At 46.5% G+C, this 250,630-nt stretch overlaps 95 protein-coding genes and 3 non-coding genes across 98 annotated transcripts; 41 read left to right on the top strand and 57 right to left on the bottom strand.

Annotated features, from left to right (window-relative positions):
* Positions 1-493: 493 nt before the first annotated feature.
* On the bottom strand, positions 494-2,779 carry V1513DRAFT_437170 (uncharacterized protein). The gene is made up of 2 exons (XM_066896880.1): positions 2,404-2,779; positions 494-2,340 (listed from the first exon to the last, which is right to left on the bottom strand). The coding sequence occupies exon 2, from the start codon at positions 2,286-2,288 to the stop codon at positions 897-899; it is 1,392 nt and encodes a 463-aa protein (XP_066755823.1). The 5' UTR covers positions 2,289-2,340; positions 2,404-2,779; the 3' UTR covers positions 494-896.
* A 1,223-nt stretch (positions 2,780-4,002) lies between these two features.
* Positions 4,003-5,805, bottom strand: V1513DRAFT_437168 (glycosyl transferase). Its single transcript, XM_066896879.1, has 2 exons — positions 5,485-5,805; positions 4,003-5,420 (listed from the first exon to the last, which is right to left on the bottom strand). The coding sequence occupies exons 1-2, from the start codon at positions 5,648-5,650 to the stop codon at positions 4,132-4,134; spliced, it is 1,455 nt and encodes a 484-aa protein (XP_066755822.1). The 5' UTR covers positions 5,651-5,805; the 3' UTR covers positions 4,003-4,131.
* On the top strand, positions 5,651-7,140 carry V1513DRAFT_164793 (uncharacterized protein). The gene is made up of 3 exons (XM_066894256.1): positions 5,651-6,191; positions 6,245-6,812; positions 6,862-7,140. The coding sequence occupies exons 1-3, from the start codon at positions 5,910-5,912 to the stop codon at positions 7,074-7,076; spliced, it is 1,065 nt and encodes a 354-aa protein (XP_066755821.1). The 5' UTR covers positions 5,651-5,909; the 3' UTR covers positions 7,077-7,140.
* A 63-nt stretch (positions 7,141-7,203) lies between these two features.
* V1513DRAFT_374165 (Redoxin-domain-containing protein) lies at positions 7,204-7,860 on the bottom strand (the record flags this gene model as incomplete). The annotated part of the gene is made up of 2 exons (XM_066894840.1): positions 7,204-7,620; positions 7,675-7,860. 2 exons carry the CDS (start codon positions 7,858-7,860, stop codon positions 7,204-7,206), a joined length of 603 nt encoding a protein of 200 aa, XP_066755820.1.
* A 798-nt stretch (positions 7,861-8,658) lies between these two features.
* Positions 8,659-9,716, top strand: V1513DRAFT_437162 (mitochondrial 37S ribosomal protein uS17m). Its single transcript, XM_066896878.1, has 2 exons — positions 8,659-8,955; positions 9,035-9,716. The coding sequence occupies exons 1-2, from the start codon at positions 8,855-8,857 to the stop codon at positions 9,555-9,557; spliced, it is 624 nt and encodes a 207-aa protein (XP_066755819.1). The 5' UTR covers positions 8,659-8,854; the 3' UTR covers positions 9,558-9,716.
* Positions 9,717-10,846: 1,130 nt separating this feature from the next.
* Positions 10,847-11,994, bottom strand: V1513DRAFT_373933 (mitochondrial carrier domain-containing protein; the record flags this gene model as incomplete). Its single annotated transcript, XM_066894834.1, has 3 exons — positions 10,847-11,617; positions 11,666-11,701; positions 11,863-11,994. The coding sequence occupies 3 exons, from the start codon at positions 11,992-11,994 to the stop codon at positions 10,847-10,849; spliced, it is 939 nt and encodes a 312-aa protein (XP_066755818.1).
* A 1,877-nt stretch (positions 11,995-13,871) lies between these two features.
* Positions 13,872-19,252, top strand: V1513DRAFT_164801 (RNA dependent RNA polymerase-domain-containing protein). Its single transcript, XM_066894257.1, has 6 exons — positions 13,872-14,061; positions 14,119-15,739; positions 15,790-16,331; positions 16,384-17,953; positions 18,001-18,069; positions 18,124-19,252. Exons 2-6 carry the CDS (start codon positions 14,137-14,139, stop codon positions 19,164-19,166), a joined length of 4,827 nt encoding a protein of 1,608 aa, XP_066755817.1. The 5' UTR covers positions 13,872-14,061; positions 14,119-14,136; the 3' UTR covers positions 19,167-19,252.
* Positions 19,253-21,165: 1,913 nt separating this feature from the next.
* V1513DRAFT_164868 (uncharacterized protein) lies at positions 21,166-23,274 on the top strand. The gene has a single exon (XM_066894258.1). The coding sequence runs from the start codon at positions 21,573-21,575 to the stop codon at positions 23,163-23,165; it is 1,593 nt and encodes a 530-aa protein (XP_066755816.1). The 5' UTR covers positions 21,166-21,572; the 3' UTR covers positions 23,166-23,274.
* Positions 23,275-23,384: 110 nt separating this feature from the next.
* Positions 23,385-26,763, bottom strand: V1513DRAFT_373668 (ANTH domain-containing protein; the record flags this gene model as incomplete). Its single annotated transcript, XM_066894822.1, has 4 exons — positions 23,385-25,802; positions 25,863-26,242; positions 26,293-26,592; positions 26,643-26,763. The coding sequence occupies 4 exons, from the start codon at positions 26,761-26,763 to the stop codon at positions 23,385-23,387; spliced, it is 3,219 nt and encodes a 1,072-aa protein (XP_066755815.1).
* A 3,042-nt stretch (positions 26,764-29,805) lies between these two features.
* V1513DRAFT_437143 (uncharacterized protein) lies at positions 29,806-31,025 on the bottom strand. Its single transcript, XM_066896877.1, has one exon. The coding sequence runs from the start codon at positions 30,793-30,795 to the stop codon at positions 29,962-29,964; it is 834 nt and encodes a 277-aa protein (XP_066755814.1). The 5' UTR covers positions 30,796-31,025; the 3' UTR covers positions 29,806-29,961.
* Positions 31,026-31,670: 645 nt separating this feature from the next.
* V1513DRAFT_164771 (uncharacterized protein) lies at positions 31,671-33,250 on the top strand. The gene is made up of 7 exons (XM_066894255.1): positions 31,671-32,069; positions 32,126-32,228; positions 32,282-32,387; positions 32,440-32,711; positions 32,772-32,867; positions 32,925-32,939; positions 32,985-33,250. The coding sequence occupies exons 1-7, from the start codon at positions 32,045-32,047 to the stop codon at positions 33,064-33,066; spliced, it is 699 nt and encodes a 232-aa protein (XP_066755813.1). The 5' UTR covers positions 31,671-32,044; the 3' UTR covers positions 33,067-33,250.
* A 4,820-nt stretch (positions 33,251-38,070) lies between these two features.
* Positions 38,071-39,046, bottom strand: V1513DRAFT_471945 (uncharacterized protein; the record flags this gene model as incomplete). The annotated part of the gene is made up of 4 exons (XM_066900163.1): positions 38,071-38,460; positions 38,514-38,614; positions 38,642-38,759; positions 38,825-39,046. The coding sequence occupies 4 exons, from the start codon at positions 39,044-39,046 to the stop codon at positions 38,407-38,409; spliced, it is 495 nt and encodes a 164-aa protein (XP_066755812.1). The 3' UTR covers positions 38,071-38,406.
* Positions 39,047-39,901: 855 nt separating this feature from the next.
* On the top strand, positions 39,902-41,031 carry V1513DRAFT_462103 (uncharacterized protein; the record flags this gene model as incomplete). Its single annotated transcript, XM_066899921.1, has 3 exons — positions 39,902-40,463; positions 40,525-40,879; positions 40,943-41,031. Exons 1-3 carry the CDS (start codon positions 40,017-40,019, stop codon positions 41,029-41,031), a joined length of 891 nt encoding a protein of 296 aa, XP_066755811.1. The 5' UTR covers positions 39,902-40,016.
* Positions 41,032-41,985: 954 nt separating this feature from the next.
* On the bottom strand, positions 41,986-43,523 carry V1513DRAFT_373656 (Endonuclease/exonuclease/phosphatase; the record flags this gene model as incomplete). Its single annotated transcript, XM_066894821.1, has 2 exons — positions 41,986-42,593; positions 42,653-43,523. 2 exons carry the CDS (start codon positions 43,521-43,523, stop codon positions 41,986-41,988), a joined length of 1,479 nt encoding a protein of 492 aa, XP_066755810.1.
* A 6,792-nt stretch (positions 43,524-50,315) lies between these two features.
* V1513DRAFT_374140 (uncharacterized protein) lies at positions 50,316-53,034 on the top strand (the record flags this gene model as incomplete). Its single annotated transcript, XM_066894839.1, has 7 exons — positions 50,316-50,532; positions 50,585-50,650; positions 50,710-51,210; positions 51,265-51,494; positions 51,556-51,675; positions 52,092-52,848; positions 52,904-53,034. The coding sequence occupies 7 exons, from the start codon at positions 50,316-50,318 to the stop codon at positions 53,032-53,034; spliced, it is 2,022 nt and encodes a 673-aa protein (XP_066755809.1).
* A 934-nt stretch (positions 53,035-53,968) lies between these two features.
* Positions 53,969-55,528, bottom strand: V1513DRAFT_437114 (uncharacterized protein). Its single transcript, XM_066896876.1, has 2 exons — positions 54,818-55,528; positions 53,969-54,768 (listed from the first exon to the last, which is right to left on the bottom strand). The coding sequence occupies exons 1-2, from the start codon at positions 55,412-55,414 to the stop codon at positions 54,289-54,291; spliced, it is 1,077 nt and encodes a 358-aa protein (XP_066755808.1). The 5' UTR covers positions 55,415-55,528; the 3' UTR covers positions 53,969-54,288.
* Positions 55,529-55,611: 83 nt separating this feature from the next.
* Positions 55,612-56,829, top strand: V1513DRAFT_437112 (pyridoxamine 5'-phosphate oxidase-domain-containing protein). Its single transcript, XM_066896875.1, has one exon. It carries the CDS (start codon positions 55,892-55,894, stop codon positions 56,714-56,716), a length of 825 nt encoding a protein of 274 aa, XP_066755807.1. The 5' UTR covers positions 55,612-55,891; the 3' UTR covers positions 56,717-56,829.
* On the bottom strand, positions 56,674-58,198 carry V1513DRAFT_437111 (Mur ligase). The gene has a single exon (XM_066896874.1). The coding sequence runs from the start codon at positions 58,132-58,134 to the stop codon at positions 56,824-56,826; it is 1,311 nt and encodes a 436-aa protein (XP_066755806.1). The 5' UTR covers positions 58,135-58,198; the 3' UTR covers positions 56,674-56,823.
* Positions 58,199-58,325: 127 nt separating this feature from the next.
* On the top strand, positions 58,326-62,367 carry V1513DRAFT_437110 (NUC173 domain-containing protein). Its single transcript, XM_066896873.1, has 4 exons — positions 58,326-58,500; positions 58,554-60,506; positions 60,556-61,252; positions 61,309-62,367. Exons 1-4 carry the CDS (start codon positions 58,378-58,380, stop codon positions 62,232-62,234), a joined length of 3,699 nt encoding a protein of 1,232 aa, XP_066755805.1. The 5' UTR covers positions 58,326-58,377; the 3' UTR covers positions 62,235-62,367.
* A 1,036-nt stretch (positions 62,368-63,403) lies between these two features.
* On the bottom strand, positions 63,404-65,006 carry V1513DRAFT_437105 (uncharacterized protein). The gene has a single exon (XM_066896872.1). It carries the CDS (start codon positions 64,828-64,830, stop codon positions 63,616-63,618), a length of 1,215 nt encoding a protein of 404 aa, XP_066755804.1. The 5' UTR covers positions 64,831-65,006; the 3' UTR covers positions 63,404-63,615.
* A 314-nt stretch (positions 65,007-65,320) lies between these two features.
* Positions 65,321-66,065, top strand: V1513DRAFT_437102 (uncharacterized protein). Its single transcript, XM_066896871.1, has 3 exons — positions 65,321-65,451; positions 65,517-65,586; positions 65,646-66,065. Exons 1-3 carry the CDS (start codon positions 65,421-65,423, stop codon positions 65,734-65,736), a joined length of 192 nt encoding a protein of 63 aa, XP_066755803.1. The 5' UTR covers positions 65,321-65,420; the 3' UTR covers positions 65,737-66,065.
* Positions 66,066-66,400: 335 nt separating this feature from the next.
* V1513DRAFT_374001 (uncharacterized protein) lies at positions 66,401-66,961 on the bottom strand (the record flags this gene model as incomplete). Its single annotated transcript, XM_066894837.1, has 1 exon — positions 66,401-66,961. One exon carries the CDS (start codon positions 66,959-66,961, stop codon positions 66,401-66,403), a length of 561 nt encoding a protein of 186 aa, XP_066755802.1.
* A 1,574-nt stretch (positions 66,962-68,535) lies between these two features.
* On the bottom strand, positions 68,536-69,343 carry V1513DRAFT_373849 (P-loop containing nucleoside triphosphate hydrolase protein; the record flags this gene model as incomplete). The annotated part of the gene is made up of 4 exons (XM_066894831.1): positions 68,536-68,919; positions 68,983-68,988; positions 69,042-69,180; positions 69,291-69,343. 4 exons carry the CDS (start codon positions 69,341-69,343, stop codon positions 68,536-68,538), a joined length of 582 nt encoding a protein of 193 aa, XP_066755801.1.
* Positions 69,344-69,599: 256 nt separating this feature from the next.
* On the bottom strand, positions 69,600-70,826 carry V1513DRAFT_437094 (ribonuclease HII-domain-containing protein). Its single transcript, XM_066896870.1, has 4 exons — positions 70,573-70,826; positions 69,981-70,511; positions 69,801-69,930; positions 69,600-69,744 (listed from the first exon to the last, which is right to left on the bottom strand). The coding sequence occupies exons 1-4, from the start codon at positions 70,811-70,813 to the stop codon at positions 69,657-69,659; spliced, it is 990 nt and encodes a 329-aa protein (XP_066755800.1). The 5' UTR covers positions 70,814-70,826; the 3' UTR covers positions 69,600-69,656.
* Positions 70,827-71,283: 457 nt separating this feature from the next.
* Positions 71,284-73,050, top strand: V1513DRAFT_373609 (Mif2/CENP-C like-domain-containing protein; the record flags this gene model as incomplete). The annotated part of the gene is made up of 2 exons (XM_066894819.1): positions 71,284-72,721; positions 72,770-73,050. 2 exons carry the CDS (start codon positions 71,284-71,286, stop codon positions 73,048-73,050), a joined length of 1,719 nt encoding a protein of 572 aa, XP_066755799.1.
* Positions 73,051-73,221: 171 nt separating this feature from the next.
* On the bottom strand, positions 73,222-74,090 carry V1513DRAFT_437090 (CAP Gly-rich domain-containing protein). The gene has a single exon (XM_066896869.1). The coding sequence runs from the start codon at positions 74,029-74,031 to the stop codon at positions 73,282-73,284; it is 750 nt and encodes a 249-aa protein (XP_066755798.1). The 5' UTR covers positions 74,032-74,090; the 3' UTR covers positions 73,222-73,281.
* Positions 74,091-74,216: 126 nt separating this feature from the next.
* Positions 74,217-74,918, top strand: V1513DRAFT_373556 (S-adenosyl-L-methionine-dependent methyltransferase; the record flags this gene model as incomplete). The annotated part of the gene is made up of 1 exon (XM_066894817.1): positions 74,217-74,918. The coding sequence occupies one exon, from the start codon at positions 74,217-74,219 to the stop codon at positions 74,916-74,918; it is 702 nt and encodes a 233-aa protein (XP_066755797.1).
* A 1,651-nt stretch (positions 74,919-76,569) lies between these two features.
* Positions 76,570-79,359, top strand: V1513DRAFT_462090 (uncharacterized protein). The gene is made up of 2 exons (XM_066899920.1): positions 76,570-76,820; positions 76,872-79,359. The coding sequence occupies exons 1-2, from the start codon at positions 76,669-76,671 to the stop codon at positions 79,240-79,242; spliced, it is 2,523 nt and encodes an 840-aa protein (XP_066755796.1). The 5' UTR covers positions 76,570-76,668; the 3' UTR covers positions 79,243-79,359.
* On the bottom strand, positions 79,266-80,655 carry V1513DRAFT_437081 (uncharacterized protein). The gene is made up of 7 exons (XM_066896868.1): positions 80,508-80,655; positions 80,352-80,427; positions 80,292-80,301; positions 80,112-80,224; positions 79,946-80,035; positions 79,572-79,901; positions 79,266-79,503 (listed from the first exon to the last, which is right to left on the bottom strand). Exons 1-7 carry the CDS (start codon positions 80,607-80,609, stop codon positions 79,379-79,381), a joined length of 846 nt encoding a protein of 281 aa, XP_066755795.1. The 5' UTR covers positions 80,610-80,655; the 3' UTR covers positions 79,266-79,378.
* A 157-nt stretch (positions 80,656-80,812) lies between these two features.
* On the bottom strand, positions 80,813-84,058 carry V1513DRAFT_437072 (timeless protein-domain-containing protein). The gene is made up of 6 exons (XM_066896867.1): positions 83,650-84,058; positions 83,026-83,597; positions 82,862-82,978; positions 82,718-82,811; positions 81,417-82,669; positions 80,813-81,363 (listed from the first exon to the last, which is right to left on the bottom strand). Exons 1-6 carry the CDS (start codon positions 83,981-83,983, stop codon positions 80,998-81,000), a joined length of 2,736 nt encoding a protein of 911 aa, XP_066755794.1. The 5' UTR covers positions 83,984-84,058; the 3' UTR covers positions 80,813-80,997.
* A 77-nt stretch (positions 84,059-84,135) lies between these two features.
* On the top strand, positions 84,136-85,076 carry V1513DRAFT_437068 (splicing factor 3B subunit 10-domain-containing protein). The gene is made up of 4 exons (XM_066896866.1): positions 84,136-84,253; positions 84,323-84,405; positions 84,485-84,608; positions 84,663-85,076. The coding sequence occupies exons 1-4, from the start codon at positions 84,194-84,196 to the stop codon at positions 84,708-84,710; spliced, it is 315 nt and encodes a 104-aa protein (XP_066755793.1). The 5' UTR covers positions 84,136-84,193; the 3' UTR covers positions 84,711-85,076.
* A 253-nt stretch (positions 85,077-85,329) lies between these two features.
* V1513DRAFT_394211 (mitochondrial carrier domain-containing protein) lies at positions 85,330-87,240 on the top strand. Its single transcript, XM_066895329.1, has 4 exons — positions 85,330-85,679; positions 85,730-85,912; positions 85,971-86,048; positions 86,099-87,240. The coding sequence occupies exons 1-4, from the start codon at positions 85,534-85,536 to the stop codon at positions 86,784-86,786; spliced, it is 1,095 nt and encodes a 364-aa protein (XP_066755792.1). The 5' UTR covers positions 85,330-85,533; the 3' UTR covers positions 86,787-87,240.
* A 288-nt stretch (positions 87,241-87,528) lies between these two features.
* On the bottom strand, positions 87,529-88,342 carry V1513DRAFT_422901 (uncharacterized protein; the record flags this gene model as incomplete). The annotated part of the gene is made up of 2 exons (XM_066896005.1): positions 87,529-88,242; positions 88,298-88,342. 2 exons carry the CDS (start codon positions 88,340-88,342, stop codon positions 87,529-87,531), a joined length of 759 nt encoding a protein of 252 aa, XP_066755791.1.
* A 531-nt stretch (positions 88,343-88,873) lies between these two features.
* V1513DRAFT_482675 (anaphase-promoting complex subunit 5-domain-containing protein) lies at positions 88,874-92,017 on the top strand. Its single transcript, XM_066900397.1, has 14 exons — positions 88,874-89,192; positions 89,243-89,522; positions 89,592-89,651; positions 89,717-89,810; positions 89,856-89,945; positions 90,000-90,075; positions 90,124-90,354; positions 90,406-90,529; positions 90,580-90,686; positions 90,738-90,874; positions 90,920-91,049; positions 91,101-91,202; positions 91,255-91,603; positions 91,659-92,017. Exons 1-14 carry the CDS (start codon positions 88,938-88,940, stop codon positions 91,835-91,837), a joined length of 2,214 nt encoding a protein of 737 aa, XP_066755790.1. The 5' UTR covers positions 88,874-88,937; the 3' UTR covers positions 91,838-92,017.
* V1513DRAFT_437049 (Phox homologous domain-containing protein) lies at positions 92,009-93,449 on the bottom strand. The gene is made up of 7 exons (XM_066896865.1): positions 93,311-93,449; positions 92,998-93,196; positions 92,919-92,940; positions 92,818-92,864; positions 92,573-92,769; positions 92,436-92,511; positions 92,009-92,386 (listed from the first exon to the last, which is right to left on the bottom strand). The coding sequence occupies exons 2-7, from the start codon at positions 93,160-93,162 to the stop codon at positions 92,372-92,374; spliced, it is 522 nt and encodes a 173-aa protein (XP_066755789.1). The 5' UTR covers positions 93,163-93,196; positions 93,311-93,449; the 3' UTR covers positions 92,009-92,371.
* A 680-nt stretch (positions 93,450-94,129) lies between these two features.
* On the bottom strand, positions 94,130-95,187 carry V1513DRAFT_422898 (uncharacterized protein; the record flags this gene model as incomplete). Its single annotated transcript, XM_066896004.1, has 5 exons — positions 94,130-94,499; positions 94,559-94,684; positions 94,737-94,890; positions 94,944-95,051; positions 95,121-95,187. 5 exons carry the CDS (start codon positions 95,185-95,187, stop codon positions 94,130-94,132), a joined length of 825 nt encoding a protein of 274 aa, XP_066755788.1.
* A 959-nt stretch (positions 95,188-96,146) lies between these two features.
* On the bottom strand, positions 96,147-98,307 carry V1513DRAFT_394200 (uncharacterized protein). Its single transcript, XM_066895328.1, has 2 exons — positions 98,127-98,307; positions 96,147-98,044 (listed from the first exon to the last, which is right to left on the bottom strand). The coding sequence occupies exons 1-2, from the start codon at positions 98,149-98,151 to the stop codon at positions 96,561-96,563; spliced, it is 1,509 nt and encodes a 502-aa protein (XP_066755787.1). The 5' UTR covers positions 98,152-98,307; the 3' UTR covers positions 96,147-96,560.
* Positions 98,308-99,570: 1,263 nt separating this feature from the next.
* Positions 99,571-101,933, top strand: V1513DRAFT_422896 (uncharacterized protein; the record flags this gene model as incomplete). The annotated part of the gene is made up of 4 exons (XM_066896003.1): positions 99,571-99,738; positions 100,032-101,317; positions 101,371-101,563; positions 101,625-101,933. The coding sequence occupies 4 exons, from the start codon at positions 99,571-99,573 to the stop codon at positions 101,931-101,933; spliced, it is 1,956 nt and encodes a 651-aa protein (XP_066755786.1).
* Positions 101,934-103,841: 1,908 nt separating this feature from the next.
* Positions 103,842-105,321, bottom strand: V1513DRAFT_373804 (uncharacterized protein; the record flags this gene model as incomplete). Its single annotated transcript, XM_066894827.1, has 2 exons — positions 103,842-104,499; positions 104,552-105,321. 2 exons carry the CDS (start codon positions 105,319-105,321, stop codon positions 103,842-103,844), a joined length of 1,428 nt encoding a protein of 475 aa, XP_066755785.1.
* A 1,389-nt stretch (positions 105,322-106,710) lies between these two features.
* Positions 106,711-108,572, bottom strand: V1513DRAFT_477169 (HMGL-like-domain-containing protein). Its single transcript, XM_066900232.1, has 3 exons — positions 108,439-108,572; positions 107,084-108,387; positions 106,711-107,033 (listed from the first exon to the last, which is right to left on the bottom strand). Exons 1-2 carry the CDS (start codon positions 108,455-108,457, stop codon positions 107,147-107,149), a joined length of 1,260 nt encoding a protein of 419 aa, XP_066755784.1. The 5' UTR covers positions 108,458-108,572; the 3' UTR covers positions 106,711-107,033; positions 107,084-107,146.
* Positions 108,573-109,544: 972 nt separating this feature from the next.
* On the bottom strand, positions 109,545-109,618 carry V1513DRAFT_t10. Its single transcript has one exon. It is a non-coding gene; the product is annotated as a tRNA-Val (tRNA).
* A 255-nt stretch (positions 109,619-109,873) lies between these two features.
* Positions 109,874-114,926, top strand: V1513DRAFT_394187 (uncharacterized protein). The gene is made up of 4 exons (XM_066895327.1): positions 109,874-109,953; positions 110,027-110,582; positions 110,651-114,463; positions 114,515-114,926. Exons 2-4 carry the CDS (start codon positions 110,247-110,249, stop codon positions 114,536-114,538), a joined length of 4,173 nt encoding a protein of 1,390 aa, XP_066755783.1. The 5' UTR covers positions 109,874-109,953; positions 110,027-110,246; the 3' UTR covers positions 114,539-114,926.
* Positions 114,642-116,738, bottom strand: V1513DRAFT_437023 (Anp1-domain-containing protein). The gene is made up of 2 exons (XM_066896864.1): positions 116,454-116,738; positions 114,642-116,403 (listed from the first exon to the last, which is right to left on the bottom strand). The coding sequence occupies exons 1-2, from the start codon at positions 116,522-116,524 to the stop codon at positions 115,086-115,088; spliced, it is 1,389 nt and encodes a 462-aa protein (XP_066755782.1). The 5' UTR covers positions 116,525-116,738; the 3' UTR covers positions 114,642-115,085.
* A 110-nt stretch (positions 116,739-116,848) lies between these two features.
* V1513DRAFT_437021 (maintenance of mitochondrial structure and function-domain-containing protein) lies at positions 116,849-118,206 on the bottom strand. Its single transcript, XM_066896863.1, has 2 exons — positions 117,831-118,206; positions 116,849-117,771 (listed from the first exon to the last, which is right to left on the bottom strand). The coding sequence occupies exons 1-2, from the start codon at positions 118,012-118,014 to the stop codon at positions 117,020-117,022; spliced, it is 936 nt and encodes a 311-aa protein (XP_066755781.1). The 5' UTR covers positions 118,015-118,206; the 3' UTR covers positions 116,849-117,019.
* Positions 118,207-118,538: 332 nt separating this feature from the next.
* On the top strand, positions 118,539-119,874 carry V1513DRAFT_437015 (adenylate kinase-domain-containing protein). The gene is made up of 4 exons (XM_066896862.1): positions 118,539-118,804; positions 118,930-118,982; positions 119,045-119,477; positions 119,529-119,874. The coding sequence occupies exons 1-4, from the start codon at positions 118,618-118,620 to the stop codon at positions 119,723-119,725; spliced, it is 870 nt and encodes a 289-aa protein (XP_066755780.1). The 5' UTR covers positions 118,539-118,617; the 3' UTR covers positions 119,726-119,874.
* Positions 119,808-122,013, bottom strand: V1513DRAFT_437013 (WD40-repeat-containing domain protein). The gene has a single exon (XM_066896861.1). It carries the CDS (start codon positions 121,814-121,816, stop codon positions 119,963-119,965), a length of 1,854 nt encoding a protein of 617 aa, XP_066755779.1. The 5' UTR covers positions 121,817-122,013; the 3' UTR covers positions 119,808-119,962.
* Positions 122,014-122,198: 185 nt separating this feature from the next.
* V1513DRAFT_437012 (eukaryotic integral membrane protein-domain-containing protein) lies at positions 122,199-123,899 on the top strand. The gene is made up of 2 exons (XM_066896860.1): positions 122,199-122,733; positions 122,789-123,899. The coding sequence occupies exons 1-2, from the start codon at positions 122,327-122,329 to the stop codon at positions 123,504-123,506; spliced, it is 1,125 nt and encodes a 374-aa protein (XP_066755778.1). The 5' UTR covers positions 122,199-122,326; the 3' UTR covers positions 123,507-123,899.
* A 357-nt stretch (positions 123,900-124,256) lies between these two features.
* On the top strand, positions 124,257-125,690 carry V1513DRAFT_462072 (uncharacterized protein). The gene is made up of 2 exons (XM_066899919.1): positions 124,257-124,489; positions 124,569-125,690. The coding sequence occupies exons 1-2, from the start codon at positions 124,274-124,276 to the stop codon at positions 125,484-125,486; spliced, it is 1,134 nt and encodes a 377-aa protein (XP_066755777.1). The 5' UTR covers positions 124,257-124,273; the 3' UTR covers positions 125,487-125,690.
* On the bottom strand, positions 125,536-129,365 carry V1513DRAFT_394167 (armadillo-type protein). Its single transcript, XM_066895326.1, has 2 exons — positions 125,916-129,365; positions 125,536-125,866 (listed from the first exon to the last, which is right to left on the bottom strand). Exons 1-2 carry the CDS (start codon positions 129,030-129,032, stop codon positions 125,702-125,704), a joined length of 3,282 nt encoding a protein of 1,093 aa, XP_066755776.1. The 5' UTR covers positions 129,033-129,365; the 3' UTR covers positions 125,536-125,701.
* V1513DRAFT_t9 lies at positions 129,295-129,365 on the bottom strand. Its single transcript has one exon. It is a non-coding gene; the product is annotated as a tRNA-Gly (tRNA).
* A 366-nt stretch (positions 129,366-129,731) lies between these two features.
* Positions 129,732-132,599, top strand: V1513DRAFT_437005 (Hsp70 protein-domain-containing protein). The gene is made up of 2 exons (XM_066896859.1): positions 129,732-130,137; positions 130,219-132,599. Exons 1-2 carry the CDS (start codon positions 129,898-129,900, stop codon positions 132,454-132,456), a joined length of 2,478 nt encoding a protein of 825 aa, XP_066755775.1. The 5' UTR covers positions 129,732-129,897; the 3' UTR covers positions 132,457-132,599.
* Positions 132,545-135,512, bottom strand: V1513DRAFT_462069 (uncharacterized protein). The gene is made up of 4 exons (XM_066899918.1): positions 135,193-135,512; positions 135,100-135,134; positions 134,765-135,041; positions 132,545-134,713 (listed from the first exon to the last, which is right to left on the bottom strand). Exons 1-4 carry the CDS (start codon positions 135,342-135,344, stop codon positions 132,841-132,843), a joined length of 2,337 nt encoding a protein of 778 aa, XP_066755774.1. The 5' UTR covers positions 135,345-135,512; the 3' UTR covers positions 132,545-132,840.
* Positions 135,513-135,721: 209 nt separating this feature from the next.
* V1513DRAFT_437001 (galactosyl transferase GMA12/MNN10 family-domain-containing protein) lies at positions 135,722-137,276 on the bottom strand. The gene has a single exon (XM_066896858.1). The coding sequence runs from the start codon at positions 136,943-136,945 to the stop codon at positions 135,890-135,892; it is 1,056 nt and encodes a 351-aa protein (XP_066755773.1). The 5' UTR covers positions 136,946-137,276; the 3' UTR covers positions 135,722-135,889.
* Positions 137,277-137,888: 612 nt separating this feature from the next.
* Positions 137,889-140,878, bottom strand: V1513DRAFT_436997 (uncharacterized protein). Its single transcript, XM_066896857.1, has 2 exons — positions 140,698-140,878; positions 137,889-140,189 (listed from the first exon to the last, which is right to left on the bottom strand). The coding sequence occupies exons 1-2, from the start codon at positions 140,811-140,813 to the stop codon at positions 138,269-138,271; spliced, it is 2,037 nt and encodes a 678-aa protein (XP_066755772.1). The 5' UTR covers positions 140,814-140,878; the 3' UTR covers positions 137,889-138,268.
* A 2,246-nt stretch (positions 140,879-143,124) lies between these two features.
* V1513DRAFT_163138 (uncharacterized protein) lies at positions 143,125-143,990 on the bottom strand. The gene is made up of 2 exons (XM_066894254.1): positions 143,421-143,990; positions 143,125-143,360 (listed from the first exon to the last, which is right to left on the bottom strand). The coding sequence occupies exons 1-2, from the start codon at positions 143,885-143,887 to the stop codon at positions 143,333-143,335; spliced, it is 495 nt and encodes a 164-aa protein (XP_066755771.1). The 5' UTR covers positions 143,888-143,990; the 3' UTR covers positions 143,125-143,332.
* A 563-nt stretch (positions 143,991-144,553) lies between these two features.
* V1513DRAFT_422881 (uncharacterized protein) lies at positions 144,554-144,754 on the bottom strand (the record flags this gene model as incomplete). Its single annotated transcript, XM_066896002.1, has 1 exon — positions 144,554-144,754. One exon carries the CDS (start codon positions 144,752-144,754, stop codon positions 144,554-144,556), a length of 201 nt encoding a protein of 66 aa, XP_066755770.1.
* Positions 144,755-148,783: 4,029 nt separating this feature from the next.
* V1513DRAFT_436987 (uncharacterized protein) lies at positions 148,784-150,378 on the bottom strand. The gene has a single exon (XM_066896856.1). The coding sequence runs from the start codon at positions 150,250-150,252 to the stop codon at positions 148,999-149,001; it is 1,254 nt and encodes a 417-aa protein (XP_066755769.1). The 5' UTR covers positions 150,253-150,378; the 3' UTR covers positions 148,784-148,998.
* V1513DRAFT_436984 (CASP C terminal-domain-containing protein) lies at positions 150,379-153,576 on the bottom strand. Its single transcript, XM_066896855.1, has 3 exons — positions 152,851-153,576; positions 151,938-152,797; positions 150,379-151,888 (listed from the first exon to the last, which is right to left on the bottom strand). Exons 1-3 carry the CDS (start codon positions 153,308-153,310, stop codon positions 150,635-150,637), a joined length of 2,574 nt encoding a protein of 857 aa, XP_066755768.1. The 5' UTR covers positions 153,311-153,576; the 3' UTR covers positions 150,379-150,634.
* A 163-nt stretch (positions 153,577-153,739) lies between these two features.
* Positions 153,740-157,397, bottom strand: V1513DRAFT_477156 (armadillo-type protein). Its single transcript, XM_066900231.1, has 4 exons — positions 156,861-157,397; positions 155,551-156,790; positions 155,315-155,499; positions 153,740-155,265 (listed from the first exon to the last, which is right to left on the bottom strand). The coding sequence occupies exons 1-4, from the start codon at positions 156,957-156,959 to the stop codon at positions 154,033-154,035; spliced, it is 2,757 nt and encodes a 918-aa protein (XP_066755767.1). The 5' UTR covers positions 156,960-157,397; the 3' UTR covers positions 153,740-154,032.
* Positions 157,398-157,551: 154 nt separating this feature from the next.
* Positions 157,552-158,685, bottom strand: V1513DRAFT_436979 (uncharacterized protein). Its single transcript, XM_066896854.1, has one exon. It carries the CDS (start codon positions 158,571-158,573, stop codon positions 157,905-157,907), a length of 669 nt encoding a protein of 222 aa, XP_066755766.1. The 5' UTR covers positions 158,574-158,685; the 3' UTR covers positions 157,552-157,904.
* Positions 158,686-158,924: 239 nt separating this feature from the next.
* Positions 158,925-161,366, bottom strand: V1513DRAFT_436975 (uncharacterized protein). Its single transcript, XM_066896853.1, has 2 exons — positions 161,032-161,366; positions 158,925-160,979 (listed from the first exon to the last, which is right to left on the bottom strand). The coding sequence occupies exons 1-2, from the start codon at positions 161,267-161,269 to the stop codon at positions 159,052-159,054; spliced, it is 2,166 nt and encodes a 721-aa protein (XP_066755765.1). The 5' UTR covers positions 161,270-161,366; the 3' UTR covers positions 158,925-159,051.
* Positions 161,367-161,427: 61 nt separating this feature from the next.
* Positions 161,428-164,541, bottom strand: V1513DRAFT_436974 (kinase-like domain-containing protein). Its single transcript, XM_066896852.1, has 2 exons — positions 163,291-164,541; positions 161,428-163,234 (listed from the first exon to the last, which is right to left on the bottom strand). The coding sequence occupies exons 1-2, from the start codon at positions 164,234-164,236 to the stop codon at positions 161,787-161,789; spliced, it is 2,394 nt and encodes a 797-aa protein (XP_066755764.1). The 5' UTR covers positions 164,237-164,541; the 3' UTR covers positions 161,428-161,786.
* Positions 164,542-165,668: 1,127 nt separating this feature from the next.
* Positions 165,669-167,213, bottom strand: V1513DRAFT_162861 (uncharacterized protein). The gene is made up of 2 exons (XM_066894253.1): positions 166,160-167,213; positions 165,669-166,103 (listed from the first exon to the last, which is right to left on the bottom strand). Exons 1-2 carry the CDS (start codon positions 166,849-166,851, stop codon positions 165,950-165,952), a joined length of 846 nt encoding a protein of 281 aa, XP_066755763.1. The 5' UTR covers positions 166,852-167,213; the 3' UTR covers positions 165,669-165,949.
* A 1,770-nt stretch (positions 167,214-168,983) lies between these two features.
* V1513DRAFT_436968 (cell differentiation family, Rcd1-like-domain-containing protein) lies at positions 168,984-170,497 on the bottom strand. Its single transcript, XM_066896851.1, has one exon. The coding sequence runs from the start codon at positions 170,404-170,406 to the stop codon at positions 169,417-169,419; it is 990 nt and encodes a 329-aa protein (XP_066755762.1). The 5' UTR covers positions 170,407-170,497; the 3' UTR covers positions 168,984-169,416.
* A 138-nt stretch (positions 170,498-170,635) lies between these two features.
* V1513DRAFT_436967 (uncharacterized protein) lies at positions 170,636-173,775 on the top strand (the record flags this gene model as incomplete). The annotated part of the gene is made up of 4 exons (XM_066896850.1): positions 170,636-171,047; positions 171,113-171,210; positions 171,271-171,391; positions 171,439-173,775. Coding segments are annotated over exons 1-4 (2,557 nt in total), but the record flags the coding sequence as incomplete, so codon positions are not given.
* An 11-nt stretch (positions 173,776-173,786) lies between these two features.
* Positions 173,787-175,183, bottom strand: V1513DRAFT_373843 (peptidase S8/S53 domain-containing protein; the record flags this gene model as incomplete). The annotated part of the gene is made up of 4 exons (XM_066894830.1): positions 173,787-173,879; positions 173,936-174,089; positions 174,152-174,360; positions 174,419-175,183. 4 exons carry the CDS (start codon positions 175,181-175,183, stop codon positions 173,787-173,789), a joined length of 1,221 nt encoding a protein of 406 aa, XP_066755760.1.
* A 626-nt stretch (positions 175,184-175,809) lies between these two features.
* On the bottom strand, positions 175,810-177,283 carry V1513DRAFT_436961 (uncharacterized protein). The gene is made up of 2 exons (XM_066896849.1): positions 176,738-177,283; positions 175,810-176,671 (listed from the first exon to the last, which is right to left on the bottom strand). Exons 1-2 carry the CDS (start codon positions 176,840-176,842, stop codon positions 175,964-175,966), a joined length of 813 nt encoding a protein of 270 aa, XP_066755759.1. The 5' UTR covers positions 176,843-177,283; the 3' UTR covers positions 175,810-175,963.
* Positions 177,284-177,453: 170 nt separating this feature from the next.
* On the bottom strand, positions 177,454-181,534 carry V1513DRAFT_409090 (sulfate transporter family-domain-containing protein). The gene is made up of 2 exons (XM_066895686.1): positions 180,843-181,534; positions 177,454-180,786 (listed from the first exon to the last, which is right to left on the bottom strand). Exons 1-2 carry the CDS (start codon positions 181,114-181,116, stop codon positions 177,599-177,601), a joined length of 3,462 nt encoding a protein of 1,153 aa, XP_066755758.1. The 5' UTR covers positions 181,117-181,534; the 3' UTR covers positions 177,454-177,598.
* Positions 181,535-182,086: 552 nt separating this feature from the next.
* V1513DRAFT_436956 (kinase-like domain-containing protein) lies at positions 182,087-184,274 on the bottom strand. Its single transcript, XM_066896848.1, has 2 exons — positions 182,706-184,274; positions 182,087-182,651 (listed from the first exon to the last, which is right to left on the bottom strand). Exons 1-2 carry the CDS (start codon positions 184,076-184,078, stop codon positions 182,462-182,464), a joined length of 1,563 nt encoding a protein of 520 aa, XP_066755757.1. The 5' UTR covers positions 184,079-184,274; the 3' UTR covers positions 182,087-182,461.
* A 445-nt stretch (positions 184,275-184,719) lies between these two features.
* V1513DRAFT_162668 (uncharacterized protein) lies at positions 184,720-185,817 on the bottom strand. Its single transcript, XM_066894252.1, has 6 exons — positions 185,734-185,817; positions 185,518-185,568; positions 185,287-185,443; positions 185,075-185,215; positions 184,910-185,005; positions 184,720-184,859 (listed from the first exon to the last, which is right to left on the bottom strand). Exons 2-6 carry the CDS (start codon positions 185,530-185,532, stop codon positions 184,831-184,833), a joined length of 438 nt encoding a protein of 145 aa, XP_066755756.1. The 5' UTR covers positions 185,533-185,568; positions 185,734-185,817; the 3' UTR covers positions 184,720-184,830.
* Positions 185,818-185,992: 175 nt separating this feature from the next.
* On the top strand, positions 185,993-186,064 carry V1513DRAFT_t13. Its single transcript has one exon. It is a non-coding gene; the product is annotated as a tRNA-His (tRNA).
* A 281-nt stretch (positions 186,065-186,345) lies between these two features.
* On the top strand, positions 186,346-188,448 carry V1513DRAFT_436950 (uncharacterized protein). Its single transcript, XM_066896847.1, has one exon. The coding sequence runs from the start codon at positions 186,569-186,571 to the stop codon at positions 188,264-188,266; it is 1,698 nt and encodes a 565-aa protein (XP_066755755.1). The 5' UTR covers positions 186,346-186,568; the 3' UTR covers positions 188,267-188,448.
* On the bottom strand, positions 188,361-189,286 carry V1513DRAFT_436948 (uncharacterized protein). The gene is made up of 4 exons (XM_066896846.1): positions 189,195-189,286; positions 188,957-189,027; positions 188,657-188,781; positions 188,361-188,583 (listed from the first exon to the last, which is right to left on the bottom strand). The coding sequence occupies exons 2-4, from the start codon at positions 189,005-189,007 to the stop codon at positions 188,541-188,543; spliced, it is 219 nt and encodes a 72-aa protein (XP_066755754.1). The 5' UTR covers positions 189,008-189,027; positions 189,195-189,286; the 3' UTR covers positions 188,361-188,540.
* Positions 189,287-190,027: 741 nt separating this feature from the next.
* On the bottom strand, positions 190,028-191,110 carry V1513DRAFT_429271 (uncharacterized protein; the record flags this gene model as incomplete). Its single annotated transcript, XM_066896316.1, has 1 exon — positions 190,028-191,110. The coding sequence occupies one exon, from the start codon at positions 191,108-191,110 to the stop codon at positions 190,028-190,030; it is 1,083 nt and encodes a 360-aa protein (XP_066755753.1).
* A 973-nt stretch (positions 191,111-192,083) lies between these two features.
* Positions 192,084-192,962, top strand: V1513DRAFT_436940 (Cdc25 family phosphatase). Its single transcript, XM_066896845.1, has 2 exons — positions 192,084-192,256; positions 192,312-192,962. The coding sequence occupies exons 1-2, from the start codon at positions 192,134-192,136 to the stop codon at positions 192,639-192,641; spliced, it is 453 nt and encodes a 150-aa protein (XP_066755752.1). The 5' UTR covers positions 192,084-192,133; the 3' UTR covers positions 192,642-192,962.
* Positions 192,770-196,653, bottom strand: V1513DRAFT_436935 (fungal-specific transcription factor domain-containing protein). The gene is made up of 4 exons (XM_066896844.1): positions 196,280-196,653; positions 196,175-196,228; positions 196,025-196,114; positions 192,770-195,974 (listed from the first exon to the last, which is right to left on the bottom strand). The coding sequence occupies exons 1-4, from the start codon at positions 196,453-196,455 to the stop codon at positions 193,004-193,006; spliced, it is 3,291 nt and encodes a 1,096-aa protein (XP_066755751.1). The 5' UTR covers positions 196,456-196,653; the 3' UTR covers positions 192,770-193,003.
* Positions 196,654-197,594: 941 nt separating this feature from the next.
* On the top strand, positions 197,595-198,821 carry V1513DRAFT_436934 (GNS1/SUR4 family-domain-containing protein). Its single transcript, XM_066896843.1, has 2 exons — positions 197,595-197,837; positions 197,889-198,821. Exons 1-2 carry the CDS (start codon positions 197,726-197,728, stop codon positions 198,773-198,775), a joined length of 999 nt encoding a protein of 332 aa, XP_066755750.1. The 5' UTR covers positions 197,595-197,725; the 3' UTR covers positions 198,776-198,821.
* A 625-nt stretch (positions 198,822-199,446) lies between these two features.
* V1513DRAFT_394105 (uncharacterized protein) lies at positions 199,447-202,087 on the bottom strand. The gene is made up of 2 exons (XM_066895325.1): positions 201,863-202,087; positions 199,447-201,786 (listed from the first exon to the last, which is right to left on the bottom strand). The coding sequence occupies exon 2, from the start codon at positions 201,770-201,772 to the stop codon at positions 199,688-199,690; it is 2,085 nt and encodes a 694-aa protein (XP_066755749.1). The 5' UTR covers positions 201,773-201,786; positions 201,863-202,087; the 3' UTR covers positions 199,447-199,687.
* Positions 202,088-203,001: 914 nt separating this feature from the next.
* On the top strand, positions 203,002-204,395 carry V1513DRAFT_373592 (mitochondrial carrier domain-containing protein; the record flags this gene model as incomplete). The annotated part of the gene is made up of 9 exons (XM_066894818.1): positions 203,002-203,065; positions 203,143-203,180; positions 203,256-203,297; positions 203,361-203,474; positions 203,529-203,662; positions 203,711-203,888; positions 203,942-204,161; positions 204,221-204,305; positions 204,359-204,395. The coding sequence occupies 9 exons, from the start codon at positions 203,002-203,004 to the stop codon at positions 204,393-204,395; spliced, it is 912 nt and encodes a 303-aa protein (XP_066755748.1).
* A 2,153-nt stretch (positions 204,396-206,548) lies between these two features.
* Positions 206,549-209,565, top strand: V1513DRAFT_162454 (uncharacterized protein). Its single transcript, XM_066894251.1, has 3 exons — positions 206,549-206,886; positions 206,940-207,499; positions 207,552-209,565. Exons 1-3 carry the CDS (start codon positions 206,676-206,678, stop codon positions 209,421-209,423), a joined length of 2,643 nt encoding a protein of 880 aa, XP_066755747.1. The 5' UTR covers positions 206,549-206,675; the 3' UTR covers positions 209,424-209,565.
* An 802-nt stretch (positions 209,566-210,367) lies between these two features.
* V1513DRAFT_436916 (auxin efflux carrier) lies at positions 210,368-212,247 on the top strand. The gene has a single exon (XM_066896842.1). It carries the CDS (start codon positions 210,522-210,524, stop codon positions 212,001-212,003), a length of 1,482 nt encoding a protein of 493 aa, XP_066755746.1. The 5' UTR covers positions 210,368-210,521; the 3' UTR covers positions 212,004-212,247.
* A 49-nt stretch (positions 212,248-212,296) lies between these two features.
* Positions 212,297-213,924, top strand: V1513DRAFT_436915 (Metallo-dependent phosphatase-like protein). The gene is made up of 4 exons (XM_066896841.1): positions 212,297-212,630; positions 212,682-212,805; positions 212,854-212,944; positions 212,994-213,924. The coding sequence occupies exons 1-4, from the start codon at positions 212,614-212,616 to the stop codon at positions 213,680-213,682; spliced, it is 921 nt and encodes a 306-aa protein (XP_066755745.1). The 5' UTR covers positions 212,297-212,613; the 3' UTR covers positions 213,683-213,924.
* Positions 213,845-216,268, bottom strand: V1513DRAFT_162223 (uncharacterized protein). The gene is made up of 4 exons (XM_066894250.1): positions 216,001-216,268; positions 215,832-215,942; positions 215,693-215,782; positions 213,845-215,644 (listed from the first exon to the last, which is right to left on the bottom strand). The coding sequence occupies exons 2-4, from the start codon at positions 215,896-215,898 to the stop codon at positions 214,008-214,010; spliced, it is 1,794 nt and encodes a 597-aa protein (XP_066755744.1). The 5' UTR covers positions 215,899-215,942; positions 216,001-216,268; the 3' UTR covers positions 213,845-214,007.
* A 384-nt stretch (positions 216,269-216,652) lies between these two features.
* V1513DRAFT_456419 (TATA-binding protein-associated factor TAF9) lies at positions 216,653-217,307 on the top strand (the record flags this gene model as incomplete). The annotated part of the gene is made up of 4 exons (XM_066899573.1): positions 216,653-216,782; positions 216,843-217,096; positions 217,146-217,199; positions 217,257-217,307. The coding sequence occupies 4 exons, from the start codon at positions 216,653-216,655 to the stop codon at positions 217,305-217,307; spliced, it is 489 nt and encodes a 162-aa protein (XP_066755743.1).
* A 39-nt stretch (positions 217,308-217,346) lies between these two features.
* V1513DRAFT_462037 (uncharacterized protein) lies at positions 217,347-218,064 on the bottom strand. Its single transcript, XM_066899917.1, has 3 exons — positions 217,986-218,064; positions 217,741-217,934; positions 217,347-217,687 (listed from the first exon to the last, which is right to left on the bottom strand). The coding sequence occupies exons 2-3, from the start codon at positions 217,856-217,858 to the stop codon at positions 217,479-217,481; spliced, it is 327 nt and encodes a 108-aa protein (XP_066755742.1). The 5' UTR covers positions 217,859-217,934; positions 217,986-218,064; the 3' UTR covers positions 217,347-217,478.
* Positions 218,063-219,145, top strand: V1513DRAFT_436904 (small-subunit processome). Its single transcript, XM_066896840.1, has one exon. The coding sequence runs from the start codon at positions 218,401-218,403 to the stop codon at positions 219,001-219,003; it is 603 nt and encodes a 200-aa protein (XP_066755741.1). The 5' UTR covers positions 218,063-218,400; the 3' UTR covers positions 219,004-219,145.
* On the bottom strand, positions 219,130-220,395 carry V1513DRAFT_373996 (CTLH/CRA C-terminal to lish motif domain-containing protein; the record flags this gene model as incomplete). Its single annotated transcript, XM_066894836.1, has 3 exons — positions 219,130-220,029; positions 220,080-220,207; positions 220,275-220,395. The coding sequence occupies 3 exons, from the start codon at positions 220,393-220,395 to the stop codon at positions 219,130-219,132; spliced, it is 1,149 nt and encodes a 382-aa protein (XP_066755740.1).
* A 226-nt stretch (positions 220,396-220,621) lies between these two features.
* V1513DRAFT_436898 (RIO1 family-domain-containing protein) lies at positions 220,622-222,125 on the top strand. Its single transcript, XM_066896839.1, has 4 exons — positions 220,622-220,758; positions 220,809-220,953; positions 221,002-221,380; positions 221,431-222,125. Exons 1-4 carry the CDS (start codon positions 220,696-220,698, stop codon positions 221,966-221,968), a joined length of 1,125 nt encoding a protein of 374 aa, XP_066755739.1. The 5' UTR covers positions 220,622-220,695; the 3' UTR covers positions 221,969-222,125.
* A 323-nt stretch (positions 222,126-222,448) lies between these two features.
* Positions 222,449-225,157, top strand: V1513DRAFT_436896 (uncharacterized protein). Its single transcript, XM_066896838.1, has 7 exons — positions 222,449-222,706; positions 222,812-223,307; positions 223,366-223,805; positions 223,866-224,046; positions 224,106-224,197; positions 224,249-224,605; positions 224,663-225,157. The coding sequence occupies exons 2-7, from the start codon at positions 222,873-222,875 to the stop codon at positions 224,712-224,714; spliced, it is 1,557 nt and encodes a 518-aa protein (XP_066755738.1). The 5' UTR covers positions 222,449-222,706; positions 222,812-222,872; the 3' UTR covers positions 224,715-225,157.
* A 2,001-nt stretch (positions 225,158-227,158) lies between these two features.
* On the top strand, positions 227,159-230,166 carry V1513DRAFT_456414 (NADP-dependent oxidoreductase domain-containing protein; the record flags this gene model as incomplete). The annotated part of the gene is made up of 5 exons (XM_066899572.1): positions 227,159-227,713; positions 227,766-228,436; positions 228,479-228,537; positions 228,936-229,957; positions 230,017-230,166. 5 exons carry the CDS (start codon positions 227,159-227,161, stop codon positions 230,164-230,166), a joined length of 2,457 nt encoding a protein of 818 aa, XP_066755737.1.
* A 36-nt stretch (positions 230,167-230,202) lies between these two features.
* V1513DRAFT_477128 (major facilitator superfamily-domain-containing protein) lies at positions 230,203-232,437 on the bottom strand. Its single transcript, XM_066900230.1, has 2 exons — positions 231,119-232,437; positions 230,203-231,061 (listed from the first exon to the last, which is right to left on the bottom strand). The coding sequence occupies exons 1-2, from the start codon at positions 232,115-232,117 to the stop codon at positions 230,345-230,347; spliced, it is 1,716 nt and encodes a 571-aa protein (XP_066755736.1). The 5' UTR covers positions 232,118-232,437; the 3' UTR covers positions 230,203-230,344.
* A 434-nt stretch (positions 232,438-232,871) lies between these two features.
* On the bottom strand, positions 232,872-234,051 carry V1513DRAFT_373796 (uncharacterized protein; the record flags this gene model as incomplete). The annotated part of the gene is made up of 9 exons (XM_066894826.1): positions 232,872-233,155; positions 233,205-233,225; positions 233,278-233,330; positions 233,379-233,426; positions 233,479-233,567; positions 233,643-233,655; positions 233,715-233,746; positions 233,814-233,901; positions 233,975-234,051. 9 exons carry the CDS (start codon positions 234,049-234,051, stop codon positions 232,872-232,874), a joined length of 705 nt encoding a protein of 234 aa, XP_066755735.1.
* A 600-nt stretch (positions 234,052-234,651) lies between these two features.
* Positions 234,652-235,647, top strand: V1513DRAFT_456411 (uncharacterized protein; the record flags this gene model as incomplete). The annotated part of the gene is made up of 4 exons (XM_066899571.1): positions 234,652-234,677; positions 234,805-235,350; positions 235,497-235,534; positions 235,589-235,647. 4 exons carry the CDS (start codon positions 234,652-234,654, stop codon positions 235,645-235,647), a joined length of 669 nt encoding a protein of 222 aa, XP_066755734.1.
* A 40-nt stretch (positions 235,648-235,687) lies between these two features.
* On the top strand, positions 235,688-237,728 carry V1513DRAFT_161764 (uncharacterized protein). The gene is made up of 2 exons (XM_066894249.1): positions 235,688-235,854; positions 235,906-237,728. The coding sequence occupies exon 2, from the start codon at positions 235,971-235,973 to the stop codon at positions 237,645-237,647; it is 1,677 nt and encodes a 558-aa protein (XP_066755733.1). The 5' UTR covers positions 235,688-235,854; positions 235,906-235,970; the 3' UTR covers positions 237,648-237,728.
* Positions 237,729-238,378: 650 nt separating this feature from the next.
* V1513DRAFT_394064 (histidine kinase-like ATPase) lies at positions 238,379-241,321 on the bottom strand. Its single transcript, XM_066895324.1, has 10 exons — positions 241,184-241,321; positions 240,952-241,131; positions 240,718-240,890; positions 240,562-240,655; positions 240,375-240,509; positions 240,116-240,326; positions 239,770-240,063; positions 239,306-239,720; positions 238,949-239,258; positions 238,379-238,894 (listed from the first exon to the last, which is right to left on the bottom strand). Exons 1-10 carry the CDS (start codon positions 241,232-241,234, stop codon positions 238,586-238,588), a joined length of 2,172 nt encoding a protein of 723 aa, XP_066755732.1. The 5' UTR covers positions 241,235-241,321; the 3' UTR covers positions 238,379-238,585.
* A 100-nt stretch (positions 241,322-241,421) lies between these two features.
* On the top strand, positions 241,422-243,587 carry V1513DRAFT_436863 (armadillo-type protein). The gene is made up of 2 exons (XM_066896837.1): positions 241,422-241,911; positions 241,958-243,587. The coding sequence occupies exons 1-2, from the start codon at positions 241,513-241,515 to the stop codon at positions 243,401-243,403; spliced, it is 1,845 nt and encodes a 614-aa protein (XP_066755731.1). The 5' UTR covers positions 241,422-241,512; the 3' UTR covers positions 243,404-243,587.
* Positions 243,588-244,203: 616 nt separating this feature from the next.
* Positions 244,204-244,561, top strand: V1513DRAFT_374097 (thioredoxin-like protein; the record flags this gene model as incomplete). Its single annotated transcript, XM_066894838.1, has 2 exons — positions 244,204-244,443; positions 244,505-244,561. Coding segments are annotated over 2 exons (297 nt in total), but the record flags the coding sequence as incomplete, so codon positions are not given.
* A 723-nt stretch (positions 244,562-245,284) lies between these two features.
* On the top strand, positions 245,285-250,311 carry V1513DRAFT_462025 (uncharacterized protein). The gene is made up of 7 exons (XM_066899916.1): positions 245,285-245,865; positions 245,919-246,146; positions 246,196-246,583; positions 246,642-248,519; positions 248,584-248,675; positions 248,727-248,860; positions 248,912-250,311. Exons 1-7 carry the CDS (start codon positions 245,368-245,370, stop codon positions 250,212-250,214), a joined length of 4,521 nt encoding a protein of 1,506 aa, XP_066755729.1. The 5' UTR covers positions 245,285-245,367; the 3' UTR covers positions 250,215-250,311.
* The last annotated feature ends 319 nt before the right edge of the window (positions 250,312-250,630 follow it).

Here is a 250,630-nt window from a genome sequence, read left to right as displayed (position 1 = left end):
GGTCTCATTGCATACACGGCGACTTTGAACGCACTTTGGATGCCATCGTCCGGGACACAAACCTAAATTAAATTTGTACCTGAACGTGGCTTGCTCCGTCTTATTCTGACACCTTTTAAAAAGAACGAGAGGGTACCACAGCAGTAATTTTTGGGCGCCAAGGACGGTGTATGTGGCATGTCGCGACGACGGAGGCTTGCGTGGAGGTTGTCATTGCAAGTCTGCGAATCCGTAGATTGCAAACAGGCCGTCCGGTTATTAACAGAGCCGGTTCATGCTGTGTCGCCGCGGTCGTAGAAGACGATTCTGGATGGTGTCGTGCGATTGGACGTATGTTGCTGTTGAGCTGCCGGTTGAGTGTCGTTGATAATAGATCAAGAAATCAAAGACCATTGCGCAGCTCGTGTTAAACCATTTGACAGCAATTGGCAATGTACAAGCCGCACAATCCGGCGGCTGGTCCATCGCAGGCGCATATACGCTCGTCAGTATATATATCTACACAAAATCTCCGAACTCTATGAATATATATTAACCTGTATACAAACCGACGCCGATTCTTGCAGGCTCGCACAATCATGGCACGTCGCACAAAATACACACAAGAACAAAATCAATAGATCTATCAAGTATTCCAACAAACAGAGAACAAAGAACACCATAACATCCAAATAAGCAATACACAATACTCGTAATATATATCAAACTGACAAGCCAGACTGAAAACCATAAAGATCATTAGTATAGCAAAAAGTATAGAATATCAATATCAAAACAATACGGCACGCAATAACACCATAAATCTAGTGAACCTTCCCAAACCCATTACCAAGGTAATACCTAAATACTACTAATAAAATTGTCTGAAAGAAGCAGCTGAATGCCAAAGAATAGAGTTAGGACCCTTGAATCTTCCGCTTCTTGCGGGCACCGGTGCGATCTTTCCCGCTGTCAGGATCGAGTCCTAGTGACTGCATCTCGCAGGCGTGCACTGTCCGCTCATGCCGATTTCTCAACCAAGCCGTCACGAACCGATGAGTTCTGCACTCTCTGGCGCCCTGCCATCTGCACACAAACTCGCGCACTCCGTGAACCTGTCTGTAGTGTCGAGAGCAGTCGTTGTTGCGGTGGAACCCGATAACATGCCAGTCGCATGAGGGTTCGGGACACTTGTAAGGGCGTTGGGAGACGGTGGCGTCTGGAAGGAGAGCAATGTGTTGCTTGAGCGAGGCAGCATCAGAGAAGACGAGCGCACAGTGACGGCAACGGTAGTTTCTGTTATGACCTTGACGCCTGTCTGCGCGTGCTTGTGCTTGTGCTTGTGCTGCTGTTACTGTTGTTACTGTTGTTGTTGTTATAGTAGTTGTTGGTGTTGTTGATGTGGTTGAAGTTGCTGGAAATGCTGTTAGTGTAGCAGTGGACGACGGCACGGTCACCGTTGCGCTCATTGTTGTTGCCAGTTCAGGGATTGTAGAGATGGCGGCGAGCGGGGAGGCGGACGACGAATCTGTCGACGTTTTGCCTGACAATGGAGAGGGTGCAACAGGCACCGCCAGATTCAGACCCACATCAAAGTCCAGTCCGAATCCGGTGGGCAACTCGGTCGACGTGTTAATAGTAGTGTAATTCTTCTCCGGCATGGCTTGAAACGACGGCACAATTTTCGTATCCGTGCCAAAGCCTGTATAATAGCTGTTGTGATAATAATTCGCAAAGTACTCTGTCGCGGTAAGCGCCTTCGTCTGCTCGCTCGAGATAGAGCTCGCGCTGGTCGTCGCACTGGCCGTGCTGGCCGTACTGTTGCTTCTGCTGTTTGCTTCCAGCTTCACGCGTGGAGCAATCCATGAGGTTGGCGAGCATTGTGCAGGCTGGACGGACATGTTGCCGCTCCAGACGCGGGAGGAACCCATTCTCTCGTCCACAAGCTGCTCGAGCTCTGGAGACCACGCACGAGCGGCTGCTCGCTCTTGTTTTACCTCCACGTGTGAGTGATACGGGGCAACGTCGTCCTCAGTCACAACGTCGACGAGTGAAGATGTGAAATTCGGTGTCGCATGAGAGGACGACGTAGAAGACGTCGATTCATTTGACGCGGCGGAGGAGTAGTAGTTGCTAACAGTGCTGTACATTTTGGCCGAGTAGTCGTAGTCGATTGTGGTGGCAAGCGGAAGGATTGATGTGCGTGGGACGCTGTTGTACTGATGTGGTGCTGTCTGTTTGTCGGGACCAATTGTGAACTCGGAGGCCGATAGACGACCCCACTGAAGCTGGAAGGAGTCGTTAACCATTTTGTGAATGTGAAAGCTGTGTCGAGTTTATTTGGGGGCGATCATGGTGTGCCTATGATGAGGAGAAGTGACTCAGTCAAGTTCAATTTTCAGAGCAATGCTATGATTGACATACCAGTATGAGATAGTAGAATCGACAGACAGAATATTAGTGATATGACGCAGATAAGATACAGGCGAAGAGCAGTGAAAAGCTGAGATGGTGGCGAGCGAGAGCGACTGAGAAGGGACCTAAAACTGAGGCGGTGAGGATGGCCAGACAGAGACAGACACACGATAAGCCCGGACCGCGGGCACGAACGGACATACTTCTTGGCTGGTTGTCATGGTGACGGTTCCACGACGACCTAGCCCTGAACAGTTGCGGAGAAGAGCGTACAAATAATTTGGCAGAGTGAGCAGGCTGGACTAAGGGGTACGAACCGTTGGGAAGAGTAAGACCGAAATAGGGTTACTTGTAATGTTTAGAGGATTATCATGCCCAGAACAAGAGAACGGCCCACGCGTGCGGTTTATGCCTGTACCTGTGTCCGTGCACGCCCTTATTTTTATTTTGTCCAGGCATGGGTCTACTGCTTACGGGTCAGATTTTGCGTCAATGCAAGTCTACTGATTAAAGACTATGACCCGTTGTTAGATGCACGGGCCTGGAATATGTGTGGGCATCGGCCAGTCTCGCTAAGGCCATCCTAGGCCCGCGTCAAATCTGCCGGCCCGGCCCAGCCCACTTGAAACCAACTATAAGCCCCCGTCTTGCCGACGCCGCTGATTGGTCGATTCTTGAATAGACTGCGATATCGGCTTCGACGAATCTATTGAGTGCCGCTATTCGCCCTTGCACATCGCTTTTGCATCATGAGAAGCTCCACTTTATCGAGAACAATTCACCGCGTCCGAATGAATCACGCAAATATTCTGAGACTAGAGAGAACCTGGGAAAGGCTCAGGTCCACCTCGACGGTTTAAATCTCTTTTCTGCTGTAGAGCAAGATGAACGGATTGGGAGGTAGCTCCTAGTATCTGTAATACTGGGCAGCGGTGGTGCCTAGTAATGTGATGATGACTATATGTCCACTTTGAAGCTGCGATGATGAAATCTAAAGTGCACTGACGTGGAATGACGAGCAAAAGCCACGCAGCACGAGCCATCGCAAACGCACAGATATTGACTGCTTTGGACAATAGAGAACCAAAAGCATTGCCATTTTCGGTGAGCTTCAATATGGAGTGAAGCTACTCCAGCTGGGCTATACCAAAGCACTATACGAAAAATTATTCACAATAGTGGCGGATATATATCCGGTGCCTATCACAAAAATTCGGAAACGCTCTAAGTCCGAGGACAGAACCAACTGAATTTTCATAGCTTCGGTCCGCAGCCAATTAGTAATCCAGCCAGTTGCTGGTTACAGAGAACTTCTAAATCAATGTCCATTCTATACAGATTTAAATGCTAGTCGCCGGTTGTTTGCCACAAAAAGCAATGACTGCAGGCAGAATATGTATCATGTAATTGCTCACAAAGCCCTTTTGCGTTTTTACTGATATGTGCTCGCAGAAGCTTAATGGTCGATGCCGTTAGCCGTCGTCGGTATCGGCCGAACCCATTGACTTGCCTCTCTGGGCACTAAAGTCCCGAATGTCCTGCCCGGATATAAAGGCACGTGTAACTTACAAGATGAAAATACAACCTGTACTAAACCCACACGAAATACTTAGTTTGAGTTTATGCTAAAATTGCGCATCGCATAACTTTTGCCTACAGTAGAGACTTATGCCGTCAAATATTCTTCATCATATTATTAACAATACAAAAATAATCCACGAAACTACCGCGCCATCTCTATATAGACTCCTTCTTTGCCTTCTTAGCATCTACAGCCGCAATGCGCTTCATTTCATTCACAAAACTCTCCCCCCAATACGCGGACGTGTACTTGCTCACATACCTAAACAGCTTTTGCTGATTTGCGATCCTTGTCACCTCAGGCATCGTCATCGCGTTCTCAATCGCCTCCGCAAGTTCCTCCGTGTTCCACGGATTCACAATGATACTGCCATTAAGCGACTGCGCGGCACCCGCGAACTCTGACAATATCATCACACCGTGCCGTTTTTGCTGGCACGCGATATATTCGTAGGATACGAGGTTCATACCGTCCCGCGTGCTGCTCACAAGGCAGGCGTCGCTGACAGCGTACAGTGCCACGAGCTCGTCAAAGTTCACAGACCGATGCATGAAGTGGATCGGCATGAACTCGACCGTTCCAAACCGCCCGTTGATTCTGCCAACCAGCTCGTTCACCACAGCCCGCAGGTTCTGATACTCCTCCACATCTTGTCGCGATGGCACTGCCACTTGCACCAACACGACTTTGCCAATCCACTCTGGGTGCTCCGTCAAAAAAACTTCCAGCGCATGCAGCTTCTGGGGAACGCCCTTGATATAATCTAGCCGATCAACTCCCACAATCAACTTGACACCCTCAAACTTGGCCTCCAGCTGTGCGATTCGCTTCTGCACCTTCTCGGTCTTGAGCGCTTCCGTGAATTTGTCCGGATCAATACCAATCGGGAACGTGCCAACGGTGACTGTCTTGCCATTGTACTCGACTCCATTCGGCAATGTTGGCAATCCCAATATTCTCGAACAACTCGACAAGAAATGCCTCGCATAGTCGTATGTATGAAAACCTAATAAATCGCAATGTAGCACGCCTTCAAGAACCTCCCGCCGGACGGGCAAAATCCTATAAATCTCGCTAGAAGGGAATGGAGTATGCAAGAACCACCCGAGCTTAACACGCGATTTCGTCTGTCCTATTTCATCGCGCAACATAGCCGGCAGCAGCATCAAATGGTAATCATGCACCCAGACTAAATCTCCATCCTGTACAACTTCCGCAACTACCTTCGCAAAAAGACGGTTGGCCTCCCGGTAGGCTTCCCATGCTATCTCGTCGAAGTTCATTTCACCCGGGTGGTAGTGGAAAAGCGGCCACAGAATACTGTTGCTGAACCCGTTGTAGTGCAGGTCAGCGAGCTCGTCGGAGAGGAAGACTGGCACACAGCTGAATTCGTCGCGAAGACGCTTGACCACCATTGGTCTCTCGTCGTCCGGTACCTCGAGACCTACTCATAATTGATTAGCACCTTCCTTTCGAATCGAAGGATACAATACGACTCAGTCGCATACCCGGCCAGCCAAACCACGTGAAAGTAGTAGACTTTTTCAATCCCGACAATGCAGACACCAAGCCACCAGACGACATAGCGAAATCGTAGTCCCCATTCTCACTTCTCTTAATTGTAACCGGTAACCGGTTCGAAATAACCATTAAATTATCCGCTCTAGGCTCCATCGTCTTCCTTATATAACTTGTATCACCTTACTAATCGTGTATATCTGTAAATAAATCAACCAAATAGCTGATGAGTGCGGACAAATTCAGTTGGATCGAAGGATAGATGTACAGATCGTAGTCCGAATCCCCGCGATTCATCTCGGGGATCGCTTTGTTGGCGTTGGGACTCATTCGGTCAGATCAGGCGTGGCCGTAATATAGTACGCGCGACATCTGCGCCGTATCTGTGGCGGTTATTGGCAATTATGCTTTGCTTATGCCAACTACGTCACAACCTACTAAAACTACAACAACAATTATATACCACCTGCAGCTGCCGTCTTACGAGATCAGCCAATTCTATCGCATTACCAATCTTATGCCAACGGATTCCGAAATTGAGGCCGTCATCCTCGAAACATTGCGATTGGCCGACTTCGATACGGCGACGCTGAAGTCAATTCGTCGCGATGTAGTCGCGAAATTGGACCTTCCGGAGGATTTTTTTGCAAATGCAGACTGGAAAAAGAAATCTGCTGATATCGCGGATCGTGTTTTGGTGTGTCTATTCGTGACAAGAGCAAAGAAGTGGTTGAGGCTGATGGTTATTAGGACGAACTTGACAACGACAACGACGCCGACGCGTCTTCGAGACAAAGGAGGCCAAAAGGCTCCCAAAACAAAGACTCATCAAAACCTGCGTCAAAGAAAGTCAAAAAGACTGAGAAAAGGACAGCAGCGCCCGAAGATGTGGAAGGAGAAATCGCGTTGAATATTGCAGAGGAAGAATATAATGCCACACCGGTGCCTGTGTCGGAGGAGCCTGCCGCGGAGAGAGCCGAAGTACTTGAGGGGGACGCGTCTGAGTACTCCGATGTACACGATGATTTCCCGGAACCGACTAGCAAGAAACGGAAGTCATCTCGCAGTTTAAAAATAGAATCTAAAGCCCCATTGAAAAAGACACTTTCGAAAAAGTCAAAGAATAACACAACGACGAAGCGCGATCTTGACGATCCATTGGAACAAAAGATCGCGACACTGAAATCGTGGGTTGTCAAGTGCGGCGTACGGAAACGATGGACTCGAGAACTGGCGCCATATAAGAGTAAGAATGACAGGATTTTACATTTGCAAAAGATGCTGGAGGGTTTAGGTATGACGCCCCGTTATAGCTTAGGTATTGCTCTACGTCTTTACGATTATCAATCAGGACTGACAATGACTAGAGAAAGCCAAAAAGATACGAGAACGACGTGAAATGGAGGCCGAAGTGGCACAATTACATGGCGAAGCAGGCGAACCGACTGATGCTGGCAACGAGAGTGACAACGAAGATAACGATCTCCCGGTTTCTGGTGATTTCTCGAAACTGAAATCAAAGGTAGTCGCGGGCGATTTCAGTATTGATTTCTTGGGAGACCAGAGTAGCGACAGTGATTAATATTTCAACGCCAGTAATCTGTACAATAAACTGGAGTAATCTAACATAATACGCTCATATGAATATTAGCTGTACGATATACCCTGAAATCCCACAGAATTACAATTCCTCAATGACACTCTTCGCCTCAGAGACTACAATTGTTAGCATCAGCAGCTGCAGAAAGCACAACTTGAATTAACGTACTACTAATACCCGTATTATCAGGCTCGACCCAGGTCTTCGTGACCGTGCCATCCTCAACAAAAACAGCAGCCCGTTTACTCCGCTTATTTCCAAAGAACTTGGTCGCATCGAAATCAAGCCCAAGAGCACTGATAAACTTCAGCGACGGATCAGCGAGGTACTTCACCTTGTCATTGGCAGCACCTAGTTCCTTGCCCCACGCGTTCATCACGAAAGCGTCGTTACCAGAGATGATATAGATTCCCGAGACACCTTTCTCGGACGCGAATCTTGGAGCCAGTGAGACGTATCCTGGGACGTGGCGGGCGGAGCAACCAGGGGAGAACGCGCCAGGGACAAAGACAAGGATGGATTTACCCTTGGTTGATTAGCTTTTCTTAACCGGCAATATCAATCATGTTCTTTAAGGTACCTTTTTAGTCAGCGCAGCTAGATCGACTTCGTCGCCAGGAGACGAGCCGTAGAGAGGGACAGCGGGAACTTGGTCCCCTGCAACGACCTTAGCAGTTCCTGTGGCGTGGAACATACGGCAACTGGGGCGCGCGGCAGGAGCGCGGATCGCATTGCGAGCAAAGAATACTGAGATTCTGGATGCCATTCCTACTTTCTTTCGGATAAATCAGTTGAGGTCCGCTGGAATTGAAATATGGAGGTGAAAACCGAGAGAGTGCTCTAAGATAAAATTTATGGTTGGAAAGATCGACGAAGCTTAGTGAGTGGAAAATGCCTGTCGATTTGACCGTCTCATCTTACTCAGCAGACCAGAAAACAGATCTTTAGCATTTAAGCGTCGAGGTCAAATTGACAAGCTGCAACAGACTATGTTAATTAATATTCTGTATTTCCAGCATACGACGAGAAAAATAAGTCAATGAGGTCTATATTAAACAATGAGGTCCCAGCTAAGTCTGCCCAATGCCAATCATGTTACTATCAAAGTTAAGAGAAATATTGCAACTTACAAGCTATTCCGCTTGGGACTAGCTTAAATATTTAATAATAAACACGCCCCGCTTTTCTGTATACATCTCTCCTTGTCATTTACTTTTGGGTATCTGAGGACATAAAACCGATCAATGAGCCTTGCTTTGAACTGGCAGCTTTTTGTTGGTCGAGTGCGCATTAAGTGGAATCGGCTTCGACAATTCACCATACAATCGCACTAGTAACTAAGGCAATGTCCCCGCCGACATGTCGGCAAAACGTTGGCCGATGGCTAACATGCTTACATTGGATATTTGGATTCTTCAACTCTGAATTGTTCCACAACTTGCCTAGTAGTAGTAGTCAGCAAAGAGTCTTCCAAATGTACACAGATAGGCTAGTCCCAAAAAGGCATAGCGGCTAAATAACGTAAAGTTACGTTCCTCAAACATATTCTGACAACCCGCCGACCTTTTTTTTCGCGACGCGAAATTTCAGGTGGTGCACGATCACTAGAACTGGCAATAATCATTATTCATCGCGGCAGACCGACATCACCCACTGGGGATTCGACATGTCGCTATTCTGCAAGTATTAGATTGTGGGCCATTTTACATAGATTTATGCCAATCCTCTGTCATTGAACGAGTCATTACCGAGTAGCAATCATGCGGCAAAATTTCGTCGGCCTGGTCGTGTCCCAGGGAAAGATGGCGAAGACGATTAAAGTCCAAGTGCAAATCCCAGTGCAAAATTCGCGATACAAAATGGTGCGTTATTGTTCTGCGATACGTCTAACGTCTTGTATTTCGCGGTTCTCCAGCGTACGGATAGTTAACGTCTCCATAGGTTATCAATAAGCGACGGGACTTCTTAGTTCATGACGAAGGCGACATCTGTCGCGAGGGCGATATCGTGCGAATCGAATCCACACGCCCATTGTCCGCGCGCAAGTTCTTTGCAGTCGCGGAGGTCAAGACCGCGTATGGCCAAGAACTCCAAAAATATAAAAACTATCCTCACATGGAGAACACGTATCGGCAATACATTGAAAATAATCGCGGACGACTATTATTGACGAAGGAAGAAAATGCAGAATATAATCTTCTAAAATCAGTGCTTGACAAGCCGCTGCCATCGGCTATGCGACATGCTAAGAACGCCAAGACATACAATGAAGATTTGAATGAGAGGAAGAGAGTGGAAACAACGATCGAGCGTATGTTCCAGAGAGCGCGCGGTCGCAAAATCCAGCTCAGTGAGGACGGATTGCCGACGTTTGTGGATCTGCTTCCGAAGTCGTTTTCGCGGGATTTCATGCGCTTGTTTCATAGACAGCAGGGCGATACACAAGGTTCTCAACGCAACTAGCACAGTCTCTGCACCATCTTAGTGTCAGGAGATATAGGGAAGATCTGGCGTTAGCCGAATTTTGTTCGCTACAGCGTGGGAACTTTACCTAAAATAACCATTAAGCTTATATATGTTTTGTACAACACAGCAGCTAAAATACAAGATGTCGTCTCACTTCTCAAATATCAATCTTTTGTCCTTAACTCTCGCTTTCCTCCAGTACGAATGTAATACCGGTGGCTCGTCCAGCGTCTCAACTGATACTGCGAGCCACCGAAGAATCCCGGACGACCGTTCCACGAGCTCGAATATTGCTTAAACTGGTAGCAAATTCCCGTACCGAATCCATTTTCGAAACAATCGAAAAGTGTCTCCTCGCATTCCAAAGTGCGCTAGAGCTGTCAGCACCGTCCAAGAAACGGTAACAAGTAGACTAAATTGACATTTGGATGCGGCCTCATACTGATGGCCCCATCGTTCTGCACTTGTAAGCTAGAACCACTGAGACATCCAACTCTGTAAAGCGTTGCTATTTTTTGGGTCTGCATGCAATATATAGCTTCTACAGTGTTAGCAATCAGACATTAGTTAAACGGAGCTTCACGTATTCAGATTGTCTAACCGGAAGAAGTTGCTTCTCCTTTGGCCACGACTTTATGCTACTGTGACGCTTGAATTGGATATGACATCGCGCGTGCGAAGAAGTTATGGGTGCGATGGATGGATCAATTGGTTGATCGAAGGACGGACAATCGGATGCCAGAGTTCAGTCTGGTACTGAGCACTTTGAGGTCCTTGGGTGCGAATACTGCTTGATATTTGAATCACAAGAAGACAATAATAGATGACGCCTTAGGTCCCGTAACAAAGAGCAGATGCGATGATAGATAGAATTCAGGCAAGTTCATCATTAAGTGTACTAAAACAACAAGGCGACATAATGCAAATTCAAATGACATAGAAAACACAATTTAATGCATATACAAAATGGAGACTACAAAGTACACATACAGATACTTATAATAACGAAATATAAGGTACAAACTAATACATATAGCGAAAGAAAATGCCGAATAGTTAACACAAGGGACCATGACAGTAAACAATAACAAAAAGAAAAGCAAAAAAACTAATAGATAAAACAGACCCCGACTTTCAAAACCGAAGAGTATATATGACGACCAAATAAAGTGAGCTTTTCTATCACGGTGCAACCCGGTCATTTCTTGCTCGACTAAACAATCTTGTAAATCATAACCCGTGAACCGTATAGCAAACCAAACTCAACTGAAAATAAAATGGCAAAACTACCAACTTTTGTATAAATAAAACTTTGCCATTTCGTAACTTGTCCAACAGATAGCGGTGCTAGGCATGTTTGAAATGATTCGGGGACGGAGGCCCCGTATGAAGCCTGGCAGACCTTCGCGCTGATATATGATTTTAGCAGCGTCGGCTAGAGACCGAGCGCTGCGGATTTCAGCGTCCTGGGAAGTACCTTTCGTTTGTAGAAAGGTCTTGATAACATCCATCGGCGTTGTGACGGCTGCAGCGACGGCGCCGGCCAAGCCGCCGGCGACACAGTGAGTCAGAGGATCGTATCGGCGCTGAGGGTTAAGTATTTTGGAAAGCGCTTCATATGTCGTGAAGTTCAGCGCTGTCAATGGGATGTTCATGAAAAGCGTGGTAGGATAGGAAATGTAGAATGCCGAGAAGCCCTCGTTGCGGTAGATGCTGACTGCGCAGGCCGCGATATTTGGGAATCTGCTGCCAGCAAGTTGCATGCGCTGCTTGATAACGTCAAAAGGATTCATGAGTGCATCTGACGCAGTTGTGGCACACGCTCCGGCTAAGGACGTGGCAATAGGGTGGTAACCTGTACCCTCGTTCCCGCCGAAGGCGTTCTTCGTGAGCTCATAGCAAGCGAAATAGATTGCATGCGCTGGGCCAGCGCCAATGGCGACGGATGTGATACCCCGCCAGAGAGCCCTTGCACCCTCGGTTGCTGATATCCGTGAAATTGCATTTGAAATGCCTGTGTAGCCCGCGTTGCTCATACTGACCACTTGCATTCGGGTCTGCGTAATATTAGGCTAGAACATGCCAGATCGCAATGAGCAACATACCTTGATAGCATCGACCGGATACATAACAGTGTGTTCCTATATAACAATTCCTTAGTCAAATCGCATTTTAGGTGCTAATTGAGGCGTTGAATGGCAATACCACACTACGGACCAGCCAGTAAGATGCCCGCCACAGCGATCCACACAATGACTGCGTGACGCCGTCCACACTTACACCAACGAAATGATCGACATACCATTATACCGGCACATGCACCCGCCATCAAATTCGATGTGAGGGACGTATTCTTCGGGAGCGCCTCGTAATCATGTTCTTCTTCCACTTTCTCGACGAGAGGTAGCGCCTGCTTCTCGTCAGCCTGGAGCATCGGGACCGACGGCGGAGACTGCTGCGTCTGAGATGGCAGCGACGACGGATGAGATACAGAAACTGCAGCGACTGCGGCGGCGGCGACTTGCGGTGGTTGTGGGATAGAAGATGGTTGCATGCGAATGGGCCGGTGGCTTGCGTAGATGGAGCTCTACACTCTCAGTCGACGGTGGGGCTAGACTGGATACGGGAAGAGTGTGGCGGCAGACAACTGGACTATGAAATACGACGGGAATCAGAGTATGAACAATTTTGAAGACGAAAAGTCGAGTTGGAAGAGTGACAGGTGAATGACAAAATTAATTGATGAAAGGCATTCATTGACTGGATTTTTTTTTTGCTCATGGAGAGTTTTGTGACTGTGAGTCGTTGTGAGTTCGCTGACGGAGACAAAACCAGCGCGTCTCCAGTGACCTACATACTTTCACAACGTATCTCGCCGGTCGGTTTCATACGAAGGCCCACAACTTATATTGATCATCGGAAGATGCTCTTTTGATAATGAGTGTCAGTGAATGAGCTGTGGTGCCTCTGATTCTACGGGTTTGATATCATGTGCAGGGGAGCTGCAGAATTCCAAAAACATCTTAGCCTGCTATTGGCTCTGTAGAATATGGCGGCCCTTTATCCTGTGTGATAGTTGCTTAATTTCGCACGCAATAGTAAGCAAGCACTGCATCCTTGACGAAGTCGCAATTCGATAGATCGTCCAAGTACATCCGTTTGGACCAGCCGAGTCATTATAACTTCTTTGGAAACAATATAAGATGCCCGTTGCCGTTTCTACACTCCCCTTTACATTTATAAACTGGATTTTGCTGCGGCCGAGTTCGGTCCCTTGACTAGTAAAATAGCGTTCGGGAAATCGCCATGCCGAAGCGAAGATCAGATACAGGAGTTTCCACAAAGCAGCCACTGGCAGTATGATACAAATGCTGACGGAAAAGCACCAGGCCGGACCTTTACCGTTTCGTGCAGCAAAGTTTTGTTGCAGTAAACCGGCACTTACTTGTCTCGGGAGTCTCCCGCCGCTGCTGTTAAATAAGGTTGCGCCTTAATGTATGATCTGATAACGAGATCCCACAGCAGAGTGGCCAGCGACACGCTCTCGATGCGAAGCACTGAGCTCGGGTGTAAAATCGGCAAAATCTATTTACAGAATATATTTGACCCCTTTTGTTCTAAGACGCTCAATTATTGTTGGACTGAGGTGCGCGGTTGATGGGCATGATTGTCATTGTCACGGCAATGTTAGTCGACGCTATCGGTATGGGTTACACTTAGTTCCCATAATTCAGAGTTAAGTCGGTGGTTGTCAAAGAGCAAAATGATCAGTAGCGACAGTGTTAACATATTATTGTTTAGCTAATATTCTCAAAAATGCACGACGAAATCAGTCGGATTTAAATGTTCAACAGATTCTACGGATGAGCAGACTGTTCCGAATTTCATGGTGCCTTGTTGCTGCTGCTGCTTTGATGCGACTTGTACTGTCCCATCGACTGCTGTATAACGGAGCTCACACTACCAAATGACAAACCATGCTATTAAGATTATGTGCTGCATCTTTCATAAAATTACATCAAAAGTGTGCGGGCCAATATTCGGCTCTGTAAGTCGATCAATAGACACATTGACTTGGCTATCATACCTTCGAAGTTCATTTCTATGCTAGTTAGCGCTACTATTTGCAGCCATGCAATGTTCCATTAAATACGTGATATTTCCACTTTTACAGAACCATTAGAAAACTAAAATTAAAAAAAAGGACCCTCGCAATATTTGATTTGGCATAATGGGGCGGGAGATGTGCGTTTGTGCACTAAATGGAACAATACATTTATTGTCGGCGTTATGCGCTAATTTGTGGTCGCGAGACCTGTGGAGCCGCACGAAGTCAGGAGAATGATTATCGATTTTTCCCTTGGTCATTTGTCGTGTTCATGTAAGAACATCGAAGCCTAAGCTGCTTTCGTTTCAGCCAGTTACTGATTTTTGTCCTGAACGAAGGCAAGAATATAAAGGGTTACACTTTGAAGAATGGCTGCTTGTTTGAAGCGTTGAGGTACAACCTTCGCAGTTGACCTTTGTTTGATGGGATATCTGTATCTAACGAGAATAGAACTGGTAGTATTAGACTATGCCAAGATCTAGAGCGTCTCAAAGTTCGTCATTCGTCGCTTCCGGAGGGACCCACCGCCCGACGCCGTCGCATATCCAGCTCAATTATCACAATATTGTGCCCATCAAGCTGAAGGTTCCTGTCAACGTCACACCTCCTGCGCATATTCGATTTTCGGCAGGTGCAGATACATTGCAGGTTCCGAAGGAAACGCTAATTTACAAGGATGCGACGAACGAGGTGATCACGACGAGTGGGAAGGTTGTGCCGCTGGAATGCCTACATGAGCAGCAAAACACGATCTTTAGTCCTCGAATCCATGCCCAGAAATCCATCCCTGCGTCAATGAAATCTGATTCTACTTCCTCTCAAGATATATTTGCTAAGCCTTGCGAGTTGGGTTCGATTAAAGGATCCGGAACTGACCTCTCGTCTCTTCGGGATGACATATCACTGCCGTCCACAGTCGCTCACTCTTCGAGAGAATCTTCGACAGGAAGTGCATCGCCATTCAGCGACATCGCGCTCTTGAAAGATCACTTTCATACAGACTCATCTTTGGGTGAGCTGTTCTATCACGATATCGCGACTGTTGTTTCAGATCAACAAAAGTCGTTGGCGGTTCCTGCGGCTGAAAAATACATAGATTACGACTTTTATTGGCATCCCGCGAAAGCGGTGTATATTCGATATGCATTACCGAACGACGCCGTGGTGATTGATCTTGAGGCTGCAGAAAGTCCGCGAAGGCCTGTTGTCAGTGGTCCACCACTTCCGCGCGGCGACTGGCCTTCATGGCCGGAAGTGCGGGTCAGAATCATGGGGATCCCTGTGGAATGGACACTGCTGAAAATGTACACCGTGTTTCGAGAACTGAAGCTGGGTAACATTTGCTTGATTGATCTGCCGGAAAGTACCAAGCGTGTAAAAGGTTTCGCGCGTGTGGGTTTTCGACCAGCCCCTCTCGTAGACTTCTGGACTTACGGTCGCCCATTTTACGTCAAAGACGGTACAATATTGACAGCTCAACTAGAGGTACCAAGGGATACATTTTACGTTTGTTCGCCTAATAATCGGCAACTGTATTGCCTCTATATTCAGACATTCCCAGTGCGCGCGTTATCGATCGGATTTCTAGAACACCAAGACTTGCTGAATGTGCGATTCAAGAGTTACCAGACGGCGAATGTCTCGTTTGAGATTAATCTCGACAGAAAAGCATTTAAAGTCATCTTTCAGGTTGTCTCCTTGACATCCAAACAACAGTCATTAATTGACACGGATGAGCCCGACAAAGTGAAGAAGGTATACCGAAGATACCACACATACTCTGTTGAAGTCAAGTTTGAGCAGCTCTGTGACTTGCGGTATTCCAAAGGCGCGAATCCGACGTTGGGAAACTTTGCCAGAAAGCTATCGTTTGAAGTTGACGGTGCGCCGCAAATCTACAAGCGCGATGACGATATTAAGAAGATATTGACGATGGATGGGTTTGAGACAAGACATTTCGTGGAAAATTATTGTTGGTCACGGGTCACATCGATTCCACTTGATCCAACATATCAAGAAATCAAGACCACGCCGTTGAGCACTCACACCGACGCTGAGGTTATTGATCCTGGTATCTTGACTTTGATGATTATTTATGTGTATTGTAACTAACAGGTGTAGCACACTGGACCGCCTACATGATGGATTTCACGCTTAGTAAATATGATGCCGTAAGACTCGACGATGTGTTCAAATTCTTGAGGTCCTCCAGCATTGAAATACAACGTGAGCCTCTGAAAGTCGTGAACACCCAGTGCACAAGGGTTTGGCATTGGCTCGACTATACTGCGTTGCCATTCACAGTCAGATACCAACTGGAAGTGTGCATCAGCCGTAATTGGCTTCACGAGTCTGCTCTGACGAACGAGTTTATTACTCGGCTGAGCAAGTTACCTGAAGATCAAGCGGTCGGCGTGTTGGAGAAAGTGGCGGATGATCAGAAGAGGGTGTGGGATCCCATGTCGATATTTAACATCAGTCGGAGAAGTAATCTGATTGAGGAGTATCCGAATTATTGTTCACCAATGCGGAAAGCACAGATTACGCCCACGTCGATCATTCTGTCGACGCCAATGGTGGATATTACAAATCGTGTTATTCGACAATACGTGCACCTCTCAGATCGATTCATTCGTGTCTTGTTTAGTGACGAATACGCTTGGGTACGTGCCTGATCGCTTCGTGTCTGCGCTACTCTGGCTAACGACTATTTAGGGCAAGCTAGGAGGCGCAAACGAAATCGACGGAAGCGCGAATCTTTATGATCGTGTGTATCGGGCCTTAAAATACGGCTTCCAGATTGGAGATCGCCACTACGAATACTTGGCGTCTGGTAATTCCCAGATTCGCGACCACGGTGCATGGTTCTATGCTTCGGATGGATTCGTAACTGTTGATGATATTCGGGACTGGATGGGTCGGTTCAGTGACATAAAGAACATAGCCAAGAACGCTGCTCGGCTGGGACAATGCTTTTCAACTACACGTGCGCTGCGAACTACGAAGCCAGAAATCGAGTTGATTCCGGATATCAAGCGGAACGGTTTCTGTTTCACGGACGGCATTGGTAAAATGTCACCTGGCGTCGCGCAGATTATTGCGTCTGAGATTTTGCAACAACCGACGAGTCCTGCGGCTGTGCAGTTCCGGCTGGGTGGTTATAAAGGCATGTTGGCGTTGTGGCCTGATGTTCCTGGATTTAAGGTCCAGTTACGAGAATCTCAGCTGAAGTTTGAATCGACTCATTTGACTCTTGAGATTGTCCGATGTTCAAGCATGGCCTCATCTCGTCTGAACAGGCAAATCATTGCCGTCTTATCGACACTTGGTGTACCTGACGAGGTGTTCCTTGCTCGCCAGGGCAATATGCTGGGTTATTTGAATCGGGTGACAACCGACGCGGATTCCGCACTGTATTTGCTGACCAAAAATGGAGACGAAAATGGCATGAATTTCGCGCTAGCCGAGATGATTCGAGCTGGGTTCATGAAATCTGACACGTTTGTGGAGAATGTTCTGCAGCTGTATCGGTCGTATTCAATTCGCATGCTTAAACAGAAGGCGCGTATCTGGATCGAAGATGGTACATTCTTGATGGGTGTTTGTGATGAATACGGGATTTTGAAAGGTCATACGTTGTCTGCGGAGGAAGATCAAACGAAAGAAAATCACCCATTGCATATCGACGAACTACCGGAAGTTTTTGTTCAGATCACTGATCCACGTGACGCCACTGGACATACAAAAACGGTTATTACGGGAATATGCATTCTGGCTCGGAATCCGTCTCTGCATCCTGGTGATATTCGGGTTGTTCATGCAGTTGACAAAACTGAGCTTCGGCACTTATTCGACGTCGTAGTTTTGCCTGTCAACGGTACTCGAGACGTCGCGAACATGGCTTCTGGTGGTGATCTCGATGGCGACGATTATACTATTATTTGGGACAGGCAGTTGATCCCGCAGATTGTGAATTATCAGCCAATGGACTATACTGCGCCAGCACCGCATGTGAAAGAAGGCAATGGTGAAGTCACTGTGGATGATCGACGTCAGTTTATGATTGATTACATGAGGAACGATCAGCTTGGGGTGATCGCGTTGAGTCATCTTGCGATACAGGACGCGTCGCCGTATGGTGTGATGGATCCAGTATGCTTGGATCTCGCGCAACTGCATTCCATGGCTGTCGATTTTGCCAAGACTGGTGTCGCGGCGAGGATCCCCAAACGGTTCAGGGCTACAGAGTATCCTCATTACATGGAGAGAAAGCGTGGACGTATGCGTAAGTAGTGCGTGGCTGGGTATTGAGACTCGGCTGACGGAAGGCAGGACGCTCGTATAAGGTGTTGGGAAAGCTGTATGAAGCAGTTCAGGAACTGATTTTCAAGCCCGAAATAGGTACGTGCCTTGTTTTCAGTTGCTGAGGACAAAGAGGCTGACAGACCCTTACAGAGGAAAAATTCGATTCACGGCTCTTGGACTCTGAATTTGTTAGCGATGATAAAGAGCTCCGAGAAATGGTTCGCTCTATCAAATGCGATTATGACTACAAGGTATTCCGGATGATGCAACAACGCGGAATCGAGTCCGAATTTGAGGTTTTCACGGCATATGTCCTGAAATATGATTCTGGGGGACATAATAAAGATTACAAGTATTGGGAAGAAGTCACTCAACAGTTTACAGCTATTTCAGATATGATTAAGAAGAAAATTTACAGCGCGACTGGGTACAACGACGCTACGCTGTCGTCTAAGGAACGGGAACTGCGACTGCGCACGTTTGTGGTTACGGCATACTCGATGTGCTTCGAGGAATTGAAAGCAGTAAAGCAGCAGAGCAAGGCCGAACGCCAGCAGCGCAGGCTAGAACAGGAAGGTCAGACTCAGGAGATCAACTTGTTGCAGCTGGACGATGAGACTTCGCCGGAGCCGTCTGCTCCGATAGCCGGTGAGATCACGGAGAATGACGAAGATTCGAGTAATAGCGGAAAGGACGATATTGTGAACAATGTATTGGTATCATTTCCCTGGATTTTCCGTAATGTGTTGTGTGCAGTAGTTCGGACAATCGCAGGTGGAGGAAGCTCGGACTCGGGCAGGGCCACAAACGTCACGAATCATCTCGCTCTCGAGTCAATTCAGCCAGCGCCGCAGACGAACATGATCGATGTCACATCTGTTACGCGCAAGAACAGAAACAAGTTAATGACTACGACCATGATGAAAAATGCAGCACTGGCGTCTGGCACCGGGCCATTGGAGCCGCCTTCGTCGCGATCCAACTCGATGCCGTTGTCCATCGCACGGGGCGCGGCCAAGGCGCCGTCCACTAGGGTCACCGAAGTACAGCTTGCAGCGCTTAAGTTACCTCCGGAGCTCACAGCGAACTCGATAAAGGAGCTGTTTGGCGTCGTAGATCGCGATGACACTGGGGATTCCGGAGAACGATACAAATGTTTGGAAGAATTAATGGGAAAAGGAACGGCTAGATAATAAAGGGGGTTTGCAACATCAGTTCCATGTGATTTTCGAGTACTTGACCTGGGTTAGGGACTGAAATAATCGATGGAATCACCTCGTCGGGCTGCAACTCGTGATTGTTTTCATTACCCCTGCCAAAAACATTATCAGTGCCGTCCCATTTGAATTGTTGAGTAAACGCGAGATGCGTGTATCATGTTTAATAGAATGGAATCTTGGAGTTTTTGCGATTGATTTCCAGAGAAGAGGACTAGGAATTTATATTTCCGGGATTCAGTTTATGGGCGCCCTTCTCACCACGCATGATGATTTAGATATCTACCAAACCCCCAATGAACTTGACTAAGATATTCTCGGCGAAACCTTTGAAGATGAATGTTCTCATGGTGGAAGCGGACTACTAGTGGCAGAGGATGATATTGGCAGCGACGAAGGAGGGTGCGATGGCCAATTATCCTTTCAGCATTGGATTACGGACCCATACTGCAGGTCGGATTGCGAATGAAATGCTTCAATGTCTTAGATATCTGAACAATAGAGAACCAATTCCGGGAACCCTTGACGCGTACTGACCTACTACCATGATCGAAGCCCACAGAATTTTTCGTAACAAGCTTAGACCGAAACTTGATGCTTTGGTTAGGACTTGGACGGAGGGCTCCATCTTTGCTACAATAACTGCACACTAAGTCATTCGGTTGAGGCACTTCTTGCCCTCTGTCATATCGTTTAATTCATGATTGTCATATCGCTCCGATTCAGGACGTGGCGCCTTGGAGCGGTGTAGGCTGGGCAATCGACTGCATCACATAGCGAACACTCCTGGATATATTCCAAGTTGATCTTGAATCACGCGCCATTTGCTGCTTTCTTCTGCGGAATGAGAGCAATATAAGCAAATTTCGCTGACTGACGGTCGTCGGAGAATTGTAAAAACTTTCTCTTTCTTTGTACAGCTTCTTCCCTGTCAACAACAGGGGCTACAGAGAAAGATGACGGCGACTCGAACGGAGAGTCAGAAGGTACCTTGGCGTTCCTACATCCTCAGTAGCAACATTATCTCTGCCGTTAACCAGCCCCACAAGCTCGAAATAGTACGGACAAATATTTCTCTTCTCGACTGCAAACAATCGTAATCAGATGAACTTATACTGCTATCTCCATAAAAACTGCTTGTTTGGACTGTCCCATAGCAACGGCCTGGCCGCCTTACACGGCCCGACGAGTCCGGTCATGTTCTTGTAAATAAGCAAAAGCCAACGTAAATCGAATAACTTTAAGTCAAATTAAATTTTTCTTTTGGAAATCGCTAAGTTATTGCAAAAACGCCGCGATTTAATATAATGTGACCTGTGCTTCGCTTCGGAGATGATCCAAGATCTCTGTCGATTAATTAATTAACCGATGTATCAGGAGGGCTGCGATCGACATCTGCAAAATACCCCGCATGGCCACATCTATTTTGTTCTGAGATAGGTATAGCCGCGTAATTGATAACATATAACGGATATTTGGCACGGCTCTTGAGCGGGCTCCCCGTTCTGTACACGTGAGAGGCTCATCAAGGCAAGAAGGACCCACAGATACCAGCGTACCGGCTATCATCGGCGGCAACTTCCGGGCATTAAAATTTTGGTCATATGTAGCAAGAAGTCTAACATTAGGGTGGTGGTTGGTGATTCTACAGGAAGAACAACAAAACACATTGAGATTGGAGGAAATACGGGGGACTTGCTGTGACTAGGCGCGTTTTCGCTTAATAGTCGTATATTTGTCTGCAATTTGCTACGCATTTCCTCGTCGTGTCGACATTCATTTCCTCCAGACACTAAAAGGGGCCAACCTTTTTAGAATAGTGCACTTAGTTAACCGTGCTGGAATGTGCGCTCTGCTGTAGTTTACTTACTCCTGGAGACAGGCTTTCGGATCGATCTCGCGTGGCTACCACGTGTGCAGCAGCTGCATGTGCCTGCTGCAGCTCGGTGCATCGATTGTGTCTCGCTGTTCGCTTAGTCTAACTCCAGTTGCGCGATATCGGGCCGGCCATCGTGATGCCCACTCTCTATTCTCCGATCTTCGTTTCGTGTCCTGGATGCTGCGAAATTACTAATGAGACTCATTCGATTGAAAGTTGAAAGTAGTTTCGATTCTCCGTGTAAAAGCCATATGTCACAGAGAGGAACATGCGTAGCGATCATGAATGACTAATGGCAAACGCTATATATACATCGCCCACCAACGTATTTGAGACACCAGCCACAAATTAATTGTGACCGTTAAGTTCGCTCGCTTGGCAACCATGTGCTCCTCGTGGGCGACTTCGAACTCCTTATCCAGTGATCGCACATAAGTGTCCAGGACTCGACAAAGGTCTCCTACGACTGCATACCATTGAGCTCTGCAGTTGTACGCGAAGCCATGAATTCACCGTCTCTGAACGAGTATATCGATAATCGGCATGATTCTGTGTCAAGCAACCGTGACGCTGATTCGACTTTGTCTCCAATGCCATGGCGCCCATTACCAAAGTCCAGTACTCAGAAGAAAGCAGACAGGACGTGTAATGATGAGTCCGGATATCATGATTGTGAATCTAGAATGACTTTGGTCAATGGCCTATACGACCTGGATGATATAGAAGAGAACGGTTCGTCTAATGCAACGGAACACATTCACTCACCAGTTGTTTCCGACGATTTGTCAAGTTCGGTGCTATCACCTTCCGTTATCTCTATCGTTCGTGCAGCTCTGGATATTCCGTTATCACCGATGACAGCTCGCCGAAAAAAGGTAATTGTCGATGCTATCATACCAAAAAATATCCCCACGACTATATTCCACGAAATGGCAGCAGTGTATGTTCGGAGAGCCGAAATCCTAAGCAAAGGGTTTAACTTGAAGTACTTGACCCCTGTGGGAAAACAGCGGAATCGAGGACGACCCAAAGGTCATGTTAAACGTCCGCTTAATTCGTTCATGATATACAGACGCGTGCAAACGTATCTATTCCACGCAAGTCCACCAGAAACTTGCGAGGACGAAACTGGCTGCATAATCAAGTATGAGTCATCTGTACTGGGCGATCTTGAGCGAATAAACCATCAATCTGTTTCGGTAATTATCGGACAATTTTGGCGGACCGAGAGCCAGATTGTGAGGGATGCATTTACAAACCTAGCAAAGCAGGAGTCGTCGTTGCACAGAGAGCTCCACCCCGACTACAAATATTGCCCTCAGAAGAAGAAAAGCAGATCACCAAGAATACTGTCCTCAGGCTCAGCACTTTCAAGGTCCCATAAACCTTCAAAGTTATCTACAACCTGTCAGCCGGTACGATTCATTTTGCCGAGTACGGACAGGCCAAACCTTATAAAGCAAGGCGATCTACATGACTACTACTCGCTCGAAACTGGATTGCTTACTGCAACATCCAATTCGTCCTCAATATTTACGCCTGGAATGTCGACAGAAGAGTCCATATTACCAGCCACACTTGATGGAGTTTGGACAACAATTAGTACTTACAACTGGTCGGATGCGAGTTCAACTCCATCTCCCGACTACACATGTATGGAACGAATTTCACTTTCTTCGTCTCCTTCTGAAGAGCCAAACTTCCAAAATCATCCTGCTTTGAGAATCCCGGAAGATTATTGTGGCACAGAGGAGCAGTGTATTGGGACTGATGGCGTACAAATAGATACATCTCTTGCCCGTCCATCCGATACTGGGTCACCTCCACCGATTATATACTTGCAACGGACGAGAACTTCCTATTCGTTTAATGCAATTGGTGGTTCGGGTCATCAAGGAATGGATGAAGCGACCACAAATTTTCCAGAGAGGGTTGTCACCAATACTCCATCTCTTGTACAGCACCTAATAGGTTCCGCGAACGGATTACAAGATATGGTTCTTGAAGCTAGCGGATATGACGATATTGAACAAACTTTCAAGACTGGATTTAATATGTGGGCAGGCAATAATTGCTGCTTAGAACTTTGTAATTAAGGATCGCGACGGAGGTTGACGGCGTCTACATTGATGCAATACAGAGTTTTTCGTCATAATCCCTATTCTGACATCAACCATGCTTACACTTGTCCAAAGAAAAATAATTCTACATTCGACAAAATACACCAAAGTCACTCAAACACAGATTAACAAGCTAGAGTACTCTCAGAAGTATCACATACATACTCGCGATTAACAAGGAAGTACCTAGTCATATCATTCAATATCCTGTCTGTAACTCACTTTCCTTATCTCACCTAACGTCTTCCGTGCACCCGCTAATTCGTTCTCCAGCTTCAAAATTTCCACTTGTTGTTCCATCTCGCGCCGCTTGAATTCATGAGCAGAGAGCTTACTATAATCGACATTTTCACCAAATTCATCAGCGTCACTCAAGCCTCGCTGTTGCAGAATAGCTTGAACTTGAGACACCAGAGCACGGCATGCCGAGTTGACAGCCTTACTGGCCCCTTCAAGCTTATCTTGCGTCTTCGACATGAATGATGCCTTGACACGCGATGCAGCCACCAGCTGTGCAGTTGACGCCGCAACATCATTGGAAGCAACAATTAGCTGCTCCAGCGAATTATTTCCGCCAATTACACCGTCGGCTGTTTCGATAAGAATATTGGTTGATGTGGCAACCGCTTTAGCCGCCGATATTAGTCCTTCAGTCCATCTGTTATGCTTTTTGTAGAAGGCAGTACGCGTACTAGAACCACGGCCCTGTGCGACGATTTCTTGCTGCGACTCTGTTGCAGCTTTAATAAGAGCAGCTACAGCATTGGTGACGGCTATGGCAGCAGCCAAAATCGCATCATGAATTTTTAAGTCAAATGATGACAATCCTGGATTCTTCGGCTTCTGCATAAGCTGGTTAAGACGGGCAACTGCGTTCGCAATTGCTTCCGCGGCATTATGCATCTCGCGATCCACGATTTCGCCAATATCTCCTCCATTCGCAAGGAGACCCGATGAAGTTAGCCCACGGTTCTTAGGAGGTGCGAACGTCTCCGCCAATTTGCTAAGTCGTTGCAATTGCCGCTGGACGTCCAAATTGTTCGAGATCACACGGTCTGTTCTCTGGTCTGTCGATAACGGTTCCAGCTTTTCAGAAAATAGACTGGTAAAACACTTCTCCGCAGCAAGAGCACTCTCTCTGGCAACATTAATTATCATGTCTCCGCGCTTTTCATCACTAGCAAGACGTGTGAGTCCTTTAGAGTTGATGAGAATATCCGCCATCGCGCCCGAGAATATTGCAGATGTCTTGATTATCTCAGCATGGTCTCCGTTTGGTCCATCCGCTATGAAATTGTTAAATGCTGTAGCGAAGTCGGTAGCACTCGCAGAGCCTTTCTCGACCATCGAAAGGAGATAATTAGGGGAGGAGTTCTGATTACCAGCTTGCATAGGGGAGTCTAGCTCGTAAATAGCATCGGCTACTCGTTGTGCAGACGACTGCAAGACAGCGTCAATAATCGAATTAAGTTTGCCAACATGCCCTATTAGGATTCCGTCAATCTGGCCGTCGATTGCCGCGTCGGCATCTTTCTGGTTTAAACTCATGTCGTTTAATCTGAGTAAAGCCTCATCCAATCCAGTTTTGTAAACCTCTAGCTCTTCGTCTTTTTCTCTCAAGAGTCGCTCTGCCTCGCCATCGAATCCTTTGACTCGCTCGGAGATATCGTCCAGAGCTCGCTGCTTGGCATGTAGCTGCTGCTCAAGCTCTTCAATCTCACGGTTATGCCGAGCCAAGATGGACGATAGTTCAGTTCCTTTCTGCCTCTCTGAGCTATCAAGTCGTTGTTCTGCATCGTCTAATTTTCTCCGTAGCTTGCCGACCTCGTCATTTTGACCACCGCGGACCCGGTCAAGCTCAAGTCTAGCCCTGTCACGTTCGCGAATCAAGTCCGCTAAATCGATATTCTTGGCCTTTAGCTCCTTCTCTAGCTTTTCCTTCTTGTCAATTGCTTCCTGTGCGGATGCTGCCTTGGCCTGTATAGCCTTATACTTAGCCATCAAATCAATATGTTCCGATCTTAGTTGAGAGTAGAGTTTAGCTAAAGCATCATATTTCGATTTCCAAGCTGCAAGTTGCTCTTGCAAAGATTTGATCTGGTCGTCTTTGGAAGCCAGTTGTTGCGACGTATTAGAAGTCAGTTGCTGAATTTCATTTTCCAGCGCTTTAACTCGACCATCGTATCTTTCGAGCATTAACTGGTCCTGGTCATATTGACCTCTCAAGGCTAAAATATCACGTTCCAATTCTGCAACTCTTCCTTGAGCTTGCCTCTGCAATTGATCTCGTAGTAATTGCTCCTGCGCTAGGTGCTGCTGCTCAGCGGCAAGGCGCTGTTGCTCTTCGAACTCCCGCTGCTGTTGAAGAGCTAACTGTTGTTGATGATACAATTCGGCTTCGCGTTGGGCGGCCAGTCGCCGCTGCTCCTCTTCGTATTGCCTCTGTTGTGCTGCCAGTTGTTGAGCATACAGGTCAGTAGACGAAGCGGAGGCCGACTCGACCAATTCGGGGCCGGGGGAAGCTAGTGAAGAATCGTCTAGAGTATCTAGATTTGGGCGGCGAGGCAACGACGGAGCGGCGCCGTCATCGTCTTTGAAGAGATCAGGAGGATCCTAATAACGATAGTTAGTAAATGGCACAATCATAACGAAATAGGATTCGTAGCTGCTTACCAAAGGCAGTTTGGGGATTGATATCAAACTTGTCAAATAACGAAGATTGGCGCATTCGTCGTAGAACTTCACTAATCTATGGTGCTGAGCCTCATATCTAATCCTCAACGGCTCTAATGCCTCGTCGGAATTCGTTGTAGCATGCATAGCACGCAACATAGACGTGACAAACTTGTAGATTCCATACGACTCATGAACAAGTGCCACTAAGGAAGAGATTCGACATTCATTAGATGATCCGTGCCGAAAATGAGAAAATATGAGACGCTGAAAGGAATTAATCTGATCCTGTAGATTCATAAGGTCCGAGATGGTCTCGTATCCTTCATTGGGATCGTCGATGGTCTTAAGCGATACATACTCCTCGTATTCAAACGTACCTGTACCTTTTAGCACCAATACACAATCAATCGGACCATGCATTACTGACCATTAAATTCTGGATGATTTTTATGGAAACGAAGCTTAGACAAAAGGAAGTCGACATATTCTCGAATCAGAGGTCCGTAACCCTTGGATCCTTCTCCATGAGTGCTCCTTGCACAGGTTTCGATCCAGCTAATCTGACCTTGAGCTTCACGAAGGGCACTAGGATGCCCCTCTTGCAGCACTCTATGCACCATTATAAGTGCTTTAAATGTTTGCACCTCATCGGCCAAAACTGGCTGTATCTTCAATGATGCCCAAAATGCCGCAGAAGATCGATGGTCCCAAGTATACACAATGCAGCCTACACTATCATTAGTCAACCCAGTTTAAACAGTATAACAAATCACATACTGCGGACATGTTTCCGCTTAGGAGCAGTCTCTTCCATTGACGTTGCTTTCTTGATGGAAACCGCAAGATCCGCATCGGCCCTGGTTAGGTCGAAACCACGTCCCGAGTGCGCTAACGACATTTTACCTCTAACACTAATATAAGAATGGAGTGAAGAATCTGATACGGAGTGGTCTTAAGAAACAAGCCAATTGATGAGATGCGAAAATATTGATTCCTTAGAGTTGGTAAAGGAGTGAAAAGTGGTGACGTATCCCGTGCGTTTCTAAGTTAGGGGACTCTTACCGGGACTACCGGCGGTGAGAGTAATGATGCCGCGTAGCGTTTTCTCTAATCTGACCCATGTCTATTGGTAGCCACCTTCCTCTAAAGCCAATTCTGACCCTAATTGCGGGTTCCTGTATCCGGGTAAGTGTTTCTGTGTATTCCAAAATAGTTTACGGGTGGGTTATGTTTTTGGCGACTGACCCGAGCTCTGGTCTGTCCACTCCATCCCCCCTGGACCAACACAGCCAAAAGCCACCATAGCTTATCAACGAACTCGAGACAGCGGTGTAATCTTCCTCTCGCAATTCCCTACTTAGTACTTACTTGAAGGCCATCTCTGAACTGCCTCCAGGTCTCTCACACGCAGGGGACGATCAGTCAGAACTTCAGAGCCAGACTTCGGAACAATATCTACCTTTGTGTCCACTTGTTGGTTTGTGTACTTTTGGGCTGACAGGCGATGATTTGCTTGCTCTTTCTGACTGGATTATTCCTTGACTCGTATGACAATCATATAATGGTGATAGGCGTGCATCGACACTGATGGTCACTCAAATTGAATGTTCAAAAACAAAAGATAACAAGCCATCTTTGGTGCCTTCAATTCAATTGCAATCTCGTTGATGGACCAATAATGAAGCAGAGCTCAAGGATGGACCAACCCTGTCACATGTCGCTCCTAAGTACTCAGTCATTGCTGGATTGTAAGTCCGCTGATGTGGTCCAATTGTGACGTGTCACGGAGACACCATTATTCCATAGAGTTGCAGTAGTGGCCTCGAGAGAAATTCTTTGTGGTTAGGGTCATACTAACGAACAATGCCGAATATGATGGGAACAATGCTAAGCTCTCGTCGAATCGAACAATACCAAAGCGAAGAGAACAAGCGATATGAAAACATGTAGAGACGGCGACGGTGCTACATATAAGAGTAGGTACGCGTCTACTTTTGATGTTTCCTTTTTCTCTCGCGATATCTCTAGTTCCCTCCCCTCCTCCCCTCCCCCGGGCCCCCTTACAATAGACGTATGTTATTGATGTGCTATCAATACAGGTTATCTTTATATCATGTATTCCGTGCAGCCGTTCAGCTAATAAGCAAAAAGCTGTTTTGTTCTCCTCGTGAGAGCGGGTTACGGAGAAATGGGCTCAACCTTACCCGATCGATTCACATCACACAACACAAGGTTACTGACATCGTGTGGAGTAACCCTTTGATCCTAAGTGACGCTCTCTGACAATATTCAAGGTCTTCATATATTACTCAGCTTGATAATTTTCACAGTCACATTGGATGTGGGTACGTAAGGTGAGGTCTGTGATTATTTCGTCAGGCACAATATCAACCAAGCATGTATTGGCGGAGACTGTCATTGTAGCACCTATCGAACTTCGTGCGCGATTGTGCTCAATTGCTCTCCACAGACAATTGTGATTATCTTCCAAAGCAATTTGAAGTCATATTTGTTGACAGGGATGATACTGAGAAGGACCACCCTTTACACGTCCATGCGATTGGTCACTCACTTAATGCGAGATTTAAGTTCCTCTTGAAGTGACATGGTTGCAGATCTTACAGGCTAATTGACTTCCAGTAATTTTCATTTGGAATATTGGCGTCAAAGTGCTACTAGCATCGGAGGTTACGCCTTGTAATTGACCCGGATGCAAACATACTTGACAGACAATATCCCGACTACTTCCTCTTTCTTACAATCTCAAAAGAATCTGCGGGCCAACTGACTCACTAATCAATCGCATGTCCGTTAGCTGTCTCTGTCAAGCAATGCAAACTAACCTTGGGCTTAGTACCACTTCGTCATTGATCAAGTTTGGCGTGCTGCTGTCGCTTAGGGCCACTCTACTACCAGTTCAAAATATGTACAACCAACTCTCTTCATTTAATCACTGCTGCTCAAGGCAGAACATTATTTCACTGAATCTGTCTATTCACCATTTGTTACCGCCAAAGTGCGGGGCGGTTTGTGCAGAGCCATTTCTGCGATCGAAGCCACAGTGGCTAGTGAGGCTGGGCAACGAGTCAAAGGTCGCATCCACTACCACACGCCGCAGTAATCCTGCCAGTCAGTTCTCCGCTCATAGCAATTCAGAAATATAAAGTGCAGCAATTTTTTAAATCCAATGTCGGAGCACATCCTAAATCTGATTATGTTCTGGAAGGTCGTTTTTGATAGAGGTGGGGCAGCTGCGACCATTGACTTTTGTGGCTTCTTGGTTTGCGCGCTAACTGGCTTTGTATCTACTGCCTCATCAGCAATCACAGTCAGTCTCTGATTCCGATCGACGAAGATGATGACTATGATTGAGAATTATGCCACAACTGTCACGCGTCTGCTGATGAGGTTTTGTTCAATAGAGGTGGAGTAGATTTAGTGAGACAAGCAGCTCAAAATGAAACCAGCAAGATGCTGCAAATGTGGAGTAATGCTTGTGATATGTCAAAGTGAAGCAATGACGTGATTATACCACTGCAGGATCGGTTATTATTATGGTGTGCAGTTAGTTGCGTGGCTTGGCAACAGACGCATGATGAAGGGGCGTTGAGGTAATTATTAAGGTTTGACAGGGATCAGCCGACGATGGATATCCTGGCAAATACATTCATTATATTAGCAGCAAAGACACTCCCACAGAGATACCTTGAATGTTTTGAGTCGCATCTATTGTACTTTTCCGCTCTAAGACACGACTATCACTTGATCCTATTTAACTTTTCTTACGCCTCAAATCTTTTTTCGCTCTTCTCTGACATAATTTAATATGAAACCTCAATCTGCGATCTAGTTTTGCGGCCTTCTTCTTTGCTGTCGGGAATACAATATTTTCAATATTTTCAAATATAGACTATCTAACTATATATCTTATTTACAATGTCCTATATACTATTTCTTACATTGCATATGCGGCATTGCGGAAAGCCAATCATCAAACATAACTAATTACATTAACTAGTCAGTAGAGAAGCAGAGAGGACGAGCTTGCGCGCAATAAAACATATAGGCAGGTTGGCACGATTTTCCAAATCTCAATCTATCTCCAGTGATAAGCGTCGGACCAAAGAGCATGACTGAATGCGAAGTCCGGGTCTCGAGATTCATCAATAAATGATTCTGCGACGTTGGTCGGTGAATCGAAAGAATGAATACCACTAGAGACGAATAAATCGATATATAGCGGATCTAAATACAGATTCTGAATGTCGAGCTTTCCGACATCGGGAGGTTCGGTCCGCTGGAGCTTCTCGAAATCCACTTCTATTGGGATTTTTGCAGCCTTCTTCGAGCCACCTCTTTCTCTCTCCAGAAGGGTGTCCACAAGCTCAAGCTCCTCTAGAGCTGGTAGATCAGGCGGAACGACTCTCTGTATAAGCCAATCCACGAAACACTGGGATCTTGGTTCTGCACAGTAAAGAACAGTATACCTAGTCCAAAAGTCCTTATGGATATATGTTGCCCAGGTTTTCGCGAGACACGATGACAGTTTACGCTGATGAATATTCGGCAATATCCTGGAATAATATGTGCGGAATCCAATAAATCCATTAATGTGAGTGTATCCTGCACTACTTCTATCTTTATTAGAGATGCGCTTAGGTGCCCGATTTTTCATGTCGGTTATGATGAGCTGCGTAAATGTTTCCGGTGAATCGGCACGCCATCCTTTGTCAAATCCCATGATTGCTATGTGAGCTTTTGGTTCAGGATGCTTAGTCCCCGTGCCAGCCGCTTGAGGACTACAGTCAAGCTTTATCACACCACAATAAGGCTTCAAGTTCAAGTTCTTCGTTGCCGGTCGAGTGCGAGATGCAAGACTGGCAACATTACCACTTTGAGGTAGACGGCTAGATTTAGGTACAGACTTCATAATGATCTCTGCAGATACTAGATGGCAATAGATTAAGACTTCAATAAATATATGTGCTGGACATAGGCGGAGAAGAGGAGAGGCAGAGAAGAAAAGTGCAGCTATTACTACCTTGTACGGGTTTCTGCGCGAATTGAAAACTGGGCCTCAAAGTGCGACGAGCCGATACAATTCCTTGGCTTGCGAGTCAATGTCTCAAACTGGAGGCAATGTGACCGAGAATTGACAAATATACGGCTTCCATGGAAGTATAACGGGAGCCAACCCGCCTCTCAACCCCCGCCCGCCTGCAGCACACATTCTAAACCGGTATGGATGAAGTCGCTACTCTTTGACTAATGCGGAAATTCGGGCTAACTAGGTACGTTCATTGCTACATTCGACCAGAGTTTTGAGTAGTACGCTACGCTCCTACAGATGTCCCTTCTAAAACATAGTTGTTGCGAATGAGTACAGTTGCCAGCGTGTCAAAGCTAGTCCGTCATTGACTTATGCCCCAGTTCCTAATTAAAATGCAGCACTGCAAATGTTTTGAGGCCGTATAAGTCAGTTCTAATAGTTAATCTCCATCTACAGGTTAGGTTCTAGTGTCTATAAATTATGAACAGGTAAACAGCAGTTACGTAGTATATAGACGGACTCAAAATGCCCAGCAAACAGATTAATGCATCTTCTAATTACATATAGAAACCTTATTTTCGTGAACGACTTTCAAAAAGGGATTGATTTCACTAGATGTATGTGTGAATTGCGGACTAATGGGGCCGTTGCTACATCAAATCTCTGCTGGTCTGTCGCTGAATGCATTTTTTGAAACCGACTGATAGGAATTGCATCGAGCCGCAATAATTATCGAGTGTGCCGTCATTACTAGTAAGTCATTTAGGTAAACGAGGACGATCAATTTTACGTGCAGTTTTTGGGCTAATGACTAATTCCATCCCTAACAAAAAGTCTGAATGCCAACTACGAGCGCCAAATCGCCACGTTGTACCGTCTATGTCGAGCCGAATCACCGCCGGCTAACGGAAGTCTGGCATTTGGATTTGCTAATATAATGAGAGACAATAATTAATGCTATTTCGTTTTCGCTAATACTAGAGCACTTGCGCGAGATTATCAGACTTTGGATATTCGAGCGTCCAGCTGCATGAATTGAAGGTTTCGATGCACATTTTCCCAATGGCGCCAACTGATCCTTGTCCGTGCGCGCCACGAATCCTCTCTCCACAGCCTCAAACGCTCTCAAATGGCCTCATCCATAGCGTCTATGGGTGAGCGGATTTAAATTGGGGCCGCATTGATAATTGCTGATTTCAGGTCATCACAGCTCCAACTTCACTTTCCAATATTTTAAATTTCATCAATCTGATGTTCTACGATACGCATCTTGCAATATCGAATGAATCAAATGGTACAACGACTCTTGCGAGGTTAGGCATTGATTGTGCGAAGTGAAGAATGAAACTGCACTAATCGACTATAGATTGATGGCTCTGAAAACTGAGATAGCTTCACTTTTATCAGATGTCGAAGGCGATTTGATCCAGAGTTCTGCTCATGCTTGCAAGTTAGTCATGCGAGCAGCAGAGGTGATTGTTCCCGTGATTTCACTTTAACTGAAGAACAAATATAATTATTTAGGAATTATCAAAATTTGCATGTGCGGCGCAATTAGATCCATCACTCCAAGCCGTGACGTTGGAGATACGTCGTGATATTGCTAAAATTCATGCGATTAGCTCTCATGTCTCTCAGTTTGAAAATGACATTGATCTGATGATTAGCATAAGACAGCTGCATTACCGTTATCGGACGCGCATTGCTCAGAGGTTGTCTCTCCCTGACCCAATTGTAGGCACTAGCTTTAACAGATCAGGAATTTCGAAGTCGTCTAAACTTAAATTGAGCAACTGGTGCGTTGAATACTCACGGAACTTTAGAAGTTGGAGGGCAACAGTATCTAATTGCTGCAGGCTGCATGAGCATAGTCGCTTTCCTAATCTAACAGCTGAAGAGGAGCGCGATTTGCAAAAGACTACTGGCATCAATAAAAGACAACTTGATCGTTGGTATGTCTACGGTCATCCTTTCATTGGTAGTTCAATTTAAGTAACAAATTTTAATAGGTTGACGATATTACGGTAACAGCGAATCAGTAGTCGTCAAATGTATCTAACGGCTTTTAGACGGCGAGGGTCGCAGCACTCATACGTATCTTCCGATCTACAGTGTATATTGGGCCGTGTTGGAGATGAGAATTCTTCGTAGTTTACGCTAAACTTGATGTGTGTAGCCAATAATAAGTGCGGTTCTGGGATTTTCGTGCCCGTAGCTTTGTGAATTTCGGAAAGCCGGCAAAGTTGACACATGTAGCTGGCCATAGGTGAATGTAGCACGTCTAGGATGGTACTTTCTTACAATTCTAGTTTGTATTTTTATGTGTAATATGAAGATAAAAATTTATAATTGCTTCCTCATCAGTAGCTCCGTCAGCTGCCCAATGGCAAAATCAGTTATCTTGCGAATTAGACCAAGACATAGTTTGTACATGTAGTTTATAAGCCACAATCACTAATTAGACTGCTCCATATTGTATAATGTATTTTGTAGGCGCGTGAGCCGGATAACCCTTTTTATTGTTAAATGCCGCCGAACTGTCTTATTGCATATCCCAAACTAAGAACATTACCAGAAAAGTAGTCTGTATTTCGCAGGTTGGACCGTCAAAACAGTAAAGGTACTTTGCGAGGAATTTCCAGGTCGATGACTACTTGGTATGTTTACCTGTTGTTAGCGAAGTTACGAGAGAGACTTCTGTGATTCCAAAGCAGAATGCAATTTGGCAAGAAATATCCTCCAGTGACTACTATGGGAACTAAACTCGCTAGTGATATGCCAGTGATATATGGTCCAATTGAAACCCAGTCATGTCACCTTCTCGAGCAGTTCAGTGATCCCAGCTCAGGCTTTGCACGATCAGCAAATCCCACTCCAGCCACGATGGCCATCGGGACTCAACTCAAATCCCCTGCTTATAACAACGAAGGGAACAATGTAACCTGAACTGCTATCACAGTCAGGTTTCGCCGACTCCTACAAATGTCTGTCTTTAATAATGCTGAAAGTAATAAACTTGCTCTCGTAGCGCCGCTGTTAAGTTTTATTGATTAGACAAGAGAAGAAACTACGGTCTGAAAGCAGACGACACTTTCGCTTGGACTTAATATGGGAGTGATGAACAGTAAATTGGAAATTTTTTTTGCTCAAAGAATGAGACTAGATAAGTACAAACTCTGATGGACAAAGATTTACAAGAGAAGCATTTGCCTTTACAACAGAAATAAAAGTTGTTTATCGTGAACCCTGAGTCTAATCGATCACTGCCAAATAACTTGTTTTCAGAGTCCTCTAGTTCCTTCTACTTCTTGCCGAAGAAGTAAGTTCATTAGCTACACATGTATGATTTTAAAATGGCGCTAATTAGGAGCTTCGCAAAATGTGATTCTATACTTCAATAGCTGGCTGGAGTAGTCTCGTCACCTCGAAATATAGAATTTTTTAATTTATTCTTGAGGCCTGCGTAATGCCAAAGTCTTCACTAACTGGACCGCTTCTCCTCCCTCACGTGCTCAGTTGTCAGCATATGGTCGGTCACCTTCTAAGCAATATTCACTATTTATGAGCGGGTTCTTTTCTATCGGCGATGCCATGCATATGCCACTGGACTGCGTCTTAGTCAGGTTGGGCCTACACGAGCTAATGAGCTCTTCTTCTTCAAATTATTGGCAGGGTTGAGCATCGTTGTTTGTGAATGAGCCACATCGATAGCCACCGTGGCTGTGCTTTTCCTAACACAAATATTGTGGAGCATAGCCTGGCTGGCCAACCGATAAAAGCGACAAATTCTGCCTGAAAGCTTTGCTGCACTAACAGTTTCGATCCCAAGTTTCAGCTAAATATCCGGCAGTTAGTGACGTGCGCCGAAGAGCAGAGTTCGGATACATAACATACCTGGGCCCTATGAAGATTGTAATTTCCGCCTTATATTATCAAGTGAATCTGAATAACTCTTCAGCTCGACCTGCAGTTAAGGAGACGTGGCGAGAAAGACTGTACACTCTCTTCGAAGGCACATATAGCGGACAAACTTTGTTAACAGCTCACATTCGTATCTACCTAATGTACAGCATATTAATGAGCTTATATTTAGAAAACTTATTTTAAATTCCATGCATAATTCAAACTGCAAGGCAAGCCCTCTAATAAGCCTGATAAGCACATAAACATTTGGGATTAGAGCAGTCAAAGTTACATTCAATGTTCTCTGCAAAAGATAGTGATTGTATTGAGTGTGGCGAACCTTTTGATCATCCCGTGGCGCCAATTATATAGTTATTGGTGACGGAGTATCTGCTTATCCAATTGTAAATTTAGTATGCTGCAAGACCAGATCCATCATATCTACTTTCGTAGCTACTAATGCAATAGTCTGAGATGCTAAAAGCGCTTTCCACTTGCAAAAGCAAGTAAATAACTAGAAAGTGTAGGCGTGCAGCTCAGCGGACATCACGATGCACATTCCTCAGTTTAGGTTGGTTTTGTAACCATTATTACGGCCCTTAAATAACCCTTGCCCAGGAGCTACGCCACTCGGTTCTGTAAATTTGGTCTTGCAAATTACAGGAATTCTCTCACTCGCAAAACCTTAACGCCAAATTTACGGTCACTTTTAAGGTAAGCTTTAGCCTTAAACGGCAACCCTTTAAACCTTCTTGACGCGCTTTTTCTTGGCTTGCTGTTCCAGTCTGATCTCCTGCGCCATTCCTTCTCCCTTTGATTTATGGACATCTCCTGTGCGCTTCCTATCACTGATTTATAGACATGAGTACCCGGGCTCGACGTACTTTTGACACAGAATTGGAGACGGTTGATCTCAGTAACTGTGACTTGTTCAATGGCATGCAACCGGAGAAAGTTGGCCAACTAGTCGCGACGGCAACACCCAGTGAGGATTTTCGAAAAGAGGGCCGCCACTGCTCCCCAGCCTATGATTCGTAATCCGACAAAGGTCTACAGCTAGCATCTCGTTTGGAACGCTTACATAAACAATTGTTGCCAATGATGTCCCTTGTTCTCAGAGGAAGGCAGAAACTTTGATATTGTGATTCCGACTGGATTACATAGTTATCGATGCAGCGAACTTGGCGTGGCAATAAAGAAGCGCGACCCTCAGTTTGAAAACCTCGAACGGCAATGGTTGTGGGTCGACGAAGTTCTAACTTTGGACTATATTTGTGTCGTCGAAGAAAGTCGCTTCTAAGGCGAAGACAAAGAGATGGAAGTCAATATTGTATTGAAATGGCACTTATGGCGTACATCCACCAAGAACCGGAAATCCCAAGAAAACCATTCCTTCCAGACTCAAAACCATGCTGACAAGGCAGATTAATCATTTGATAATGCGATGTCGTTTATCCTTATCAATTCGACCAATTATTTAGAGTTTCAGCGTTGCTATGTTGCATCCTCTTGATTTATTCTAGACCATTTTAATGACATAGTTACTAGGACATCGAGTCGAAAACCTCCTGTACGCGCGCTGTGCCATGTTAGAAAGCTAAAATTTAGAATACATATAATAGAATACTGTCAGGGTCATGGTATTCAGCGACACCCAATGATGGTGTTTGCCATAAAATAGCGTCGGCAATCGCTTCTGTTTCAAGGAATAAATTAAACGAGAATTGTTAAGTTGGTCTACAGTTTGATATATATTTCGAGTTGACGATGTCGCTGTGTGGACAGAAGAAAAGGCTAATAATACTTTCGGTTCTTGGGTAGATTAGATGCAAGCTACTAGTTATGTGTTTGGTACTGCTCGTGTTACTTTCATTACTTTTCACATTATCCGTATACCAAGGGGATTTATGCTCCTTATGTACCCTGGGCGGGTCTTATCGATCGAAGAGACACAAGGAGAACAAGCGCGAAGCGAAGCATAAAATTACAAAGGAAGCCGCAGAGCATATGCGGAGGGTCTCGGAGAAACGCCGGGCTATGGGGCTCTTGAGAACCCGGCCGCCGCCAGTCTTCCAACTACGCTACAACATGTACTTTTCCAGTAATGATATGTCGAATAGCAATGTACTCCATAATTTACGTAGTGGCCGCTTTTTAACATAATATAGATTAGCAAGTGCTTATGAATCATAGCACCTAGAAAATGAAGTCCTTGAAGTATATTATTTGTCAACGGGCATTGGTTGGTCCGAACTTCCTATTACTAGTCAATGCAACATGTGAGAGATCACTTCCGGTTGTGGTGCCACGATGCCGTCCAGCTGCATCATGCCGCAGGACACGTACTGCCTGTAGCACGGGCTATTCAAAAGCTGGACTGGGATTAGTAAGGGCGGCAAGTCGAGTGAGGAGTCTCTTGGTACATCATTACATCGTGGCAAGTGTTAATTAGCATTTTGTCCCCATCAAAGAAAGAGAGACTGCTACAATGTAACAATTATGCGGAATCACAGGGAGGGATATTGAAATTAGAGAGTCCAATCAAAAAACTATTCCTATATGCTTCTCCACACTATAATACCTCGCCACAGAGCGCTTCACTGGTGCGCCTCATCCCCGTGTGCTACCCTCGTGTTCCCAATTGCAATTACACAACCATGGAAAACTGCTCACGAACTGGCAACGGCTTCTGGGTGGTTGAGTCACCTGAGAAATTTCTCTGTATACTTCTATTTACCAATCATTTATCTGGCGAAGTTTACGATAAAGCAACTCATCAGGAGTGCCTCAAATACATGGCTCTCTTGTCGTCCCAATAAAATTGAGCGACGGGAAAAAGAGCTGGACGCGGTTAGTGCATGCATAGTGAGCAAAGGAGAATATTGGCAGGCTGACAAAAGCATCAACAATCTACAAACATGTGCGCATGCCACGCCGGGCTGACAGTTTTCACGCACTTCAGGGCCCTTAAATCCCACTGTGTAAGATTATTTGTTTGTCGAAGGGCCCCCAACGACCATTATACCCGCATAGTTGTGCACCAACTAAATAGGATGTAGTTTATATCTTACATGCGATCGGGAATGAGCATTTTGTTTACTTGAGCAATAGCGCAAAGTGAACAATGTTAATATGCAGGATGGGTCGCAAACGGCAACTGGAGGGAGGGCGATGCGCGGATCACACGTCGACTGCATTAAGGTTTTGGGGACAGTCAGCCGACTATATCGCTCGCAACCGTGTTGTATAATAAGAGCGCAATGTCCCCCACCTACTCTTCACTTGGTTACGTCTAATTGCAGGACCAAGCAAATCAATTCTTTATCCACATTTTACTACATGCACGTACCTCTTCAACATTTCTCATTTCACCTAGTTCCTCATCTTATTTCTATTAAGTACGAAACTTTGACGGTAATTGCTGCGGGCTCTGTCTGTATATGCAAGAACTGAGCATCTGCTCACCGGTAATTTGTCGATTATCATATAGAACTATATAAGCAATAATTTGGAAATGCAAATAACATTAGAGTCTCCCATGGCCTTGCGGTGACAGTAGTTAACATAGTATTTCACTCATCCATTTGCTTAAATACGATCAAGTCGGATGCTGGATTTTGTGCGCGCGCGACGATTGGCAAACTAACGGAGTTAGATTCACAATAAATTCCGTAAGCTGTGAACATATAACATACCCACACTTTAACTTGGTGATATTCAAGTCCACAAATGGTTGCTAATATGTCCATTTCGTAACAAGATGGACGACTTCTAATCTCAAATACCTTGCATAGTACTTTCGCCACCTTATTTGAGAACTTACTTCGACGGTCGCTTATGTTTTTGCGATGGTAGTTGCGATCACCTTTTAAAGCTAGCAAAGCGTGGTTACAACGATTGCGAAAAATAGGAGGAAGGTCCCGCAATCGTGAGTGCATGCGCTAAAATTGCGGTTAATACTTTGATGCTCTCGTTCAGGACTGCATCCAAAGCGATGAGCACATACCGCACAGGAAGCTTGATAGTAGATATCACAAAGAGACTGTGCTTGAATCTTGGCCCTTTCATACTCAATAGCGTTGTCAAGTAACGCCCCGGAAGCTGTGTATATCGCAGTAGTCGTAAGTTGCAAAAATGATTGTGGTCTATGGAGAGCCAAGCCTGGCAGAGCTAATTCGCAAGCATTTGCGAGAGAGTGCAAATCAAAAGATCGGGAATGGGCGGACATAGTTGAATATGAAATACGTGTTGACTAGTGTATACACTACGGGCGTGGGCGCTTTGTAATTAAAATACCGAAAAGTGTGTCTGTGGCCCACAAGCAACAAAAAATTGTGGTGGCAGTAAAGGAACTCAGAATATATGTCCGCTGACAAATGTGCAATAAAATGACTGTAACTCTGAGATTAACAAAACGGCCGAGCACACACACCGTCACAAAAGGGGTATTCATTAGAACCTGAGACACATTGGAAGCTATATCATGCTAGCGCTTTGACATTTGCCATGATTTTTTTTGCAGCTTGAAACGAGAAGTGGCACAGTAATGGCCCACATTTGACTGCAGGGGCTTTGGTAGTGCTTTCAGTAATTGAAATTCGAAATGATTCATTTCAAATACCACCGCTAAATTTCGAAGGATTATTCGCTATATGCCAATTAATGGCATGCGTTAACCACCGGTGCGTATAAGCGCAGTTTGGAACATGGTCTATTAAATCTCGAATTATCCACATGGCAATCTAGCTTCGGACAGTGACTTTCGGGTACGTAAATATAGTATGAGAACACAATCGTAACTTAATGGACTAACGACTGTAACATCTCACAAACATAATAAATCAGTCGAGGTGAGGCTGCGACATCCAGAAGGCTCTACTTTAGTGCTATGAGGGGGGTGAACGCACAATTTGGCTATTTGGCTACTTCTTTAACAAAGGAACCCCTTGTCGTGCAATGTGAAACACTTGCAATACATTTCGCGTGGGTCATTTTGTGCTTTGCCATACACTCAAGATCTCATTGCAGTGAAAACTGAGGAGTCGCAATTGACATGTAACAATTAAGAAATTGATAATAAATTGCTAAGCGCGCTCGTGCTTCACTCCCTTACAGGCCACTGCGTCGTGTATATCTCCCTCTCCAGTCGCAGTCAACAGACTACATTTTGCTATTGGAATTTAGTAACTCCGCTCGTTATGGACGTCTCTCCGATGTTTGAAACTGAGCAGCTATTTGAAATACCTCTTCCGAGGATCATGGAACTTGCAAAGGAGTACTCAGCTCACATTTACTTAATCCCAGAATACTATGCACCACTGATTGCGCGCACAGAAGAGGTCACTAGTCGAGCACAGCAATTCGGCTATATATGCACACCTAAAGCATTTATGCTTCAGCCCGGAGACCAACCTTCAATGATGTCTTCTCTTAGTGACAAAGTTTCTGCTGAGCGTCTGCCACCCATAGATTTGAAGAAAGCAAAGAAATCCGGATCAGCGCAACAACCCCCTCAATCAAAGCAGAAAGTTGCAAAGGTTCCTAGGCCCCGCAACGCGTTTATAATATATAGAGGTGCAAAACATGACGAGGTAATGAGACGAGGAGATATCTCGAATACTAGCGCTTCGAGGATCATAGCCAAGGTGAGCGATAATTTCCTGGTTAGCGCCAATGTAGAGTATCTAATATTCCCTTACTATATAGATGTGGAAAGATGAGCCACCTCATGTAAGGGAATATTATCGACGACTTGCCATGGAGGAGAGTTTAAACCACAAGTTACAACATCCTGAATACAAGTATTCCCCTCGCCGGCCAGGTGAAAAACAGCGCAGATCTCGGCGAACGAAAGACGAAAATTCGAAATCAGTCAATTTGAGCAGCATGTCTGGAAGCATAGTAAGAAGACCACCGTCGTGGAGTCCTAGTGTGTCGCATAGCCCAAACGACATGAAATCCGACATGGATACACCTTCGTTTTCTGGAGAGCTATTTACAGTCGACTGCCTTCCGTTCTACTTTTCAGTTGAAGATCAAGGATGCAATGACGCCATCCAGGGTAAGCTTAGCTCCGTTCTAGTTGCTATGATATGCTACTAATAACATACTTCGCAAGTAATAGAGCCCTTGAAAAATGTTACCAGTAACATAGGGATGATCAGCAGCTCAATTATTCCTTGGCACGATGAACAGGGAAGCTTATATATCTAAGTTGGGACGTGGTTGAGGGAAGTTCATGTGAAACCTATCCGCGATAATCACGTTTATTCCTTGTAACACAATTTTGTAATTAGGTCATTCAGACAATTGAACGCCTACTTGTAGATATGTCGCTCTCGTCCCACTCATTTTGTAATATACGTCCAAATGACAATGGTAAATTAAACAAGTATTTTGGTGTGCAAAAGTAAGGCTAATCCAGCTTTAGCTCCAAGTGTTAGTGTAAACCGCAACCGCTGCGACCCTTACAGAAATCGTAGCTTAAGAGTGTCTGTGACATTCACCTGGCCGCCAAACGTCTTACGGAAGCAACGGTCTACAATATAACCGAAACTTTAGTCAGAATAAATCCGAATGTGATACATCTGAATGTGATACATTCGTTTGGACTAGCATTTGGGTGAACACATTTTAAGCGACTGCGGCGCTGCTACCGGCGTTGAGTGCCCAGAATTGCTACGATTTGATGTGTAACAAAATACTCAGCGCGAGACCTAAAGCACAAATCATATTCAGCCAAAAATTCGAGGCGTCGCCTTGCACTCGACACAGAAAACTGAGGCTTGCGGAGGAGTATTTGTGACGCGCAGGGACCTGGATCACTTGCACCACTTGAAAAATGCGCACCGAAAGTTTCGATTCACTTCTGCTCTCGGGCGGCCCACTGTCTGATAACCAGGCCCAACCGGTCTAACACACAATAATTATTATGACTCGTATGAATTCTACGTCATATATTTCTTACCTAGAGCAAATCCAAAATGCTCGACCTTCATTGGGACCTGACTTCCGAGTGACAAGCTGTATACATGGCTCGCCATGGACCGTACAACAAGGCGCTTGAGGCTTCTGGAACAGCACTTTCCAGTCAATGCTATTTGAGCTTCTCGTCTGATCGGGGAGAACCATCAGCTGAGAAAATTACACTGTATAAATTTATCATGCTCACGTACTTACAGTGACGGAACTTGAACTTGTGTAGCTGCGCTCTTCGATTGCCGGGGATACTTGGGAAATTTCTTCGTTAAAAAATGAGCTCTCGTCGTAATCTGAAGCAAACTCATCACCACCCTCTGTCACTGCCTTGCTACTGCTGTGGGATGGTGGCTGCTTAAAAAAAGCTGTCAACTTCTTTTGCTGATTGATCCGCTTAGAAGTCCCATTAGATGATAGCACTAATTTTCTTTTGCGAATAAGCTTGGTTCTTGTTAGATTCTCTGGGTCCGCTATGTTCCTATCAGTTTTGTTCATCCCATCGGCTCCCAGCTCTTGTTCTACTTGTAGCGGTATAGTCGGTGCAACTGATATTTGAGGACCCGAAGTCTTAAACATCTCTAATATACTACGCCGACCTGAAAACTCAGGAAAATATCTAGCAGCTAGTGGTGGCGTATCTTCTGGATAGGCCATAATTTCGTTCGCCCAACCAATCGGAAATTGTAAGTCGGCATAGACAGGACAGTGGTCAGATCCAAGTAATTCGGGAAGAATATTTGCCGCAGAGCATATGTTGGCTAGTGCCTTAGTGCACAATAAATAGTCTAATCGGGAGCCTTTGTAATGATTAGCGCATGCGACTGTATACAGCAACTAGCATAGAGGCCGGTCATACCATAATTGCCTGGCCTGGCGTTTATTTTCTGGTTCCAACAGGTATACATCCCCTCTCGTTCAGGGAAGAGTAGACGACAAACATCAACAAGAATCCCGCCAGGATGTGGTACGAGGAGGGTGTCTAATAGCTGCCTTGCAAAAGTAGCTTTGAAATCTAGATTATTCCCGTCCTTGACGCATTCCCCAGGATCCGCCGTGTCGATCCTATCTCGAATAATGTTTATGTCGCCAACTAAAATAACTTCACGCATCTCGATCTCGACCAGTTGTCGGATGCGATTGCTGAGACTGGTCAAGAAGGTCTCTCTATAGTGAGAACGATCGCCCGTTGAATTGGCTGGGCAATACACACATATCAAGACAAACTTTCGAAAATCAAAAACCAATGTCCGGCCCTCAGAATCAATTTCCTGCCCATCAGATGTATTTATTAAGTAATCGTATCCGCCAATATTGCTCTCCGACTCTCGATATGATGTTTTTCTACCGTTCGATCCAAGATCGAAACTATCTAGGCATCCTGTAATGCCTTCTTCAGCTTTACACGGTCTGCAAACTGAATTCCTTGTATAGACAGCCACACCGGAATATCCCTTTTTGTACCGTGAAAATGAAAAAAAGGATTCAAACCCTGGGACTATCGCCATACTTTCTTCAATATCCTTACGCTGAATTTTTGTCTCCTGAAAGCATACAATGTCTGCATCAAGCATATCAAACATCGTGGCCCAGCTTCTGCATACATTCCATGGATGGAATTGTAGCACATTGCGTATACCGCAAATGTTGAACGTCACTATTCGAAGTCTGCGCGAAGGTGATGATGGCACCGGAGAGCTGGGAATTAAACATGAAGTACCGTTGCTCATATTGGCCAGTGCAATCATGTAAACAATGCTTTCATGCTGTGATAGCGCCGTCTCATCTTCAGTGGCACACGCTTTCTGAGTACCGAACAAGTTAGATGACAATAACATTTGGTGGTGCTTAGGGCAGTAACTGGATCGCCAACACGGCGGAAAACAGACTTTGTGGTACCAGACACTCGATTTTCTTTGAATTGAGGGCAAGGGGAATGGTTGCAGCCGGCATGTGACCTTCTCGATGAGCTCGTACAATGTAAATTATCTAGAAAATTACGACAACAATCGTCATTTTATTTTATTGCAGCAATGCACCTCGCCTGTACCAAATAAGAGTAAGTACTGGCTCTTTGCGCTGGCTTCCTTTAGCTGCCATTTTGTGCCATTTTGTGCCATTTTGTGCCATTTCGGAAGCAATTCGTATATTCCGATGTAAAAATAATAGTATTCCCCCTCTCACTGCCTCAATTTAGGACACCAATGTCCACGGTTTCCATCTATCACTGATACTGTCCTGAGGATGTTTGTCCAACCATTTCCCGCCCGTGCAGATATCACAGATCATAGCTCAGAGACTTTGCTTCCATTTAAATTTTAGAATCAAGCTAACACGTTCCCAGAAGCCAAATCCTGGATTTCTCAATCTCAACCGTTAGATCTCGACCAGCACATAACGCATAAATTGTGGTTTTTAGGAGTCCGACTTGGCTCACATAAAGTTCTGCGTGTTCTCATATCATCAACTGCGAGGAAGATCGAATGTTCGTCGACGAGAGTCAGCAATTCGCGAAGTAGATCTCGACAAAAGTGTCCTAACTTCTGTTCTTGCACGCTTCGTCGATGTTCCCGGCGCTGTTGCTGGATCTCCAACTCTCGGACTATGCATTGACATCGGAAACTTGCGGCGCCTCGCCTGTCAAGCGCGCATCACGTCCCTATCATGTATCCTGCTCGACAGACTATAAATCTGTTCCCACATGACGATCCCCGAAGCCGCGAAGAGCGATGGCTAGCCCCACTGCGGTTCGGCCTTCCACCTCATGATCGTTCTATCGAACCCGAATATCAGTCGCTCAGACCGTGTCAATTAATCTTGAGCCAGGGAGTAATCACTCTGTGAATGAGCCTTATCATTCAAATTGGGGTTTGTCTACACGGCGAGATTGTACGAATTTATCACAATCTGCCTCATGGCTTCATCAACTGTCTCGAGCCCCTGCGTACACATCTTGTTTATTTATTTAAATAACCGTGACGACATTTCATTCGCAATCGAAGACACACGCTAACAATTGGAGCAAGTGGTCTCCGGCTTCACCAGTTTCAGGGATGCATCCAGCTTTCAAATACTTACCTCACTCCGGCCGTCCGGACTACACCTATTGTCGAACTGAGTACAAGCGAGTTCGCGTTGTGATCGTACGCCTCCGTCACTGATCAGATAATAATATCTCCTTTTCTCGGTCGTCTGCAACACAAGCTGTAAACTTCATGACGCTTGTCCGCTGATTTTATGGTGACTGTAATTGTGCCGCGAATCCATCTTTAGTCATGTCAAACTGTCGTGTTGCAAACGCATGGTTAGCAGCAATATAGCTTCGCCAACTAACAGCTTGTCACCAACTGGACCGCAGCTGCATGACGTGTGGGCTTCAGTAACTATTCTAGTCCACCAACTTGAGAGGTTACAGGAAACAAAAACAATTTCGTCGAGTCAGCGATGAGGCATGATCAACTAGGACATTGTTTCTCTCTTGCCCGGAAGTCCTTACGAACGCTTTGCTAAATTTCAGCCTCATCCTGTGACCAAGCCTCTAGGAGTATCCGGTTCAATCTATACCCGCCTAGATTCCATGAAAGATGACGTATGCCCGGATCTGCGTTTGCGCACTCTCCAACTACTATCCTTCATTACAACTTATGCCGCATTGCTATGTCATTACTATTGGCGCATGCAGGCGGCCATTACGCAACTATCTTACTAATGCTTTCAAGAAGGAACATTCCGTGGGCCCGTATTGTCGGAAGTCTAATCCCATCACTCCGCAGTTGACTGAACGGGAAACGCTTAGACTGAAGAACACATACCGACTAAATGCTCCATACCGCAGTGTCAGGTTGTAAAGGCCGCTTTTCGTTTCTGGGGACAGCTTTGAATTTGTGATCAGCCCCACGGAGCTTATCATTAGAACTGGGAAGCGTATCACCATCGTGGCCAAATAATCTAAACCTCTTAGCTGGTGTCCATTATCGTGTATATAATCAATGATCGGGCTTGATTTGGGTGGTACATTCTCTGATTGAAGGGTGGTACAAGTTTCAGCGAATTGTGGGGCAGATCTCGCCCGATGAACATGGAACCAGAGCGTCTGCAGAGTATGCAGAGTGGGACTTGAAAGTGACATATTGCATGTATTCTATGACTTGTCGTTCGAGTGCCAGGAATAGTAAGATGAGGTAAAGTGGATCGATCTATCGTATGCGCCGGATTGAGTAGTCGTGAAGGGCTCGTAGCCATCCATCGGAGAAGTTATGTGCTGTGCTCGTTTGTTGTGAATTTGGTTTGCAATCCGCTGTGGTACCTCGATCAATACCAGATTGCAAATAACAGAGGCACCCAAAGATTAGAGTTAGATGATATCTTCAGTGGGGGTTATGCTCCATCTAATCCCATGGCCCTCATAATCCAGCAATTCTACGGATGAGAAGCATTGAATCCATTGTTGGGATCAATTCTATATCTTCGAAAGACGTGTTGGCAGAAGATATACCCAGGCAGAATTGTGTAAATTGACATAGTAATCAAGCACTTTTAGGCGAGCTGATTTCGCATTCAATGTGATGAACTTGGCATTGAATGTTGTTTACAGCATGTATTCTTATTTAACAACGTGCACCTGTTAGTTTACTATACTGTGTCTGTGGTGCTCGTTAGCCTATTTAGAAATCCTCTGTCCATCTCTCAATCTAGACCACAATCCTCATGGACCGTTAGCGCATCATCGCTGCTGGTTTTTGGCTCGCGCCGACAGAGGAAAGCCCAATTCAGGAGAGATATCTTGTCACCTCATTTTTATGACGTGCCAGTCCGCCTCTGTAACCGGTAGGACGGTACTCTACCTTTATAATGCGTGCCGATTAATCAGACAATGCAATTAAGCTGAAAACATTATATAGGGCGACACAGAGAAATTTAGAGACTCTTGGTACTAGTTGGCCATGACCCACTGACTTAATTGTTCTATCTGCAACAGTTTGCCCCATAAGGTCAATGAAAATCTCTAGCCGTATTCCCAATTTAAGACGATAATAGCCGTTCGCCGATTGCCGTTTGATTGACAATTGAACTCCTTATTTAAAACCAGCAACTCTGCAATTTAAGCATTACGGCCACTAGAGCCAGGAATGTACGCAATAAATTCTGTCTTACTGTCTTTGTACAGGCACATTCTAATTGTTCGCGCGTTACGCGACGGCTTTCGCTTTAGATGAGGACAGCTACAAACCCTGAAGCTGAACTGATTGACGGTAAATTTCGGAAGAATATTTTATTCTTGTGGAAATAACTTCTACACATATAATTTATGATTTTCTATGATGTCTTTGCTGATACTGAGCATTTTTCACGAAATCCGTAATCCGCTAGCAGCAAAGCGCCGATTGAAGTGTTGATTTGGATTTATAAGTCGCCAATTAGAGAAGTCCTATATCCGAAAGCATATCCGCAATAAGTGCGCCTTTGAACAATTCAAAAGTTCCTTGTACCAATTGCCTCCTGCATCATAACAGGAATAAATTCTGATGCTAGATGTGCACTGGCAGCTAATTAACCTATGTCGTGCTTTAATGTGTCAGCGCTTGACCGAAATGTGCAATTTGGATACTTGCAATGGCCTTTCGTGTAGCAGTAAACATATCATGTATAGCTGCGAGTTTGCTTGCCAAGGTCAATACCATTGTTAGAATGTTGCCCCAGTTGGTTTGTGGCTTCTCGGTTTGAGGCCGTCTTGAGTTGCGGTTGCGTCTTGAATTGCGGTTGTCTATTGTCCTATCGGTAATATCGAAAATGAGGCTGAAGCCGACCGCAGTATATAAAGGGCAATCCGCGCGCTGTACAAGACAGTAGAAAACGACAAGACTTAGGAGCACAAAGTGTTCACGACCAAAACATAAAATTGATCAACCTTCCTCGTCGATAACGTAAAGCTTAAGGGGTATAGAGCGATACTGTCGAGAGTATGTCTTTCTCATTTGCAACGCTAGACTCTTCAGCAACCCCTCCTTGCTCATATAAATACGCGTCTTGCAATGTGATTTGTAAACTTCGAAAGAGGTTACGGCATATCCCCGAATACCCAAGAATACTTCTCACCAATTAGAAAGTTAGATATGTATCAAGTCTTGATATAAATTGAAATTAAAATAGAATACAATGACTGGAACACAATTTGGCCAAGTATAGAGAACATGATAAAGACGCTCGACGCCCTTTTAGCATCAGACTTAACTCGTATTCTGTGGCTGCCTGGGAGAAATGCTTGAGGGCGGGAGTGAATCCTAATGATTATGCCAACGGCTAGGACCGTTGTAATCCAAGAGGTCAGTGAAAGATTGAATGATTGCTTATCGGGCGCAACTACGAGATTGAGCAGTACATATGTCAATCGACGGCCATCAAAAAGTCAGCCATTCGTCAATCGTTTCCCATCGAGAAAGAAATGGTGAATACAGCCAGGCGGTGGACATCCACATGCAGCAACTCGAGCTATTTGATTATAACTAATTACACAAAGAGATGCCGCGCCGAGTGATGACACTAGGTTGCCTAAGTAGACCTTGAAGCATTGGAACACAGAATCCTTTGGCATTTAAAAGGGATTCGTTTGCATGTAATAATCCACTTATTGTGCGAAGCACGGACCTAAAACGAAGTGCGATCAAACTCCCACGAAATGCTTATGCTGATGGTGTGCGTCCCCGGTGATGCGGAGGCGTTTATTTAGACAGTATAGCGATTCACAGAAATGTTCAATAATGAAGAATGCATGTTCCCATAAAGTGTTCATTGAGCTTAGTTGTTAATAGATATGGACTTCATGGAGTCGCAACGTCGATACAAAGAAACGCTTTACAAAGGTACACTTACACTGTAACGATTTCCTAATTGTCGATCGTCGGCTATCGCTTCAGTACACTAAAAGCCGACAAAACTGATGATGGATTCACAATTGCACGCATATGACGCAGCATGCACCGCGATTTGCTGAACTAAAAAAAAAATGATGACCTCTCGGACGAGACTACTCTCGATTTGGCCTACCGTTGTAGTCGAAGGAACTGACGGATTACGAAGGCGGTAGAGGTAGACGATGAATAATCTCTCAGATGTGTTGGTATGATTGTTCTGCACTTCTTAGTGGCACACACCTAACGACACTACAACCAACAATAACATGATCGCCATCACTCCAAAGGTCACAGTCAATCTGCATATTCGAGAGCGATTGACACAGGCGAAGGACAAGAAGTACGGAGAGGCTAACAACGTCTCCGTTCATCGACTGGCAGTCAATTCATTGGGAGCAGTGCAACGATCAAAAACTCATCAGGTCCACCAATATGATGCTCCACTACCCGCCTATTATCTGCACTCCTTACATGCCCTACCACGGATGATCCACAATGTACTGTTCCATCCTCTTCCCACAATTCTATATGATTTGCGCAATAATTGGATATGTTATTTAGCTGCAATTCACTTCTCGCACACGGCATAGGTCACAAGACACTAAGCACCGTTGATGACATGTTCAGTCTAAGTCAGTAATATACAATTATGATGATGACCCTACATTCCATTCATCACGTTTGACAGACCTTCGTTTATCAGTCAGATTGCAGCGTATTTGATAAATTATATGATATCTCATTGCATTGGCAGCCGCATCCCTGTCTTTCTAAACCTCTCTCTTCAGGATATCGAACACCTAATCTCTTCCCACAGGGGTGCTTGAAGATGGAGAAGCGACATCTGATGAGTCTCCAGTCCTTTCCAGTTAATGCATTCCTTCCAATAACAAAACTTACGCAGCTCTTAAAGTCGCTACCTCAACGGTGACCCATCGTCCAATGTAGCCTGTGGTTATCAGGCTATGCAAGGAATCAAAGTTGCTGGACGCACACATAACAACCCAAAAAAACGCGTATCTCGTTGATCTATGCTATGAATTCCATGACAAGACAGAACGAGGGCTCACAAAAGAGAGCAGATAATTGATAAATATTGAATCTTGCTAAGTTCAATCGGGGCAGGATGTCGTCCGAAATTGCAAAGTAGAGTAATCTTCAGGCGCAAATTAATGTGTCGTGTGTATGTGTGCTTCGCTGTAATTCCTCGTTGACTTATCACTTCGGCATCAAGTTTTAGCGTTTTCAGAATTCTTACTATAGTAGCTAATCAAGTTAAGCATCTTATTATCGGTTGCAGGCTTTTTGTGACGATGGCTATGGTGAATGATACATACATCTGCATAGAGTTGCTGGTGGTTAATCATTAGGCGTATTGTACAAAACTGGGCTTCGTTTGAACACGTGCCCTGCACAAAGCATATCAGGTTTAGGGTATATCTAGTATGAGATATTCGCAGGACCATTGTTGATTTGAGCCCGCAAGCACAATCGAGGGAGCCCCCCCCCCCCCCCCCAAAGATAATCGGCGAGAGTATCGCACTACTTAAGAAGTATTGTATAGATCGAAATTCTTTTCGCTCTTATGTCATAACACTTGACCTTTGGCTTATGCAGTATCTACCTGACAATATCGTATCGCTTCTGCGGTCCGAGGTCACAATTGCGTCGGTGCACCAGTGTGTTGCCGAGTTGGTTCACAATTCACTTGATGCCAAGGCATCTCATATCGACATAATCTTGCGTCTTTCACCCTTTTATATGTTAGTGAAGGACGATGGCCATGGGATTACGCCAGATGATATGCGTCATATAGGAAGGCGCCATTGTAAGTCCGTGTCGTAATTCGACGGTTGAGACTCCAGTTCTTACAGGTGCAGTCACGTCAAAGTGTCGAGAGCTTAGAGATTTAGAGTCAATAAGGAGCTTTGGATTTAGAGGCGAAGGTGAGTGCATGATAACCAATTCGGTCAAACTAATTAGTAACAGCTCTTCCGGACTGTAGCCTTGGCGGGCATCGCAGCGATTTCGCAATTGACGGTATCCTCTCGTCATTCAGACTACAGATCTACTAATACGGTGACAATAATGAACTCCAAGGAAATTTATAATAAGCCAAGTACAACTTCCCTTGCATCGCACGGTACGCATGTTGTCGTTCAGGATCTGTTCAATAACTTGCCAGTGAGGAGGAGGAATATTCTAGGAGACAGTGAGAATAATAAGTCCTCGCGTGATGATATCGTGAAATCCGTCAAGATCTGCCTTGTAGACGTAGCACTATCTCTCGTGTCAGAGGCGGTTAATATTCGATTCAGATCAGATTCAGGTCTGGTATTGAATCTTTCCGTACGCCCCGACGATGATGCGTGTGCGATATTGACGGCTGCTTATGGCCGATCGATATTTAAAGCGTTTGATACGCTCAGTGCAAAGCAAGGGGATGTTACTATAACCGGTCTGGTGTCGCGGGATCTTACTTCGACAAAAAATTATCAGTATATATGTAAGCTTGGTTACTGCAATTCTTGTCGGATTTGTGCATGGCTAAAGTGTACAGTTATCAATAGACGAAAATTAGTAGCCTCGGGAATTTACAAGAGTTTGAGTGATCTATTCGCTAAATACCTCTATTTCCGCGAAGAGTCGTCGGTGGGGAATCAGCACCGGAACGACCTATCGACGACATGTACCGCTAATATGCACCCAATTTTCGTGGTACATGTGATTGCACCGCTTTCTGGATATGATCTATGCCAGGATCCCGGAAAGGTCTTGGTGGACCTGGAGGTAAGACTGAGCTTCAATCCGGATGTGTGTTCGATTGGGTCACCTTATAACAGATTGATAGAACTATGGAGATATTGAGACTACAATATTAGACTCAGTACGTAATTCTCTCTCGAGACTGCATAAGCTCCCGGATCCTTATGCCCAACGGCTAGATGCAGATGTCCAAATAATATATCCTGTGGAGCCCGCACTGCGAGAACAGATTTTGGACCGAAACGACTGTGCTATACAGAGAATGTTGCTATCAAAAGTACGTCACGGCCGAGTTCAGACGGAAGGATTCCCTCTGTCGGGCGGATCATTGTTATCCGGACTATTATCAGATTTCTGGCGATTTGGTGAGGAAAAGTCAGATCCACGTGCAATCACAGTTTGTGGTGGTGAATCTCGCAACAAATTGCGAATAAAGTACCAAGACATGATAAGTGTAAGAACTAATTAAGTCGCTGCTAACCAACGCTTCTCTCGCAGCGAAATATCGAGTCTTCAGTCAGCCGCAGAACATAGCGCGAAGTCTAGCACGCTTCGCAGATTACGGGTATATTCTTAGTCTTACAATGTCGCCTTTAGAATGTTAACAGCGGCCATTGATAGAATTGGGAATCGCCTGTATTTGATACCGCAGAGCGATCTGTCCCCAGACTCTCATTAGAATATCAGGCCGGCGACTTGCACTTATCGTCTCGTAAACTTACGAAGTCTGCTTTACAGGAGGCGCGATTTATATCACAAATTAACAAGGAATTTATACTATTAACTATTGCGGAAGATGTAGGCGAATCCACTTTGGTAATGGTCGATCAGCATGCTGCAGATGAGAGAATCAGACTAGAAATGCTCTTAGTTGACTACTTTGCACAAGTCTTGAGAGTTCAAACTCATGAAAAGTGGTCGTCTTCGTCACGGCCGGGCGACAACGACGACGCGGACTTTTCTGTTAAGCTCAAGTGCGACTTCTCGGTCTCTCAGGAAGATTTTGAAGCTTTAGCAGAATGGCAGCTTCAGCTAGAACTGTGGGGTGTCAGGTATAATCTCGGTACATTAACAGATAGACCCAGTAAGGCAGGAATGGCAACTAAGGACCTCGACGAAGATGAGCTGTCTGTGCATGTGACGCATTGCCCTGTCATTCTGATTGATAGGTATATGGAAGAGCCGGCATTGGTAAAAGAGTTCTTGTTGCAACATGTTTATGACCTTCAGTCTGGAGATGTGACAAAGCTTGTAGCTTCTCAGATTTGCGACATTATTAATAACGGTCATACTGAGAGTGCTGAAGTGCTGTTAGATTTAGCCTATCGTCATATTCCACGCGTGATAGTGGACTTGATGAATTCTAAGGCATGCAGAGGTTAGACAAGTTTCAGATTAGCTCACCAAATTTGCGTTTGCTGATAAGAACTAAGGTGCTATTATGTTTGGAGACAGTCTTTCTGAAGACCGGAGCCGCAAATTGATCCACGACCTCTCAAATTGTCGATTTCCGTTCCAGTGTGCTCATGGACGGCCGTCTATTGTCCCCTTAGTTGACCTGTGAGCAATGGCAGGTTGAGAAATCTGGCTACTGTCTTTCTATTTACCTTACTCTGTCGTCAGAGTTAATTTATCAATTGCATAGTTTATTTGCATTTATTCGATAATACGCTCTTAACAATGATTGAATTTGCTGGCCGTAAATACATATCGAATTCTTAAGATGGAGTCCATCCATAATTGGACTCTATGACCATGTTTTAAGAGATCGTAAATAGCGGCAGATATCGCCGTTTGATTGCGTTTCACTACGAGGACTACCCACGGATAAACGAATGGACAATGTAACCAGTCAGCAGCCTGACGTGTTTCCATACGATAATACTGTGCTGAGAGACGAATTATCTGAAATTCATAGCCATCAAGTCTTTCTGCGAAAATTGAGCCCTGATCGTAACTGGAGCCGAAGACATTCTCGACCAGACTTTCGCGCAATCGGTGAAAATACCTCGACATACTCAATTTCTACTACTTTCGAGATGTTCATGTACAACTGCATGTGCGCCGTAACGAACATTCTTCTTCATACTCGTCCATCACACCCATTTGGGCTTCGCACGCGAACCTCTCTCTGGCGACCAAAATAAGCAATGGTGTGCAGGGCTTCCCCGTCATAGGGGGATCCCGGTCACAAAAACCTCACTCTACATTCCGCACACTATAACTTACAACATAAGCTATAATCAACCTTCTTAAAGCGATCCATTTGAAGAAAAGGTCCAACAGGCTATCCTGGCCTTAGAAAAGAATGAATTTCCATCATTAGAAGTGCTGCCCAACACTTTGAAGTCCCTAAGTCAACTCTATCGATTGAATGGCTGGAGCTAAATCGTGTACTAAGTCTCAGGAAACCTATCAGCTCCTCTCGAACGCGGAAGAAAAGACCCAGTACGATGGATTACACGTCTTGCACCTGCGTTGTTGAAAGAAATGGTTGAGGATGTTCGTACTCGACGCGTTCAAGTCGCGTCCGCTGCTGATTCTACTCCTATTGGCCAAAAATGGCTCTTCCGATTCCTAAATCGATATTCAAACTTGAAAGGATCTTACTCACACCAATTGGAATCTGCAGGACATAAAAAGCAGCATCCGACAATATACTGACTGGTTTGAGGCTTTCAACTCCACGAACAGAAGTACGAACTCCGCGATATATAAAGCAGTTCGCAATATCCAATCTTAAGCACTTGAAATTTTATTCAAGCGCAACTGTGAAATGTAAATGCATATCAATACTTCCATTTATCATTATATACAGCTATGGTGCATGGTTTCCACCTCCCGTTACTGCAGTTTTTCTGCTCGTTAGAGTCGGCTTTTGACCTGCTAGGCAAGACAGAATCCCTTGTGAAGGCACAAATTGAGATCGTAAGCTTGGGTCAATTCCTTCGTCACCTACCACTTCATTATTTTGAGTAGACTCTGAGATTTGTATCGGTGCCCGGGGATTTGGGGAAGAAGGCGCACTATGTAAAAATCTTTGTCTATAGGCCCATGCGTGAAGCTGCTCATTCAGTTCTTCCTCATTCAAACTTCCGGATTCTATCAATTTATTATACGACTGCAGATCCTCTTCGTACGCTCTCATTCGTCCATGTTTGGTCATCAGCTTCAGCTGATAGTCATTGAATTCCCTATAGGCCGCCGCACATTTCTCTGGAGATTTCCATACATCGAGTGCCATACGAACATCTGCAACAGTAGGTCCAACCGAAACTTCCGCTAATTTCATGAAGGCCTAAGACATGAAGTTAGTGGCGTCGTTGAGTAATAGTGAAGTTGCTTACTTTTTCGATCTCTTCATCCGATCCCAATCTGGACCGCACAGTCTCCTTCGCGACCTCCAGGGGTACATGTTCCATGAGTTGATCCATAAAAGACACTGACCATTGGCCATGAATATAAAGGAATGGGTTAGCTGTCGGAAGCTGCACTTCGTAATTCTGTGGCGGCAGTGGTTTCGGTATTGACTTCTTCCTCCTTAATGCTTGCCGCTGAATCCCAGCCTTCTTATCTGACACTTTAGCCTTATCGTAGATAACTGGAGGTCCACCAAGCTTCTGAGCCATTTCCTGTGCATCAATCGACTTGCGCACGCGATATCGTTGCTGTGCTGCAGCGCTACTTCGCCTTCGCTCCTCCTCAGAACGACGTGTCCTTTTGATCTCTTTTGCATGATATTCCGCATGCGCACGTCCATCTACCGTGTCAGCCTTCATTAACCTTGTGACATGTTCGCGAACAGATCTCTGACTCTTTGACAGAAATTTCTTATCGCAAACGGGGCACCGAAATACTTCGAGGTCAGGAGTTGGCGCCGGGCTGACATGGCTGTGTAGTCGAAAAGAATTCGGACCGTATTTTGAACTCGCGTCAACGGACATATCGTAATCGTTCGAATTAGGTATATCAAATTTTCTAATATTTTTACTATGTAATTATATTTAAGAAAACGTTGTTCGAAGTGGTGATGGCAGCAACTGTGCGAGTTATTGACAAAGCGCAATGCGGTTGTATGATCACGCGATTGGCTGGCTGCGTGAACACATGATGGGCATAGGTCTCTAGGTATCAAGGTACTAGTGAATGAAGTATTTCCCGCGATTGATGAATAATATACTTCACTAATAACAAATACGTCTGTGCGGGTTGTACACCAAGCTATCGTAAAGGATAGCTTGGTTAAATTTCGGTCATTATTTGAAATTACTGAGTGTGGTTTCGATATTATAACGTTTTTCGCTGAGTATCGTTAGTAACTATTGTCATCTTTCCCGGTCCCAATAATTTCTCGAAGGTGCTGTTCTTCAAGAGCTGTCACTATACTATATAGACACGACAGTCAGTCAACTTCAGGGAACATGCCGCATTCACATTCTGAGTCGATCCCGCGATCGCATGCTCCACACAATCTCGAGACCATGATTCCACCGTGGGTTTCTATATTCGTGTCTGCTTTTCCAACCGCGGCGTCAGGTCCAGAGTCTTTATCGTCGACTCAATTGTCGTCACAAAATCTCTCCTCCTATCCATTTACCCTCTCGACAGTATCCATAACAGAATATGTTGACGATACTACCGCAGAACACAAGACGCTAATTCGTCCTCATGGTCGCACCTGCATGTTCCGCGGCTTCGCCTTTTCTCCCAATTCTGGAATCCTCTCAGTGACCACCGACAAGCGAATGTCGAAATTTGGACAGCTCTCGTCTAACAAGACCTTGGGGACGTTTGAAGCATGCTTTTACTTTGCACACAACAACAAACAGTTCCGATTCGCGGGCACGTCAAAACTGGTATACCTTACTTCTGAGCAGCAAGTGATCCTGCATGATGCTGCCGAGAACAAGATAGAGGTCGCGAGCAACGAAATTGAAGTTGAGTTCTATAAAGCGTGGAATTCTTTGTCGCCAATGATGCGACTGTCTTTCTGCAAGCCTGATCCGGGCACAGAACTCACGGTAGAGCGTTGGGAGGGTCTGGAGATCATCGAGAAAGCCACGCACGAAGCGAAGGCAGGTGCAGAAGTCGCCGCAGAACTGTTAGATGAGGGCAAGAAGAATTTTGTTTTGATCTTGCTGGGACCAGAAACAGTTGATTATGTTGACGTTGAAGGCATTGGCCAGCGGATCTTGTTCACCAGGGCAAATGAGTATGAGTGGGAGTTCCATGAAATTTGCCCATGAACGTTGCATTTCTTCTCCGTATTATAGAGTGTTCGTTAAGTACATTTTGTTGAGTGTGTACTAATATGCATTTTAAACAAATAATATCTGCAAGATGCATTGTTGAACTAAAAGTATTCACCACGCAGACCTGCAAGAACCTCTGACACTAAGTAGAGACTACCGCATACCACCACTGGCGAGCCATGCTTACATGCGTCCCTAATAATGTCTTTCGTCGGACCATCCACAGAAAGCACGCGTTCTTCGGATCCCAAGATGTCCGTTGCCGCAATTTTCAACTCGGTCTTCTCCAAAGGATGGACCCACGCCATCTGATCGACAGGTCCAAATGACGCAGGATAAAACCTGTCGCCACTTTGCAACAGGAGCGACATAATCTCCTTGCAATTCCTATTTCCGGAAAACGCCATAACCCAGGTAATAGTTCCATCTTTGCTCTCTTTCCGGAGAGTCTCAACATATTCGCCAAGAAACGTCGCCGCTTGTACATTATGTGCTCCATCCAGTAGCACACATTGTTGTATATCATCGCCGGCAAATTCACTAGCATTCAGCAACTGTAATCGTCCAGGCCATTTCGTGTTAGCTATCCCTTCGCGAATGGAGGTCGATGTCACGGTTGGAAGTGATGCTTGCGCCAAATCAAGTGCTGTAATGGCACATGCAAGATTCATATGCTGATAGGAGCCATTCAGCGGAGTATCGGACAGCTTAATGCTTCCATACGAGTTTGTGCGAAGATATACACTCTTTGATCCGTGCTCATCAACTTCTTGTCGTAATAACCAGGGCGAGACTATTGTCACCGGGCAGTCCGTTATCGATGCATCGTGCAGAATAACCTTAAGTGCAGTTTCCTCATTATCGCCGTACACCGTAACAGGAACATCACGGCGCATGATTCCAGTTTTTTGGTGTGCTATTTCCTCTACAGTATCTCCTAAAAGTCTCTGGTGGTCTAGCCCAATCCGTGTAATGATTGTGCCCAAAACACCTCCAACTTTGTAGTCAACGTTCGTCGCGTCAAATCTGCCTCCTAAGCCAACCTCGACTACGGCAACATCAATGCCCTTTCTATAAAATATCTCCATTGCAGTCGCCATAAGTAACTCAAAGCTTGTAGCGTCAATCGCCTCTCGCCTCGACATCAATTGCACCATCCTATGCGCATCGTCAAACAGCGCCCTAGCAACCGGTACTTCATTTATACTGATACTATATCGAGGGTGAATTAAGTGCGGTGACGTAAAACGACCGGTGGTAAGCGAGGAGTGGTGCAAAATAGACGTAAGATATGCGCACACTGAGCCTTTGCCGTTTGTACCTGCGACGTGGAATACTTGGAAATATTTCTGGGGTAATTTGAGAGCGTGTAGGAGAGACACAACACGTTCCAGACTCAAGTTAATTGACATGGAATATAATCAGTAGTCTCAGTGTCACTAAATCGAACGTCTATACAGGCTCCTGATCCCGGACGGCAGACATTTGCTACTCACATGTGCGGCTCAAAGTACCAATACACGAGCCTCAACTAGAATTTACCCGGCTCAGTCTCAGTCCCAACTGAATTTTTTTTGGCCAGAAATTCATTTATTCAGAGCGCACTTCATAATAGAGAATTGAGAATCAACTTGTTCATATTCTACGTTAACTATATGGTTTCACTGTTAGATGCAGCTCAGGTGGCTCCTGAGGTCGCCGAAGAACAAATTACCCTGGAGTGCAAGTTGGACAGACTCCGTCTACACAAGACGTCGAAGTTACCACATCAGAAGCGAGTGAGTGCTGGTCTTACTATTCGTCTTTAATGTGATTTCTAACTTGTTCATAGTTGGCTGTTATACTAGATGCAGTTGATGGGACTCTGAAGGAGCAGAACACAGAGTTGACTGCATCTGCATATGTTATCGCGCTCTTATCCATACTCCCTGAAGCATTCACTGGATCAGAACTCAAGAACCAGGAGCTGGCTGCAGCTGCAGTCTATCTTTTGGATGTTGTCCTTCAACATGCTTCAAGTCAACTTTTGATTGGCAAATTTACCTCGATCTTGTCGTATCTGACTCCTGCGCTCAGTCATAGTGAAGTTTCGCCGGCTCTCGTACGATCAGCTATAGGATGTTTGGAGAGTATTTTGATCGCTCAAGATTCCTCGTCATGGCTTGCGTCTGCCTCGAAAAATGGTCCTCGTAAGGCACTGAGCCGTCTATTAGAGCTTAGCCTTGATGAACGGCCGAAAGTCCGGAAGCGCGCACAGGAGGCCGTCTCCACTTTGCTCAGCCATCTGCCGCCAGGCCCCGCGACAGTTCACCCAGCTCTCAACATGTGCGTGGATCTGGTCTTAACCTTGGTCAAAGAGCAATATTCTGAATTTACGGGCAAGTCACATCATCACAGGAAGCAGCATCCGGAGAATGATCATACAGTGGCATTAGTAAGGAAAAAAAAATTAATTTTCTTGCTACAGTTGATCGGTGCGATTGCCAGGAATGATATGGGATGGCCGACTAGCAAGATCGAGCTCCTTTGTGAAACTTTGTTCGCAATATCGCGTTCTGCGGAGGAGCTACTAGTTATAGCCGCGTTGGACGTGTTTCAGTCTTTGTTCACTAGAATGGGAGGTGATGCTGAGAAAATGGAGAAAATGGACAGCGATACATTCGCCAAGATTGTGGACTCGATTATGAATCTACAACCCGCGCAGACTGATCAGCAGCGTGCGCCGACATGGCTTGCCATTGTCGCACAATGCTTGGCAGCATATAGTGGTATCGATGAAGCAAAGGCATTTGCTCGGTTACCAAAGTTGTTTGAGACCATTTCGGACTTTCTCGAATCTGGGCTTCCGCCCACAGTTGTCACCTCCGCCTCTCAGTGTTTGATTGCTCTGGCGACTACATGTATTCCATACAAAATTTTGCTCGAGAAGCCATTGACTAAGTCGACCAAGCGCACACTGTCTGAAATTACGAAGTCGGCTTTGTCGGTGCTCAGTGTCAAGTACCAGGCGGCGTGCAAGGAAGTTTTTGGCATTCTGGTCGCGCTTTTTGATGCCTTTAATTTTGTTGCCGACCCATACTTGGTGGCCGCAGTTGCCACAATTGGCGAATTGCGCACGGGTGAACAGTTTGAGGGACGAGCAGAGGCAGATGGTGTGTTGTCGGCAGCCATCCGAGCTCTCGGACCCGAGAAGGTATTAGAAATCTTGCCTCTCAACTTGGAGAATCCTGGACCTAAGCAGCCTGGTCGAGCTTTCCTTCTTCCATTACTTCGCGATAATATCCGCAATGCTAAGCTGAGCCACTTCATCAACTATATGGTTCCTCTAGGTGATCATCTTTCGCAGAAACTTGACAAGTTTACTGAGGAGGAAAAAACTGTCGAGATCAAGATCTACGCAACGTTGATTGAGCAAATCTGGTCACTACTTCCACGATATTGCGATTTACCTAGTGATCTGCGTCAATCATTCACTCAGAAGTTCGCCGAGTTGCTTGCAAATGTTTTGTACCAGAAGGTGGAGCTTCGCCAGATTGTTTGCAAAGCTCTACGAATTCTGGTGGACAGTAACAAAATGTATGCTGAAGTTGACATCGATGGATTGAATCCATTCTTGGAGGCCAAGTTGAGCAAAGAAGATGCCAAGAAGAACTTGGAGCATCTTAGCACTATGGCTTCTAAGTTCCTGGCGGTTTTGTTCAACGTTTTTAATCAGACCGTTACCGAGCATCGACAGTATATCTTGGATACCATCAATTCTTTCTTGTCCGTAACGCCGACGGAGGTATGCATTGAATAATTAGTCTTGGAACTTGTACTAACAAGTGATTCAGGATATTGTTGCCACGTTCCACAAAGTTGTTGGGCTTTTGAATCCCGCGTTGGAGGCCGCCGCCGCAAAGAAATCCACTCCATCCGGAAAATTCACAATTCCACCTGTCAGTCATACCATGCTGGACCTAATTGTTGCCATGGTACCGTATCTGCCTCGATCGCTCTACAGTGATCTCAGCATGATTTTCGTCTCCACAATTCAGAATGCTGACGCGCAGGTGCAAAAACGTGGCTATCGTATTGTCAGCAAGTTGGCGCAGAGCGTAGTAGGCAGTGAATATTTGGTTGGAAGCATAGATACTCTTGAGAACGCGATGGTTTCCTCTGCAGAGAAAATTACTCCGCCGGCTCGTGGTGCTCGACTTACTTCGCTCATTGATGTTGTTCGTATATTACCATCTTCGGATTTACATTTTATCCCAGCTATTCTCCCTGAGGCGGTTATCGGAACGAAGGAAGTTAACGAGAAAACGCGGGAGGCGGCATACCAGCTACTGGTCGAAATGGGTGACAAAATGGCTGGTGGAGGTTCCGTCTCTATATGCAAGGTTCCTAGTATGGACATCGACGCTGCGGATGTTGAGGCTTCCATCAATGAGTACTTTACTATGGTGTCTGCTGGTCTCGCCGGGTCTACACCACACATGATTAGTGCGACTATTACTGCATTGAGCCGACTGCTATATCAATACAAGAGTACGTGCCTAGGTTTTGTTTAGCATAGGATTGGATTCTTACTGACCTAATCTTAGACATTTTGGAAGTGAATATTGTTTCAGAGCTCGTTGCGACAATCGATCTGTTCTTGACCTCCAAGAATCGCGAGATCGTCAAAGCGGCTTTAGGATTTGTGAAGGTGATGGTAACAACCCTTCCCAAGGATCTCGTTGAACCTCGGCTTGAGACTCTTGTCCCGAATCTACTTGAGTGGGCTCACGAACATCATGCTCGGTTTAAGCTGAAAGTTAAGCACTTGATCGAACGTCTTTTGCGACGATTCGGCATCGAGGCGATTGAACGCGTTTTTCCTGAAGATGATAAGAAATTGCTTACGAATATCCGAAAGTCGAAGGAGCGTGCTAGGCGAAAGAAAGACTCTGCTGAGGTTGAAGGAGGAGATTATGAGGAAGAGAGAACCGCCAGAAAGAATAAGTATTCGTCTGAATTTGAGGAGGCTATTTATGGATCTAGCAGTGAAGATGAAGACGAGTATGTTGAGTCTGACAATGAGGCCCCCAAGAACAAAAAGAAGCAGAGAAACGGAAGTAATTCCAAAGCTGAAAAAAACAAGACATACATCATGAATGATAAATTCGAAGACCCATTGGATCTTTTGGACAAGAAGGCGCTGGCGCGAATATCGTCTACTAAGCCTACCGCTCCAGTTAACGTGACGAGTCGCCAGAGCAAGATCAAGACAACCGCGAGCGGTAAGATGCTCGTCGATGACGAGGAGGCTGGCAAGAAAGCGACTGATCCAGATTCCGAGATGCTTGAGCAGTTGGCTGCCCAAGCTGCCGAGGCCAATCCTATTAATGCGTACTTGGATGCCGTGAAGAATGGTCCAGTGCGTGGACAGAGGAATAAGTTGAAGTTCAAGAATAAGAGACGGAGAGATGATGATAGCGATGAAGATATGAAAGAAGTTCGGAAGACTCATAGGCGGGCGAAATTTTGAATGTACTTAAATCAAGCATGCTATGGTAGGAATACAGTATATATAGTCTTTTGGATACTATGTTTAACCCTTGGTGTCTTTACTGGCACGAGGGGGAATTACTCTGCGGAATTTGCTCTAAAATGAATCAAAGGTCATAATGTGCCAATCTGTCACTGTAGCCCGCCATTTAGCCATATGCAGGATTCAAATCCTTCAGTGAATCAGTGACTACTTCAGGAATTAAATCGACTATCACGAAAGCTCAACGGCGATAGTACATGAGTATAGTCGCTCGCTCATGTAGTGCACGTGGGGTTGTGAACCCATAGCTTAGAGCACACCAATCAAGGGATTCCAAATGCGTAAGGGTTACCTAAAAGCCCTAGCCCTCCGAACTCACGCCGGCAGCTATTTAAGGACAAAATTTTTCTCCAGATCTAATTCTTCTGCTCCTTATAATGAGATTCGGTCAACGATTATCTTGGCCTAGGTTTTTACTCGGGGTCAGTGTATGGTCGTTGCGTTCGATGGTTAGTGGAGTCGATACTTGACAGTCGATCTATTTCCGTGTTGGGTCCTCGTCCCAGTGTCCTTGCGCAAGCTCTGGTCCGTTCGAGGACCACTGACAAGGATGTAGGTCCCACGTCGCCCTATTATGATCGATTTTCTCACGACGGAATCCCGGTCGACGAATCTGAGAGTGAACCCCGAATCGGTAGATTGGGCTAAGGGCTTCGGCTTGAGGTTGGATTTATTGAACGGGCAGCATATTCCTAAATTCTACGTACGGCCGTTGGCTAATGGACGTTTGGGTGTAACCGTGCTGCGTACATTCTTTCGTGCATATGATTTATGGTAAATTGTGTTTTTAATGTACAATCTCTTCGATATCGAGACTAGCTTACTTTATGTGATTGCCTAAAGCATGGTCCACAACGCCTTTACTGTCCACTGAAAGATATTGGGCTACCAGCCGATTATGCGGCTCCGGTGGAAACATCTACGAAGTGCGTTAGCTTCCTGACGATAGACGCGTCTGTGGCAGAAGTTCATCATTATTTTACATTTATTCGGGGTCTAGGGCACGGTGGAAGTCTTAAATAGCTCAGAAAAAAAAAAGTTTGCCTTTTACGGAGCTATCAGACCATCCATGATTTAACAAAAATATATCATCTCATTCGAAAAATGCGTTTTGAATTAATGTAATTATGACCGACCGTTACATCCAATCCAAGATAAACACGAGATGGCAACCAATGACCCAATAGTACAAATGTTCATGATACAAAGAAACAGGGAGAGACTAGACTTTTCATCCAAAGCGTTCCCAGTCACTTCGAAAGCGTCGCGATCAACCCCAAATGCAAATCAAAAACAACAGTCCGAAACCAGTACATACTCACAAACTCTCGACCCTGCTTAGCCAATTGATGATCATCATGGCTGTTGTAAGACTAACTTCCTGTCCGTACATAGTACCGTCGTAAGAGTCCGCTTGGAGAGTGAGATTGAAGAGATTCAAGACATCGAGACCTCTGTCTTTTGCACGCTTGCCCAGTTCGACTGTGAAATGGTGAAGAGCGTTATTACCTTGCTCGATTATCACACCTGGAGGCTTGAGATGACCAGCAGATGTAGGTCCAAGCCATAGGAATGGCCGATGATTCGGGTTGGGCTCGCGCTTCTCGACCTGTCTAAGGATGGCGTCCATGACCTTCGTAGTCTTATCCCAATTAAATCCGTGGGCGAGACCCTGCTGGAGAATGACAGGAACAGGCTTAGCAGTCTTGTGATAGGTAACGAGAATATCGTCAATGTCCTCGAGTGTACCCGCAGCGACGGGCTCGGAATTTATTGTGACAAGGCCGTGGAAAACGCGGTTGCAAACGTAGGGAGCGCCAAGCTTCAAGCCTTCTTCTTTCGCATCAAGGATTTCGGTGGAGTCAACAACGTAATGATCGCTTACACCAACAGAACCACCTCCACATTGAGGGTTGGTGTACTGCGACTCGCATCTGCATCGCTGACGAAGCTGTTCGTTTAGTTCCCAATTTTTGAGACCGCCCCATGCGAGGTTTTTTCGGAGGAGCGAGTTGAACGCGGCATAGACATGAGAAGTCATGCGCTGCTCGCCAATGAATATCACAGCATCAAACCGATCAAGGATCATGCAGATTTCCTCTGGGTCGAACCAGCGGTATTCGCAATCAAGAGGGTGAAAAGGCGAGTTGAACCCTATTCTGCCTCCACCAGACAAGGCATCAAGTAACTTCTGCTTGTTCGCACAGTACGGTCTCGTAAGCGTTCCGTCGGCGTTAATGTGAGGATTGTATAGGTCCGTCGAGGAAAGTCCACATTCTTCAGCGCCGTAGAAATCGCGGAAGTAGTCCTTCGACAGTGTTTTGAACCCGTCTCTGCCTAGCTCTGCTGTCTCGATCTTGTGCGCCAGCTCGACACGTGCCTTCGCCTGAGCCTCTTCATTTGTGATCAGAGAAGGCGAAATGAAACTCGAAAAGAAATGGAAGATGGACCAGAATATCAGGGCGACGGCGGAGACGCGATACACGGCATTCGGCATCGAGAACGAGCTGAACGCGACCCCAGACTTTGCCATGACGGGGATCGGCAGAAGATGAGGAGAGAAGAAACGAGAGTTTGGAGCCGTGATGGAGGTCTATAAAGCTGGGCTAAGAGAAACGGGTATAAAATGCGAACAAGGCAGTGGCCAGAGTGTGCCGAGTTAAAAATGAGTCCATCGGCGTGGATGTACCAGGGGCAACTAACTTTATGGGCTGTGAGGCGTGGATGCAGCATTTTTCAAAAACGAACCAGCTGCAGCCGCGTTGCTTTGATGAGGGTTTACATTTCCAACGCGACTTGTTCAGTCACAGACCCTATACGGCAATTACCATATTGGCTCAAAAGTCGCCTAGGGTATGTATCCAAATAGTGTGGCTGTAACGGCGAAGTCAGAAGCTGGAAACCCTGGATGAGGGGTTAGGGCTTAATTATCATTGCATGTGTAGAGGTTGCTCTATATCAAAATGGCTGGATAGGGTTAGAAAACCATAAGACCGCGCCAACCCTAGACCAGGTCGCCGACTATTCGTCCTACGTATTTGGCTGCTATTACAGATAGATAGTCATTACATTCGACATTCTTATCAGTCTTCATCTTCTCTGGTCTTGCTCAATTTGGTCAACATGTGCAAACATTCAGTTTGTGATACCTGCTGTAAGTGCACTGCGGGCATCGTAGTTGGACGAGTAAGAATGTCAAACTGAATTGATGTCTTGTAGCCGGGAAGACTTGGTTCGGATGCGGCCTTCACATTCCATCCGTTCTCGATTCCGTTCCGAAAGAAGAATGGTAAGACTCATTTATAAGCCATTTTGATTACTGATGCGGTATTCTAATGTCGCTTGCAGGTGCAAATGTCCTAAGCCCGAAGGAAGCCAATATCCGCCCCGCGGGCTCTCTGCAGCTGGTACGTTACGTCCATTATGCGTGAAGTGGTAGGATCATTATAAATGATTCAACGTCAACTCCATTGAGTGAAGTAATGAAGGGATTTGTCTAACCACGGCGACCTTGACATCGAATGAAATAGTAGAGCAATGATTCGAAGCGACTGTTTCTAACTATCATCTGTTTTTAGTTTGGAAATAATCCGCGTTAAAATTGCCCATACGAAGATTCGGACTACGGGTAATGATATATGTGCCGACCAGTTGCGTGTGAGGGACGTGGCGAGTTGGAGATTTGAAGCGAATGCAATGAAGCAATTAGTGACCTCAGCTTTCGCTCTCAATAATACTGTACATCGTGTGACTTGGATCTAGCTTGCAGTGGGCAAAGCAGGATACTAACTCTACGCATAGCCATGCCATAAATTCCATGTCCCATTCCCAATATCAATGTAAACTACAATATCCCAGAGACTCCGTCAAAATATATAACTAGCATCGGAAAAGTAACGAACAACTTTAGCAAAGCATTATTCGACATCAATTGAATAGAGTCCAACTTCACCGTCATCACTACCGGACGTCAATCGGGACTCGGATAATCGGACGCAAGCGAGGGGCGTACTGACACCAATCCGTCTTGTTACACGTTGACAAGCCGCTTTTTGAGCATTCGGAGTCGGACCTGCGGCCCGAGAAGCTTTGAACGGTGAAAATCAATAATATGAACGCGGCCGAGCTGAGAATTCCACAAATATTGTTAAATGAAGATCTCCATGCTGCACTCCCAATTCATGGATTTCATTTATCGATCGTCTAAAGTCAAGCCACCAGTCCACTTTATCCTTCACTTGATCAACCTGTTCACCTCCCCAAGACATTAACAGCATGTGAAAAAAACAACCACCCTTTTGGAGGAAATAGGTCAACTTCATGTCAATTGTTCCAAGAAAAACTGGAACGGCAGAACCTTGGGCCTTTTGGAGTACGCTGTAAACATCAGCCTCGCTGCGAACATCAGCCCAGAGCCGATCAGTGGTGCCTTTGCCGACAAAGGTATAGCCGTAAGAGAATAAAGTTAGTTTGAATAGTGCGCCCCGTGTCCCCACTTTCCCCAACGGAGTGCAGTAGTTATCGAGGTCCTTGTCAAGTTGTTGCTTAATGAGTCGCACCAGGTCCGCGCTGTCGATAAGATGCCGATCAGTTTTCTGACCTCGTCGATGACGCCTTTCATTAGGACAACGAACATCCAAGTACCCTTTATTGCGCAAGCCCATTAAGCAACTTTGCGTACAGTATTGCCGCGACCTCTGGGGTCGATGTGCTTCTTCTCTCCTACCCCTTGATTTCGAACCTCCGGCGAGTTCATGGTCAGATGACGAGGAAAGTTAGCTCAAATTCCTTTTCCTTCCCGACGCATTACTTGGTCCAGGCGACACATCATCAGAGTCCGAATCATCTGACGAATACTTTGATGTGCGAGACGGGGCAACATTAGAATCACAGCGATGCCCACTTCGGAGGACACGGTCAGTCTCGATTGGAGGAGATGATACAGAGGCCGAGGATGTATTATGCTCATGTACTTCACTGAGTGCATGATGGCAAGTGGCAGTGTCTCGGGATGATGCCACGTTGGGTCCTAGCCCCGCTGTACGTAGCAGCAATGCTTCTGTGCAGTGCAAGTCCAGCCTGGATATTAAGCTCATCTCCGGGGCCAAAAGGCTCCCCAAATGCTCCTGTTAATTTTCGCAATATAGCGGGTTTTGCGAGTTTTGCTAGGTTTTGCAATCTGCCATCACACTCTTGCATCTTTGAAATGTTATCGTCAAGGGGAGTTTCTCCATTCACAGAAATATTTATTGCTCGGCACAACTTCAGTGGCCCGACACATTCGTATCCCACCACAGTATTTCCTCGACGACTATATGCCGGGCTACCTCATGGACCACACGTAAGACAACTCAAAGACGAAATAGCAGAAGCATGGCAAAATCTCCACAGCTGCAGCCTATGTCCGCAAAACTGTGCCGTGACCGCTACCAATCAACGGGCTTCTGCGCACTCGGCTCGGAAATGGTGCCAGGGTCGACAATATCTCCGTATTTCGGGGAGTGATTGATGCATCGCGGGTATAAATGGGTCCGGTGCGATTTCTTCGCGTCATGTAATCTGTGTTGCCTGGTTTGCCTGAACCACGAATTCTCACATATCCGCCGGGTGAAATGCTAACTGCCGAGGAAGTCGGTGAGCGACATATCATTATTGCCAATCACTTGGATGAATCCCGCTGGATTCTGAGTACATTGCGAATGACGTTGATAAGGTTAGCTATGTATACATTAAGAGCCTGTACTTCCCCTCTGACCATGTGGTCGGAAGAGCACACGAGGAAGTGGCATTTAATACTACAAACTAAATCGTCACGTCACATCACGTCACTGACGAAGAGATCGAGGACATTATGACAGCGGCTAGAAGTGTTAGATTGTGGAGGTTCAATCGCGCAGAGGAGAATTCTGGCTATACGTGAGCTGATGTAATGGCTTGCAGTCACATGTGAGCGAAATCGAAGCATATTAAACTTATAATAATTACAACTACCCTATCAATCCTATGGAAACCAAACAAACAACCTAAAAATAACCAAGATCATACATACAGTGCGGATCATGCCATTTATTAATACATGCGGAATACAAATATCTTTCGACCAGTTAGCAACACCGTCCTTTGGCTCCACCATCATTCTGTGAGTTGGCATCTAAATTTAGGCCATTGGACTTGCCATATTTTGCGCTGTTGATCTTAATTCCATGAGTCTGGCACAGTTAGCATAGTTCTGAGCTCTTTACCCGTAAGAATGTCTCACCTTATCGTTTACATCAAACTTGCCACCCTTAATCTTGTAGTATATCTCTCGCGCCACCTGCAAGTACGCTTCCTCGACCCGATCGCCTGTCTTCGCACTAGTCTCCACGAAATCTAGCAACCCGTTCGCAAGCGCCCATTCCCGCGCTTCTTGTATTGAGACTTGTCGCTGAGTATCGCTCAAATCGCACTTATTGCCTACCAACAGCACGCAGATTTCAGGGTCCGCCTGCGCACGGAGGTCTGCCAGCCATTCTTGCACGTGCAGGAAGGTATCCCGTCGAGTTACATCATAGACTAAAAGACAGCCTGTCGCATTTCGGAAATATGATCGCGTAACTGCTCGGTAGTGTTCTTGTCCAGCCTGTTGAAGTTAGCATCTCGCGATATACATCGAATTGGAGTGCTGCGAACTGTAGCTACGCACCGTATCCTACACTTGTTAGCAACTTCGTCCATATAGCATTGTCTCAAGCTCATGTATACCCATATTTGTAGCTTAATATATACATTATCGTCTACTGGCACAATCTTCGATCCAATTTCCGCAGCAATAGTAACATCGTGGTTCTCACTGAAGGTATTATCCGTCAATCGTACAGTGAGCGACGACTTTCCGCAGGCCCTGCAAGCTCGTAAATTAGCACTCTCTATGCAAGATACGGTCGTCAATACGTTCTACTAGCAATAGAAAAGCCATAGATTGACCGAATTATAAGTACACGCTTGACTTACGAGTCGCCAATCATGACAATCTTCGCGATGTAATCCCACGTTTTTGAACTCATTTTGAAGTAACTTGCACTCTATAATGCCTAATTGAACCGATCAAACCGCTAAAGATAATCCCGGGTAGCCGTTATCTGTAGATACGATCTTAACTTCGTATGAGGCGTCCGACAACTTTGCTCGGAAGTCGCTGGGCGGCATCAGGGTAATTGTCATCAGATAAGGGCTGACACTTGGAACTTCATTTAGGTATATTTAAGGGTTACTTGTCAACCTGTTTTTGTTGCTACTTGTATGCTTACAAAAATAAATAGTCAGGCACGTAAATATATATTAATAATGTATAACTAAGTCATATATGCAAACTGTCTCTTAGAACTCCGATGTGACCAGCTTTCCGATCCAATACCCGGATGATTGCAATGCACTCTGCCTAATATCAACACTCTCTTGATCACTCCTTTATCTAGTTAGCTGAGATTGTAAAGCGAGCAGATATAAAGCTTGCGAACGTACCAATCAACTTTAATCGCCCCTTCATTTTTTTCTAGCAAATCCTTCGAGGTCTGCCATGAGAATCTGACAACGCCGCTCCATCCGAAAATCGGGTCAAGAGTATCTTTAAGCCATTTTGTAGTTTTGCCGTCTTGAGATGGTTAACAAGCAAATCTGCTGCTATGAAGATATCAGACTTACCTGAAGGATATCCGCTGCCCCACCTGCCATCACTCTCATCGCGACACATCAGTGATATATCCCTCGTTACTTTCGCACAAATACTAGCAACACTAACAATCGGGAATAGAGAATCCGCTTTTTTTGTGACAATAACCTTTATACTCGGAAAATACCTCGACAGCTTAGCCTGATATGATGCCGGTGGGCCAACCGTATCCACGTAAATCTCGGTAACGTTGACACCCATTGCCAGTACCTCGTTGATGAGAGTTATAGTCGCATCATGCGCTTGTTCGTTCAAATTGTATACTCTCCCGGTCTCTGACCGTAGCATGCCGCTTGAAATATCACGCGCTGTCATGATGCGAGTGGCCCAGCCTATGTTCTCGAATAATTCAGAATCGTCAGACGACTGACCGCTATTGCATATTCTATTGAATAAGCTCATACGGATAGCGTGTGTTAACTGCTTTGAATCTGCGAAGCCCCAAGACGGTAAATTTTCGGCGTATGACTTTAAACAATAACTCAACGCGTACACCATAGCACCTACATCCATCAGCAGTCTTCGTGGTGTATATTTTTACAGGTCACCGTCATAAGAACTCACCAAGAACAGGACCGCGGCCAGCTTCATCAACGCCCAAGATGCAGGGTTCACCGAGTTTGATCGCTCTTGGAATGGGCGTATGATAGGTACTAGATATGTCTGGCAACGGCACCTTGACTCCCGGGGGCAAGAAGTCGAGATCGACAGATGTCTGCGATGCGCCTTCAAATTCTAAGTCCTCGCACTCCACGCCATTTTGACTTAGTTTCGCGATATCTTGTGACGCTATTGATGTAGCCATGGCTACTTATCACATAGTTATGTATGTATTGGAAACTATCGAGTGAACCCAAGCCAGATGCGATGCGACGTGTTGTCCGGGTAACTATTACCCGACCTTGATCACAGTACAAACTCTAAGAACCAAACAAATCATCCCAGAGGTAAACAAACCATGATTGGCAGGCACCAACCGCAACTCCGTCATACCACCGCTTCACCAATCATCCTAGTAGACGAAATATTTTGACTTGGAGCTACGACGAATTTCTTAAATTGGTTTGTAATAATTTGATTTCATAAGGGATTGCATACAACCAACATGCAGTCTCCAATTTCAAAGCGCGTTCCACGGCCGTCGAACTTTGCCGAAATCGGAGTCGCGGGACGGTACGTCTATTCGGTGCGCACTGCTTTGGATGAGCGTACTAATTTAATGCCAGGAAAACCGGTATCAGGATAGCAGATACCGGCAATCGCGACTCATACGGCATGGAAAACATGGACGCTTTTTTTTCACCTGACCCTGCGACAGCGACGGCGACGGCGACTGCGCCAGCCGCGTCGTTTGGTGATCACGACGAGAACGCGCGGACACTAGACAGCGAGACGAGCATGGACATCACGACCTCGCGAAGCCGAGTCGAGTCGCCGGGTGCGTCTCCTCGGCGAGCGGGTCTGCCTAGCCCTGGGGTCTTGCCGCGGCGGACGCCCGTGAAGACGAATATTGGCTCGCCTGCGCGCCGCAGCGATATTGCGCGGAAACTTGATAGCGCGAGTCGAGAAGAGCGCTTCCAGGCAGTGGCGAAAATGGACTTTATGCCAGAGTCGATTAGAGGGAAGCAGCGTGGCTTGGCGTCGAAGAATTGGAAACCGAAGCCGTTTGCGATTGCTGATTATGACGTGTTGGAGGATGAGGAACATGCTTCTGATTCTGTGAGTGAGCTGGAAGTTGGCGTGCCTGATGCGGAGAGCGTAGAGGAGGACGAGGATGATAAGAACGAAAAGGAAAATCAGGCGCCGGATGAGATTGATGCAAAGATGCGGTCCTACAGGGAATTCCAGGAGCGGGAAAAGCGCGAGAGTGAAGAGAGGCTTAGACAAATCACCGACCAAAGGGCCAAGAAATTACAAGCGATATCCGAAGTTAAGAAGAAGAGTGTATTGCAGGTACAGAATAAGAATGTGTCGGCTGCGGATAAGGTTGCGGTCACGAAGAGGACAATTCCAGGTCCGACTCTACGACGAGAGTCTGAATCGGGGTCTGCAGTTGAAGACGACGATATGGACATAGAAGAAGTCTCAGAGCTATCGGAATTCGAAGTCGAGCCTGACGACGAAGAATTTGTAAAGCCACAATCAAAAAAGGTCGTTAAGGCGCAGGCAGCTCCGCTCAAGAAAGTATCCGGGAAACCAAAAGTGGCCCCAAAAAAAGTCACGTCCAAGCCGGCATCTACGAGGTCGAAGCCAAACGGGAAGGCTGCTCCGATTCCGTCAACGTCTGCTTCACAACCCGGCGCAGCATCTGGGCAGTCTTCGGAACCGCCGCGGAAGTTATCAGAAAACATCAAAAGGATAATACCAGAGCCGCCGGCTGGGTCTTGCGCGGAAGAAGATGGCGTGCGACGATCAAAGCGCGTACGTGTGCAGCCACTCGCGTACTGGCGTAACGAGCGCATAGTCTACAACCTTGGTGAGCGTCGTGAGTCTGGCCCGGCTCTGCCACAGATCAAGGAGATTATTATGGTCGACTCACCGCAATCCATGACGACTTCGCGGGCATCAACACAGCGTAAAAGCAGAGGAGCCAGTGTCTTTAGACGGACCAGAATTGAGGACGAGTTGTCTGATGTTGCAAACGAGAGCGAGCCGGACGAAGTTGTTGGAGAAGTCAACGATTTTATGGACGACGAGAAGATTGTCAAAAGACGTATGTTCTTATGTTTGCACATTTTTTAATTGCGGCTAACGAAGCTAGGCCTCGCGGTATCTGGCCACGCCATTCCGTTTCTGCAAACCGCTAGTTCGACGTTCAAGTTCGCGAAGACGTTTGACGAACCTGGCGGGTTTATGGCGTCGGGGATGGTTTTGCTACCCGTGCATGGCGAGAAAGGGTCGCGGCCATCACGACATAACGCGCTCGCTTTCTGTGTTGTTGAGGGTCATGTTGAGGTGACTATTCAAGACACGATGTTTAGATTACGACGTGGTGGGCATACGATTGTGCCGAGAGGTGGGTGCATTCTGTTTGGTCAGTGAATTTCGCTAACCTAATGTAGGAAATTACTACTCATTGCGGAATGTGGGAAGCAAGAAGGCGATGCTGTTTTTCACGCAGTCAACGGACACGTTATTTAACGCAAGCCAGGAGGAGGAAGGTTAAAATTGTGATACCAAGTTGAAGTTTTGTGTATATTAGATGTACGATTTGGCGCAGTGTGGTTAATAATCTTCGATAACACTATATTATAAATAATGAACAAACAATCTTTAGACCTCTTCATCATCTTCATCAAACAAGTCATCTATTTCGGGAAAATCACCAACCTCGACTTTCTCTGGCCTAAAAAAGGAGCCATGATTTTTGCGGGCTTCAAAGTATTTTACGCCGTGCACGGTACCATCGTTCTTTCCGACGGGCTCGTCAAAGTCAACGCCGACCCACACGGCATCGCCTTCCTCCGTCCCCACACTCGGTAGCTCCGGCACGCGGCCGACAAACTTGACAGTACCGCGGCGCTCAGAAGGTTCGACGACGCGACACCGGTCTCCGACATGAATCCGTCTTGCTTCCACCAGGGCTGCTTTCGACATTTTGTCGTGGTCCAACGCAGTTTCCGCAAACCGACCTAGCTGATTCCGCTTCTTCCACGCAAGAACTGTATCATCCAGTTTGGCGTACTCTTCCTGGGACAACTCAAATTTCGCTACACGCGTAACATCGGTGTAATTCTCTTGAGCAGAGAAAGGTCTAGAGTCATCAACTTGCACCCTTGCAAACGGAACCAAAGCATCACCAAACTCTCCCACCAAATATTCGTCGTCCGTCCTCCCGTCTGGGGGTGTGAGCAGGATTGGCGTTTCGGAGTGTGCAATGAAGAGGGAGAGGCGTTGGGACGAAGACGGAATTCCTGTGATCGGTTCGAGCCGAGATTTGAGATGCGCGAGGGTCCAGTGGGGCGAGATTCTGCGCTCGGACGTGGTGTTCTCGGAGGTTACTAGTAGAAGGATGTCTGCCATATGAAGCTTCGAGTGGTTGGTTGATGTGCGGATGATGATGGTATTGCTTGCGGTTTGGGAGTATTTTAGCATAGTTACTGTTCAAAAACGAGGCGCGTTTGTTGACGTGCGGCTCAATCGAGTCTTTCGTTTCGGTTTTATGGCACAAGTTTTTTCCCCCCTCATTGTTCAGGATTGCAAGCAAAATGCCTATACAATCACAATCAGCAACAGCGCACCCAGCCGACCCGATCGAGCTCGAACATACGCACGTTCACGCAGTCTACGACAAAATTGCCCCGCACTTCTCACAAACGCGGTACAAACCATGGCCGATCGTGCAACGATACCTTGAGACGCGCCCACGGGGTTCAGTAGGTCTTGACATCGGATGCGGGAATGGAAAATACATATCTGTGAATCCGGAGATCTACGTACTCGGCAGCGACAGATCTAGCAAGCTTATCGAGCTGGCGTGCACGGGCAAGGAGGTCGGCAAGAAGAGGTTTGTGGATGTGGGTATTGCGGATGGGATCGAAACGCCGTTTCGGACATCGCGGTTCGATTTTGCAATATCGATTGCCGTTGTGCATCATTTTGCGACGCCGCAGCGGCGGCTCGAGGCTGTGAAGAGTATATTACGTGCATTGCGACAAGGGGGGACGGCGTTAGTGTATGTCTGGGCTTTGGAGCAAAAAGGCTCGAGACGAGGGTGGGACGAAGGGCACGCGCAGGACGTGATGGTGCCTTGGGTTACAGAGAAAGATGGCGCGCGGACGGTGGTGGAGCGGTATTACCATTTGTATCGCAAGGGCGAGATAGAAGCTGACGTTGAGGCTGCGGGTGGGAAGGTGATCGAAGGCGGGTATGAGCGGGATAATTGGTGGGTTATTTTTGAAGGGTCTTGACCGCGGTAAGTGTAGCAAGTTGGAATCAAGCCAGCCCTAGTGATGATCGAATTTCGTTGTGAGCTTCAAATATATTCCGCGTTTGGCGTGGGAAGGATTTCCCACCAAACCCCGGATTTTGAACATTAGAAACCAAATAGCGAGACCTGGTTGTCCCGGCCCCCTTGCCATCAGGCAAGCCTCAGAGCATAGCTACTCTCGGCGAAGGCGCGTACTGTGCTCGCATATGTATAAGTCTCCGTCTATAGAAAGGAGCATCCATTTGGACAAGGACGTAGGGAAATCGTCCGAAAGATTTTCAGAGGTAAAACCTATGTTCGTTATGAGCTTGTAACAGCTCCCCTCTTGATGGGACCGGTTGCGGACCAAGTGGCTTGGTTCTCGGCAGCTTGGTACTCCGGTTCTAAGCCCTGTTGCCCTGGCGAGTAAGGATTCTTGCAGACACTGTACGATAGATAATATACAACATATCCGTGACAAATAATATTATTATTATCAGCTAGAGCATTTCTGGTAGCGTATTATATCTGATTCGACGGAGATGCAGTCAGTTGGATCATTATACGAGAGGTTTGTACTGATGTTGACATATTAGTCGCGTTATCCTGACACTGATGCATTGTTTGTTTGTTTGTTTGTTGGTACACTGAGCCCGTATCATGCCCGTTAGTAAAATCGCGTGCACAAAATGTCAATAGACAATAGCATGATAACCGAGGCTCGAATACCGAAAGACAAAGAACTACGACTCGAACGGTTGCCGACAGTTCAAGCACATTATGTGTAATCTTTGATGTCGCGTTTTTGAGTATGGCTGTCTCATCGCTCTAACGCTCTTATTGTCAATCAAAATGAGAAGATGGGCCAAAGTCCACACAGCGACAGATTAAGGTGATAGTGTTTTGCTTATTAGTGTGAGAGGTAAGTTCATCATGAATTGCGTGGCAATTCGCTTCAGACGCCGCACGTTTGGGCCACGCGGCGGCGTGACGAAATGATCGCCTGAACCCCGCCGCAGTGGCGTCTGTGGCAAGTGCAGATATGGCAGATTGACGTCATTCCTGCAAAACCAGCCACAGCCACATTGCTTATCTAGCTGCACATGTGATAGAACCATCTGTGGATCGTATTCATTTGCGCTGGCTTTTGAAATACAGACTGGATACGACTGAAACTATAACGGGGGTGGTGGTAGGACATGCAGCGCAAAATAAACTTATGATGGAAGGCAGTCACAAGAAAACAGTATGGGGTGGGTGTGAATTAGACGAACAAAAGATGATGCATGTATAGCCTGTTTAATCATTATTAGTGGACAGCTGCTGCTGTAGTATGCTGATAGTAAAAGTGTTATCATCCTGTGCCCGCAATGTATACGATAATATATCCACAAGCGGGGGAGTGGGGTTGCGGGGCTTCTGCCGGCGTTTGTGGTGTGCATGAGTCTATGGCCTGCGCATTCCCTTCTAAATACGGCTAGCGTTCCAGTACTAGTCAGACTCTGCTATGCCGGATACGGTTAACTAAAGCTCTCTCGCATCAAAGGTGGCCGTTCCTACTAGTCTGTTTTCGGAATCGCACCGCCACTAGCCTATTCTTACAATGGGTGGTGCGCCGCAGTCATGCCTGCCCAAAATATGCGAAGATCCGGAACGGACGCGCCGCAGACCCTTTTTTTATTTATTCATCCTCTGCCTCCCGTGATTTGCATCTCGCTCTTTACCTCTTAACGGACAAGACATGAGGCACAATGGCTACCTCTTCTTCGACCTCCACTTTCGTCTCCGCCGTCGTCTTCAACGGCATCATCTTCTTCGCGTTCCTGTTAGGCTTCCTACTTCTGCGCCCAAAAGACAAGCGCATTTATCAGCCAAAGACATTTCTCGAGTCCATTCCTGAAAAGTACGTGTCTTTATGTGTCTGGCGCTAACAATCAGGCGCTAACAATTCCAGTGAACGAACTGAGCCGTTGCCGTCCGGTTACTTTGCCTGGCTGAAGGCCTTAGTCTTCAAGCCAGACGTCTACGTTCTGCGCCAAACTGGCCTCGACGGCTACTTCTTCCTGCGCTATCTCAAGCTCGTCATCTTCATCTCCTGCGTCGGCGTAATTATGCTCTGGCCTATTTTGCTGCCGGTCAACGCGACTGGCGGCGGCGGCCAGAGTGGCCTTGACCTGCTCTCGTTCGCAAACATCTCGAACCAGAAACGATACTACGCCCAAGCCTTCTTGTGTTGGTTCTTCTTCGGCTTTATCCTCTTCGCCATCTACCGTGAGTTCGTCTACTTCATCGCCGTCCGCCAAGCCGTAGTGACTTCACCCCAGTACTGGAACCGCGTCTCTTTCCGGACAGTACTCTTCCAAACTGTCCCCGAGAGCTATCTAAACGAGGGCACGCTGCTCAGCTTATTCCCTGAGGCGCGGAATGTCTGGATCAACCGCAATCACAAAGGTCTCGCTGACAAAGTTGCCGAGCGTGACAAGCTAGCGCTGCAGCTCGAGGCCGCCGAAGTCAAGCTTCTCAAGACAGCTGTGAAGAACAAGCTCAAGGCAGATAAGAATGCCGGTGCAGATGCGACCATCGAGCAGGGTGTCAACATCGACACTTATGTCCCTCAGAACAAGCGTCCGACGAAGAGACTCAAGCCGATCGTAGGCAAGAAGGTCGATACGATAGACTACAACCGCAGAAAACTTGCAGAGCTCAACCCCGAGATCAAGGGAATGCAGGACGACTACATGTCGGCCAAGAAGCTCAACTCGGTTTTTATAGAATTCAACTCACCCGAGGCTGCTTTTGACGCTTACCAGCTGGTCACGCACCACTTGCCTTTGCATATGGCCCCACGTTATATCGGTATGCACCCCGAAGATATTATCTGGCCAAGCTTGCGATTCTTGTGGTGGGAGCGTCTGATTCGCACCTGCGCCACAACGTCGTTCATTGTCGTGCTCATCATCTTCTGGGCTATTCCTGTCGCCGTCGCCGGTGCAATCTCCAACATCACCTACCTCACCGACAGAGTGGATTTCTTGAGCTTCATCTTAAACATGCCTGCTGTCCTGTATGGCTTGGTCACGTCGCTCTTGCCAACAATTATGCTTGCTGCTCTCATGGCATTGCTGCCTCCTATCTTGCGTCTCATGGCCCGTCTTGCTGGTGCGCCGTCTCATTCGCTTGTCGAGCTGCATGTCCAGAACTCGTACTTTGCGTTCCAGGTTATCCAAGTATTTTTGATTACTACCATCTCGTCTTCTGCCGCGGCCGTCGTCACGCAGATTATCGATGACCCGTCTGCGGCTACGAGTTTGCTTGCCACAAATTTGCCAAAGTCAAGTAACTTCTTCATATCGTACTTGCTTCTCCAAGGTTTCTCCATCGGTGGTGGTATCTTGCTGCAGATCGTCGGCCTCATTCTCTTCCGTATTATGTCCTTCTTCCTCGATAACACGCCCCGCAAAATGTACAACCGTTGGTCGAGCTTGTCGGCCATCGGGTGGGGTACCCTCTTCCCGGTATATACCAACCTGGCTGTCATCGCGATCACGTACTCTATCATCTCGCCTGTCATCTTATTCTTCTCCGGAGTCGGCTTCGCAATTTTGTACGTCGCGTACTTGTACAACTTGATGTACGTCTACCAACCGCCTCTCGATCTCACCGGTCTCGGCTACCCGCGTGCACTCTGGCAGACCTTCACTGGCCTCTATCTCGCGCTCGTCTGCTTGCTCGGTCTGTTCGCGGTCGGCAAGAACTGGGCCTGCATTGTTCTCACTGCAATCATGCTCCTCTTCACAGTCTTGTTCCAGATCACGCTCCAGGAAGCGGTGGTCCCGCTCATCGATTCTCTCCCGAAATCGATCGAAATGGAACACGCGCACTCTCTCGGTCTCGATCGCTCCTCTCCCACCGGTACGAACACGACACCGACACTCACCGAGAAACCAGGGACACATAACCTCATCGAAAAATCCACCGCCTACGAAGCCAGTCACACAAAAAACAAATTCTCAAAATCAATATTTCGCTTTCTCCGCCCAGACATCTACTCGTCCTACCTTGAGATGAAGCAGACAATGGTGCCTGACTGGCCAGTCCCGGAATACACAGAGGAGGAAGAACGTGGGGCCTACGATTCTCCTGCCGTCCATGCTGCCGCACCGTTCCTCTGGATCCCGCGTGATCCGTACGGATGGTCGACTACGGAGATTGACAACACGGCATCTACGATTGGCATCTCGGATGGGGCCGCGCATTTTGATGAGAAAGGAAAGATTGTGCGGGACGGACTACCGCCTGATTACGAACCGATTAAACATTTGTAATTTTAACAACTTTTGTTTATTAATACCTTGGTAAAAAGTGTGATTTGGTTGAAATGGATTCGTTTGTATTTGGTAGTGATGTAATTTTTAATGGTAATATACGTATATATATCCTTGGTACATGATTGAAATATGGCTACCTTTCGAAGTATTTACTTCTTAATGCGCCGGATATGGTCGATATCCGACTTGACATCCCACCCCCTTGTTTCAAGTCACTTAATAGCGCTTCTTCCAGCGCCGACCGACTAATACTGGCATCTACGTCATTAGCCCTGCATGCACATATGTCCATCGAAAATAAAACGTAAACACGAAATAAGACGAACCAGATATATCACTAAACGAACTTCCAGTACTGTTAGGTTTCGACCCACGTGTCGCAGTCAATGCAGCACTATTCATAGTTGTTGGCCGTTCCACTACGCCGGGCCGTCGCGCGGTTTGAGTTTTAAAGCCTGTGCGCGCGAATGAAGACTTCAGATTTGCCGGGATTGCTGAGGTATGATCTTCATTAGAAAATAACGGGACGAAAGTATGTTCTTGGTCTCGCTCTTGATTATCGTCGGAGTAGTGGGATGAGGTCGAAATTGATTCTTCTGATCCCGCCGCGTGTTGTTGGAACCGCGTGCGAAAATTGAGTGTTGACGCGGAAAGATCTGGCCTGTTAGAGAAATATGGCGTAGATATGAGGGGGACGTACAGTCTGGTGATTTTTTTACACGGGTCGGAGGTCTGTTGGCGCCTGTGAAACTGCGGCTGGATTGTAACAGTGTTTGTTCTGATAATACTGCTACGCAACGTCAGCACCACCCAAAATTCTACAGAAACAGCAGAAGGAACGAAAAGAAATGAGGCCGGAGACGTACCGCTCTGTGAAGTAACCCGCTGCATTTCTTCCCGTACTTGTTGCAGTTCGCGCTCGTACAGCCAGGCAGCCTGCTGCAACAAGAACGGAATTGAAACGTTGAAATACTCGGCCCTGTTACGATTCGCGCATTTGTCAGTAGATGGAAGTCATCCGAGAGCGGTGCGGGTTGCGAACGTACAACTGTGGCCCTATTGCATATTAGTATCTCAGGATAGCGCCTATGGCACGCGCGACGTACATTTTATTTCAGTCCGCTTATGCGCGCGGGAAAGGATACTCCATAACTCATTTTCTTTATCTTGATTCCAATCAATCTAGTCCCTCTGTGAGCTCCATCCTTCCATAACGCAGCAATGACCTCAAGTCATGCGCGCGCATTTGATCTCGGACGTACCGGGTGTGGCTCAGGGAACCCATTCCTCGGGAATGGAAAACGGAGGTAAACTGTGTATGTAGGTATACTCTCTTGCTCCTTGGATTGCTTGTCAGCCTGCATGGTGAATATTGTGTAAAGGTCCGAGGTCTGTAAGATTGGAGGCAATTGCAAATGCATACTAGCAGTAACTCTGTCTCAGATCTAAGTTGTGTGTTAGGGTTTGAAATCACAATGTCATTTGGGGTTAGGTTTTTAGTCGTGTACGAATTAATCGTTTCAATTTACGAAGCTACGGACATTTTCGTTTTAAATAGTTATGCAATTTTTTACCATTTGACAAGTTATGCCTTTAAGTCGTCCTCACACTGTGGTTCATTATTATCTTTACAACATTATCTGCAGCCCCTCTGTGTTCTCATCAAGCTCCAGCACTTCCTTGAGATGTCTTGCATTCTGTCGACGGTTGGGTCGGCACGATATTTCATCATTCTCCACATCACTCTGTTCGTCATTGCCTTACTGTCTGAGTCGCACCGCCGCTTCTGCTACTACTACTGTCGCTAATGTCACTTCCACTATCGTCATGCCCATCATCCACGTCGGGACTGGACACATCCTCAGCACTATCCGCGTCTACTTCGCGTCCAGGCGGAAAGAATTCTCTGCTACTTCTTACTGTACCACGAGCAAGCACATCCACAGCCTCATCGTACTCAATAACACTTTCAGGATCAGGTGCAAGCACACCGACCTCGTCGTCATCAACATCACTATCCGTAACATATTCCTTCGACAGGTACACCTTTGGCGGCTTTGCATGTCTCGCTGAAGGTGATCCGTCGTCTGATTTCTCTCGTACTCTCTTAAAGCGTTTCTAAACTGCGTTAGTATACGATATATTATGGGAGGATTGTTATAGGGACTCACCTTTTCCGATTTCTTGGTGGATTTCTTGATGGCGCCTTTTGCCCGGTTCGCTCGTTTGGCACCGTCATAAATGCCGTTCTCGATGTCACCGATGTCGCAGCCATCATCGCTCCCGTCCACGTTATCGATGTCAGACCTATCTTCAATAATACTCATAGCATCATCGTCTTCACTGCCACTCTCCCGATTCCTATCCTCGGCCACCTTCGTCTTCTCGCGCTTCCGCTTTAGGTGCTTCTCCTGATCATGGCCGTATTTCAAGAAAAACAACGTGTCCGGCATCTTCGTAAACAAAAGCTCAACATACAATGCCGGTCTCTCCACAAGCGCCTTCGCCAACTTTCGGACATAATGGTTCATAAAGAGCTCCACTTCCTTCCTCGCAGAATTTGAGTAACTGATACCCTCACGCGGATCCAAACAGCGGTGCAGGACAAGCATGACATCAAGTCTATATAATAATACTTCCTCCTCGCGTTTGAAAAAGATGCGGTGGAAGAATGCGATGATGCGTTTAATTTGCTGGTCTGAAAGATCGGCGTACGTCGCCAGCACGGAACGAAACATGTCGATGCAATTCTGCGTAAAGAATTTCCGTTCAAACCGCGAGAATTCGAAGTAGCGTTCGGTGGATTGTTGATGTGCTAAGCTCTCGTCCTCGTCAGATGATAGCACACTGCAGCCTTTATCATTTGTATCGTCCGGTGAGTTTGATGATTTTGGTCTTCGAGTCCCCCTTTTTTTGCCGCGGATGTATAGATGGGCGCTTTGTTTAGAATATGACTCGAGAATTTTGAGCACCATGTACACTAAATCGCAGCATGCGGTCATCAAAGAGACTGAAGCCCCATGCACGACGTTCGGCAACGAGGCCAACAAATCCAATGTCGCCTCCTCATAAAACAGCCGCGAAATCATATTTTCAGCGATCTCCTGGTTAGTTTCAACGTCGCTGGATGACATTGCGGATGTGAGCAGAATGATTTGTTTGAAGCAGTGCATGGCGTAGCCGAGCTTGCGCATGTGTTTGTTTTCCACAGCGTTGCGGAGGAGTTTGGTTATCGTCACGAGTGATTGCTGATCGAGTACGCCGGCGACGAGAGCGAAGCCATGGTCGGTGTTTGGGGTAGTGCGTTGCCGTGCCAGTTCGGCGGAGAGGAACCAGGACACTAGATACAGGAATTGCTCCTCGTGGTGATCTTCTACGCGGCTGGATTCTCGCTCGATTTCTCTTCGGATGCTGATAAATAGTGCTACATCTTTGTCAATCGGGAACTCCTTGAAATATCATCTACACGCACGGTTAAAGGCAGAATCTAAAAACTCGTCCACGAAATTAGCAAGCGCTTTCTGGGCTTCGCCGGATATGAGAGTCTTTTTCTGTAGGTCATTGTTCTGTAGTAATCAGCACATATTCCTACTCTGAAACGAGGTTACGAACTAACCGTTCGTCGGAATCCGCCAGGCGGTCGTCGCCATTTCTTTAACTTGTCGAGCAAGTCCATTGCGGAGCCTGAATCTTCCAGCGCTTGCTGTCCGGATAGTGTCAACCGTGTTTTATCCTAATCTCATCAATACTTTGCAACGTGTGATAGTCCGAAATTCATACAGCGACGACAAGAGACATCATGGTACCGAATCGATTATGTCGCCTTGCCGTGACCTTTGATTTCACTTCACTCCCATTTTCCAACCTGAGCCACGTTCCGAACGATTCGGATGGCTTGCAATGTAAAGTGTCCGGATCATTGCCTTTCACGATTTGGAACACCAGTTCCAGAAGCTGCAGGTCAATCACTTTCAGCACATCCGAGACACCTGATCCGAGCGCGTTTATTAAGTCGAAAATACTCTGCTGTGCAAACGCGAGGATTGATGCTGTTAGGCCCTCGTCTAAAATTGAGTCCGACATGCTCTCGATCATCGCAATGTTGCGGAAGAAATACAACACAAGACGGATGATGCCTTCATCCCTCGGCGTGCGATCGCAGGGTGTCATAGAGATGGATGGTAACGCGATACATGCTACCGCTTGCAGGACTTTTTGAGTCGGATGGTTAATTATAGAGTGCTTGTATAATTTCTGAGCCCGCTCAATGTGCGATTTATGTTTATTCGTCGCCATTGTATTTCTTAGTCCTTCTAATTGTAATGGCCACGTCAACGGCACCAAAAGCTCCACTACACCATGCCGTTACCAAAAATTCAAATTATCGAAATTAGAAGCACTCACGACATGCCAACGCGGTCCGAAACTCAGTCATAGTACATCGAGTCCTACTCGCCTCCCAATCTGTCAAAATCTGCAATAAATCGTCAGTGACTAAGCTCGTCTTGGAGATAGCCCGTGCAACGTCCAAACGATTCAGCTTCTCGTCATACGCCTTTATCCATCTTTTGAGGTCCTTCAAACACGCGAGCGCGTCGTCGCCGAGGACGTAGGGATGGTTGGAAAGCGAGTGGTCTGGACCACCTAGTGCAGATATCAAGGACGCGACGTGGGCGCCGACAGTTGGATCCACGTCTGTTACCTCGGGCTGGTCATATAGGCCGTCTGCTATCTCCATTTGATACTACAGCAATCGAAAATTGCTGGCAACTGCGGATAGAGTCCAGCAATCCCGAGGTATTGAATGGCGCCGCGGCTAAAGTATAGGTCAAGTGTCGCGTCGCGCGTTTCACGCAATAGAAAAATAACGCGTCCCAAACTCAGGGTTAGGGTATTAAAATGCTGATGCCCAAACCCTCGATATTGCGGGACAATTTACGGTCGTTGCATGCAATTTAATTTCATCTGCTGTTTGATATCACGAGTATTGCACAATCGAATCATAATGGTAAGTTTCCCGCGATCGAATATGGCATGAAGATTTCCTGGACGATGACACTGACAGCGATTTATTTAGGCTGATAAACTACGCGCTCAGCAACAACTAGAACAATTACAAACCCGCTATGTGGGTGTCGGCCACGCAGATACAACGAAACAGTACGTGTCACTTAATTTCCTCCATCGTAACTATCTCTTTTTATTTTCGGTAGTTAGACGATACTGACGCACTGTATAGTGAATGGGTTTCAAACGTGCACAGGGACTCATTGGCGTCTTATATCGGGCACCCAGCAATGCTTGAACATTTTTCAGTCGCGTTTAATGAGCCGCGGGAGCGTGTACGGATGCAGTTCGTTGATGTATGTTTTGTTGGCATCTAATTTGAGTGTATATGAAGATTGACGACGTGCTAGAAAATGATTCAACCTTGCGGACCACCAAAGGAGAAGGAAGAGATATAAAAAGATTGTTTCGGATGTTCTTGGAATACGCGTTGATAATTGCGAGACAGAATGGTCGCTGAAGTGCAGAGAGTCGCGGAATGTTCACCTGGCCGAGCATCCCCGGCTTTATGTTTCCTCACTTAGCTTTGGAGGTTAGTAGCTCCGTGCAAAGTAGAGGCATTTTAGTGGTTTAGACGCATTGATCCGTGATTGAGCGCCATGACATGATATTGGCATTGCCGGGCTGGTAGGATTAGTGGTAACTGGTGGTAATATAGTTAGCAGAAATTGCCCTCTCTCATAATTGCTAGGATATAAATGTATTTTTTTTTACCTTAGCAGTAGTTTACTGTGACACAAAAATTAAAATGAAAATCTCAAATTTGAAGTTGTCATTTATGAAATAGAAGCGGCCCGGCCTGCTGCAATGGAGCTGGCTTTTTCCAGAGTATTGTGACCACTTCCGCTGTGAGATATATAATTATTAGGCGTCGTATACGAAAGCCGTCGATCTTCTGATATTATTGGTACGTTTGGGTCACATCAGCGGCTCACTAAGGGAGGTGTGACTGGGACCACACTTGAAAGTGGCGGGGCCTAAACTGACGGGCGGCTCGCATTGGAAACTCAGGGAACCCGCCTCCTGAAAGTCTCAGAAGTAAATTTTTGTCTTTAACATTTATCCACATCTCATCCAATAAATTACCTTTGGCGCACTCTCGCGAACATTTTACCCACTCATGTTTGTTTCGCGAGTTTAGCTGTATTTGTCGCAGGTAGTTCGTTAGGAAGCTTAGCGATTTAGAGGGTGGACGGGTGAACGAAGACGAAGTTTCTCACCATGGCTACATCAAATCCGTCATACACCAAGGCCAGCATAAAGCCGAGTTTACCAAGCGCAAACACACAGAATACGCAAGTGGTACAGATTGAGGTCACGCAAGTGGAAAAGATATCAAAGCCATGGCTACATTTTGTAGCCGGAGGGTGAGAAATACTTTCGTTCGGTTTTATATCCCGTGCTAACACGCGGTTAGAGTCGGTGGGATGATGGGCGCGATCGCGACTGCGCCTTTGGATGTTGTCAAAACGCGCTTGCAAAGCGATTTTTATAGTTCGCAGTTGATGAAGGGACATTTACAGCAGACGCTGCATGGACAGAAAGTGGGACATGTTAGGTCGATGTGGTTGCACTTGTACGAGACATTTCAGATCATGGCGTATGTCTATCTTTTGCTGTGCAATCATCCAGGAAGTAATCGCTAACTAGGCCATTAGGAATGTGTATAGAGTGGAAGGCGGTCGTTCCCTGTTCAAAGGTCTAGGACCAAACCTAGTCGGTGTTATTCCGGCACGGTGTGTTGCTCTCATAAGTGGTATTGGTAATCTGCTACTAACATCGATAGATCAATTAACTTTTTCACATACAATAACGGAAAGAATTTAATTGCCAGCAGTCTAAACAACGGAGCAGAGGCCGCGTGGGTGAATCTTATGGCGGCAGCAGTAGCAGGAATCGTTACCTCGACAGCAACCAACCCCATTTGGCTAGTCAAGACCCGACTTCAGCTGGACAAGCAAAATAGCGATAAAGGTGATTATACCCGGCAATATAAAAACAGTGTGGACTGTGTGCACCAGGTTCTCAAGAAGGAAGGAATACCAGGGTTGTACCGTGGTTTGACTGCGTCCTATCTCGGTGTTGTAGAGTCGTCGCTGCAGTGGGTCCTCTATGAGCAAATGAAAGGTTTAATCAATCGCCGTGAAAAATTGCGAAACAGACTAGGCAAAGAATCAACTGCGGGAGATAATTTTTTCGAATGGCTCGCAAAATCCGGAGCAGCTGGTCTTGCCAAGCTTTCTGCCTCGCTGCTGACTTATCCCCATGAAGTTATCCGAACTCGTCTACGGCAGCGACCTTTAGCTGACGGACGGCCGCAATATTCAGGACTCGTGAACTGCTTTATGACGATCTGGAAAGAAGAAGGATTTGTGGCGTTATACGGTGGATTAACTCCGCATTTAATGCGCACTGTGCCTAATTCGATTATAATGTTTGGCACCTGGGAGTTGATTATCAAAGCCTTTTCATAGTTGCCTTTTGCATTGCTGGTTTAATATTGCGTTGTGGAAGCGGTTGTGTGAGAAGCGGGAGTCGGGTGGGTACTTCGCATAGAGTCTGCACATTGTAACATAATAAGCACTCATCATTGTAGATATGCTGAAACCTTGGATAGGATGCTTTCGCCATTAATTAATGGAAGATAATTTAGAGATAGAGCGTGCAAGTGGCATCTATTTGTATGACTACAAGTTCAAGTAATTGATTCTTGTCTTATATGGAGCAAGGACAAAACGACTACTCCGATATTCAAGCCCCACTCTTCTAGTTGTTTAGGCTTCTTCACATCGCAACAGACTTAATTTTGAAACATCGCACCGCTGGATGAACTAGGCTTTTCGGCTTTGTTAATTTATCCAACATCAGGGCCTGCGATAATATGAGCAAGACAGCCCACATTGGTCAAATATTTGTAGAGAAAGGAATGAAAGCAATATTTAAAAAATCTTCATGATTATTACTACAACCAAATCAGACATGTATCAATGAAGCCGAATGTGCGAATCCCAATAAGCATAAATCATAATAACAGATGCATGTACCATTTGCAACAGCCGGACACCAAATTTGAACAGTTAAATTTCCAAACGCATCATCAGATACACAACGATGTAAGTATATCAATTTAATTATTTCTGGTTGATGGAGATTAGTTTAACGATATGAGATTCGATTACACGATAAGAAGATTCAGCTCGCTAAATGGAGTCATGATCAATGAGCTTCGAGGTCGAGAAGTGAGGAAGCACTACGATTGACTTGCGGAAGCTGTTCCAAAAGCCCAGATCGCTCCGAATGTGCACAGCGTTCGATGGCTTTGACATTATATGAGGAGTGCGACAAGGGTGGGGGATCCCCTGGTATTTGAGCGGACTGGTGCTTGTACACCAGTATAGTGTGCAAAAGACCTCCAACGCCGCAGAGGAGTGATACGGAGACAACGACGATACTCCATTCCGCGACGATCTTCGTTTCCTGCTGCCACATATCTGCACATGAGTCTGTGTACTTGTACTGCAAAACGCAGGCGTTAGCGCCGACGTTAAAGGGGTATGCACGGTCATAGGGCGTGTTGAAACCGCAACATCTCAGAGCATTCTCGATGCGTTCAATTTTGAGAGACTTCTCGCGGAATAATGTGTTCCATAGAGTCTCATGAATGCAATGAGACAGATTTGGTGACACATAAGGAGAAAGAAGGCCGAGAAGAATGGTCGAGGAGACGATCAAGAGTATTAGTGCGGTGGGATAGAAAAGTCTTCGGCTAGCGAATACACTTGGAGAAGCGACAGGGACAATCAGAAGGAACAACGTGATGGAGGGTAATAAAATAGCTATAGTCGGAAAGAATGACGAGATCGGTAGAAGGAAGTGGGTGGTCTTGGTGAGTTGCATGACACCTATGATGGTGAGAATGAGACCGATGGTCTAAATCAGGTGGTCAACTTTCCAGCTGACGGAAGAAGAAATGAGAAGAACATACGGTAGACACCGTCAGCAAGGTGCGGTTCCTTCTGTTCGGCTCCATTGGGATAGCTATTAGATTTATGTGGTGATTTCTCAGAAAGGAGGATGACAATAAAGTCAGCCGCACGAACGGTGTTTCTGCACCGCCACTTAGCATGACGTAATTCCATCATACACTCTCTGCTGTTGCACCGCCACGCGACTGTTCTGACGCCATGCCTTCATACAACCGCGGCCACTTATTGCAGACCCATCGTATCTAATAAGACGACGCATTTATTTCTCCTCTGTACTTTCCGGATCTTGATTTCGCGATTTGAGTGATCCGGTTTACCGTTTGCGTGCGTCCGAATACTCAATAGCGACTAAAGACCCTTCTCAAATAACTAGTTGATGATGTAGTGTCATATTGCACATAGGAAGCTGTAAGGCGCTGCACGCAATATTCAAACAACGGTTCTGAGAACGGAACAAGTGCCATAGTTATTATATAACCGCTAACTTATAACAAAGGAATCATTACTTTCATTATGTTCTCAGGGATAGGGCTTCCGCAAGCCGGGTATCATCCCGCTCCGCAGTAAACAAATCAATAATCCATCAACAAAAGCATTGCCAAAGCCCATTCCCGCAATCATACCACCTCATCATCCTCAATGTCCCATAATTCCGAACTACTATGTACGAAATTCCTAGCCCCGGCTAAAATTGCGCTGATAGCTTTGATCCATGTATATTGCAGCCATGAGATCAAAACTAGTAGCAGGGTCTGTTTGTTAAGGCTTCTGTTAAAATGGACCGATGGAAAAGATACTTGTTTGTCGCTATTTGGGTTGTCAGACTTTAAGGCTCATTTGTCAGATATTCCATGTGTCGATGGCAGAAGCGCATATGATAGGTTATTGTTAAAGGTACTCCCGTTGCAGATAATTATTGGATTCGGTAGTTAACACAGGCTTAGCTCTACGATATTGGCACCATGGATGATCTTTGCAGTCTCATAAACGATATCGATTCGGATTTTTTCAAAGTTTCTAGCGATTCTGGCAATATTGCAGTCAGTTCGACATCTCTAGTTGGCCATTTCCTCAGGAGAAGTTACGTCGAGTTCAAAGCAATGGAATTCGACGAGCGAGTCGATCTCTGGAAGGCGTTTGCCACGTTCAGAAGTTACGGCGATAATGACATGTCGATCGCGTCTCTACACAAGCCGGAGATTCAGAGAGTGTTTTCTCCAAAAGGTACACATTCACTGAAGCACTCTGATAAACAAAATTAATTTAATATCGCGATACTGAGACCAATTCTAGATTCATTTGCCATGGAAGACGTCACGAAAATGTTTGAATTTCAGATAGAATATATGCAAAGTATGTGCGGTTTCCGTAATGTGATAGTTTTTGGTCATGCCCGTTGCTGACTACGAAATCTCTAGAACAAGGTTGCAGTCTACCTGACAGCATGGTGGAGACTTTAGACAAAATTTTAGCTCACTCTTTTCGAACTCCATCCTCAATATACTATATTAGGTAATATTCATCGGGATAATAGAAATCTGTGCTGACCGGATTAAGATTCCTTCACGGTTGGCGATGCGGTGATTATCAGGAAGCATTCGAGAACCTGCACCGGTATTTTGATTACACAATGCACCACAATGACAAGTACGACCTGTTTAAATTCTAGTTGATAAAACATTTATGCTAACCATATATTAGAATATTTTATCAGTATGCTTTGCTAAATCTTGCAATACTACAAGCAGATTTCAACTGTTTGGAGGAAGCGGTTTGGGTAATTTAATGCTGTCTTCACATTTGCTGAAAAAATCTAATTTTATAGGCCATCCAGGAAACCATCAAGACAGCTCGCGAGAACAAAGACAACATATGTCTTAATTTTTCTTTGTCGTGGCTTTATCATTTCCAAAAGTCCCATCCTCGAGAATGCCCGCCACCAGCTAGCTCTGACAATGCCACAGTGCAATTTCTCAAGGTTAAAGCAAAGGAGACTGGTATGGTCAATTTACAATCCGTAGTGTATTTGTCTGAGGCAAAATCGATGATTCTGTCCGTATGTATTAATTTACTGGGATTCGTGAAACCTACAATCCTGACAAAATAGGGCGGTAACGCGACTTTGATTTTTGAAGCTATTATGAAAAGTGCGTATATGAACGCTTCCATAAATTTGTTGGAATCCGTAGGAGCGCAGTTTCTAGTGCAGGCGACATTTTGGTCCCGATTAGGTATGCTTCAAGTGGATCGTTAAGGGGGGGTTTCCGATTGACTGGCTTAGGTATATCAAACCTCGGCAAATTCTACACGGATGGCTTTCTGGACCTGTTTCAGGATAGTTCATTTGTGGAAGATGTTGTGAAAATTGCGTGCCGATCAGCATACACGGTAGAATTCATGAGTCTTCCTGGACCGCCCATTTTCTGACCTTGTGTTTAGCTGGTAAACTGTGGACGCTACGACGATGCACTCAAGGTACTTGCTGATATAGAAAGCACTGCGACTCGGTCGTTACGGATTCATCAGATATGGGTAACGTATAAGACTCTGATTATGTTCAAGCGAGCTATTAGGAAGTAAGTGACTGCGGTTTATTACAGGTATTCATATTGACCATCTAGTGAACGGATGAACGAAGTTGAAGCTTTAAGTACGCGGCTTAATTCAATGCCCGGCGTAACTGAAGATTGCCGTCTTGACATAAACTTCGCGCAGATTGAGTACTACACGCGGTGTGGAAATCCGGAGTTGGTCAGTAACGTCCTGAGAACTAGGTCGTGTGGTGGTTCTTACGCTGAATAGGCATTAACCCTTTCCTCGCAGTACTTAGATTCTTCGGTCGCTGATGACTTAGATCTATACAACCAGTTGGTTTACATGATGCAGTACTCTCGAATCATGCTGGCAAGTATTTTGCTTACATACTTTCTATACAAGTGTAATTAACGGCTTCCAGCTACTCGGACGACCGCTACGCGGCTACACACTCCTCATGCGCTGTATCTCAATTGCAGAAAAGTCAAGTCTCGTCCCCGCAATAATGGAGGCCCTCTGCATGGTCTGTGAAATCTTCAACTCAATCAAAAGCCACCAACAAGTCCTCGCAATTTTGGACGCCACTATTCCGTACATCGTTGAATGCGAAAACGCAGAGTTATTGGGAAAAGCTTACTATGAGACCGCCAAGGCCATTGTTGGGGCTAGTGATCTACTAGAGGCAGTTGTCGGTGGACAGGAAAGGGATGCTGCGGAAGTGCGAGAGAAGATTATGCATGCTATTCGGTATGCAAAGTTAGCATATGCAGGTTAGCTCTTGCACTTTTTATTTATATTTATCTTTTGATATTTACGGATTTATAGAGCATGAAAAGCTAGAAGATATATCACGCATGTTGGACATTTCGTCTATGTTAGCGAGACTATACCATATCGTCGGTCCAGATTACACTGACGACAGAGACCGAACTGCAATGCAGAATATGTCACTGCGACAAATGAGAAGTGATGCGAGAAAGTCTGGGATGCTGACTGCGACTTAGAAGTGGATATGTGTAAGATACTATGGCGTTGGCGTTAGCGTTGGCTTGGAGTTTCTAGTATGAACAATAATAGCAATAATAGATAGGTTAATAAAAATAATAAAAGAGTAATTAATGCTTTGTAGCATCTCTAGTGAGATACTTTCGGGGCTTAGAAATCATAATCATTTCTGTTTTGACGTTCATTTGACTCATCATTCATTCAATCAATCTATCTCACTATATAACGAATTATGAATATGAACAATACAAACACAAAACCATCCAGAACATAAGTAAATATCAAAAGTGGCAGAAAAAAAGAGAGTCACATAAAGGTAAAAATACGAGAAATACATTAAATAATAGAACATCCAACTCCAAATGCACAAACAATTTGTCAACTATTTAATCAGCTCATAGCATAGCATCGTACACCAATTGTGATTTTCCAAAATTAATAGCTGCTAAATCCGGGAGCCAGCGGGAGAGACAGGAGATAATTATCTGCCGCAAATCTTGTGTTGTCATTTATCGAGAGGCATTGAATGCGAATCAGAGCCAGTGGTTCTAAAGTACAGTCGTCAGCTTTGCTCCTTACTCAAGAGGTTAGCCATACCCGATCCCACTGTGGGTCCTGGATGAATCCGCATAGTACTTTCGATCCAGTCTGTAGCAAAGGATGTCCCGCAACTCTATAACCACAACCTATTAGGCGTAACATTCATCATGAATCCAACACCTGTGACTACTCACATTTGCAAAAATCTCTCCAGTCCCTCTCTTCGATGTTCAATGACTTCATCAGAGAATCTATTCGTGAAAACTTTGCCAGGAAGAGGCGGAATGGTAACGCGGGAGGATTCTCGTTCTAGGATATCTCGGAAGTATTCAAAGTCGCTGTAACGTCGACGAACAACGGAGTACTTGAGCTTGAACGCTGGAATGTTTGTCTATACACTACTTAGACAACGATTGTTTAGGGCTATCTTACTACATACCCTGCAAACGATTTCATAATCCGTGTACATTCCTCGGCCATATCCCACTATATCTACCGTTAATCATGGAAGGAAGGAAGCGCAATCGTTGCAGTCATTACCATGAGTCTCAGGGTTGCGGACCTACACATTCATTAGCAATCTTGAAGCTGTAACACAAAATAAAATAAGACTGTATACCTCTATTTCAAGGAAATTTTCCGGCACACCGTAAATTTCATCAAAGGTCTGTTGTTTAAATTGTGGGCGAGAGACGAACTCGAGATTTCGGTTCGGGGAGGATGACAATGACCGTGGATTGTTCGACGTTTGTGATGCAGGCGCGACCTGAGAAGACATTGACATTGTGAATGCTTCAACGTAAAGAGGTTAGTATTATCTAGATATACAATAATGTTAATCTTTAATTTGTTTTGCAGCTAGGAATGGCTTCGTACTTGTCCGTGAGGCATTATTCCGACCTTGGGCTACTTCAATAGAAATGTAAACGTACCTAGAACTGCTAAATGACCTGCTTCCTCTTGGCAACAAATTGTAGTCGTACGGATGCACGTAATCCCAGAAGTTATGTTTGCGGAGACAGTTGAATAGTGGAAATCGCGGAAATCGAAAAGGCACCCGCTGGGTTTGGTGCGTGGAACCAAAATATACCGACCTGGGCGATAACTCCACGTAAAAGTTGCCAACAGATAGGTCATTTCAAACAGTTAATTTTTTGCAGTAAGAATTTGTAATTGGGCATGCTACGTGTTTAGAATATGTTTATATACAAATTGATGACGGATAAGAAATTATGGCTTGTTTATTAGTAATACTCGAGGTACATGTTATTACACTTCACTGCAAACTATTTCTTTCAGTTCGGGACAGCCGCTACTTGCAGATAAGAAGTGACGATTACTGTGGAGCCCTAGAGCAGATACATGAGACTAATGTAACCCTAAGTGCAGAACAATTGGGACGATAAATTCGTTCACAACGCCGCAGAACCCGAAGTTCGAGACCGGTCAAAACCTCATCGGCTACTGTCGACAGCTAAGCTACAACAGTCCTGAAACGGGATATCTGCATCCTTAACCCCAAACTGCTGCGAGCTCTGCTTCTATCTGTCAGGCATCCTTCCTGCGTCGGTGGCATATTTCCATTTGCCATATTAATGCCTTATAGATAGTAATTCAATAATGAAAGTCGATTTTATTTGTGGTATATACTCATACATCCGTTAGCCACCAAATGCTGTATTGACTTCGACGTGTCGAAAACGTACTCCCTGCAAACAAACTCCACTCTCACTGAGCACTGTGCTCCCCGTCTATTTTATCCTCAGTCTCTTTTTAGCAGGCTTATTGTCCACCTCCTTCGGCGGCTTAATCTGAGGTGCGCTGTACTGCCAAATCGACTCGAGGCGAGCGTCGTTGAGCACTTCTACTATAGCCCGTCTCTTCACCAACTTTGACTTCCCATCACGCGCAAGTTTTTCAAATGGACGCAATATCTCGGCGATAGGAAGATCAGGCCCGCTCTTTGAACTCTTCTTGTCTATGTCTGTTGTTTCCGTTGAGGTCGTAGGCGACTTATTTGCCTCTGTGGTCTCCAAGCCATTAACTGCCCGCTCGAGCTCATCGAGGTAAATGTCAATCATATGATATCTTATTCCATCTGGAATACTTGCGTTTGTAGAACTAAAACGTATTAGCAATGACACTCAGCTTATTTCCTTATCTAAGATAAACTTTCTTACTTTAGAGGATACTTGATGAGGATATCAGTCCATTTTTCGACCAACGAACGCTCCCAGTCTGACTGTGATAGTCTTCGAAACATCATATGAACAAACCATCGAATAAGAAGATAAAATTTGTCAACTCTACGCTGTTGTCAGAAAACTATGCTCAGCACTAATTGCTTGACGGTCATACCTCAGTAGGTCAATGTTATTCCACTCTCTGCAAATCGTAGCCCAAAATGCTTCAACAAATTTCGTGGCAATTGCATCGTCTGCTACTAGTAATAGCGATGGTAGTTTAAGGGCCATATCCCGCTGGGCTTTGGGTCTGTCGGTCATCCACATGCCTGTTACAAGTTAGTGATCTATAACTAACGAGAATATTCCTAGCACAACGCACAGTAGTAAAGGCCCTTCCAGACTTTGAGAAAGTCTAATTGTGAAATGTCTTGACTGGACTCAAGATATGTCTCCAGCGCACTAATTCCAGCTTCTCTGGTGGGACGATCTATTATAGTACGTTATTAGTTAGTACGGCATTGTGAATTCTTCGAACTGTCAGATTGCGAATACCCACCATTCGCAGCCAGCTTTTTGAGTATCCCTAAGGACTCTAGAGAATGTTTCTCTGATCCGACAACCATCTCCAGTGCAGCGGTGTGACGTGACGTATTATAAAAATGAATAGAGAGCAGTATAAACAAAAAACCAAATAGTGGGTCTAGCCTATATAAAGACGCTACTCTCAATTTCTCCGATCTGTCGTCGCCCTCTTTGATATGGGACAATTTAACGAATACCTGCGAATTTTTTGAAGGACGCGAAATTTGATTTTTTTCTCCCAACGCGACAGAGTTTAAGGCTTGCTTGTACCATTGCTGATTAGGTTGCCGATATGCCGTTAACTCGTGCGGCTCGTAAATATGGTAAGTTATTTCACTTGCTGGAGAATTAGTTGGCGACAAATCCCACTGGCTTAAATAATACGCACTCCATAATATTGGACGTCGATCGGCCAGCAACCCCAAAAATAATCCAGGTCTCCAACGGCCTTCTATCGGAATTCGTCGTCAAATATAACACGCTCGGTCCAAACTTGCAGCATGGCGCAGCTACTATCAATGCCGACCTTAACCAAGCGCAGCTAACCTCATTTCACGATATCGGTTTGTCCACCTAAATGATGTGCTTATATATGGAATAAGAGAACGGATGATTCTTTATAAATGAAGTAGACATTTACGGAAGATATAGGCGAATGCAGGCATTTCGTTTATTGCAAACGGTGTGCTTTATCGACGAAGTGCTCAACGTCCCGACGCCTTCATTCATTGCCTAAAACAAGGGTCCTTCGAATTTAGCAGTTGCCTTCCTTTCGGAAACCTACAGTTTCAGTGGCTAACTCGGCAGAACTTGACAGCCTCTCGCCGTTCGTTATCTTCGGGTGATTGCGCAACCAAAAGTTCGAGCCCTCATGCGTATTTGGCCAATGGAGTCCCAATTGGCAATTAGATTGCGCTAATATCACACACGGGCTATACTTGGCGATGGGTGAAACATATCCTGACGGAATGCAGAGCGTTCGAGAGGGTCCAGTTGATGGAGACGATCGGCAAAAAGCATTTACACACGACCCACATTGTTAATTCGAGCTTATACACTATGCAGATTTAATGCAACTCAATGTCCCAAATACAAATCTAAATCGATCATGTAGACCTTCAAACGTAGATGCTTTGCATATAAATCTAAACCCAGAGGTAGAGAACATAAAATAACACTAGGAGCCGACACTTAAATAATTTACAAAAAAGATAACATAGTGCAGAGAGGCGGTATTTCGGTTTACCTAGCCTGTGAAGGGACGCGTCTGTATGAGCCTTACAGACCAGACAATGTTGTCGGCTAGACCATAAATCACATTCTTAACGCTCTCTGCCTGTGAAATATATGCCTATCGTTAAATGCTGTAAATGGTATACGTTGAGACGACACAAATGAATAACAACAAGGTCACTCAACCACCGGGGGGTGGCCCCTTATTTGCCTCTTCAGCCTGCAGCCTAAAGAACTCGCCTTCCTCCGGCACTGCTTCGAGAGGATCACAGCCAGTACGCTTTCTGAATCCCCGGATCCGGTCTATCCGCCAGCAAGACGAAAATGAGTTGTCGCCGTCCATGTGTTTCGCTCCTAGTCTAATGTTATTCGACAATCCGCAGTACTCAGGCCGATACCTAAACTGCACGCAATCTTCCCATTCCTGACATTTATTACTGCATTCTTCGAACGAGTTATACGCAGTCTCCGCTGGATTATTCTGATCTTTCTCACGGTCCTTCGAGTATTGACGACTGTCCGCTAGGTTGTCCCAGTTATTTCGACGCTCATCTCGAAGGTACGGCATAACAAACTCATGGTATACGTCCTTATACAAAATCGGTTGATCCTGTGGGAACTTGCGCTCAAACTCATACAGCCTCTCAACGTCATGCGATGTCAAGTGATGAAATGTGACGATCTCTTTGCACCAATTGTCTTTGTTATATCGCACACTAATCGGAGGCTCACCCTGGATACGCCACGAGACATGCGGGTACGACTCCCCGGACAAAACTCTGATTTTCCGATCAAGAAATGCATGAGCCAGGACATGATCACCGCAACAATGCGACTTTGTGAATTCTTCATATTCATATTCCAAGCCTGGTTCCTTCCCGAATGTCTTCGCGATAATACCGGCTGACATAATCACGCCTGACCCACCGTGCGCAAATGGCTCGTCTCCAAGATAAGCCACTGATCCCATGTACAATATATCCTGGTGATTAATTGACGACAACCATCTCATCATATTCGGCCACAATATATAACTGTCTGCGTCCATAAAGATGTACCACTTCGCTGTTGGATGAGTTCTGTACGCGTGCGCTACCATTGGCAAATTCTTGTATTTGTCCAAATCCCAAGCACCGTCTATCTCGGCCTTTTTATCCCACAGTTCAATGTTAGAGTGTTCACGTAGTAATGATTGCTGTTTGCGATACATATCAAACTGTGCTGATTCCCGCAGATTTCTCGTTGTCTGGGCCAGAATGTCGACTACAGGGATACCAGCGACCGCGTCAGGCGCATCAGAATAAATCGCAAAATGCGGCAACTGTGGTAGTGTTGTCACCATGTGAATAGGAAATCTTTGCCACAAAACGGTCGCACCAGTCTTGATCATAAGGAACACGTCCTCGGTGCCTGGAGCATATTGTCTCTCATATCCATTCGCGTAAATGCCGTTGCTATGAGTACTTGTCGAGTTAAACGTTTCGGCTTGTTTCGATCCTTCGCAAACCGGTTTGTAGTACGTTACGAATGGTAGTGAGTTCCTTATACTTTGAATGTCAACGTTGCGAATCGATGTAGGCAACGGCAACAACTGATTGTAAACAAGGGTACCGACAAAGCAAACAATCGAGATGATCACAAACAGGGCAACCAGCTTTCTAGTCGCTATTTAACACGACGATTAGTTTGCGATTTAAAAATCTAGATATAAAATATATAGAGGTCATCGACTTGACTCTGTACTCACAGCATGTAAGGTCGACTAACCGCATATTCGCGACCAAAAGAGATAAATAGCCAGGCTGAAATAGATCGTGCTCAGTGGCCTGTGAAACTCATACGTTGTCAGAAAGGTATGTCACTATTCGACACTATAGAAGCAGATCTCCAGAACTTTTTGAGTCCCAAGCTCACTGCCTGAGCAAAGCTGTGGGATTAAAGCTGTGGGATTGGGCTTGGGTTTTAGAGTGAGGCATCGTTTGTGGTTAGGTAAAACTCAAACTACAACGGTGCGAATCGTTGCCGTGTCGAAAAATGCCGTCTTTGTTTGCTATCGCCAAAATAGCTCGGTTGAATGGTGGCTTGCACCCCAGAATAAGCTTGCACGCTGATCTTCACCAGAAATTGTTTGGTATCTGCTCAAACCCAAGCCAAACAAGGATAGTCAAGAATATTTATAACTATAGCTGCTACGAACTATGCAGGTGTAAGAAACGCTAGCAGTATGAACTTCTAGTGATATCTTGGAACTGAACCAATCAATGCAGCGCTTCCCAAGACAGCGCGACCGCAAATCTGCCTGAATGCAGCAACGGGAGTGAAGATGTGAATGGTCATCTACTGCCAATGGAGATTAAGAGTAATTCTATCGTTAATAACTGCTATGATTCACTTGTATTAGACGGCCGCTTTTCCCCCAGAATTTGAACATTACGAACTCAATGCCGATATCTGGTGCCAGCCCTACTTGCCATCTGGCTTGCAAGCAGACAAGCCTCAGCCCACAGCTAACTCCCCTCCCGATGTGCTCGTATGTGTTTTATAGAGGATCTCGGTCTGCAAACTCAACCTCTTTTGACTCCTGTCGAAGAACAACAGTACAGTATTGAGCCCTGATCAGGGTTAGGGTTTGTGTGGTCATAACCTTGCCCTACCTACTTCTACCGTGTGAAAACCCGAGACTTTCTCCTTCACCGTCCGTTGCCTTGTTTAGATTTGCCACAATCACGGTTATAATCTTCGCGGCTAGCATACGTCCTATTTAATTTATATTTTGTTTTAACATTGTTGATCTAACATATCTAATATGTTTAGTCTCCTATTTTAGTATATTTTGCCACTTGAAGGAAAAGATTTCCGGAATCTCGGATTATGCTAATACTTTCTGATTGTGGTCTTGATGTTCAGCAACATCATATGTACGAGATTTGCATCCTGGTTAACTCGACAGCGACAAATTAGGAGGTTTAGACAGGTGCTATTGAGTTTGTGTTAATATCGTCTCCTGTTTGTTAGAAGCAGCAGGTGCCTTTTATGAAATTGAGTTGGCCCTTCTACAATTTTCAAATACTTGGCATGACAAAGGATTGATATTGCATTTTACATCTTTCTTTGTTAATATCGCCTTGAGAGAACCTCTCTTAATCAACTGATTTTTGACTATCTTTGTTTTAAGACTTTTGGTTGGAATTATGGTATCAGCAACCGAACTTGAGGCGATCCGGCAGGATTATATAACGTCGCTGGATGACTTGACGTTCAATTCACGGCCCATTATCACGAATCTGACAATTATTGCACAAGAGAATATTCAGGCCGCTGAAGTGATTACACGTGCGATTGAGGAGCATATCAGTAAAGTAAGTTACCGTTGGCTTTTTTCGATGTTTTATGCCTGTGGCGTGTGATACCTGGTTTGCTTTTGTTTTCGTCCCTTTCCTAAGTATGACTATATTGGCGTGGTCTTATAACTTTGATGTAACCGAGCATTGTATAAAGTAGACTGTAGAACTTTGCCACCTCATCAACAAAGACAGCAGAACAGAAAGATATAAACTGCAGTAAGATAGAAAGAGCAGAAATTACAAGAAGGAAGAGAATTACTGAAATATTATTAAATGTGATTTACTGACGAGTTGTATTGTGATTGTAGCCAGATGACTACAAGGCTTCTGATACCCGTAAATATGCTTCTGGAAATTTGAATAACTTGGGTATTCTGATCTATGAACTGCTACTAACTGATGCTCTTAAGTGCGCACCGTCATCTAAGCTCCCAGCGCTTTATCTCCTAGATTCTATTTGCAAAAATGTCGGGAGTCCATATACATTACTATTTGGAAGGAACCTTTACCGCACCTTTACTGACGCCTATACTCTTGTCAATGACGGTATTAGGCGGAAAATGCATGAGCTTTTTCAAACATGGAAGCAGCCATCTATGACCACTGGACAGAGCCTATTTAACCAGGAGCCGCTGAGGCGGATTGAGAACTATTTAATGAAGGCTCAGACGGCTCTCATTGAGCTTCAGCAGCATGATCATAGGCAACGTCGTCCATCTCCAGTTGCATATGCCCAAGCATACCATCAGCAGACTCCAACTCCTCCCCAGCAGCATGTAACTCCTGCTTCGCACGCTGCTGCCTATACACATGGTCAATTAGCACCATCATACACTCAGACAACTTCAATATCGGATCCGAGTTACCGTCGGCAGGACTCCGACTATACTCCACCGCCAGTAGGACAGCCAACTGTTACGACTGGAAGTCTTTTAGCGGAGATTTCGAATTTGATACAGTTTACCAGCGATAAGCTATATGACAATCCAACAGACTCAGATCTTAACACCCAGCTCTCTGCACTTTCGCAGCTTCATAGCATTCTGCTCGCTTCAAGTCTCCCGGCATCACAGCTGGCCACTATTAAAAGCAGACTAGATGTTTTATCCTCCGAACTTCACCAAACCAAGAAGCGAAAAGCTGAGGCTGACCTTCTGGCAAGTCCTGCACCTAAACGCGCTTGGAATGTGCCAACCGTTGTCAATGAGTCTGCTATCCCGGTATGGATCTCGCCTCAACCGCAACCACCAGTGCCTCAACCGCAGGCATTCGTGCCTGTGTCCCTCTCGTCTGTTAATGTCCCATCAATTCAACCGGATTTATTGGCATCTGTCGTGCAGGTCTTGGCACAGCCACAGTTCAATGCAGTATTAGGGACGTCAATTCCCGCTTCGATCGCGCCAGTAAATGCACCTGCTACTGCTCCCACAATGACCGACCCCTCGGCACTATTCGCTTCGTTAAAAGCTGCTGGTCTGTTGTCTATGGATGCGACTACTCTTGCAGGTTCAAATGGCTCTCAGAAGCAATTTTGTGATACGTTCTCAAAACTTTTGTCGCCAGATATTGAACTCTCCAATAAGTTCCTGCAAATGTATGTTAAAGTTATTTTATATCATCTACGCGTTTTGCTAATATGAGTGATAGATCGAGGACTGATTTAGTAGGGTTGCTATACGATTCGTTGCCACTACAGTGTAGTACTTGCGGGCGCCGCTTCGCTGATACTGAGCGCGATCGAAAAATACGAGACGCCCATCTGGATTGGCATTTTAAAGTGAACAAGCGGTTGCGTGAAGATACACGTGGACAGAGTCGGAGTTGGTACTTAGACGAAGAGGTAGGTGCACAGTATTGCAGAAATTTCAATTTGGGGGAGTAATAGTTAACATTAAAAATAGTCCTGGATTAAATTTACAGATGGGGACGATGATAAAGAAAATGGGGGCCCAACAGATTCTCCTTTCCAATCTGGGGCAAATGGCTCTACTGCTGCTAAGAAACACAGGGAAGATGTTTCGTATAAATATATCGCCGCACCTAAAGATCCGAACGTGATTAATACTCCGTGTCCCATATGTAAAGAGAAATTCAAAAGCGTGTGGAATGAAAAAGCGGAGGATTGGGTTTGGATGAATGCCGTCAAGGCAGAAAATGGCAGGATTTACCATGCGACGTGTCTACAGGATGCAGAAAATGTTACCCTATAGGGATGGTTGAAACGAACGATCTATTGGTCTATGTATCAATGTTTTGCATATTTACGCAAGGTGGGCGGTAAGTGTATGATAAGCATCGGTTTGTGGATACTACTGGGCTGGACAAAGCAATGGTTACATTATGGGGCTCTCTGAGCTAGATATTGTGTCGAATGTAAATATAATGTGCTGGTGCTTTGACACTCCTATCTGTGTCCGAGTATTAGATTCTTTAACAGAAATTTTGAATGTAAGATATTCGAGAATAGACGTGAGGACTATATTATCAAAATCCAAAATGAATAATACGTCAGCTTATCCCAATCCGACTAATCAACTTAAAAGAATGTCGAAGTGAGAGTACAACCCATACAATACCCCATTTATTCACTAATGATCCAAGTCCCATGCCCTTACGAAGCAACTTGCTTTCACTTCCAGTCCGCAACTCAACCATTCTGTGACATCTTGGAAACAACAGACGGGCGATATCAGGTCTCGAAATGATAAACTAGCCGCGGAATAGTACTACTTTGTCCTAGACAGGGAATTTGGATCTATTGACGACGCCTCCAATCCTCGCTGCTAAATGCTCCTACCGACGTCATCCCGATGCAATTCGGATTGATTTCTCAATGTAAACGGATCCTTTCTGGTGCTTGGTCGTACTGACGGAAAAAGCTCTGAGTCGGCGTTTAGGAAAGGATGTGTATGACGATAGACAGTTGACTAACAAAGATGTTGTCTAGCCGAAGGTGAAACTCAACCAGACAGCAATAAGCTTGAACAGAACCACGCCAGGATTGAAGTCAATGAGCCGAGCCTAGCGGTTAGGAAAATGCAATACTCTCGGTAGGATTGTCGTAGTCGAACGTACACGAAAGACTCGTGGTCGCGGTTCTTAGCAAGAATGCGGATCCGAGCGACCTAAGTTTCGCACGAGGGCTTGAGTAGTGAAATCCACTCTAAAAGTCGAGCCAGCATTCAGAGGCAGAAAGAGCAATGCAGCTCATGACGGTGTAGTGCTGAACGCAGTCAGTAGAGCCAGCAAAATGTTGTAGTGTACATGAAAACAAGAAATCAAACGAAGCAACAGTAATGGTTAGCGTTAGGTATAGAGATATCATGCTCAATGTCGTCCACAACATAACTTCCGTGTCGGGATAGAAATCGAAAGTTCAAGTTTTTAAAAGCTGGTTCGCGATCCAAAAGCTAGTAATAACCAGCAAGTCTTCATACTGCATGCTTCACTAATGACAGACAACTGAGCCATAAAGACCGTAAAGGAAACCAGAATCACTGGAGAAGAAAGTATTTACGCGAAATCGGCGGACTTCTCAGAGACATGGCCTGCTATAGCGGGAGACATGATTGGCTCCTATGACAAAGAGTGATGAAGGTCCACTAGTGTGTGTATCTGCTGACATATGGCCATCTACTGACGAAAATCGTACGAAATCAAACTTGCGTCAGGTGTGTAGTCATATAAACAACTGGCTTGCAACCAAATTACTCCGGACATAAATGTTATTTTATAAATTATTAGCAGCAGCAATTAAACACAAAGCCGTAAGAATAATGCCAATTCAATGCCTTTGTACAAGTAGTGCAACCAACGACAGCAAGATCAATGCCAGCAAGCATTGACCAGTGGTCACCACACGATAATAAACAAGTTATAACAAGATGTATACGTGTAACAATCCAATCCAATTCACGAAATTACCCGTCCAACCGACACCGTACGCATCAATAGACCGAGACCGAGTCCCCGCACCGACCAATGACTGCAAAAAACCGAGAGAATCACAAAATGAATTAGCAGAACAATGTAAAAACCACATTACGCCCAATTAGAACAAGGAAATCTATATATGACTGCTTAACAGACTAATCGTAAACTCGTATTGTTAAAATCAATCACTCAAATCCACCGAATTGCATATCCGCTTCTCGACAATGACCGCCATGATTACCGACTTGGTCGATTGCGAAGGCGACAAACGCTGAGTCAACAATCATGGAGAGATTGCCCTCCGTAGCTCCAAGGACAACCCATCCGATCGCGCCACCCATCATACCGACAATGTACCCGTACAAACTGCCGCCATTTACGTCCTGCGCCGCATGAACCCAGGCACCAAATCCCAGCGCTAGAGCCGTCAGAGCGCGTGCAGAGGATAAAAGTAACTTAGAAAGACGATATGCAGTCCATGAATTCTGGTAGGACGAATGGGTGCCAAGGTCAATAAATCTGAGGTTAGAAATTCCACGCGACGAAGGTACAAGAGACTGAACTGTCATTGCCGCATACGACAGGGTAAGGGGATTAGTGATCGCGAACAGCGGCCCAGGAATAAGGTTGAAAAAAAACGTCTGCACAATGGCCATCACTCTTCGAGGTAAAAGAAGGATTGGAAGACGAATAATAAGTGCTAAAAATGAAGCAAAACAAATGGTGCCAGAGAACGTCGTACCCGCTTGGCTGAGTGAGGCAGACACAACAGCCATCGAAGAAGGCTGTCCTTGCACATGCCGATGGAAATACCACTGCGAAACGGTTTCAGAGGTAGCAACCCTATTTAGTATTAGGAATCCGTCAAACGAGCAAAGTGCAATAAAATACGCACCTCTGAACACCAGAAAACACTCCCCAAGACCATAGGTACATGAGAATATACCAAGCGCCAAGAGCCCATGAGTTCTGGTCGAGGATCCAAGTCGATATACCCGAAGTTCCTACCACGACCTTTCCTTTTAAGAAGACTCTTGCAAACATGCCAAACCATGCCCAAGTGAATGCAATGAATGACACAAGCGTACCCATGCTCAGCACTATAAGCGAAGGGTTTTCCCCTAGAATCTTGCAAGCCAACTGCACGATGCCAATGGCACGTCCAAGGGCACTTCTACTTCGAACAGCAAACCATATCCAAAACACTCCCATCAGAGCTGGCACAAGACTTGTCCACCGCATAGCCCTGTCCTGAGTCGTATTTCCACCCCAACTGTCTCGGTAAGACATAATAAGGGGGTACATGGTAAGACTCAGTAGCACGAATGGAATCGAAATGACAAGTATATACAAAGCAGGCCGCACGCATAACTTTAAGAGCAGAAACCACACAATAGAGATGATAATCGCCAATATTGTGTCCAGCGCAAGAATAGAGACGGACCCACCAACGACAGTGTAGATGCTATCAGTAAGCGAAATCGACTTGGTGACTTCGGTCTCAAGCCATATGACAAAGGACGTCGCAAATAAAGCGCACATTGATAGTATGTAAAACTTCGACCAAAATGTGTCTTGACTCTGTAATGGCGCGTGATTTGTGAGACGAGGTGGTACAAACCCTTCGGCGACGTCCCTATCAGCGTTGCTCGTTCGCCGGGGCATAAACGACTGTGGAATATGCAATGATTCGGAAGGCGGGAGCACTCGCAGTTCGTCAGTCACATTCTTAACTTGGTCGTCACCAGCTGCAAGAGATGGCATCTCGATTGCAACGTCCGATGGCGGAATGCCATCGTACTCTTCGATATGATCTCGTTCCTCCCCAACTTCATACTCATCCAAAAAGACATGCCGACGGGCGGTCGTCGCATTCATCGTGGCAGCTGTCATATTTCGCGGAAAGGGGTGTTCGTTAAACCGCAGTCTAGCAGGCGGCGGCGAGTGGTGTCGAGTCCGCGGCATGATACTGTCCAGGCCGACACTCTCCATCGAGTTGCGCGATGAAAGTACTTCCGAAGCCTCATTTACATTATCGTCGCCAGTAGTATTTGCAATATTTGCATCAGCGTGCCCTTCCGGCTTCTGCTGTACTTCCTCTTCGTCATCTTCGTATGGCTTCCAGCTGCTTCGGATCACCGACTCCGCCGCATACAAATGGTCAGTGTAGGTTCCAGCCATGTGATCGTCAACTTCTAAACCATTTCCATCGCGAAACTGCAATCGACTACTGCCGCTAATACTATTAGCACCAGCTGCTGTACTGCCGCCGGTCGGTGGACTCTTGAAGAACAGGCGACTGCGTTTAGTGGGAATCACGCGACTAGAAGGCAACTGATCCGGGATCTTGCCTGTGGCGTCGTCATCCTCATCGTCATCCTCATCTTCGTCTTCTTCACGAAGATCCGAACGTCGTCGAAGTGGTCGACTGGTGGAAACCGCCCAATTTCGTCGCGGCGAGTATATTGACCGTGGGTTATCGTCATTGTCCGGAAGGTCCTCTGCAGCCGAGAAAAACAACCGTGAAGCGGGTGTCGACTGCTGCGATATTGCTCGTTGAGAGGCCGGAGTCGACGAGGATGAAGCACTAGATTGCGAACCGTTGTCGCGACCGGTGCGCCCCTGTGATGTCGACAGGAATTTTGACGCGTCTATCATTACATTAGTGATACAGAGATTCCAGTCCACGAGTACATCCAACGGCTGCTTACACTCTGAAAACATCGCCTCAAGGCAGTGCGCGTACTCACTGCAAGTTAAATAGCCGTTCTAACGAGCGAAAAATCGCTTGGTCTGTAACTAGCCTTTTGGAGGGCAGCAGATTGAGGCGGTATAACATCAGGAAAGTGAATGCGTGATGCGGCGAAGCGCTTGGGAGTAGAGATCTCGATCCAAAAATCCGTGAAATTTAAGGCTTAAATGTAGCATTGCAGCACATTTGAAAGTCCTAACCCACATATTGCCGTTGAATCAGCAACGATGATCTTAATGAGTTGTCGTCAACTGATCCGAATGTTCGTTAGCTAATGCGCAGGAATTACTCCTCTGCTGTGACTGATTTTGACTACGCCCTTTCGTGAACTTCTGTCGCAGTATATTCAGAGAAGACAATGCCAGGATTCATGGTCAGCTGTATTAATTGGACGTAGGTAGTATGTTCAGATCTCATCACTGCAATTATCGTGAATTGAAGAACTACGACACCGATTCCGCAGACTGCCGTTGATTAAATGAATTCCAAATACATAGAACCTGAACACAAAAACTTTTTCTTTGAAGACTCTATCAGTTTTACGTATTCCAAACTCGAATAAATTTACAGCAACAATAATGATAATGAAAACAAGCCCAATGACAACATTCCCTTTGAGACACTTCTAACAAAGATTAACTCCCAACCATATGAAACAAACAATTGAAAACACACTTTCCCGCACTTTCCCCGTCCAATGTCGTGAGTAATGATACATGTTTATACGTCAACATTACCCTAAGCCTGGATAGCCGCAGCAATCTCGTTGTTCTGGTCGGCGTGATATTCACGAATAATGGAGTCGACGTCGTCGATGTTCAGTGGTCGAATGTCACCAAGAGCTTTGATCTTGGTAGTGACCTCCTTGCACTGAGCGTCTGTGAGTGCCAGATTAAGCTGGTCAACACGCGATTTGATGGCGTTCCAACCGGTAAGCCTGTTGGCAAAGTGAATATACCGAGTGAGACCAAAGTCAGCCGGATCAAGGATTTCGTAAGTAGACGGGTTGGCAAGTATGGCCTTAGCGTGGATACCTGCCTTGTGAGTGAATGCGCAAAAACCGGTGATAGGGTTATTGAAGGGTACATTGATCTGTACAGAGTCGGCAACAAGATTCTCCAGGTCCCTCAGCTTGTGGAGCTTATATTTGGACAAAACGTAGTCACGATCGGCGGCAATCATGCGCGCCATGAGACCACCGAGCGACGTGATACCGTTTCGCTCACCAATTCCGAGAACAGAAACGTCGATGAAGGTGGCACCAGCTTCAAGAGCGGTGTAAGCGTTCGCGATGGCGCAGCCAGTGTCGTTGTGGAAGTGGCACTCAATCTCGCAAGACACAATGGATTTGAGAGTACGTACGAGGTCGTAAACTTGGCGGGGATTAGCACAGCCGACAGTGTCAGCAATACCAACACGGTTGACACCAATCTTGTCGACAGTACGGTAGATGTTAAGAAGATCGACAAGATCAGATCGGAAAGAGTCCTCTGATGAAAATCGGATCTCAATGCCGTGGGACTTGACGAACTCAATAACCTCGATGGCAGACTTGGCGATGTAGTTCATATCCTTGCCGTGTGAGTATTCACGCAAAAATTGGGAAGTGCCAATAACAACATCGACACCGTCAACTCCAGTAGCGACAGCAATTCGAGCATCGTCCATATGACACCGGATGTGAGTAAGAATTTTAGCCTTAAGACCGAGCTTGCAAATGGCCTCGCAGTCGAGCCTGCTCTGCTCAGACGCAGCCGGAGAAGTGAGCTCAATATAGTCGACGCCAAATTCATCGAGAGCTTTGGCAATTTCGATCTTCTTCTCAGTGTCGAAAAACGCATTGGCGAACTGCTCTCCTTCTCGGAGAGTAGATTCAATCAGCTTAAATCGTGAGACATTGGACATGAAGTCGTGGGGATTGGGCCCATAAGGGTTGGGTTTGACCTGGACCCCTTCGGTCACTTTCTGGAAGGCCGGATCTGTATCGAGTCAGAACGCGGAATAAGCAAAGATTGCATATTTAAACATACCAACAGTTGCTGGAGGCATTGTGTCGTATGTTTGCAGGATAATACAACAAGCAGGATAGTGACAGGAGTAGTGATAGGAAACAACGAAAAATATGTGGCCGTGGGAGTGGAGGTGCAAGGAGGTTTTTAATGGTTGCCAATTACTCACCTTGAAAATTTTTTTGGTGCCTTTTAAGCCGTTGCGGCAAAAATGGCTAATGCTCTTTTTTTCGCCCTTACACGCCCACTCAAACCGCGCCGCTCAGCAAATTATACCTAACCAAAAAACAGAAAAAAAAACTTTTTCTCACTAAAACTGTTAGCAAAATAACTGTCTTTTTCAGGCACACTCGGTGACTCTTTTAGTTCTCATTCTTGACTAAGTCCGCAGGCAAACGGCCCGGACAACCCCGCTTACATTTTCGGACTGATGAACACCGCCCTACGCTTGCTTTGGACAAATTTAAAGTTTACACTAGACCCAGCTTGGGAACATCGCCCAAGCTAGTACAAATAAAGCTAGGAGCTCCATCAGAACTGGAGACCGGTCTAGACCGTATGTGCATCCATACAAGTCGGTTTCCCCAGTTATGAATACAATTACCTCTGGCCAACTGATCGAGCTCAGGCAGCGCCGAATAAGATATGGCTGTGTAGAGATCACGAATCTAAAATGACTATAAATCTGTTGTCGTCAAGAGGTGCTCTGGCCGCTGGAAAATGCCATCCAATCAAGATGTTCGCAGATCCTTCCATAAGAACCCGTACCCCACAAAATGATAATCGGGCCCTTCCTCTACCTAGCCGAGGAGAACCGGTAAGGGTAACCAGAGTCACGTGAAATCGATCGACAACTTACAATATATTCGCGATTACATCCGCAAGCGTCGTATTTTTTACCTTGTAGAGGCACATAATTCAAATTATGACGCGTTAGAACGTTTTCCAGGGTACACACTCATGCTCGGTTAATAACCCTGACACTGACTCGGTAGTTCAGGCTGTTCTCTAGCAGTTTTGGTGGCAATACGGGAGGATAAATGTATGTACAGTTCTAAAAATATTGTATGTCTCTCCTTAGAATGTATTATGTATATCCCAAAAAATAAAAAAAAATAAAGCACGCTTGATTCGACCCAGGATCGAACTGGGGACGTTCTGCGTGTTAAGCAGATGCCATGACCAACTAGACCATCGAACCATTGCGTTGATCAACTAACATCGTATTCGCTTGATGAGTAAATCGCTAATCCTTCGACAGTTCCAAGTCTTGCAATTCACTGATTTCAAAAAATTACTTAATTATAAATTAATATACTTATCAATAAGATATTAATTTGGAGTGCTTATTCCGTGACGATTTTGCATCACTGTTATTACAGCGTCTGTGTTGCTGCATTATTGGTACTGTTCAGTCTCCCAACTCCTATGCAGTCATAGCACCTCATCACTGTGACAGCTTCAACGACCAGCCCCTCCCCCGCCAGTCTCTCTTTCCCCCATTCGAGTTTCATAACGCCATATATTTTGTAATAAGTGAGTATGGTCGGAAATTGTTCTAATGTCTGCATTGCTACGGCTGCCGTCGGAAATTATTAACGGTCACTAGTCTGATTCACCAAATTTCTAAGACATTTCCACATTAAGTGCGCTACAGCCCTTATCTGTTAATTGACAGCACTGCAATCATGAAATATTGAATGGCTCAGGGGACAACCACCGACCCTTGGAGGGCGACATCAAAATCACGGTACAGATTCCCATAGCTTGACTTGCTACTCGTCCAAGACGAATTTCGCTCGTGATCAAGGCAGACACAAGTAACCACCATGACACCGCTGCCGATCTCATTGACGTCGCCGCTGATGCGTCCGATGCCTGCTTCATCAGCTGCGGAAGCTATCGTGGTAAGCTCCATGCCGCTTGGTCATAGGCATCACCACCACAGATATGGACACGACCGGTATGGTCCTGCCACTGACGTGACATTCCGGTTTCATGACGAGAGAGTCACTTCTGATCCGATTGTCTTTGAGGAGAATTTGCTGCCTGGTGTTAAAGAGGGAGATATTTGTGAAGTCTTAGGACCCAATGGTGAGGTCTTGGATTTGTTTATACTTCAATTCCATAACCCCGAGATTAAGAAGAAACTCTCCACGAGCAGCGTAAGCTCTATTCACTCTACAAACAACACCTTTTGTGATATATTCAGGTCGCTAAATTTAATTAATAGTCACCGCTACAATTGTCTGTCCTGACGGGATCCGGAAAACTCGCCTTACACCGGGGTTCACGCAACGTCACGGTTCGCGTCATTGACAGAAAGGCAGCAGAAGCGGATCTTCTCACCTTTTACATTAAAGACCTTTACCTAACGCGGAGCGACATGTGGCGTATGCCGGCTGAATTAGTGGGAAAGACCATTACCGAAGGACAACAGATTGAGTTTGTTAAATCGCTAAAATTGAACATCAACACGATTCACAAAAATGGTCATCAAGTTAAAACCAGCTGTGTCGGACCGGATACAAAGGCAGTCTTCAGGTCTCAAAGTGTGCGGTATTTGATTTTTCTCCAGATGTCGACGGAGATGTGGTTCTTTGATGAGACTGGTGAAAGTTACTTCCATAAGGTCATCAATTCGTACTTGCCGGAATTATTCCGGCAGTGGCGAGAAGCCGATGCGCATCATTTGATCTCCATCGTCATGTTCACTAGCATCGATTTGAGTTCCTCAGCGTCGTCGTTGCCGCACGGGGTACGGAGCCGTAACGTGCGGGATCACTACCGCATTGTCGTTGATCGAATAAAGGTCTCGGATTGGACGCAGATCATGGCAACACTGCGTCGCGAGTTTGCAGTTTTTCAGAGAAACGTTCTTGTTCGCAAAACGGATGACGGCAAGACAGAAATTTCTGGTACTCTATGTCCCGCTGTCAAGGGCAACATTTTGGAAGCTATCAACGTAGCCGCAACACAGGCCTCGCAGGAATTTATAACGGATGACAGTCAGCGTGGGAATTTACAGACAATCCTTGTATCTGCTGGATCAGGGCTATTCGATGTCGAGGCAGATCTCCTGCAGCGCACCACCCAGAACCTCATGGCTGCAGGATTAAGTGTTGATCTGGTTTGTCTCACACGTATGCCATTACATGCTGTACCACTCTTCCGATATAGAGATGCATATAATAATATAATGCACTGCATGCCCCACTGGATCGATGTATCATTCTGGAAGCCACTACAGTCGGACAGCGGGATCTCTTCACAATGGGTTCCGAGATGCAGAATATACGAGATTCAAATGATGGGTGTCATGGAGGATGAATTAAGTGCGATCAGCGTGGATTATCTGCCGTCACCAGATGCCCAGGATATGGAGAAATATATGGAGGAATATGATGAGGCGGTGATGAAATCTCCTGCGGAGACATCAAGTACTAAGCGTCGTCGCAACTCCGAGAATATACGCCAAAGTGGTAGATACTTTAAGGATGACAATCCGCTATGGACCACAATATTGAACCCGTCGAACCCCACTGAACAGGAGAAATTGTGTGCAGTTTTGCATGGAAACTGGAAACATATCTACCCGCGACGCACGCAAAATCGATCGGTTAAATGGAAATCAGTGATTTCACCTGCTTCTCTGCCGATAACGACGGAGGTCTTCCCATCGCCGGAAGATTTCTATAGAGACTATCATTGTCAGACGTATATGGTTTCCATCGGCCCGAACAATGGCGAGAACGGAGAGTATACGTTACCGAACGTGATGCGTGCTATGGTCTCGTTTCGGATCGGCTTTGGCTACCAAATTGTGCTCGGTGAGATCGTCCAGGAAACCGAACGATTAAGCAAACTGGACGCCAATCCGGATGGCATTGCGCAGGAAGTCCCTGAATCTTGCTTTGGCACAAGAATATACTTATCCATCGGTACGATGATACATCGCTTAGCAGCCAAAGATTCGAAGACAGTCGCAGTTCAAATATTCAAGAAAACCACCCAAAACCCCCATCTTGATCAGGACATTATTTACAAGCCGCTCGTACAGACTGTGAATGACTCAGCCTTCAAGACGAGACACGTACGATTTCCAGGAGCACTTAGTCAGGATCATAATTGGAATCTGTTGGATCAGTATGTGGCAGGTGAAGATTTAGTAACTGATCCATCTCGGTTCTATCGCTCACGATTCGTGTTGATCCCAACGGAGCTGCAGAGTAGTAGATCACTGCAGCTCCAACTTCGGCCTCCAGAACTTACGGTGGATAAAATGAATCCTGAGGAAATTCGGTTAGATGGTCTAAGGAAGCTGAATAATATGTTCTATCGCAGCCAGTATCTGACAGCTGAGGAACGTCGTCGCGAGCGTGAACGCAAGGAGAACGCGAATATTCCCGAGTTGAAATTCTACACTGGCGATTTGTCGGCTTTTATTACACAATTGGTGGAAAGTGCGGGGGAGGATGAAAAAGATGGCTCACGAAAGAAAGATTCATTGATTGTTAAGGCATCTGAGCGATTCGACCGGTCCATGAAATTAACGGTTCTTGCACAGGAAATGCAGAGTGAACGTGGAATCCGCCTTGTGGATCGGCGATGGCATTGGAAATTGCACCAGCATTGTTTCGTCGGCTCCGAATATGTTGCCTGGTTACTTGACAACTTCAAGGACATAGATACGACTGAAGAAGCCGTGGATTATGGAAATGAGCTCATGCAGGCACAACTGTTTCATCATGTTGAACACCGACATTCGTTCCTTGATGGTCACTATTTCTATCAAATCAACCCCGAGTATAGCACTGCTACTGCTGCGTCACAACCAAAAACAAGTTGGTTCTCATCGATTCGTGGCACATCAGGAAACGGAAGCGGTGGCCCAAGCATGCTAGCCAACAGCGTGGCTTCGCTAGCGGAATCTGTTGCATCTATTACTGGGAGTGCTGCATCCACCGCGACTACACAGACCACACAAGCGAAAGTTGGCCAGTCGATGTCAGCTGGTTCGGCTGGTGCTGAGCATATTACCGAAAATACCGGATCTGTTGATTTTGGAACGGATACCATGGCCGACTCTACAATGTCTTTGGATTCGGATTGGGGTAAACGATCGCAACAGTTTGGAGCTCCGCTGTCGCCTAATCTTCGGCCACGTATTGAGCTTAGTAAGGCGATCAAGGTGGACGTTGATGTACTAAAGAAATCGTACCGTCGTGAGGTTGTTACGCTACACTATGATCGCCTACACAATCCAGAGTCTTGCTATCACATTTTGTTGGAGTGGCTGAATACAACGCCAAAGTTTATCGAAGACGCAATCGCACAGTGGAGTAGATCGTGTGACAGATCCGGTTTGAAGCTCGTAGAGGTTCCGGTAATGGAGGCGTGCACGCTACCAGGCATGGATCCTTTCACGTCATTGGTGAAAATTAAGTTTGCAGTGGATCCACCTCCAGCAGTTCATCCCCATGAGGCGGCTGATCCAGTGTTGTCGGACAAGTTATTCTATCAGAAGCAAGCCTTGTCGAGATTGGACTACGTCCTGGATACTGAGTCTGCGCGCACACTCGTTGCTGCCCAGTCGGAAGTCGATATTGTGTACTCATGGGGTAAGCCATACTTCCAATATTCACAGTATGTGCATAAGTCTGGAGCAACTCTTGTGGAGTTGATTCCCGAGACAGGTGAATTTATCATTGTCCGGAACCCTCTTGCTGGAAGCAAATCCGGCAATTTCTCCAACAATCTCACATTTGATCCTGAAGCAGTCCGCCGCGAGACAATCGATTTCATCCAAAATCGGCCAGAAGAATTGAAAGGATTTTTTCAGAGCATTAGGGATCGTTGGCTTAATCGTCCCGCTGTTGCGGTGCCATACACATCAGAGAGTCCTACTCCGGACAGCTATATTATGCATTCTGCAGATGAAGGAATAGCTCGTGACGATGCGACGCGGACATTGTCCAGTTCTCCATCGACGAGACGACCGCCACCACCCCCGCCATCTGATACTCCTGGTGCGGCTAGTTACATAGTGAGTCCATGTTGTGTCGTTATCTTACTCTGCTTGAACTAACATTTGTAGTATTACGATTTGAGAATGTATTGAAAAGACGAAATTTGTCGGTTGCAGTCAATTGGCGATTGAGGTTTTATTTCAATTACATTTGTGTAAATATATACCCGAAGAGACTGTACATAGCTGCTGTGTTTTAGCTTGGTGCTTTTAGTGTTCACCACGGTTGTGCGCAATTGTGTTTGGTGTGTCAATTATTAATTAGAGTAACACCGTGTTTTCTCGGCGTTCCAGTTAGTATACAGTATAAGCTCTACTTATAGGGATGACACCGCGAATTGACAGAACATACAATAAAACCCAACAATAGGCAAAGCACCTAAAACAAGACATGTATTCATACCTTACGAGGCAATCCAACCAATAATTACGCCAAAATGTGTATCTATGTATGTATGTAATGTAAGAAGAAAAATATGGTACAGCAATCAGTACAACATCTTCTATAGGCTAATCATCTGGCCGTTGACATGCCATATTGCTGTTCGGTCTGACAGAGCCTCAGGCGTAAGAATCGGTTCTGGAGGTTTCGCTCCAGGCAGCTGTGCTGGTGTGGTCTAGGTGCTTGCTGTGGAGTGGTTTAATGACCAGGCAGCAGGTGCGACACGTCTACAAGGTTATCTGTATTTTCGATCTCGGCCTTCTGAGTTCTGTCCTGGGAAGCTTGCTTTCTAGGTGACAACACATCTTCCGTTGCATCAGAGTCACCTTTACCAGAGTCCACCTTTTCCTTTTGTTTGGCCTTAGATTCCTCCTGCTTTTCTTTCAACAATTTCTGGTCGTCTTCACTAGGCTCGAAAATGTGCCAAATAACATAATGCGGCAGCCCAGCAACTGTAAAATTTAAGGACCGACTCATCTTTCCAAAACCTTCAGTTTCTGCATGATTCAAGAACGCAAAGCCAGGAAAGTGCGCACCAGCCCGGAATACATTTGCCTTGGCAAGAATTGACACTCCGCCAACGCCGTCGAGATCCACAAGTTGCTCCGTGTCGCCATTTGCTTCACGTGCGTATGCGAGATGCGGTCTCCAAGTGGCGTATTCGGCGTATCCTTCGACAATTACCTCGTCCTCTGGGAGCTGTTCTGCAAGTCGTAGCGCGGCTTCACTTTCCTGCCAAGAATTCAGATCATACGGTTGCTCGCCTCCTAGCCACTCCGGGAGAGGGCGCCAAACATCTATCTTACTCGTCAGTACTAAACACGTTTGCCAATCATCAAAATAGTCCATACTGGGCACGATAACGTCCTTATCATGCTTCATCAAGTCTTCGATAATAGTAACCGGTGCACGCTCGATATCGGCGTCGCGCCAGTACACCCAACTATGTTCCGGCTTTAACGCCGATGTCAACAACCAATTCCTCGCCTTACCCATTAATTTTCGCCGAGGGCCTTGTGCTGCGAACCCATGTCTATCCGAAAAGCCTTGACCGATAATCTGACCAAAGTCCTTTTCAAAAATTTCAACGCCGTTGTAATGCATATAAGGGTCTTCGTCTAGCTGGAGTTCTAATAAGAGCTCGTCAAGAATCTCTCGAGTCCGATCTTTAGAGTCCGACACCAAGAACGATAAGTCCAACAGCGAATGTGGATACGTCAAGTTCCGCAAATGCGAGAACATCAGTGGGAGATGGTTCGCTGCGTCACGAAGTGGAATGCAAAGCAGGACTCGATCACCACGGGTTGCACCGTCTCTGGTGGCCTGCGAATTTGCAAGGTCGTAGACATGCAAATTCAAGGCTTCCGCGTCATAGCTGCTTGGACCAGAAAAAAGACTCTCACCCGAGAGAAAATGAAAGGTCGTGAAAAAAAGTAACCCCGCAAATATAGCCAGGATAACTTGTTTGCGACGATGTCCAACGTAAATGGGTTTGCCGCACTTGGAATAACGGTATCTAAATATATATCAGTGTATTTTTCAATAAAACAAATTATCTTTCCGTACCGCTGTGGCTCAATTGGCGAGCGAATGGAGAGTCTGTTGTCCGACTTTTGTAGCCGGTCATCTAGTCGCATGATAAATGGCGGACTCCTATATGATTTGCTTGGCTCAAGATGGGATAGCGAACTTCAACGCAAACGAAATATGACGCCGGTTCTGTCCAGCGGCTAAACTTCTATAGACATGCCGCCGAACAATTGTTGTGACATAATCAAATGGAAGATGGAGAAAGGTCGAGATGGTAAGTAGTGTGGTCTTTGGTTATAAAGTTCCCGAAGACGTTAGAGCCCGTCCTAGTTAATTAGCAAGCTGGCGGGCCAAACCGCCGCAGAAGTTCTAAACATCAACGGAAATTTAATTGCGAGAGTTCGGCAAGGGGAACAACAATTGAATTTTTCCTTGAAATTATTCATTCCTGCCTACTCACAGAATGCAGTTATTGTCCATACACAGAATTATGCGTATCCTTAATAATAATTATAAAATACATATATTTGTTCCTCGTATCTACACGTACATGACAAAATTCCCAGATACCGTCGATGCTTACTACCTTTACATCAATCTCACTAATTACTCTGCTCCATCTTGTTCTCGATAAGATCGTGGAATGCGATAATTGCTCGTATAAGAGAGCTTAGATATATAGTCATTAACTCATCGTTCGTCTTGACCGTAAAAGACCGCACCAATTCGCTTGAGGCCTCGGCTCCCGCACCGCCGTTGCCGTTCAGCGCCCTCTCTTTCGCTTCCGCCGATGGGGTAGACAGATTTGATAAGAGATTGAACATATCTTGCAGCTTATTCAGAATGACATGATTGATTGGGAGCTCCCCAGCTACGACCTTCGCCAAATATGCGCTGACCTCAGAGAGCCTGTGGTGGAGACCTTTCAGTGAATGGAGCTGTTGAGTCAACCTAGTTGATAGAGTTCCAGTAGCAGCATCACGTATATCGCGCAGGAGGTGCTCAACTCCGATTTCCTCGGCCTCCTCAGCATAACTGATAGATGGCGTGTGGACGAATGTCCGAGCAGTGGTTGATCCGTCATCTTTGATCTCTTCAACGGCAAAATAGGCATCAGTTGGAACATTGATGCTCTTGAGGTGCACATCGACAATGACTAATAACGGATTGGGGGTGTATCGCTTGAACAGATCATTGATCTCGAGGTCGGCTGACTGCCGCTTGGGACCTGTGTGATACCAACCGATGAGCTTTTCTCGAGCGTTAACTTTTTTAAACATATCATTCATCATCTCGACATAGTTGTGGTCTAAGAACCAAACAGAAGGATCTTTATCGTCTTCTTCGAATGGAACTGCATAGAAGAGCCGTTAACTAGACTTACATACAATATTCCGGAGGGGATCCACTTACCTGCAAAACTATTCGCCACTCGCACAACTGATCCGGTATTCTGTCCTAATAATACACCGACCACACGCTTCTTGGTACCCTTGACTGTCCGGTTGTAATGATCAACGACTGATAGAAGGACCAGTGGTGCGACAGTCACGGTTTGATTCACCAGCGCAATAGTCTCTGTAGTTGTAGCCGGCATGGCTCAAATATGTGTCAATCGACTTCGAAACGATGAGAATATAATAAAGATGTGCTATAAATACGGCTGATATTTATAGCCTTGTTTGATTGATTTAATCTGCTTCCTTAGCTACAGTCAGTTGTGGTTCCCTTGGTTTGTGCGCAAATGCCCAACAGCAGTGAGCGAGAGTGAAAATACACAAGACCCACGAGCTTACGTTATTACAATACTGCACCGACACTAATTAGGTTTTCATGACGTTTCTCGCAGAAATGGAAAGGCTTCTGACTGGCCCATCGCCGGGCTCGCAAAATACAACTACAATCAGTAGTATAAAATTGAAGTCACAAGATGCATATTTAACAGAAAAAATTTTAATGAATCAATAACAATCTTATGCATTCTAAATAGCCAATTTGCGTGATGAGACAGCCACAAAAAAGGTGCTCTTTCCTTCTGACCGAGCTGCACCTCGACGGTGCACTCTCGAATGTGGAAGCTTCCGTAGTCGCGCGAGGGCATCACGAAATTTCCCGCGAGCCGCTCCGTAGACTAATCGCAGTTCCCCCAACATAACCTTCCCTTTCCACTCACATTGACACTAGCATCTCAATTGCCGCGATGAATAGCTCAGACAAGGAACTTAGGGCCTTTACTCTGTCGGCTCTTCAGTCGAATGAGGAGTTTGTCAAGGGCATCAAATATGATTTCAAGCAGACTAAAGCCGTCAAGCCACTCTTGGACTCGGACTTGGACAAGGTCTTCCCCGTCAGTTTGCGAACCGTCTTTTTGGGTCCTCCTGGTGCTGGTATGTTACTTTGCTCTATATATTTCAGCAGTTGGGGTAGCATGGTGGTGGCATCGTAGCAGACTGTAACATTTGGTGTTGCAGTCTAGTCGACCTGTATAATCATGGTTAACTTTCAAATACAGGCAAGGGTACTCAAGCACCTCTACTCAGTGAATACTTCAAGGCATGCCATTTGGTAAGTAGACCTCTAATTTGCCATTGCGTTTCTTTTTGAATGTATATGCTCATGTCTAACAGTCGACCGGCGATATTCTTCGAGCCCACGTCAAGCAGGGTACCGACCTCGGCATTCAGGCAAAGGAGATCATGGACAAGGGCGGCCTCGTGTCGGATGAGATCATGGTGAACATAATCAAAGACGAGCTCGAGAACAATAGCACTTGCAAGAACGGCTTCATTCTCGATGGTTTTCCACGAACTGTTCCGCAGGCCCAGAAGCTCGACGAGATGCTTACAGCCCGCAATACTCCACTAGAAACGGCACTTGAGCTTGAAATTGACGACTCTCTTCTCGTTTCTCGAATTACGGGTCGCTTGATTCACCCTGCGTCCGGAAGATCGTATCACACGGAATTCAACCCGCCCAAGGTCGACATGACCGATGATGTCACTGGCGAGCCCTTGGTTAGACGCTCTGACGACAACGTTGAGGCTCTCACTAAGCGATTGGGTATGCTGCCTTTTCATTAATTATAATTGCACCATTTTAACAGAACATTAGCCACATACCACACCCAAACTGCGCCAATTGCTGCCTTCTATAAGTCTCAGTACAAATGGAGAGGCATTGACGCTGCGAAGAAACCTGATGAGGTCTCCGTTAAGATCATGGAGTCACTTCCATCTGACACTGTTATTTCTGCCATGTTCAGGAACAAGGCCGAGGAGCTCAAGATGTTGTACAATAAGAAGAAGTAAGCGACATTGTGCATCCAATCGTATTGTAATGTATTTGGTGAATCGGGGAGGAGAAAATTGTGGAAGCTAATAGATTACGGTTACGCGTTGTACACTGCATTAGGCATTGCATTCCTGCAACATTATTATAATATTTTCCTCATGCGTCCAACAATAATAAGCAGAAATCCTAAACTAACAACGAGAAACACTAATAGTACACTCTCTGAGCTACAAAATACAAGGACGTACAACCATCTAACCGCTATATTGTACAAGACAACTCTTAGTCCTTCCTGCGACTATCGCCATACTATCTCCATATGTATTCGATTCGCATACTGCTACACCTGTGATCCCACCAAGTCCATCTTCTAACGCCAGAGACGATATCCTATGACCAGCGCCCACCTCGTCTACACCCCACATATTTACAATTCCATCCTTAGAACCTGTCAGTAGTGTTACCCGTTGATGCTGGCTTGACCTACTACCATTGCCATTCGAATTGACCTCCTTATGACTAAGTGCACCAACAAAACCAAACGCGAAGACCGGATAACTGTACTCGACTTTGGCAATCATCGCACCGGTGTCAAGATCCCACAGTCTTAATCGCCCTGCAAAATCTCCCGACGCCAAGGTCCGTATCCGGTTCCGTTTGCCCGCCACATCTAAACTGCCCACCTTGAGAGCCATGACGCCAGTATGATGCCCTTCGAGAACGTACTTCGCCGATCTTGAAGCAAGATCCCACACTCGGATACTATTATCCTCTGAGCCGGATATAAACATCTCTGGTGAAGTCCCGGAAGCTGGGGAATAATATAGCACATTGACAACTTTTGTGTGCCCACTTAGCATGTATGTACAATGCAACTTTTCATTCTTAGGAGCAGAAACGAGATCGTATATGTCGAGCGTTCCATTCTTTCCAGTCGTTGTTGCTACCGACTTCCGATCTGATAGAATCTTCACATCCGATATAGCATCTTTAATGATTTCATCTCCGTCATGCATGTGATCCACCGATGAGCTGGGAACAAGTGAGAACCAAAAAGATCCGGTAGCGCTGATATCCCAAACTCCAGCTTTGCGAAGACAATCAATTGTGACCAACGCCATTCTACCGTCAATCGTCGTAAATTCGGCTGATAAAACTGGCGCCGAATGAAATCCAGACAGTATTGCCTTGACTGCTGGCGACTTTTCGGATATACACCACATTTGAATTGCTCCAGAATAGGTCCCAATTGCAAGTAAGGACGACGTAAGGGATATACTGGATATTTCCTGTGAAGACGCCAGTTTCACCTTTCGCGGTGATTGTGGCGACAGTGTGGCCCCGGAGAAAGCGTAAACGAACACCTCCGAAGTAGAAGTCGAGATAGCCAGATGGCTACCATCATTGCTCCAAGTACAATCGGTCGCAGACTTAACTTCGGGCAGTAGTATAACCTGATTCCTGGACTTTATCTTTTCTGACTTTAAATCGACTCCAGTCGACTGTGTTGTGGGTTCTGGTGACTGACATATATCCGCCGGCGTTACACTCGCTGATCGATTGTGAGATGTTTTCACCCGCTTCGGCTCTGCTTCTGAGTAACCCTCTCGGGCGCTTGGTGATCGTTGGCTCAAGGGCTGCTCGATGCCATACTTCCTTGACGGTGAGGAAGCTGACGCATCGATTGTGGTGTGTGTTGTCTTCATCGTGGCTGCAATTGCAATATCCCCTCTTTCTGTACTTTCCTGTTGCCCGTTGATATCTTCGCTGGCATTGGTCATAGGCACATCGACCGCATTGCTCGCTTCATGCTCGGTCCCATCCGGAAGGACTTCCAGGCTCTTTGCAATGGCACCAGAAAATAAACTGAACGGCTCTGGATTCTGCCTCTCCGTGCCATCTGGATTCAGTAGCGATTCGATTTCCATATAATGCAAGCCCTTTTGGAAAACACTCACGAGCAGGCCTATTGGGGTCACCGGACCGTACATCTCGTCCAATCTATCAGCTTCCGTTTCATGCTGAAATGCATACGTTGCATGCGAAAAACCTGACTCTTGTAGATAGCGCCATATTAAGTAATTGAGCTCTTTTGAAGATATCGACATTCTGTGTGAAACTTATAACGATCTATGCGATGTTGTTTGTTGTTTTGTCGGATGGTATGTTCAGACGAGCCCACTCCTGTTTCTTAGTATTAAAGAGGCAGCTGAGTGACTGCTGGAGAGCAGACCCCGCTCGCGTCGATATATCACCGTCAAGTGCTGTTACAGTGGTTTAAACTCCAACTTGCGTTGTTCTTGATATCGCTTAGTTTGAACTTCCAGAAGACATCACATGTAGCTGGAGCATGTTTTTGCTGATGTCTGAGTTAGGGAATGTCATTCACGATGTCGCAATCCTTTAGGCGTAAATGTCAAAACAGAAAGTGAACACTCCGGCGGCGCATTATGTTTAGACAACGGCATCAAGCGCTCCTAACTAAGGACACACATAATCCAGCAAAGGATTGATCGACCGACGATCGGTAATATAGTCTAGGCATATTCTGCTGAACGACTCGCTAGAAGGCGATATTAGTAGCATTGGCGCGGCCATCGATTCCCTCCGCCAGCGGGATGCTGCGTGTCAATCTGCCACCTCTGACCAAGGCGACACTGGCTCTGTCAGTAGTGACCTCGATAATTGTCGCTATTATCCGATATTCAGCATATTTCGCGCTGTCTTCAAGCTCTCCCGACAAGCGGATAGATCTTTCATCGATTTACGTGTCTTATTTGACAATTGTACCCGCAGTTTCGATCGTGTTCCCATGGACATTCATTACGGCTACGTTTGTTGAACAGAACCTCTTCTCACTATTAATTGCGATTGCGACACTCTATTACGGAGCAAGGTATTGTGAGCGCGTGTGGGGAACTAGAGAGCTCGCGAAATTCTTGTTACTTGTCTCGGTTGTTCCTAATGTTATCGTGTTTATACTGTATATCCTTGCATTCGTCATAACCGGAAACACTGACGTTGAGTATAATCCTCTTTAATAGCTCGCTTGGTTGAGCAACTGCTAATGTAGGTGCTAGGTTTACGACTATCTGCGGCGGAGTAGCTGTGCAGTCAGCTTTCCTAGTTGCATTTAAGCAACTTGTGCCCGAACACACCGTCATACTCTTCAGGGGAATTATTAAGATTCGAGTTAAGCATTTTCCAGCGCTCTTCCTCCTCATTAATACCATATTTGGATTATTGGGTGCACGTGTTACAGCTTTGTTAACGTGGTCTGGCTTCTTCACCTCCTGGGTATATCTCCGATTCTATCGTGTCAGCAATGTATCGTCAGGTGTGGAGTTCTACTCGGCTTCGAGCATCCTTCCTCCACCGGTGACCGCGAACGGACTCGCCTCACCTTCTACTGCCCCTGTCGGAATATCAGGGGCTTCACATTCTCCACATCATCTGCCTACAACTCGCGGTGATGCATCCGACACATTCTCAATGGCGAACTTTTTCCCGGATGCCATCGCACCCGCCGTGTCATACCTCGCAGACAGGATATTCGCTGCTCTTGTCAAGCTACATATATGTGTTCCGTTTTCACAAGAGGATGTTGAGGCGTCGAATTTGCGTAATGGCCAGTTTAGACAGCGCGCCGTCGCACCTTTACCGGGTAGCGTGCGTGCAGAAGCGGAACGGAGGCGGGCATTGGCATTGCAAGCTCTTGATCAGCGGTTATCTCAGGGCAAGAAGGAATCCACTGGTCTTGGCGAAACCATCTTTGTTCCTGAAGAAAATCAGAGCTAGGAATACGAGTTGGTACTGCAGTATTGTGGTTTTGCGGAGCGGTAACAAAGATTTGAGACGGGATGTATTGTATGTACTTGTTCATGGAGAAGAGTAAATTAGTTTTTGGCTTGATATATTTGGTGCAAGATATGGGTCGTTATCGGTGGGGGTGTACCTGGCAGGTTGTTAGGTTGGATCCGTCCTCTTTCGTAAAGGTTCTACTTTCCTAAACGACTATTACCATTATTCTGGCATATCAGGCGAGGAGTTTTGTAACATCGAATTGGCTCTTTGAATTACCGTGTTTAATACAGTTTCCTCTCTTTGTAACTTCCGAACTCGATATTCTAGGATTAAAATGGATAATTCATTGCGAGTTCCGCGGATGCTATATTACGACTAACTCGACGGCACACTCCTTAATCCGTAAAAGGATTGAGTAACTTGTTCGTTGAATCCACTTGTAGCCAGAAATCTACAATCGTTCACGTTAATGGGCTCGTTGGTGTCGATGACAACCATTGAGTTTAATATATGGGCCATATATGGTCATATTACGAAACACCAAATCATATCGTATCGTATGGGTTCGTGCAACCTCAAATCACATTATATCAAACCCAGTTGCTTTGCGGGATTTCGTATCTAGAAACTCGGGTAGAAGTGTAGTGAAAGCCCATGACGAATGTTTGTTCGAGAAATGGCAGATTACAGCTGTGAATTCAGCACACACCATCAGGTAAGTTCCCGGCGTGCCTTATGCACCAATTTTTTTTCGAGGGCCGATGAACAGCCCCATTATCACACGACAATTGAGTACGTGCAGATTTTTACTGTCAAAATCTTTACGGCTGTCCCTATTACAGTATATACAGCCGCAATTCTTGAGTTTGCCCTCCGAAAGATTTAGATACTCGACCAAATCCGCTATGTCTGATCCAGCTCTCGATTTGCTGTCTAAGACCTTCGCGTCTGCGATGCTGCTGAATGCTGACCCAGATGTATGTGATCTATTCCAATTTGGCTTCACAGTGAAGCTATTTGTATATGGTCATGGATTGCTAAAAAAATAACTCATAGCAAGTCGTCGCTGCAATTCAGAAGGAGCTCCCAATCCTCACGGCAGAGCAAGAAGCCAAGCAGACCGAGATTCTCGCTCTATCGGAGAACTTCCCCTCATCAGCTTCCAAACTTAATGCTACTCTAGGTGGAAAGAAGTTCATCCTCGGCACAGACAAGCCATCGCTCGCGGATCTAATCACCTACGGGCGTGTGAGGCAGCCAGTTGCCGAGATTTGGTCTCCTGACGAGTACAAATCCAACGCTAACATCATTCTCTGGGCAGACAGAGTCCAGAAGTCTGAGATTTTCATGGCCCACAAGCCAGATGAATCGACATTCATCAGCACCGCTGCTTTAGGCACCAACAACAACAAGGCCAAGAAAGAGAAGGGCCCCAAGCCGCAGCCTGCGAAGAAGGAAGCTGTGCCAATCACTCCTGCGCTCATTGACTTGCGTGTTGGATTCATTCAGAAGGCTGTCAAGCACCCCGATGCGGACGCGCTCTACGTGTCGACGATTGACATGGGCGATCCTAGCGGCCCGCGAACTGTCTGCAGTGGTCTCGTGAAGCATATCCCGCTCGAGGACATGCAGCAGCGGTACGTTATCGTCGTTGCAAACTTGAAGCCGGTCACTATGCGAGGAATTAAGTCTGAGGCCATGGTTCTCTGCGCGGCGAATGAGGAGAAGGTTGAGCTTACAATCCCACCTTCAGGGTCAAAGGCGGGTGACAAAGTCTTCTTTGAGGGATTCGACGGATCTCCGCAGCAGCAGTTGAACCCGAAGAAGAAGATCTTCGAAACATTGCAGCCTAATTTCACGACAAATGAGAAGTTGGAGGTTGTGTTTAAGACTGACGATGGTGAAAGACCGCTGATTAATAAGGATGGTAAGGTTGTCCTTGCTTCATCGTTGGTAAACGCTGAAGTCCGATAAGTATTTCACGCGTTTGTATATGAAGAATAAAAGTCCCGGTTGTACTATAGAGCGCACAAACCCTATTGGGAAAATTACATTACGAGCTCAATAGCTCTTTCTTAACAGCTAGAAGCACTGGAAATATTGATCAACTATCGCATAAGCGTGACTCTATCGTTATGTCTTACAAATCCCCATAGCATATGTCAATATATTACAAAGATTCTTTCATATTATCCAGTCCTCAATAGTGATTCGCAAATTCGCTTCTCGGCATCCTTTAAAGCCTCCTTGTTATCACAGGTAGCCCAGTCTATTTCACTTAATATCTCTTCAACTTGTTCAGCTCCATTCTCGGTTGCTAGAAGGAACAGCGCATCTGAAGCTGCTTGCCGGGCCTATTATTACTGTTAGTACTTACTACCTCTTGAGATGTAAGCAACTTACCTGCTTCATATCACCAATGAGCACGCCAACAACTTTTCTAGCGGCAGCTTCTTTGACTTTGCCACTAGCATTAGCAGCAGTGAATAGCCCACTAAACAATCCAATAGTAACACCGACTCTTTGCGCGTTATTTGTCTTCGTCGCAAGAGTGTATAACCTGGCAGCTTTATTATATATCTGCACATACAAGGACGACTGTTCCTCCGCAAGTGCATTCGTGTCAAAAAATAAACTAATCAATTCTGCAATCTCGAAATCTCGTTTCGGCGATGTGCGATTTACTGTGCTTGGTGCAGGTTCCGCCTTCTCGATAAATAATTCGACCGCTGAGCGTACGAATCGACGGCTCTTGTCGGCCATCTCGGTAGCTGCCAAGAAATTCATAACCGCATCGCGAGCAGCACGTACAACGCTTTCCCCTGTTCCGCCACCGACGCAAGCAGCCAGTCCTAAAGTCGCAGCGCGAGAATGGGAAGACACTGTACTGCCGCACAGGCGGATCATATGGTTGAAGTACTGTCCATGCGCATTTGTAAGTATGTCGTCATTCTTACATTCCGGCTCAGCGGTAATTTGTTGGATTTCGGTTGCGTCGATGCGAAGTAATGGGACAATGACGCGTAACGACCTTAGTGAGTCTAGACGTAATTTATCCATCTTTTCCAACGATATGCGGACCAGATTCGTTAGAATGATGGTTTCGTCTGAGGATTCTGAAGATGAAAAGAGCTTCGTCGCATGAGCTGTTATTGTCTTGATCGATGCTCGGCGGAGATGAGAGCCAATGTCACCGCGTGACGGAAGTGTGGTGTAGTCTTGGAGACCACACGTGAGCGCTACCAGGATCTTTGATATGTAAAGAGGACTATCTGAGACCCAGTCTCCATCCGATGAGAGAAGCGCATCAAATGCGCGGACACTAGCAACACGAATGGAGATATCGTATTCTTTCTGGGACGCGGACGCGAGGTCACAGAGAGAGATGATTACTGATTCATCCACGTGTGGTCGAAGGCTGCCAAGAGCGAGAACAAAACCTGGTCTACCAGTCTTGGCATACTCAATCCATCTGTGGGCATCGACAATTCCGTTCGGTAGTCGCGATACGGCCGAACAAGCTGAGGAGTGTACGGTCGATGTGGATGGGTCTTCACCTGTACGTGACAGTGACTCTTCTATAATTGTCATGTATGTTTGGGGAATATCGTGACCGTTGGGGCAAAATAATGATGCCGCAGGGCCAATGACGTGTAGAGCAGCATCATATAGTATGGAGGCTTGGTGAGCTGGGAATTGCATGCTGTCAAAAATAATTTTCAATCGCTGAATGATGGTCGGAATCGTCGGATCATTACTTGGCAAAATATCAAGAACTTCTCCTAAGGCGTATATATATCCATGCCTCTCATCGAAAGATTTTCCATCTGGTAATTCCTTCGCCATATCCAGCAGCTTCAACGCGTATTCTCCAGCTACCTCTTCATCAGACACTATTAGTGCTAGTGCTTTGCCAGCCAGCCTCCGCATTTCGACGTCCCAACTGCATATGACCCTTTCGATCAAAAATTCCTTCATGCCATGTGGGACTCCCAACTTAAACGTCCGTCTGGATATCTCCAGACACGCATGTGCCCGGCTTCCGATGGCAAAATAATCTAAAGATTGTACAAGAACAATGCCTGTTTCTAGATTCTCGACCACTTCTGAATGACGACCAATACATTCCTGTACTGCTGCTGCGGCCGCTCGGCGATTATTAACTTCTCTGTCAAAACATGCCACTAGCGTTAGCTCCGAGAGTGTCTCTTGCACGAGTTTTGTTGTTGCATGGTTTCCATTGCATAGGCCCGGATAGTGTCGAAACAACGACCAGGCAACATAGCATGCTGCATCACGAACATTGGCACCGATAGCATGTGTGGTCATGCGGATTTCAAATCGTAGACCTGCACGAGTCAGATCGAGCAACTTCATGGCGTACTCAGGAAAAGCTAATACGTGTCGTCGGAGAAGCTCCGCGAGAGCAAGTAAGCCACCATGCCATCTATCCGCAGTCCTGCTGTCAGCTGCAGCATCTTTTGAGTCTGGGAAACATGATGCGAAAAGATTGTCGATAATTTCGGGTACGAAGACATTCTCGTGATCAATCTTGGTGAGCGTTTGAGCGACACGTGAAATTGCTTTTGAAGCGCTATAACGCACTAATGTGTCTTTGTCCGCCAGTGCTGTCGATATCAGCTCGCCGAGACAGTTTTCAACAGACTCTGGCACTTCACTAGAACATAGTGCGAGAGAACACAACGCAAGTCTGTAAGTTGCCTTACATAGCACTTTTCGCAGGTGAGCATTCGCACTAGCATTCTGAGAACGTTTCATGGAGGTCAGAACAACTGATATCTGGGGGAGAAATTGCTCAAGGTCCTGGGGTGAGCTTAATGAGAACAGCGCAGCAATTGTGGCAGTCGTTCCTAGTATCGCAAAAATGTTTGATGTAGATACAGCCTTTGAATCTTCCATATATTTCGGGAGATATTTGGCTTGCGTATCGGCTCGCACCAAATATCTCGCTAATGCACTTGCCGCTGCTTCCCGTTCTCTTCCAGGTGCACATATGTACTTGCAAGTGAGCGCGTATATCCGACAGGCTATGTTGTTCCCAGTACTCGACAAATTGAACGGCGTAAGCACTAACACAGACAACCAAGTCAACAGAACATATCTGCTTTCCCACTGTCTGTTCTCTCCCTCGCTCTCTTCCATTTCACACAAAATGCGTTCCAATAACGCAACATCATTGGGGAAAAACCGGCTCACGGTTTTGGGGCCCCTTATCTTGACGAGCACGTACAAAATTCGGCAATGCCACTGCCTTCTGGTCGCCAAAAACGCACGGCAAACAGCTACGACTGTGTCTTCAAGTATCGGATCGATAAGCTGAGGTGAATCTTGGAACGGTTCAATCTGAGATACTACCGATGTAACATCAAGTTCTGATGACGAATCGTCGCAGCCACACGCAAGCGCCTCGTTGAGGCGATATGAGAACTCGCGCAGAAGTGTCGGCGCTGATTTTGCAATATCTGGACAATCGTCAAAGTCACGATCAGTAGCTACCATCGTGTTTTACAATGGACATATGAACTGTGGTCACTGGTATCAGTTGGTGTTGGGTGACACATAGCTGCACATTCTTGCCTGACCTTGACGGGTAGGTAAGCTTTCAAGAACTAAAGGCTTTTGGCTTTTCTCCAATAAATCAGCCCACAAAATCAAAAGTCACCACTGACTATAATATAAATCCTTATGAAAATCTAACTTGCAGGTAATACATTTGAATATACAAAGTCAAATGTAAAAAAAGAACACACTCTTTGACCAATGCGTCAGCCCGGAGTCGAACCGGGGGCTCGTCGATGGCAACGACGAATTTTACCGCTAAACCACTAACGCCTTATAAAAAATACTTCAACGAGTCCTCAATAATGGTATCTCGGGGTTAGGTTAAGCCAAAAAATGGCTCGGGTTGAATTTTGCATACAACTATTTTCTCAGTATTTTAATAAGCGTGTGCTAATAACATTGCGTGTGTTGATTTAAGCTTTTATCAGCTTTATCCTTGAAAGGTTTAACGAATTCGAAAATATCATGTCTGGAAGTTCTTCGAAAGCCGGAATTATATTGGGGCGAGTCTATCACTCATATTAGGGACAGGAACCAGTGACAGAGCAGTAGAAATGAATCCAAAAGTACGCCAAAATCAGGGGCGAAGTGCTCTTCTGCACACGTAGCATCTACGAACCTTCGAAAGCGGTTGCACAATATTTTACACTGTTGATTAGTACACTTGATCTCCTGGACGTATTTGCTCCGACCTATAGGCCAGCTTGGTATATTTACTAGGAAGGACCTGAAACTGTCAATTACTCATTCGGCATACGATATCGAGTGTCACTACATACATGCCCGCGACTCTCCATCACCTATGATCCGAATGCGACCTCTCCTGTTTCTCACATTTTTAATTACGCTGGTATTGATACCAGCACCGGCGCTTGCTGCAATTCTAGGCATTGACTTTGGGCAGTCCACCACAAAAGCCGCTCTCGTCGCTCCTGGTGTTCCGTTCGAGATCGTTCTCACGAGGGACTCCAAGCGGAAAGATGTGTCTGGAGTTGCATTCAAGGGAGAAGAACGGTTATATGGTAGCGCGGCCGCCGGAATTGTGTGTAATCAGCTATATTATTATTTGGATTCTTGAAAGATCCATTTAAAACAATGAGGATGGGCAAGCTAACAATAGTAGGCACCGCGAACACCATCCGCCGCGTTTTTACATTTTAAGCCCCTGCTAGGGCGATCCGTCTCGTCTTCCGAGGCAAAAACGTATCTGGAACAACATCATGGAATAGAACTAATCCCGTCGGGCAACAGATCTACCGTCTCATTTAAGACGGATGATTCGTCGTTCCCGGTCGAGGAGCTACTCGCAATGTCTATATCCCACATCAAAGCTCTTGGGGAGGAAATGTTACCGAAGTCCTCTGCAACTTCGAGGATCTACGACGTCGCCATCACCGTTCCGCCATATTTTGACTCAGTACAGCGAAAAGCGATAATTGACGCTGCTGAAATCGCGGGTGTGCGAGTGACTGCCTTAGTTCCCGATGGAGTGGCTACAGCTATCAATTACGCGTCGGCAAGGTCATTCGGCAACGAAAAACAATATCACTTTGTGTTGGACATGGGAGCTGGATCAACCTCGGCGACCCTTGTTTCCTTTCAGGAAGTTCAAGAACGGGGCCACCGATTTGGCAAATCAACTCTCAATATTACAGTCGAAGGTGTCGGTTTCGATCAGAACCTTGGAGGCGATCTTCTAGATCAGCGGATCTACGAAATTCTACTTGCGCGTTTTATCGAGGCCCATGGCGATGGTATTCTTTCCAGCCCACGCGCACTAGTCAGATTGCACAAAGAAGCGGAACGCGTCAAGACTATTTTGAGCGCAAACACCGAAGTCAAAGCGTCAGTCGAGAGCCTGTACGACGACATCGATTTTCGTACCATGGTCAGTCGAGCCGAATTCGAAGATGCGATACAAGATGTCTTGCCCCGTGTCACCAAACCGTTCGACGACGCGTTGCAAGCCGCGAATTTGGATATTTTAGATATTCAGTCGGTTATTTTGATGGGTGGTACTACTCGTGTTCCTATTTTCCAGCAAGTTCTAATTAAAGACGTTCTGAAAGGGGATGCATCCAAGTTGTCGAAGAACGTCAACGCCGATGAAGCCGCAGTTATGGGTGCGACATTCAGAGGTGTGAGTGTGTCGAAACAGTTCAAGGCTAAGGAAATCAATGTGTTGGATCCCGCGATTTGGGAGTACGATGTTGTTGTTTCGAATTCTGACGGTGGTATTATTGGTACCCAGGCTTTGTTCCCCAAGGGTTCGGCTGGCAATCGATCACTCATCGAGCTGCAGCTGCCTGAGAACCTTGAAGAAGCCACACTGGAGTTCCGAGAAGATGGACGGCCGCTGTTTATTTATGGTCTTCATAGTATTCAGGAATCTAAGAAGAAACTTCTTCAATCGAATAATTGCACAGAGTTGATATTTGTTCTAGACGCCGAATTGACGGTGAGCAGGGTGTTCGACGTGCACGGCGTGTCGTGGCAATGTAATGTTACGCGTCCAGTTGTCCCTGCCGAAAGCGATGACTCTGAAGCCGAGGATTTCAAGCAAAAAGTGTTCAACTACTTCAAGGGCGAGAAATCTTCCCCAGAAGGATCAACAACGGAGACTACCGCTGCCACCGAGGCGCCCACGGACTCGGAATCAATGACCGCATCCTCGTCGACGACCAGCAAGAGGCCACAGGCGACGCTCCCGCCGAAGCCCCGTCTTGTCAAGCAGCCCGTGAAGTACACCGTCTCGTACAGCGGGTCCCGCAATATGGGCCGGGCCACTAAAGCTTCTTCAACAGCCCGTCTCCGTGCATTCGACAAACTTGACAGCGGCAGACACGCTAGAGACGCAGTCCGCAATGATATTGAATCTTATTCGTACAGGATACGCGAGTGGATAGAGCACGAGCATCAGCGGTTCATAGAGCATTCGAATGAGGAGGAACGCCAGACATTTTTGCGAAAGGCGGCGGGTGCACTAGAATGGTTGTATGACGAGGGTGAGAGCATGATTTTGGATAAATTGGAGGAGAAGATGAAGGAGTTGAAAGAATTTGAGAAAACAATATTTCAGCGAGAAAAAGAGAAGCTGGCTATTATAGAGGCGGAGTTACGTGCAAGTGCGTCGGCTGCCGCTGCCGAAGTGTCCGCTGAGGTAGATAGTGCTGAAGAGCTAGTAATCCCCGATGATGAACCGGAGGAAGAGCCGGTGGAAGACGGCACGTCTACAAGTGCTACCACCACGATCTTGATATCGACTGTGATGCCGAATACAAAGACCATGTCGTTCGAGGAGAGTTCGACAGCAGAAGCTGAGCCGGAAAAAATTGAAGAGCCCCAGCATGATGAGTTATAGATGATTATATAGGCTAGACTGACTCCTTGGTTCTGTGCGGTGCAGATAGTTGCGTGACGTATAAAGTTCTAGTACTATGTGCGTATGATAGGACTATATCTGTTCGATTCGTTGATCAATAAAGTATTACTATGCAAGTTATACTAACACCATGATCAAAGTCAGCTGGAAATAAAACGCGAAACGAATGAAAGGTAAAATATTTCCCCCAAAGACACCAAAAAATGATACTCAGAAGCGAATGACAACGGAGAACTCAACAGAGAACAACGAACAACGAACAACGGAGAACAACCTCGCCATGTCTATATAATACAATCAGAACCAAATCCGACGTTTTTACCACGCCCTCATCTTCCACATTAATAATGCGAAAACAAAAAATCAACAGCAAAATGTAATTGAATTCAAAAACTCATTATCTCGCCTCGTTTCAATCTGCCCACCCCACCATCTCTCGACAATTGTGCTCACAAATCTCGAATCGCTCTCGCTCCAAGGATCTAGACCCATGGCCAACATATCTACTTTCGAGATCCACAATGTCTGTCGTGCGTCTTGCAGCTGGTCATTACGTGTGGCACCGTTGCGTTTTTTCCGTCGTGGCTCAACTTTTTGAATGATAAGATTCTGCTCTTGAATCAATCTCGCCAGTTCCGAGAATATTCGGGCCGTGAATCGGTGGAAGAAGGCAATTATGGCGACTTGTTTCGACGACTCAGAGATTGCTACAGCCGTTCCCGGGGTCGCGACTTCATCCTCTGATTCTTCACCCTCTGAAGTAATTGCCTTTCGTGCCACGGTTGCCCGTTTTCGTAATACGTCGTCGAGCTGAGCCAGATCCTGGAATGGAGTGATGTACATTAAGCTTTCTTCCTCGTTGGACATTGCCATTGGTGTGGCTGCAACTGACGACGATCTCGAGACTGAATCGTCAAGGAGCAACGGGCGCGTGTCCCGCCCGACAGCAGCAATATGATCGAGCGACGTGGTTGTGTCATTATTTTCTAGGCCTTTCCGGGCCATGGCATCCACAATTTCTTCCTCGTCTATCCGCGCTTCTTCACCAGCCGATGCCCACCATAAAAATCCAAGCCACGTGAGCTGCTTCCAAGATGGGTGTTCAGTCTGCAAATCCGTCTTGGTCGAGAAAAATAATTCCGGGTCGTCGTTGTAAATCTCGTCTTCGTCAGTCGCATCCGTCATATCCTGGGATGAGAGCAATGCCATTACGTCGCTTGACGGCGCAACTTGGCCAGCCGAGAATCCGCTTGATGACCCTGAGCTGGATGTCAACCGGCGTTCTAGCGCGGTCGCTTGTTCTTCTGCTTCTGTGTGGTCATAGCATTGTCTGTACCATCGATGTCGCGGATCAATGGAATATCCGATCTGTGCTTCCAACGCCTGGAAACGTCGCATATCCCGAATTGACGCCTTCAAGTGGTTTTTTGGCGAGCTAGTGTAATACACCACGGGATATAATATCCGCCCTGAGGATTCGTTAACTGGGAAATATAAAGCAGAATGGTCAGACGACTGCGGCGATCCAGGTCCAGACTGGGCAAGAGCCGATGCAGCGGCGTGCATTGATGTCGTTAACGGGGGCAATTTTATGACGACGTCATATAAATCCGATTTGTCCAACAGGATCTTATCCGTTGTGTAAGCTATCCATCCATAGAACGGACTATGCTTCTTCTGGCGTGCTTCCTCTGCGGGCGGAAGTGATGACAACGATTTTACGTAATCGAGGTCGCATACGCCGATCGCATATAATGGACGAATTCGGTAAGCTGGTATCGGGAGTAATTCCGCGATCGAATTCGGGATATTGGCGAGGATGGCGATATCGTAGACGAAATGACAGCCTTGCTCAATCGGCACGTCTCCTACAATCAATATTCGTTCCCGAGCAAGTGCCGCTTTCCAGACTTTGAATACGAGGGGCCCGAATGTGTCGAGAAACGAGGGCAACGAATGCGCTGGATGGGACTTCGGAAGGATGGGCGGCGAAGTGATGAGGTTTGAGCCCGCGAGGGAGTCCGCGTCGTTGTCGGAGCCTGAGGCAGGGGCGTAGCCTTTTAGTTTTGACGTACTTAGTTCAAATGGACGACGTGGAGGGCGGTAGAGCGCTGTTTCCAGCGGCATTGACGATGTCGAGGCCGTTGTTGATGGCGAAGCCGAAGCGGCGGACATACCGTACAGGCTGTAATATGTCTCTAGAGGCCCGTAGTCGCTTGGATTCCGCACATATTCACTTATAATAATTAGCCACTTTGCAAATTCTAAGGATTGCTTGTTGATTTACCTCAACAGTGTCTTTAATCCTTCTACATGGCCCCAGCATCGCCCCAAGCGTCCAGCAGCACCGTACGCAGCTCGCGCTTTCAATATTATCCCTCCAGGAACTAGCACTCCAAGTGAGTACATTCTCGAAAATCGCTCAACTGGGTTGTCAGTCTCGAGTTGCCGGTACACACTGACACCGGAATAGAATTCGCCGTGGGTGAAGTAAATCACGTCTTGCTTCGAATGGTGAAGTCCGGATGGGAATGCTTTGAACTCGACCATGTCGAGAGTGATAGCTACACGTATAGTCTATGTTATACCATAATTCTAAATATTGACAAAAGTTGAACTTACCGCTCGATGCCGTCTTCTGCCAATCGAAAACATATCTACATAATCCGGATTAACCCACCACCCGCCAATTCCAATAAAAACAAAGTAGCATACCCGCGCTTAGTATCAAACCGCGCTAAAAACAATGCAACAATTCCCGGAGGAACAGCGACATCACGTTCGGCATGCTTCGCAACCGGCGGGCTGTGGATTCCTCTGGTGGCCGACGGCTGCCCGGCTGTATTCGACGGCTGCGCCGCTTGCATGGCAGTGTTTCGTTAATCAGTAGCGGTAATGGGAATTGCCACGGAATAAGTCGCTTAGCGACGGACGCTTGTCGCTAAATATCCGATGTGGTGAAGATAGCGTTGTAATTGGATTTGCACTTTAAGCTGGTCCGGTTGGGCTTGGTCAGGTGCGGCGATAAACTCCCAGGCTCCTCCGAGATTTTTTTGACGCAATGCTTATCGCATGATTTATTTTCATCAGTCTAGAATTTTTTTTGCTACGACCACTTTATGGACAGCAGCATTAAGCATTGCAGCAATATATGTATATTTTCACAGCTAAGCTATTTTATGTCGACGTGTGCCATATTCGGGTCCGTGTTTTAGTTTCCACACATCCATTTCCACTATCATCCTTCGGAAGTAATTAATTTATTAGCAAAATATGATACAAAAAATGAACCTCATATGTATATGATTATCTCCAAGATGACATAAAAATGGCTTTCCGCATCGAGCACAAACACAAACAAGAATATTCCTACACCCATCTATAAACCGTTCAATATTATGTACTCTGGTGTTCAGTTGACGACCCGCCCCCGATTGTCCCACAGTCTCTCAAACTCGCGCAAGCAACTCCGCTCAGGCGTATCGCACCCGGATAAACTGGCGACGAAATCGCCATCCTGATACATCGACTCACCAACTCCGTTTGGATAAGCGTTAAATATACGCTGCGGAATTATCGCGATTTTGCTGAGCACGGTCGGGTGCCATTGTGCGAGGTGTTCGAGAGCACCTTTTTCGTCCTTTTGGAATTTATATTCCTGATATAACTTGTCGAACCAGGCGTCCAGAACGTACCGTGAATATTCTTCATTCTTAAGGATAAAACTTCCAGTTTGGAAACCCTCGTGATCCTGTGCGATGATGAACTTCATGCGATCAGCAGGGACGTGCCGATAGGTGCGTATTGTCGAATCGGGCGGCACAACAGGAACATCCCGTAATACGAGACTATTCAATCTCTTGACGTCCGTAATATGCGACTCAATATCCAAGTTCGGGTTCATGATAATCGCGTTCTGGTCTAAATACCAGAAATACGTCGACCCGGGGTTTTCTTGCATCGCACTGCGCATGAGCGGCAGTTTTAGCCATCCCTGCTTCGTGACGTCGTGAACGAGATTCTTGAAATCGGAGACATATCGGACGTAGAGCCCGTAACCGTGCGCGTCGGCGTATTCCTTTCTATTCTCGACGATTTTGGCGAGATAGTCATCTTTGTACTTTGTATTATCGAGCCCGAGCACAAGCACGACGTGAGGGCCGGTAGGATCCAATGTTGCAATGTTGCCGAAGAGGACGTACATTATTGTGAGAAGAACCGCCGCCACAGCGAAAACTACAATCACAAGCACCGACAAAGTTGTGCGTCGGCTCGACTGTCGTTTCTTCTCGGGCGCTGTCGAGCTCTGGGTCGAGGGTGCCGCGTGGAGGATTAGTGAGCGTAGTCGCGCGAAGAGTGATGGCGCATAGCCTGTACGGTGTGGCGATGCGCGGGATTTGGCCTTGAATGATGGGGAGCCGGGCAGCGTCGTTTGGTGGGCCGACCTGGACGGTATTGAGAAATGCATTGCGATGGGGTCAGCAGCCAGCTGTTATGAACTTGCGAACGAGAACGCCGAAATCACGAAAACAAATAATTCCAATCAATGGCCGCACTATGCGTGGTATTTTGTACTTTTTGAGTGGTAGACGATCGCACGAAGTCCCCTTAGAAAACGCGATATCACCAAAACAAGGACTTGTGTGCTCTGTCCGCTATTCCTGTATCCAATAAAATGCAGCAGCTAAACTGCAAAGTATAACCAAGCCTTTGTCAAATCTCCCAATTCAACCGTCCTTCAACTTTGCACTCGCGAGATAATGTCCACAAAACAAAGTAGATTGTGCAAAGAACACGATGTAAAACTGTGGAGGAAATTCACACGGCACAAACATGCTCTTGTTGGGAGCGCCGCGCGCTCGGATAAGGCTGCCCCAGGTTAGTACAAGCCAGCGTTCACATACGGCACTCACTTCTTTTGGGCTTCTGCCATCGAATGGCGAAACTCTAATTATGCGATACATTTTCTTTTTTTGCTGCTTTGGCATCGGCTTTCGTCGAGTGAGCAAGTCAATAAACTGAATTAATTGGCTATAATGCTAATTGACTGCCTGACGGCAAGAAATCACTACGACAAATTATCTGTGAACGGCTGATTCCACTGTGAGCAATAGAAAGGCTAACGCGCTACAACCAACAGGTAAATCACCGTAAATGCTGATAACCAATCAAAACAGTGATTTACTTCTTTACAGGCACAGCTAGGAATTGTCCATTGTACACAGAATGTGCATAATCTACAGCTCGTGATAGTGAAGAAAGTGTGCCATATATTCTGTCTTATTACCAAGCGCTTTCTATGGAACAATAAGGCTAGCGACTATGCAAATGCAAAACCAAACCAAACCAGCCTATCAACTTTGCATACATAAACCGCAGTGCGTACGGCATCATCGATCATTCAAGTATATGCCCATCCACCGAGGAATTTGGAAAGGAAGGCAATGAAATTAAGCTACGTCCCATCCAGCCCAGAAAAAGGGTTTTCGATTAGAGTGTGTACGGTCAAACTTAAATTCACTTTAGCTCAATTATGAATGCTAAAATAGCATATACACAGTTAACTCTTCCAATTACGCCATATTATCCACATCGGCAGTTCACAAATATCTTGGAAGCCTAATCTGAAGATAATTGCGATCAAAAGTGATGACGACTAAACATATTATGATTCACTATACAAAAACACATGACCAAAAACTAAGACGCTATCAACAAAAGCCAGAGATTATTTTACTCAATTGTACACAGTACACACCTCATTTACCATATAAGCGATATCCTCACCCCTTTACTTTCTCAACGCCTTAACGGTCGCGATGATTTCCTCGACAACGGACGGGTTTGAGAGGGTCGAGATATCGCCCAGACCGTCTTCTTCGCCGGCTAGGACTTTCCTGAGAATACGTCGCATGATCTTGCCGGATCGGGTTTTAGGCAGGTCGCCGACTATGATGATGTTCTTCGGCGCAGCGAACGGACCGATGGACTTGCGTACCTGCAAAATAAGCTCCTTTTTCATGTCCACCAAATTCTCTTCGACATCGCCTCTCAGGACGACAAAGGCGTTGACAGCTTGGCCGGTCAAATCGTCGTGTGTACCAACAACGGCAGCTTCGGCGACATTGTGGTTCTGGATTAGAGCAGACTCGATTTCAGCAGTCGACAGACGGTGGCCCGAGACGTTGACGACGTCGTCGACGCGACCTCGGATCCAGTAGTAGCCCTCGTGGTCACGACCGGCGCCGTCACCTGTGAAGTAGTAGCCTCGGTATGGGTGGAGATAGGTCTCGAGGAAACGGCCGTGCGAGTTCCAGACTGAGCGCGCCATGCTGGGCCACGGACGCTTGATGGCGAGAACACCTTCGACGTCGTTGCCAAAGAGCTCCTCGCCGGAAACAGGATCGATGATGGAGGGCTCAATTCCGAAGAATGGGAGAGAGGCAGAGCCAGGTTTGGTCGGGGTCACGCCGGACAGCGGAGTGATGATATTTGACCCGGTCTCGGTCTGCCAGTATGTGTCGACAATATGAGCTTCCTCATTGCCAATCTTCTCGTGGTACCAGTTCCAGATTTCTGGCGCGATAGGCTCGCCCACGGAACCCAGCGTGCGCACGGAGGAAAGGTCGTGGTGGATAAATTCATCACCGGCTCGTTTGAGGAGACGGAGAGCAGTGGGAGCGACGTAGAACTGGGTGGCTTTGTACTTCTCGATAATATCCCAGTATCGCGAGAAGCTGGGATAAGCGGGAGTACCTTCAAAGACAAGCGTGGTGACGCCGAGGAGGAGAGGCGCATAAAGGACGTAGGTGTGGCCGGTAATCCAACCCACGTCACCGGCAGTGAAGTAGACGTCGCCGGGGTGGATATCGAAAACGTACTTGCCAGTCATGGCGGCACCTAGCAGGTATCCAGCGGTTGTGTGAAGGACACCCTTGGGCTTGCCGGTGGAACCAGAGGTATAAAGCAAGAACAGGGGGTCTTCGGAGGCGACGTCGACAGGTGGGAAATATGGCCGGTGCTTGACAGTCTCCTCGTGCCACCAGTAGTCCCGGCCAGGAGTCCATGGGATGGCGGCACCGGTACGACGGTAGACAAGAACGTGTTTGACATCGGGACAGCTCTTCAGGGCTTCATCGACGATGCGCTTTGTGGACACGTCTTTGCCGCCACGTCGACCTTCGTCAGTAGTAATGACGACCTTGGAGTTGGCATCAAGCACTCGGTCACTAAGCGAGCCAGACGAGAAGCCTGCGAAGACGACGGAGTGAATCGCGCCGAGACGGACGACGGCGAGAAGAGCAATGATGGCCTCAGGAATCATGGGGAGATAGATGGCAACGGTGTCGCCCTTCGTGACGCCGAAGGACTTAAGCGTGGCGGCAACCTTAGAAACCTCGCGGAGAAGCTCGCCATATGAGATCTTGCGCGAGTCCTTCTCCTCATCAGCCTCGTAGATGATGGCAATTCTGTCGGGATCGGCGAAAGCGTGCCGATCGACACAGTTGTAGGACGCGTTCAACAAACCGTCGAGGAACCACGTAGAGTCGCCGTGCTCAAACCCTCCATGTTGGACCTTTGTATACGGACGAGAGAAAGTGAGGAGCTCGCTAGCCATGCGACTCCAGAACGTGTCTGGCGAGTCCAGAGACTCATTGTACAGGGCTGTGTACTCGGCGAGGGAGGAAATATGTGGCTTGCTGGGGTGCTTCCTACATGAAAGTTAGATGTGTCACAACTCGGGTTGTTAGTACAGCTAAGCGAAAATGCCATTGCTAGGAATTGAGCGTGGTCCGGATAGATACGACAACGAAAGTGTAAATTTTGAGCCGTACACGGGTTTGTGTCTTCCGGTGGAAGTGGAAGCACTAGCTTTAGCGAATCTAAGGTGTTGGGACACTGAGCCGCAGCTGTGTGGGAGCGTAGGTATAGGAACTGCAGCACGACCGGCGCTTTTACCCAACGGGGCAACTGCGCATTTTCTGAACGAAATGCTGTTCCATCGCGCGCGTGGTTGAAGTCGAAAGCCGGCGGATGTGAAATCAGAAGTGGCTCCGACAGTGTTCCTGTCGCCATCCTCACTCACACCGGACCAGCGCATGAATTCATATCATACTGCGTAAAACACAGAAGCACGCACATAACTCGTTGCGCTCGATGCTTGACATACGCTGTAGACTGGCACTACGCGTACTGGAAATGCGAATAAAGCACACTTACTCGAAGTATTTTGCGGGGACGGGACTGGCCAGGACGTTGTGGGCCTCGATGACGACGGGGACAGCGTTGCCATTGCCGTTGCTGCTAATGCCGTTGATTCGGTTTGATTCTGTCATGATGGTTGAGAGCCAGCGATCAAACACACGAGAACTAGACTGGAGCGAGGAGGGTGTTGGCAAAACAGACAGGTAGCAACGAGTGGAGGAACGCTGAGAATATAAATGCAATGTCGCCGTTCCTTCCAGGGTTCGGGTTTGGCAATGATGCGGCGCTTCGGCTCTCGATTGCATTTTGCGGCTCACTTGTTCTGGTCACAAGAATACGATGAATCTCAATGCTGCGACGGTTGGGCCGCAATTCGCAACGACACAGAACACTTGCGTTCTTACCCGAGACCAGCGGAGATCTCTACAATAATTGTACATAGCTAGACCGCTCGACCGACCTGTTCGCCGATTAATTGTTAACTGTGGTTCATAATAGCATGTATTGTATTGATAGTTGCGGAGACTAGCCAACAGACTCTGTACTGGAAGACATAAGTATGTCAATTGCAGATACTGTATAGTAGTAGTATACTATTAGGATTTACAACTGCCATCTAGCCAAAGGCAATGGCCCCAACACAGTCAAAGTCACCGCTTATTTACACAGTCCATTACAATCAACGAGTATACTAGGCCATCGTATATCATAAGCATCGGCAAATGGGCGCCGACCCGGGTTCGTAATTGGTTGGTGATATCCCACATGCCCGCAGTGGCCGTGACCATTCGCGTGTTTGGCACCGACATTGGGTCCCGGGCATCCGCTGGTAGCCAGCCAAAGAATACCCTGAACATAAGAAAGTCTTCCCCGCTTTATGTATGACCCGTGGACGTCTCTCGGTGTAGGCAGCAAGAACATATTAACTAATATTTTATTGCATCGAAAACACAAACCTGCTCTACACAAACTACCTGTCGTCTATCAATACCAGCACTCAAAATAAAAATATTCTTCATATTTGAGTGGCCATGAAAGACTGAAGATGACGACACCAGTCTTTTGTCTCTCGGAGTGATCGCGGTGGGCAAAGAGTAAAGTAAACAAAAGCCGGGTAAATATAGCCGGACGCCCGAAAGACACGTGCCCTGACCCTGGCGAGCCGGGCCGGAGATTTTGCTCACTTATGCCTTCCCAATATTTGTATTCAGCCCCCCGGATCTGTTGTTCTTTTTCCCCGCGGTCCCAACGCTTCCACCGGACCCAAAGATAGTTTGCACGTGACTATGGACTGGATACCAGTTAAGCCTATTTTGATACTTCACTGACTTCACTGACCAAGCATATACTTCGCAAATTGTTGATCTCCCCCCCACCCGACACACTTAAACGATAAACGCTTATTTCATAGTCAACAGCGATTCTCCTCCGATGTTCGTTCCGACCCGCACGTGGGACCAATCATCCGCATTCATCCTTCCTTCGGCCCTTCCACCGGCTCCCTATCGCTTCCGGCATCTGCTCCCGTAACGTTGCTAAATAAAATGAACACAGTACATTCCCCAACGGAATTTTCGACGGATATCTCCACGGTGTGCAGGAACGTCCTTCCCTCTATCCCACATGGATGCAGCCCATGACCGGTAAAGCTTAAGAATACAATTACATTGTAGAAATCTCCAAATTACATCTCAATCAATAATAGCTTTTAAATTTAATAATAAGAGAGTTATGCAATTACCAAAATTGCATATTAGCACACTGCGTTTAATTGGTTTTACGCAGCCCAACCATTCCCACCTTTTCATATATGCGTTCACTAGTTATCGGTTCACTCTGGTATTTGAGCTGGGTGATGTGTGAAAGGCTTATGTGGTGAATCAGCCCCTCTAAGCGGGGAGAACAGTTCTACTCCAAGTAAAATTGAGCTTACCGCTCTCTATCCTTGGGTTGATCTTATTGAATACGTTATCTTATTAATGAAGAAATTTTTGCAGCTGACACCTCATCCTCCATAACCACCTCATTAAAATCCTCCTCGTCTTGCAAGATTTTGCTAATAACTTCGCCTGCCCCGCTTGCATAAAGCACATTGGCAAACCAAAATGAATATTGAACAGCTCTCCAGGTAATTCAATTTCATGTCCGCGAGGCCCAGTTCCAAAATTAACCGACGACCCAAGAGCGCGGATGGTTGCTTTTTGTTGTCTCTTCGGGCGGCCACGCAGGTACATCAACGAAGCACTACTATACACAAGAACTAATGTACAAAGAAATGAACAACTTATAATAACGAGTGTTGATGGTGATTGCGGTACCTTCCTCCTCCGTACCAAAGATATTGCACCTTGACTCTGGCCGGGCTGTCACGAGCGCGGACGTAACTATATCCTCGCGATTTGCCCGATATTTTCTGAAATGTACCATCTCTTCTGCATTTCAGACTTTCATCCTTCAACTTGTTGCTTGCAGCCACGAAACAACATTTCCGCATGTTCTCTCCATAGTGAATTGCCAATACCCCCAAGCGGGGCCGCAATTCCTAACACAATCGGTCAGGTGCAATATCCCATGGAGGTTAGACGTGCACACGGTCGGATCGGAGTACAGATTTTCATGCGATTCAACAAATTCCCTGACGTTGTCTCTTTTAAAAGCAATGCTCGCGGCTGTCACTTCTACCAAAAAAAATTCAATTAAAGGCCAGAATTAACAATGTCAAATTAATATTTAGATACCTGCAAAGTCTTTGTCGGTGTGAACAACATTCAGACATTATCCTGCACCTCGCAAAAACCTCGCGGGTCAACCGTGCTCCTCTCTTGCCCTCTTCATGGACGCCACGCGTATCCAAGAGAAGGTAGGATAGAGGCAGAGATACAAGGTCGTTCTCTGTAAGAACACAGTAGAGCTCATAGCCGTGTTTATTCGTACCAAATGTCGAGTCGACAAATACTTCGGTCATCTTTGCGCGACTGTACTTGACGCAGTCGCTGAAACAAGGACTAATGAACGGCAATGAAACACCAGGTTCTTGGAGTCCTTCAATGAGTCGATAGCCGTCTTGCTCTTCCAACAGGAGTTGAGTCGTTCGCCGCATCCCTTTCCCACTCCTTTCGGGTACATGACAGCCAGACGTTGTAGACTTGTTGCCTTGTGATTGAATGTAATTCAGTCTTCTCAAATTGAGGGGATCGTCGGCCATTTGAATTAAATTCTGATATATTTGTCGTGGCGGAAAGCCTTTCTGTGCTTTGATGTAATTTTGTACCTCGTCCGTGATATCACTTTGGATGGATATTCCTGCACTTTCTTAGATAGTTGCTTCTGACTGAAAATGGCACGGATCCTTGGCTCAAATGGAATATATGTGAAAGTTTTGCCAGGCTTTCTTGAATACTTCGCGAAACGTTCAGCGCCACATTTCGGGCACACTTGATAGCCTTCGTATTCTCCAAAGTAACACGCACATGGAAACAAAAAGCTTCAGGTTGCGAGTCGACAGTTTCACGAGGTTGCCTCTCTTCAACTCAATCGGTGTATGTCTTTGATTGTAGTTCTTGATTTGTCTTTCTTGTGCCTTGATGAATTGGTCTCGAAGAGTCATTCGGAGTCATTCGGAGTTCATGGAGCTTCTTGATCCTGTCCTTAGCTGCAGGTATCTCCCCTCGGGAACGTCGGTCCCCAACATTATCATACCCGTACAGAACGGCGCATCCAAGTGTATGGTTCGGACTGTTATTGTATGAAAAGGTAGCCGTTGGCAACATCTTAGCCCAATCCATCTTTTCCGTAAGTGTTTATTTCAAAGTTCCCATGGTCGCGAACCGTCTTCTCTACCCAAGCGATGAATGCCTCCCAGACATATTCATCACCGGGGTGCCGCCGTATGTGGTTGTTCCAAAAGTTTAGAATATTTGTCCTGGTGACCAGGATGACAATGCTGGTCGCGGACCGTCTCGATGTACGCGTGAACTGCCGACGCATCTGGATGCTCATGACCATCCACAACGTCTTGATAGATGTAGTCACTCAAAATCTCCAGATGGAGATCGCGGGCTTCCTTTACCATGTGCTTTCGGTCACAGCGAATAAACCAGTTGACAGCGTTTCTGTTTCTTACGATGGAAGGTCTTGTACCGGTGGTGACCAGAGAAAGTCAATGATCCGGAGTGCAAGTGAAAGACGACGTTGCGGTGGATGCCCGGTTAATCTCCAACCTCCAATTGGTCCACTGTTTTAACGTGGCTCCCAATTTGAGTTCCCTGATATTCGTGCATTTGAGGTCATGGTCAGCCCGTCACTTTTGAGGCCTGTCGTCACTGTCATCGCTATCCGACTCCTGTAGGTTTCTTCGTAAGGTCCCTTCTCGGGCCTTCGTTGCCTCTCTAATTCTGTCACTAAGAATTTGGAGTTGGCCGACCAAGTGTGCGTCTTCTTCGATGAGTTGTTGCATCTTGTTGAGACTCATCGGTGCTTGAACATCAACACTAACATTGATTTCGCGACTTTGACTGCTCTAGTCAACGTTGCATGCGTTCAATCTCAACTTATATGCCACATACTAGTTCACAGGTGGTGGTGGTTCCTGAATGTGTCCTGGAATTGCTTTCTCAGTGGAAGCCGGTTCAAGAAGAGAAACATGAAACACAGGGTGAATCTTCATGGACGGGGGTAAATCAAGGCGATAAGCATTTCGACCAATTTTCTGGACAATGCGAAACTTTCCTAACTTCTTATAATCGAGCTTAGCCACTGGTCGGTTCGTTTGAATGTGACGACGTAGAAGCCAGACTTCTTGACCAACTCGAAATCGAGAACCCGGACGATGACTCTTGTTATACTGTTCTGCTTGAATATCCTGAGCAAAGAGAATTTCTGCACAGAGATAATCATGAAGCTTTTGTAAACGTTCAATGAATCCAGAGGTCCGATGGGGAGTAACTTCCTCATTAGCGGATGCACGAGTCTGGAAATCAAGGCGAGGGTGAAAACCATAATTAAATTAAAAAGGTGAGACGGTTGTGGTTGTCGACTGATGATTATTGAAACAGAATTCTGCTACTGCCAACCAGAATGCCCAATCATCTTGCTGATAATTGACATATGCTCTGAGGTAAGCCTTCAATGTTGAATTGATACGCTCGGTTTGTCCATCGGACTGTGGATGAAACGCAGTGCTGAGACCCTGGCTAATATGCAACATTCTGCATAAGGCGCGCCACCATTGTGAAGTAAACAATGTTCCTCGGTCGGAAACGAGCGAACTAGGGAAGCCGTGTAATCGCCAAATATTATCACGGAATAAGCGAGCTAGTCCTTCGGCTTTGGTAGTATCGCGTGTTCCGATAACATTCGATCCACCACAACAAGGATAGCATTATAATTTTCAGATTCAGGAAGGCCCAAAATAAAATCAAGAGATAGATCGGTCCAAGGTCTGTAAGGTACTTCAAGAGACTGCAAGTGTCCAAAAGGAACATGTCGGACCGGCTTAATTCGTGAACACATTGCACAATTGGCGACATATCTAACGATGAAACGTCTAATAGTCGGCCAATAGTAATTTCTGGAAACCAATTCAAACGTTTTCGCTCGACCTGGATGACCTGCCGTGTGGTGATCATGGTACGGCTTCAGGATTGCCAACTGTAACTCGGTATCATTGGGGACATAGATGAAACCTTGAAATGTTAATAGTCCATCAAACGTGACTTCATAATCGGCTAGGGAAAACCTATCCGATGACTGACGATCCGAACGCAATCACTGTACTATTTCGGATACATCTGGATCATTGCGTAACGCATTCTTAATATCGGAATCATGGGGAACTATTTCCACTGGAGCTAGGGAGAGAGATGGGTGTGTAACACAGCTTGGACCTGACGGTCGGTCTCTCCCTGAAAGCGATCTCCAGAGCGCCTTATCAAGGCATCGGGTTTTGTACCCTGGCGACCGGGACGGAAAGTAATCTGAACTGAAAACGAGAAAGGAATTCGGCCCAACGCGCCTGACGACGGTTTAATGCACGCTTGGTCATGAAATACTCGAGATTTCGATGATCGGTAATTACCAAAACGCGATGAACGGATCCTTTGTAGGGGACGAGTGGAAAACTGCGTTCCGAACACGCTACGGGCATTATGAGTATCTCGTTATGCCTTTTGGTTTGACAAATGCTCCGGCCACATTTCAGCAGCTAATCAATGACGTGCTCGGACCATTTCTTGATGTCTTCGTTGTCGTGTACCTCGATGATATTCTTATTTTTAGTGAGTGTCGTGAAACCCATGTTGAACATGTTCGTTCTGTCTTGTCTGCGTTGCGGTCAGCCCAGCTCTATGCCAAGCTAGAGAAATGTACCTTTTTACAGATTCCACTGTTTTCCTTGGTTACATTATCTCGACCACTGGTATCCAGATGAACCCCGCCAAGGCTCAGGCTATCCTCAACTGGCCACAACCATAGTCTTGTCGCGATGTTCAGTCGTTTTTGGGTTTTGCGAATTTTTATCGTCGTTTTATTCGCAATTATTCCAAACTTGCTGCCCCTTTATTTCGCTTTACTAGCAGTGATTTTATTTGGACTGCTGAATGCCAACGAGTTTTTGATTCCCTGCGTTTGGCTTTCACATCTGCTCCTATTCTCGTTCATTTCGACCCGTCTCGTTCCTGCATTGTTGAAACTGACGCTTCTGATTTTGTTGTTGCCGCTATACTTTCTCAGCGGGATAATAATGATATCTTGCACCCTGTCGCTTTCTATTCTTCGAAGATGTCTCCCGCTCAGCGCAACTACGATATTCACGATAAAGAATTGCCGTAAGTTGCGATCCTGATCCCATAATTCTCCTTTGCTTTCTGGGGCAGTAATATGTACTTGAAGGGACTTCCAGTCCCAGTCCAGGCCTATAACGCTCATGTCGATCATGTCGATGACGACCGCTCGAAAAACGCAGAGGACAGTAGAAATTGGAGCCGACCCTGGGTATAAGTTTCGTAAATTACTGATTGAGGTTGAGTTGAGTAAGTGAAACAGGAGCCTGTGATGGTCCTGGGTTAACAACGTTGGGCTTGATTGGTGTAACCAACCGACATTGTGGCAACAGCGTCGTAGCATTTCATTGCCTACGTGCGCCTTTGAACTGACCCTTCTTCACGACAATTATACCAATACATGATGTCTGGCTATTCCGGAACACTATATATAAGGCTCGCAGTCGAACGTATTGTCCATATGATGCCTCATATTATTAATAATTTGTGAAATAGGTTCACTAATCTGCCAAAAGCCAACAGACGCAATCAGGTTCGAAGGCCACAAGCTGGCCAAATTAGTGCGAAAGATGTTCTAAGGCGGCTCGGTCTATCTCAAGACGCAAATATTAAAAGAGCAGAAAAAGACATCAGTGTAACTATAGTTGCTGTGTGTATGAGATAAGCGTTTCTAATTCGACAGTAAGAGTTACATGACAGGCTACGCAGAACTATGGTATCAGAAGATTTTAGACGCCGGCATACCCTCCGCGACCTCTAATAAAATAAAGACACTAGGTTATCGCAATTTTTGCAAGGGGTCTTTTCGGTCTTACCAAAAATGGGGTAATGTGCCAGTTGCAGTTCAAGTACGCATGTGCGAGTACTTGGAGATGGAGTTTCCGGTTCTCTCTATGGCAAGGAATCAGTGGGCGTCGGTCGTTTTCTTCTCCGCATATTTCCGCCGTGGATATAATGCCTCCATCGACAGCAATCCTAGCTCACAGGAAGTCCCTATTTTTGATCGGGAAGAAAATAATTGTGACGTTCCAGCGCAGACTGAGAAAATCCGCGTAAAGAAAAGCCACGAAGCCCGTTGTTGAAAAAAAAATTGGTTGGACTAGAGATCATTTGCCAATTCGCTAATTCGCGTTACTAATTTGTGTTCAGCTTATTTCGTGTTTCTAATCTAGATCTAGTAATTTTTTAAGTAAACTGTGGGTTTGTGAGCGCGCGTTATGAACAGATGGACAGGTGGAGGGAATGAGAGGCGCGTCAGCCTACGCGTCGAAGATGGTGACGTCGTTGCCAACCGGACAAAATATAGCACTTCTAATGAGTTTCACGGTTTCAAACTTATCTCCGTTATACTATAGTTTTACGGAAGCCACCCGCGATTAATGAACGAACAATAATCAAAAATACATAGTGACATGACCATTGCTAAACCCAATACCAACAAATGCAATGAAATTTACCGAAAAAAATCAGCTACCAACGCATACCGTCTCACAAACTCACTACTGCCGACTCTTCCCCCCAGACATTCTGTCTATGTCTATTCCTCTTCATCTGCTAGTCTAATGCGTCCTGAATCAAATTTCTTCAAAACATATGGTGAAAGCACACCATTGAAGACCAATGTACCGTACACGAGCAAACCGAACCCGATCAATTGCAACGCACGAAACTGCTCCCATCCCAATAAGATCGAGATCAGCCATATTCCCAACGTTCGGCATGTGTCGATAGTTGACCTGCTCGTAGCACTAATCTTCTGAGTAACACTAATACCAAAGAAATTGAACGCCCCAATCGAGAGCATGATCAGCAACGATGATAGGAATACAGCGGGGTTACCGGCTATCTGAGCTGCACCAGAGGGAATATCAAAATATCCCCCACGTCCAGCGTCCGTATGTCCAACGAACACGTATGCCACAATCATGATTAATCCAGTAAGCAAAAAGCCAAAAATACCTTCCCACCCTACAACGCGCATAGAATCAAGATGGTAATCCTGGAGGATATGCTCCTCGTAGACAAATTGCGTAGCCGTGAAGATCTGGGCGAGGGCAATGATAAAGACGCCGAATGCCACCTGCAAGAAAGAGTTGGGCTCTCTCATGGTGTCGTCCGAAAGAGCATCCTTTGGAGTTGTATCTGGTGCATAAATGACGCCACTGAGGCCGACAATGAATACCCCGAGGACGACGACTCCAAGTGAGGTCCACTGTCGAAGTTCCAGTCGGCGTCCCAGAAAGATCACGCTGAAGAGTCCAACAAATAACACTAGTGCACCCCGGGTCATCTGGTAAATACTGACGGGCGTGAAAAACAAACCGACGTTCATCAGGGTAGTTCCGCATATATCACAGAACGCGGGAATCGACAGACCAAAGACTCTATTTCCATCAAGCATAGGCTGCATCGGTTTCGTCGAATCGGTTGGAGCCGAAGACAGCAATGAGATATTTGGATCAGTGGAAAGTAATAGTTCCGGCTCCTCCGACGCGTCTGGCTCTACACTCTCCCGCGAAGTATCGGCTGTAGCAACAAGTCGCGCTGGTCTGCTATATGACGAATATAATTGCTGCAGAAATACAATTCCCCAACAGCACGCTTCTGCAATAAACATCTGGAAAGTCTGGATGACTGGCTGCTCAAAATATCGCCTGTCGCTCACTGGACCATTGCAGTTTGCCACGCATTGATTATCTTGAAACTTGGTCAATAGCGAGTTGGAGCACCCCGTGATGAGCATCCCGGTGACAAATATTGTTATCATATATCCTGGCTGTGGACCCCACATTTCAGCTACCCTAAAATGTACTGCTGCTGGACTGTTATCGCAAATCAGAGATCTAATGTTATCTATGCGGTCGTGTTTAGAGGTGAACACTGTGGAGTCGGGTCTCCATTTGCGTCATTGTGGCTGCGCCACAATTGTTCCATTCGGGATGTGGCTGAAAGCATATACTTGCCTAAATTGAATAATAATAATCTTGTCTGTCTACCATCATATCCACGCCATTTATTAATCGTGCCCTAAATCGGCTGTGTATGTGTATACAAACTACTATGCACAAGGCATAATTCTGATATTGTGCTCCTCTCATTCCTCAATCTACCAATAGATTTAACTTTGATTAACCTCTGGCACCATCCGCTTACATATCATTAGCATTCAGCTATTAAAAACCTCCAGCTTCCGCAGCTTCCGCAGCTCCCACCGCAACTGGTGCAGGTTCGGCAGCAGCGCCAGCAGCGGCATAGAAACCCTGTTGCACTTGCGCTGCCACACTCTGGACAGCAGCGGCGGCAACCTTGGTCGCAGTGGCAACTGCTTCAGACATAGCATCCTGTGGAGCGGCAAGTACCCAACCCTCCTTTCCGGAGCCATCACCGGCAGTAGTCTCGCCGCCAAATGTGGCGTCTCCGTGGCCCATAACGGCAGCAACTGGACCTAACCCGGCACCAGGTGTAGCGATCTTCTCGTGTCTACCAACTTCTCGGAATGCTAGATACCAAATAGTGCCCATCAGGAATATATGAAGACCCATTATATATCCAAAGAACAAGTTTCGAGATGTCTTGTTCGCTAGAACAACACGTGTTAAACCGTATATAATGCGCTCTAGTGGACCCATACGAGACATAGCCCGTTCCTGCTCACGACCTCGAAATTGCGCAAACGGTGATATTTGCTCTTCATATTCTCGACGATAACTGCTGGACACCTCATTTCCACCAGCATTGATAGCTGAAGTGCCGCCTCTATAGGTAGATAAGTATCGGGTCTTCTCATACAAAGCCACGTTATCCTTTTGTAGTGTGTCGATTTGACTGCGAAGCTCTGTAATACGGGCATATTCGCTCCGCAGTTCTTGTTCTAGTTCTGCATTTCTAGCACGGAATCTGTCACGCTGTTGAGTGATGATGGGCAAAATGGTTAGGTCGGCCACGTGCTGATCCAGAGTTCTCATCCCGATTGGAGTAAGGGTGCCACTACCTGGCTGTGAGGCCGTTTCGTCATTCGATGTGGTTGACACCATAGCTGTTAATCCAGACCGAAGTGACCCTCCAAACAAAGAAGCGGTGTCAGTTCCGCGACCGGACCGTCGTGATGGAGCGTATGACGTAATTGACATAGCACCAGGGTTTCCGACGGATGATGTTTCATGAAGGGAAGTGAGATCGTCTTCAAGCTTCCGATTTAAGCCCCGGCTCTGCTCAAGAGCAGTGGTCGCCAATTTAAGATTGCTTTCCAAGTTTGCGAATTCTTGTTGTAGGGTCTCGTGAGCGACACGAATAGTAGTGAGTTCGGTTGTGAGTCGCTTGTTACGAGCTAAGAGAAGCTGCTCCAGCGATTCGGACTGCGAATCTTGTTTACGGCTGGACTCCCAGGCCTCGCCGTCCTCTTCTGTTTCCGCAGAGAATTCAACGAACTACTTGACAGTCAGTAACTACAGAGCTAGATCAAATAAAGCAGCCAACCTTCAGAATATCGAGTTCACGCTTTATATCCTCGTAGTCCGCCATGCGTTTCAGCTTGTTCTTCAGAGCCTCGATTTCCTCTGCCTTCCGAGTATTCTCGCGCTCAACAGCATGGAACGCCTTTCCTTCCTTCTTGGAGGCAGCCTTGGCATCCTCCCGCAGCGTCTCCACCTTGCGGGCAAGAGCAGCATTTTCGTCTCGTAGATCATCGACTCTCTGCTTCCATTCACTGACGTCTTCGAATGATAAAGGTTCTCCGGTCTCTCCATCCCGACCCAAGCTGCTTTTAAGTTTCTCCAACTCCTGCCGAAGCTCAAGGTTTCGTCGCTCTGTCTGCAGTGCTCGGAGATTGACACGCTCAAGATCCGCCGCGATCAATTCTGCCTCCGCAAATCGCCCGGCAACGCCCTCATCTAACTTCTGCTCGTGCTGCACAAGTCTAGCTTCCGTCACTGCATGAGTAGCTCGTAATTCGCGAACCTGTTCTCTAGCATCGTGAACTTGCTTATTAAGATCTTCTTCGCGTAGCTTCCAATTGCGTTCCTTTTCATCCAGCAAAGCCTGTAATTCGGCTTCCTTGGCAGCGACTTTCTGTATGGAAACATCGATTACTTTCTGCTCAGTCTGTTGTAACTTGGCGCGTAAATCGTCGTAGTCTGAGTATCGCGCCAGCTGAGACTTCAATTTGGCATTTTCTGTGGAAAGCGTTGCAACCTCGTCGCTGGCCAATAATGAGTCCAACGTTGCTTCGAGAAGTGGGTATGGATCTGGCGCCTCTGCAAGCACTCTGTATGCGTTCAAGAAGGCATTCTCGGCGGCCTTCCCACGTTTCGTAAGGTTATCAATTTCTGTCTGATAAGCTGTCCCAATCCGTTAGATATGTGCAACTTCAACTGAGAAAATTCATACGCACACTTCAATAAAGTCTTGATCTCTACTAACTTCTCCTCGTCAGATAGCTTTCTGAAATCCTTTGTCTTGCTCGCGAGTTCCTTGCGTCCCAAAACTGAAACTCTCTGGTTCTCGACGATCTCAAGACCCTGATTGTCAAGCTGCCTTTGGAGGTCTGAGAAATTGATATCACGCCACGCCTTCAGCGCCTGTTCGAACGGTGTCGTTTGTTCTTGAAGCGATGTGCTGACCGGCCTACTAGTACTGCTCGCAATATCAGCATTGCCACTTACGCGTCCATTTGCAAAATTATTTAATGGCGTTGGCGTATTAGCTCGTGAGGGTCCTAAAGACTGTGTAGATGGCTCCGGAGTTGGCGGAGAAGACAGCAACGGAGCAGGCGAGGGCGGTATCGATGCTGGCCCCGATGCTGGCGTGATTTCCACAACAGGATCTGTCGACTGCTGCAGTTCCTCGTCCATTACTGTCAATTAATAAAAAAGCGACGCAATTGCGAAGACCCTGAGAAGGTAAGGTTCGCAGAGTTGGCGCACGTCTCACTGCCTCCGAGTAATCGGGAGCTTTCTGCTGATCAGATAAAGTTCACCACCTCTAATTGCGTCGAAACGTATTTGCTATAAATATCGCCTATTTAAGTCACATGAAGCGCGATATAACTACAATTTGTGTATAACTGCCGTTGCGCTGGAACTTTGGCAGCGATCGCACTGGGGAGAATCTAACCCCGTGCAGCAGAGTTGGTTGCATACAGAGTGCGAGTGCGTTTCTCCGACGTTAACAGCTCGTGCCGTACTAATGGCCTCTAATTTTTCATTTCTTTCGCCGACACGACTACCCATGGGCTTTATTTATATTATATTTGGATTACAATAGAGCATTAAGTGTTTGGTATTATATATTAGTGTTTATGGGAAAAACATTCGAACAATGCGGTGTGCAACTACCTTATACATGTCCTTCAGAACGCCGGCTGCCATTTATAGGGTATACCAGTCCCCAATTTAAATAAAGTGAGGATATCCAGATGCACAGATGCATCTATGGGCGTACAAATAGAGGTCATAAATAAGACTCTACTTAATACACTAGCTAGCTTACAACCCAGTCATGAAACCACCTCTCTGATTTAGTTCATTACATACATCATTTACTTGCTATCATGACAACGATCTAAAGAATCGCGTTATACATGATATCTCTCACTAATACTCCCTCTAACCTCCGGTGGTAACCGATTCATAATCACAGCCTGCCAATCAGATACCAGATTCTTGTAACCCGCAAGAATGGTCGCAAACATTTGCGCTAACTCCTGAGTTGGCTCCGTATATAAACCGATAGCCTCAACAAACTCCACTAAGCAATCTTTTAAGCCTGTAGGATTTGCCGCGACTATCTTGCACATTCCCCTAAAAGCAGTCTCTTTCTCTTCAGTATCCCGGATCATGCGCAGAGCTTTACACCAGTATCCTGCAAATGCTTCTAATCGTGGTGCAATCATATCCGGGCATGAAATACCTAACCTACCGATGGTGATGGCGGCATTTTCGACAATCGTTTGCTCGACGTATCCGTGCACCGCAAGCACGACAACAAGCTTTTCCATAAGCGGACCGACGAATGGCCGAATCTCCTCACCAAGCTGCAGCGCAATTTCTCCAGCTGCCCAAGTCGCGTTATTGCACACAGCGGAACAATTTGGATCGCTAGAGTCAATCTGAGGAATCAACTCCGTCATAATCGCTGCAACGTACGGCTTCACGACATCAAACGTACCGATCGCCATATCTCCAACCAACGCAAAAGCACTCTGTCGAACTTCGTTCACTGGGTCCCGCATACACATAATTAGCATCTGCATTAACGGATACTCCGTCTGGTTTATCAATTGTGCCGCCAAAGATCCAAGACCTTGAACCAATCCATCCAGAAGATCAAGGGTTGTCACAATGAAGTCTTTGTCTGGAATTTCAATCGTAGGATCATTTATAGATTCCTGTAAGGAGATCAAGTTCTTCTGCAAAATGGTCATAGCCCGATGGAAAACAGGAGGGGCAAAAGGGGCAAATTGCTCTCCCAGCGCGGCAGTCACGGAAGACAGACATTCCAATAGAGGAAACAAATTCGTGTCATCGTCGCTCAACTTTTGCCATCGTTCGATTAGCGGGGGAAGAAGAAGATCGATGTACTCCTTGCTCTTCATTGCGTATCCAACTTTATCGACTAAAGTCTGCAGAGCGTCGTATAAGATTGTGAAATTCTTGCTTTGGTACTTTTGAAAGCATAGCGTGAGGTTGCGGAGAATATATACAAGGTAAGGAATAAGAAGACCTCCCGCTTGTTCCGTGAAGTTCGCAAATCCACTGCAGCCTGCTTCTTGGACTTTTTTATTATTGTCAAGGCAGCATTTTAGAAGCTAAATAATAGTTAGCTAGAGGTTCATGACAGAATGCATATTTTCATACCCCTTGAAGAACCGGAATGAATTCCTTTTCGTAGCCGACATCTGCTGATCGGAAACATATCCAGGTACTGTACCGACCCAAAGTCCAGCACGCTATTTGTCGCACAGGCGCCATTGGATCACTTAGTGCCTGAACGAAAGACGGAATGACCTCGGGCAAGAAAGACGAGAGTCCATCCACACATCCTACTATAGTTAGTCTTTGCTGATTGCAATTGGGTCAAAAAGAGATAGGACCTTCGGCAACAGCACCAAATGCCAAGATAGCAGACTCTCTAACTGGCCATTCGGGCGATGCAATGTTTTGCTGCAAAGTTGGTATACTGTACTGCAGAATATTCTCACGGTAACTCGATGCGAATATGTCCAATGCAGCGGCAGAACACTTACGAAGATTCCAATCAGGCGACATATCCATCATAAAGTCGTCGTCGTCGTCCTCATCATCAAAATCATCGTCGTCGAAATCATCGTCGTCATCAACCTGAATACCATTGAGATCTCGCTTCTCATTTTGATCACTAGCGTGGTGAGCGTCACGCGTCTTAGCATATGTAGGCTTGATATCCTCGGCTTTATCCTCCATATCGGCGTCATCTTCATTCATGCTCTCGAATCTCTCTATTTCACCCTCAGAATATACCATATATCTAAGCAAAACCGGTATTATGTTTGGCAGAAAAGTTAAAGTCTGGTCCTTCAATTCTTGCTTCTCTGCCAAACTGAAGAAAAATTCACCGGCCTCCAACGCGACTTGCTCATCGTCATCGCCCATGCAGTGTAAAGTGTAATCCACGATACCATTCAAATGCGGTACGAGTTTATCCGCGCGGGCATCTAACAACATGACAAACGCAGTGCAAATATTTCTCCTCACATTCGGATCCGGATCAACTGCTAATCTGAACAGCGTGGCCAAGAACACGTCGATATGGACAAACAAAGCCGGCGTCTTCCGCAAAATAAACTGATTCAAACACATGATACTCTGTGCTCGCACTTTTGCCGATGGCGACATTGCGAGTTCAAGAAGCCGTGGCATCATGAACTCCAATATCCGTTGTCCCTCATGATCTTTGTCCAATTCGTACCCGGAATCCTCAAACAGTTTCGACAAAGCACTCAAAGCACCTTCTTGAACCATAGCATTATCGTACTCAGCAATAGCTAGCAATTTTGGTAGCACATCCGGCCACTTTTTAAATCCGCCTCGTGCAACAAGCGCGCTAATTGCCGAACCCGCGATATTCCTGATAATCGTAACTGGCTGTGTCAAGCCAACGATAATATTCTCCTTAATGTATGTAAGCATCTCCGCCGAGCCCTCGATACGATCGTACTGAGTAAGGATATTGTTCTTCAGCATAAGGCCGGCTGACGCGCGTAAGTTGATTTCCTCGTCCGTGGTTGGACTGACAAATATGTGGACTAAGTAATTATTCAGATCAGGCCTATATCGCCGGGCTTCCTCGAGTATCTGCGCCGTTGTCAGCAAACCCCTAAGTTCATAACTATCACGGACTATTCAATTGAGGGATAGCACATACGCCAGTCGCTTGACCCCGAGAGTAGTTGTCCTTGGACAAAGACTCAGCGAAGACTCGCCGCAGCTCCTGAAGGTACTGAACTTCTGGTGACCAGGACATGCTGAGCGTATGCTATGTAACAGATTTACTGTTTAAGAATCATTCAATTTGTTGGTCAAAATTTCTATTAGCTGCGTGCACAGTTCCGGATCCTCCGTCGTTACTCCTTTAAGGCGAAACGTCACAATTGCCGCAACGGAGTACTCTGGATGTAGCTGTAGCAGTTCAGCTAATATGCGCTTGAATCCGTTTCAATGTAGATCGGTGCTTATTCCTGCCGAATTAACGAACTTTTCTTCCGCAGTGTTGGTCCCTCGGAGTCGCTACTGCTAGAGACTTGGTACCTGATAATACAGGTCGGGCTTCTGACGAAGCAACACCTAGAGATCAATGTTGGATATTCCACAATAAACACCTATAATGTGTCTCAATCGCATCTGCCAATATTAATCGAACAATGCTAGTATAAATCTCTCAAAAGAAGTGTCGTCCTGTTTATGTTCGGTGGGAGTAAGGTTTCAATTTCCTAAATTTTTCCTTGGGGTGGAAACTGGGTTAGGGGAGTTTTATATGCAAGTTCCGAGCTCAACTTTTGGTGATTAAAACCCAAACCACTAAATATATGACGAAGCGTAGGGAATCTATTCGTGATGCTTAATGATTTTAATTAATTGGCATTTTTAAATATTCCATTCCCCATTGAAACCAACCTTTAAGTACATGGAAACAAACCAAAGCCAACTAAGACTGAATATTATCATCAACAGAAAGAGATGGCATATTAGACATAGATACAAATAGATATAAGTATGAACCCATGACAATAAGCAAGGAAAGGACGGCAATACCATAACACCATAGTTATAGTACAAAATAATTCCCATAAATCCTCATCACGCATAGTTTCCCGTTTCTTCCCTTGCAACTGAATATCATACACAGGCAGGAACCGCTCTTTCTGCCGAATATTGGCAATTTAAGTTTCGTTCCGCAAGTCGACACAATCTACATAGACATAACAACGTCCCTTGGCAGTAGAAATGGTGCATCCACAAAATCGCTGTCGCTAGACTCAGCGCGGACCATATCATAATCAACGACTGTGTCGGAATCGGACAATGCGCCATCGTCGAGTTCGCCATCAATTTCATCCTCATCCAAAGATCTTCCTCTTTTCTTCGACACTCCAAACTGTCGCTCCCGTGCATATTCCACTGACTGGAAATGAGGACTATTCACATACGGGTTCACTAATGTCGAATCACTCAAGGCCCGTTGAGCAACCTGTGTCCCACCGCATTCCTTGCCGTTCACAGATGGCAGCTTGTAACCTTCATTCACACTCTTCCTAACCTTCATTCCAACTTGGACCAACGAAGACTGGATATCGTGCGGCAGCAAATCATTACGGCATTCACTTCTGGCCGCATTGCTGTAATACTCGAAGGACTCTGTATTCGGATACGGATTTGTCATATTGCTGTTGAAAGTGTCCGACGAGTTCGATGAGTTCGATGAATTCGACGAGTTCGACGAGTTCGACGAGTTAGAAAAAACTGAGTATCGTCTAGACAAGGGCGCATGGTGTCGGGGGAACGAGTGCGTAGTTATTAAAATCCGCTTTGATCGGTCTTTCGGCTTCGCTTGTAGCGCCGTAGGTGCCTGCATGGCCATCCTATCAGCGTACGATCTCTATTGCAACAGTAGAGGTCGGCTAAGTGAAGTTAGCAACAATTACTATACGAGATAGGTGTCGACCTTGGAGACGTGATTGGGTTTTCTTGTGTGCGGGGCTGATGTTTTGCCGCCGCTTCTGTGGCGTGGCATCTCAACGAAAACGCGGCCGTCACGCGTTCCTAGTGGCTTGAAACACTTTTCAGCCACATTTATTATCCTGTTCCTACGCGTCTCAACGCGTCTGTATGTGCAATTTTCAATTTTTGACGGGTGGTTACGTAAATGTTCTCTCGATTCTCGTTATGCGATCGAAAAGATATTTTTCTACACAGCACGATGATCTCTAAGCTAGTAACTCCACGCAAAGGAGAATTTTTGTTACAAATCATATACGCAATAAATACTGCAAACCCAAAAGCACTTTAGCAGACTTATATACAACCATTCAGCGCCTTATATTACAAATCATAAGAAATTACACGTTTTCATCTTCAACATCACTATCCCCAAACACTGCTAAGAATAAATCTCGCGGAGCTTTCGTCTGTTCCAACGCCTCGTTGACCTCGGCATTGATCTTCGACCCTCCCCCTGCATTCACGTTCTGGACTTCGAGCCGCTTCGTGACTTCTTCACTCACATCCGCGTCTTTTGCGATATTCAGCAGTTTGTGATGGGAAAGTAACTCCAGTCTCTCGCGTGCCGAGGCTTTGAGTTCTGCAGACGCGCCTGACTCATTGACGGCGGACATGTTAGGGACCCGTACGCCAAATCGTTTGCACAGTAAGCTGCTCGGCGCCCAAATACTCACGCGTCTCGTCAGGGGCCCATACATCCCCATTGTCGCGGCGCTCATGTCTTCTCGATCTCGCAAACCATTCTTTAGATCAGCTCCGTGAAGGAGAACTGTGTTATCATCCTCGACAACGGACGTCTTGGTGGTAGACACGTTTGCACTGGAGGTAAATCGGTTTGCCAGCATTCCTTTAAGGGGTCGGAACAATCCTGCAGCTTTGTTGAACTCCTTCAATTCACGCATCCAATCCTCTACTTTCAATTTTCCAGGAGTATTGTCGGCATCGCCGGATTTCGAGAACGCCAACAAGTCGGAAACAGCACGCGTGCCCGATTGTGATTCTAGATATATGATATACCGTGTCCGCTTCTCAGTATCATCTGCGTACGGCATAAACCCAGCAGACAATGCTGTACTAGCTTGATGCTTATCGAGCGCCGGAACCAACTCCAATAATGCCGCCTCGTTTCTTTCTCCAGAGTTGCGCTCTAACGGTGTTGAAGATGGACCAACTTCAGACTTAGCCGGTGGCAATTGCTGGTTTCCTGTGACTTTCGCCAGTCTGTCACGCTGCGCAGGCGTCATGTAGTCAAAGACCGACTTTCCCTGTAGATGGTCCTGTGCGGACCCAAGGATGCGAGATCGTTCGGATGCTGATAGACGCTCCTGATAGGGTGCCGAGGATGATTGTAGTGACGATGACGACTTTCTCGACTTTTCAAATTCCGCTACAAATTCAGGTGTGATAAGCGTCTTCGGGTCGTGCATTACCAAAATTCCCGGAATATACGTCTCTGGAATGGAGGGCGGAGCATATTCTTTCTCCTTTGTCAACATGCTCGAACTGGTTAACGAGCCACTGATAATTAAGACAAAGCTCAAAAGTGGGAGCCGTCCATCATGGCATCTTTTTAGCTTGGACGTTGTCGTCGCACTTGTTGCTGCAGAATTTGACGACACTGAAAACAATTTTGCCTTATTTTTTGACACGAATGTATGCTTCGAGGCACTACCGAGTGCTTTCTGCTTTTTTGACCCCAGTACGCGGTCATACGCTATCGGCTTGATTTCATACGGATCCTCCTCATCGCCATCGTCATATTCATTAACGACGCCAACACCAATACCATTATTCTTCTTTGTACTAATCGATCCCGGTGCCGGCCATGCTCCTCGGACACCTCCGGTATCGTCACTCAGTGGCATCGACGGCACGTTGTTATCATAACCCAATCCATGCGTATTATTTTTCCGCGTCAACCTCACACCAGACATTGCAGTCTCATCAGCCCGTGGCGGCATCATGACTTTCCGTCCAGCAACCACCTGGCTTTTCAGCGCGCCGATACCAAATCCGGGTTTCCATCCCATTTTTTTCAGTAGCTCATACCCCACAGACTCAACACCTGGTGCGCCACGTAAAATGTCCTGAATACCGGCCTCTACAACTTTCGAAGAAGTAGAAGCTGAAAGTGGTGCTAAGGCAACGAGTCTCTCGTCCGCGCGTTGCTCAGCGAAATCTTCTTCATCCATGAAATCTTCCGGTCGAAGAGCTTTCTTCTCAGCTCTTTCCGTCCGTGACGATTTAAACGTCGACGGCGTCCATCCTGTTCTCCTCTTAGCCTCGGCCAGTGCAGCTTTAGAATTAGAGGTACTCACCGTCTTTAGATCCAACCGTATTAAAATAACCAGCACTGAACCCTCCTGTAAACGCGCCATGGAATCTCTTGCGACCACGCTCATCCCTGGCTTCCTGTCTCCAGACCGGCGCGAAGGTATTCTGGTCCGCGTCCAAGATCGGCGTACCGAGAAATATTGAATCGGCGTCGTTCGTCGATGCAGGGTGTGCGGTTGATAGAGGGCGTTTCCGTGACATCTTAATTGAATCTGCAAACATATGACACAGTTCGTTACTTTTATCGATCCATTCCAATGTAAGATAGTGAAGGTCCGGACAAGCTCAGTTGATGAGGCATCCCGGATTTATATAAGGCAATAATCATCCAAGAAGACCATGGTCTTGAGGTGATAGCCCCTAACCCACAAACGTAGTTACGGGTACTCTGCCAAACTAAACATGAGTGTATTCTTTTGCTACTAAATGACAGTGTCTTTGCGGCATTCATGAAAGTCAAGTAGACACAATTATATGCACGATGCTACAATAAGTTACAGCTAATACAAAATATCCCGACATCATAACGATCCAAGTAAATATTAAAATGTAATGATGGATAAGGACAATGCAAAATACATATACCAATTATAGCCACATAAAGGATAAAATGAACTAAAATGCGTATTGAAAAGCCAAAGCAACACCGTCGCGCCCGATTCGATCAAAAAAATTGACAATAATCCCAAACCATTTTATATCTCTGTCTGACTAATTTGCAGCCCCAGTTTATTGATCTTCAACCTCCGCGACTCATCCGTCGATTATACGTGCCCTCAGAAATCGAAGTGGACCGTCCAAGATTCGACGCACGCGAAAACAGGCGTTCAAACCGAATGAAAGTTTGAGGTGCTCCAGACGATGCCTGCTTGCCAGCGCCGCTTCGCGTCTCAGTCGGCGGATTGAAAGTTACACCTGGGTTATTAGGATGCGAAGGCTGGGGTGGTGGCGCGGGAAGATCCTCATATGCTTGTGCTGAGAAGGAATTGATAGTCGGCAGAGGCGGTCGCTCATCATCTGACGACCCGGAACCAGCTGATGGACTCAGGGGCGGTTGCACCCCACCGCCGGCGGCATTGGCGTTGCTCGATCTATGACTTCGTCTAGTGGACAAGCGCCTGAAAATACCACCCAGCGATATACCATCACGACGAGAGCTGGGGCTAGTGGGATTAACGCCGCTATAGTGTGTATCGGACTCAACAGGTGGCGCAGTAGTGTTAATCGTGATTCGCCTTGATCCAGGCTTTTCGTCCGGGCTAGTACCCTCAGATGGAATAGGACGCAAATCGATCATGTGCTGCCTGGTGCCACTATGCTGCGGCCCCTCAGATCCGCTAGTTGGCGACGTCGACAGATTCGAGTCGGAGTGCCCTCGGTACCCACTATGACCATGATTAACACTGCGTGACCGACCGGGGAACATGGTACGAGACGGCTGATTGTGCGTATGTGCAGTCTCTGGAACAGGAATAACAGGAATTTCCAGTCTTGCTGAGCGTTTGGACATCGCTTGAGATGTTAACGAAGTGCTGGGTGTGAGCGTTGAATTGAACGTACTCGAAAATCCAGCATTCGGCAGTGACGATGATGAATCTGTAGAGTCGAGCGTCGGACGTCGTTTCGATCGCTCTTGTTTCTCGCGGACTAAATAATATATCGAAATCAACGGGTGATATGCATTTGTTGGATCAGGCAATTTTCCATCACTAAGTGTCTCCTGCGAGGAAGAAGACGAAGCATTGGACTGTCTGCGCTTATAAAAATCAAATGTAAATGCTGACTTCTTCTTGGACGACGAATGGCTGCTGTTATTACTGTTGCTGTCGAAAAAAGGAAATGACGGCGACAATTGCGATCCGGCCGACAAAAATGCATTAAAATGCCCACTCGAAGTGGCATTGGCTTCGTTCTTGTACCATGCCTGGCATGCGGCTTGATACTCTGGTGACTCGATAATTGCCGTCAGATCCGCCTCTATTCGCTCATCGGAACCAAACTCAAAGCCGTGCATGCCCTTAATAACATCTTTATCTAATGGCAGCATAAGAGGACGCCTACTCGGAATGTATGAATCTTGTGGCCCGTCATATCCTTTCAGCATCCACGGATGATTTATGATCTCCGGTAATGTCGCTCGGGCCTTTGGATCAACAACCAGCATTCGTGACAATAAATTCTTGCATTCTAATTCCGTTTAGTACCATAACCAAATTTTTCAATAGGAAAACCGAATCCCGTACCTGCAGATAACCAGTTCGGGTACTCCACATGCCCCCGCTTGATCTTGGCATGCAAAGCTGGCATACTCTGATCGTCAAATGGGACCTTTCCACAAGCGAGAACATAGAGCACGATACCAAAACTCCAAATATCGACTTCCGGACCAACATACTGCTTCGCGTTTAATAGCTCTGGGGCAGCAAAATACAAGGACCCGCAAAAAGTCTTCAGCAGAGAGTGTGGAGAATAGAGATTGCTCAATCCAAAGTCAATTATTTTGATATCCCCACTCTTTGATATTAAAATATTCTCAATCTTCAAATCACGGTGCACGACAGAATTATGATGGCAATAATCCAACGCGGACACGATCTGCCTTGCGAACTTGCGTGCCTGTTTTTCCTTTAATCTTCCATGCGAGATTATATAATCTAGCATTTGACCACCATTAACGTATTCAAAGATCATATAATAATGGTGTGTCATAACCATGGCCTCACGTACTCCACAAATATATCGATGGTCAAGTAATGAAGCAATGGCTGCCTCGCGGATGGTCCGGATTTCCTTGGACTCATCTGAGCTCGACTTGTTTTTAGCCTCATCACGGCGCACATGAGGTCGTTCATTATCCGATGCTCGAGATATATGTAGATATTTAGGATTATGCGAATGAAGCTGACCTTCTGGCACATATCGAGGTACGATCTTGACGGCGGCCACTTCGCCTGTCATCCGATGCCGAGCCAACTTGACCTTGCCCATAGAACCCGCACCGATAGTCTTCAACAAATCCCAATCTCCAAGTGTTCTCCTCTTCGATGACGACGTATGAGCACGATGCAGCTGCGGCGGGACCTGCGTATGAGTAGGAGCAGGGATCGGTGACACTTGCTGCTGCTGCAGTTGCGAGCCGAATAGAGGCGGTGGCACGCCAACAGGTTGCAGCGAAATTGCTGGCGGCATCTTTCTTTTGTATACCTAATTCTATCTGATATATATACTCAAACTTATTGTTCTATGCGGCGCACCACCTCGAATGTTGTGGTGACAATATTGTGTTGCCGACAACGAGTGACAACGGACAACGGTCGAGCCGATCCTGGGTCGGTCACTGCACTCCCGTTTCACGAACGACAGTCAAGCGAAAGAATTAGGGATGCGCTGCACTTTATTGATAATAAACGAAAATCCCTAACACGGACTTAAGGAGAATAGCGCAATATTCTAGGGATCGAAATCCGCCAGGTGGACGTACGTTTGAATTCGCCTTGCCCCTGCGGTGGTTTGATGACCAAAGGCGTGGCTCATCTTTGAACCCTTACCCTGACACTGCCTCGAAATCCTAACCCATCCATTGCACTCACTGAACTGTTGCAGAATTGTTATAGTTGGTTTACGTTGGCAATCAGTTCTAAGCAAGAAGCACCGCTCAGCATGACGGTTTCCCGAATCGACGCGAGACCAGGAGCCAGAGTACATTTTCCGTAACAGTGTCCGCTGCGGTTGCTTTTTCTTTCGGAAGTACTCACTATTCTGTCGACACATCTTCCTGTCAGACATTTAGCTACGACATGCACTGACATTCAAAGAGATTCTTGAGAGGCTTATGAATCGCTACTAGAAGACTCAGAACAGTGGGAGAATGTAATGAACCTGTGGATTAGATTGTTGCGTTGCGTGTGTTTGTGCCGTATAGCAGCTACCTGATCACCCTGCAACTACAGGACCTGCCCAGGGCAAGCGCTCAGGAAGGACATGGGATGACTGCGTATGAGCGCAAACGAGGGAAGCGCAGCAAGGACTGGTAGCGTGCTGTGATTTTGTACAAGTACTTTTTCCAGCGTGAGCCAATCCCGGCTGCAATCTTATCCGCCTGCAAGGACTCCATATAAGCGTGCTCCTGATCCAGCCCGCCGGCGTGATCAATGGGGCAGCAAATTGAAGGACCAATCGCCTGGTGCTGTAGATTGAGCGTAGGCTCCATGCGGCAACTGTGTGCCTGTAGGCAGGAAGTACCATCGCAGTTCGCGTGGTCGATGAGGTTGGGTAGGGACAACGGGAGCCACGATATGCTCGTCTACTTAGCTCAGAGGAGATGCCGATCAAACGTTCCATTCAATTAGGTGGGTATTTTTGTACCAGAGAGTAGGGCTTGAGCAGATTGTACAACTGCTGTAGAGGGAGTGATCTTATAGGTGAGCAGGACGCAAACGAGAAACGTACAAATAGTACTTAACTGCGAACTACGCAATGTCGAGATATTCCACGAGTTTCACCCCTTCGTCTGAGACTGCGTATGCTTTCGATCTGTGTAAACATATGCTGCAACGGACTCTAAATACATTACGGACATTAATTCAGTCTAGTTATAAATTTTTATTCTAATAATACGACAACATTAAATAAATCGTATACCATCCATAAGCCAATGACACTTTTAATACCAATCACCCAGTTAAACGACAGTACTTTTTGCACAAAAACAATAAACCGAAAGGCTCGACAATCTCATACATAAACTGACCTCTCGCACACACCTTTTTTTTGGAACATCATCAGACACTGATGTAAATCGCGAAGCCCATTACACTTATACCAGCGCAAAGAAGAACAAAATCATAGCACAAAAACTTTTGTATAAAATCTCAATTCAATCCAACCTGAACTAACAACCGATCACAGACCAAGTAACCGAGCAACCTCACTCTCCAACTCCTTGATACGCTCCAGCGCCGATTCACGTTCACGAGCCAACTCATCGACTTGCTTCTCAAGATCAGTCAATCGAAGCATCTTCCGCTCGCGAGATCGTCGTGCAGCAAGAGTGTTTCTATATCAACGTTAACAGGACGAAATTTATTGAAAAACGAAGGCTATATAGCATACCTGGCACGTTTGACGGCGACAGAATCCTCGGCATCATCGACAACAATTGGCGGAAGAGGCTCGACACGAGGGCGTCGAGAATAAGACTGGGAAGTGACTCGCTTTCGCTTACGCTCTGAAATACCAACAACTGAACCGTCGGCTGCGACAATAACACCTTCTGGAGACTCTGATCGCTCCTCCGGCAAAGGCGACTCGCTTGGCGAGACCGAGACCGAAATAGACCGGCGAACCATGCTACTACTGCTAGCAAGTACTGGCACAGTAGAAACAGAAAGAGGTGCAGGTTCTGGTGGTGGTGGAATCGGCTTGGAAACATCGCCAAAGAGTGACGACCACTGATCAGGATTGCCAACATCACGAGGATCGAACATAGGCGACGCTTCGTACAAATCATTCGGTGAATCAAAGGGAGAGGTAAGCAAGCTCGAAGCCGGATCAATGGACGAAGGTGGATTCGTGAACATCTCTTCCGGAGAAATGGTCACGAACTGAGGGGTAGAGAGAACACTGGATCGACGAGAAGAATCGTCAGAGGAAACGCTGCTCAAATCCTCGACAGGGATGGAAACAATATCCGGGAACATGTCATCATCACCAAAGAGCGCTTGGACAGAGTCCTTAGCACCCTCGAGACCAGCAAGGTAGAGAAGGTCACCGGAGTCGTTCTCCTGTTTCAACGAAAGAACCATATTTTTGTTGTTTAGCTTATATAAATGCTGAAGATAGGCTATGCGATTAAGGTCGATGGTAGGTGGGGGACGATAAACAATGGTGGAAGTATGATCTAAATTACCGCTTAACGAGGTTGCTGATGCGGCGGGAGCTGAAGAAGACAATAACGAACTACAACTGACACTCTGTTGATAGGAGGGGTGGTTGCCAAAGCTAGCTGAATTAAGCTGCTGGAAATAATAGTGCTGCTGCACAGGAATATGAAGCAAATTATTCGAAGATGCTACACCGGAAGTCGCTGACGACTGGAGATTCAGTAGGCGCTGCTGCTGAAGGAGGTAATTGTAGTATATCTGTTCGTGCTGACTTTGTAAGTCGCGAGGCTCTTGAGGAGGACGCCATGTCTGGCCAAATTGAATAGGGAGAAGCTGAGGGTTCTGAAAAGACAATGCGTAAACGCGGAGGTTTGTTGCAGATGCCGAAGCCTAAGGCTTAAGCTAAAAAGTGCTGGGGGGTTGGAAAAGAGGTGGAGAGGGAAGAGACCGGGAAGGTCTAGCTATTGATACTCTGGTATTGGAGACGATTGACCAAGAGTAAGATGACGTGGAATAGAGAATAACTTAGAAAGTAGCCATATTGACAATGTTTCTAAATATTCTCAAAGGGGGTTGGAAAACTGGACGCAAAGATAGATACAACAGAAAAGAAAAATTTTGACCAAGTGCGCGCGTGGGGTTCCTTATGAGTCAAAGCAATTGTGTTCACGTTGTAAAGAATGCACACTATGGTTGTGCAATTGAGACCACAAAAAGCACGCGGATTAGTGAACAACTGGTAGTTGCAATTATGACTAACACTTTTAGCCGTGCGACGGAGACGTGGAAGTGGACAGCCAATCAGCGTCGCCCACGAAGCATCTTATCAAAAATCTGCTGCACGGCCAATGCGCGTCCGACGCATAGCTAAACTCTAACCATCCGCGCTGCGAGTCGCACCAGTCTTTTGGCGCGTCTCGAACGCGTCCAGCCCACCTTTGTCCGCGTGATTACGCGCTTATCGCGCGTGATTATGACAAACACATTTGATTAGCTAGAACGCGTCGATCCAATCATCTAGGATTTCTCAGCAGACCATATTTACTCCAGCAGCAATGTGTCGCCGATCTGCTTATACCATACCCGTTAGGATTGTCCCTAATACATTCGAGAATTGAATTGCGCACTGTCCACAGCAAGGTGAAAGTAAAAAGAACTTCGGCTGTTGCTGACAATCGATAATCATCATCTACTGTTCTGTTATTCGCCGGTTATCCTTGCCGCGGCAAAAAAAAAACCCACCCGCGGCGTTTTGGCGTTTTTGGGGACGAAGGCGTTTTTGGGAAACTCTCAAAGGCGGGAGTTCTCGGGGACTACCGAAGCAACCTCGGATTATTTTCCAGATTGTACATCTTTTAACTGAAAAGATCTACAGCACTGACAATGCATTAGTTTATTTTGTTGGTCACAGTTAACGGGAATATTTTACCAATTGAGGCGGGAAATCATGCTATCATAATAATAATACCCCTTGGCTAAGATGTGGCTATAAGTGGCTCCTGCTCCAAACGGCTAAAATTTAATTTAATTAAATTTTGCGAATACATTTCTTTGTTGTCGGAGGAATCTATTGTCGTCATCGAATCGTCGGATTGGTCGGTATCCTATTGTATTCATATGATACTAGCTTCGAAAAGTCCGTTATCGCAAACCAGTGGCTATACCCTTGCTAGTCACTCTATCACAGATTACATTGACCAAGACGACAGATCACTTCGACAACCAAATCTTTGGCAATACAGCCTATACGATGCAGTCAGAGTGAAGCTGCCGTGATCAACAGTCACGAATCACAAATAGTTTTGGAATTGGAATAAGTTATCCTCATCATAACTTGTTTACCCAATATTCTGCTGTCATATGACCTTTTTCTGTGGCAATGTAAGATAACAGCATCAACGCATTCAGGGTAGACTCTGACGGTTGGTGCAGAGTGCACAAATCAATAGAACTAGAACATTCATTGTTATCATTTATACGACAATTAGAAGGGTCTGTAAACTTAATGCCGACTTATAGCCCAATTGGCGTGGTGTGTATTGGAATGCAATTTTGGTCATCTCTATTACTCGAAACGCACCTGATTATCACCGAATAATCTAATCATCGGGATGAATCCCCTCTGCCACTTGCAACATCATAAAGTCATGGAACACCACACATGTATTCAACACTAGATCACCGCTCCGCACTACCTAGGCTATTTAGTTACATTGTCTCTTGCTACCAAAAGCGCAACTTAAACACAAGACATCGTACATTACTTTAGAAATACATACAATTACATTGCGACCCGCCGCATCACGCACCATATATACAAATCGTCCCATACACAATAAATATAGTTACAAACTCATAACAGAAACTAAACTAGTGTAACAGATACATGCAATACTCGACACTTTCTAGTCCTATAGTTTTAAGAATCCAATCCGAAGCTCCATTCGAAATTCACATTTTTTCTGCCCTCACAACGCTTAATATCGTTTAGTCGTAATTGTCCGCGAGATTGACAAGTAATTGCGTCAAGCACCGTTTAGTCGTCGCGTCATCACGCAACGCAAGACTGAACGTCGCATCACGTAACGGCTCGGGCAAGCACTGCCGGAGCGCCTCGCGCGCGCGGGGGTTATCACTCAGGCGGAGATAGCATCTGACAACGTGTTTTAGCAGGCGCAGAGTCTGCTGCTCCACCAGTTGCGCAACCATGTTGCCCAGCACCGTGCCAACAGCATAGAATCGTTCGTAGGTTTGGCAGATATACGCGAGGCCAGTGTCGTCTAGCAGAATCTTCTGAACAATGAAAATAGCGACCGTCTTGGATAGCTCCGAGCCAGATTCCATGATGCGAAGACAAAGAGGGATGATCTCGGTCGAAAGGAGAAAGTTGATGACGTCTGACGAATCATTCTTGACCAACGCCCCGATGACGCCAAGCGACGTCAGTCGGAGGTATTCAAACGGTCGGGTCTTCGATGTCGTATTGAGGAACGGATATAAAAAGAGCGGAATATGAGCGTTCAAAAACAGGTTTCTCGTCTCATTGTGCGACGCTACGCATTGCAAGAGCGCAAGCGCGTTGCATACCCGATTCGATGCCGTAGATGTCAAAGTAGGCGGAGAGAGCGCAGGATAAACACCGACAATCTCCTGCAATAATGTCGCCATCACACCGTACGAATGCCACAAAATCAGGGCCAGATCGTCGAATTGTTCACGCTTCTTGGAGAGCTCGAGCAAAGCCTGCTCACGCGACGGTCCCTGCATCAGTTCGAGGATCCAAGTATATATCTTCGCTTCATCGTCGATAGTCGTTGATCCTGTCGTTGAACTGGCGCGGGATTGCTGCTGGGCTTGCAGTTGCGCTTGTAGATGGAGCTGTTGCTGCTGCGCCTGGAGCTGAGCCTGGACTTGGGCCTGGTGCTGCTGCTGTGACTGCAGCTGCGACTGCAGCTGAGAAGCAGTTACTTGAGACATCAAACCTAAGCAATAGCTATGCTGTTGAACAGAAATTGATTGATGCTATTAGCTGGATGTGGGCATTAAATCGAGTGAGTCTTCGTCGCACTCTTGGGAAAATCGCCGAGCTGCACCGCCGCTCCTTTCGCAGTGATATAGCTAGCCACTGTGGCGTAATAATATTCGGGGTTAGGGTACAACGCCATCTCGAATATCCCGAAGCCATCTGTGGACATCACCGAGCAGCATTCTGCTAGCACCTGCCACTTTCAAACACTACAACTCACCATCCAAGTGCACCAGTGCGAACGCGTTTCAAAGTTGGACATCTCGTCACCCTCCCAAAATTCTATACGCAGATCTCGCGCGGCGGAATACGCGGGCTCTCGGCACTACCCTTGTCTGGACGCGTGCCTACCTCAGCTGCGATGGCAAGCACACACACCAGTTCACCCGTCTCCGCTACGGCCACGGGCCAACTTTTGGGACCGGTCGAGGCCGCACTTGCCGCAATGAACTCGGCGGATGCGGTCACAGATCCAGAAGTCCAGACCCAATTGAAGCAAATTCGGAACATGTGGCAGTTCAGCGCGGTGTTCCAGTGGCTGTTTATGTTCAAGCCATCCATCAAGATGGAGGACGAAGACGTTACTATTGAGGTTCGTCGGACTTTAGTTTTGTGTTTTCGTGCTGTGGAAATCGTGTGCTGACTGCATTGATATAGGCACTCGAAAAAGAATTCCTCGGGTTGACGCCACTGAGCCTAATCCCCAAAATCCGACTAAGACTCTTACAGAATTTATCGAGTCAACGCAACCTGACGTGCGTATTCTTTTGATAAATAAGTTGTGGTTTTTATTTAACACGTTGGAATGTTTCCAGACTTGAGCAATTTGACGAGTACACGCGCAGACAATACCGACAAAAAGCGCCAACATTGGCCTGTCCATTCGGCGACGACGAGGATCCTCTCGCGTTCGACAAGATGGACGTGTTTGATCAAGTTCGTATTCTTGCTTTGTTTTAACACGCCTGTACTAATACCGTCAGGTCAAAATCCTCCATCAACTCTGCGAATGGCAAATGTACAATCCCGACCGCTTCCGTGAACGCATGGGCACGACTAAGGAATCAGAGGAAATCCCGTGGCGAGTTGATCCTGTCGGATGGGACTCGCAGGGCAACACGTACTACCTCCTAGACGACAACAGACTTTACAGCCGGCATGACCCTCCTCCCGAACCTGCTCCACAACCAAAGAAAGCCGCGGCAAAGGGGCGCCGGAAGAAACGTCAGTTTGCGTCGTATTCGACGCCGCGGAGATCCAAACGGCGGCGCACCAACGAAGTCGACACAGCGGACGAGGATGACGAAGACGGTGCGGGAGACGATTCTCGCATAGTCGACGACGAGAACACGCCGGCGCCAGAGGTCGACGGGAAGCTCGAAAACGGCGATACTGACTACAGCGAGCTAGTGGAATTGTCCCGCGACGCAGAATCAACATGGAAATGTGTGTGTGCTACGTATCAACAGTGGCAATCCTTCTTTGCATTGCTGGGAAAGAGCGCGCGCGATAAATCCAAGACACTGGAGCGCGAATTCTACGCGTTTTTAAAGGCCGAGATCATGCCGGTCATTGAATCTCTCGAACAAGATCGGATCAAGGATGAAGAAATGAAATTAAAAGAAATTGAAAGACTGCGGATTTACGAGAATCGGAAACGATCCAGCCGTGTAGATGCGCTTGCACATCGACGGAAGGAGGAAGAAGAACTGCGTGCGGCTCGAGAAGAAGCGGAGCATGAGCGGGAGCGGAAGAAGGCGGAGAACAGGCGGCGAGGGATGCTGGAGAAAGAACGCGAGGCAAGGCTAGACGCGCGCGACCATAAACTTGTCGAGGTTGCGAAGAAGAAGGAAGCTGCTCTTGTGAAGAAGGCGGCTCAGCAGGCTACCAAGATGGCGGCTGGCGGTATGCCTGTTAAACCTATGTCATCCTCCCCGGCTAGGAGTGAACGGCAAGAGTCACAGGAGAGTGACGTTGTGCGGCGGTCGACACGGCAGTCAGAACGGATGCACTTGCAGGGAACCGTGACGCCGTCGTCGGTTAACTCGTATGATCCGCGGCTCAATCCGTCCACTTGGTATTTCGACTGCGTGTGTGGTGCGTTTGGGGACAATTATGACGACGGGGAGCTGTCTGTGTGTTGTGGAAAGTGCGATATCTGGATGCATGTGGACCACCTTGTGGGAGAGGAAGTCAGACGGTTTGAAGATAGCACGCGATCGCAGCAGCTGAAAGAAGAATCAGAGGAACGCCGGCGGGTGAAGGAGGCGGAAGATGCAAACCTCGATGTTAAACGCGAGAACGCAGTGGACGCGGAAGAGCCGATCGAAGAAGCAGAATTTGTCTGTAACCGGTGTGTTCGCATAGAGAGAGAGCGGGAGCTGGAGCGCGAATTGGAGCGTAAACGCGAGGCTGATCGTGCTCGTCGTCGCGAGCGCGAACGCAAGCGGGACGCAGAAAGGCGCCGACTGAAACAGGAAGCTAAAGCAAGGGAACTTGCGGAGCAGCGGCTTGCTGAAAAAGCGAATGGGACTATTAAGGTTACTGCGAAGCCACCGAAGGCGAATGGCATGGCGAATGGAGCAAAGTCGCCGAAGATTACGCTTACTCTTCCGCCCGCGCCGGTCGAAACGCATTCACAGCCAGCGTATCTACAAAGCCCACTTCCACCTGTTGTGCTCCCACCTATCCGTATCCCCGAGTTTGCACCGTCTGGCGTTCTCCCGTTCACACAACTAGCACGGGGCTCGCAGCCAACAACAATCCCGCCGCTCTCCACAATTCCACCAATCATTCACACACAGGCAATTCCTCCCATAACGTCACCGCAAGAGCGATTTGTAGCACCGCATGTCAACGAGATTTTGATTCCACCGACAGAATATCATCCGAGTCGACCAATTCCGCAGCAATTGAATCCAATTCACCTGCCATCGCCTGCCAAAGTGCCACCTGTGCAATCTCCAATTGCTCCACCTTCGTCACAGCAACAGCAGGAGCAATCACAACATCCACAACGCCACGAACAGCAGGCTGAAGATAATCAAACAGGCCTCGACGTCCTCGCTGACGCGCTGTCGTCTATTGTGAACTAACCTTCGTTGCACACCTCTATATTGTTTAGAATGTTGGTGTATGTATGGATTCGGATGGGATGAATAGTTGTTACGATGTATGGGATTGAGTTGTATATATTCATTGTAATTAATTATAGAGAATGTAATCTATTTTCAGAATGTATATATACAGCGCAGTTCAGTATGTCAGTAAACTAATACTCAGAATTAACAGGGACAGTCACAAAGTGTGGCAATTGAGACGGAACCACGCGTCATTCGAATCCATTAAAAGCAACCAAGTTCGGCGTGTATGGGAACGACATGGGGATGTTGTTCAAAGCACCCATGGTCGCCAATTTCAGGATCTATATCCAAAAATTAGCTTTGGTCCGCTAGATGACGGGAATAAGGAAGTACTTACTTCTGCTTTTATTTCCGCTGGACTCGCTTCTGGCGTTTTCGCAAGGAGGTAAGCTGATAAGCCCGCGACTAGTGGTGATGCCATCGACGTGCCTGACAACACGGCCGATGCGGAATTACTTGCGATACCAGCCGATTTGATGTCCTTTCCCGGACTTAAAAACCCGGTCAGTATTGGTTGTGACAGCGTCCGGGGTTATCCGGAGTGATTACTCACGCAAAAATATCTATGCAGGGCCCAATATTTGAGAACTCGGCGATCGAATCGTCGACCGTAGAAGCGCCGACAGTAATAGCGGACGGCTCACTAGCTGGTGAAAACCAGCATGCGTTAAGCCGGTGATTGCCGGCGGCCACGACGACGGTGATACCCTGCTTAGTGGCCTCGGCCACGGCATGGTTGAAGATATTGGATCTGCCGGAGCCCTACATTGCGAACTTAGTGACCGAGCTCAAAATTCCAAAACGGTTGGAACAAGTATACAAGACTCATATTAATAACCGACGGTCCACCAGCAGCAAGATGCCTGGCAACGGTCCACTCCAATCCGCGCAAAATAACGGATGCAGTGCCCATACCAATGTCATTCAGCACTTTCACGCCCACGACCGTCGCGTTCTTCGCAACACCAAAGCGATTCCCCGCGATTGTAGCAGCTACGTGGGTGCCATGGCCAAGTCGATCGCGATCAGACGACCCAGGTGAGACGTTAACCATTTCCGCGCGACCTGCGAGGTCCTTGTGCGTAGTTTTGATGCCGCTGTCGAGTACATAGACCGTGACGCCGAGACCCGGGTTAGGATCATAGGAGTACGTGTAATTATCCGTTGAGCCTAGTTTCGCTCTTGACGACAGGCGCGCAAGGTTATATGGTGCACGAGATTGGTGCATACTGTCGTAGGGAGTCACAACCGAATCGGACTCAACGTACGCGATTTCGGGCCTGTCAGCAATCAGTAAGATCAGGGTCCGACTAAATCTGCCCGAATACGCTTTCATTCCTCCAATTTCGAAGCGATGCGCAATGCGTTGGAAAATGCCACTTTCGGAAAACTCGTCATTTGCCAGCCCGATTCTATTGGCGATCTGGTCTCGGAGCCAGAGAAAGTGGTCGTACACTATTTGGTCGGAACTGATGTCTTCAAAAACGACGATGTACCGGTCGAGCAGAGAATTCGGCGTAATGGTGATCTTGGGAAAATACTCGTAATGAGTGGTGAAGGGACCCTCGACCATGTCGTCGTGCATGTTTGCAGAGTAGGGGAGATGAGTTGTCGTGTTGAAATCGAAGACTGAGGTATTGAAGTTCTCTGGTAGGACTATTGCTAACGCAAGCGTGCGGCTGACCAGCGCGAGTGCGCATATGATTTTCGATAGACGTGCCATTACTGTTCACAGCTCTTTGAGTGAAATCGTCCAGCATTTGAAGAAAGTGCTGGAATTTTGGAGATTGATGGGGAGGTCGCAGTCTGAAGCGAAATCTGTGGGTTAGGTGAACAGATGTCAGATTTTACAACTGCAAACCAATAATCATTGGATTTCTACCGATTGTGATTCTAGTCGACAGCCATAAAAGTGAATAGTGTAATGCAACATGCATCGAGAACGAACAGTAATTGGTCTAAGTCGATAGTATACTAATAGACGGACTTATCTCTGATTGCCGAGCCATCGGAGATATCTCTACAATAAAGAATGTAATCGGTTAACTCCGAGTGACTATTTGTTAGCACGTCAATGGCACGGCACTGCCAAGACTGCCGAGAGTTGATACAAACCGTACGACGGCCGGGTAAGTCTTGTGTCTCTCTCACACGGTCTCACCTGACTGACATATTTCTTGCATCTAAACATACATAATACGGGATATATGTCCATCGTTCGAATAAATTATCATTTACAATATGATAAATATTAACATAAAAAATATAGCATATAACCGGAACACCGTGTTTTCATCATACAATCAATCTATGCGAAACCAATACCCAAGCAACCAAAACATAATTAAATACATGTCATGAACATTCATTCCTTCACAGGCACGACTTTGATGTGCGCCTGCTGGACAGGCCAGAAGATCCATCGTGCCCAAGTACGCCACAGATAAGCAGTGTCGTTCTCGTTGATCGGTTCGCCGAGACAGACGGAGTAGAAGCACGCCAGTGCGGCCGCGCATCCCGCGAACACGAGCCCGATACTGACCAGCGGTGCGAAGATGTGCATAATAAGCATGCGCGAGAGCGAGAACTCGAATTTGAACGGTGCGCGCGGCTGGTGTTGACATTGTGGGATTGTGAGGAGAGGAAGTGTGCGAAGTGGCACGATCGAAGAACCGTGGTAAGCTGGTTCTGGTGGCCGAAGGCAGGCCTTGTCGTCGTCAGTCGCGCCCGATAAAGCGGAGCTATCGCTCTGGCTAAGTCGTGACGGCGACAGTGGGCGGTCGCTTTCAGAGTTGCACTCGCAGTCTCGGTCGACCGAGTCGTCGTCCGTCACTATCTGGACACGAATATTCTGCAGATGGCGCATTGCGAGTCGACGAAGGAGAACAGTCAGTACTGTTTTCTTGCTGTCGACGGGGGCATTGGACTTCTCCGTCTGACGCTCGAGGTCGACGGTAACTCGCTGATGGATCGAACGGAGGGCAGACTGCGAGAAAATGTAGAGCACGGCATATTTGAGAGTCAGGTACATGTTGTAGAGACATATCAGCGGATTGAGCAAGCATATATACAGCTTTTTCGAGTCAGTACAACGTAGTCTACACAAGAAACAATAAAAACACCACAAAAAAGAACATACAAATAGATTCCATGTTGAGAACGGCCGAGAGTAGGCGGCGACATTGTGCCTTGTCGACTCCGTAGCGAACGAGTAGGACACACTGTGGGAGGCAACCTGGGGCATTGCTGCTGTGGTTTGTCAAGCTGGATGGAGGCAACACAACTGACGGGGAGAATCGATTATATAGCCATGGAGAACGAGTGGGTTAAGTGCAGGCCTAGAAAGTCGAAGAGGAGAGTCCAAGGAATAAGAAGAAATAAATAGGAGCTGAAAAGGGAGGGAGCACATGGAGACAGCGAGAGTCAACTAATAATAATTGTGCTGTTCGACGACGCGGTCTTGGAAGCTGGGCATTTTTCTGCTAGACGTTCCAGCAACCGGACCGTGCCTTCACAACCAACATATGAGTTATGAACGACTATTGCTATACAAGATAGATTAAAAGTAATATCACCATTATGTCGATATATCGACTAATTAAAATATAAGAATAATATTTGCTGAACTACACCACCCCGGCCTATAACGTCCGATTTTGTAGGATTCGGACGTTGAATCCCTTCGCCGAGCCTCACTTCAATTAGACGGAGCCTCGGCGTCGCTCCCGCCCAGGAACTATTAGGGTTAGGAAAAATTATCGCAAACTCGATTCGCTTATCCCCGGATGTCGGACTTTCCAGCATCGTAAGTTTTAAGGTTGCCCAATTTTTACATTTAGATGAAACATCCGGTATCAATTGTTAAGTAAAGTCAAATTATGAATACATGAGTATATATATGATATATTCCAATGCCAAAAAGCCGTCCGCCAAATATGCCAAAACTAACATTCAAAACTTTTATGCTAAATTACAAGTTTTAATCAAATGTCTTCCCGATTTATCCTGCCGACGTTAACACATACGCTGTAATAGCGCCAAACCTCTCCGCCGTAAGCTTCAATACGACTCTATACAACTCCATCGCGACCTCGCCCCGGCGAGCTTGCTCTTCTTCCGTGTCGCCGCCTTTCACAAACTTGCTCCACGCAGACTTACTCAGTTTCCACAACACCGCATCACGCTCAACATACATGCTCGCAGTGCGTCTGGTGTCGGAAAAAAATGGCAATTCACCGGCTGTCGTGCCAGCAACAATTGCCTCCGAAAATCGTCCCTGATCGAGATCATACTCGGCTTTCAAAATACCGGACTCAACGATATAAAACCCGTGCGGGTCCTCCGAGCGATAATACAAATACTCGCCGGCCTTATGCTCCTCTCTCACGAACGCCCCGCATAAGCTATCCCAGAACGAGGCCGGTTTCGGCGACAAATCGTGGATAATCTGGAGTAACAGCGTCAGCGGCTGCGGCGGCGCGACCACCTCTGCAGGTCCTGGCCCCGTCGTCTGCCCTTCGTCTTCAGCAATAACGGGCAATGTTGGGAATGTCGGATCCGTCAACATCACTGTCGAGGTCGCCTTCTGGATGAAGTCCTGCCGCGGGGACGACATATCTATCAAGTTCTTGCTCACAATACCGTTCACTTGCGCATGCTGTGCATTGTGTGTCTGCGGAATCGTGTGGGTTATCGCTCTGGTTTCCAGCAGTTTCTGCTTTTGTCGGTCACGGACATGATAATAAATCGCAAGCAACTGGTTCTCGCACCACTCGAGTGCAGAATTGAGATCCTCATACACATGGATGCCATTATTGGGCTCCTCCCAGAGTCCCACGGCTTTTAACCCTGTAGCCGCGTCGTCAGCTAAGGACGACAATACCAGCTCAATATGCTTCAACCGCAATAACCGCTGCATCCGCGTAAACGCCTCGGCGGCCGAGAAATCAATACCACCAACACCCTGAAAGTCAATCACGAGATACTTTATCTTTTTACTCTGCTCGTCATGTGACGATAACAGCAATTCCCGAATACGACTCTCAACGCTCACGATTGTGCCGAAAAACAAAAACCCCGAAAGTTTGACTACAAATATCTCCTCGCCAACCTCCTTCAAAAATCGCTGCTGAAACGGATGTCGACGTACCGTCGACCGCGCAATGATACCGGAATACGTTGCCTTGATGGCAGATCGCCGGGAAGAAGAAATGACATATGACACGCACGCAAGGATAATCCCCACTATAATACCATACACGAAATCCCACAACGCCATTGCCACGATGATCACGACAATGACGTAATACTCGAATCGACTGACACGGCCCCAAGTGTCATATACAGCCTCCCGCATGAGTTCAATTCCAAGGAGGAAGATAAGTGCACCGACCACCATCACGGGGATGAACCCGATCACGACAGGACCCGCGACCATGACGCCTGTCGTTGCCGCTGCGAGCATAAACCCCGCCACACGACTGTCTGCGCCGCTGCGGATGAATAAAAGGCTGTTCGTGTACACCAAGTAATTTTGAATACTGCCGCACATTCCAGACAATGCGTTCGATATGCCATGTGCGATCAACTCACGATCAACATCGATATTGTCCTCACCAAGCGAGACCGAGAGTGCAGGAACATTGATTGGAACATGCAAAATGCCAAAAAAAGTAAGCGCAAACATCGCCGGAATCGTAGACGCCAGCGCGGACCAGTCAACGGCCGAGAACTTGAAAAGCCGATAGAAACTATACCACGGCGCTGTTGCATCGGGAGCATCAAATACCCAGCCCAAATCCCGAAGCATCTGCAGCGAAAGGTCGGGAATGAAACTAACAAGTACATGGAACATGACCAATACGATAATAAAGTAGGCGGGTACTAGGAGCGGATGTTTAATGAAATGTTCTAGTCCAATCAAAACAATCGCCAGCAAAAGCGGTATAATCCATTGCAGAAAAACAATCGGCTGAAACAGATACTTTGCTGTCTCGAGATTATACGCGAAGTTGCCTTCTAATCTCGACGACACTTCGAGGCCGGTTGCAATAAGGAACCATCCGACTCCGCCAATACATCCGACGAGAATATGACGTGGGAAGAATCCAATCAATGAGCCAATGCGTGCAAAACCGAGGCCGAAGAATACAGCACCTGTGACTATCGAGGAGATGGCATATGCAAGGATAGTAGTCGCCCGCACCGAATCTGGATTGTCTTCGCCGATCTTGGCTAGTAGCGTATACGCCATGGAATGAAAGAACGGTACTACTTCAATCATCTCAGACCCAACTCCACCTTTGAAAGCCGAGCCGCCAAACGAGTACACGAGCTGCGAAACAATGCAAGACACGTAAAACATAGACAGTCCTTCCGGTCCGAGTGCAGAGAATATCGGCTCTCCAAGCGGGAACAAGATCATACCGTACGAAAGTCCATCGAGTACATTCAACAACACACCAAGGATGACAGATGGAATGTATTTTACCTGGTAGAAAATATCGCCTCGACAATCACGAATGTACTTGACCGCCGACGAGAAGAATGGCTTGGCACGGTGAATGATTCGGGATGATGACGAATCATACTCTAGGTCACCATCAAGGGCAGCTGCAATGCCGGACCGCGTGCTGCCGGTATGGTAACGCTTCATAAAATTCGGTCTGAACAACGAACTTGCCCTTAATCCCGAATGCGACGTGTGCCGTGAATGGTCATTGTCCTCGAATGCGAATTCACTACCATACTGCGTTCGCGACTCGTCATCACCGTAAGTACGAAGCAATGGCTGTGTAACGTCGACGTCGTCATTGTCGATATCGTAACCACCGTTCTGAGCCGACGATTCGTACAACGCGCTGGGCCCCTGGTTATCGGAAACAGGCGTGGATGTGTCACTCGACTCGCTGCTTGAACCTCCTCCGATAATAATCGACGTCTGATCGTCATGATGCCGGGCCTGGTGGAGTTGACTGTCTGTCTCTGATGTCGCAGATGCCGATCGCAGTAATGCAGTCAGCGTGGATGACGAAGCTTTCGACGATAACGGGGGCACCTCTATCGGCGGCGGTAACGGTATCAGCATGCTTGGATCAGCAGATCCGACATCGCCGAGCGCCATTGATGCAATCTCAGCCGTAATATCGCGAACGTCGGACGACGGGTGAGCAGGCGGAGCTTGTGTTTCTACCTTGATCAGCACAGTTTACTCGGATATTATTAGTTTCTCTCAAAATCTATACCATCATAATAAGAGCCATGCAAAAAAGAACGAGCAGGATTCTTAAAGCTCCCAGATCCAGCACCTACACTCGACGCGGGTGAAAAGCCAGGAATAGCCATTGCGAGAGCGGGTGATGTGCTCGCAAACGGTGCTAACCGGATGTGCGTTTGCGCGTGCGACGGTAGACGCCAGGAGGCCTGGTTGTTCGGTCTGTGTGCTTCAATATCTTCGCCAATCCGTTGCTCTATGCCCGAGAAGACATCCCCCCCAGTGTTCGGTGCCGATGTGGCCATCGTTGATAGTTGAGATCGTTGGAATGGTGGAATTATGTACGATTTGGCTGCATTCAGAGACTGAGCTATAGAGAGAGGGAAAGGAAAAAAATGACGGAGGAAAAGTTGGAGGAAAAGTTGTTCTCGGTTGGCAACAAAGAACTAGTCAGAGGAGGAAGTTTTCACAAGAAAATATCAAGATGGCGTACAAAAATATTAACCCCACAAGAAGGTGAGATCCCATCCGCGCTGAGAAAATTAGTTTCGCTCACAAGGGTTCATACAATAACCTAATGGTATACAGCAGCAAATAATTTAATCAATTACAGCACACTGCTGCAAAGAGCGGATAAGTTTGGGAAATTTATTGTATTGAGCGGTGCTAACTCGAGCATGCCTCTTGCTATTTTTTCTTTGATGTGCCGAAGATGCAACCCATTTTGGTTGCGCGATGCGCTGGTCGAAGTGCGCCAACAAACGCCATGCGACCCTGGTGGCTTTGGATGCTGCATATACGGCACAATCACATTAATTTGATGCATATATGCGCGGCCTGTGCTTGTGAGTCAATGGTGCGTGCTACTATGACGAGCCGCACCAAAGCGCCCGGGGCATCGAAAGGCGCCGCACACAACGCGCCATTTGTGCCAATACTCTCGTGTCGTTGTCATTCTGCCACAGTGCCTCACAGGAAAAGTTTTGCTAGCGGGGATTCTAAGAGCGCCACAAAGAGATTTGACATTTCTGTTTTTAATAGTGATCAGTAATTAGCTGTTGCTGGACTTGAATTTGCGCTGCACTAACTTGCAGAGCGACTGAGCGATTAGTGAAATTCGTGATAATGCAAGGTTTGCACGTTATCACGTTATGATCGGCGGAACGTGAGCGCATGACTCGTCTGCGATAACTGCCAATGCGATTGGTCCGTGTCCGTAAGCAATGCCCCATATACGACTAATTGTCCTGAATATGTTACAATCCAAATGCAAACTAGTAATCAAATTACTCATAAATTTATTTTTATAATATGTATCGACACAATCATAATTGAATTCTAACAATAAAAATATAATTAGCAAACTAACGCAACATATACAACAACAGGATTACATGCCTATCATAAACAAGTCAAAATAAAAGGAGAATAACAATATGCTGAAGAATGATAAAGCAATAAATAAATAGCAAAATCCCAACCCAAAATTCAAACAACCCATACCAAGAGAAAACTAACAACAACGTTGTAATGCAACATATTTATGTCGCCATCGTCTTAAGAAAGTCCAATATTGCTTTTGATTCGCCTGAGAACATCCTTCTATAAATCGTACCATCTCCAATGTAATTTTGAGCATACGATAATCGTCTATCGTCCGCCTATGGCACCGCCCATATGCAGCGCTGGTTTCTTCACGTCCTGAATACCGAGCTTGCGCTTTTCTTGCGCGAGCTTGACCCAACCTGACACATCGACCTCGACCGTTCGATACTTCGCTAACCACGGATGTGCCAACAGCTTAGCATACGTTGGCCGCAACAAAGCGTCTTTATTCAAACTACGCACACATCAGCATTTTCGTACGCACATAGCAACAAAATAAACAACATACCACTGCTTAATGAAGCCCACAGCTTCGTGCGAAAATCGCAGCTCCGGTAAAGAAGGTGGGTCGCCATCCACAATCGCACTCAGTTGACTAAAAACGTTGCCATACGTCTCGGGAGGATAGGGGTATGATCCGTTTGCGATCTCGAGCAACGTGAGACCCAAACTCCATATATCCGACTGCACCGTATACGTGATCGCGTCTTCTGGATTCTTACTCTTAATTCGTTCTGGCGCCATGTATGACTGGCATCCAATATTTGTCCGCGCAATCGACGCCACGAGATTGCCGCTCACGCCGAAATCGCATAACTTGATTGTGCCTTTAGTCGAAGCGAGAATATTCGTTGGCTTGACGTCACGATGTATGATATTATGCTCGTCCTTCAGCACTTTCAGTCCTCTCACAACCGATTCCGTAATCTTCGCAAGAATAGGTTCTTCCACGCCGCCTGCATAGAGCTTATCCAAGCTTCCGCCGTCCATGTACTCCATGCAGATGTAAACCGCACCTTCGACAAAGAACGCACCGTAGAAGTCCACAATGTACGGAGAAACGCACTTGTGCAATACGTCCAGCTCCATAATTATTTGCCGGAATTTTGAATCATCGAGTTCTAATCGAATCTCCTTCATTGCCATCACGATGTTCGTAGGCTTATGTAGCACTTTCGTAACCGTCCCGTAATTCCCTCGTCCTAGTTCTTCTAGTAGTTCGAGTTCGTCCAGCGATATTTTAAAACTTGTTCCAGATGCAAAGTTAACTCCGTGCGCATCGAGTGAGGCTTTACCCGCAAAATTGAGCGAACCAGTCGAAACATCGATGTATTGCGAGTATGACGAGAATAACGATGTCGGCTTTGTATACAAATGCATTTGCCCAGTATCCAATACTTGCGATACACCACCCAGAGTCGACGAGAACGACGGCTTTCCAGCGCCTCCATTCAATGTCATTCCACGTCTCTGTGAGAGTGAAATTTTCGGATGCGGTCGCACTGATCCACCTTTAACAGGTGTGCCTCCAAGGTTGAGATTAAGCCCGCTGATCGGCGAACTTGGGGTAATGGGCGACTTCGTAGTCGGTGACACAGGCGACTGCGCAGGCGATGATTTACTCTGCCTCGCGAGCTGGAACGCGCGAATTCGCTCTTGCACATCCGGCGGGATCTGTGTCGTTGGAGTCGGACGTATGCCGCGGGCGGAATGCACGGTCGACAATGGATTCAGTGCCGGTGGTGCAGAAGCAGTCTGCGGGGGGTTTACGGCCGACGACGATGAAGCAGTTGCTGAAGTTGATGATTTCTGGGGCGACAGCTGCTCAGATATCGTCACGCCTGCCAGCGTGTCCGCAATCGATGTCGACTCGTCCTGCATTGTGGGTCTGCTGGCTGCCCGCAGGATGAATGATGCACGATATCTCAGCTACCACGGAAAAACACAACTTAACCAACGAATGCGATCTATAGCCCGACAAAGGTGAAGGGTCACCAGACAGATATATTTTTGAAAGTTAGTCTCAGCTATCTGGGGTGTTGTGGAGACCGGCGAGGATTTGCGCGTTTTCGCTAAGATTATTGTGAGTATCCGAGGTTACGCGGAATACGTTGGTTGCGGCTTGCCCCACAAGACCCTCGTATTATGCACTTCAATCTTGACGAGTGTCATCAAATGAATCTTACGCCCTGGTTACGTGGACAATGTAAGTTCCTCCTACATTCATATATTCAGTTTTCGTTACAGCGATTCCGTAGTGAGCCAATGAATCTTTGCGATTGCACATACTACTGGTGGCAGCAGCAGCATCGAATGCGCAACGTGCTCAATAGTTTGCCCGTCAAGAGCTTTGGGTTGCCAAATGTGCTCAATTGTCACATTAGTGGGCGGATGGATGGCGTCGTTGAATAGACTCCAGAAGTCCGTCCTCAATTTCTTTTTCACTTTAGCTGAAATTCGCACATTACACATCGTTGTATTTCTTGGAAACAATCTGATACAAATAACGGAACCAAACATCATTAATACGACATTAACCTGATCGCACGCGCCAAAACCCATCAGTTACAAACAAACAGCTAATGCGAAAAGACAAAAGCCTGTAAACTAAAATACACTAACATCGCGTGACTTTAATTGGCCAGAATCATTCGAACAAAGTCTGAACTAAGTTAGTTTATTGTACTAATATCTAGAAGCGAGAGGTCATACCAGTATAGTTGACATTGCCATCTTTTGTGACGTTAACGTTCTTGAGCAATTCGTCAACCTCTTCGCTCGTCAATTTCTCTCCCAAAGACGTGAGGACTAATCTCCGTTAGTACATTTTGTCCAAGTTCAACTCGCCGGCCACGATAATGTATAGCCCGCACGTACTGTATCGAAGTTCGCCGACGCCAATGAATCCAGTCTTATCTTTGTCGAAAACCTGGAATCCACGGACATAGTCCTCTGGCTCGCCGGGGGCTCGGAAGCCGTCGGGCCGGTTAAGGACCTGCAAAAAAGCTTCAAAATCAACTAAACTAGTCAGAATTCCGTGCTGCAATGCCAAAAATGCTCCACCAATTTGAATAATGCAAACAGCATACAGTCACTACCCACGGATTCCTCCAACTCTTCGATTTCAGCAAGCGTGGGATTCTGGCCGCACGCGCGCAGAAGATCGCCGAGGGCCTGCAGCGAAACTTTACCGGTTCCACGCTTATCAAAGAGGGCAAAAGCGTTCTGGTAAGCCTTGGTAGTAGCCTATATTACAATATAGTATTAGCCGTCGATATGGAAAATATTTCGATGAATCCAATAACCAACACAGTACCCACCGACTTAGAAGACATTGTTACTTATAACTTATGCAACAGACTGATAGATTTCTATAATAAATATGTCAACCCTTCAGTCCCAAATTTTTTCATGCGATAAGAGCTGCGTAGGGAATAATTCTCGTTGTTTCGTCGCGGTGTTTCACCACTGCCATCAAAACACGATCAACTACCTCCACGTCCTCAGACTAGGACAAGGACAAAGCCACGACATACCGAGTTCACGAGACCAATTTATGCGCAGAGTAAGTACAAACGCGATGTGACTATGGGTTGGAAACGATCAAAACAAAAGTAACGGCAGCCTCACGCATCCTACCGGGGGTTCGAGGGTAATGTAAACAAACTGGTAACCCTTACCCAGACGCACAGTATTGTTCCCTGTTATCCAAGAGAAGAAAATGGCTATGTAACTGCTGACTAATTTTTTACTTCAGCATGCAACCTGCTACTAAACAATTTCATGTAAATTAAGGCCGTTGTAGTATAGTGGTCAGTACACTTCGTTGTGGCCGAAGAGACCTCAGTTCGATTCTGGGCAACGGCATTCGATTGCTGTCGGCGGCTACAAGTTTTACTTTTTTTAATATACATTTAATTGGTACATGGCTAGATTCCTGGTATCGCGAATTGCGATATTGTAGCTATGGCTCTTTATTCTACGAAGCACCATCCAGTATGTGCTGAGCTGTGAGGAGATCACTTCAGGCTGTCCAAAAGTGTTACCCGAAAGCTCTAATCATGCCCAATGCCTTGATTGTAATCCTAGTGCCCAGGAAATTATAATTTGCTATAATATACAAATACGAGATAAACTTGAATTAATTCTTCGCCGACAACGGCTATGCGTCGCAGCCGCAGCGTCAGCCGTTGTGGTATAGCTGGAACTTTATTTGGCGCTAGTGCCTGACCTAATATTTAATGTTGTCGAGCCCACCTTCTCGCACAGGTGACTGACAAATTTATTATCTTACTACTCCAACGCAGTAGTAATATAATAGCTCGTTACTCTTACAGCTTTGTCGCCCTTGGTCTCCGCAATACCGCCATCATGCGGCGGCAGAACCAGTCTCTCGTGCTGCTGTTCATCGTCATCGTTGCTGTTGTGCTCATCCTTCGCTCGGCATCTTCGCAATCTGTCATCCAGGATTTCGTGTTGTCAGAGAATCTCCGGGCACATTCCAGCATCGGCACATGCTCCAATCTACAACCGTTCACTAGCGAAAAGGCAACGCTGCTCGCATCAGTCGTCAACGACGACCTCACCTCTTCACGCGTGCGCTTCAAAGGACCGGGGAAATACAATCCCAATCTACTGCCCCTCCCCGCTACGTCGAAGCACCAGTACTTTGGCATAGTTCGTTCTGGCCGGGATACCGTCCACGACGTTCAGTGGTGCTTTATGCGCTGGAAGAAAGTGCCGATCACGGAACGCAAGGTCGTAGAGTGCACCACCACACCGATAAAGCTCGACAATCCGAGGTTTCGTCCCATGACCGGCGCATGCAAGAAGTGGGACTGGCTCGAAGTCGACCAGGGCTTTCTTGATCCAAGGGCTTTGTTCTCCCCGTTCGGTGAGCCGTTGATGGTCGTCGGATCGAACTCGCACGAGCACTGCCTTGGGATGTATGTCATCGATCTGCGGGTCCTCATCCCGGAACTCAGCCAGGAAATGCAGCTTGAACATGTACCGATCCGATTTAACAAATACTATGAGCTAGATTCGCCTTCCCCAGAGGAAATTTCAAAGAATTGGTTCTTCGTGTGGGATCTACAGAACAACGAGTTCATTCACCACAATCTCAAGCCGCAGTTGGTGACAAGCATACAAGACCCGAACGTGAACATCGCTGACGGTGACCAAGACTGCATTGCGACAATAGAGCAAGACAATATTCACCTCCATCAAGCTACGAACGCATTACGGCTGACAATGTGCGACTTTCCGTGTCAGCCGACCGCAGACAACACAGTGTTAATATCGATCGCGCACATTAAGCGGATCCGGCGCATGGACATCTTGTACGAGAGATATCTTGTTGTCATGAACGCGACCGCGCCGTTCAATATTATCGCTCGATCAAGGAACCTCGTATTCGCCGGCATGGACGAGTCGCAAATGCTGTACACAGTAAGCATGGCCTGGGACTCCTCGGTGAGGACCCGTCTTTCTTGGGATGATTATCATAAATCTTCGCCACGAAAACTGTCCATGAGCGAATTAGATACATCAAAACGTCGTCTCGCTCGTCGTACGGAATTGGCATCTGAAGAGAGTCTCAAATCAGCGGCCGAGGCCGTAGCATCAGTCGCGCCTATTCCACAAGTGAAGGATGCTCGTGCTACTGCTTCAGATCCCAAACTAGACTCCAGATCAGCGGCCGCTGCCGCACCATCAGTTGCGCCGATACCACAAGCGCAGGATGCTGGTGCTACTGCTTCAAATCCCAAACTGGACTCCAAATCAGGCAAAGTTACAATAAATCCTTTAGACGCGTTCTTGTCGCCGGAAGCACCGTGGGCACGGATACAAGACCTGCCACACGGACTGCTGAGAGAAATGCCGCTGCAATTTCCCGGAAGCCCGATCGTGACTGATTTCTTCCACGGCTGGCTCAACGATATCGTCATGATTAATTTTGGACTACGGGATACCGAGTCCTCCGTTATCCACGTCAGTGCGCGGGATCTCGTCAATTGTCTCGTGGATTGCAGAGCCCCCGTCAATTCTACCACTGACGAAATATAGTGATGCGTATTACATATCGTATATGTTGTTATAACATTTACTATTTTTCTTGGGCATGCACGGTTAGATGGGTTGGACCAACTTGTAAATATTATGTGATTGATGACCACGTTAAAATTGATGTAAGACTAAATTTGCATGAGGCACAACGTCGCATCTTCTATAAACGCTTTTTATGCTTATTTATACATTAAAAATCTCATAATCGCCGTATGCTACGTCATCGGAAATCTCGAGTTGAGGTCTACTCTCTCCAATCGACGCTAAGTGATATTTAATGTGCGGGCTTCTTTTCCTCAAGCGACTTCAAGAAAGTCCTACACACGTTAGCAATCTCTTCTTCCATGTACTCCATTTTCAGGAGGAGAGAAAGATTCAAACAAAACGCACTTGACGAAATCCTCCTCCTCAGGGCTGGAAGCATTGATAGGGGGCAAAGCAGCCTTCTCAGACTTCTTGCCGCGGGTCGAGCCGTAAACAAGGAGAGCAGTGGTTCCGAGAGTCGCGATGGCGAGCTGTTGTCCAATTAGTCTATTCCCTCTCACTTAGTGGCCACTCGCATCCCGTGACGTGTGACTGCCAGAATTGAAACACCCAACTCGACAGAAAAAATAAAGCTCTTCCGCAGTTGGATGTAGATCCAGAGACGTTGTAGAAATTGATAGAGCGACCTAAGAATGAGGAACATACCTGATGAGGCTTGACGGTCCGTCCCAAAATATGATACACTGCACCGGCCATTATGTCTGTCTAGTAGTATTCTGTTATTTCATTAGCATCATCATCATGAACAGCCTACTAATCCGCTTCCCCATCCCGAATCCTCGCACCACCCCCCCCACCCCCCCCAAACAGCCTAGCCAGTAAAATCTCTAACACGAAATCCTCAATCCGACAATCTTGCAAGCATGAATGAAATCATACACACCTATTCGCTGATGCAATGTCTCTATTGCAGAGTTTACAAGCTTGGTGATTGACTAGTTCGGTGTCGGCGTCGGGATGCAATTTGCGTTGGTTGGTCGGATTCAGTGGAGTAGGGTTATTGTCCGATCACGGGTCACAATGTGAGCTGTTACCGGCGCGAACGATGTAGCCCGGGCATTTTGATACGAATTAGCTGGAAAACAGAAAGTCCAGCACTTTTGAAGATGCGAGTAAGTGTGGAACGCGAAACTGCATGATCAATGATGTGCCAGTGACGGATCATGTGCGCGAGGAATACACGCTGGCCCTATTAACGTGATTACATCGCGCACTATATACGGGCCATTTGTGATCATATAGATGATCGTGATCGGACTGACCACTAATCACTGCAGTCCACACAGAGTGTCCAAAAGCTTGCTATATATTGGTCTCACAGTATTGCTGCTCGCCTCGGTCCGCATCGCAAATATTAAGTGTTAAAGTGCTTAAAGAGCGCTAGCACTAGATCTGGATACTTGACCAACTCAAGCCTCGAGTCCGTTGCTGAGCATACAAGTACAGCTTCGTATATCCGGTGATGCCAGTGTTCTTAATTACGGCTTGAAATCTTTAATTGCGGAGGAATTTGCCAAGCCATTCATTACTGCACTGCCGTATTCTAAAATTACCCAAGCGAACGCAAAAGGTCCACTCCAATCCACTGCGCCCAAGCTGCCCGAACACATATCGACACGATTTTGATAACAAAGAAGCAAAGAGCAATAAAAATATGTACTATCCAGTTACGGCAACAAACAAATATACACATTTTGTAATAGTCCCACGCGACCATTACTTTTTGGTCTTCAACGCGCCGGAAACGTCATTCCAAACGCACGACATCTCGTGTTTTAACGCCTTCCAAGTGAGTAACTCTACACTGATGCGATAGCCGCCTGCGGTTATCCCGAGCGGGATGCGGTGATGAGTGTCATGGTGGAGGCCGGCTTTGTTGGTGTTCTGGTCGTCCTGCGGATGAGGATGTGCGAGGGTGAGGTGTTCCCGACGTGTGATGCAGGACGCCGTGGCGAGGATGACTTCTGCGCGAGCGCGAGGGTTATGGTCTTCGTTCGGGAGCGATGCTTGAGTAAAGCAGAGTTCCCATGACGGTGACTGACGCGAGCGGACGAGACTCGCAATGGCGATATTGCGGTGACCGACATTGTGGTCCGACGCAACGAGATCGAACTCCTCCGCGAACTCATCGTTTGAAGCTCCCGACGAGTCTGTGAGCGCTGAGGACGTGGACATGGACCGACGAAGGCGGCGACGGTGCCAGCGATATTGGACGCCCCAGTATTCAAACGAGTATTTATCGGGAATACTCACCTCGTCTCTGTTCCCCGACGATCTGGATGAAATGGAGCCGTTATCGCCGGGCGAGGTCGGCAGCGTCGAGGATGACCGCGAGATCACTGATGGCACTCGCGTCTTAAAGGCCGAAGGTTTGAGTTCGACGCGCGAGTAGTTGGCAAAGTAGAGTTCTGTGCCAGGACGCTTGGTGATCTTGCGACGAAAGGATCTGCTGGCGATAGCACACACCTCACGGTCGGAAAACCCGAATCTGAAGACCATTCCGTAGGAAGAAAATGGCCGGAAAGATACGAGAAATAGGCGGTTGCGTTGAGCGGGGTCAGAGGAAATGTCGATTGAAAGCATGTCATTTTCGACGAAGGACAAGAACAGCGGCGTGTTTGGTGCCGGAGGAAACAGTCTAGCAAAGTCAGAATGCGACAGATTTGAAGCATATGCGGGATCATTTGCCGCGAGCTCTGTGCAGACAGCGCACACTTGGTTGTATGCCAGAGACGCGGACGACTTGACGCTGCAATCAGTTTCAGATTCGTCGTGATCGCTGATTGCTGTTTCCAGCATGATTATGATTATTGGGGCCGGATAGTTGACGTGCGCAGGAGCAGAATCGATGGAGTGAGCAGGAGACAAACAGTAAGCACAGAATATCAAGTGTGGATGGAGTGGAGTGTAAGTATAAATGAGTGTTTTTGGCTTTGCTGGTGCTACACCGAGAGAGCCACAATCAACGGTCCGGTGTTGCTGGTAACCGAAACCAATAATAAAATAGTCACTGTGCCCAGCACTTATCTACTCACTCCTCACCCATACACCAACTAAACTGGATTCGCATTCTAGTGTATTCTGGTAATATACAAATTTACACAATTTCAATTATTTATGCTATTATACAGTTGATCGTAGAAGCCTCAACTCATACTTACTCGCTTCAGATGCGGCCACCTCTGTCTATCGAATCGCAATGTTCTCCACCCCGCATCCCGAGTTCTCGTGCCTGTCAGAATTGAGACGATGTACGACGACTTCGGTGTAATCCGAAGATTCCGAAGAACGGTCATGCTCGAGTGATTCGCCGGCGGATAGAATGCAACCGACTTGGTGACTGTGCTCGACATGCTACCCCGGTCACTCTTAACAGCAGTTTATCTCTTTCTAGTACAGCAGTGTGACGGCGCAATTTAATAAGCACCTAGCTGTCATCTCGGCATAACGGAAATGATCGTCAGCCGGTTTCTCCGAAGCTCGAATTGTTCGGAATTGATTACTAGCTGTCGGCACATGACGACATACACCGATGGGATCTCTCCGCTACTCGTTCCACTTTGTATTGATAGTTCAATAATACATACATACAACGATGCTAATAATAAATTATGATTGCTATTCGAATATTGTCCTGTGATCGGATCGTGTCAGCGTCGTTGATAAGCGAGGCGTGCGGAGTCAAAATAAACAACACAGCAATGAACCAAAGTGACCCCTGAGAAAATAGCCAGCGGAACGCTTGATGCATCAAATTGCACTTAACCCTTAGCCGACAAATCTCTGAGACCACTCTACTCGTTCCGTCACGATACCATATCCATGCCGCCAAAAATAATAGACAAGCATACTCTCAAAACCTGGCTATTAGCTGATCCAGCAACCGATGCCTTCCGGCCATCCTCATTTGCGATAATAGATGTCCGGGACGATGACTACATCGGTGTATGTATGATTCAGAGTATAAAAGCACGTAGAGATTCTGATGGAAAATCTATAGGGACATATCAAGGCATCCCGGCATCACCCGTCGTCATCATTCGCAGTCGGTCTTCCATATCTTCACGCCGAGTTGCAAGAATTTCCGGTACTTGTCTTCCACTGCGCGTTATCACAACAACGAGGGCCGGCGGCCGCAAACATGTATATCCGCTACAAAGAAATGATCGGATCATACAAGACCCCCGATTCAGAAGATACTGAGCAGAAGTCTCGTACAGAGCAGACGGTGTATGTCCTGAGAGGTGGGTTTACTGAGTGGCAACGGGAGTTTGGCAAAGATGAACGGCTGACTGAGGCATACGATGAGGGTTACTGGAAGTATTTTTAATCATTTATAGAGGAATAGATCTTTTAGCATGTAGATGAGATTGACACCACAGTTACGACCCGACTAGCAGACTAACCCTCCACCGCAAAAAGGTCCTTGCACCCGCCAATGAGCTTTTGCGGTTTGACGCCATGATGTGAGCACTCGCAATTGAGGGCCTGCCGGATAGATTCACGACAGACACATGTTGTATCCCATCAATCTCAGAAAGCGTTTCTCTTCGTTTCATACATCATCATGCGTATTAACCAAACATAAGTCGTGAAATAAAAACAATTTTATTACACCATCCAACACAATATAAGACCAGTTCCCAACGCAAACACATAATCATACATTTACATCCTATAATACAACATTATTTACTCCGTAGTATCCCGTCTATGTACATATATCAAAACATTACAAAACTTCGCCGCAACGCCCCAACTCTTCATACTCCGCAAGGTAGCCAACACGACCGCCAGCACATTCTCCGCACCTTGGGCGGCGCCGCCCGTGTCCCCGACCCGGCCGCAAAGGTCCTCCACATAATCCATACTCGCCCTGCCGCCCTCCAAAAACCATTTTTCCAAGTCGTCAGTTTTCGTCTGTTGAGTTTGTGGGCACTTGTTCAGCCACGACAGCGTGTCCAACTTGACAGCTGTCGCATCCGATTGAATCCTCTGCGGCGGGAAATATTTCGCAAATGCGTACAAAAATAATCCCGCCAAAAATACGCGCATGGTCTCGCATGGCGTCCGGATAGGATACCGTCTTGCAATACCAATAATCTGCGCTGCGTGCCACGCGAGTTTCCGCGAATGCACTGGGTCCAGCGTGAAAATAACCTGGATCCGATGCATAGCATCCAGTCGGTCGGCTTTCCTGTGTCTAGCAAGCGCGATCACGAGGTCCATGATTTCACGAGCTGTGTACAAATGCGAATAATGCGCGATCAGGCACGTCATGTTCATGTGCACCATGTCGAGAATATTGTACGGATCCGTCATCGAATCGTGCAAGTATATCAGTGCACGCAACAACGTTTCCTCCGACTGACTATAATCCGTCGGCGGGACTGGCAAAATTTGCGACAGCGCGGAATCTTCCAGTTCTCTGAAATCCCGCAATATCCGGCCGATTGCTTGCGCGCAAAGTCGTTTACCCCAGTTAGGCACCGCATCAGGTGACATGGCACCGGCAATCAAATCCCGCAAAGTAGGATAAAAAGGTAATCCGCGTGCAAGAGTGTTTTGTCCGGGCGGAAACGCATACGCTGCCCATTCCCTGGCTGTCGGTGCTTCCCAAAGACGTTCATCGCACGGCATATCATTGCATAGATCATTAAGAGCCATGCAACCGCGGCGAGACGATAACGTCGAGATCGAGCTGTCGTACTCGAACACGGACCACGCAAGCCGCTTACCCATCTCTTCGTCCCTCCATGCGTGCCACAATCGTTCCAAGTCCTCATCACTCTCGTCTCCTGTAACCGAGAACAAAGTTTCTTTGGGCGGTGCCGAAAAAAGTCCCATTGACCGCGCATTAGACACAAGATAGCTTCCGGACGCGTCTGCCTCTTCATATAAGCGACTATCACCGGACCCGAGTGCATGAATGTTCTGCAGAAGGAACGCCATGACGAAATATCCCGACCGCGTGTATGTGCTGTCATAATTTCCCAGCCACAGTAATGTTCGCTTGCACAGTTCGCTCAAAGTATCCGCAAATTGAAGTGATCCTTCCATATCGGCGTAACTCGCCCCAACGCTAATCATCGTAGCTAACAGAATCGAAGGACAAGTCGGAGTCCGGAAGGTCGGGCGATGAATCATCGGTAAAATCGGGTGGAAGTGCTCAAAGTACAGGTGTAAAAACGTGTCGAGTGTCCGCCGATCAGGGAATTTACTAATATCAACTTCGGCGTACGGATGGCGCTCATAAGGGACCTCGAGTAATGAGATGATTTCACTCCGACACTGCTCGTCGATGCCCTCGTAGCCGAGAGGCGACTGCGATCCCGACAGTACATTAAGCGTCGCAGTCTGTTCCAGGAACTTGCGCAGAGGCGGTAATTTGACGGAATTCGCTTCCCGTGAAGTCAGACTACGAGGCGCCCAAGGCCATATATCAGATTGTTGCCGCTCGGGATCTTGCTCTTGCTGGCGCCTAGTGACAAGCTGGCTAAATGGAACAGGTGGAGGAAGAGATAGCGACATCGACGAGGCAACGAACTTTGGCGAAGACTGTAATCTTGCCGGGGGAGGCGCTAGGGCAGGCTGACTGTCGCCGAGCCATGATAGCGGCGCTAACGAGACACGACACTTTCCGGCAGATGACTGTGATTGCTGAGTAGGCACAACAGAGCTTGTTGACAAGGCCGCCGGAGAAGCTGGCTCCGTTGTCGAAATGTGCGGCTGGGGAGAAATCGGAGACTGAGCAGATGAGGACGCGATTTGAGACTCCAACAGCGGCGGTAGAGTCTGCTGAAAGGCGCCAGTTGGCTGCTGTTGGACAACGGTTTGCGATGGCTGACGAAACTTTTCATAATAAAACTTCTTGGCATACGGAGGCGTATACGCCTGAGACTGTGTAGACATTGGCGGTGTAGGGAGAGAAGAAACAATTGATGCATCGTTGATGGACCTATCTGACATTGTAGTACCGGAGGAAGTTGCATATGGTGCTTGCATGGGTAGAGATGGAGGGACATTCGAATTATTACACGCTGATGCTATTCCACCGCCATACAAATCCGTGACACCAAGGTCAGCGCGTAACCAGTCAAGTTCAAACGCACCTGGATCAAAAAGCCAGTCTTCTAAATTATCGCTCGACGTGACGTTTCCCAGTGACGGCGGAATTGATGTTGGCACCGCCTCGGTCTCCGTTGCAGGTAGCGGTGGTAAGGGAAAAGCATCATTTGTCCGTATTTGGTTGCTTGCATTTGTAGGTGGAAATGATTGCCTCGATTTCGTGGTTGCTTTAGTACTAGACGAGCCATAAAGCGGCAGTTTGTCAGGTAGCTTAGCATCTATACAAGGTAGTGTTGAAGAATAGTCGTCTGGCACAACTGGAACGTGATTAAAGTCAAACGTAGGTACTTGCACTGATGATTGCGCGGTGGATTCCTCTTGGGTGAACTTCTTGCGCGGAATCTCCGCCGAAGTAGCCTCGGGTGTAGCCTTCTTGTCTTCGACAATAGGGCTACATTCCATGTCATCTTCCTCTGCATGGTCGGCGCTGGGAGTCCCAGTAATACCAGCTATACGTCTAAACTCGTAAACACATTGCAACGATCTCTTCGCGCACGCATCGCAGATGGCCCCTCCTGAGCATCGAATTTTAAAACTATGCAAAACGTTAACACGATACACGAAGCAAGATATCGATTAGGTTACCTTGCGCAGCGCACACATGATTTCTTTCGTGATCGACGAGGTGCAGATGGCGTTTCATGAACAGCTCTCACATGACGAGTAAGTACATCCCTAAAGCAAACAGAGTCAGTGGAATAGCTCTATCAATATTTGTGAAGACTGCGAGCGTACTTTCGAGTGAACGCTTTGGCGCAGACGTTGCACACGAAGCACTTGGAATGGCCACTGTAGGATTGTTAACGGCAGCAGTACGAATAACACAAACACAGAACATACCGGTCATGCGACCTACTATGCCTATCAAGATGCTCGGATCGCGAGAAAACACGGGAGCACGATGGACAGACGTAGGGAGCTTGCCCTTGCTGGGTCAGAGACGGACGAGTAATCGACGACGGTGACTGCTGCCCCAAGGTGGGCCGATGCTGTGAGAGTGCTGCCGCCTGCAGCATCGATGAACAAGCTTTGTCGCGAGATTTTTCGTTCGCAGAATCTTGTGATAATCTGAACGAGTTAAGTCACGTAGCAGAAGCTGCAGAAGAAGAGGCATGGGAGTCGCGATATCCTATGGTTAAGTGGAATTGTAGTTCTTTGGAAGGCACTTCGTTGCATGAAGTGTTGCCAATACTGCCCTTCCTAATTTGGATCCAATAGTACAGCAATCGCGCTTCAAGTATCTGTAGGAGTAAGCCCATAATAAGCTGTTGTGTACATTCCAAGACCTGGAGAGAACATCCATGCCCCACCTAGACCTTCGATTGCGGAACTTTAACAGTGAGGACTAAATAAGGTTCATATTCCGGGTTAGGCCCGCAACAAGACAGCATTTTGATATGGCAGATTGTTCAGCCGCACATTATTAAACCTAAATATGCCATCAATTTACGAGTAGTGCGAAGGTTATTTTGTTTGACGGGTCGATCGATTACCGAGGACGATTAGGCGTGTCAATTCATTTTGCAGAGTATAATTACGTTCTTGCTTATTACCATGCACAAAAGCGTAGAAATAAAATAGAGCCGGTATTATTAATAATAATCAAATTTGCAAGGAAATTATGCAATTGCTCTAGACGTGCAATAACGCGAGTCATTGCCAGCCTTCTCGTGCGATTGTGCGACTTGGCCAGCGACCGCATTAACAACTTCATGACACGGAAGTCGTGTATCTTGTCGCATTCGAATTTGTTACTTGGGACGAGGCGCAGCGGCAAGCATTGCATTAACTGCCTATGAAATGCTTTGTCGAGAGCCAATTGTGCGTTCGCAGGAGAGTGGTTTTATTGAGCTAGCACTATTACAGTGAAATATGATCGTATCGTAGAAGTATCATGCGGCAAATCAAAATAGCTCTCAACAGCTGCCATATAGAGGCTGTTCTGCGAATTGCTGGACACCGACCTAGAATGCAGGTAATCCAGTGTTATGGAGTAGCTGATTGCTGCCAACGAACGGCCTTGAACTGAGGATTAGCAAACAGGAAAATCGCATTTTCCAGGTTTTAGCTTTCAAGTTTTGAATTTAGGTTGCGGCTCAATGGTGCCGCCGCCCAGAGTTGGAGCGTGAGCATAAGCTCCAATTTCTAGCCGGCGTTTGTCGGGGACTCTACTGATGAGCCTTTTGAAATAGCCTGGTTATGGGCCGATTTCATTCGTTGTTACTGCCTTCCTCTCCACTCCGGGATATTAGCAGTGTTTGCTTACTTCGATAAGATACATGGGGAATGGCGTCTACCCGGACGATATTTGACAACTCGTCGGCTATTTTGTCCTCACCCCCCACCAGCATCATCTTCAAGCTTCCGGTTGGAATCGCGTTCCCGCAGGGGCCCCCAGGTGAGCGCGAGTTCACTGTTGATCTCTTTATATCACTGACAAATAATCGAGAGGGATCGCTGTTTGCTAGCTCGTTTGACAGGCTAATGGATATCCGTGTACCTGTGACCATAGCGACCATATATGCCACGTGCGTGCACATCCTGAATCGATCCCGCGGCCACGGCAAGGAGCCAGTGCGATTTGCACGCACAACTCTCTTCAAATGGCTCGTCATTGCCCATAACCTGTTCCTCTGCATCTACTCTGCCTGGACGTGTCTTGGCATGATCTCCTCACTTGTACGAACTGTGATCGAGACATCGCGCAGTCACTCTCGCGGCAGCTCGAACTTCTGGCGAGGCCTTTGCTCGCTGAACGAAGGCATCTGGGGTCACGGACTCAACTACTATGGCTTCTTATTTTACTTGTCCAAGTTTTACGAGATCCTCGACACGATCATCATCCTCGCCAAAGGTAAGCGCTCGTCCTTTTTGCAGACCTACCACCATGCAGGTGCTATGCTCTCAATGTGGGCCGGCATCCGCTTTGCCTCGCCGCCAATCTGGATCTTTGTCGTGTTCAATTCGTTCATCCACATGCTCATGTACTTCTACTACACGCTCTCCGGTCTAAGTGTCAAGGTCCCGAAAGCTGTCAAACGTGCCCTAACTACCACCCAGATCTGTCAGTTTGTATTTGGTGGTAGTCTCGCCATTGTGCATTTCTTTATCTATTACTTTGATCCCAGTCTAGGACAGTACAGAAGCTGCCTGGTGAACGCGGGACAGACGTTCGCACTCTGGTTTAACGTGCTTTACCTGGCCCCGTTGACATACCTGTTCATCGGCTTCTGGATCAACTCGTATCGGGCGCACACAGTCCCAAATCCTACCAGACCAAGGTCCAGTAAGGTCGGAGACAAAGGTCTAGAAAACTTTATCGCTGCTCCGGAATAGTGTACCTATTGTGCGTATCAATTGTAATAGAAGGTTAAATAACTAGTACCATACTTCGTAGCTGTCTTTTGTTAGTAGGCATATTTTTAATGTCCTTGCATCAGATTGTATGCGTTGCTAGTGAAAAAATTGCTATGTTGGCGCACGTAAAGATATCTCCATGTTTTGAGCCGCATGAGGCGGGCAATCAGTACCTTTGTCCATCCTCGGGCTCCTGACAATCCTATCAAGACCAAACTGCTTAATGGTCAGACTTTCTTTTTATCGGGAATAGTACTAAAGACTCGGCAGGTAATATAGCGTTGGTACTGTTCATAAACAAAGGAGCTCTTATACTGCGGGGAGCGGACCAGCATGTGGAATACAAGGCCCAACAAAATCCATGCCCCAAACTCATCAGGGGGGTGGTGCGGCTCGGGGCCGAGAATCGTCTCGGTCGGGATTCGGGGATCACGGCAAATGATGACAACAGGTCAAAGCAATAATGAGCCGCACGAAAATGCAGTTTTTTATGGGCAAGATTTAGGAAATGGAGAGTTTTTCGACTGATGTTGCCAATAATAACTGGGCTTTATTTATGCACTTTTTGGTTTATGCTTGAAGCTAAAGAATTGACCAGATGATACTTGGAATATCAGCGCTGTTAAATTCCTAACTGCTGAATAATATTTCCCTTTTTTTAGACAACTGAGATACAGTAACAGAATAAGTGCTCTAGTTATTAATTATGTCTATGACTACTCAGTACATAATAATGCACCCACCCAACAAAATCACGAACGAGTAAGAATTCACAAGAATCCGTAACAAAAAGAAACCAATGAAATGGAAATAACACATATACACATACAAGTACACTACCACCGCAGTCCTCAGCAATGCCTGCATAATATTCGTCTGACAAATTACGCTTCACGACCACACGTCCTCCTGGTATAAGTTCTGTGCCCTCATACTCTTCACAATTTCCTCACCTTGCTCTTCAGCAATACCTCGTTGTGCGGCAATTATCTTGGCGAGAGACGCACTGACGTCCTTCGCCATCCGTGATGCATCACCACAGACGTAAAAATATGCGCCCTCTTGCAACAATTTGTTGACTAGCTCCGCGTTCTCGACTAGGCGATGCTGCACGTACACTTTCTCTGGGCCTTGCCTGCTAAATGCTGTCACAAGTTTGAATCTTTCACCGAGTTTCTCTCCTAACGCTTCCCATTCTTCAGAGTATAGGAAATCCTCCGTCCGATTTCTGCTTCCAAAAAACAATAGCGATGTGCCAACGGGGACACCAGCCTCCGCTTGCGCGGCCCGCTCGTGTACGAAGCCGCGAAATGGCGCAACACCGGTTCCGGGACCGACCATAATGATTGGTGTTGCCGGGTTACTTGGGAGTTTGAAATTTGAATGTCGGATATGCACAGGGACCTTGTTGCCCCTGTACCTGCCTCGTGGACCATCGGTGGCGTAACTGACGGCAGACGGACTCGGGTTCTTGATATTCTCCCGCTTATATTTCAGATCAAGGAGATAATTAGATGCAACACCTTTCAACGGATCGGCATCCGCTGTCGTCGGAATAGACTCGACGACGACGGTGATATGCGGCTTGGTTTTGTCAACGTAAGAAGAGGACGATATCGAGTAGTATCGCGGCTGAATATGGTTGATAGATTCGAGAATCAACGAAAATGGGACAGACGACCAAGTCACGCCACAAGAGATGCGTTCCAGGACTTGAGCGATGTTGAGGTATCGCGATGAAACGACCTCGGAAAAGTAATCCTTTAGATTTCCTAACTTCGTGATTTCCGCCTTGGCTTCGTCGCTGGGGGCGAACGGGGCCAAGCTAGCAAGGAACTGACGGGAAACGACACCGCAGATCTCGAGGTGGTAGCGAACAACAGTATCGTAAGTCGTCGGGTTTGGGAAAGGAACTTTCGTCGTCGGATCAATAGCTGTGACGTTTATCACATCATCCCTTTTCGAGATCAGACCAAGCACAGACAGGAATCGGTCCACTTCCTTGTCTGAATTCTGCGGCCAGACCGCGATGTGATCACCAGTCGTGAACTTGAGGTTACTGTCCTGAAGATCGATCTCAACATGCAAACAATTTCTGCTGTCTGACTTGAACAGTTCTCTACACAAAGTGATAGGCGCAATATATGGATTATGGGGCAAGAACGGTGAAGATTCCGTGCCTTCAAGGTGACCTTTATTGAACTCACCAAGATAGACATTGGCATCCTCGGTCGTAAGCTCGCTCTCCTCAACCTTCAAAGCCGGCTCATAAACGGCTTCGCGCTCCTGAACACCGACTTGGCTAGCGAACTCGCTCCACATTTCCTCCTTCCACGACAAAAAATCTTCCTCCATCGTTCCGGCACCGTCATCACCCATTCCGACTTCACCGATACGGCTTGCACCCAACTTCAGTAGAGCCTCATTCAGGCGCGTGATGACAGCATTGTAGTGCTCATATGTATTATTTCCTAAACCGAAAGCGACATATTTGAGATTCTTCAAAGGTCGTTCGGGATCTTCCATCGCAGAGAACATTGGGTCTTCGCCACTGATGAACTCGTAGAACGCAACCGCGTTGTCTGTGGGCTCACCCTCACCGTAGGTCGCCATGACGAATATCGCAACCTTGTCTTCAGGGAAGGTGTCGAGGTCTTCGAGATCATACTCCTCGATATCGGCGACCATGGTCTTCAGGCCAAACCTTGAGTGTCCCTCCTTGGCCAGACGAGAGGCATAGTCCTCCGCCGTGCCAGTCTGAGATCCGTAGAACACGACGACATCGCGGTCGCTGTCTTGCAGTTTCGTGATAATGCTGCGTGTAGCCGTTGACGCGACAGCGGCGCCGTTAGACTTGCCAACGAGGGCGGACGCAGTTCGCCTCCTTCCCCATAAAGTGCCCTTCGTGAAGTACGCGACCGTACCAATCAACACGGCACCTAATATGAAAATATCAAACGCATCTATCTGAGCCATTGTAGACTATTATTCTGGAAGAATGTGAGTATTAGAGGCAATACACAATCACAATAGCCACACGGTCCTGTGCAGGTTTGGATAACTCACCTGGGAGTCAACAAGCCTCTCTCCCCCGCGCCAATTGATTTTGTCAAACTGCTCTCGAGGATTCAACGCTGGAAGTCACGTCACCAATCGCCTGCTGTCCCAGTAACAGACGCTATTGGAATAACGATGGTACAACTGAGAATTGGTTATAAGAGAAGGGCTGCCGTTGCGTACGGAATCTTTTTAGAGGGTTTGTTGCCCACGGACGTTCATACAATGAAGCTGATTTTTGGTCTCCGTTTACAAATTATTTGCCCTAGCCTTTGTAAGTGTTGGGTTTAAGTGAGAACAGTGTTCTCTGTGAACCCAGCGTTCCGGCGTTCATGGTTAGGGTATTGTTTTAACATAGAGCCAAAATAAGAACCTTAAAATAAGTTTGAGTAGGTCAAATCTGGCGTGTTTTTTCCGACGGTTTGGTCCGCGTCATGTGAGAATACGAGAAAGGAAGGTTTTACGGGACTCGAGAACTGGGCTGGCAATTATCTCCGATCTCCGGAGAATTGCTTCGCCGCAGTCCTATGATAACGGCTATATCCTGAAAGCAACTATTAGCATTATTTTGGCATACTCAGGATGTTTTGCGCCGACACAATTAGCGAATGATGTTGGATATCTGCTGTCCAGCTAGTGTCTGTTATCTAGCGTTCACTTAAGCACTCCAGTAGTGCAGATAGTCGTTTAATCGAGTAGATAAAACATATGCCTCCGGAATTGCTGTTATAACAGCCAAACTTGCGACATGCAGCTTCCGTATGTCTAGTTGTCCATTAATGGTCATTAATAAACAGTTGTTAACATAAGTACTTGATCCTTTCGTTATACGTAGTTGTATTATTGCCGATGATAGGCAAAGTCGCGCCAAAAAATGACCATTGCATATTGACCACCCAAAGGGATGGCAGATATAGTGATCCAATCATTCAAATTAACCTACATTATATCGTACTATTGATATGTAGGGCGATGTTGAGTTGTAGCTGCAATATGGTAACCCCCACTGGCATGAATGAGCCGCGCGCAAAATTTGTGACTTCTCCAATCGAGTCAGCCACGAGTTTCACGCAACATTCATTGGTCTAGAAGTATTCATAGACGGATAAATTTCTTTATTTTAAAGTAAATAATTTGCGCTACTGAAAATGTCACCACACACTGGAGCAAAGGATAAGTCCAACTCTGCCGCTGCTCGCGTGTTGGGATCAGGTTTGTTGAGTTCAATTAACATCGTCGAGATAAAAATCTCGCTGAGGAATTGCCGGCTCAATTAACATTGTTTATAGCGACTGCAGGTATTTCAGAGCTAGCTCTTTTTCACCCGGTAAGATTTGGATCTGAATTGGAGGGGGGACAATCGATACAAGAAGACTAGATTCTGTTTACTCATGGGTGATAGGTCGACACTACGGCTAAGCGGTTGATGAGCAACCACACACGAGTATGTTATATAATTTGCAGGGATATAGAACTTGAATGTGATTAATGTAGTGCGAAACGTTAGGTCACTAGCTTGTCACAGCTAAATCAAGTCGTGTTCCGAAACTACGCGAACGAATCTACTTTGCGGAAAGTTTTCTCTCTGTTCCCAGGTCTGGGATATGCCGCCGGATACAAGGTTGGTTGCGAACATTTAGACTGAAAAGGACGAATTGTAGCTAATTTTCACTAGGTCTTGCAACGTGTGTACAAGTACGGTGGGCAGCCTTACGTGAACGATATCGTGGCCTATCGCTTTGGGGCTGACTTTGAGAACGCCTTCGGCAAGAAGACCGGCAAGGCTGTGATGTCTGCAACTTCCGGCAGGTATGTTGCTGCTATTGTGCTTCTTTTTGGTTTGTGCTGAGATTTTAGTCTTATCGGTATTGGTGAGATCGTTCTCCTTCCACTCGACGTCCTAAAGATTAAGCGGCAAACCAACCCCGAATCTTTTAAGGGCCGTGGGTTCGTTAGGATTCTTCTCGATGAGGGCATGGGATTGTACAGAGGCTGGGGCTGGACTGCTGCTCGAAATGCCCCTGGCTCGTTCGCAGTATGGATAACTTTCGTTTAAAGGTTGATCACGAGATGTTAATGTTTTAACAGCTTTTCGGCGGTAATGCTTTCGCGAAAGAATTTATTTTTGGCTTGAAAGATTATGGTACTGCGACCTGGACCCAAAATTTCGTTGCCTCTATCTTCGGTGCTTCTGCCTCGCTTATCGTATCTGCTCCTCTTGACGTTATCAAGACACGTATCCAGAACCGAAATTTTGACAATCCAGAGTCGGGCTTCACGATCTTGAAGAACATGGCCAGAAATGAGGGTGCGTTTACTTTGCGGGTTCTGTCGGGCCACGGAGAAACGTTACTGACAATGATGCAGGCTTCTCTAGCTTTTTCAAGGGTCTCGTGCCGAAGCTACTGACAACGGGACCGAAGCTCGTGTTCAGTTTTGCGCTGGCTCAGACGTATGTATTCGATTCTATACTTTGCAAATATGTACAATGCTAATGACGGATAGTTTGATCCCTGCTTTCGATAAAGTTTTCGGCAACTAAATAGCGTCGGGCCGCATGCACACCATGCTTTAGGTGCCCGACGTCGAGCCAGTATAGAGAGATTTTGCAGTTAAATTAAGTTCACGTTGGTAGATATAATATACATACTCAGCAGTTATATAATACGATGTCTATATAGCGTACTTTGTATTAGTTTTTCGGAATTGCGTTTTTATTGCGGCGTCCTAACTTTTGTACATACTTTTATGTTTAGTGTATTAAAACAGCATATCTCATCTCTAGGCGTATCTCATCTCTAGCAATAAGACAAAATTGTGGACTTGATAATCAAGAGTCATCAGATCTTCCAGTTCGGAATTAAATTGCAGATTTGCCGGAGAGCTGATTGAAATCAAGCAATATTTGGAAATAAATTTACTGGGGTAATAAATAGTGCGACTTGAATATCGTCTAGTTCCATGTGCAGATAACATTCCTGAGTATCCGTAGTTAGTGAGTTGCTTGAAGGGTCGATCAGGAAGACGCGGACAGGTAGATTGTCGGGATTCGGCGGTGGTGGTGTAGAACACTGGTCTCGGAATAAGATGGTCTTTTTCTTCAGTGAATAGGGTTTCAGAAATATCTAGAAGCTCCAGATTCTTGGCTGTGATGAAACGATTTTATGATTTGCTGTTATGACTTTACTGATCCCGGATATCTTCAATATCTTGTGAGTTTGGAAAGAAATCGACAGTAACATCCAGCAAGTTAAACCGTCGTAGCGTAAGCCACCTTCCATACGCAATTTCGTTGGATGTTGATTATTATCAGAAATACCGTACAGCAGATTCTTGGAGGTGTTGAGACCTAGCTCGATGAGAAAAAAACCAGCGAACCGTTTTTAGAATGTCAACTATACTAATGATGGTGAGAGTGCACCCGCTGAAAGTTCAGGCTTTGACTTTGCACATTGGTGACATTATTCATTAACGCTGTCAACAACGAGAGAAAGAATGAGTTAATTGTCATCCTTTCAGGCATACTGCTAATAAGATGTGGTGGAACTTGAAGGGTAGAGGCGACCCGCATTGTCTTGTGAGACATGTCATTGTGAATGCACATTGAAGGGATTTCTGAAAACTCGATCTGCCCGTCGGTGGCCAGGACGCATCCGCAGCATTTTCGCAAGGACCATATGAAGCAAATTTGGTGTCGACGACGTTATTCCCGTGCAGGACGACCTGCCGCCAGTCGCGAACATTTGAATCTCATACCTGGCTGGCGGAGCACAGAGGTAAGAGCCCAAGCCTTCATGCAGGCCTATGGGATTGATTTCGGCATATTCACTTCTACAGTAGAGATTTAGCACCATTCGGTTCCCGAGCCTGAGTTAACTAACTTCATAATGCTCTTATTTTTTTTGACACGGAACTGAAGTATGTAGAGTAAAGTAATAATATTTTAGGTCACTGTACTGATACGCACATCGCTTGATCAAATATGATCCTAGCAAGCCGAAGTGTAAGCACCCACTTTGCGCGTGATGTTCTGTTTGGGGCGTCGATTTCTGTGAAGGTAAGTGTCGCTAGAATTCCGGCCTTGGCGCAGCATAAATCTCGCAGACTCGATTATGCCAGCTGATATACGACACTGCGCGGATTCGTATGATGTCCAGCTGGGGCAACAAGGAAGCGGCGTGCATCAGACGGGAGACATTGCGCAGCCGGACTTTCGAGCTGACAGCAGAGAAGGCAGTTGTAGATATTCCTTGGCAGAATGTGCGCGGGACCGGTGGACTTGCTGAATGCGAATGTAGTTGTTGACTGCTTACTATTAAGAGTGGTCTCCATCGGTGCGTGGATCATTGCGATATTTAGTCACACGTACGAGAACCAGGATCAGGAGTTGACAATGCAACAAGAGCGCAGACTATTCAAAAGTTGCGCCTACGTGACCGTCCAGTCTGAGATGAGTATACTGGCTTCTTGGACTCTAGCTTCAAACGAGGAGTATTTGTGTTCGGAGAAATTATTCATGGAATACCCGACGATGCGCGTGGCCAAGGTACGAACTGTCCCTGCATGAAATAAGGTTTAGGGTATTTTCTAAACAGTGCAGGCGCCGCACGTAACCCTGACCTGATGTGCAGTACGAGCCCCGCGTTACTTACGCAGATTATAATGTATCTCAAGCGGGTGACACGAAGCGCGCACGGGCCACCCCGCTGCATCTGCTAACGCCAAAATTCCAAGTCTTCCACCCCTCCTTCTCTCCGACCCACTCCGCCAACACATACGCCACCATCACCAGCACCAATTTTCGGAACACGCACAATATCGAATGCCTCAAATCCAACTCCAGCAGCCGCCTCCGCAAGTCGGTCAGCCCGCGCCCCAACCGCAGCAAGCCCCGGGCCAGCCAGTTGGTGGTGTGGCCGGCGTGCCCGTGCCTGTTCCGGCCCCCAATCAGCAGAATGGTCAGCAGCAAGCTGGCCCTGTGTCCGCGTATCAGAAGCTCCAGGCCGTCAATGAGCAGGCGTGGATGTCCATTGGTGCGATCTTCCGAATCGATTGTAGGAGCTGAGTTGAATGCTAACTGGAACAGGCAACATCGCGGATATGATGGGAGACCACGACCGTGCCATGCATGCCTACGAGGCAGTCCTGCGCCACAACCCGTACTCTATCCCGGCAATGAGTGCGATAGCAAACATACTCCGCCAGAAGGAGCAGTTTGCGCGTGCCGTCGAGTACTACCAGTCCATCCTCACGTTCTCCCAGGAATCTGGCGAGACTTGGGGTGCGCTCGGCCACTGCTACCTCATGATGGACGATCTTCAGAAAGCGTACTCGGCTTACCAGCAGGCGCTCTACCACCTGCGGGACCCGAAGGAGCCCAAGCTCTGGTACGGTATCGGCATTCTCTACGACCGCTACGGCTCTCTCGAGTACGCTGAGGAGGCCTTCACACAGGTCATGGAAATGGATCCCAAGTTCGAAAAGGCAAACGAAATTTACTTCCGTTTGGGCATCATATACAAGCAGCAGATGAAGCACGACCTCAGCTTGCAGTGCTTCAAGTACATCTTGCACAATCCGCCCCGTCCGCTCACCGAAATCGACATCTGGTTCCAGATCGGTCACGTATACGAACAGCGCAAGGATGTAAGACATCTGGGTTGGTGCATATAGAAAAAAATGATATTGACGCAATTAGTATAAATCTGCGAAAGAGGCTTATGAGCGCGTGCTGTTGGATGATCCGAACCATGCCAAAGTTTTGCAGCAGCTTGGATGGCTATATCACCAACAGAACTCGTCGTTTGCGAACCAGGATCTTGCCATCACGTACCTCACCAAGTCGTTGGAGGCGGATGGTCAGGACGCACAAAGCTGGTACTTGCTTGGACGGTGTTACATGGCGCAGCAAAAGTACAACAAGGCCTACGAGGCGTACCAGCAGGCCGTTTATCGCGAGGGCCGAAACCCGACGTTCTGGTGTTCTATTGGAGTGCTTTACTACCAGATCAATCAATATCGAGACGCGCTGGATGCGTACTCGCGTGCGATACGTCTTAATCCGTATATCTCGGAGGTCTGGTACGACCTAGGTACGCTATACGAATCGTGCAACAACCAGCTGTCGGATGCGCTCGATGCGTATCAGAGAGCTGCCGAACTTGATCCGACCAACACGCACATCCAGGCGCGTCTCGAACAGCTCCGGAACCCTCAGGCTCAACAAGCCAATGGGGCACAGCAGCCCGCTCAGCCGCCGGCTCCGCGCCCTCACGATCCCCAGGTATATCAGACAGCACCGTCTGGCCCGCCAACGCCTCGATGGAATGGTCCGATGAATGGTCAGGCGGCGCCTCCTCAGCAGGGACCTCCGGCACTAGCTGGCCCCGCGCGACCATCAATCGCGCCACCGAATCCACTTGCCCATCAAGGTCCGTTGGGACAGCAGGCGCCTCCACCACAGCTCCAGCAGCAGCAACAACAGCAAGCGCCGCCTCCAATGAGTCAGCCACATCCACATCAGCTCCCGTTGATGCCACAGTATCAGCACCCATCACAGGCTGTGCTGCAGCAGCTTCCACCTCCACCTTCCCAAGCACAGCAGCCGATGCCGCAATACCAGCCTCCTCCGCTGCATTCGACGTACAGACCTATGGACGCGCAACAGCCTCAGCATGCGCATCAGCACGAGCAGCTTCCACAGATTCAAAGGCAGCCCTCGCCCTCGTCGAGTCAACAAGGCCCGTCAACCAAGCGGCATAGAGAATGGGATGACGAGCACAGTGGCGAGAACAAGAAGCAGGCGTTGGAGGATAAGCGTTCAGAGTCGGTCCCTCCAGTCTCGGCGACCATCCAACAGGCACAGCAGGAGCAGAAGATACCTGGTGTTTCTTCAATATACGAAAACGCACCGAGGGAAGGCGCAGGACCACTTCATGGAGTGTCAGCGACTGAAGGAACTACGATGGAGGGCTACGCAGATGGACCGAAGACAGAGTTGTCCAAGTCGAGCACTCCGCAGCCCGTATCCAACGCGCCGGCGCCGTCGCCATTGCCTTCAATTTCCACAAGTGTGCCACCTCTCACTTCTACAGCTCCATCAGCCGCAGCACCGTCGGATACTCCTGCGCCGGTCAAGTCGAGCTGGTTGTCGAGCGTGACCGGACCGTCGGATGTGCCAGAGCGCAAGCCGTCACCCGCATCAGCAGCACCGGCAGCGGCATCGCCCGCACCGCCAACAGGCGTGCCCACGGAGGAGAAGAAAGAGTCGCCTGTGCCGGCAGTATCTGGGGCTGCGACATCAACCCCACCAGCTCCTGCAACCGCGGTTGCGCCTATGCCTGCGCAGGCAGCGCCAACCGTGTCGGCGCCTGTTCCGGCTACGACACTAGCTCCAGCACCAGGACCCCCTGAGACACCAAAGCCAGTTGCTGAGGAGGGGCCCCAGCGGAAGGTCGAGGAGGACGAGAACTACGATGACGAAGAAGAAGAAAACGAGGAGAAAAAGCCGGTGGCTCTAATGGAGGACAAGGTTGGAAAGGATGATATGAAAGTTGACGAGAGTAGGTAGATGTTGTCGCCATATTATGTATTTATATATGTGTACTGTAATTGAATCTAGTTATAGCTGCTGGTCCACGTGATTGGCAGTTAGTATATTAAAATATAGAGCAGGACAGTCCATTCCTTTCTACTGGACCAGCGTAAGAATATTTCCTATATCTTTTGTACCTCATACCCAATGATGGATTGATGGGTATTATATTTCGATGACCCGGGTTTCTGAAACTTTCCGATATGACCGTCGTAAATCCGAGCTATCTCCACTATCTCCTGCAGACAAGCATTGATATACAAAGGTTTTATCAGTTAACTTGGTTAAGCTCCGCCAGTAGTGCCTATGAGCAGAATCACAGCGGCTTGAGGTTTCTCACGGTTTATCTCGTACAATCTTCGGATCCATGAGATCTATAAGTCGGCAAGGTATTTGAGACTGAGAAATACAATTAGAGCTGTGGTGAATGCTTGATACGATCTACTACATATTTCCGCTTCACTCAAACACAAATTGAGACGTTATACCAATACCATATGCATAAAAAGCTCCCAATTGCGAGGGGAACTCTAGTATTATAATTCCGTCCAAAACCTGCGCGAACGTGACTGCTGGCCTAGGAAGCTCCAATTACAAGACACAGCTCAACAGTTCCAGAATTTTACGTAGATTGTTGACCTAATATGATGCAAATCAGCTTGTAAGAATCAGTCACGTAATTTGACAAGAGAAGTAAATATTGCGGGGATCCCAAGGATCAGCAATTCACGACACAAATTGACGACATCCACCTTATCGGGCAGTCTGACCCAATGTCTCGTGAAGACTCATTCCATCCCACTGGGAGGCGTGGACCGTGCACGTGTCAACAAGGTTGCTGACCCGGGTTGATGTTTCAGCCGAGTCAGTCAATGCGCCTCAATTTCGCCGGCTCCGCTTCGAATCTTGTCCGAGATGATATTTAGAAGAGTGATGACCTCTCCAGTTCGTCTGTGTCGTGTGCTCTGATCTCTGCGATTTCTCAACGACACTGTCACTGGCGAGTGCTGCGAGTACTGCTCGTCCTCTCGCAATTGCTGCTCACTTACTCCTAGCAGTTTCCCGCTCGGTTCGATGGCATTGCCATTGCCGTCGTCTCCGGAATATGTCGCCAGCGAGGCTACGCACTCGCACCCATCCTATGCTCACCTCGCGTTCCTCGTTTTCCAGGCGGTCATCCAGGTCGTGCTTGTGTGTGCGCTCGGTTTCTGGGCCGCACATATCCGCCTGCTGAATCCGTCACTACAGAAGCACATATCGCAGCTTAACGTAATGCTCTTTACACCCTGTCTGATCTTCGTCAAGCTCGCTTCCGCAATAACAGCCGACAAGCTGGTCGACCTCGCCATAGTGCCTGTTCTGTTTGTGCTCACGGCCGGAGTGTCATATCTCGCTGCCCTGGTTATCAACCGCTTCCAGGGTTTCAGTCGGCGCGAGTCAAACTTTGTTATCGCAATGGCCGTATTCGCCAATTCCAATAGTCTGCCCGTGTCCCTCACAATCGCTCTCGCCCAGACTCTGCCGACCCTCAAGTGGCTTCCCGATGACACCGCAGACATGATCGCGTCCAGAGGTATTCTTTACCTGCTCATCTTCCAGCAACTTGGCCAGATGTTGCGTTGGTCCTGGGGCTACAACTCTTTGCTCTCACAAGACTATAATCGCGACGCGATCTCGATGCACTCTTCCCAGTTGTCAGTCTCGACTGACACAGATTCCGATGAAGCTGAGGAGGCCGCGCACTATATATCACATAATGCAAATCCCGAGTTGTCCGTCGAGACGATTGCCATGAGCCCGAAGCCGCTTCTTTCAGAGGACTGCTCGACTGACACAAGCGGCTCTTCGGACATATCAGACTCTCCCAGTGGCTCATTGTACTATCGTCCCAATCAAGCCCTGCTGCCATCCTTCAGTCGCTCGTCTCGGAAGGACTTCAACCGATCTGTGCTCCGCCGCATTGCCGACAATACTACAGTTCGAAATGTCAAACTCTTACTGGTCAGGGTAATGGGATATATGAATCCGCCTCTCTGGGCCATGCTCTCCGCGCTTGTTGTGGCAGTAATTCCACCGCTCCAGCACTTGATCTTCGAAGAAAAAGACACTTTTATCTACCGCACCTTCACTTCTGCCATCACTCAGACATCCCAGGTTTCCGTCCCTCTCATCCTCGTCGTTCTCGGCGCTAACTTGTATCCGGACGACGTGGCCGCTCCTCCGTCGCCGAATTTCAAAAGAATCGTCGCTTCCTCTCTCGTGGCACGCATGCTCATATCTGGCGCGGTTTTGATCCCTATCCTTGCAGTATTTGCAAAATTCGTCCACATCTCGATCGTCGACGACCCAATATTCTTGGTCGTCCTCTTCTTGCTTGCAACTGCTCCGCCCGCCATCCAGCTGAGCCAGATCTGCCAGCTCAATGAAGTTTTCGAGCGCGAGATGGCGGCCGTTCTGTTTTGGGGATATGTCGTCTTGACCCTACCGGTCACCATGGTCATGGTCGTCATGAGTCTCGAGGTGCTGGAATGGGCGGGACGTCTCCCGTCCATATGACTTGATTACGCACGAGAACTAGTGTGGGTTACGGTTTGTTCGGTTGGGATTGAAATGGGTATATAGACGCGAATAAGTATTGAGGTTTGCATTGCTTTATTTTGTCGGTTCTCTGCATTTGTTCGTTCTTTTGATATCATTGGATTACGAACATGGTAGTGTATTATAAGGTCATTCGTTCATGCCACGGTTATGTTGTTTGTTATCTTAGAAGCATTGGGATCGTCACCTAATAACAGTTGTCACAAATGATGTTGGAAGTGCTAACAAGGCGAGTGAGTCGTCAGAAACTGGTAGTACCTTGCCATACCCTAAACCACATATGCTTGCGAAAAATTAGATTATATGCCGCCCCAATCGCGCGTGCTCACGTTGTTGCTTCGAGAACCTCATCGACGATCGAATCTGCTAGTCGACGAACAGAAAGGTTTGCCCAAGAAGCTAGTCATAGGTTACTAGTTGAGAGCTCGCAGAGGATCTGTGTGCTGGTCGAGTCCAGACGTAGGTATCGCGAAGCCGTCAGGTTACTACCTTTAGTGATTCGGAGACTATCGGAGAGCTGGTATAGCCTAGGCGTAGGTATCGCAGCGAAGCCGCCAGGAACGGCAGTATGAGCAATTTGGACAGGTCTGTTTGCGACTACACTGTTGCTGCCATTGGCGACTAATGCTGACTCAGATCGATCGAGAAACTCCGCGATTGCCAGACGCTACCGGAACAGGAAGTACGCGAATTATGCTATCGCGCACAGGAATTGCTCGTTGAGGAACGAAATGTGCAGATTGTGGATACACCGGTGACGGTATGTTGCTTCCGGTAATATTGATAACATGAGGTGCTGATCAGACAGATATGCGGCGACATTCACGGCCAATTCCATGATTTGATTACGCTGTTTGAGCAGGGCGGCGAATGCCCAGATACAAACTACCTCTTCCTTGGTGTGTTCTCTACCCCTTCCGTAACCGCCGACGGGACTAACTGGCACAGGCGACTTTGTCGACCGAGGATTCTACTCGCTCGAATCATTTTTGCTCCTACTCTGTCTAAAAGTACGCTATCCAGACCGGATAACGCTCATCCGAGGTAACCACGAGTCCCGACAAATTACGACCGTGTACGGTTTCTACGACGAATGCATTCGCAAGTATGGATCAGCCAACGTGTGGCGGTACTGCTGTGACGTGTTCGATTACCTCGCGCTCGGCGCCTTAGTTGGTGGCCCGGGCGGCGTGTTTTGCGTCCACGGCGGATTGTCTCCCAGTGTCAAGCATCTCGACCAAATCAGACTGATCGACCGCAAACAAGAAGTCCCACACGAAGGCGCGATGTGCGATCTACTGTGGTCTGACCCCGACGATATCGACGGGTGGGGCATATCGCCACGAGGTGCGGGATACCTCTTTGGCGGGGATAAAGTGCACGAGTTCAACCACACGAACGACATCAGCCTGATTGCACGCGCCCATCAACTGGTCATGGAGGGCTACAAAGAGATGTTCGAAGGCTCGATCGTCACGGTCTGGTCGGCACCGAATTACTGCTACCGGTGTGGTAATGTCGCCGCGATTTTGACGGTCGGCGAGGACCTGGAGAGAAAGTATCGTATTTTTGAGGCTGCACCGCAGGATGCAAAGGGTATGCCGGCCAAAAAGCCTGTCGCGGATTATTTTCTGTAACAAGACTGCAGAAGGAATGCTGTCGTACGATTCAGTTATAATATGCTAATTGTTGGGATATTGTTTAGGAGTTTGGACTGCTTAGGTTGTTAGGATGATTATGTACATTATTACATTTGTTTCCAGTGTTTGCATTCCATTGTTGTATTACCGGTTAGTGTATTCTAGGTTGCAGTTGGATAGAAAGCTAGCAATTGTATTGATGTACTTGACTTATGCAAATCACCTTAGAAATGATTGAATCCGTGAAGTCCAGGTCCCAGAAATCATAACATAAAAAGTCCCAGGTCAAATATATATATATATACAAATACGTGATGCTATTTCACGCCCCTGACTCTCCCTCAATGTCACCCTCGACGTCGCTATCAATGTCCTCCACCATTGCCATATCAGCCTCGCTTGCCGCGTCATCTAACATCGCGCCGGAACTCTCGCCATCGTTCCCACCATTGGTCGAACTATCTGTGCGCCGGCGGCCGTGGCTGTCCCACCCCATCACGACTTGTCCCTCTAAATCGACTTCCTCGCATATTTCCAACATCGAGCCTTTGGATAGTGCTCTGAACGCCTTAGTCCGCACGACGCGTCCCCAATGTCTTAAGCAAAACCGCGCGGCAGAAGTACGCAGAACGTCCTCCTGCGCGACCTTGGCGCACTCCCATATCGTTGGCGCATTAGTAACGTCAAATCCATCCTGAATTCGTGAAATGCACAGATCTCGTAGCCGTGGCAGCGCATACATATTGCTCAACACAAGCAGCTTCGACACTGTAACGACGCTGACGGTAGTTGCGATCGTGTCACTGTAAAGATAGTACAACAGCGCGCGCACAGTCGAGTACTTTTCGGGAATGTGCATTCGCTTCCTATGATACTCTCGCATCCGAGAGTTTGATAACCGCTTGAAATGAGGCCAACGAGTCTGCAGTATCAGTGCGTGCACATATATAGGGTCCGATACCGGAATCTGCTGAGTTGTGTCCACCGAGGTATCGGGTCCTGGCACACTCATGGATCCTGGATTGTCGTAGTCATCGGGGATAGCCGTAATAACAAAATCCGACGTTTCGCGGTCATCAAATAGAGTCGATATGTCTGCGTTGAGAGATTCGGCCGGTGGAACGGTCGGCGACTGTAGGCTTGGTTTCGGTGCCGCACCGTAGTATTTGAGATCGATTGGTAGGATACGGCAGATAACCTCATTCTCAATCCCATACTCTGGATATAGGGCTGACCCAAGTAAAAAGGCCGTAGTACCTGACAGCGCAACGTATGCCCATGAGTTACCCGAGAATATGTCGCACGAAGAATCAGCAAGAGTCCGCCAGCGTAACTCAGTAAGATCAAAACTGGTGATCGATGTCTCGGTATTGTGTATCGCTGGTCCGTGCGTCATAAAGTCGATGACGGTCGAGCCGCAGAAAGCGTAGAAATGCGTTCCTGCGCGCTTGTCCTGATTCGGGGTGCCACGTCGGCTCCTTCCATTTCCTATCCTTAAGCCATCTTCATCATCGCCGCTATTTAGCCTGTCATCAAACCGTAGACTGGCAACTGCAGATGTACGTAAATCGAACCAGATTACTTCAGACGGACGGTCCATTTCCTGCGTCAACCCACCGAAAATCCAAACTTTCTCGTTATGCACAGTCGCGACGTGATCATAACGTGCAACAAACTGCCGCGAGTCCGACCAAGTCATGGTCTCAAGATCCAGGCAGAAGATGTCTGACATTACAGTATGCTGCCGAAATCCACCACAAAAATATAGCCGTTTACCGCATTCCGACAGACAAGCCGCATGACGGCTCCGGCCCACCGGTTTCCGCCCATATGTGGTTGGCGATGACCATACTTGTGTCCGTACATCAAAAACATATAATTCATTCAGAAATACACCGCGTTCATTCTCGCCACCAAATATGATAAGCTTGCCTTCTTTCCAATATGTCGCCGTGTGCCCTTCCCTCGTCAGTACATCGGACTTCTACTTTTACATGTCTAACTCACCATGGCGGCCACTCGGAACAGTGCCCGCAGGTTCTTTAATTAGCGTCGCCTTATAAGTCTTCGTGTCAATGAGCATCACCGAGTTAAATACTATCGACGTTAGCCTCGTAGTCGCTGCCTCGGATATTCGAGATCATACATTCATCGGTACTCATTGTGAAATCAAATCCGCCAAAGATAAAGATCTTGCGATCTTCCGGACACATTGTGACTGAGGCATTTGCAGCACATGGTGGATATGTTGGGTCGGCTGATAACATACATGTTAGATTCGATCATACTTAACGGCGTTTGGTGTACGTACGTACGACAGACAAAGATTTCGGCGGGCCAGCAACACCGGCGGCACCGTCCACAAAGCTCGCAGATGGTGAGAGTGTAAACGACGAATTAGGAGCTGTCGGAGGCGTTCCGAATACTGTGCCTGCACTTTGTTGCATGGACCCCGGTGTGAGTGGGCCTGGCGGTGGAGTATTAGGCGGCTGCATTGGCTGCACATTTGTCGCCGCCGGCAGAGTCGAGAACTGGAAAACCGGCGAAATCGGTTCCGCCATAATAAATAATTATGAATAGCAAACTATACTATAGAAATCGGACGACCGAAGCCAATAAAACTGTTTTCCCGGTTTGTTGACTCTTGCGGGCCAAAATTGTACTCCAACGAGCTTGATCCTTAGCAGGTTGGGAGTTGCTTTCAGAACCCATTTGTTTCACTACATTTGCGCTTCCAAATCCAAAAGTGTGACGCCGTTGCGGAGGAACTGTCCAAATTCATTGGGAATAAGCCGCGCAGATTTCGGCATTCACGACTCTCAGAAGTTTCACTACCGCGAGTCAGTATAACTACGTCGTGCATACTGCTGTCAGTTCCTACACGCAGTATTAATCATGTCAGATGTGCAATCTTCTGCAGTTCCATCGTCGCAGGTGATAGGGCAACAGCCACAGGCGGACATACGGATGGACACTAGCGAGGATCTGCCTTCGGCAACTCCAAGAGATGCAAGGCTACTACATTTGATCATGGCATCAATGGGGATTACAAGTTATCAAGATCGAGTGCCGCTTCAAATAATGGACTTTGCTTACAGTACGTCTCGGGTGTTCACCAAACGATAAGCATCGCCATTATATACTAATCGTTGTATAGGGTACACGAACGCGATTTTAGAAGATTCATTACTCTATGCGGATCATTCTCGCTCCTCAAATCCTAGTACGGGCACAGCAGCCAATACACAGATTACTGTGGACGACGTCAGACTTAGCGTTGCCGCGCGGGTGAATTATCAGTTTAAGCCTGTACCCCCAAAAGAATTGATGCTTGAGATGGCGCAGGAAAGAAACCGGCGGCCCCTACCGCCGATTGCTCAGACTTACGGAGTCAGATTGCCACCAGAGAAGGTTTGTTTGATGCTATCCAGTTTGACCATGGTATACTGACTTTCGCCAGTATTGTCTGACTGCCAAGGACTTGGATATAGATGAAGAAGCCAAAGAGCTACCGGTAAGTTGTAATTTCGTTGTGCATTGCTGTACGGTGCCATATTAATGTGCTTCACAGGATGACGTTGATGAGGTTCTACCTGAACCAAAACGGCAACGATCCGGCTAGTAACAACGGGAGCAAATAGAAGGAAAAAGTGAACTGGAGTTACATGTATACTATATAATCATTATAATATGAGCGGCGTACGGTATTAATATACAAATTACATAACCAAACACCGCAATGTTTCCATCTTTATCATCCCGCACTCTTCTAGAAACGCATGGGTTTGAATGACTATATGCGCTGCTCCCGCTTCTGCAATTCAGCATTCTCTTGTCGTGCCTTCAAAATCAGTTGTTTCTTCTCCTCTATAAACTCATTTGCAATCTGTTCCCGAAATTCTGGCTGCATGTGGTGTAGCATGCACTCCATCATGTCGTCTGTTTCTTTCCGACAAGCCCAGCTCGTAGATATTAATCGCCCCCGGTTACAGTCGGTAAAGGCTGCGTATGAATTAATAAGAAGCTACACATATCAAAGCATCACGAATTCCTACCCATCAGCACGTCCTTGCACTTCCCACGCGCGAACTTGCCTTGTCGCTCATTTATCTCGCCTTCATCCTTTGGCGAGAGCATCCACAATGGCACCGGTTTTCGATCAGCCTCGCTCATAGTTAACCACCCGCATATGACAGAACAAATGTTTCTAATGCGTGACAGAATTGATGTCTTCCTGGTCTGCTAGCGTCTGGATCGGAAGTGTCAGTTGTTTCGCGTGCACTATGTCGGTGGAACTTACCCTGATCCCGCAACTATAGAACAAGCTGAACTTTAAATTTTGCCAAAACTCCCAACGTTTAGCTTCAAACAAAAATTGTTTCGAACAGTATCATATTGAATCCTTGATCTCGCGTTTACTTCATTGAATCTTATCTGTAGATACGACATAGTCACAACAATGTCGTCATTAAAATTTTCAGTTCAGAAAAAGCAGCATCGTGAGCGTGCACAACCTCACGCCCGGCGGAAATGGGGTCTTCTTGAAAAGCACAAAGTGAGTGACGTTTAAGATATATTCCTAGTCTCAATGTGTACTTACTGTGTGTCATTAGGATTATGTTCTCAGAGCGCGGGACTATCATACAAAAGAAACTCGAATCAAAGCTCTGCGGGAAAAGGCGCAGAGTCGAAATCCGGATGAATTTTACCATGGCATGGTTTCAAGTAAAACCAATGCACGTGGCATTAAACAGAAAGATCGGGAAACATCTGTCGTATTGTCACATGACGAGGTGAAATTGCTTAAAACTCAGGATGAAGGATATCTGGTTACCATGATTACTCAAGAAAAAGCAAAGGTCTCGCGATTGCAAGATAGGCTGGCCTTCATAAAGAACGAGTTCGTGACATACAAACCAGACAAACCTTCCGATGACCTTACCGATTTTGATTATAGTGACTTTGAGAGTGATGAGGATGGAAGTGGGAAAAGCAAAGTGAAGAAGAGATTGGAACGGGGCAACAAAAAGTCGAATGGTAATGGCAAGCATTTGGTTTTCGCGGATAGGATAGATCAGGCTCTGTCGTATGACGAGTCCGTACCAAGCGCGGCATCTGAGCTAAATCCTGAGCTCAACAAGACGCATGGGTTGTTAATCAGGGAATTATCAGATCGGAAGGAACGGATACAACAACTTGAAAAGGTTTTGCATGAGGTCCAGTTGCAACGGCAATTGATGACGAATGGTCCCAAAAAGAAGATTGTAAAAAGTGATGGATCAGTGGCATGGAGATGGAAACCTCAACGGAAAAGATAGGTAAACGCTACATGGAAAATGTGATGAACGTTAAAGGACTATCATACATACAGAATGCAAACAAAAATGTAACCTAAGACACCTATAGCACCAATTAAATAAGATATGTATGAAATAACCATTTAGTCAAAAATAGACTCTGATTGCCTGGTTGGGTATACTTTCATTCGGACAGTAAGGGCACTTAAAGCGCTGGTTTGGATTGCCCTTGCTCATTCTTCCCAAGCTGTCTTTTGCAACGATGTGGCCGCATGGCATCATCATTGGCGGATTCTCGTCGGTCGTCTGTTCTTTGGAGACTGGACAGACGAATATGGCGTGGAATTGGAAAGATGGCGGCAATGGAATCTCAACTGGTAGCTCATTTTCACTACTCCATTCTGTCTGCTTCTCGCGCATGATGCTACCCACCTTCAGTAGCGTCGGTAAAGCGATGGCACCGGCAAGGGCAGCTAGATACAGTGGTGAATCGGGGCTGAGTCCTAACAATGAACAAAATTCTTTTGTAAATGAATGTGCCACATCACCCCACGCAGAAGGTGACAAGAAGGTTGAAGCATATGGAGACGCTTGTAAATTCGACTGGAATAGGAATGCGCACATCAGTTTCGATATGTCAGACAAGTACCGATCCCCAAACACGGCAAAATTATCGCGCGCATACTCTAACGCCAGCCTGGTTCCAGTGCCGTTCGGATACGTAAATAGGTGAACAAATTGCAGACTATGTAAGTTAAACTCGAGATTACTTCCGGATTGTGCCAGTCTATCCCGTTTGGATGCAGCCCATTCGATGGCGGGCCTTAAATCTTTTTGTTTTAAGGATTCCAGTATGCGATACAAATCCATAAATTCCTGTTCTAAAGCCTCGGGGATATCAAGATTCGCTTCTTGGATGAGCTTATCTGCCACTTGAAACTGCCCGTCTCTGATCAGGTGCATTGCGATCGCTCTGTCCAGCAGAGCGTCGCCCGACTGAGGGAAGGCATTGGGATTGTACGCCGCTTCAATATCAACCTTGAATTTCTAATCACAATGAGTCCATATCATTCAGGAAACGAGTACATTGTAATCACCTTGTCCAGCGCCTTCGCGTACTTGCTCAGCGCTCCATAGATATCTTTCTGTGACTCGGCCATTTTGTTTGTCCAGGATGTGCATCCGCTCTTCAAAATAGCCAACTGCTCTCTGCGGGATTGTGGAACTAATCAAATTTCCAATCAGCGCCTCATTCGTTCTAGTGATCTAGAAACATGCAGCGATCCACTCACCGGCATCAATCGTATTCCTAGTCTTCTGAAGCAGTTCGATCAGTTCGTCCACATCGTCAATATATTTATCGAAACTGCCGTTCTTTTCCAATCGATTAAACTCCTTCGCTATGGCATCCATGATCGCAATATACCGCCACTTGTACACCGTCAAACCATGAGCAATATGGTGGCCCTTAGATCGTGAATAAGCCGAGCAAGTCATGATCAACTGCGGCGCTCTGAGATGCCGAATGTGCTTTAGCTTTATGCCGTATTGGACGCTCAATTGTCTCAACCAAAATTTAAACTTTCAACATGTAAACTCCCAACTCCAGGTCAAAATTTGGTTTGCTCGAATTATTTCAATAGTTTGTCTACTTCCTTCTGTCATTTATTGTTCTCGTATATTATTATATAGTTACTCTGAAGGTCTGCGAACATGAAGCTCAATACGGCTGCTATGAGATATTTGTCTAATGACGATTTTCGAGTTCTCACTGCGGTAAGACCCACGGATTTTATTATCAAAGAAATTTCTAATGCGATATTAAGACGGAGATGGGATCCAAAAACCATGAGATTGTTCCGACTACCCTTATTGTTCAGATTGCAGGTCTAAGAGGTGGTGCGGGCGTTGGCAACTGTATATCTGAACTGGCAAAGTCGAATCTGATAGCACGGGTAAAAAATGCAAAATGTAAGTTTACTCGGATTTCTGTGTCGATTTAAACTAATCCGTGAGCAGACGACGGATATAGACTGACGTACGGCGGCTATGACTATCTTGCAATCAAAGCATTCTCAAACAGGCGAACAGTGTATTCGGTTGGAAACCAGATCGGCGTGGGAAAGGAATCCGATATATTCGTGGTGGCCAACGAGAAAGGTCGAAAGTGTGTTCTCAAAATTCACCGGCTAGGCCGTATCAGTTTTCGAAGTGTAAAGAATAATAGAGACTATTTACGGAATCGACAGTCAGCAAGTTGGATGTATCTTTCGCGTCTCGCAGCGCAGAAGGAGTTTGCATTCATGAAAGCACTGTATGAGAACGGGTTCCCTGTACCCGAGCCGATCGACTATTCACGGCACTGCATTATTATGTCATTAATTCCAGGCTTTCCGATGTATATATTTGTGTTCGATATATTTGAGGAGCTTAAGCTAACTCATTTAGGCGTCAATTATCATCTCATGAGGACCCATCAGCACTTTATTCTTCGTTGATGTCGTTCATAGTGCGTCTAGCAAACCACGGCTTAATTCATTGCGATTTTAATGAGTTTAATATTATGATTCTTGACGAACCGAAATCAGAAGACGAACAGTTTGTGGTTATCGATTTCCCACAATGTGTGAGTCTTGGTCATGTTGATGCTGAACGGTACTTCAAGCGCGACGTGGATTGTATCAGGCGATTTTTTGAGAAGAAGCTTGGATACGTTAGCGAAGACTACCCGATATTTCAGCGCGATGCAAAGAGAGTTGCAAGTCTGGATATTGATGTACAGGCAAGTGGGTTTAGTAAGAAGATGGTCAAAGAGTTTGAGAAAGCGATCTCGGAGTCACGCGAGAAGGGAGAAAATGCCGCTGACCAAGAGGAAATCGGAGAAGAAGACGACGGCGACAAAGAGGACGAAGAAGAGGATGACGAAGTGGATGACGAGGGCGAAAACGAAGAGGGGGTAGACCCAGAAGATGAACCCGAGGAGTGAAGGCGATCGGAGACTAGGACTCGAGACTACGAAGCAGCTAGAGTAAACCACTGCGGTTTAATGAAGGCCCTAATGCTAAAGTTGTATCTAGATTGATGGCAATATTAGTTCATGTACTTTAACCTATTTAAGGACAAATATCATTGTAGTGACTCCAATAAAGTAGTCCTAGCTACTGCTACGTGCTGTAGACTTATAATCTATCTGCAGCTCTTCGGATCTATGGAGTGGAGACAACGTTAAACGGAGCTTCTACAAATCTAGGATTTTTTTTACAGAAGTACCAAGTACGACGGTGAAAGATTAAAATTTAAATATAAAGCAGCTAATAATTTAACCTGATGCCGCCGCCGCCTGAGAGTTTTCAAGGGTGTGAGTTTCTGCCCTTATGACAGGCGTTGCGCTATGCACCTTATCACGAAATTACCGCGACTCGCTAGCGTGACAGTCGAAATTGTTTACATTGCCTTGCCGCCGCGCGTTCTACACAATTACATATAACAGGAACAACCATGCGTTGCAACCCGTTTTAAGAACGGGGTGATTTCTATTTTATATCTTGGCGCGTTTTACATTTTTATTTAGTTTATCGTTACAATTACATTATATATAGATTGACACGCGACTATCTGGGCCGATAGTTTGTCTAGTTTTCATCGCTTCGCGATCATTCTTTCTTCAGGCGCTCTCCTTCAACTGTTCCACCAGTTCTTGACTGGATATATTTATTGTACTAAGGTATGTACAAATTAATTCACTTGCTGGGGATGTGAATGAGACTGAGAGTGGAGATGTGCGAAACTTTCACGTGCAATTCGACTGACGCGTTCTCTTTATCGTCAGAAAGCTGAGTATTACCATTACGGTCGTTGACCGCGGAATATTATTAAGGATTCGTTTGAAGATGGATATCTCTACAATGCCTGATATCACATCACCACCTCAATTCTATGCGCCTCCTGCCTCTTATTATCCAACTGTGCAGCAAAGCATTCACACGGCTACTTCCTATGCAGCATCGATTACTCCTGGCGACAAGCATAATGCTTACAATGCACAGACAGCTTATGCTATCTCCCAGACACCTATGTCTGCGCCAATCTACCCTACTGGACTTCATATGCCTATGTACTCAATGTATCCCGGTTATTCTTCTCCGCATATTCAGGCAATGGATCTCTTCACTACTAGACAGCCGCAAGGATCCCTTACGGGATCTGCTCACTCACCTGTTGCTTATACATCATCCTCACAGCAGAGCCTTGGTCCTCTTTACCGGTCATTTGGAGGCATTCCAAAGGTAGGGCGGTATGATCGACGCAGCGCAAGTAATGAGAAGGCAAGTGTTAGCAGTGTAATTCGTGGTGTACAAGATTAGCCACTAAACTCAATTTTAGGCTGGAGCAAATTCAAGCAATCGATATGGAAACTCTTCCGGCCGGAACAGTAGAGCAAATGAAAAAGGCGTGGAGCCAAACGCCGGAAGATCCAGTGTCCAAGTGCTGCAACCAGTAAATCCAAACAAAGCCCAAATCCCAGCCGATGTGCCGGCAAAGTCTTCCTTGCCACAGTGCTCGCCGACAACCAATGTGATGGAATCAATTGTTCACTCTACCGTGGTAGACTTTCCCATTCCAATGGCGATAGCTCCTCCGAGCGGCATCACCGCCTTCTCGTTGGAGGAATCCTTGAAAAACCCACGGAAGACTACCAATGTCTATATCAGGGGACTAGCGCCCGATATAACCGATGATATTCTTGTGAAGGTTGCCAGCAGATTTGGAAACTTGACAACTGCAAAAGCGATGATGGATAGTTCCACAGGAATGTGCAAGGGGTACGCCTTCTGTGTTCGCATGAACATTTCTGGATATTCTTGTATCACTGACAGAATTAGGTTTGGCTTTGCACAGTTCGAGACTGAGCGAGAGGCGATCCAATGCATATGTGGTCTTGCTCAGTATGGATATCAAACCTCATTTGCAAAGCAGTCGTTCGCTTTGAGACTGAAAGAACTCCAAGATGCGCAGTCCACCAACGTCTATTTTTCCAACATTCCTAGATTCTGGGACAAAGCGGTTGGTTAACAGCGTTTGGTCGCTTCAATACGAAATATTAATTCTAAACCGTTGCGTAGGAATTCAAACAGCTACTGGAAGGGTTCCCCGTTGTCTCAATTAAGGTCCTGAGAGACGGACATGGCAATAACAGAGGCGTAGGATTTGCTAGGTACCACGAAACTTGGCATTTGAGAATCATCTAACTTGTCATGTGTTATAGATTTACTGAAAGGAGTGTTGCGGAAGACATCATTGCCAAGTTCAATGGCCAGCCTATTGGCGAAGGAGGGATGCCCATTCAAGTTCGATTCAGTGACACCGAAGCTCAGAAACGATTAAAGCAGGTTACGCTAAAGAAGCGTAGCTGGCGAGCTCACGAGTATCACTTGCTAGCTGCGCAACGTGCTCTTGAAGATTACTCTATGCCAAAACCTTTAATGTACAAGCCCTTTGTGTTGTCTCCAGAAGCTATTCCATATCCAGTGCCACAAGCCATGTCCGGGCCTGTGCCTCTTTCTGGTGCAGAACAGAAGATTGTGCATTGGTCTTCAGATCCTCAATTACGCAGCAACCACGAGTATGATATGAGTCGCGGACCATGACAGACAGTACTAACGTGTGATCATTAATATAGGTCTAGCTCAGACAGTTCTTCGGCTGGTTCAAGTGAGGACAATGATGCTTAGTATTCAGAAGCCGGGGCTTGTTTAGTAGTTTCGTTGGAGCGTTTGTAATTGCTATTAAGTTTCTGTTAGCTACTAGTATATTATTATTACCCTGTTATTTGTCATGTTGTTTATGATGCTGTTTTTCTTAATAATGGCATATGACGCTATATTTTTATTGACTTGTGACATGAGGGGATTGCAAGACGGAGGGAGATATATGTGTTGCTTATCTGCTTCTGGCCTGCTGAGACAGATGGATGAGAAGCATTTCTTAGACATGATTATATTCAGTTATCATGAATGCGTTGCTGCTTGCTTTGTGAAATATAGACGTCAATGTTAGGGCATTATGGGAGTCTCGTGCTTTTAGGTTAGATATGTGCCACGTTTTAGCATAGCTTCATTTTCAAGACATATGTGGTTCTAGAATTCAATGAAATCGATGACAATTTGATCTTTTAGCAATCTTGCAGGACCGAACAACCTACATACGTTCGCAAATGCATAATTGTCAGCTTATCATAACGACGGCCAGAGTTATGCTTGATTGAACGCATGATTTCGTCGTTAACAATACTAAATGATTGTCACTCCTGCTATCACCATCACTGGCGAGGCTTCTTGTCAATATATTTAGCGCTTCTAGCAGACAGTTTCCTGACCGAAAATCATCATATTATTGAAATTACATGAAGATGTATCCTGATCTTTGTTTACTTAGCTGTCTTCTCACTTGACGACGTTCGTGGCCCGTCGAGCGACAGGTAGAGTTTGTCAACAGCCATAAAGCCCAGGAGAAACGCCGATAACATGTATCTAGTCTGGTATCTTTGGTTGGATTGGAATGCAAATGTCGATATAGTCTCGCCGTGTTTTCTGTTTTCCTTTAGTGTAAAAACATGTTCCAATCCTTGCTTGTACCTACCAACTCGGCCTTGTAAAATGGATTTAGACCATCATGACAGTGCACATGCTTCTGCTTCAATTGACTAACAGCTTTGGCCTTATTGCTAAATAATGAAGTATACTTTTACACACTCCTGTTACTCAAGAGTTACTTTACATATATGTTTTTCGTCTTGCTTATAAGCAGTTCAGCAGAGAATAGCCTTTGCCATATAGCTGTTTCTCGTTGAGAGTCGACCGGACGAGTACTGCGCATGGGGATCTTGATTTTGTTTGACGTGGTCCTAGCTCTGTTGAGACGATGAGCACACAGTGGAGCCGCAGCCGTTGCGGCACATTTGAATTAGCGCGTGAAATCCTGATCGGCTACAGAGCATGAGCAAATGACATCTTACATGTGTTGGTGTAAGACTTGTTTTCCAACCTTTCTAAACGAACTTTACGAGCCTCTGCTAATGGTATCCTGAACAGGAAGAATGCGGCTGGTGGTGAAATCCATCATCTTGTATTCAGCACCGCCGGGAGTCTTACAGTTGTCTCGACGGCACATGACTGGAATAAGGTCACTTGGGATGGGCTTCCAAGAATGCATTTATTGGACATCTAGACAGCAAGATATTTGCAGAGAAATTTAGAACAAATTGTCTGTGGAGATATGACAATGAGTAACTAACCGATGTAACAGGCCACATGATCTTTCGTCGAGGAAGAGAAACCGAAGTTCTCGATACCACCATCAAGCCTTCGTACGTCTGGGGTAAATGCTCCATGAAGTGTCCCTGTCAACGCTCAATACATCCAACCTGACGATTTACAAGCTCATGCAAACACACAAGAACCCCGATTGCAACGATATTAGTACGTTCGTCGATGTCACGTTTATGCATGAAGAACGGACATGCTCCTGGACGCTTCGGGGTTTAACTATGCAGCAAACATTCTAGGACGATTCCCGAAAGGCGTACGTCGAATTGCAAGGATGATTCTGATGATATTCTGAAAGATGCCTTACTGGCAGTGCGAAAGTGGACTCAAGCGTGCGCGAGCTGGGTGTGAAGTACAGGTCCTTGAAGACCTGTATTGTCGACTTGGCCACAGAGTTGAAGCAAATACAGGAGACTGTTTATCGTGGCGCTGGCTGCGAGGATTATGACGATGATTCAATATTCAAAATCGACGTAATACTAGCCCGTAAGATTGGTATATAATTCTTGACTACATAATGCTTCCTCTAAAGCCTATATGTTGAGACTAGGTTACCATTAAATAAGATAACATATCAATAAAACGTCATTAGTATGCATTTATATGATTGCCACAATAGTAGTCGAACGAAGAAATTAACCGTAGTCGCTTCGACTAAGGTCAGGTTAGATGTGCGGTATCAGAGGCGTTGTTACCCGCAGGCACCGCCGCCATCGCCACGCAGCGGCGTCGTTGTCGCGCGATCAACTGCTGGGCCTACAAAACCACGAATACCGACTGAATTCCCACGCACCTGCCCACACAAGTGCATTCCAGCCCAGCCCAGCCCAGCAATCTGCGCTTACCACTGCATGCACGAGACGGACGAATTTCCTCTGCTCGCGTCGCAGGGCCTATACGCTTCTGCGATCAGTGGCGACGGTAACTGCCTCTTCCGTGCGCTGTCAGACCAGCTGTACGGGTCGCCCGAGAGCCATACCCACTTACGCACTGAGGTCGTTCAGTTTTTGCGCGACAACAAGGCACAGTATATCAGCTTTCTGCCGGCTGCGGGTGCATACCATGGCTCCTCAGGCACATCACGCAAAAGTGCTCGGAGGGCAGTTAACGGCCCCAGGTCCGACGGACAACCTACCGAGAAAAAGTGGGAGAGCTACCTGGAGACGATGAGTAAAGATGGAGTATACGGCGACAATCTCGAGATCGTGGCCTTTGCGAAGCGGTTCAATGTCGACGTTAAAATTCATCTGGCAGATTTTGCATACGTGGTTTCTGGCGAAAGCAGCAGTGAGGATAATGGCATCCTACGAAAAGTTTTGCATATAGCGTATCACCAGTGGGAGCATTATTCGTCGATTCGCAACATCGACGGTCCGCATTCCGGTCTGCCGGAAGTGCGCGAGATGGTAAGCGTTCGCCTCAGTAGGTCTGCCGACGGACGTGGTGCTAACAGAATAGGCAATTACAACGGAGACATCATCGAAGTTGCTCGAGAGCCACCAGTACTGTCAGCCGTGGATGGAGAAAGTAGTGCTGTCGTCTCTACCTGATTTAGTACTTGACAAGCCCGAAGGTTTGAGACTTGTCCGGGAGACAATTGAACGGTTTAAAGGCGACGTGAATCAAGCCGTCGAATACTTGTTTGAACAGCAGAATGAGGACGGCGGCAACACGGCGGATGAGAACAATCGTGAAAATGATAGCGCGATGCCACCAGACCCGTCAGAGATACCGGGCGGCACATTCGATACTGGTCTGGCTACTCCGGCAGATTCGCAAGCTTCACCCCCTGACATTCCTACTTCCGAAAACCTGCCGAGTGAGTTGTCATCAGCTACCACCCTACATTCTAGCACCACTATCACTCCACGCATGTCGCGGTACCAAACCCGAAAAAAGGCAGCGGCAGCCGCGGCTTCCACGCTCTCAAATACGGACGGCGGAATACCTACTCAACATGCGTCGACGAAGCCGAAATCGCAACACCGGAAGGAAACCGCGCGAGAACGCAAGGAACGACAAAAGCGGGAGTCAAAAGAACGAAGGAAGCAGGAACATCAGCGAGCTGGGATGGACGATGTTCCGAAGGACAGTTTGGCTGTCGCGCCAACTTCTGCCGCGCGAGTTGTGTATATATAGATGATGCTGGTATTGTTCATGACTATGCACAGGGTAAATTTTGATCGGGAAGATTGGATTATTATTGCTGGGTTCTGGATCTGGCGTTATGGTGTGTGTTAATTGTATGTGGGTTGTAAATAGATGATTACCAAATTAGTACATATATGTTTTTATGTATTATTATAACATATACGAATCAGGCAATGGTGCGCCGACGATCAAGCTGGAGGCGGGGCCGCATAAAGTATGACGTTTGCAAGTCGCATTTTTGATCGTCGGCGGGTCGGCCAAACTGCACTTCCCACCCGAGTCATTAATTAAGGTAAAACCCAAATGCTGCCCACGCGGGGACCCGCCACCTCTTCACGGCATAGAGGGCCCTTAGCTAAGCTTTAACTATTCCCTCATCATATAAACATACGTACACATCGCCTACCTGGGCTTACGGCTTAGACAACCTGCCTCGAATAGTCCAGCTCTCCCGCCGGCGTCGTCTGCTGACGATAGTACTCCTTGTAGCCGGTCTCTGTTTCGTACTCTACAACATCTTCGTCCTGATCGAAGCTACCGTCGACTCCCGTGCCGTCAAACCCCGTCGTCTTCGCCGCCCGCCCGTCTTCAACCACTCTCTCCAGGGACGCCTCCCGCCGCCTCAGCTGCGTCTGCCGTCTGTCAAGGATTCTCTACCCGCAGGCTTCGATCCGGGAACAAACCCGACCATCCAGCGCGAGGTGCAGCAATTTAAACAGACTTACGACGCACTCAATCCGCATAGAGCCGACACCAAGGGTACCGCAAGCAAAAGCACAAGCACCAAAAAATTGGCCAGCGGCGCAATGACTCAATTATCGCTGACGTCACGCGTTCGCTTGTCTTCCGGATACGACATGCCGGTCCTCGGCTTCGGCGTGTACATGTCATATGGCGGGGAGGTCATCAACTCTGTCTACCACGCTCTGACGGTCGGCTATCGTCACATAGATTCCGCTACCCTATATGAAAACGAGCGGGAAGTAGGCGTCGCTATTAAGAAATGGATCCACGACACAGGCGGCAAGCGAGAAGACGTGTTCTTCACTACGAAAGTGTGGGATACCGATCACGGATACAACAACACTAAGAAGGCTATCAATTGGTCGCTGCGCCAATGTGATCTAGGCTATATCGACCTCTACCTGATTCACTCGCCTTATCCCGGCAGACAACTGCGCGAGGAAACGTGGAAGGCGATGGAGGAGGCAGTGCAGGAAGGCAAAATCCGCTCGATAGGCGTCTCCAATTACGGCATCAAACACCTGATCGAGATGGAGTCATACGCAACCGTGAAGCCTGCCGTTAATCAGCTTGAAGTTCACCCTTTCCTGACCCGTAAGGAACTTGTCGAATACTGCCGGGCGCACGACATCGTCGTCGAAGCCTTCTGCCCAATTACCAGAGGTCAAAAGTTCAAGGATCAACGCGTACAGGCCTTGGTCAAAAAATACAACCGAACCCCTGCTCAGATTCTGTTGCGGTGGTCCCTCCAACGTGTATGTCCTCAACTCTATATTGATTGTATCGCAAGACAGCAAGTGCTAACATGACATAGGGTCTGGTTCCATTACCCAAGAGCTCAAGCCCGAAACGGATCGAGGAAAACTCAAAAGTGTTTGATTTTGAAATCGAGCCCAAGGACATGGATACCTTGATGACGGACGAATATTATATCGTTGACTGGGATCCGACCAACGTCGCATAGTGTTTGTTGAAAATGGGCATTTGCCAAATATATGAATTATTCTATTAACATGACGCCAATAGTGAACCTTACTTCTGGTAATTAACGAGCAAAATCTATTCCCATACAAAGCAAGATAGTACTTCTGCAGTGGTGCACATAATGTAGTCATTTTATGATAAAAATAATCATATATCCTCTATCGAGCGCCCTCATTTTTCTCAGAAATCTCAGGATTCTCAGGAATCTCAGGATTATCAGTGGTCTCAGTATTCTCAATATTCTCAGTATCCTGAGGGGTATCATTCGCATTATCTTTGCGTTTCGAACCTTGCGTTCCCACTTTCAAGAATAAGGACCCCAGGAGTCCAATTCCACTAACTCCAACGGCAAACCAGAACGCCGCTCTGTACGAATCATACAGTCTTGTAACACCCTCGTTTGGGCTCTTGTCTGCAGCAGTCTTGACTATTGTCGACGATGCGGCTAAACCTATAGAGACAGCTATTTGTTTGACTGTATTCAGGATCCCAGATGCCGAGGATTGCAATTCTGCGGGCACCGCAGACAATATATGCATATTTGCAACATTAAAAGATATATCAGCACCCAGAACTGAAAGGCAAATTGCCGGAAACGCCATCGCCCAATACGTTAGAGATATAGGCTGGAGAGCCCACAAAAGTGCAGAGATTACGAAGGCCGTCATTGCTATCACCATGAAAATACGACCCGGGATGATATGCAATGTATACGCAACCAAAACATTCACGAGAATGCCGCTTACTGCCTGCGGGATAAGATATGCGGTTGTCAGAATGGCAGATGCCCCACGAACATCTTGGAAGAAGAGCACCATGTAGTAGCTGACGACGCCCAGGAAATTCATAAAGCCACACGCGATAATAATCATGCACTGCACGAAAAACACAAATTAGACTTTTAACAGCCGCAGTCATAAGCAACAACATACCAATGCCACCCCTGGATATCTCCATATATAGAGCGGCATTAAAGGATATTTCGCTTTTGACTCCCAGAAAACGAAAAGACCTATCACTATTATTCCAACGACAAACAGGACAATCACGTACGGTGTCCGCCATCCGTCTTTCGTTACACTTGACTCCGTCAGACCGAACACCAGTAAAACTAATCCGGAAGTAGCTAGTAGAGCTCCAAGATAGTCTATGGCTATTAGTTTCTCCCTCATTCTTATCCAATTCATTGCTGGGTCATTCGGGACCAAAAACCAGCCCAATCCTGCAAGGAAGGTGTACTGTATAGCAGAGAAATACAGAATCGACCTCCATGATAAGAACTGTGTACATATACCACCACAAGTTATCCCAACGATAAAGCCCAATGGTGCTCCGGCTGCTATAGCCGCCATAGCTTTGTTTTTTCGTTTACCAGGGATGTAGGTGGCACCAATGATCCCAACAGCTGCCGGCGGCGATACCGCACCAGACAGGCCTTGAAGGCCTCTCATAATGTCAAATACTATGTGATTCTTCACAAACGCAGATGCCAAGCACCACACAGAAAACCATATATAAGAAATAAGAAGCATTCGCTTCCGGCCAATGTTGTCCGCCAATGCAGCCATCAGTAGCACAAAAGCACCAGATGTTAGTGTAAACGCCGATATTGTCCACGACAAATTTCCTCCCGAAATGCCGAATGATTCACCGATTTGAGGAACTGCAATTTGCATGGAGCCTTGATTCGCTGGAGGCAAGGCCATGCCAAGCGTAAGTATGATAATCACCGCGATTTCCTGCCAGACTGAGCCAAACACTGGTGGCCTTTTGTCGGTAACTGTAAGAGCGCGGTATTCTCGTACTTTCGTCTCTATATCTAAGTCGCGGACTGGTGATCCCCATGATGACTTCGTCTCTGACACGATATTAAATAGGCGCGCTGTTAAATATAATGTCGAAATTACACGTGGTAACCTCATACCGAACATTATTTGGCTGTACCTGACAGTCTGACAACTGATCGAGATATACGATCAAAAATAACAGACCTTCACGTATTTAGGTGTCCAAAGGAATCGTAATCCTGTGTTCGCAAAAATGCAGTTTCGGAAGTGCCTATTGGGTGCATGTATATGATCGTGCTGTGAAACGCACTGTGACCTCCCAGCAAAGGAGCCAGCCAGGCGAACGTTTCGATGTCCGACCTCTTAATCAACTCGAAGACACTCAATGTCGAAGAAATATATTTTCGTAATACACAGTAAATTTCTACGTTATAGCTTTTAGCAACTAGATCACAAGATAACATAGCCATCATATATGCAGCAAAGAGAGACCCGAAGGTTCTAATTTTTTCAATTACCCTACATCATTGTAGCAATTGCACACCAGACGTCAACTGGTATTCTAAACTGAGATCATTGACTCCTGGTCATAAAATTAAAATACACATCGCAAAGACCTTCAACTAAACTATATCGTAGTCAACTAGATAAAGTCTGTTATCGCCTTATCGCGAAGGGCGAAACCGCTGCCGATGACTAGTGCTAGTCGGGCAAGCAACCCCACTGACGCTTCCACTTCGAGCTCCAGGTGTACGGTTCAAGTCGGTATGCATCAATGGTACGCGATTTTCGCGCGACGGTGTCTGTAAAACAATTCCATTGGAGGCAATCCGCTGTCTATGTGGCGTAGACTCTGTATAAAGATATTACAAATTAACATCATCCACAGAGCCCCACATTAATTGCAATTGAAGTAAAAGTTCTCACGATATAAGCTATTGCCGCCAATCATTGCCCTTTCTGACGCTAAGGAAGTATTCAGGATTTCAAAGCCACCGGCAACTGCCGAGTTGGGATTATTCACAATCTCGTCAGCCGCATTCTGCATGGAACCTAGAAGCATTTTGCGTTTAAGTTTGTCATATAGCGCTTGGAGTTTAGCGAATTGCCTAGACTTGTCATGTAGGTTATCTACTAGCTCAGAATTCTTCTTGGAAAGAGTCTCGCGCTCATTTTTGAGAGCTTGAATTTGCGTCAGTATATTTCACGAAATTGGCGACTACACCGATACCATTCATGTGACGCTTGAGAGCTAATAAGATGAGTAAACAAAAGTCAAAATGAATCATTATCCACCGACATACAGTCAATATCTGCATCTGCCGCCCGGGCAATTCGATCCCTGTCTTGGGCCACTCTGTATTGCGTCAGTCCACTGCTGCCAAATGATTGAGTATTGACGTACTGGTCAATCTTTTCGCTTAGAGATTTCACGATGAATTCTTGATAGAGTCTAAATCAGCAGATTAGTACAACATAAAGGCCACGAAATCTATTTCTCATACAACTCCTGAGAGTACTGATACGACCAGAATGATAGTGCGCGGGTACTAATTTCGCTAATAACTGCAGGACTAAGACCTGCCAGGACACTCTCGATCGACTATTAGCAAAGGGAAATAACAAAGAATAGGCTGGAGAATTCGTCGCTGTAGGAATACGTGCTAACCGACTTATACTCCCTATAAATGAGAATCAGTACCGTTAACGAGCCAATCCAACAACCCCATCTGCTGCTTACTCAGTAGGATTCAGTAGCGTAAGTGATATATCCTACGTCACATGTCAGTAAAAGCTTGGTAGAAGAAATAGTTTAGATATCATGACTTAAATTCAGTACATCAGGATTATCGAGCGGAGTATCACAGGCCGGGCAAATTTTGCTGACTCCAAATACTTTATTAGAGCATTTGATGCAAAATATATGACTGGATCGCACAATTAGCAAATATCTTCAATGGATTTGCGTAAGTACTATCAGGAACTATAGCGGCTACCAACCAGCAAGTGGTCACAACACCTTGCTGGGTCAGCAGGCACCTGCAGTGCTGATTGTTGCAACGTAGAATAAAATCCATTCAATCCGCGATATCAAGCGTCAATACCAATACGCCAATTAGCATCTATGGAGGTAGATTTCAATTCTGGAATTGAACAGTGCTAAGCCTCACCAAGTCAAAAATGGTTGTTGACGGCCGGGTAATGACAACAAACGCGACGCGTTCGTGTTGTCAATAAATTATCATTCCTTGTCAGCGCTCCAGTTATTTAGTCACGGAGACAAGTTCAATTTATTTGAGGGCTATGATTAAAGCGGATAACATTAGGCCTTTTCTAATAGATTGGCAAGACTTATATGATTCCGCAACTGTCGCTAGGATATTGAGGCGAGACAATCACTACCTCCAACTTCTATATGTCACAGCGGGAATAGTGCTTCCTATTTTACTTTTGCATTATGCTTACGAATTTTGCTATTATTTTCGTTATAAAAGGACGACGCCGATACATCCACTGGATTCAACACTGCTCAACTTAGTAACACCAAATAAGTCTATCTGGCCCTCATCGTCCTATTCCAATTTCCTTGTGCACGGGAAACCAATTCCCTTGCATATTATTTTAACTGATTTGTTCCTTGGAAAGGTGGTACTACGTGGATCACCGAGCGAATCGTTATGGCAGATACTACGCGGTTCGGAATGTACGTGGTCGGTTGCGTTACTCGCTGCATGGATGCGCCCACCATCAGATAGACCGCGACTTCAGAAACGCGCTAGGTAGTTGCTATCGTAAATTGCACATATTGGTGTTAACAAGCAAGCGATCAGGCTAACTCCGGAATTGCGGCAAGCATATCTGTTGAAACACTCACTACTCGCCAAGTACCTCTGCTTTGAGGACGGCGAACAAGGCGTTGCGATATTGGGATCATCGTCATTTGCTCAATTTCTATTTAAATACTACGATATTCAGAATTGTTATGACGATACTGCTACAGAGAGATATAGTAAAGTTGTGTTGGTCACGTCTTACTCGTTTGCTACTTATTACATTACGTCTGCTCTCGACGCCCTCGCCACTGGAGGCAGTATCATGCTCGAACTCACAATCGTCCAAAAGCGTTGTCCCGTAGCCGCATGGTATGCACTTTTTTCACGTCAATTGATCGACCAGACGGCAATCTCGATGCTGGTAAATTCATGTGAGTCAGTTCAGAGATTTCTTCGCCGTCGAGGTGTCGTCGTTCAGTCTGTCGTGGATGTTAGTTTTGAGGAGGCCAAAATTTGCAAGGCAACTTGCGAGAATACACGTGCCGCCCGCCAGATATGGAATGCTTGGACTGCAATCTTGCTAACTGAAGGAATTATAAAGCGGTTTGTGCTTCTAGGACGCAAATTGTAGGAGTATTTCCAATCCATAGCCAAACAGCGAATGACTCTAGATGTAGGGAATTTGATTGTTTGACTTTGGTATAGCTATAGTGCACTTACTTTTGTCTTGCTTCTGGAACTGAAAATAGAAAAGTAGTAAAACACGACCTGTTAGGTAACCGGTTGTGTATTGCCGTTTACACCAGCAAAGTTGCTGCTAACATGCCATAAAGTTGATGAGACTACCGAGCTGTTTTGGTGATCAATCGACGCCTTCTCTATTTGAAGGTTGCTGCATAAAGTTTCGCTTGTGGTCGACCACGAAGCCCCAAATTAATTTTGATCTTTATTTATTTCCACGCACGACTCTTGCTCGCAAAGCTCGTCCTTCGGTTTCTGCCCTATCGCCTTGCTGATTATGGACCAAGGTTCTACACCTATATTCTGCCTGGAACAATCACTTCTTGACATTAAATTGACAATTCGTTCTAAAATAATATCAGGAAGGTATGTTCAAACTGATTTTGTGTGGATCATGCACAGCTAACATTCCTGCAGACTATATGTTAACTATGTATGATATGTAGCATCAGATTAGTCAAACATCTTCTCAGACTACTACAATGCCGTTGGGAATATTCCGCCGTTTCAAGCATGGCAAAGCAAAAGCAGATAACAGCTCGTCTCCTCAACTTCTAGCAGAGCCTCTAACTACAATTACAAATCACCGTCCACCGCATTACTGCACTTCAAATGCTGACCAAGAATATGCTTTTAATGAAGAAGAAACTGCCAACAAGGAGAATAGTCCAGCGTCTCGGGCGCAGTTATCGCGGCGGTTTCTTGCATCAGCAAGACGCAGCCTATCTAATGGTGACAATCAGAACACGATTGGGGTGTCTTCAGCGGAAACAGGCATATCTATACTACCGCGCGATGGATTAGTGCCGAAACCGGAGTCACTCGCAACTAAAGATTTGAAAGGGCAACGGCCAGTATCGTACTATGATATCGGTCGGTATCATCGACTGATGTCTCGGCGAGTCTCCGGAAGTGCTCGTCGCTCCGAGTATCAGCGACGAAGTGTCTCCAATGGCAGTCGATTATCAGGCTATGACTCCATATGTCAGAATACAAGTGGCACTGAGGTCGTGAATCGTACCGTCAATGTCGTCACTCATGCCTTGCGCGCTCTCAAGGTACGAAGTGTTGACATGTTGCATCCTAAACCAACACTGCGATTTGAATATGAGCCGGTAGACAATACAGTGATTCCAATCGATCCTTTTACTTCTGGTGATGTGCGAGGTCTAAGACGGTCTGAAATAAGGTCGCTGCATGTGGACGATATGGTCGATGATATGGATTCACACGCCATCCGAGTTGCGCTGGAACGCGATTCTAGGAGAAGTATGGATATAAGACGGAATTTTTCTAATTCAAAGAATCATACACATGAAAACAGTACGTCCTTAGGTGAGCGAGCAGAGCCTGAAAGTGGTGGTGCACGAAATCCGTGGCCCTGGCGTGATAGCCGGGAGCTCATGGACAGAGATCGGGAGCGAATTATTCAGGGAGATTCGAGACAACAGAGTCAAACCTCTCAGCGATATGATGAGATGCTGCAGGACGCTGAATTATTGATGTCCGAGAACGCGGAGGATATTACTCCGATGGAAGCATATTCTACCGGAAATAATATGACAGCAGATCCACAGTTAGAAGGCGACTACCTCCCTGACGAGCCTACACTTATATCATCACAGGGACTACGACATCAAGAAACCGATATGCGCACTACGACTGAATATGAACTGCGCCGACAATCAGATTTTGACTATTCCAGGGGTGGGCAAGAAGGCAATTACAAACCGGGTAGTGGATCTGTCCTCACAACGGCATGGACGTCGTTTCTCAAGCGCGCAACTGCGGAGCGAATACGACGAGAAATTGAAGCGAGAGAATCGGCAGAACGACTCACTCAGCGCCAGATTTGGACAGATGGCAACGAATTTAGCCCACATAGGTCCCTGTCAGGTGACAGGCGTTACAGCGGAGACAGCCAAGAGTTGAACGACGCCTGGGATTCGAGGTCCGGTGGACTTGGTCTCAGATCCCCGACACGAAGGCGGCATCAATACGACGATGACATAGAACCCCATCACATCCCAAAGGAGCATCTACAGGATTCCCCTGTAGGTGAACATTATATTTACGACGGCGCTGTCACTTCGCGACGGGCTCGCCTTGTGCGACAGGAGGAGCTAAACGACGGATACAAAACCGAAACTTTAAGCTAAATGAAGCTGGTTATGATTTTTTGAGTTGTTAATGTAGACTAAGTCGTAATTTATTCTGTCTTTGTGCATGGAAACTAGATCTGTTCTAGTCTAAGCCCTGTTATTTTATTATTTGGTTTAGGTTAATATATTGAGGTTTGGATCCGCATAGATCCTTGTATTTATTTGTAATGATTCGATCTTGCGCTTCCGGGTAAAAGCAATTTTGAGATTAGTCGGGACAGAAACAGCAAGAATTTGGAATATATTGATCTAGGAAGTAATTTGCTTATGAATTGACAGCAACACGTACCACCCCGAGCCAATAGAATTGGCATCATTTTTCCGTCTATTTCATCCCTTGAATTTGCATGTGTCTACTCTTATTGTACTACAACATCATTGGCGTGTAATCAATTTTCACATAACTAACGTGTAAGACGCTAACTTGGATTGCAGCCAAGATCCGTTATTCCGTTTCCGTTTCCACGTCTAGGCGAAAAATAATTCAATCCACAGCCGCGTCGTACACTTGATTGTTTGCCCGCGGCTGTGGTAGTGAGTGAGCAGAGTACAAATATCGTCACCAAGAATTAATACTAGCTCTCAAAAGATTATAAAGCCTAGACAGTCTGAATCTTAAGTAGACCGTCTGTAAGTAGACGTCTGCTGCCCAAAGTCCCTCTCCGTGAAACTGATGATTGCGGCCGTGTGAGGTCTACTAGATAGGTAATGACTCCAGCTAAAGATTTCCACGAAATCAGGATTGTTTATTATCTGAGCAGAGTGATTGCTGAGCAGGTTGATCAGAAAATCTGCACTCACAATACATTACTACCTATATAAATGATAGATAACTTTTAAAAAGCATGCATGAAGTACTCTGTGTTTCTCTTTCTAAATTACAATGCCTAATATAACTGTCCTTCATATAATTGATTGCCATAGTAACAGCCAATTTAGCACCGCTCAAAGATCTTGTACAGACCAGGCAGGTCTGCGACTTCTATCACGCTCCCCAGTAGCTTCTTAGTCGCGAGCAATCTCCGACGTAGAGTGGGAAATATGCATTTCTCGATTCTGTCCATTAACTCACTTCTCCTCTTTTCCAGTGGCTGAAGGTTTTCGGGATCTTCGGAGGCACGTTGTGAAGAGACTCCATCGCCCACAGAGGCAGGAGGAAGAATGGGAAGCGATTCTGGGACATAAAAGATTGCTATCTCCCGCAACACGGTGTCAAAACAATCCTTTTCATGTGCCCAATCAACCTGTATCATAGCGTCAGTCTTCAAAGCCACTTAAGTAATAGGGTGAGGTCATACATTACGACCGAGCCGAAACAAAAACATTGGCAATTTTGCAACTGATGGTGTATATCCTTTTAGTAACAGCGGAATACTCTTGATATCACCATCAGCAGTAATATCCAAAGAGAAATATTCCAGTAACATCATGCGCATGGTCATCAGTTGATCTGCGATTCTACTGATTTCGGATTCTTGCTCTGCAGATATCTGTTCACCATCTGCCACGGCAAGTTTCAAAAGACTGCGAATTGACAGAGCCGGGGCTAGCTGTATGACACCAAAGTTGCCGAAGTCGGATAGTCCAATCTGGTAAAATATTTCATAGCTGAGCCGTTAGTAATTTATGAGACAACTTTCATGCATGGCGCGTACCTGACAGCGGCGTAGTCCACAAGGTATAATTTGACATCGCATTGGATAGCTGCGAGACGTTTATTCTCGTCAACAATGCCAACGAACGTGTGATTCGCAAATATATCTGTCAGACCTTTATGCAGATCATTTCTGATTTCCTCACGGAGCTGCTTCACAGAATGAAGCCGAATATGTACCCTCGCTCGTTCAACGGTCTCATACTGATCCTGCGACGTCATTTCTATATCTGCATTGATGGGTAACTCATCAGCATCGGGGCCAGGACTATCGGACGGTGAATGTGGCAAGCTTTGCGTAACTGTAGCGGATCCGGATGATGATTTTGAATGGGGTTGCTTGAACATGGTAGTGATTTTTCGTTCTTTGGCATCTGTCCGCACCATGTTGTATTCATATGTGCGCTTTTGCGCACCTGAATTATTAGCATACTCATTATTTTAAAATGATCAATCTAGACCTACTATTCAAAGGACTTGGCGAGTCCACGGACTTGGCCATCAATACACTTTGCGTCTTAAATGCTCGACTGGTATCAACTTCCCCTAGTACGTGTTGAACATTATCACAAATTCGTTGAATAATCTCATCTTCGTTCAAAAATCGAACTTCGCGTTTCGTCGGATGAACATTAACATCAAGTTTATCTGGGGCAATAAGTAGTGAAAGATATGTAAACGAATGACTGCCTTTGGGCAAAAAAGCAGAATACAACTGTGCTAGGGCGCGTTTCAAAGGATCACATGTGACCGCTCGATCTTTCGGCCTGTTAGCGTCCTAATTTCTCATAAACTTGGTTCAAGTACGTACGATTAATGAAGAGCACAGGCTGATAACTTTTCTTCGCATTGAAATTCGCATTGGTTATATACCCGCTCGCACCGACAAGACCTAGTCGCTTATCTTCTGCAACGCTGACCTTGACGAGCTCGTTTGCAATGGCAACACCATAAACTGTGCGAATGCGGTCGATGGTGGATGCTTGTGCCGTCGTTATTAGCGAATGATGTGCTTCACCATGCTGATTTCACGTTAGCGATCGATTGATAGATATGGCGGAAAGACAGACTTTCTTGCAAGTGAAAGATATCCCGTCAGAGTGGATAGCATAGCGGCCAACAACATCTGCGATGCGATTATACTCGTCCGCCGGTGATCGAAACGCTCGGAGCCGCGACGGAACGTTAAAAAAGAGGTCTTCGACCTGCATACCCCATCAGCGACTGCATACACCTAACAGCAATTGGATATCGTACTAGTATTTGAGTTCCATTGCGGCCTGCTACGGGTCTCGGATCCGCGCTAGCGCCGCCTCTCGCGGGTACCAGTTTGCCATCCAAATACGTCGCCCTGAGGAATTCATCAGTTAACTAGATCGAATATATCAATATCAGAGTAAGTGTCCGACCCACCTCCATGCGCAGTCAGAATCTTTAGAGCGCGTAGTCACGGTCAAATGAGCGATATGTGAGATACTAGCCAATGCCTCACCGCGAAATCCATATGTCGCAATTGCATTCAGATCCTCGAATGAGGATATTTTAGACGTCGTGAATCGCTCGCATAGTATTGCTAAATCATCTTTCTATATCTCATGTAGTTAGACAAAACTTCACCCTTTAGTCAGATCTAGTAAACTAACGTACATTTATTCCATGACCATTGTCCGTGATTTGAAGCAACTTCAAACCACCATCTTTCACCACAATATCAATCGAGGTGCTTCCCGCATCAATTGAATTTTCAAGCATTTCTTTTAACGCGTTTGCCGGTGTGACAATAATCTCACCGGCTGCAATCCTATTGATTACCGACACATCTAGTGGCTAATAGGTTTGTTACTATGTTGCTCGAAACCAGCTACGAGACAAATTATACCTTGATCTTAGGTGGCAATTTCAATTTCTCACTATCAATGTCCGAATCCATCAAATTACACTAAGACCAAATTCTCGTGTAAAAAATTATGCGATCGGATCAGTCAGATTCCATTACCACAGAGAATTATGACGCGGGTTAAAACGCGTCAACATGACATACGCGGCGGCGACGGCAGTAAAGTCCCAACTTACCCGGACAAAAAAAACTCGTCCCAAGCCAATTTTTTTTGTTCGAGGATTGATCCAATGTCTTCCTAAGTCCTAACTTGTATTTGTACGGGTTGGTCCATTGCCGCGTGTGTTAAGACAGTTTAATACGATTGGAGGATGGGGAAGGCGAAAAAATTGTCTCGCAACTCACTTCTCCGAGTGTCAGCCATTCGCGGTTCGCGAGCTCAAGTAGTTACTGGTCCATCGGCTCCGCCATCAGCACAAGAGCACGCAATCCCGCTGATCAAAAAATTGTCGTCCGTCGATCCCAAAGACCGAGCACTCGCTGCCTCCGCAATTGCGAATCTCATCGAGAATCCAGTCATTAGAAGCGCGCTGTTAAAGGAAAAGCTAGTGCAAACAATCCTTGAACAGACTTTAACTGATTCGTCCGAGGAAGTTATCGTCGAAGGATTCGGGGTTCTCAGAAACTTAGCTCTCGAAGAGGGATACGACGTTTGTGTATTTTTGTGGCGGAAGGATATCTTGGCAATTGTCTTGAGTTATTTGGGAAAGGTAAGTTACATCACCGGAGTTCAAAATTTGAAGCTGACAGACAAAGGTTCAAACAAACATTGCCTACCTGAAGGACTCAAATGCTGCACAAAAGACTCTCCTTTTCAGCTTAATCGAGAATATACTGTCGCTACTTACGTCTCTTGGCGGATCATCGGATGATATTTGCGAATCTATAGTGTCCCGTTTGCCGGATCTGCCGAACTTCGTGTTAGATATACTGGCGCACCCGACTATCCCTGATTTCGTTAAGGTCATTGCTGCGGAGAACCTTTACGTACTTAGTGAAGCAAATGCGGCGTATATTGATAAAATTCAATGCTCAGGGTTTATCTCGGATGGTAACCTCGGTGTGGCCGTTAAGATGTATATGTCCGGTGTCGAATATAACATTTTTGAGACGAGTCGGACAGCTTCAATCGATCTACTAGATATCGTTCGTTCTGTGAATGAAGGTTTGCAGGCAGTAGACATAAACAAAGCGATTGAAATTATGCAACCCACTACTATTGACGGAGTTGTCCAACCAACTATTTATGACAACAACTATCGCTCAGCACAAAATTCTTTCGTTGCGGTGGAGATGGGGCTAGAATTGCTTACCGAAATCAGTGAAGCCTTGGTAATGAGCTCGCAGCATGGAAAGCAAAACCGTCAGACCGAGGCTGTTGAAGATAACGACGACCAAGATGATATGGATATTTTAGAGGACGAGAACGAGATGGTTGTTGAAGATGAAGCAATGGATGGTTTGGATAATCCCGTGGTTGCCTTGCTTCTTGAAACCGTGTTACCAGTAGTTACCAATTTCGTTGAGTTTAAGGAATTACGGTCGCGTGCCCTTCAGGCACTCAACAACATGACTTGGACCTTCAACTCCTTTGTACCGCACTGGGGAAATTCGAAAGCGGGTAGCCTGTGGAGTCGTCTCTTAAGGCTTCTGCTTTCATCCGATGACTTAGACCTCGAATCACGCACTGGTTGTGCCGGCGTTCTATGGGCATGTGGCAAGCTGAAGCCGAAGTTCGTCACTGAAATTAGCGTTAACGATGTACGACTACTTATCAGAGAGTTCCAGCAGGGCGGAGAAACGCAAGAAGTCTTAGAGTTCAAGGTTCGTATTGTCGGTTTATTGGGCGCGTTGGCTCTTCCACATGTGGATATCGATGTCACAAAGGAAGCTTCGATATTCCTACTGACACAGGTTCTTGCTACGCAACACAAGCCACCGGAGATTGTAATTGAAGCATTAAATGCGATTTATGATATTTTTGCAGACATGACTTATCCCTTTGATGATGAAATCTTCGTTAAGGGAGAATTTTTGAATCATTTGATGAAAATACAACCGCAGGTCAAGCAAATGGCTAAGAAGATTGATAGGCGGAAAAATCTACAGTTGCGGACTAAGGCAGATGAAGTCGTGGTCAATTTACAGCGGTTTGTCGCATATAAGATGAAGGAGAGAAAGGGGTTGTTGAATAAGCCATAGTAGGAGAGCTTGGATACATTATACACATATCTGTACTATAGATTTGGAAAACTTATGGAGTGTGTTACTGCGCAGTACAATCTCTAATCGTTACTTAAGGCTGCTAAACAAGTAAAACGCAGTCGGGGGAACCAAGGTTTGTAGATTCTTCTCGAAACTGCCAGCAACAACATCTCCGCAGTCCAAGAAAATAAGTTCTGCGTTCTTCTCGTGCTATATCTTAATCAGCGAGTATAGTTTGTGTCCGCCAAATACCATCACTTGGGAACCGTCGCTTATAAGCTGGACAACGTGTTCATAGACGATGACTAAGGACTTACGCGGATATGACCTCAACACTCAGCCACAAACGACAGTTGTTTGGGGGGTTCACAGGTGGCGCTGGTGGCTGTGTCTCTGACAAATACGACCCGCGGCTCTCGTCTCGACTTTCGACGTCGTGCCGTTTCTAATGCGTGATTACGGGAGCATTCGTCCATAGTTTACAGATAGTTAGTCCATAAACAGCAGGGTTGCGGTCTGCCATACAAAAGGCGGCCTTCTGCCTCTTACTTGTGAACAGAATCCTCAGACCATGCTCACACGGTATAAATCACAGATACTTCTGTTCAGTTCCTCGCCATCCATTGCAGGTCTATCTACTCGCGCCGCCCGAATTCAGTCTATATTCCGTTATCCACTGTCCTATTCTCGCCAATTTCACGCAACAACTCTATCCAAAATGATTAAGGACGTTAAGACGTATGTGCCTAGCCACTAAACTAATAGATTTGTCCTTATCTTCATTCTAATCGCATGGCAGCATCGACGAATTCCACACCGCCATCAACGAGGACAAGGTTGTTGTCATTGACTTTTATGCCACATGGTGTGGTCCTTGCAAGGTCATTGCACCCAAGGTTCACGCCTTTTCCGAAGAATTCACCAATGCCGAATTCTACAAGGTCGACGTCGACGAAGTATCCGAGGTGGCATCGGAGGTCGGCATCCGCGCCATGCCCACCTTTATGCTTTTCAAAGCTGGCCAGAAGATTAAAGAGGTTGGTAGTCCACCTGTGGTTGCGATTACGATTCTCTCTGGCTGAACTGACATGGTTTTAGATTGTTGGTGCCAACCCATCAGCCCTCAAAACTGCCATCGCTAGCGCTCTCGCTTAAGCAGTGCAATATTAAATAAAGCCACTTACACATATATTAAATATAATGTTATAGCACAGGTTGAGCATGATAATACTTTGTTGTTGGATGTATGTGTAGATTCTGGGTCCGTTTTGCCGTTTTGTTATGATTGTTGTACATATGAATTAAGCAAAGAGATATCCCGGAAAGCCATTTTCTATTACTACTCCGATTCTGCGTAGCCTGTTTCTGTGCTCGCTGTCTATTCGATGCGGAAAATCTCTTGTGAAGTAATATACACAAAGCACAAACTTCCGGCAGCTGTGTTTGTCATTACAGTGAGCAATAAGTATCGTTCACCAAAGACTGTATTCTAAGGCAGTCAATTGTTGGCTGCTCTGCTGTACCTTACATTCGCTTATTGGTATTTCCAGTCCTTCTCGCAGCTATAGCAGGATATTTCCGAATGTTGCCCTCAAGTGTAAATAAATAGCAATTCGGGAAGCGCATTTGTTGTCATACGATACTATTATGTAAACGCCAAAACTAGAAGTACACGACAGACTCTGGTTATACGCATTTGTATATTCTATAGAAAAACGCGGAACTTAATAAAATTGAAGTGCAGTGCATCAATATTCCAAGTTTCATTTTAAGTCACAGACCAATTACTTTTTAAGTGTGGATCTTATTGCATAGCTTTCGCTTCAAAGCATCGTCAGCATGTAAGTCCCAATTCAGGGGTGCAAGCCCCAACTACCACCAGCTCAATTAGGTATCCACAGATAGATACAATCGCAATTAGAGGTCATTCTGGATGTCCACCGATCACAACCAGAAATGCAATGACAACTACTCACAGCGACATTTTGGATCCAAATGATCGCATCGAGCTCACAGGAGAGATCGCTGAGAAGGAGGAACCAAAGTATATTCGCATTCGTCGTCAACATCAGACCTTTGACAGATGGTTTGAGCGTCAGTCGGACCTACTAGCAAAGCGCGAAGAGTCTGACTCAGACAGTGATAACGAAATTGACGACTATGAGACGCAGAGAGCAAAGATAGTGCGGAAGGCCGACGACGATGATGAAGTTCGTCACAAAATCACTAGACAAGAAATTGCAAAACGCAATGCGTACATCACCGCTAGAGATGCATTTGAAGTGAAGCAAATTGCACTTTCGGAGCCTCGAGACTATCAGTTGGAACTTTTTGAATGCGCGACAGAGCGTAATATCATTGCGGTGTTGGACACTGGCAGTGGTAAGACTCTTATCGCATGCATGTTGATGAAACATGTTCTCGAGCAAGAACAAGAAAGGCGCGAGAGGGGCGAACAAGTAGGGAGTTCCCACACTACAAATTACAAAAATTGTCTAACGTGATACGCTAGAAACGAATTGTGTTCGTCTTGGTAAATTCCGTGACTTTGGTTTTCCAACAGTCGTCCGTGATAGCTGTCAATGTCCCGTTCACGGTCGCAAAGTTTTGTGGCCAAATGGGCGTAGACTATTGGGACAAAGGTACATGGGACAAGTATTATGAAGAGAATGATATCTTTGTTATGACAGCAGATATCTTGTATAACTGTCTCACTTTTGGATATCTGTCCCTAAATGAAGTAAGTTGGTCGCAAATTTCGGAATACTCTCGCTAACGACTTGATGGAGGCCGCCTTGCTCGTGTTTGACGAATGCCATCATGCCAAAGGAGGTCATGTATTTCTGCGAATTATGACAGAGTTTTATAGGGACATGAATCCCGATGATCGACCGCGAGTTTTTGGTATGACGGCGTCTCCGGTCGATGCTAAAGTGGACGTCCGCAATGCCGCACAAGCACTAGAGACTGCCATGGATGGAGAAATTCGAACAACAAGAAACTTATCTTTATTACGTGCAGGTGTCGCGACGCCGGTTGAGCGCGTAATGTACTATAATCCACCGGTTCATACCGAAGTGACTGAATTGCATTCGAAGTTGCACCGCCAATTTGGTAATTTAGATATATCGCTCAAAAAAATCTTCTTGTTTGCCGAAGAAGCTGCAGTCACTCTAGGTATTTATGTCTCTGCCTCCTTTCTTTTTAGATAGTTGCAGCGCTGACAGCTCCTAAGGCCCTTGGTGCGCCGACCAGGTGTGGCTATTCGTACTGAAGGGGTACGATACCAATCGTCAGCGATATAATATTCCTCTATTTGCCTCTGCGCGAAGTCAGGAGCTAGAAGCTGAACTGACGTCTGCAGATGACAAGGACAAGCAAAATCTTGAACAAGAAGTTTTGGCAGAAGTTCGACATATACTGGCGGATCACAAGTTTTCACCGCCTGTTCTAGATCTCACGAATCTGTCAGATAAAGTGCTCTCCTTACTGGAATTTGTTGCTGGAAGCTTTAGGAACGCTAAGGCCAACATAAAATGTATCATATTCGTCGAGCGCCGTTACACAGCATGGATTATATATAGTCTATTGCGACAGCTGGCGCCATTTGGATGTAAACCAGGTGTCTTGACTGGGCACGGAGAGACGGGTAATGTGGATTTCAGCATGGCATTTCGAGAACAGAGTATTATGCTCTACAACTTCCGCAATAGCAAAGTCAATTGTCTTGTCGCCACTAGCGTAGCAGAAGAGGGCCTTGACTTGCCTGACTGCAATTTGATTATTCGGTTCGATAATTGCAGGACCATGATTCAGTATGTTCAGAGTCGAGGTCGAGCTCGACAAAGCTCGTCACTTTACATTCACATGGTGGAAAGGAATAATTTTCAGAGTTTGCAATCGTTGAGTGAAGTATCTCAGAATCAAGAACAAATGCGCAGTTTTTGCGAGCAGTTGCCACAAGATAGAATCCTAGACGGCATGACTGACAAGCCAATAGTTTCAAATGCGAGAGATGACGGATTACTATATGTTGAGCCATCAACCGGTGCTCGGATTTCTAGCCATTCAGCGCTTATGGTGCTAGCGAATTACGTGTCTGCTTTGCCGCATGACGGTTATGCGTCTCCAAGGCCAATCTTTCATTTTCTAGAGGACAGGGAATTCTATATTTGCGCTATTACTATGCCGGCAACGTCTGGGATTCTGAGCATGCAAGGCGAGCGAAGGTTGTCGAAATCTTTGGCGAAGCGAGACGCAGCATTCCGGCTAGTCGTCTGCCTTCGGAAAAATGACTACATTGATGCACATTTCTGCCCGTATCGTGTAAAGAAGATTAGATTGAGGGAAACGAAGAAAAAGGAGATATCTGCAGACAAGACGAACACCTATCCTATCCGATCTGCTGACTTTTGGAAGCCGGTTCCATTTGAGATTACAGTTGATGATGTGACGCATACAGTCAAGGAAGTGAATTTGTACATGACAGTGTTTGATTTGCCCAAGCATGTCGGACAATACAGGCCGCTTTGCTTTCTTACGCGCAAGCCTCATCCTCACTACTATTCTCTCCCCCTGTTTGTCGACGGAGAATATATTCCTGTGGAATGTAAAGTATTGGATACCCCATTTGCAGTGAGCACTTCAAGGATGGGCGATCTTGCTAGGTATACTGTACGTTTGTTCCATGATGTTTTTAACAAATTATTCGACGAAGATATGCGGAAATTTCCATATTATCTAGCTCCTTATAGCACTTCGACAGGTGGTATTGATTGGGATCTAGTCGACATGGCTAAAAATCTCGGTGATCCTCCAATTAAATGGGACAATAAGCCTGATCCTCAGTTTTGGTTTGGAAAGTTCATAATTGACGAGCGCAATCGGAATCGAAGATTTGAACTACGGGAAATTCTTACAGCACTGGACGAGAATTCACCTATTCCGAATTGGTTTCCTTCTAGCTTGAAATATCCCTCTATTAAATGCTACACATACAGCACCAAGAACTTGAAAGGAAAGGAAAGTGAGATGCTAAGCCAACCTGTGTATGCGGCAAAGCGTATTTTACATGGTCAAAATTTCCTGAAAGCATCCGCTGAACAAGAGGGAGGTAAGTATTCCCCGTCATAGGTATAATAGTTAAATTTTGGGGAGTATGGCCAACGCATATTAAGATCGCTCAACCGACGCTGCTGTGATTCCCGGACCATTCTACGTTAGCACAATTGATGCAGCTACGATGTGGACCACAAAATTACTGCCATCTGTAGGTTCTTATAGGTACACTGTCTGGAAGTAGTAGCTGATAATTAAATAGATCATGTTCCATGTCGAGTCATGTGTCCAGGCTATGGAGTTATGCACCGTCCTGAATATTTCTGACGTTAATCTGAAGAACATGGTTGAGGCCATCACTGTAGAGTCTGCGCATTTGGATCTGAATTATGAGAGGTAACAATTCTTTTGCACTATTCTTTTGCTTTTGATTAATTACCTGTTTAGACTTGAAGTTCTCGGCGATGCTTTTTTGAAAGCTTCGACGTCCATTGCTTTATTTATCGAGGTTCCTCAAGGGGACGAATACTCGTATCATATCAAGCGTCTCAACCTCATCTGCAATCAGAATTTGTACGAAACAGCGCTTGAAATTAAGCTCTACGAGTACATGCGAGCGACACCATTTAGCAGAAGAGGGTGGTATCCGGATCAACTTACACTTCTAAATAATTCAAAGTCTATTCAGCGGGCCAAAGAGCATGTTCTCGGTGACAAGGCATTGGCGGACGTCTGTGAAGCTATAATTGGAGCCTCTGTTCTCGAAGGATTTGATAAAGCAGTTCATGCTGTTACTCAAGTCGTAATGTCTGAGGACCATCATTTCAACTCATGGCGAGAATATTCTGAAGCATACGTTATTCCTGACTACCAAAAGGAGCCGGGATCAGCTGCTGATCGGAAATTTGCGGAAGAAATTTCGGATATTGTCGGGTATCGATTTAGATCCCCACTGTTGATTCGGTCCGCGTTTACTCACTCCTCATGTTCGCGGGGTATTCCGTCGTACCAGAGACTTGAATTTTTAGGAGACGCCTTATTTGAGCTTCTCTGTGTCCAGTTCGTTTATCACAAATATCCCGAAGCAGATCCTCAATATTTGACTGAACACAAGATGCCTATGGTCAGCAACAAGTTTCTTGGATATCTCAGCGTCAAGCTCGGACTACATCGATATTTGGATTACGTCTCGTCGCAGTTACCATATGCCATTCAGGAGTACGTCGAGGCGCTAAATTTTGAGGAAGATAGTGCGGCTTCTGAGAGAAAGGAACAAGTGTGGATGAATATGGAGACTCCTAAGCCACTTGCAGATTGTATGGAGGCTACTCTTGGAGCTGTTCTTATTGACTCTGACTTCGACTTCTCTGAAGTGCAGAGTTTCTTTGACAGACTCGTTCGACCTTACTTTGAGGATTTCACTCCCTATGAGACGTTTGTCTCACATCATCCTACGACATTGCTCGCGCAGCTATGTTCTGATGTTTCATGTAGCGATTGGAAGATTCATTGTCGAGAGTTTAAGCTAAATGGTCAGCAAGTTGTGTTATCTGCCGTGCAGATACATGGCCGCATAATTGGGTCGGGTGAGGCTATCACTATCAAAAATGCACGGTTCGATGCATCTAAGAACGCATTGAAACGATTGCGTGAGGACGAGGGCTTATTGCGGAAGCTGTGCACTTGCAAGGCTGATCGCAATGCCATTGGACTACAGGGAACATTTGGAAAGTTTGACTCTTTAATGTAGATATGTATATAGTGGCGTAACGCAGAGAAATTTGAATCTACCAGTATTTAATTCTAATTCTTTCGTGCTCTCTGCGAGGTCGAGATTTTTATTGCTGATTATTTAGATTACATGGTAGCATTTATCTCCCAGTAAGGGTGGATTTAGAACCCATAACGATGCAGGTTTTTCAGATCGTGCAAACGATTTTGCTGATCTTGGCATAGCAAGGGACTGTAGCAAGCCTAATGACAAACTCATTGTTTCCACCCAATCCTAGGGATCGGCACGGATACACGGATAACGGATATATCCGTGGATATCCGTGAAAAATTACGGATGCGGATAGACAGTAGGCGGATATGGATACGGATACGGATAAAGCAATCTTGATTAGTCATATCCGTGGATAATATCTGTGGATATCCACGGATATC

This window comes from Lipomyces chichibuensis (assembly GCF_038497645.1).
Source record: "Lipomyces chichibuensis strain CBS 12929 unplaced genomic scaffold V1513scaffold_3, whole genome shotgun sequence".
NCBI classification, from domain to species: Eukaryota; Fungi; Ascomycota; class Lipomycetes; order Lipomycetales; family Lipomycetaceae; genus Lipomyces; species Lipomyces chichibuensis.
Note: the sequence above shows the minus strand (reverse complement) of the source record. Positions and strands in the feature narration are given on the sequence as shown.

Coding starts and splice junctions, on each gene's coding strand:
- V1513DRAFT_477156 (XM_066900231.1), bottom strand. CDS start 156,959: ATGTCCTGGTCACCAGAAGTTCAGTACCTTCAGGAGCTGCGGCGAGTC. Junction 156,791..156,860: donor CTCGGGGTCAAGCGACTGGC/GTATGTGCTATC, acceptor ACAACGGCGCAG/ATACTCGAGGAAGCCCGGCG. Junction 155,500..155,550: donor ATTTGGTGCTGTTGCCGAAG/GTCCTATCTCTT, acceptor TAACTATAGTAG/GATGTGTGGATGGACTCTCG.
- V1513DRAFT_394167 (XM_066895326.1), bottom strand. CDS start 129,032: ATGGTAGCTACTGATCGTGACTTTGACGATTGTCCAGATATTGCAAAA. Junction 125,867..125,915: donor TCATTGGTGATATGAAGCAG/GTAAGTTGCTTA, acceptor CAGTAATAATAG/GCCCGGCAAGCAGCTTCAGA.
- V1513DRAFT_436974 (XM_066896852.1), bottom strand. CDS start 164,236: ATGCCGCCAGCAATTTCGCTGCAACCTGTTGGCGTGCCACCGCCTCTA. Junction 163,235..163,290: donor CCCGAACTGGTTATCTGCAG/GTACGGGATTCG, acceptor AAACGGAATTAG/AATGCAAGAATTTATTGTCA.
- V1513DRAFT_437090 (XM_066896869.1), bottom strand. CDS start 74,031: ATGGCAGACATCCTTCTACTAGTAACCTCCGAGAACACCACGTCCGAG.
- V1513DRAFT_162223 (XM_066894250.1), bottom strand. CDS start 215,898: ATGTGTCCGGAAGATCGCAAGATCTTTATCTTTGGCGGATTTGATTTC. Junction 215,783..215,831: donor CACAATGAGTACCGATGAAT/GTATGATCTCGA, acceptor TAACGTCGATAG/TATTTAACTCGGTGATGCTC. Junction 215,645..215,692: donor TGTTCCGAGTGGCCGCCATG/GTGAGTTAGACA, acceptor TGACGAGGGAAG/GGCACACGGCGACATATTGG.
- V1513DRAFT_436987 (XM_066896856.1), bottom strand. CDS start 150,252: ATGTGGGGTCCACAGCCAGGATATATGATAACAATATTTGTCACCGGG.
- V1513DRAFT_436968 (XM_066896851.1), bottom strand. CDS start 170,406: ATGTCTCAAGTAACTGCTTCTCAGCTGCAGTCGCAGCTGCAGTCACAG.
- V1513DRAFT_436934 (XM_066896843.1), top strand. CDS start 197,726: ATGGCGTCTACCCGGACGATATTTGACAACTCGTCGGCTATTTTGTCC. Junction 197,838..197,888: donor GTTCCCGCAGGGGCCCCCAG/GTGAGCGCGAGT, acceptor CAAATAATCGAG/AGGGATCGCTGTTTGCTAGC.
- V1513DRAFT_437112 (XM_066896875.1), top strand. CDS start 55,892: ATGCCGCATTCACATTCTGAGTCGATCCCGCGATCGCATGCTCCACAC.
- V1513DRAFT_437001 (XM_066896858.1), bottom strand. CDS start 136,945: ATGCATTTCTCAATACCGTCCAGGTCGGCCCACCAAACGACGCTGCCC.
- V1513DRAFT_462037 (XM_066899917.1), bottom strand. CDS start 217,858: ATGAGCGAGGCTGATCGAAAACCGGTGCCATTGTGGATGCTCTCGCCA. Junction 217,688..217,740: donor GTGCAAGGACGTGCTGATGG/GTAGGAATTCGT, acceptor ATTCATACGCAG/CCTTTACCGACTGTAACCGG.
- V1513DRAFT_436898 (XM_066896839.1), top strand. CDS start 220,696: ATGAAGCTCAATACGGCTGCTATGAGATATTTGTCTAATGACGATTTT. Junction 220,759..220,808: donor ATTTTCGAGTTCTCACTGCG/GTAAGACCCACG, acceptor TGCGATATTAAG/ACGGAGATGGGATCCAAAAA. Junction 221,381..221,430: donor TTAATTCCAGGCTTTCCGAT/GTATATATTTGT, acceptor TAACTCATTTAG/GCGTCAATTATCATCTCATG.
- V1513DRAFT_462072 (XM_066899919.1), top strand. CDS start 124,274: ATGAACAGCCCCATTATCACACGACAATTGAGTACGTGCAGATTTTTA. Junction 124,490..124,568: donor TGCTGAATGCTGACCCAGAT/GTATGTGATCTA, acceptor AATAACTCATAG/CAAGTCGTCGCTGCAATTCA.
- V1513DRAFT_164771 (XM_066894255.1), top strand. CDS start 32,045: ATGGCCTCATCCATAGCGTCTATGG. Junction 32,070..32,125: donor CTCATCCATAGCGTCTATGG/GTGAGCGGATTT, acceptor AGGTCATCACAG/CTCCAACTTCACTTTCCAAT. Junction 32,712..32,771: donor AAACTTAAATTGAGCAACTG/GTGCGTTGAATA, acceptor TAATTGCTGCAG/GCTGCATGAGCATAGTCGCT.
- V1513DRAFT_462025 (XM_066899916.1), top strand. CDS start 245,368: ATGACAACTACTCACAGCGACATTTTGGATCCAAATGATCGCATCGAG. Junction 248,676..248,726: donor CCACAAAATTACTGCCATCT/GTAGGTTCTTAT, acceptor ATAATTAAATAG/ATCATGTTCCATGTCGAGTC. Junction 248,861..248,911: donor TTGGATCTGAATTATGAGAG/GTAACAATTCTT, acceptor TTACCTGTTTAG/ACTTGAAGTTCTCGGCGATG.
- V1513DRAFT_437068 (XM_066896866.1), top strand. CDS start 84,194: ATGCAATTTAATTTCATCTGCTGTTTGATATCACGAGTATTGCACAAT. Junction 84,406..84,484: donor CACGCAGATACAACGAAACA/GTACGTGTCACT, acceptor CGCACTGTATAG/TGAATGGGTTTCAAACGTGC. Junction 84,609..84,662: donor TACGGATGCAGTTCGTTGAT/GTATGTTTTGTT, acceptor ACGACGTGCTAG/AAAATGATTCAACCTTGCGG.
- V1513DRAFT_436863 (XM_066896837.1), top strand. CDS start 241,513: ATGGGGAAGGCGAAAAAATTGTCTCGCAACTCACTTCTCCGAGTGTCA. Junction 241,912..241,957: donor TCTTGAGTTATTTGGGAAAG/GTAAGTTACATC, acceptor TGACAGACAAAG/GTTCAAACAAACATTGCCTA.
- V1513DRAFT_161764 (XM_066894249.1), top strand. CDS start 235,971: ATGCCGTTGGGAATATTCCGCCGTTTCAAGCATGGCAAAGCAAAAGCA.
- V1513DRAFT_437162 (XM_066896878.1), top strand. CDS start 8,855: ATGCGGCAAAATTTCGTCGGCCTGGTCGTGTCCCAGGGAAAGATGGCG. Junction 8,956..9,034: donor CAAAATTCGCGATACAAAAT/GGTGCGTTATTG, acceptor AACGTCTCCATA/GGTTATCAATAAGCGACGGG.
- V1513DRAFT_164868 (XM_066894258.1), top strand. CDS start 21,573: ATGAATTCACCGTCTCTGAACGAGTATATCGATAATCGGCATGATTCT.
- V1513DRAFT_436916 (XM_066896842.1), top strand. CDS start 210,522: ATGGCATTGCCATTGCCGTCGTCTCCGGAATATGTCGCCAGCGAGGCT.
- V1513DRAFT_437168 (XM_066896879.1), bottom strand. CDS start 5,650: ATGGAGCCTAGAGCGGATAATTTAATGGTTATTTCGAACCGGTTACCG. Junction 5,421..5,484: donor CACGTGGTTTGGCTGGCCGG/GTATGCGACTGA, acceptor AATTATGAGTAG/GTCTCGAGGTACCGGACGAC.
- V1513DRAFT_437170 (XM_066896880.1), bottom strand. CDS start 2,288: ATGGTTAACGACTCCTTCCAGCTTCAGTGGGGTCGTCTATCGGCCTCC.
- V1513DRAFT_436940 (XM_066896845.1), top strand. CDS start 192,134: ATGCCGCCAAAAATAATAGACAAGCATACTCTCAAAACCTGGCTATTA. Junction 192,257..192,311: donor GGGACGATGACTACATCGGT/GTATGTATGATT, acceptor GAAAATCTATAG/GGACATATCAAGGCATCCCG.
- V1513DRAFT_163138 (XM_066894254.1), bottom strand. CDS start 143,887: ATGGCCGACGATCCCCTCAATTTGAGAAGACTGAATTACATTCAATCA. Junction 143,361..143,420: donor CACCGACAAAGACTTTGCAG/GTATCTAAATAT, acceptor TTTTTTTGGTAG/AAGTGACAGCCGCGAGCATT.
- V1513DRAFT_436984 (XM_066896855.1), bottom strand. CDS start 153,310: ATGGACGAGGAACTGCAGCAGTCGACAGATCCTGTTGTGGAAATCACG. Junction 152,798..152,850: donor GATCAAGACTTTATTGAAGT/GTGCGTATGAAT, acceptor GGATTGGGACAG/CTTATCAGACAGAAATTGAT. Junction 151,889..151,937: donor GTGAACTCGATATTCTGAAG/GTTGGCTGCTTT, acceptor ACTGTCAAGTAG/TTCGTTGAATTCTCTGCGGA.
- V1513DRAFT_394200 (XM_066895328.1), bottom strand. CDS start 98,151: ATGCGGTTAGTCGACCTTACATGCT. Junction 98,045..98,126: donor GTTAGTCGACCTTACATGCT/GTGAGTACAGAG, acceptor CGTGTTAAATAG/CGACTAGAAAGCTGGTTGCC.
- V1513DRAFT_437023 (XM_066896864.1), bottom strand. CDS start 116,524: ATGCGACTAGATGACCGGCTACAAAAGTCGGACAACAGACTCTCCATT. Junction 116,404..116,453: donor TCGCCAATTGAGCCACAGCG/GTACGGAAAGAT, acceptor ATATATATTTAG/ATACCGTTATTCCAAGTGCG.
- V1513DRAFT_409090 (XM_066895686.1), bottom strand. CDS start 181,116: ATGGCCACATCGGCACCGAACACTGGGGGGGATGTCTTCTCGGGCATA. Junction 180,787..180,842: donor GCATGGCTCTTATTATGATG/GTATAGATTTTG, acceptor TGATCAAGGTAG/AAACACAAGCTCCGCCTGCT.
- V1513DRAFT_436950 (XM_066896847.1), top strand. CDS start 186,569: ATGCGGCGGCAGAACCAGTCTCTCGTGCTGCTGTTCATCGTCATCGTT.
- V1513DRAFT_437013 (XM_066896861.1), bottom strand. CDS start 121,816: ATGTCGATATCTTCAAAAGAGCTCAATTACTTAATATGGCGCTATCTA.
- V1513DRAFT_437105 (XM_066896872.1), bottom strand. CDS start 64,830: ATGGCAAAGTCTGGGGTCGCGTTCAGCTCGTTCTCGATGCCGAATGCC.
- V1513DRAFT_437111 (XM_066896874.1), bottom strand. CDS start 58,134: ATGTCAATTAACTTGAGTCTGGAACGTGTTGTGTCTCTCCTACACGCT.
- V1513DRAFT_437012 (XM_066896860.1), top strand. CDS start 122,327: ATGCTGCGTGTCAATCTGCCACCTCTGACCAAGGCGACACTGGCTCTG. Junction 122,734..122,788: donor ACCGGAAACACTGACGTTGA/GTATAATCCTCT, acceptor TGTAGGTGCTAG/GTTTACGACTATCTGCGGCG.
- V1513DRAFT_162668 (XM_066894252.1), bottom strand. Junction 185,006..185,074: donor CGTCGGCGAACTTCGATACA/GTACGTGCGGGC, acceptor AACGGAGATTAG/TCCTCACGTCTTTGGGAGAG. Junction 184,860..184,909: donor TGGCAATGTCAACTATACTG/GTATGACCTCTC, acceptor AACTTAGTTCAG/ACTTTGTTCGAATGATTCTG.
- V1513DRAFT_394105 (XM_066895325.1), bottom strand. CDS start 201,772: ATGGCTCAGATAGATGCGTTTGATATTTTCATATTAGGTGCCGTGTTG.
- V1513DRAFT_437049 (XM_066896865.1), bottom strand. CDS start 93,162: ATGTCAATGTCTTCTCAGGTCGCGCCTGCATCACAAACGTCGAACAAT. Junction 92,865..92,918: donor CCGCAACCCTGAGACTCATG/GTAATGACTGCA, acceptor CGGTAGATATAG/TGGGATATGGCCGAGGAATG. Junction 92,770..92,817: donor ATTATGAAATCGTTTGCAGG/GTATGTAGTAAG, acceptor AGTAGTGTATAG/ACAAACATTCCAGCGTTCAA.
- V1513DRAFT_437102 (XM_066896871.1), top strand. CDS start 65,421: ATGTGCAAACATTCAGTTTGTGATACCTGCT. Junction 65,452..65,516: donor TTCAGTTTGTGATACCTGCT/GTAAGTGCACTG, acceptor GATGTCTTGTAG/CCGGGAAGACTTGGTTCGGA. Junction 65,587..65,645: donor TCCGTTCCGAAAGAAGAATG/GTAAGACTCATT, acceptor TGTCGCTTGCAG/GTGCAAATGTCCTAAGCCCG.
- V1513DRAFT_162861 (XM_066894253.1), bottom strand. CDS start 166,851: ATGGTTCTTTCGTTGAAACAGGAGAACGACTCCGGTGACCTTCTCTAC. Junction 166,104..166,159: donor GTCGCCGTCAAACGTGCCAG/GTATGCTATATA, acceptor ACGTTGATATAG/AAACACTCTTGCTGCACGAC.
- V1513DRAFT_436896 (XM_066896838.1), top strand. CDS start 222,873: ATGGATATCTCTACAATGCCTGATATCACATCACCACCTCAATTCTAT. Junction 223,806..223,865: donor TCCACAGGAATGTGCAAGGG/GTACGCCTTCTG, acceptor TGACAGAATTAG/GTTTGGCTTTGCACAGTTCG. Junction 224,606..224,662: donor CAATTACGCAGCAACCACGA/GTATGATATGAG, acceptor TCATTAATATAG/GTCTAGCTCAGACAGTTCTT.
- V1513DRAFT_164793 (XM_066894256.1), top strand. CDS start 5,910: ATGCCAACTACGTCACAACCTACTAAAACTACAACAACAATTATATAC. Junction 6,192..6,244: donor ATATCGCGGATCGTGTTTTG/GTGTGTCTATTC, acceptor GATGGTTATTAG/GACGAACTTGACAACGACAA. Junction 6,813..6,861: donor GACGCCCCGTTATAGCTTAG/GTATTGCTCTAC, acceptor GACAATGACTAG/AGAAAGCCAAAAAGATACGA.
- V1513DRAFT_436948 (XM_066896846.1), bottom strand. CDS start 189,007: ATGGCCGGTGCAGTGTATCATATTTTGGGACGGACCGTCAAGCCTCAT. Junction 188,782..188,956: donor GGACCGTCAAGCCTCATCAG/GTATGTTCCTCA, acceptor ATTGGACAACAG/CTCGCCATCGCGACTCTCGG. Junction 188,584..188,656: donor GAGGAGGAGGATTTCGTCAA/GTGCGTTTTGTT, acceptor TAACGTGTGTAG/GACTTTCTTGAAGTCGCTTG.
- V1513DRAFT_437072 (XM_066896867.1), bottom strand. CDS start 83,983: ATGGAGATAGCAGACGGCCTATATGACCAGCCCGAGGTAACAGACGTG. Junction 83,598..83,649: donor TCGGACCGCGTTGGCATGTC/GTGAGTGCTTCT, acceptor GGCATGGTGTAG/TGGAGCTTTTGGTGCCGTTG. Junction 82,979..83,025: donor TGATGTCTCTTGTCGTCGCT/GTATGAATTTCG, acceptor TGATGAGATTAG/GATAAAACACGGTTGACACT.
- V1513DRAFT_436904 (XM_066896840.1), top strand. CDS start 218,401: ATGGTTTCAAGTAAAACCAATGCACGTGGCATTAAACAGAAAGATCGG.
- V1513DRAFT_437110 (XM_066896873.1), top strand. CDS start 58,378: ATGGTTTCACTGTTAGATGCAGCTCAGGTGGCTCCTGAGGTCGCCGAA. Junction 60,507..60,555: donor TGTCCGTAACGCCGACGGAG/GTATGCATTGAA, acceptor CAAGTGATTCAG/GATATTGTTGCCACGTTCCA. Junction 61,253..61,308: donor ACTGCTATATCAATACAAGA/GTACGTGCCTAG, acceptor ACCTAATCTTAG/ACATTTTGGAAGTGAATATT.
- V1513DRAFT_477128 (XM_066900230.1), bottom strand. CDS start 232,117: ATGTTCGGTATGAGGTTACCACGTGTAATTTCGACATTATATTTAACA. Junction 231,062..231,118: donor GATATCCAGGGGTGGCATTG/GTATGTTGTTGC, acceptor TTTTTCGTGCAG/TGCATGATTATTATCGCGTG.
- V1513DRAFT_394064 (XM_066895324.1), bottom strand. CDS start 241,234: ATGGATTCGGACATTGATAGTGAGAAATTGAAATTGCCACCTAAGATC. Junction 240,064..240,115: donor GCCTGTGCTCTTCATTAATC/GTACGTACTTGA, acceptor ACAGGCCGAAAG/ATCGAGCGGTCACATGTGAT. Junction 238,895..238,948: donor TGTTTCGGCTCGGTCGTAAT/GTATGACCTCAC, acceptor GCTATGATACAG/GTTGATTGGGCACATGAAAA.
- V1513DRAFT_436956 (XM_066896848.1), bottom strand. CDS start 184,078: ATGCAGGACGAGTCGACATCGATTGCGGACACGCTGGCAGGCGTGACG. Junction 182,652..182,705: donor GTGGGCTTCATTAAGCAGTG/GTATGTTGTTTA, acceptor ATGTGTGCGTAG/TTTGAATAAAGACGCTTTGT.
- V1513DRAFT_437143 (XM_066896877.1), bottom strand. CDS start 30,795: ATGAAGTCTGTACCTAAATCTAGCCGTCTACCTCAAAGTGGTAATGTT.
- V1513DRAFT_436979 (XM_066896854.1), bottom strand. CDS start 158,573: ATGGCCATGCAGGCACCTACGGCGCTACAAGCGAAGCCGAAAGACCGA.
- V1513DRAFT_437081 (XM_066896868.1), bottom strand. CDS start 80,609: ATGCAGGCTGACAAGCAATCCAAGGAGCAAGAGAGTATACCTACATAC. Junction 80,428..80,507: donor GGTTCCCTGAGCCACACCCG/GTACGTCCGAGA, acceptor CAGAGGGACTAG/ATTGATTGGAATCAAGATAA. Junction 79,504..79,571: donor TTCGTTTAGTGATATATCTG/GTTCGTCTTATT, acceptor CTAATGACGTAG/ATGCCAGTATTAGTCGGTCG.
- V1513DRAFT_394187 (XM_066895327.1), top strand. CDS start 110,247: ATGACACCGCTGCCGATCTCATTGACGTCGCCGCTGATGCGTCCGATG. Junction 110,583..110,650: donor AGAAACTCTCCACGAGCAGC/GTAAGCTCTATT, acceptor TTTAATTAATAG/TCACCGCTACAATTGTCTGT. Junction 114,464..114,514: donor CTGGTGCGGCTAGTTACATA/GTGAGTCCATGT, acceptor TAACATTTGTAG/TATTACGATTTGAGAATGTA.
- V1513DRAFT_437114 (XM_066896876.1), bottom strand. CDS start 55,414: ATGTCCGTTGACGCGAGTTCAAAATACGGTCCGAATTCTTTTCGACTA. Junction 54,769..54,817: donor CGGATGAAGAGATCGAAAAA/GTAAGCAACTTC, acceptor TTCATGTCTTAG/GCCTTCATGAAATTAGCGGA.
- V1513DRAFT_164801 (XM_066894257.1), top strand. CDS start 14,137: ATGCCAAGATCTAGAGCGTCTCAAAGTTCGTCATTCGTCGCTTCCGGA. Junction 15,740..15,789: donor CGCTGAGGTTATTGATCCTG/GTATCTTGACTT, acceptor TAACAGGTGTAG/CACACTGGACCGCCTACATG. Junction 16,332..16,383: donor TTAGTGACGAATACGCTTGG/GTACGTGCCTGA, acceptor ACGACTATTTAG/GGCAAGCTAGGAGGCGCAAA.
- V1513DRAFT_437005 (XM_066896859.1), top strand. CDS start 129,898: ATGATCCGAATGCGACCTCTCCTGTTTCTCACATTTTTAATTACGCTG. Junction 130,138..130,218: donor GTAGCGCGGCCGCCGGAATT/GTGTGTAATCAG, acceptor TAACAATAGTAG/GCACCGCGAACACCATCCGC.
- V1513DRAFT_437021 (XM_066896863.1), bottom strand. CDS start 118,014: ATGCCGGCTACAACTACAGAGACTATTGCGCTGGTGAATCAAACCGTG. Junction 117,772..117,830: donor AGTGGCGAATAGTTTTGCAG/GTAAGTGGATCC, acceptor TCTTCTATGCAG/TTCCATTCGAAGAAGACGAT.
- V1513DRAFT_462090 (XM_066899920.1), top strand. CDS start 76,669: ATGGCTACCTCTTCTTCGACCTCCACTTTCGTCTCCGCCGTCGTCTTC. Junction 76,821..76,871: donor CTCGAGTCCATTCCTGAAAA/GTACGTGTCTTT, acceptor TAACAATTCCAG/TGAACGAACTGAGCCGTTGC.
- V1513DRAFT_436997 (XM_066896857.1), bottom strand. CDS start 140,813: ATGACAGAATCAAACCGAATCAACGGCATTAGCAGCAACGGCAATGGC. Junction 140,190..140,697: donor GTCCCCGCAAAATACTTCGA/GTAAGTGTGCTT, acceptor ACTTTCATGTAG/GAAGCACCCCAGCAAGCCAC.
- V1513DRAFT_482675 (XM_066900397.1), top strand. CDS start 88,938: ATGTCCCATAATTCCGAACTACTATGTACGAAATTCCTAGCCCCGGCT. Junction 90,355..90,405: donor CAAAATCGATGATTCTGTCC/GTATGTATTAAT, acceptor CTGACAAAATAG/GGCGGTAACGCGACTTTGAT. Junction 90,687..90,737: donor CGTGCCGATCAGCATACACG/GTAGAATTCATG, acceptor CCTTGTGTTTAG/CTGGTAAACTGTGGACGCTA.
- V1513DRAFT_436935 (XM_066896844.1), bottom strand. CDS start 196,455: ATGCTGCAGGCGGCAGCACTCTCACAGCATCGGCCCACCTTGGGGCAG. Junction 196,229..196,279: donor CATAGTAGGTCGCATGACCG/GTATGTTCTGTG, acceptor ACAATCCTACAG/TGGCCATTCCAAGTGCTTCG. Junction 195,975..196,024: donor TCATGTGTGCGCTGCGCAAG/GTAACCTAATCG, acceptor CGTTTTGCATAG/TTTTAAAATTCGATGCTCAG.
- V1513DRAFT_394211 (XM_066895329.1), top strand. CDS start 85,534: ATGGCTACATCAAATCCGTCATACACCAAGGCCAGCATAAAGCCGAGT. Junction 85,680..85,729: donor CTACATTTTGTAGCCGGAGG/GTGAGAAATACT, acceptor ACACGCGGTTAG/AGTCGGTGGGATGATGGGCG. Junction 85,913..85,970: donor GAGACATTTCAGATCATGGC/GTATGTCTATCT, acceptor CTAGGCCATTAG/GAATGTGTATAGAGTGGAAG.
- V1513DRAFT_162454 (XM_066894251.1), top strand. CDS start 206,676: ATGCCTCAAATCCAACTCCAGCAGCCGCCTCCGCAAGTCGGTCAGCCC. Junction 206,887..206,939: donor GCAGGCGTGGATGTCCATTG/GTGCGATCTTCC, acceptor TAACTGGAACAG/GCAACATCGCGGATATGATG. Junction 207,500..207,551: donor TATACGAACAGCGCAAGGAT/GTAAGACATCTG, acceptor TGACGCAATTAG/TATAAATCTGCGAAAGAGGC.
- V1513DRAFT_437094 (XM_066896870.1), bottom strand. CDS start 70,813: ATGGCTACATCAATAGCGTCACAAGATATCGCGAAACTAAGTCAAAAT. Junction 70,512..70,572: donor TGGCCGCGGTCCTGTTCTTG/GTGAGTTCTTAT, acceptor TGATGGATGTAG/GTGCTATGGTGTACGCGTTG. Junction 69,931..69,980: donor GGGCAGCGGATATCCTTCAG/GTAAGTCTGATA, acceptor AACCATCTCAAG/ACGGCAAAACTACAAAATGG.
- V1513DRAFT_437015 (XM_066896862.1), top strand. CDS start 118,618: ATGAATAGCTCAGACAAGGAACTTAGGGCCTTTACTCTGTCGGCTCTT. Junction 118,983..119,044: donor ACTTCAAGGCATGCCATTTG/GTAAGTAGACCT, acceptor CATGTCTAACAG/TCGACCGGCGATATTCTTCG. Junction 119,478..119,528: donor GGCTCTCACTAAGCGATTGG/GTATGCTGCCTT, acceptor ACAGAACATTAG/CCACATACCACACCCAAACT.
- V1513DRAFT_462069 (XM_066899918.1), bottom strand. CDS start 135,344: ATGCAAGCGGCGCAGCCGTCGAATACAGCCGGGCAGCCGTCGGCCACC. Junction 135,135..135,192: donor CGGTTTGATACTAAGCGCGG/GTATGCTACTTT, acceptor CGGATTATGTAG/ATATGTTTTCGATTGGCAGA. Junction 134,714..134,764: donor GGATTAAAGACACTGTTGAG/GTAAATCAACAA, acceptor AATTATTATAAG/TGAATATGTGCGGAATCCAA.
- V1513DRAFT_436975 (XM_066896853.1), bottom strand. CDS start 161,269: ATGTTTGCAGATTCAATTAAGATGTCACGGAAACGCCCTCTATCAACC. Junction 160,980..161,031: donor TACGGTTGGATCTAAAGACG/GTGAGTACCTCT, acceptor AGAGGAGAACAG/GATGGACGCCGTCGACGTTT.
- V1513DRAFT_436961 (XM_066896849.1), bottom strand. CDS start 176,842: ATGCCCCAGGTTGCCTCCCACAGTGTGTCCTACTCGTTCGCTACGGAG. Junction 176,672..176,737: donor TCTCAACATGGAATCTATTT/GTATGTTCTTTT, acceptor GACTCGAAAAAG/CTGTATATATGCTTGCTCAA.
- V1513DRAFT_436915 (XM_066896841.1), top strand. Junction 212,806..212,853: donor TTGTGGATACACCGGTGACG/GTATGTTGCTTC, acceptor CTGATCAGACAG/ATATGCGGCGACATTCACGG. Junction 212,945..212,993: donor TACAAACTACCTCTTCCTTG/GTGTGTTCTCTA, acceptor TAACTGGCACAG/GCGACTTTGTCGACCGAGGA.